Genomic DNA, 288,358 nt, shown 5'->3' with positions numbered 1-288,358 from the left:
TAATCTGGAATACTTGGTTGATAGGATCCCAAGCATCAAGCATATACTGCAGTAAGGAGATCTGTGCTCTCATGCTAGAGATACGGAAGAACTTCAGCAGGCCACAGTTCCGCAGTGCGTTCACCGTGACAGGATCATAGAGGGAAATCATGTCCTCTTCTTCATGTTCTCATTCTCGCCATGTAAGGGACATTTTGCTCAAAGATCCCTGCAAAACAAACAAGAGAATGAGTAAGATCCTGGATTTGATGAGAAACTGGCGAAATTTCATCAAAAACTGTGCAAAAAGACCTGTCTTCTGTGCTCAACGCAACTGGCTAGTGTCCCACCTGCGTTGAAGGTCAAACTGCCTTCATGCAGCTTGACATTCAACGCAGGTTTCGAATGGACTGCCTGCGTTGATGGCAGAGCGCCCTAACAAAACCCCAGGGGCTCAGGAGAACAGGAAAACAGGCACAGAATGGAAAAAGGAAACCATGAAAAGAAAGAGCTAGGGTTTAGCTCCTACCTGGTCCAGACGGCGCCGAAAATCGTCCGCAGAATCTCTCGGAATCAGCTGATGAAAATCAAGGGGGAAGAGACACCTCCAAAGCTCCAACAAACCAAGTTCAAATGAAATGGTAAAATGAGAGGTAAAAACACCTTTTAATGGCTTTTTTCAAAGCAAAATATTAGGGTTCTAATCTCATTTTCAAGCAAATGTTATTCATTTCTAACTAGTTTGATGCAACAATTGAGAATGCAGTACTATCTTTGAAAAGGGCAAAGCTAGTTACGGTAAAAAATCAAAATTTGACCATATAATATTGAGTAGTTTTAGCACAAAGTTCATGCTCGTTAAAAAATAAACGCAAGATCCAAGCAGTTTTAGCGCATAGTTCATGCTCGTTAAAAAATAAACATAAGTTTGAGCAGTTTTAACGCAGACTTCATGCTCATTAAAAAATAAACATAAGCACCACCCGGTAAATAACCACTGTGAATGTAATATCATCAGCCATTAAAGCCTTGGTCGTGTTTGCACCATCACCTCCACTTTTCATTTGGCCGATCGTTCACCTCCATATGATTGTTTACCCATTTTGAGGAACAGCTGCGAAGAGTGATTTCACCTAGCCATCCTTGTGACACTGCCGTGATTGGAAAATTCCAACCTGTACCTGGAATCAGCTGCTAACCCTGTTTATCACTCGTTCCTCAAAAGACGAGTCTCCTTTAAGCTCTTTTCAACTGACTCGTAAAATATGAAAAGATTGCCGAGTTTTGTCCTTCCAGCTCGTTAAAGCGACCAGAAGTGCTATCCCTCCTCTAGATTTTAATCTTTTTGGACCTGAGGGATTATTGCACAAAAAGATCGAGCGCTTGTTTTGTTCGGCTCATTAAAACTATCGAAAACTCATCCCTTCTGTATTGTTTTATACTTTTTCGGACTTAAGGGATTAGATGACGAAAAAGGAATTTTGGAGTTAACTTTACGTACCTTTTCAGACTCTCTAAAAATGAAAAGGGACCGAGTCATCTTTGTCGTTAGACTCGTTAAAATCATTAAATAGCGACAAACTTGTCTTTAGACGAGAACGAGTTTCACTATCGCTAGGCTCGTTAAAACATAGCGATGGGCTTGCCCGAAGGGCAGGTTATAGAACAAGCATATGTTATCCTCCTCAAGCTTGACAAAAATAAAGAGGTACTGGTCAGCAATGACTGGGGAAAAATTGGGAGAAACTAAAGAAAACTTTGATGGTAGCAGGTCGCTCTTGAACATGACACTTTTCATCTGTACCACAATCGGGTTGGGTTGTTTCATTCACTGGTCACATCACCATGGTCTCACCATACCATCCATAATTGAGGTAATGCTACCGATCCATCGCATCAGTGTCGCCATATGTTCAAGAGAAGTCGTTCAGAAAGAGTCAACCGGGTCCCATCCACTGCCATACATTATCCTTCATCCATTCATGACCGCCACCCTGAATCATATGTCACAGATCGTTTTCACCTCCATCAAAATCATTAGCTCCGTTCTGTGTCACTGATGTGGGATTCATTAAGGCCCTCCTTTGACGGATCGCTTCTTGTTGACATCAGCTCATTATCCAAGAAGTTGATCTAGGAACAACCCCTTCAGTACTTTGAAGCTTGCATGCCTCAATGGCAAGTTTCTCACTTCCGGCGACAGGTATACATCAATGACCTTCGACCAGAAGATTTTGCGTGGTGTTCGACGCCAAGTCCTTTATTCACACCATGTGAATTGTACTGCAGTACCTTGAGGGTCATTATCATTATCGGTGATTCCTCTCGCGCTTGTTAACGGTTTACATCATTGACCAGTAATCAAGCGATGTCTTTCCATGTTCGACTTCAGAACAATTCTCACATGGATCGACTTGTACTTAGAGTGAAGATCGAACGAGTTTGAAGACCCCGGATCTAGTTTCATCCATCCGGGCTGCGATATATATTCGGGAAAGATAAAGACATTTGACATGTACATCATTGCAGCAGACGATCATCCTACTCAAAGGATGATAATTTCATCAAAATTATCAGTCTACCATCAGACGATTGTCTGTTCTATGTACAGAAAATGAATTTATAAAGCTGAGCATGGGAATGCCTGCCTCAGCTAGGTCATGAAAGCAGTATGAAAAATAATGTATTGTATTGTATCTTATTACAGGTCTCCTCACAGCAATTGGATGAACTTCGGACCCTCCTGGATAAAGCATTTCACCCGATAAACGGCCTCATACTTTAGGGGGCAACTGTTATAGACATTTTTGTGCCTTACAGCATTGAGCATGAAATGTCCATAATCTTAGGGATCCAAAGTCCCTAAACATGTTGTTCCTACCCCTAGAGGAACAAGGCTAACAAACCACAGCAATTCACAGAAGTTCTCCACCTGAAACTGCTCAAAAACAAGTCAATTCAGGATCATGTCAACTGCTCCACTGACCATCTGCGCTGAATGTCAATGGATACACTGGCTACCTGCGCTGAATGTCAACTCCAACACTGGCTACCTGCGCTGAGTGAGATTGGACATGTGGCAGGCTCATTCCTCAAGGTGTCAAAACCCAGGAAGCTTCCAAAATGACACTTGCCTCAGGGAATTCGACTGGTGATGAGTAAGAGGTTCCAAATCTCCAAGTGGAAGCAAGAACCTCCAAGTGGACTCAAGAACTGACAGAGGGAGAGGACACTAGTCATATCTCAAGCTAACTCATCCTCTCTCCAAACATCTATATATGGATCTCTCCTCCATGAGATCCAGAGGCTGGAATTTTGTTATTGCAAAGAATTGTTGTTGGTTTGAGACTGGAATCATTGGGTGCTTAATTCTTTGAAGGGAGGTGAAGATAGGAATTCCATTCTGCTGGGAAGGAGATGCTGGATTGGAGCCCTCTGGGTTGTATCTCTTCCTGAACCTTGTTATTTATCAATAAAGCTATCTTGGTTTTCTCCTATATACTGATGTATCTTTGATGTATGATTACATTAGTGTATTTGATTTATTTCTAATCCTGAATCATTTATGAATATGAATATTTGCCTTTGTGTTGTGTTCTTCTCTTGTCTCAAGTAGCTGTTCTCTTGTCCCAAGTAGCTGTTCTCTTGTGATCTTGCAGGAAGGCAAGTAGCTGTTCTCTTGTGGTTTTGCGAGGAGGCAAGTAGCTGTGAACACCCAAAGAGAAGAGGATCTAGATCGAGGGACAAACGGAAGACACCGATAAGTCCATTGATCTCTCTTCTTTCCCATTTCATAAAGGAAGAAACCAGAATAGCTGTCTCTGTTTGTTGCTAAGGCACTGTCACACCTTAGGTGGACAGGATCGTCCTGCATAGGCATTTTTCCCCACAACATGTGGGGGCAGGTCTTTTCAAAGATTATGCTTTAATGGGAACTTTGTCTCTCACACCTTTGCATGTTTCCTCGATCAACATGATATTTGTTTCTACAAACCCATGGATCATTCCTTCTCTAGATCAGGTTGATTCCTTTGGTGACACTATGCTGCTAAGTCCTTTGGAAAAATCTTATCATGAAATTGTATCAGCTTCAGTGGCAACTTCGGAAAGTCATGTAGTTCTCAGTATGTACCTAGATACTTATTCGCGATCTCCTTGGCTTGGTTCTTGGGATTCTCTATATCCCTTGAACGAGACATTCCCCACCGATGAGAGCATTGTTGAGGTAATGTCTCTTGATGAAACTCCTTGGAATGATGCCCATCCTCGTTATTTGTTTCTTCCAAATCTAATTGAGATTCCTTCGTGTCACGAAGATTTTGTTTCTCATAACCTGACGCACCCATTTCAAATGCCTATTCTGGTGCATGAAGTTTTGTTCGAAGCTAATATGGGAAATATTACTGCAACCATGTCAATCAACATTTCCATTAAAACTATAATTGTTGAGAACATTCACATTGGGGTTTCCTGTTCTCTTGATGAGATCAGGGTTTACACTGACATTTTCAAAGAATTTTCAGATGTCTTTCCTTGGTCGTATGAGGAAATGCCTGGTATTGATCCAGCTATTATGGTGCATGAAATACCCACGTATCCTGATGCGAAGCCCGTTCATCAACGACTCCATCCCATGCATCCGAGGAAGACCGCTGATTTTAAGGGGGAAGTTGAAAAACTTCTAAATGCCGGTTTTATTTACCCTATCCCATTGACAGATTGGGTCTCTAATATCGTACCTATTACCAAAAAATATGGAACCATTCGAGTTTGTGTTGATTATCGCGACATCAATCGTGCATGTCCTAAAGATAGCTATCCTACTCCCTTTATTGACCAAATCATTGATGAGTGTGCTGCGAGTGAGATTTTCTCTTTTATGGATGGTTTTTCTCATTACAACCAGATTAACACATTACCCACTAATCAACACAAGACGGCTTTCATCTGTCCATGGGGGACTTTTGCTTATAAGAAGCTCCCTTTCGATCTTAAAAACACTAGTGCTATCTTCCAGAGAGCAATTTCATATGCTTTTCATGATATTAAACACATTGTTCAACCTTATCTAGATGACTTACCAACTCATTCTGCTAAGCATTATGACCATCTGGACCACCTTCGAGTAATATTTTGCATTGTCGACACTATAATATCCATCTCAATCCACATAAATGTGTATTCTGTGTAGAATATAGTCAGATCTTAGGTTTTTTTTGTGTCTCAAGGAGGTATCCAAATCAATCCTCTAAAAGTTGAGGCGATTGTAAATCTACCACCCCCCACTTCATCGTTGCACCAATTGTAGAGTTTGCAAGGAAAGGCTAATTTTCTTCATCACTTTGTCCCAAACTACACTGAGCTTGGCAAGGGATTTACTCCCTTTCTCAAAAAGGGGATCCCATTCGTGTGGGAAGAAATTTCCAAAAACGCTTTCGATGCTCTAAAGCAGACACTCATCAGTGCTCCTTTATTGCATCCCCCTGACTATCACTGCGATTATTTCTTGTACTTGGCCAAGGCTGACAATACCATTTTTATGGTGCTGGTCCAGGATGAAGACGATGACAATGAACATGTGGTTTATTATTTGAGTCAAAATCTCAATGACACTGAAACTTGATATGCTCATGTCGAGAAACTTGCCTTGGCAGTAGTCCATGTTGTTCAACAATTTCGCCATTACATTCTTCTATAGAAGACCACAATGATTTTTTATTGTAACCCCATGACTTATATTTTGACTCGTCAATTGCTTGGGGGAAAATAATCTACATGGATTGTTATCCTACAGGATTTTTATTTGGATTTCACTGCTACCAAATCAAAGAAATCACTTGTTTTTGCTTAATTAATCTGTGCCCTTCCTTTCTCAAACACCTCCACTGATTTTACTGAGAAGATTCCTGATGAAACTTTGTTTCTTCTCAGCACTTTCGACCCATGGTATAGAGATATCATTGTTTATCTTCAAACCCAAACTTTCTGATCGGATTTGTCTCGATCTGACTGACGCCGCATTCGACATCAGTCTCAACCCTATCGGATTATTGGTACATGTTGTACCCAGTCAGTGTTGATTATGTTCTTCACAAATTTCTAACACTTGAAGAGGCTGAATGCATCTTGAATGACTGCAACTCTAGGGAATGTGGTGGTCACATGTCAGGCTATGCCACTGCTCAAAATATCCTTCGCACCAGTTATTTGTGGCCTTCCATCTTCAAATATTGTATTATGGCCATCCAAAAATACCACGAATGTTAGATTTATAACTGAAAATAGCGAGCCCTCCCAGCACCCTTACACCCAGTCATTACTATTGGCCCATTTTTTAAATGGGGCATTGATTTCATGACATGTAACCCTCGCTTGATTGGGGGGCATGGCTATATCATCGTCGTCATTGATTACTTCATTAAATAGGTCGAGGCGATGCCTACATATAATGCTGACCGTATCGCTGCTTCTCAGTTCCTCTTTAACCATGTCATAGCCCGTTTTGGTGTCCCTCAAGCCATTATTACTAATCAGGGATCACATTTTCATTAGTGCATGATGGAAAAGTTGACTATTCAGTTGCGTCTTCTCCATGATAGCTCGACTCCTTAATACCTGCAGGTCAATGGCCAAGTTGAAGAAATTAACAAAGTTTTGATTACTATGCTTCAACAAACCATTGGGAAACATAAAAGGATTGGCATCTCATACTATTCTTGACTCTTTGGGCTTACCGAATATTGACCAAGACAACCACTTTATTTAATCCATTCCAGCTAGTTTATGGTTTAGAAGCGACACTCCCGATCAAGTGTGAAATTCCTTCGTTAAAATAACTATCGAGATGCTCCCTGATACCTCACCTGAAAAGGAACAATTACTTTATCTCGAGAGACTTGATGAGACCCATTGTATTGCTACGATGGTGATCGAGGCACAGAAAAAATGAGTTAAAGCTCATTTTGATCAAACTATTTCTCCACGCATTTTCATTGAAGGTGACTTGGTCTTCTTGTATGACCAAGCCAATGATAAGTTGGGAGCTAGGAAGTTTGAACCTATGTGGCATGGGTCATATATCATTAAATGTGTCTTGAAAAAGGGTGCATATGAGCTAGTTGACTATGAAGGTAATGCATTATCACAACCCGAAATGGGCTTTATCTTAAAAATTATTATGCGTGAATTTCATGTAATTACTTTTGTAAATTAGTGTGTGAATTCATTTGTGTGCATTTTTTGTTTTTGGTGTGATTGTTTTCTTTGTAGACATGTTCCTTCTGCTTACCTTGTGTTCCACTCAGTTTGCAGATGTCATCTAACCATTATCTTGGTTTCCTTGATGGTGCTTGTCGCACACGGAACTTACCTTCCACAATTTGGGCACTCTATGCCCCTGATGGCGAGTTGATCGATTTACAAGGTATTTTCTTGGGACGAACAACCAATAATATTGCCGAGTACAGTGTAGTTATTGAACTTTTACCATAAGTAGGTTCTCTTAGCATTAGAAATTTAGTTGTTAAGTTAGATTCACAACTCGTTGTGTTACAATTAAATAATCATTATTCAGTAAGAAATCCACAATTTTTTCGTATGTATCTATGTGTTCAATTACTGGAAAGAAATTTTGTTTTATCACATATCAACACATTCCATGAAATTTGAATACATTAACATATGCATTAGAAAATTATGTTCTTGATAGATATTTGTGTAAGTTATAAAAGTGATCACGTCATCATGATACCCAAACACATATGTAGAACATAAACATGCATATGTATCTATCTATCTATATCTATATATACATATACATATATATATATATATATATATATATATATATATATATATATATATATATATATATATCGCGTCTGTCAAAGTTTGTTCATCAAAATACAAAAAAATAAAGTGTTCTAGGACACATGGCTTTCAAAGCCTACAACAGTGCAGAATACACGACTCAAAAAGGCTATTTTCCCACATGATGCTCTCGATAGCATGATACCACTCTGATTACTTGGCCTAAAAGCTGACATAGTCTCGTAGACACTCCTACTATATGCCTCTGGTATCGCAGTGGCATGTCATCTATAGTCACGTATTCTGGAATCCCTCAGGTGATCACTTCCAGATTTCGTTCCATCTCCACCATAGGATCTGCTCCTTCCTTGTAAGTAGCATCCTCTATCTAATGTACTACTCGCTATGCTATTGGAAAAATGTCGGGAGGCATTTTTGGTCCCACATCTACACATTTATCATAAGTAGACTCTCAGATTCACTTTTATAAAAAACTCATAAAACTTGAAAAAATTCCAAAAACAAGTTTTACCTGCATCAGTCCACTGTTCACCCAGTGGCAGAGGTAGATCTAGATCCCATCTGAAGACTGTGCCTGCATAGGCATAGTCATCCACAACGATCAGTTGTCAGGGAAACCAATCGAAAAAATGTGTAGTAAAATGCATCCACTAACCCCCTCCTCCATGAGGCATGAGCTTACTCCATCTGACCAGCTTCAGATCTTGTGGAGCCAGATCTAGAACCTTTTTCCATTGATACCAAAATAGGGGCATGTGCTCTAAAAAGAAAGTGACCAAAATCGAACCAAAGTCAAACTGCTTCAAGTTTTCTCGCTTTCCTTTGGTCAGTTACCTCTTCATGTTGGCCAACAGTCCCTCGCAGCAGTTGAACACTGTTGAAGTAAGGCAGTCTACTTCATACTAGAATTAATATTTTGAAACCTTGTGCAAAGGTTGCGACCTAGATATACAAGCCACAGTGTGCAGAATTGTCCTCAAGGGAAGATTGTCGATGATCAATATCTTCACCTTGTCACACGGAATAAGTCGATCTTGTGGACAAGATAGACCTTCCTAGAATCTAAAGAAGACCTAATGACAAGCAAACCAACCAGACACTATCTTTCTCTAAATATGTTTTTATAAATAATGGCAAACAAGTGTTTTTAGGGCCTACCTTAGGTCCAACGCAAGTTTATGGATGCCCTCGCTCCTTCGATCCAAATGAGCTCCTTTGTCGCGAATCTGCAAACAAAAACAAGGCAAACAAATTAAATAGCACCTGAAAAACCAATATCATAAAACATATTTAACATGAAAGTCAAGGAGTCCATGAAATAAATAACATGAGATACTTGTTGAGAAAAATGAGTTTGATTGTATTAATTCAAAAGAAGAAGAACTTTACAACCTTTGCCTTGACGCTGTACAAGCTCCTCCCAGGGTCCAGCAAGAAGTCTCCTCTTCTTTGACAAGTTTCACTCACTCCCCAATGAAGCCAAAAAGGTATGTGATCTCTCCTCTTAAGCTCAACTAGGAAGTCTTGATTTCACCAGCATTTACCCTAAAAAATGTTCAGCTTCTAACCTCCCCAGCAACCAGCCCAATGCCTGAATTTATAGTGCAATGGAGGGAGGTTACTAGTCCCTCCTTCAAAGGGATAAAGCCCTCCTTCAAAGGGATAGCTCCTCTCATCAAGGGATTAGCTCCTTCTCTTTTGGGATGCTTGAACCACCTTAGAGCGAACAATCCACGTCAAAATTCCTTCTAGAATCCTCTAGAATTAACCCAAAGTGAGTTTTTTAAGATAAAACTTGCGCCTTTTGACTTTCACAGGGGTCCGCACCCACACCTTTAGGGACAGAGCGGGCAGGTCCACAGTTTTTGTAAACAGAAGGTGCAGGACCGCAAGTGACAGTGAGAGAAAGTGCGGAACCAGAGTTTCATTGATTTTTAATGTCTTTCTCTCATTTTCAAAGCTTGACTTGAAGAGCTGAGGTCTGAGACTTGCTTAGGAGGACAGTACAAGTGATGATAGACCCATACTGACTGCAAATAATCATGGTGACGATATTTTTGTGTAACAGATTGCCCCCTAAAGTGCAAAGTCTGTAGTAGATGAGGATTTCATTTATCATTTAGGAAGAGTGAAGTACTTTATCATTTCGAGGATCATCTTGTGGAGAGCCCAGTTGGAATCTATAAAAACATTCAATGCAAGATATATATATGAGATCATATCATCGTTGAGGTAGGCATTCCCATACTCAGATCAAAACTGATTAGAAAACTAACTACTGCTCTGATACAGGAATGATCTTGTACAACATCACAAGTATAGACTCATGTGGACACAGTATGGATGCAGCCATCTGTTTATGAATAGTTCATTATATAATGAATACAAAATTCCTCGCAGCCTGGATTGCAAAAACTAGATCCAGGGTCTTCATTTCCACTTCCCAAAACAGTACGATTCTATCCATGCGAATGAATGTGTTGATGTCAAACATGGTAGAAACCACTTGATTACCAGTCAATGATGTGAACTGTTAACAAGTGTGAGAGAAACCACCAGTGATGTCAATGGCTGTCAAAGTACCCAGTACAATCCATGAGATGTAAATAAATTTGTTGATGTCGAACATGTCACGGAATCCTTTGATCGAAGGTCAATGATGCAACCTGTCATCAAAGGCGAGAAACCTGCCGTTGAGGCATGCAGATCTCAAGGTACTGACGATTTCTAGATCATCTTTCTAGATAATGAGCTGATGTCGATAGAAAGTGATCCATCGTAGGCAAGCCCACAACATGAAATCATAGATCAAGTCGAAGAAATTTAGTTGCAAGGACTGACTCAGGGATGGTCAAGATGGATGACAGATATTTTGTAGATGAATGGCTTATTGGCAGTGACCTCTTGAACACATAACGACACGACAGATGGTTTGGTGACAATTGACCCAAAGTTAATACCCAGAAACTGGATGAAGACTTTCAATGTGGTTTGATCAACTGTTAGGCAAAGGATTTCCCAACCCAGGTGAATAAAAGTGTCGTGTTCAAGAGCGGTTACAAAGTATGACAAACAGGCTCATTTTTCTCTCTTTTCCCCCACCATTTCTGGCAAGTACCTCTTTATTTTTAACAAACTTGAGGAGGATAACATTTGCTTGATTGTAAGCTCATCCTTCGGATGAGTCCAACTTAGTTTAAATTCGAACCCTAAGAAGGAGTGGTTCGTTCCTGTTTGTAATTGAACAGGTCCTTTACTGTGAAATTTTAACGAGTTCAGTATAGGAGAAACTCGGTGTTTTTCAATTTTAGAGAGTCTGAAAAAACTTAAGAAAACTCCAGGGTTGACCTTTTTCGTAAATTTGTGTTTCCCAAACCCGAAAAAGTATATAATAATACTTGAGAGAACCGCTTGATCTTTTACGACCAAGGAGTACTTTTCGTTATTAGTGCCCTTGACCCGAAAAAGTAAAAAAGCGATCAATGACACGTCATTTATATAACCAATATCGAATTTGAAACAACAAAAATCCGGCAATCTTTTCATATTTTTACGGTCGGAAAAGAGCTGTAAGTGGACCGTCTTTTAATTCCGTTTTAACGAGTTTAAAAGAAAAACTTGGCAATCTTTTCATATTTCAGGAGTCAGAAAAAAGCTTAAAGGTGACTCTAAATGTTTTTTCGTTGAAAATGATATATTTCGCCTGAATAATCCGTTATCCTGCACAAAAACACAAACATTACTCATACCTATTTGAAGTGGATAAAAATGTTGCAAAAATACCTTTTCAAAGTGAAACATAAACAAATTTGCAATTTATTTACTCAAAAAACTTATAAAAAGGGCCTTCGTCAATTCATTTTTACCGTTTGAGTTTTGGGTGAGAAAATAGTGCTTTTGTTCAGAAAACTTCCCGTGAAGATTGTGGCTAATCCAACTGTCGGAATCGAACGTCGTCTTCTCCAGGTAATCCACATCATCCTACTCTTCATTTTTAACCGTTTCATTTCTTGTTTTAGTCATTCATTTCATTTTTGGGAGGGTTTTTAGGCTTAAAACCCGCGCGCGGGGGCCCAAAGGTTTACCACTGCTGGCCTGCGGACCCCGACTTTTTCTCCATTGGGAAAAAGCCAGGGGTACGCACCTTCCATGTAGACAAAGTGCGGTCCCACACACTGTGTCTAATCCGGAGGGTGCGGTCCCCGTCGCAAGGGTTTTTAACCCAAAAATTCTCAAAATTGGACTAAACAAAATAATTTCTAGCAATTTAATTTATCTTTATACTTGATGTAGAGAGTACATCATGCTAGATTGGCGCGAACGAGAGCATGAGGACGTGGATGCTGCCGCATGGAATCATCAACCTTCACTTGATGCTTTGAGGGCGTGCGACTTGTACAAATTCTGGGCCATTCCTGGCATGAGGGCTCAGGTGGATTTCTTACAGTGGTTGGTTGACGGATGGAGCATACAGGACCAGTGCTTCTTCATTGGTGGCCACCAGCTCGAAATCGAGCCGGCGGACATATATTCCTTGACTGGTTTGCCTAAGAGAGGTGAAGACTTGACTCTGTTTGGGGCTAGGCCAGGTGGCCAGTCTGTCGATAGCTTTCGGCTAGAGTTCTGCAACAGCCAGGCTAGAGACAAAGGGATAGACATAAAGACCATATCCCGTCCTAAACTCATGGTGATTGCATTTACTGTCACCAGACTTTGCGGGGCTTCCGCATTACATATTGCCACCGGATCCCAGATGCGTATGGCAGTTGATTGCTTCCGAGGCACCATCTTCAACTGGTGCGATGCCGTGTTGGCCAATCTGAAAGGCCAACTGACCAGGGCCAAAAATGGACAACTAAAGACCTTTGGTTATGGGGCTTTGGTTGTGAGTTTTGGCCTGGAGAGGGTTCCTATGTTGATCCCGCAGCACCTTACTGTTGGAGCTGGGCTTCCTCGAGAGCCCAAACTGATGCGATGGGTCGCAGTTATGGCCCGTCACCCGGACGAGAGGACAGAGGTTGCTCGATTCAAACCTGAGTATTTCCAATGGCTGGAAAACCAGGTCTTTTCTATTCAGGACTTCCCTTACGCTGGGGTAGATTTTTGTGGTGACCCAGACATGGTTCTTCCACCAGGAGAGCAGTGGGATGACTCAGGTAAAATCATTTTCAACATTTTTCCTATTTTAATTTTTTATTATTATTTTTCCATCGTCTCAAAACTGATAACAAAAGTTTCAAATGCAGATGTGGGTCCACAGCGACCAGCCGCTCTCCGGCCTTACGAGAGGAAACAACCAGTTGCACCCGCGCCAGCCCCATAGGACGAATCAGCAGAGGTTTTGGCCGAGTTGGAGGGTCATCTCGAGCGCTTGACAGGAGATATTCCGGAGACCACTATAGATGACATTCCTTGTCGACTTCAGCGCTATGTGATTGGGGTCCCGGGACCTTTTAAGAGGTTCCTTTGCAAGGTGGCTCGTGCAGTGGTTTCTTATAGAGATCATCACTAGTGATAGGATGATCGCCTATTGTGGGCACATATGACATTTTTGTTTTTTGTACTTATCATTTTTGCCTATCATAAGGTGTTTTTCAACCTATGATCGAGGACGATGTATTTTTTGACACACTCCTATATATATATATCACTATTACAGGCTTGTCTTGTAAATCATGTTATGGAATGGTTTTAAATTTACATGTATGATTATTGCAAATGTCTATTTAACATTCGAGAAGCAATTGAATCTGCTAATGTATTTAAAGATATTGGAATATGCTGATATTCAATATAATCAAATTCACATTCCAAGAGACGCACTCTCAAAAATAATCTTAATAACACTGGATTTCTAATGGCATACACTCTATTAAGCTGTAATACAACGAGTTTAGAATCTAACCTCACTATCAAACTCCGAATCCCAAATGAAATAGATTCAGATAATAACTCAATCACTGCACTATACTCGGCAATGTTGTTCGTTGTTTGACCGAGGCTTACCCCATGCATAGATACTAACTTGTCAGAGGGCGAATAGATAACCCAAGCTGCGGAAGAAATGTTCCATGTATTACGACAAGCATCATCAGCGAAACCAATGTATGTTTGGAGAGGCATCGACATCTGCAATATCAAGAGTAAAACCAAGATAAGCAGGAATAATGACGAAAAAAACACTCTCTAAGCTAAGCACACTGTTAAAACTAAAACACACCAGCTAGAAAGAAAAACTGTCCTAACTAAAAATCTCCATACCCATTCTTTAAGCATAATACCTCTTCAAGTAAAGACCATTTCTGGGTTTACCCAAAGAGTCCCCGTCAAAGTCTACCAATTCATAGGCCCCTTTTGCTAGCTTTCGCTTGACAACATAGGGACCATGCCACATAGGAACGAATTTTCCAGCGCCTAATTTATCATTAGCTTGATCGTAAACTAAGACTAGATCTCCTTCCAAAAAATTTCGAGGGGTCACATTTCGATCATACTGAGCTTTCATGCATTTTGCGTGAGTCTCGATCGCCAATGCAGCATCACGTCGATTCTCATCTAATTGAGCCAAGTATAACAAACACTTTTCCTCTTCGGAAGTGGCTGGAAGTAACTCGATGGCCATTTGCAGTGACGGGATTTCGCATTCAATGGGTAACACAACTTCCAGACCATAAACTAGTTGGAAAGGAGTGAACCCTGTTGATGTTTTTACTGAAGTTCGGTACGCCCAAAGCGCTGAAAATAGCATGTTATGCCAATTCGACCGATGAATCCCAATGATTCGTTAGATCATGATAACTAAAACTTTGTTGATGGATTCAACCAGACCATTAGCTTGTGGATAATAAGGGGTTGAACTATCATGACATAAACCAAGCTGACCTGTAAGTTCAGTCATCATAACATTTCAAAAATGACTCCCATGATCAGTGATTATCGCTTGCGGGACACCAAACCTAGCAATTATATGATTGAACACGAAAATTGCAGCTGTCTTGCCATCTGCCTCAAATGTAGGCATCGCCTCGGCCCACTTGGTAAAGTAATCTACTGCAAGGATGATATACGCATGCCCCCCAGCCGAGTGAGGGTTACATGTAATAAAATCGATACCCCAGTTGGAAAAAGGACCAACGGCAATTATAGGGTGGAGAGGAGTAGGTGGAGCGCGCATATTTCAATCAAAAATTTGGCAGTTGTGGCATTTTTGGACCGCCGTAATACAATCTTTAAATAAAGATGGCCAGAAGTAGCCAGCGCACAATATCTTTTGGGCTGTGGCATACCCAGACATATGACTGCCACACGCTCTAGAGTGACAGTCATTTAGAACCCTTTCAGCTTCCTCATGAGTTAAGAAATGTCGAAAAACAGAGTCCGCCCCACGGCGATAAAGAGTATCTCTAATAATCTTGAATTGTTGGGACTGGAATCGAATTTTTCAACGTTCTGACCTTGAAATTTCTGGCCGAAAGGATTGGGTCTGGAGATAAACGATGATATCCCCATACCACGGATCTAAAGTGCTGATTAGAAACAAGGATTCGTCCGCAATGGGCTCCTCCGCCACAGTTTCTGTGTCAACACGCGGGAAGTCACACATTAACTCTGCAAAAACTAAAGATTTCTTAGACTTGGATTTCTCAAATTCCAAGTCGAACTCCTGCAGGATAACAATCCATTTAGAGTACTTGCCCCCTAGCAATTGCTTGGTCAAAATGTAGATCATAGGGTTGCAATCCGAAATTACTGTAGTTTTACGTAGTAAAATGTAGTGACGAAAACGTTGGACAGCTTGAACGGCTGCCAATGCCAATTTCTCCACATGTGAGTATTTTAGCTCAGTTGGATTTAAAGTTCAACTAATGTAATATATCACATGCTCAGTTCCGAATTCATCTTCCTGAACTAAGACCATTCCAATAGTGGAATGAGAGGCAACGAGATACAAGAAGTAATCCTGGTTGTAGTTGGGAGGATGCAATAATGGTGCATGGGTCAACGCGTGTTTGAGTGCATCAAAAGATTTCTGAGCTATCTCATCCCAATAGAATGGAGTATTCTGTTTCAACAACCGGGTAAAACCCTTTATAACCTCGGCGTAGTTAGGAATGAATCATCGTAAAAAGTTTGCTTTCCCTTGCAAACTTTGGAGTTGGCGAAGACTCGAAGGAGGAGGCAATTTGATGATAGCTTCAACCTTTGAGGGATCGACACGAATGCCAGCTTTCGAAACTACAAACCCCAGCAATCGACCCGTTTCTATACAGAAGACACATTTGTGTGGGTTCAATCGAATCCGATAATGCCTACACCTCATAAAGATTGCTCGTAAATGGACGAGGTGATTAGCTCGATGTAATGAATGAGCGGGCAAGTCATCGAGATACGGTTGCACAATGTGCTTGATGTCATGAAACGCATAAGACATCCCCCTTTGAAAAGTTGTTCCGGCATTCTTAAGCCCAAAAGGTAACTTGCAATAAGCAAATGTCCCCCATGGACAAATGAAAGCCATTTTTGGTTGATCGGCAGGTAGAATATTGATTTGATTGTATCCGGAAAACCCATCCAGGAAGGAGAATATTTCGCTGCCGGCACAATCATCTATAATTTGATCGATATAGGGAGTTGGGTAATTGTCCTTTGGACAAGCTCGATTAATGTCCCTATAGTCGATGCATATTCTTATTGTTCCCTATTTTTTGTTAACCGGAACAATATTCGATACCCAATCCGTTAACGGGATCGGGTAAATGAAACCTGCTTTCAGTAATTTTTCAACTTCTGCTTTAATTGCAGCAGCTTTTCTTGGGTGAATCTGATGCAAATGTTGCCGGACGGGTTTAGCGTCCGGGTAAGTCTTGATCTCATGAACAACAATCGTGGGATCAATTCCTGGCATTTCCTCATAGGACTAGGCAAGCACGTCTCGGAATTCTTGAAATAGGGCCTTATATATCTGAATTTCGTCATCTGTACACGAGGCACCTATATGAATGTTCTCAACAATTCCGGGCTTAACCGAAATGTCAATAGGAATAGTTCGAGAGATGTTTCCCAAATTTAACTCCGAATCAGGATGTTTCATTGGATTCTGAGGTTCCTTGACATATTTAGTCGTAAAAATTGATGAGAAATCATTTTCAAAACGATCATTCTCGGGTAAAAATGAAGATCTGTGATGGGGATCTTCCCATGGTAAATCATCTACACATAGGATTTCACGAATTTGCTCATCAGAGTGAACAAGTTCAAAAAACGTGATTAAATCTGAGCTTGATGTGAAAAGTGATTCCTCACAGACCACATTCATGAAGTCATTTTTGGTTGAAAATGGGTCGGTAAACGATTGCACGACCTCATACACAATTTCATATGGACTCAAAGGCATGACATCACCAAATGAGTCTATCTCAGATTTAGAAGGAATGATCCAAGGATCATCATAAACAATGGTGTCTGATGTAATCATATGAATGGTTGCAAATGAAGACGATGCGTTGATCGGAGGAAAAGGAAAAGTTCCCAGTAAACCGGCATCTTTAACTAGTCCTACTCCAACATCCTTATATGGGATAGTCGTTTTATCGACATGCTGAATACTTTTCGAAGAGGCTGGGTCGGATGAAAAGTAAGCCAGCTGGTCTATTGTTACGATCTTTCCATTATGTGGAAACTTTATTACTCAAAAGACCGATGAAACGACCGCTGTCATAGCGTAAGACCAACTTCGACCCAAGAGAAGGTTGTAATCTAGAGGGGCATCAACCACCTCCACATCTAGACTAACAGTTTTTCCTTCAACCCCTATAGGAAAATCCTGTAGAATGCCAAAAGGATGAAACCCACGGCCATCAAAGGCCTTTAGAATCGTCGGGTATTGATTTAGCAAAGGAGAACCAAGCGATCTCCAACACTGTATCGACATAATACACGTTGAGGCTCCCTCATCAATCACAGTCCGATGAATAGGCCTGTTTTTTACTATCCAGATGATTTGAGCTTTGTGATGAATTAAATGACCTGAGCTTTGCTTGTGTTGCAGGTGTTGGAGCTACTGGGGCTAAGGAAAGAAACCAGGGTTGCAGATGGAGTGATATACAATGAAGAAAACAAAATTTCATGATTTTTGTACAATAAAGGCAAAATACTCTGTTTTTTCCTCAAAACAGAGTTTTGAGGAAAAACACATTTTCGAACACTTGATGATGAAATTTATTGATGCTTGAACCTCCTCATGGCCTGCTAGTTGTTATTAGACACTTTAAAACATTTTTTGATGAAACCCTAATGAAACCCTAGACCTAATTGACAATGAAACCCTAAAAGACCTTTGCAATCTTTAAGACAAAAAGAAGACTGTATATGATTTTTAATGAACAAACATGAGCCAGCAGGTAGATAACATGAGGGAAACTGTGGGAAAGCCACTACCGTCAGATGATCCATGCGCCTAATGGAATGCAAATGACTGGGCGGGACACCTAACATGAAATGCAACAAGAGGATTTGATCTCTGACGAAGGGATGAAAATACCAACTCTAACAGAATTGAAAGAGAAGGTGAAGGGAAACATTTCCCTTATTCAGGCTAGGGAAATTTTATGGAATGATATACTTCATACTGTTAGAGATATCCAGGAATCATTGTCCATAGTGGAAGAATAAAAGATCATCATTAGGGACCTAGGAAGTTTGATTGTTTCAAAGAAACAAAAGTTATAGTAAAGAGCTCAGTTTGCGAAGAAAATGATAGATTTCGTTAATTCACGATCTTCTCAACAGTTAAGGGAATTAGGAGTTCAAGAGATAACTGAATATGTATTTGAAATTAAAAAAATGATTATGAAGAACCTATATAGGAAAACAACAGAGACAAAGTTAACAAAGGTCAAGGTACCTGTAATGAAATTCAACACTGATTTTGATAGGAGAATAAGAGCAGGTTTGCTTTCATGCTAGGACCAACAAGGTAATTTATTACCCTGGGAAAATTATGAGACTCTTCTGGTGGAGGAAAAAAGAAAATCTAGATCAACTCATGAAACAACAATAGTGTTGAAAGGAACAACTATTGTCAACTATTTACAGAGGGATTTTCAATTGTTATGGTTGATGAGAACTCTTTTTGTGGACAAGCCAACACATAGTAGAATTACAAATTTTAGGATGGCACATTCAAAGTTTGACAAAAGTCCTAGTCCTAATACAACCATATGGATGAAGTGCAGGGAATGGATATCACCATCACCAACTACTAAAGAAGCAAGACATTCATTCACAACCCAATCTCAAATCACCAAATAGAACAATTCCACTTGTCATACAAAATCATGTCATACATTTATGGATCATATTAATATTTTTCTTTTCCACTATTGTAAAAGTTCAAAGTAATTATTTATTTTTTTAAACTTGGTAGTAATTTCGCTATTTACATTAACTGGCCAAAATCAAGTTTTTCCATTTGTTCCAAGTGGCCTCAACCTGCTCATAGGAAACTAGGTTGGCCACCTGTCAGTGTTACAAGCTGTCCAAAATTTGTATAAGTCTTTCTCTATCAACCTAACAACATTGTCTATTTTATCTATATTGCAAATCAACTTTGAAAAATAAAAGCTAATCGTCACGAAACAAAAAAAAAAATTATCTGGATCATTGTTTTACTCCTTGTCCAAGGAAATAACAGGGACTGGGGCTTTAGCAGTGGAACCTATCATCTCGCCTCTCTTCATATCCTGCAGATTTTGTTCAATCCTTCCCAGTGCTAGGCTGTTTCAATATGTTTGTATCTGAATTGCTACTATCTCCCTAAGTAGTTTTGCTATGATGGGATCTTTCTCTTTGGTGTCCTCCTGTGCCTCTGGACCTTTTCTTTCTACCTGTTCTTTGTTGAGAGTCATGGCCCAAGCCACTACATTCTTCATGACCCAGTATTGCTGGATCATTTTCTGAAGAGGGTGTGTCATCCACGGGTGTTGCCCGAGTCTTGAACCATATCTTCCCATTCTTCCATGGGAATGTCTTCGTTGGTAATACTATCATTTAATTCTTGCTCCCAACCTTCTATTTGGGCTCTGACCTTAGGTGGGTTCCCTTACATGTACGCATCAATGAGGGTCTTCATATGCTCTCGTCCTGTATTTCTCCCTCTCTTATGTTGTTCTCTGCTGGAGCTTCCCATCCCCCCCAGTTGTCTTTTTACCTATACCTCTATTTCCCTTCTTAGTCACTTCTTTTCCATCTCTTCCCATTCTGTCATTGTCACTGTTGCTGTTGGCTTCTCCCTGTTTGCTTGCCTTCACACTGTACTGAACGCAAATTATGATTCAACCTATAACATAACCATGAAGAGTATCAATATTCTATTGGTATAACACCCTTTCAATTTTACATTTAATTGAGTCATGTTTGGTGTCTTGCTTAAGACCAGTCAACCTATGTTTTCTTAGAATTCCCCTCAAGTTTCCCCCTGCCATCTCTTGGTTTTTCTCTTTTCTGACCCTCAATTCTTCTTTTCTCAGGTTAGTCTCACTCTGTTGGCCATCACCCGGAAGGTTCGCCATAGACAACCTCACGGGGAAGCCACTAGGGGGGGCTGTGTTCCTGTTCTGGACACCGCGAGGAAATTTAACCATAGAATGCCTACCGGGAGAACTAAATGGAAGGACCATGTCCTTGTTTTGTACTCCACCAGGTAATTTCATTCCCTTCTCACTCTTCTCTACATTCTTTGCTCTAATTGAAACTCTGGTTTTCCTCTCGGTTTTGCTCAAGAAATTCCAGGTAGGTTTCTCAGGGGCCGCGCTATCTCATGTCTCATCTCCTGGGGTCTCCAGGGTGGATTCCTCTCTATTCCAATTACCTACGACATCTCCTCCGAGCCTCAAGAGCCACCTAGCCAGAGTGGGATTCCTTAGACCAACTCCCTTGCCAGGTTCGCTCTTCTCTCCCCGGCTTCGTCCTTTCTCTTTGTGCGCCTTCTTTAGGGCTAGAGTTTTGATTCTTACTTCTCTCATTCTTTTATCCACACTCTCGACCCAGGTGGTGTTCCAGGAGATCCTGGTTTCGACTCTTTCGGATTCCATACCTTTCCTAGTCTCTTTCCCAAAGACTATAGAATTTGACATAACTATACTTCTGTGGTTTAGGAAATGGAGAAAAACATACCGTCTACCAGAGTTGGCGCCACTTCTTTCCCCGGTGTACGTCGTCTTCCTGTGTCTACCACCTTTCTCTACTCCTATTCTCATTCTAGCCTTCTGCATGTAACTACCAACTAGCTCTCTACCCATTTGTTTTACTCCTCTTTCCCTTCTACCCTTCGGCATACCTACCACCTGTCCATCAAATTTACTCGCCGCCCTTTTCCTCATTCCTTCACCTCGGGATGACGGCCCTCTGTCCCTTCCCACTCTGGCCCTCATTAACTCATGCATGCCTCCGGCTGCTCTTGCTGTGAGTCCTTCTCTATTATCCTGCCACTTGTTGGAATCATTCTGCCCGCTCTCCCACTGGCTCCCCTTCCTTCCTCGCTGTCTTCCCTTCTTGGCTCCACCTGCCTCCTCTCAGGGCTTGCTCCCTCCCTGCCCTATTTTTGGCCGGATAAATCGATCTTGCAAACAAGGTTGATCAACCTAGTATCAGAAGATATTCTAGCAACAAACAGACAAACAAACCAATCTTTCTCTAGACATATGCAATTTATAAATAAATACTATAAAGGTGTTAAGATCCTACCTTAGATCCAACGCTTGTTCGTTGTAGTCATCCTTTAATCATTCGAAAGACTTACCTTTAAAGACCTGCAATCACAAACAAGAAAACATTAAATAGCACCTGCATAGAAAATATCATAAATCATGTCTATTATGGTGATCAAGGAATCCATAAAATAAACCATTAATGAATAGCTTATTGAGAAAAAAAACTTATTTGTATTAACTTTGAAGTAGAAGAACCTTACAACCTTTTCAGCCTTGATGTTGAACAAGCTCTTCCTGGGGTTCGAAATAGGAATTTCCTTTACTTTGACAAGCCTTGCACTCTTCCAAATGAGATTTTAGAGGTATGTAATCTCTCCTCATAAAAACTCAACTAAAGAATACTAAGTTCTAGCAGCGTTTCACCTCAAAAATATTCAGCTTCCAACCTCCCTAATAACCAGCCCAATTCTTCATTTTATAGTGCAGAGGAGGAGGTTACAGGTCCATTTATGAAGGGATAAGCTCCTCACATCAAGGGGTTAGCTCCTTAAGGTATGGGATGCATGAACCTTAAGAGAGCGAACTTGCCACCTCAAGATTCCTTCCAGAAGCTTCTAGAAATGACTGAAAGTGAGTTTTTTGGAATGTACTCGCACCTTTTTAAATTTTACAGGGGTCCGCACCCATAACAGAGAGACAGAGTGGTCAGGTGCACAGGGGACATAACCATTAGGTGCGGGACCACAGGTAATGCAAAGAGAAAGTGCGAAACCATAGTTTTAGAGACTTTTGAGGGCTTTCTCTTATTTTCAAGGCTTGATATGAGGCACTGAGGCTTAAGACTTGCAAAGGAGGAAAGTATGAGTGGTAATGGACTCACACAGATTGCAGAATATCAAGGTGACAATTTTTAGTGCAACATATTGCCCCCTAAAGTATGAAGTCTGTAATTGATGAAGATAGAGTCTGTCATTTATGAAGAGTGAAGTACTTTATCATTTAAAGGATCATCTTGTGGACACCCCAGTTGGAACCTGTAAAAACATACAATGCAAAATATATATATCTATATCTATATCTATATCTATATATATATATATATATACATATACATCGCTGAGGTAGGCATTCCCATACTTAGATCAAAACTGACTAGAAAACTGACTAAACTGTTCTGATACAGGAACGATTTTGTAATACATCAAGAATATAGACATGTGTAGACACAGTATGGATGCAGCCATCTATTTATGAATAGTCCACTGTATAATGAATAACAAAACTCTTCGCAGCCTGGATGGCAGAAACTAGATCCAGGGTCTTGATTTCCGCTTCTCGAACTAGTACGATTCTATCCATGTGAATGAATGTGTCGAAGTCGAACATGGTAGAAACCACTTGATTACTAGTTAATGATGTGAACTGTTAACAAGTGTGAGAGAAACCATCAGTAATGTCAATGGCTCTCAAAGTACCCAGTACAATCCATGAAATGTGAATAAATGAGCTAAGTCGAACATGTCATAGAATCATTCGATCGAAGGTGAATGATGCAACCTATCGTCGAAGGTGAGAAAATTGCCATTAGGGCATGCAACTTTCAAGGTACTGACGATTTCTAGATCAACTTCCTAGATAATGAGCTGAAGTCGATAGAAAGTGATCCGTCGTAGGCAAGCCCACAACACGAAATCATAAATCAAGTTTTGAAGAAATATATTGGCGAGGACTAACTCAGGGATGGTCAAAATGGATGACAGATATTTTGCAGATGAATGGTTTGTTTGAAATATTCTCTTGAACAGATAATGACACTGCAGATGGTTTGGTGACAATTAACCCAAAGCTAATACCTAGAAACCGGCTGAAGACTTTCAATGTGGTTTGATTAATTGTTAGGCAAAGGATTTTCCCAACCCAGGTAAACAAAAAATGTCATGTTCAAGAGTGGTTAATGGATTTTTACAAAACAAAGTGTAACAAACAGGTTCATTTTTCTCTCTTTTCCCCCACCATTTCTGGCAAGTACTTCTTTATTTTTGACAAGCTTGAGGAGGATAACATTTGCTTGTTTATGAGCTCATCCTTTGGATGAGTCTAACTTGGTTTAAAATTTGAACCCTAAGAAAGAGTCGTTCGTTCCTATTTGAAATTGAACAGGTCCTTTATTGTTAAATTTTAACGAGTCTAGTATAGGAAAGCTCGGTGTTTTTTAATTTTAAGGAGTTAGAAGAAAAACTTAAGAAAACTCCATGGGGGTACTTTTTCGTAAAATAATCCCTTAGGCCCGAAAAAGGATAAAATAATACAGAAGGGATGACTTTTCAATACTTTAACGAGCTAAAAAAGACAAGGGCTCGACAATCTTTTCATATTTAATGGGTCTGAAAAGGGTTTAAAGAGGACTCTATTGACCGTAATTAGTCAATGTGTACCTTTTTTGTAAATAGTCCATTTCAGTCCGTAAAAGGGGTAAACTTATACTGAAGGGACGATTATTCATTTATTTTAACGAGTTCAAACAATCAAGTGCTCGACAATCTTTTCAATTTTTGAGAGTCTGAAAAAAGCTTAAAGAGGACTCCAATGTTTTGCTTTTTCGCAAATCTTTGAAAGAGTCCAAAAAAGTGATAAAAGTATGCTCTTTATTGAAAAATGATAAATTTTCTCGAAAAAATCCAATATTCTGCACAAAAACTCAAAACATTACACATATCTGTTTAAGATAAATAAAAATGATTTAAAAATTGCCTTTTTAAAGTGAAAAATAAATAAATTAAAAATTCATTTATTCAAAAAAACTTATAAAAAGGGGTTTTCCAACTTCATTTTTACCATTTGAGTTCAGAGTGAAAAGTGAGAGATTTTGGGTAAGAAAGTTCCTGTGAAGATTCTGGAAAATCCGTCCGTCGGAATCGAAAACCATCAGCTCTAGGTAATCCACGTCCTTCTTATCTTGCATTTCATTCATTTACATTTTGATTTTAGGATTCAAATTTAATTTTTAAGGGAAAATTGGTTTAGAAATTCGCTCGCAGGGGTCTGCAGGTGCAACACACGGCCCTTGTGGACCCCGACTTTTTTCTACAAAGAAAAAAGTCATGGGTCCGCACCTATTGCTTACAGCCCGTGTGGACCTACGCACTATCTGTAAGTGGCGGGTGCGGACCCTGCGAAAATGAATTTTAAAATTTATTTTTCTCCATTTTTGCCCAAAATTTTCCGAACAAGATTGTTCTAATATGTCTTTTTATGCATTGTAGGACATTCAAAATGCTTATTTGGTGAGAACGTGAGCATGAGGATGTAGATTTTGCTGCACTAAATCATATGCCCACAATGCAGGCATTGAGAGCATGCAGATTGCTAAAGTTTTGGGGCATACAAGGTATGAGGGCCCAAGTAGACCTCTTGCAATGGTTGGTAGACAAATGGAACACATAGGACCAGTGTTTCGTGATTGGTGGCCACCAGCTCGAAATTGAGCTGGAGGATATATAGTTTTTGACTGGTTTGTCCAAGAGGGGCAAACAATTATCTCTTTTCGGGACTAGGCCAGGTGGCCAGTTTGTCGTCAGTCTCCAATTAGAGTTTTGCGATGATCAAACAAAGGACAAACAGATTGATATTAAAACTATCAACTGTCCTGAGCTTAAGGTCATTTCATTCACTATTACTAGGCTATGTGGGAGTGCAGCATTGCATGTGGCTACTGGATCCCAGATGCAGATGGAAGTAGACTATTTTCGAGGCAAAATATTCAACTGGTGCAAGGCTTTGTTGGAAAATGTGAAAGGCCAACTAACCAGAGAAAAGAATGGACAACTGAAGAACTTTGGATATGGATTCATCGTGGTCAGCTTTGCTCTAGAGAGGATCCCCATGTTAGCCCCGCAACATATTCTTGTTGATGCTGGTCTTCCTCAAGAGCCTAGGATAGTTCGCTAGGTTGCTTTAATGGCCCGCCACCCTTAGGAGGGTACAGAGGTTGTTCGATTTCCGCCTGAGTATTTTCATTGGTTGAACAACCAACTTTTTGCATTTTAGGATTTTCCATATGCCGGGATGGATTTTCGTGGTGACAGAGACATGATTCTTCCACCAGGGGAACAATGGGATGATTCAGGTAAAATCATTTTCAACACTTTCTAAGTTTTATTTTTATTTATTTATTTTTAAATCGTCCAAAATTGACAATCAAAAGTTTAAATGTAGATGTGGGTCCGCGACGACTAGCCACTTTCCAGCCTTCTGAGAGGAGACACCCAGCTGTAGCAGCACTAGCCCCACAGGACCAATCAGCAGAGATCCTGATCGATTTGGAGCATCATCTAGAGCGCTTGACACTATATATTCTAGAGACAGATATGGATGATATTCCACTTAGGTTACAAAGATATGTGATTGGGGTCCCAGGACCTTTTAGGAGGTTCCTATGTAGGGTGGCCCAAGCAGTGGTTTCTTATTGTGATCATCGCTAGGGATAGGATGATTGATTTTGTAGACTCATGAAATTTTTGACTTTTGTATTATCATTTTTTCCAATCATAAGGTGTTTTTCAACCTATGATCGAAGACGATGTATATTTTGAAACACTACTTCTATGCTATGATATATCATTATTACCGGCTATCTTGTGTAACATGTTGTCGAATGTTATTAAATTTACTGTTTTGATTATTGCAAATGTCTATTTATCATACTAGAAGCAACTGCATCTGCTAATGTATTTAAATGTCTTGGAATATGCTGATATTCAATGTAGTCAAATTCACATTCCAAGAGACGAATTCTCAAAAATAACCTTAATAACACTAGATTTCTAATGGCATAAACCCTGTTAAGCTGTAATACAACAAGTTCAGAATCCAACCTAACAATCAAACTCCGAATCCCAAATGAGATGGATTCAGATAATAACTCAATCACTGCACTATACTCTGCAATGTTATTTGTTGTTTGACCGAGGCTTACCCCATGCATAGATACTAACTCATCAGAGGGTGAATAGATAACCCAAGCTGCGGAAGAAATGTTCTGTGTATTATGACAAGCACCATTAGCAAAACCAATGTATGTTTGAAGAGATGTCGACATCTGCAATATCAAGAGTAAAATTAAGATAAGCAGGAATAATGATAAGAGCACTCTCTAAAATAGGCACACTTTTCTAATCTAAAACACATCAGCTGTAAAAAAAACTAACCTAGAAAAAAATCTCCACACTGAATTTAAGAATAATATCTTTTCAGATAAATTCCATTTCCGGGTTTACCCAAAGAGACACCGTCAAAATCTATCAATTCATAAGCCCCTTTTGCCAGCTTTCGCTTAACAGTGTAAGGACCATGCCACATAGGTAAAAATTTTCTAGCCCCTAGCTTATCGTATGATTGATCATATAATAAAACTAGGTCTCCTTCTAAAAAATTGCGAGGTGTAACATTTCTGTCGTACTGAGCTTTCACTCATTTCGCATGAGTTTCATTTGCTATTACAGCAGTGTGTTGATTCTCATCTAGCTGAGCTAAGTACAAAAAACGTTTCTCTTCTTCAGAAGTAGCTGGGAGTAATTCTATGGCTAATTGTAATGACGGAATTTTGCATTCAATAGGTAACACTGCTTCCAAACCATAGACCAGTTGAAAAGGAGTGAAACCAGTTGATGTTTTTACTGAGGTCTGATATGCCCAAAGTGTTGAAAATAGCATGGTATGCCAATTCGACTTATGAATACCAATGATTCGTTTGATCATAGTGACTAAAACTTTATTGATAGCTTCAACCAGACCATTAGCCTGCGGGTAATACGGAGTAGAACTATCATGGCGTAGGCCAAGTTGATCTATCAGTTCAGTCATCATGATGTTTCGAAAGTGACTTCCATGATCAGTAATAATAGCTTGAGGAACACCGAATCTAGCAATTATATGATTGAATACGAAAGTTGCAGCAGTCTTGCCGTCTGCCGAAAATGTAGGCATCGCCTTGGCCCACTTAGTAAAATAATCTACCGCTAGGATAATATACGCATGCGCCCCGACCGAGTGAGGGTTACATGTAATAAAATCAATACCCCACTTTGCGAAAGTGTTACAGGGAAAAGTGTCTACTCAGAACTGCTTATCCCACTAAGGTGTGATAGTTGCCTTAGAAACAAACAAAGTAAAGCTACTTTCGTTTTTCCTTTATGAAGTATAGATAGAGAAGAACAAAGAAGACCAACCTCTGTCTTGCGCTAATCTCCTGGTTCGATTCCTCTCTTTCTTGATAGTCTTTCGCTACTTGTTCCCTTGCACGCCCAGCTTCACAGAGTACTTGTAAGATCACAGTAGCATAGCACTATACAAGAACATGGATCTATAATCATAAACAATCTAGGATCAGATGTAAATTGACCATACAAATGCAGCAAACATAAATTACACAAGAGTATGGAGGAAAACTTGAATAGCTTTTATTGATAAACAAGAAAGAGCCAAGGGGAGTTACAACCAGTTGTTCTGACCCAGCATCATCCTCTCAGCAAGGAAGCCCCTCTTCACCTCATACAAAGCTTAGATCACCCAACAATCTGATGTTTTATCTCAAGAAACCAACAACAATTCCTTACAATATGCAAAATTCCAGCCTCTGGATCTCTGGGATGAGGGATCCATATATAGATATCTGTAAGGGAGATGAGTCAGCTTGTGATTTGATTAGTGTATTCCATCTGATAGTTCTTGCTTCCACTTGGAGATTGATGATCTCTTACTCATCCTTGGTTGAATTCAGAGAGGCAAGTGTCACAGGAGAAGTTTCTGGAAGTTTCCATGCCTCTCCACCTCGCGGAATGACACTGCCATTTGTCACTTCTCACCCATCGCACCCCATAGAAGGGATTTTTGAAATGCAACGCACCCACACAGTGTGTTTAGGTGAGATGCAACGCACTTGGCCTATGGAGCAGTTGAAATGATCCTGTTTTGACCAATTCTGAGCAGTTTTTCATGGAGAACTTCTGGGAGAAGCTGTAATCAGTTGACCTTGTTCCTTTAGGGGTTAGAAAAACACTTTTAGGGACTTAGGAGCCCTTAGTTTATGGACATTTCATGCTTGGGGTTGTAGTGCCCAAAAATGTCTATAACAGTTGCCCCCTAAAGCATGAGGTCGTTAATCTTTTGATGTCGAGTGAAATGCTTTATTATGAGGATCTGAAGTTCTTTCAAGCTGGGAGGAGACCTGTAATAAGATATAATACAATACATTATCTTCATAATATTTTCATGATCTAGCTGAGGCGGGCATTCCCATGCTCAGCTTTATAAATTCATTTTCATGTACATAGGACAGACAATCGTCTGAGTGTAGACTGATGATTCTGGTAGAGCCATCATCCCTTTGATTGGATGATTATCTGTGCAGCAATGATGTACATTTGATGTCTTTATTTCCCTGAATATATATCGCAGCCCGGATGGATGAAACTAGATCCGGGGTCTTCAATCTTGTTCGATCTTCACTCGAAGTACAAGTCTATCCATGTGAGATATGTTCTGGAGTCGAACATGGAAAGACATCGCCTGATTACCAGCCAATTATGTAAGCTGTTAACAGGTGCGAGAGGAATCACCGATAATGATAATGACCCTCAAGGTATTGCAATACAATTCACGTGGTGTGAATAAAGGACTTGGTGTCGAACACCACACAAAATCTTTCGGTTGAAGGCCATTGATGTAAACCTATCGCCGGAAGTGAGAAACTTGCCATTGAGGCATGCAAGCTTCAAAGTACTGAATGGGGTGTTCCTAGATCAACTTCTTGGATAATGAGCTGATGTCGACAAGAAGCGATCCGTCATAGGAGGGCCTTAATGAATCCCACATCAATGACACGGAACAGAGAAAATGATTTTAATGGAGGTGAAAAAGATCTGGTGATATAAGGTTCAGGGTGGCGGTCATGAAAGAATGGAGTGTAAATGTATTGTAGTGGGTGAGACACGGGTGAATTCTCTAAATGACTTCTCTTGAACATATCGGCGACATTGACGTGATGGATTGGTAGCATTAACCCCAAATGTGGATGGTGTGATGGGACCATGGTGATGTGACCGGTGAATGAAACAACCCAACCCGACTTGGATGCAGAGTGAAAGTGTCATGTTCAAGAGCGACTTGCTACCAACAAAGTTTCTTCAAGTTTTCTTCCCAAATTTTCCCCAGTCATTGCTGACCAGTACCTCTTTATTTTTTTCAAGCTTGAGGAGGATAACATATGCTTGTTCTATAATTTTCCCTTCGGGCAAACCCATCGCTATGTTTTAACGAGCCTAGCGATAGTGAAACTCGTTCTCGTCTATAGACAAGTTTGTCGCTATTAAATTTTAACGAGTTTAACGACAAAGATAACTCGGTCCTTTTCAATTTTAGAGAGTCTGAAAAGGAACGTAGAGGAAACTCCAAAATTCCTTTTTCGTCATCTAATCCCTTAAGTCCAAAAAAGTATAAAACAATACAAAAGGGATGGATTTTCGATACTTTTAACGAGCTGAACAAAACAAGCGCTCGATATTTTTGTGTAATAATCTCTCAGGTCCAAAAGGATTAAAATTTAGAGGAGGGATAGCACTTCCGGTCCCTTTAACGAGCTGGAGAGGCCAATGGCTCGGCAATCTTTTCATATTTTATGAGTCAGTTGAGAAGAGCTTAAAGGAGACTCGTCTTTTGAGGAACGAGTGATAAAATTGGGTAGCAGCTGATTCCAGGTAAGGTTTGGAATTTTCCAATCATGGCAGTGTTACAAGGATGGCTAGTGAGATCACTCTTCGCAGTTGTTCCTCAAAAAGGGGTAAACAATCAAATGGAGGTGAATGATCGGCCAATACAGAATGGAGATGATGATGAGAACACGACCAGGGCTTTAAAGGCTGAAGTACTACATTCACGATGGTTATTTACCGGGAAATCGGTTCATTTTTTTTTATTGAGCTTAAACTCTGGGGGGAAACATCTGCTCATGATTTATGTTTATTTTTTAACGAGCTTGAACTATGTCCTAAAACTGCTCGATTAATCCAGTCGTATAATAAGAATGTCTCATATATAAAAAACGGCAACTTGTAGAGTTTTGCCCCACATCCTTTCTTGATGCAAGTTAGGAAACGACCAATCCAAAAAACAGATAAATGATCGCTCTTTGCTTGCACGCCAAAAGGTTTGCATGCCCCCAGGTATAAAACAGAGTTTCAAGGTCACCCTTCAAATCACCAACAAAACATTTGTTTTATCAGGAAAGGTATACCTCTTACAGGTTACCAAAGATTGTTCTATTCACGGCGTAAACAAAACACTTCTTCGGCGATGTTTATCGAAATAAACAAAGGTGAGTGACAATGCCTGCCAACCCACATAACTTTGAAAAGAGAATCTTATTCCAGTCCAACTCCCTCTTCCAATCACGAACGGGAGTATGGAGGTCATATACTTCTCGCGGAAACCTATCCTATACTCGAAGTTTTCCTGCCGAAGCAGACCAGGGTGCATGCCCCCTGGGATTCAGTCATGTCCCCTGAATCACTCGCGCTCATCAGGCGGACGGAATGGAGATTGATGAGACATTCCTTGTGTGAAAAGACCATTCAGGGATGGCATATGACTATTTGCTCTGTGTGATCTGGGAAATAAAAGCTGGTCTATGAGCTTGACCACTCTTCCTTCGTGCGGAAAACACATTACTCTAAAGAGTGAGGAGACAATCGCTCCCATGCAATAAATATAGTCTCGTCCAAGGAGTAGATTATAATCCAAGGGTCCTTGAACTACCATTACGTTCATTTGAACGGTTTTCCCCCTCAATGTTATGGGCACATTGGGAAGGATCCCTAACGGTCGATTGGTTCCTTTATCAAAGCCTGTTAGATTTCTCATCTCAGGCAAAAGCGATGGTGAACCAAGCGCTTTCCAAGAAGCCGAGGAAAGGATACTCATAGAAGCCCCTTCATCTATGATGGTATCAACCATAACCATTCTATATATTTGAACAATAATTCAGAATGGTACACTAGCTGGTAAATGGGGTCTGCCTAGTTGATTCCAGTCAAAGGATACAACTAGGTTGCTTGGAGGTGGGACCGAATAGACGACCGGGTACAACTCTGACGAACTTCCTTCCTGCTGTAAAGGAACGGGTAAATTGCCCCCATGTTCATCGGAGTCTGTGCTTATGAAAAGAATTTGGACGGTGTCATCCTTGTTCTCTTCGGTGACTGTATCATATGAAGATGGAACCTCTGAAGACAAGACCGGGTCAACTGTCGCCTCGACCTTTTGACTTTCATCTGGTATGGGTTCAGATGGTTTGTCTTCAATGATAGATGCTTCGGCTGACCACCTGAACGGGTCAGCTGGATTTTCAACTAGTGATGGACTCGGCAAGAGTTTTTTATATCCAGGAGGAAGTCGCAACGGTGAGACTGGACGATCGTCCAAAACTCTTTTAGCCTCATCTAAGAAGGGACAACGGTAGATGGCATGGTTGCCTTCGCACAGTTTACAAGGAAATCTATATTTTTCCTTTTTGTCCTGGGGCTTCACTTTCACTAGTCGACGGTGTGTTTTCAACATGATCATCAGAGGTTGATGACACCGGGTTGTGCAAACGAGGAAACCAGTCCCTTAAGATCCGAGGGATGCAAGGAAAATCTCTTTGATAGTGGTCTCCTTTGCAAATGACACATGGCGATTTAGGCTTGGTCGGTGCAGTGTGTGGATTTTCGCTAGATGACACTTGGTTGCCCCCTTTCGATTTTGGCTCCTTCTTCTTCTTCTCTTTCTTCTTCTTTTCCTTCTGCTTCTCAGGTACTTGATTTTTGGCTTTACCAACCCCATCAAGCGAAGAAGAAGGAGGAGAGGAAGAATTGAGGAAGTAGAAGGTTGGTGGGTAACTCTGGACTCGTCTAGTTGCTGACTCGATTGTTCAGCAATTGCAGTGTTCTGAACGACTGAGGTTGAGAAGAGCCATACGGGCAAGCCGATTTTTAGTCCTAGAAGCGACAATGTGGCCATATGGGGTGCACCAACATCTCCCCAAGAGGAGAAGGGACTAGGATTTCCTCCAAGGGGAATTCCTTAGTTGGTGGATTCCATTTTCTCAACCCAAGATCAACGTAGGAAAGGGTGATGATTATTCCATTTAAAATAAATTTTAGACGCTTTGACACAACTTGTTTTTTCAATTTTAAAGAGTCGAGAAAAAACAAAAGATGACTCTAGTCGCCTTCGATTTTTAATGAGCCTGAAGTGACAAGTGCTCAGATGGACCTTTTCCGTTAAAGAGTCTGAAAAGGAACGAAAGGGACTGCTCTGGAAATCTAGGTAGAGGGATTACCAAACCAATCACAAAACTGTAGAATACTTTTTACGGTACGACAGTCAATCTTCCCGAATGCTGTGTTCAGTGCATTGCGATCGATAGGGCAGCAGACACGGCTTCCTATGGATAAAGGATTAAGCCTATTGTGGTCTCCCAAAATATACTCGACGGTACGTGGGAGCACAAGTCCGTACTGGAACATATCGTCTCAAAGTGGAGGAATCACCCAACCATCAGTGAGAACAACAGTTACCAGGCTTTACGACACCAGAATACGTCTCTAGCCTAGACTTCTAAATGTTGTGCGTTAGGTTCCAAAGCATTGTTAGATTCATTGAATTTATTTTATAGTTGATCTTGTTTATGAAGTTTGCCTTTCAGGTTCACCGCGAGATGTAGTATAATTCCTAAAATGCAATCTAAGATGATAAACAATCTTTTTATCTTCTTTGTGCAATGAAAATCCTAGCTACTAAGGAAAGAAAGATAGAATTCTTTCACAAAGAGCAAAGAGCACACTCTAAATGCACTTTCCTAAATCAAACCAATCAGACTGTCTAAATGCAAATGCACATGCATGTATTTGTTTTCGACTTTCTTAGTATGTGAATGATAAAAAGAAAGTTGATGCACAAATCTGAATTACTTTTCAAGCGACAGTTATCAACAAGTTTATTTTCGAAATCAAAAATGGAGGCAATCACAACACCTTACGATTTTGAAATGAATACTTGTTTTCGACACTAGAAAAATTACAAATTCAGACCAAAAACAATAGTAACAGGATAATCGACTATCTACAGCAATCAAACTCTTTCCTATGCCTGAAAACGACACTTGCGACACTTTCAAATCAAAGGACGACAGTGCGATTATGTTACTTTTTGCAAAGGAGAACTGAAAATGACTCAACAAACACACAAAAACATTTACAGTTCTTTTGTACAAAGGAGGTGGAATAACAGCAAGGAAAAGGGGTTTCAAATAGAGATATACTGATCACAGGTAGCAAAATTCATGAATAGAACTGGAAAGAATGAATCACAGAAACCAAAACTGAACAATGCCTAGTCTGATCAGCGCACCTGTAACACAGGGAATTTGAAATGCAGCGCACCTTCTACACTCGGGAAGTGCGCTGAATTTCAGATTCTCAGAACAGTACCTGTGCTGGGCCAGAGACGAGACTTTGCTTGGGTTCCGAGTCACAGTTTGCAGTTGAGTTCATGGGTTTTGGCCGAGCAAACGGTAATCAGTAATGCAACAATCAGGGGTAGATCTAAGGAGGATCTAAGAGCTACCACAAGGGGAAATCAGAGAGTTTGTGAATCAGTTGTTTAAATCATAAACAGATCCTGGAGATTGACTGAAGCAGCATTTATCTACTTTGCATTTGCATAGCAAATGCAGTTCAAAAGCTACCTGGCTCGACTTCAGGCTCCATCTGTAAGTTTATGAAATAGACAACAAGGAAGATAAACAAACAAACTAATTCGTCCCCAGCGGAGTCGCCATTTAGTTATAGGGAAAAGTGTCTACTCAGAACTGCTTATCCCACTAAGGTGTGACAGCTGCCTTAGAAACAAACAAAGTAAAGCTACTTTCATTTTTCCTTTATGAAGTATAGATAGAGAAGAACAAAGAAGACCAACCTCTGTCTTGCGCTAATCTCCTGGTTCGATTCCTCTCTTTCTTGATAGTCTTTTGCTACTTGTTCCCTTGCATGCCCAGCTTCACAGAGTACCTGTAAGATCACAGTAGCATAGCACTATACAAGAACATGGATCTATAATCATAAACAATCTAGGATCAGATGTAAATTGACCATACAAATGCAGCAAACATAAATTACACAAGAGTATGGAGGAAAACTTGAATAGATTTTATTGATAAACAAGAAAGAGCCAAGGGGAGTTACAACCATTTGTTCTGACCCAACATCATCCTCTCAGCAAGGAAGCCCCTCTTCACCTCATACAAAGCTTAGATCACCCAACAATATGATGTTTTATCTCAAGAAACCAACAGCAATTCCTTACAATATGTAAAATTCCAGCCTCTGGATCTCTGGGATGAGGGATCCATATATAGATATCTGTAAGGGAGATGAGTCAGCTTGTGATTTGATTAGTGTCTTCCCTCTGATATTTCTTGCTTCCACTTGGAGATTGATGATCTCTTACTCATCCTTGGTCGAATTCAAAGAGGCAAGTGTCACAGGAGAAGTTTCTGGAAGTTTCCATGCCTCTCCACCTCACGGAATGACACTGCCATTTGTCACTTCTCACCCATCGCACCCCATAGAAGGGCTTTTTGAAATGCAACGCACCCACACAGTGTGTTTAGGTGAGATGAAACGCATTTGGCCTATGGAGCAGCTGAAATGATCCTGTTTTGACCAATTCTGAGCAGTTTTTCATGGAGAACTTCTGGGAGAAGCTGTAATCAGTTGACCTTGTTCCTTTAGGGGTTAGAACAACACTTTTAGGGACTTAGGAGCCCTTGGTTTATGGAAATTTCATGCTTGGGGTTTTAGTGCCCAAAAATGTCTATAATAGAAAGGACCGAGAGCAATTATAGGGTGAAGAGGAGCGGGTGGAGCACACATTTTACGGTCAAAGATCTGACAATTGTGGCATTTTCGGACTGCATAGATACAATCTTTGAATAAGGATGGCCAAAAATAACCAGTGCGCAGTATCTTTTGGGTTGTGGCATACCCAGACATATGACCGCCACATGCTCCAAAGTGATAGTCAATCAGAACCTTTTCATCTTCTTCATGAGTTAAACAACATCGGAAAACAGAATTCGCTCCACGACGATAAAGTGTATCACCAATAATATTGTATTGTTGGGATTGGAAACGTATTTTCCGTCATTGAGATCATGAAATTTCAAGCCAAAAAGATTGGGTTTGGAGATAAACAATAATATCTCCATACCAAGGATCAAGAGTACTGATAAGAAACAAGGATTCATCCACAATGGGTTCTTCCGCCACAGTTTTAGTATCAGTACGCGGGAAATCACACATCAGTTCGGCAAAAACCAAAGATTTCTTTGCCTTGGATTTTTCAAATTCCAAGTCAAATTCCTGTAGGATAACTATCCATTTGGAATACTTTCCCCCTAGCAATTGTTTGGTCAAGATATACATCATAGGGTTACAGTCAGAAATTACCGTGGTTTTGCGTAATAAGATGTAGTGACGAAATCTTTGGATAGCTTGAACAGCTGCCAAGGCCAATTTCTCCACATGCGAATATTTAAGCTCAGTCGGATGCAGAGTTCGACTAAGATAGTAAATCACATGTTCATTGTTGAATTCATCTTCCTAAACTAAAACCATCCCAATGGTGGAATGAGAAGCGGCGAGGTACAAAAAGTAATCCTAGTTGTAATTGGGAGGATGCAGTAACGGTGCATGGGTCAATGCGTGTTTGAGTGCATCAAAATATCGATCAATGATCTCATCCAAAAAGAATGGAATATTATATTTTAATAACCTGGTAAAACCTTTCATTATCTCGGCATAGTTAGGAATGAAACGACGTAAAAAGTTTGCTTTCCCTTGCAAACTTTGGAGTTGACGAAGAGTCAAAGGAGGAGGTAGATTGACAATAGCTTCCACCTTTGAGGGGTCAACACGAATGCTTGCATTTGATACGATAAATCCCAGTAAGTGACCCATTTCTACACATAATACACATTTGTGTGGATTCAGCCGAATTCGATAATTCTTACATCTCATAAAGATAGCTCGTAAATGAGTGTGATGATCAGATCTACATAATGAGTGGGCAGGTAAATCATCGAGATAAGGCTGTACAATGTGCTTGATGTCATGAAATGCGTAAGACATAGCCCTTTGAAAAGTTGCTCCAGCGTTCTTTAATCCAAAGGGTAATTTGCAGTAAGCAAATGTCCCCCATGGGCAAATGAAAGTTGTTTTAGCTTGATTAGCAGGGAGTATGCTGTTTTGATTGTAACTGGAAAAACCATCCATAAAGGAGAACATTCCACTGCCAGCATAATCATCAATAATTTTATCGATATAGGGGGTTGGATAATTGTCTTTAAGACAAGCTCGATTAATATCCCTATAGTCGATACATACTCCTATCGTTCCTTGTTTTTTGTTGACAGGAACAATATTTGATACCCAATCGGTTAAAGGAATTGGATAAATGAAACTTGCACGAAGTAATTTCTCAATTTCGGCTTTGATAGTAGCATCTTTTCACAGATGTATCTGACGTAAGCATTGTCAGACAGGTTTAGCATCCAGGTATGTTTTAATTTCATGGACAACAATTGATGGATCGATTCCTGGCATTTCTTCATATGACCAGGCAAACACTTCACAGAATTCTTGAAATAGGGCTTTATAAGTGTGGATTTCATTGTCCGTACAAGAAGCACCTATATGAATGTTTTCAATAATTCTAGGCTTAACTGAAATGTCAATAGGAACCGTTCGAGAGATATTTTCCAAATTTAACTCAGAATCAGAAGGTTGCAATGGATTCTGCGGTTCTTTGACATAGTCAGCCGTAAAAATAGAAGAAAAATAATTTTCGAAGTGATCAAGCTCAGGTAAAAACGAAGATCGATGATGTAGATCTTCCCATGGTAAATCATCAACAGAAAATAGTTCATGAATCTGCTCATCAGTATGAACAAGATCAGGAAATGTTGTTGTAGCTAAGATAGATATTGAAAGTGATTCCCCATAGACCACATTCATTGGGCCAATTTTGGTTGAATAGGGATCAGAAAATGACTGTACAGCCTGATATGAAATTTCAAAGGGACTCAAAGGCATCGCACCACCAAATGAATCCACCTCAGAATTGGAAGGTACGATCCAAGGATCATCAAAAGTAACAATATTTGATGAAATCATATGAATATTTGCAATAGAAGGTGATACGTTAGGAGGAGGGAAGGAAAAAGTTCCTAGTAAACCAGAATCTTTAATCAAACCTATGCCAACATCCTTGTAAGGGATAGTCGTTTTACCGATGTGTTGAATACTATCTGTAGAGGCTAGGTCGAATGAGAAATAAGTTAGCTGATCTATCGTAATGATCTTTCTGTTATGAGGAAACTTGATAAGCCAAAAAACCGATGAAACAATAGCAGTCATAGCATAAGACTAACTGCAACCTAGGAGAAGGTTTTAATCTAGAGGGACATCAACCACTTCCACATCTAGATTTACGGTTTTGCCTTCGACCCCTATAGGTAAATCCTACAAAATACCAAAAGGATGGAACCCTTGGCCATCAAAAGCCTTTAAAATTGTCGGAGACTGATTGAGTGTGGGAGAACCAAGCGATTTCCAACACTGGATCGAAATAATATACGTAGAAGCTCCTTCATCAGTCACAGTCCGAAAGCAAGGTCTGTTTTTGACAAAAACTGGAATTTGGAAATCCATTTGATGAGGTAGGAGGGGTGTACTATTCTCTAAATCAAAGATTATTAGGTTCAAATCCTGAATATCGATAGCTCCTATAACAAACAATAGTAATTTACGCTATGCTGGGCACGATTGCAGCACTTCCAAAGTTGACATTGCTGAAGGGGAAATAGCTAAGTCTTCAACAATGTTGTAATTCTGAGCAGCTCTCACATGTGGATTGAAAGCTGATTTCCGAAGTACACCTTTAGCAGGTGGTTTGATTACTAAGTTAGGGTTGGGTTTCTTGATCTGTAGTGGACCAGAACTAGGATGAGGTGTAGTTGATGTGTTTGAATTAGAAGATTCTACTTCTTTACCACCAACAGGATTTTTACTACCATAATCTTGAGATCACGTCACAATCCTGACATGAGACATCATCATAATGGGTTCTTCTGAGGCATTCGAGGAAGAACCAATCATCTTACTATCTTTAGTAGGAAAAGGATCCTTCAAGATAGCAGGTGTTTGAGAACCTTTAATGAATTTCGAAACCTCTGCTCGATGTGGGTAGTCTTTGGTAAAATGATCCTCGTCGCAAATGAAACAAGGATAGAGAGGTTTCCATTTTTCGTCAGTAGATTCATTTTTATCTGTTTTATCTTTTGAATTTTGTTTGTTTTTCTTCTTCCCTTTCTTTTTACTACTGGATTTTGATTTGGTCGTAGATGATTCTACGACATGGATGTCGGCAGAAATTTCAGCGGAAGAATCTCCTGTCAGGGAATTAGGTAAAGTTATTATAGGAGAAGAATTCTTTGAAGATTTCTTCTTACTTTTAGTGCTAACTGAACCAATCATACCATCAGCGACATGAGACCATGAAGGAGCTGCAGTTATTTGACCGTGTTTTGGAAGATCAGGGATTTTTTCATGTAAAGTACATGACTGCGTATAGACGAGGTCAAGGTATTGAGCCCGAGCAATGACTTTCTCTTCTGTAACAACTCATCCCTTAGCTACATCTTTAGTGATTTTGGGTAACAATGATTTTATGAACCATTCCGCTAAAATTTGATCCGGAATGAAAACTTTCACTAAATGCCTTCTACGTCGCCATTCATGAATATGATCAGAAATATATGTGGATGTGGATTGTTTTAGTGAAGTTAACAATTCCGTGCCATTGTCATATCGGACATGCAATTGAAAATGAGTTAAGAAAGCAGTGGCTAACTGATTGAAATTATAAAAAGAGGCTCGTGGTAACTCACTGTACCATTTGGCGGCAAGACCAATGAGAGTTCATTGAAAAAGACACAATCAAATTGAATCATCAATGATGGAATTAGATGCACACCAGAGGTGATAAGTCATAACATGATTTGACGGATCCTCTCCTGACTTACCCTCGAATTTCAGGATATCAATAGGCAACTTACTAGGCATTGGCAGCCAATACGGAAGATAGTAAATTGGATTGTTCATAAGGCGCGAAAAATCAGGTAAATCCAAAGTTGTAATAAATGGTAACTGACGGTTAAGGTCACAAAAACCTTGAGTAGCGAGACCAGTTCCAAGAGGAGGATATCCAGGATAACATAGAATCGGATTTGCATTAGGAATGTTATAACCTCCTAGGAAACTAAGATTAACCGGACCAAACTGGGGTTGTTGATAAGTATAGCTAGGATACGGTTGATACTGATAAACTAGGTTTTTTACAGTAGGACCGAATTGATACTATCCCTGGTATGGTTGATATGCGAATTGTGGTTGACTTGTGGCAATTGTAGCAATCGTACTAGCTTGTCTTGCAGGCATCTGGACCGAAGTCTGAACCGTAGGTCCTGACTGTGCCACAGAGACTTGAGGAATTTGCACTGATGCAGGGGCAATAGAAACTAGAGCTGCTGATACTCCAGAAACAGGTGTTGTAGGTTGAACAGAAGTTGCAGTAGTTGCAGCAGTTTGAGGCGGAGTACGAGGTGAGCTAGGCCCAGGCTGCTGAACTGTACCAGATGCAGGGATTTGAATAGTAGGTTGGACAGGTTGCTGAGTGGAACTAGAAACCAAAGGCTATCCAGGTTGGTTAAGTAACTACACATTAGGTTGCAAAGTCTGTTGAGTTTGAGACGGATCCCACACCATGTTCATTCCGGAGTATGGACCCACAAAAGGTTGTGCATATGGAGGACCATAACCTGGTTGAACGTAGGGATGATAATTAAGTGGTACATTTCCAGCTCCTTGAAAAAATGGTTGACCAGAAGGCGATTGGAAACCTTGAGTTGGGTACTGACCTTGAGGTTGATAACCCTGAAGCACGTACTGAAACTGGGGTTGACCTTGAGGTATGTATTGAGATTGGGGTTGACCTTGAGGTATGTACTGAGTCTGAGGTTGACCTTGGGGTATGTACTGTCCTGAAGGTTGATAAAGTCGAGGAAGCCCTTTAGGCGGTAACTAACTACCTTGGGGTTGCCCCCCTGGTGGTAATGGACTACCTTGGGGTTGCCCCCTAGGCGATAACTGACTACCTTGAGGTTGCCCACCAGGTGGTAACTAACTACCTTGAGGTTGATGATTTGGAATACTACCAGACATCATAAGGATTTGTTCTGCGTTCAACGCTTGAGCTCCATTACTTCCAGATGATAACACTTGTTCAATCGGTCAAGGAGATGATCCTGAAAAGGTACCAGAGAGTGACTGGTACCTCGAAGGAACAGAAGGACCGTCGGATAAAAATGTTTTCGGTGTTTGGGAAAACATGGATCACTGTCTTGACATGATCGACGAAGGATAATAACCTCTTGGTGTAGGATGAAAAGGAATTCGAGGTGGTGAAAAACTAAGACTCGGGTTTTCTAAAAAAATTGTCAATGATACATACCAAGTGTCACTCCTAAAAGGACTGTAGAATATTTATTCACGCTCCCTAAGATTTAAAATCTGTTGGTTTTCAGGAAGAGTTACGTCTTCTTCTGGATTAACAAGTTCTTCAATAGAAATGAGACCAGAAGGAAGATTTTGAGTAATGATATTGCTTACCGTAGGTGAACCAGGATTACTAGAAGTTGGTGAAGAAAATCCTGAAGTTGGAGTAATAGCAGGTTCAGTATCAGGCTCAGAAATTTCAGGTTGTTCAGCTAATTCACTGGAAGGAGAAATACTACCAGTAATTTCGGAAAATGAAATTGGCTCTTGAATAGACTTTGTTGTTTGTATTTGATAATCAGGATGAACAATTAAAGATGATTCTCTGGCTTCTGGTGATCCAACTCTATTGTCACTAGGTGATACAAGAGCTCGTAGCCCTTCAAGCTGGCTTGGTGAATACTCAGGAGGTTTCCCCTAAAGTCTACGAGATTGTCTCGGTAATTCAACCACGATTAAATATTAATTAATCACACGCAAACAAAGAAAATTTCAATAAAAACACTTAAAGTCTCTAAAGAAACAAGCAATTGAATCATACACCTAAAAAAACTAAGAGTTCAAACCACACACAAACAGTAACTTCCCGTACTAAAAACACTAGTTGGTGATGAAATCCAACTTAGTAGAAGTTTAATATAGAAAGGGCAGTTGGAACAGTTACCCCGACAACCTGCTTAATGAAACAGACTGGCATAAGTTTCTTCACAAAACCATATCGAGTGAAGAGAACCCCCTAGAGAGTCCAAGTGAGCCTAGTTGACGTCTGCTCCAGGTACAGTGAGACCCTTCCTTCACCGTCACCTTAGGAAATAATCTTAAGTTTATGGACACTAAGGTTACCAACAGCAACAAATACAACTGGGGGAACAGTCTACGATCCGATCTACGCGCAAGGGCAGAGTAACAAAGCTCAATCCCCTTGAAGGCTCCTTGACATGGTTAATCCGAGGTTTACCAACAAGTGACCCCAGGCTCCTCGACAATGGCTAATCTGAGGTTTACCGTTTATAATACATGCAAATCTTCTATCTTTCCCAATGAAACAGAATTGATTGTCTCAAAGGTTCGGACATGATCTCGTGATTGACTCCTTTAAGAGAAGCTTCCTAGAATGTATCAATTACAATTGGATTTATTTCCTACCACAAGATGTATCTACTTGTTTGTTTTAACTATCTTGGAGAGTTAATTACTCCCTACTCCAAGATACTAGCCTAAGCTATATTGGTGATAAGAGCCCTAGAAATAGAAAAGATTACTAGATCAATTTTAATTAAGCGTTGCTTTTATGGGTCATTCTTTAAGTCAATAGGTATGGAAATGAAACTTTGATGGTGTGAAGACTCGACTCCAAATACACTAAAAAATGCACCTAAAATGATAAGCAATTTGATTTTCTTTCAATGAAATTCTAGCTAAAAGAAAGAGTTCGAGAATGTAATTCTTTAAGAAACAATTCTTTCTTTCAACATGGAAGTGGAAAGAAAATCTTTTTGTCTTTTCAATAAGAACTCAAAACGAGACAAATAATTAATGCTCACAAAAAATCCTTTTCCTTTTCAAAACTCGAAACTAGAAGAAACAATATTCCTTTCAAAAGAGATCTACAAGTTCTAGAAAAACACTCAAAACTACAAAAACTAATTTTGAGATCTAAAAAACTTTAAAAATCTAATTGAATAAAAGCTTCAATTCTTTTTGAGGATGTTTTCCTTGTTCAGTAAGCTAAGGATTCATTTGTTCAAAATAGCAAACAAATCAAAAAACATTCAGATATGTTTTCTTTCTTTTGTAAAAATGAAATTCAGAACTTATAACAAAGTTTGTTCAATGATATGCAAGGAGAAAACTAAATCTATTTCTCACAAAGGATAGATTTCACAACCAAGTCAGACTCATCAAGAAGACAAAAAGACACTAGGGTGATCTAAGGTTTCTCAAGCTTCTGATCTTTGAGTCACTACAGAGACAAAGTGAAAAACACTCCAAGCATGCAAAACTTCTAGAAAATCATCCAAAACAAAAATACTATCGGAACTCACTCCCAAGAGATTTTTGACAGGAAAAATACAGATCTGGGTAGACACTAACAATCCTAAATCAAACCTAAACCTAATTGGAAGAAGATATCTTAGGTTTTTCAAAAATATTTATAGGGTCCGCAGGCTCCAGAAGTAACAGGTGTGGTTCCGCTCTGTGTACTAAAGGAAAAGTGTGGAGATGCTCACACTATCTGTAAAGATAACATGCGGTCCCCCGAAAACTTAAAAAAAAAAAAAAAAAAATTCTAGATTTTGAAAACTACTCAAGCCGGTATACATCAATCAAAAACCAGGAAAAAAAAATAAAAAAAAAAATAAAAAAAAAAAAAAAAATTAAAAAAAAAAAATAAAAAAAAAATAAAAAATTTCTCAAGTCAAAACAAAGGAAAACCAAAAATCAAATAACATTCCCCAGTGGAGTCGCCAATTTGTTGGCCAGATAAATCAATCTTGCGGACAAGGCTGATCTCCCTAGTATCAGAAGATAGTCTAGCAACAAATAGACAAACAAACCTATCTTTCTCTAGACATATGCGATTTATAAATAAATACTATAAAGGTGTTAATATCTTACCTTAGATCCAACGCTTGTTCATTGTAGTCATCCTTCAATCGTTCGAAAGAGTTACCCTCCAATCGTTCGAAAGAGTTACCTTTAAAGACCTACAATCACAAACAATAAAACATTAAATAGCACCTACATAGCAAATATCATAAATCATGTCTATTATGGTGATCAAGGAATCCATAAAATAAACCATTAATGAACAACTTATTGAGAAAAAAAAACTCATTTGTATTAACTTTGAAGTAGAAGAACCTTACAACCTTTTCAACCTTGATGTTGAACAAGCTCTTCCTGGGGTCCAAAACAGGGATTTCCTTTACTTTGACAAGCCTTGCACTCTTCCAAATGAGATCTTAGAGGTATGTAATCTCTCCTCATAAAAACTCAACTAAAGAATACTAAGTTCCAGCAGCATTTCACCTCAAAAATATTCAGCTTCCAACCTCCCCAGTAACCAGCCCAATGCTTCATTTTATAGTGTAGAGGAGGAGGTTACAGGTCCATTTATGAAGGGATAGAATCCTCCTTCAAAGGGATAAGCTCCTCACATCAATGGGTTAGCTCCTTAAGGTATGGGATCCATGAACCTTAAGAGAGCGAACGTGCCACCTCAAGATTCCTTCCAGAAGCTTCTAGAAATGACTAAAAGTGAGTTTTTTAGAATGTACTCGTGCCTTTTTAACTTTTACAAGGGTCCGCACCCATAATAGAGAGACAGAGCAGTCAGGTGCATAGGGGACATGACCATCAGGTGCGGGACCACAGGTAATGCAAAGAGAAAGTGCGGAACCAGAGTTTTAGAGACTTTTGAGGGCTTTCTCTGATTTTCAAGGCTTGATATGAGGAACTGAGGCTTAAGACTTGCAAAGGAGGAAAGTATGAGTGGTAATGGACTCACACAGATTACAGAATGTCAAGGTGACAATTTTTAGTGCAACACCTATCCTTCCACCTGCCCTTCCCATTGTCCTCTTCCTCCACATCCCAAAGAGATCCTTGTCCTTGTGTTCATGTGGATGATGTCTGACATCTCCACTTCCCATCTCCATTGGCCCACCTCCTCTTCTTTGCTACACCTCGATCGGGGGAAAAGTTTGAAATAACTATTAGTTTTAAAGTAGTTAGGAATTTATGAAATTTTGCATAGTTGACAGTTTTATAATTGTCTTTTAAAATTTTGTATAAATCCTTTTCAAAAAGAGAAATGGGGGTTCCAAGTTTTGGACCTTAGAAGAAGAAAGCACTTGTATCTTTTCATCTTTATATGGAATGCAATAAAGAAGTTTGAAGTGATTCCATACACCTGTTGAGTGCAAATGTATTTTCCCTTTTTTTCCTCTAATGTTTTTTTCATAGTAAAGAGTAATGAAGCTTTTGGTATTTAATATTACAGTTCTAAAAACCAGCTCTCTATAATTTAAAGTTAAAATTCCTTAATGATGCACTCCTCTTTCCTATTTTGTTAATTGCATTTTTTTTCTAAACTTGAAAACACATATTCTGCGTTAAGCACCCTATGTTGGAGACTTTCCACTATATTTCTATTTCTTCTTTCATTTAAGTTGTAACCAACATCAGAAGGCAACTTCAGGTAAAGTGTTTCTTTTGATTAAAGATTAAGAATAATTTCCTTTAAAAATAATATCTAGGGTTTGAACAATGGGACAACCAATCCATATTTTCATTATTTTGAATAAATGTCTTGGGTACTGACATCTCCTCAATCAAAGGTTTTCTTTCAAGGTACAACATTCTTTGGCACATTGTCGAGCATTGAAGTCATCAAGTTATTTTTCTTTGGGTTTTCTAATCTGATCATTTCTTTTTCTGGTGAGAAAAGAAAGTGCTTAGGCTGAGATTCTCACCAATAAGTCAGTCCTAGCTCCAAAAAGACCCCATATGAAGTCTGATACCTCGCATTAGAAAGCTCCAATCCTCTCTGACCCAGGAAAATTAATTTCCCAAAGAGTTTGGAAGCCTAAATCTCCATTTACTCCAAAACCTACTCTGTCTGCACTTGGTTCAAGTTCTACTTCATAATTCTTCAATACTTCACATTTAGAGCTAATTGTGAAAAATCTTGATTTTTCTCAAGAAAGTTTACCTTCTTTTCAAAATACTTTTGTTGAACCTATATTGAAAGGAGAATCATTTGAGTCTGTTTCTTTCCACTTTCCAGAAAATGAAGAAATCAAAACAATTGATTTTTCAATTCCAAATCAAACTATTTCAATTATAAATCAACCTGTTCCTATTTCTATTATTCCATCTCAGTCATTTGTGTTTCAAGCAAGAAGTTCCTTTGTTCCTCTTTCTAATTTAAATATGGCTATCCTAGCTTTCTTTCTAAATATATATGCACCTCTGAATCTAGCTCAGCCAATGAATGCAATGCCCCAATATTATTTGAAATTGTTGCCCATATTTACAGGGGAGGATGAAATAACAACATAGAAGCATATTGCTTCATTCTGTGCATTTGTTGAGAATTTGAATGTTGAATATTTGGATGTTGTAATGAGATTGTTTGTTCAGTCATTAGATGGGGAGGCAAGGAAGTGGTTTAAAACTCTTCCTACCAATTCTATTAATACTTGGGAAGAGTTAGAAAATGTTTTTACATAGAGATGGGGTGAAAAGAAAGATCATGGATATTTCTTAACTGAATTCAATGCAATAAAGAGAAAACCTGAAGAGGAAGTGAATGAATTCATTAAGAGATTTAATAAATTGTATAATAGTTTTCTAGAAGAAATTAAGCCACCTCCTACAGGAGGAAAAGTAGTATTTGTAGGGGCATTTGACTCTAATTTTGGTTTCAGTCTAAGGGAGAGGAGATCTCCTACCTTGGACCAAATATAGATTGATGCACTGGAGATCGAAGCTAATTTTTTTGCTGCAGGGAAAATCAAACCAAAGGAACAAGTTCAGGACAGAGGCAAGGGAAAAGAAGAGGAAGAAAAGGTTTCCAGTCAACCAAAATATTCTTATGAGCAGAAACTTGATGAAATGATTAAGGTCGTTAAAACTTTGTCTTACAAGTTCGTGAAAATGTAACAAACCTAGTGAAAATTTCATGTAATAAAATTTAATAAAGGAAAAATAAGACCACGGTTAAGGGACACTTATTCCAAGCTGAATGTTGGGCAAGGATATCTTAGTGGGCATCACTGGATGTGTGTTTTGGCTAAGGAAAATTGACAAAGGCTAAGGCTAAGGAATTAAAAGGCAAAAAGGCATTTTGGCACATTTATTTATGAAAATAAAGGAAATTAGGAGAAAAGTAAGGTGAAATGTCATGCATGTGAGGAGGAAATTGAAGAAAAATAAGGGAAAATGAAGAAATTAGAGGCCTCATGCATAAAAAGGCTTCTGAGGATCAGTTCATGGCTTTTGTCAAGTTCAAGTTTGGAGCTCTCTCATTATTCTCTCTCTCTCTCACTCTTGGTCACTTAGAGTTTTCTTGGAGCACTCTAACTTTGGATCAAGGAAGGAAAAGCAAGAAAAAGGAAAGGAAGGAAAGCAAGGATGAAGGAAAGGAAAGTAGGATCAAGAAACTTTAGCAAGAATACTTGCAAGTAACCTTTTGCAAGTGTGATTTTGTAGCTAGTCTGGACATGCATGGATTTGCATGTTGGTGTATGGTTCTCTTGTTGTCGGTGGCATTTTTTTGTTAGGTTATGATAGTGGGTTTTAGCCTAGCCTTGCCTTTTTCTATATGCCATGGTATGTTGGGATGTTTATTTTATTTTTTGAGCGTTGGTTTGCAAGATGGATTTTAGAATCCAGGGCAGAGGTGGTCTCGAGTTCCATTCCCAAAGGCTTAGGAATCCCTTGAACAATTTTTGCGGGATACACAGTAAAGCATGAGGGAGATGTACCAGTTTAGGGCCTAGTGATCCAGGTTTGGATTGTGGTAAAGCCTAAGAGACAATGAGACAAAAAATTCATCAAGGGTAGTGATGGAATCTGGATGGCATTCCAAGTTTTGTTCGGTTGTGGTCGGAGCACTGGTTTTTGTGTGATCACAGTTTGGTGAGGGTGGAGGTGATTTAACCTCTGGATTACCTTGTTTGTTCTTGGATTGGTTGTTCTATAAGATCCCACATTCATGATTGGAATATGGTACGAGGGTGATTGACTGAAAGAGAGATTTGATTCAACCATGTCTATGGTCGGGTGGTACATGGAAGTCCCGAACTTGGTCGGATTTGCCTATGATTAACAAAAGATAAGTTCTCTTACTTTTTCACTAATTTATAAGTGGATTTAATGGATGTCTTATCTTTGATATTTACATGGTTTAATGTTGGTTACAAGCATGGTTAAATGACTTTTTCATGTCATCATTATTTCATGTATTTACTTGTAACTGTTAAATGGATGGATGTAAGACCTAATTGATGATGTAGTAGTTCAATGGAGAAGGAGGTGATCCTTTTGGTTATGTTTCATAAGTTGTTTCAGTCATTTACGCTCTGTCTTGTATCCTAGACTTGTAGGTTGCATTGATGCCAAGTGTTTGACATAATGTCAGTCCTAGATGGGGATGCTCATGCTTAGTCCTGCGGTTGATTTTGATTGATCAACATTGTTATCATGTCTTTAATGAATTATGAAGGTTGTAGCAAGTTCTGGGTAAAGGTCGGGATTCTGGGATAGAAAAGTGGCTCAAATATCGGGGTCACTAGCATAGAACTAGTAATTTTGGTCCACCGTCGCTGGCAGGAAGGCCTGTGAGATCAAATTTAAGTTTCTGGTCACTCCCTTGCCCATAGCATGAGAGTGACTATGGCCTAATAGATATAGAACAATAGTGGGACCCAGGCATAGGTTGTCTGAATGGCTGGGTTATCTCCTGAGGGTTTTGTTGATGATGTTGGATGATTATGTGTGATGTTCCATCAATTCCATTTCCTTAATGTCACAATGGAGATTGAATCCGTTATAGTAACCTCTCTCATCACATGTTTTCCCAGCTAGTTGGCTGCTTGGGTGGACCTGGGAGGAGGGGTGTTACAGATTAGTATCAGAGCGGGTTGCACTCTCTTTGGGTCATATATGATACCATAGATTGGTATCAGAGCATGGTTCACTCCTTGGACTGGATGGGTGGTGTGTGTTGGTCATGCATGCATGTCAGTTGCATGTGTGTCTTTTACACTTTTGTTCCATGCATGGAAAAATTTAGGGGCTAATATTCGCAAGTGGGCTAATTTTCCATGTTTTTTTTCGAAAAAACGATTCACCAATTTACATTTTTTCTAAAAATGATTTTCCCAAATTTTGTAGTATAAAATTGTTTTACCTTAAATATCACTAAAATTTTATGACCACTATATATAAAATCAATATAAATTTGAATATTTTTACAAATATATTTCCAAATATTTTGTAGTTTACATATTATGGACTAGTAAGATTCGTCGAGGTTTCTAAATTTTAAAATAAATTTGCATCCTTAAAATTATACCTGGTTCCATGTGCTTGTTGCATTGCATCATGTTGATCATGGTTGTAGTATGGTTATCATGAGGAACTTGATGTGATTTTATGGAATGTAACGTTAGAAGTATATGACTGGTTACTTGATTATATGCTGCTTGTTGTCCTTTGAGATAACTTCTAGGTCAATTAGTTATGCCAAAGCATCTATAATATTTTGTTGTTTTAAATGATTGGATGACTAGTGAACAATTTTATAAACAGGTGCTTCAAACTTAGATAGATTTCCAAGTAAAATAAAAGGTTATTCTTTAACTACACATAGTTAATTTGATTTTAATGGGGTGGAAAAGTAGAGCTTGGAGAAGTATAATTGATTTAATATTCAAACTAAATACTTAACCAGTTATAAGAAGAAATTAAGAAAACAATGTTTACTTAATTAACAAAATATAATTAAATTGTTACAAAGATCTGATGTAATTTATTTATAAAGAGGAACTTACAATAACAAACAGTTCTGTAAATTATTCTCTTATTTAAATCACAACTTCATAGAGGATCCAAAATGAGACTGAAACTTAGTTAAATTTTGAATCGGATAATTGCAAAAGACTTAATTTATATGAAGAAAACATAATGAATAAACAATATGAAACACAACTCACTGAGAAATAGACCATATGAGGTAAATCTAGAATCTTTTATTATTCCAAAAAAAATTCTCTAGCTTAGTACAAATCTGCTTGATAGCTTGTTCAAGGGTTCAACCCATAATAACTCAAAGGAGGAGTTATTTATTCAAAATTTTCAAAAGATCTACAATATGTTTGGATTGACATACCAAAATAGTACAAAATTACAAAAATAGATCAATATAATAGGAATTGAGAAACTGCTAAAGAGATGGCTCTATCCTTTGGGAATCTATTGATGATCTGGCCTGAAAACATTAATGAGTTGTCATGCCGTTAGAATGAGAAATTACTAATTTTTTTCACACAATTGATCCCATATTTATTCAATTCGTATTTTCACATTCACCATCTTTCTAAGTGTTTCATCCACCTCTGTGTACCTCTCGAAATTGGGCTTGGTGAGAAATAAATGTTTAATTTCATGCATGATGGTTAAATCAAACTCCAAGGCTTCTAGAAAAGCCTTCCCTGTTATCTGTCCTTTGACTCCTGCAAATTTGGTTCTGTCCACTGCAATAGCATACAATTCCTTGCAATAATCTTCTAATTTAATCAATTTATCATTCAAACCTACCAATCCTAGTAGTCCTTTTTGATTTAAGACATTAAAATTTGAATGAAATATTTTGATAGAAATATCCAGGGTTTGACATTTAGTTTCTAATTGATTGATCAAATTCCTCTTTTGTAATACCTTCTTAATTTCTAAGATGGTAGCTATTCTGTTAGAAATGTTTATTTCTTCTAGTTCTTCTCTGCTTTTTGAATTTAATACTTTGATCATATCTGTGGCTTCTACTGGCTTGGTCTTCAAGGTTGCTTTCTGTTCTTCTATCACTGCTCTACATCTAGTGATGAGTTCTTGCTGCTAAAAAATAATCTGTATGGATGGCCATACATCTGTCATGGATTGGCTGATTTGTGTCCAAATATTTTCCTTGGCATGGGCCAAAGTATCTACCATTAGGGACTCACTCTCCAATTTCTGAATCTTAAGTTCCAATTTGTGGGACTTTTGCATCTCCTACACATACAAAGTGTCATTCTTGATTTTATGAAACTCTCTATTTTTTATTTTTTGCAGTAATTTCTCATTTTCCTGTTTTTGTATGGCCAATTCCTATGATAATCTGGCTGGATCAGCTGCTGTTGATGTAGACTCAATAGTTGTTAATGATGAACTAGGCTCTGTACTTGCAACTGCTATTTGGACTACTGTGATTGGAGCCATGGCAAGCTGTGCTGCTTCCTTCTCTTTTAATAACTCTTCAATATGTTGTTCCAATTTCTTCAAATATATATTCTTCTTAATGATAAGCTTGAACATATCCTCCTTTTTCTGTTCATTCTTTTCTATATCCTTTGTTAGGGGATCCTCTGTTGGAGGCAACTTCAACTGTTTCTTCAATGCAGCAATGTCTGCATCTTTCTTTTTGAGAAGTAGCTCTGCTACCTTTACATCTTTGGGATCATATCCCACTTTAATTAAAAAATCCTCCAATTATTTTATTCTGTTGTCTTTGGCTAAAGAAGAAATATTTTATAACTTAAGTTGAGACTAAACATTGGATAGGGCAGTACTAAGTTCACAAAGAGACATAACTGTAGTTGTCATAGTAGAAAACAACATCTCACCAGTCTGTTTGTGCATATCCATCTGGTCAATTGGATGAATTTGACAGGTATCAAATGAAAACAAATTCTTTTTATAATCTGATGGTGATTTAGGAAATGGAATTTGGGCTTCTAAGAAAGCCATTTCCATTCTGCCTTTCTCACTATCAAAAGCAGAAAGAAGCCTATGCTGGGAAGTTGAAGTTTGTTCCCTGAATTGGCTGTACATATTGGACTTTAAAGTCTCATTTTTCTGTTTGATCTCAAGGAACTTTAAAAATATATTATGATAATCTGAAGAACTAGTTCCCGTGGACTTAATAATTTCTAGAGGCTCTCTAGAAGGTGAAGTTGTAGGGGGAGTGGTTGAAACACTGGTTGTGGGAGGAGCGGTTAAAGCACTAACTCCTGCTAATGTAAACACTTCTGGATCTCCAAGATCAATTATCATTGGTTGATATTCTTCTATTGGTGTGTCCAGGCCAACTTTTGGCTTCTTTTGTTGAAAAATGAATCATTTCATAATATCTTCAGTAGAGGAAGTCTCCTCTCTTAGCCTTTTCTGTTGCTTGAGCAACTGAGTCTGTTTAGTGGGGGTAGATACAACCTGTTCATCTACCTCTTGAAGAGTCCCATCTACCCATTATTCTTGATTCTTGAATTTTTCTATTTATCACCTTGGAGTATGATTATAAGGAGTCATCTTGAAATTAACTCTCAAAGAAGAAATAATGCCAAAACGATCATAGGACCTGGTGAAGATGGGCTGGAAATTCATTTACCTTAACAATGCATCTTCCTCGACACCAGCTGATCTAGTGTTGTAAATAAATGATCCAATTTGTGCTTTAATCTTCAATTGAGACTTCCTTTTGCCTGACACAAAGTGTAGGTCATCCATGTGGATTATTTGCCTAATATATTCCAGAGAAAAGATTCTCATAGGAACATATTTGGGCAACTTATATGGTGCAAGCTCACAACCATATACTCTTATCTCAATATAGTTCTGGTATAAATACTACTCACCAGTTTTGGTTTGCTCACTTAAGTGTAAAATCCTTTTAATTTCATATCCAATCCTTGGCTCTGCCTGACTGTTGAGAAGTTGTGCCACTAGATGTATGAATGTATCTACAAATTCTAAAAATGAGGAGGTGGTAGAATTTGTCCTGACTATTTCTGTCCAGTGAATCACTGATTGATCCACTCCTTGTTCATCCTGCTTGCTGAGTTTTATAGGCGAAAGATCACCTTGCTGAAAAAGAAACATGTGGACAATTATAGAACTGTAACTGAACATTCCCTATATAGTAAAGTTCATGAATTGTTCATGTATAATATCAACCAAGAATTGGCTGTAGTTATTCATGAATGCTGGTTTCTGATCTTTATTAAAAATGGAAAGGAAACCAAGGATAGTCTCTTCAACGGAATGGTCAACTGGATATCCTAATAAGTAGGAACTAAGAGAAATGCAATGTCTGCAGGCTTTAGGAGAAATGGAAGATGAGTAGGGAGGATTTCTTTTGGGCAATTTTGCATCCTCAGGTAAAAATATTTCAAAAATTTGGGCTCTCTGTGGAAAGGTTAACTTATGGAACAGATCCATAAGTGTTGCTGGTGAGAAATGGATGAGAGAGTCTAATTGAGGGACTACGAGCATCTGATTTATGGTCTCAGCAGAGATGGTGATCAGAATGTCTCCATTCTGAGCCACCACTGCTCTTTTTACAGGGTCATATTTGGCTTGACACCAGGTAATGAGGTCAGGGAACTCATGTGTTTTTGGGAAACTAAAGAAAGGTAATAGGGATTCCCAAAATTTGATTGGGTCTTACTTGTCTAGGTAATTCTGTTTGAGCCATAAGTGCAGTTCATAGAAATTGAACTCACACTTGGCTTCTGCAATTTTGAACAGTGAGTCTACAAGAGGAACATGGTCAAGGTCGAGCTGAGTTGGAGTAACAATGCTTTCCTCTGCACTCTTCTTTTTAACTTTCCCTTTTGGGGCCATGTTGGTAGACAGAAGGAAGAGGAATTTGTTGGAAATAATACTGAGAGGTGGGGTGAATCAGTATTATCAGAACTATAAAACTTTTTCAATGCTCAGAAACATATACGCTACTTTCGTTAAGTGAACCAGCGTGTACACGCAACTGTGTATAAAGAAAACAGCGTATAAACAGAAATCTTATATTTCAGTCAGTTTATCTTCAGTTAAGTGCATAAGGACATTATTCACCATATTAAGAGTAAACAGATGTAGTAGAACAGATCACACAGAAACCACACACATGAACACCATGATATAAGGTGGAAACCCAATGTGGGTGAAAACCACCTGCTGCAAGTCGTCTCTATCTTTCTTTAATATGAAACTTTAGTTTACAATCTTTTTGTACTGGTGCAGCCTTATACCAGTACGCATGCTACAACCTGCAGAAGGCTACAACCTTCTCTCGTTCTCCAAACTTCCTTGGAAGGGAGCTCCAACCCCCTTTGCTCTTGTACTAGCCAAGATACTAGTACGTAGGTGCTGGCCTACAATCTTCTTTCTTTCAGGTATCACCTTTCATACATTTTCAGACTGGATATTCCTGAAGAATCTGAAGACCACAGTTCATTCAACTTTCACAACAGATCATTGAAGCACAAAACATCCAATACTAGCATCATCAATCACTGAACCACTAAAACCCTGTCAAACACCAGTTACCAGAACACAGAGCAGACTACAAGACTCTGCAATAACAGTCAGATCCAACTATAAACCCAAAAATCAAGCTCCAAAAGATATACGCTACTTCAATGAGAGAAACCCGCGTATACACGCTCTTTTACCGAAGCCAACCTGCGTACAGATCTAAAAATAAATTCTCTCAACTTGCAGCGGTACCAGACATCAGTTAGACCTAGAACATAACATTGCGTCAGTATGCAGATCTAGAAATACGCATAATCAACCATATCATAATAGTGTATTTCAAATCATTAGATCCCGATCTATCCTTAGATCTAGTCTTCCATCAACCGAAGTGATCTCTCCTTAGCTTAGATCAAGCAACCCAGAACATGCATACCAGATCTCTTTCTTTTTCAGATATTCAAGCCCTTTCAAAAGATGATCTTGCCTAATGATCTTCTTCTCCTTATATAGCCTTAGGCCTTGCTCAATACCAAGGGCCAAACCATAGGAATCCAATACCATCAACTTAGAAACTAGGGATCAACACGTCTGTCGAGATACTTTGGTCCAAATACATAGGCTCAAGTACCGAGGACTAACTACCACGGACCAAAGGAAAGCTTCCCGACATATACGCCCTTTTCTGTTCATGCATATGCGTGTATACGCGCCTTAGTATATAGCTCTCCTGCGTATACGTGACTTTGTATGCAGATCACTTGCGTGTATACGCAACTTCGACTTAATTAACCTGCGTATATGAGATTTTTCTACATTCTGTAATCTGAACGGAGATCTGTCATCAAAGAGAGTTGCCATCAAGGACAACACCTGTATCATAGCGCCACACCTGTGCCAAAATGCCAACAATCTCACCCTTTGGACTTGATGGCAACCTTAAGATCCTTAGAATCATTCTCCCCCTTTGTCATCAAGGGCAAAGGGCTGTGCTCCCCCTGAGTACATGCTGATACCTCTGCTTGGCTGTGCTGAAACATGCTCCCCCTGACTGTAGGCCAGATCTGCAAAAGATGTTCTTCAACAAGAACCAAGACTTATACACCATAAGGGACCTTCCTATCACCAAAAGACTCAATACATACATCCATACTCCCTACCAAGAGGGGACACATCAGAAACAACCAATTATATTACATCATTCATCCCAGGCATAGTGGGGAAACCAACATAGGCTGTTACGTGACCTTGACACAATAAAAGAGATATCATAAAAGAGATACATGACATAGAGACAACAGATCTAGACCAAGACTTATGAAAGTCACCAGCAGCATCTGATAAACATCTTTTAGATCAGCAACCAGGATTTCTTTCTGAGCTCCTTCTCCTGAAACCAACAACCAAAACATCTAAATGCCAACAATGCTTTATGAGACTTTTAAGCTGCTCCCCCTGAACCTGTGCCTGCTGCACCTCCTGAAACTGTGTTTGAAGAATTCTGACATACCCATCTCAGACCTTTTCAAACCAGAGTTTTCCCTTGCTGTTCAGAACTCCATATACGCGATTTATCCTGCATAAACCTGCGTATGTACGCGGATATACTTTCTGCAACAAGCGTACGACATACACGTGACTTACCCCACATATATTAGCGTATATATGCTGATATCCTTTACGTAACTTGCGTATACCAACTTTTCTGTAGAACAGACAATCTTTAACAGCAGGATGAAGCATCAACTACTCCCAGCTTTTGTCTGAGATATTCAAAAGTTTCCCTGGGCAGTGGTTTTGTGAGAATATCAGCAACTTGTTCCTTAGAGGGAACATACTCCAACTTGACCTTCTGCTCAAGCACTTGTTCCCGAAGAAAATGGTACTTGATTGGTATGTGCTTGGTCTTTGAGTGCATGACTGGATTCTTTGAAATGCTGATTGCACTTGTATTATCACATAAGATAGAGACTGGTGGAGTGCAAGTGATTTGAAAGTCCTGCAAGGTCTGCATCATCCAAAGAAGTTGTGTGCAACAAGATGCCGCAGCCACATATTCTGCTTCAGCTGTAGATAAGGCAATCGAACTCTGTTTCTTGCTGAACCAAGATACTAATCTGGAATCCATGAAGAAAGCACCACCACTTGTGCTTTTCCTATCATCCACACTTCCAGCCCAATCTGCATCTGTGTAAGCATGAAGAGTGAGATCTGTATTTCTAGGATACCATAAGCCATAGTTTTGGGTCCCTTGAAGATACTTGAAGATTCTTTTGACTGCCTGAAGATGAGTTTCCTTTGGGTTGGCTTGAAATCTTCCAACAATTCCTACTGCATGTGTAATATCTGGTCGGGTACCTGTCAAATAAAGCAAACTCCCAATCATGGATCTATAAGTGGGTTGGTGAACTGCTGTTGATTCATCATTTGCACTGAGGCTGCATCCTGTAACCATGGGTGTACATACTAGCTTTGACTCTTCCATGCCATACTTCTTCAAGATCTGTTTGAGGTATTTGGTTTGAGACAAGAAGATACCTCCTTCATTTTGTTGAATTTGCAATCCAAGAAAATATGTCAATTCTCCAAGTAGTGACATTTCGAATTCTTTCTGCATAACCGAGGCAAAGTTTTGACTCATAGTCTCTTCATTGCTGCCAAAGATAATATCATCTACATAAACAACAAGAATTAGCAATTTGTTATTTTCAACTTTTATATAGAGATTGCTATCTGCTGATCCTTTTGAAAAGCCTTGTTGGTGAAGATATTTGTCCAACCGATAGTACCAAGCCCTTGGAGCTTGTTTGAGACCATAGAGAGCCTTTTTCAATCTACATACAAGGTTTGGATCATTCCCAAGAATGAAACCATCTGGCTGCTCAATATATACTTCTTCTTCTAAGTCTCCATTCAGAAAGGCTGATTTCACGTCCATTTGAAATACCTTGAAGTTTTGAAAGCTTGAGAGAGCAAGGAACATTCGGATGGCCTCAAGTCTTGCCACAGGAGCAAAGGTCTCTTCAAAATCTATTCCTTCTTGCTGTGCATACCCTTTACAAACAAGTCTGGCCTTGTTCCTAATTACTTCTCCATTTTCATTCAATTTATTCTTGAAGACCCATTTTGTTCCTATTACATTCTTATCTTTTGGTCTAGGAACTAATTCCCAAGTGTTGTTCTTTTCGATCTGCTCAAGTTCTTCATCCATTGCTTTGACCCAACATTCATCTTTGCATGCCTCTTTCACATTTTGTGGTTCAGTGGAGGAGAGTAATGCCAAATAGCTTGAAGCTTCTGCAAGTGTCCTTCTTGTTTGTACTCCTGCTTCTTTCTGTCCTACAATCTGAGATTCCGGATGATTCTTTTGAACATATCTGGATGGAGTCTTCTCTTCTATTCTTGTCTGCTCTTCTGGTTCTTCTTGAGGTTCTTCTTCTTCTTGAGGTTCTTCTTCTTCATCATTCCATCTTTGAGGGTAGCCTTCATCTTCTTCAATGTCTTCATGATGAACTTGCCTAGGAATATATCCCTTCTCATCAACCACTACATCAATGCTGTCAACAATTTTGCCAAGTCTTTTATTGTAGCACTTGTATGCTTTGCTATGTGGAGAATAACCAAGAAGAATGCCCTCATCTGCTCTTGGTTCAAGTTTGCCAAGTTGCTCATCAGTATTCTTAATATAGCATTTGCTCCCAAACATTTTGAAGTGCTTCACCGAAGGAGTCTCGCCACTCCAGAGCTCATGAGGAGTTTGAGTGTTGTTTACTCGGACATTTGTTTTGTTAAGAATAATAACCGCAGCATGTGCAGCTTCACCCCAGAAGGTTGCAGGAGTACCTGATTCATCAAGCATAGCACGAGCCATTTGTTGGATTGTTCTGTTCATTCTTTCCACAACCCCATTTTGTTGAGGAGTTCTAGCTGTAGAGAATTCTCTTCTTATCCCATGTTCTTCACAGAAATCGAAAAATTCATTTGAGGTAAACTCCCCACCTCTGTCAGATCTGAGGCACTTAATTTTGTGCCCTGATTCATTTTCAACCAAGGCTTTGAAGGATTTGAATTTTTCGAATGCTTCATCTTTGTGCTTCATGAGCCCTAACCAAACAAATCTGGAGAAATCATCAATGAATAATATCAGATATTCTTCTCCTCGAGGTGTCCTCTTCCTAAATGGACCACATACATCTGTATGGACTAGCTCGAGAGGCATGCTAGCTGATCCTTCCTTCTCTGGAAAGTTAGTTCTGGTTTGCTTTCCAAACTGACAAGATTTGCATATGGTATTGTCTGGAATTTTGATATCTGGAAGACCACGAACTGCCTGATATTTGCATGCTTTCCTTATTTGTGAAAAGCTTAGATGCCCCAACCTCCAATGCCATAACCAATGTTCATCATCCTTGCTTAAGTAGCATTGTTGTCTTTCCTCAAAGATATATAGATTATTTGGAGTCCTTCTTCCTTTGATCACTGTTTTACCTGTATCAAGATCGCGAACACAACATCCATTTGATCTAAATATTACCTCAGTTCCTTGATCGCACATCTGACTGACACTCAGAAGATTATGCTTCAATCCATCAACATATAAAACATTTCCTGCTTTGACCTCCTCTTTCAACGGAGCAACACCTTTTCCTTTTATGGCTGCAGAGATATCGTTCCCGAAAGAAACCTTCTTCCCCTTTTCTAATGCGGTATATGACTCAAGCTTTTCTTTGTCCCCTGTCATATGCTTCGAACATCCGCTGTCAATGTACAATAGACTTTCTTGACCTTCTGCATAAAAGGCTATCCCACATCTTTCTGGTTGTGATTCTTTTATTCTCCATGTTCTAACATTTGAGGTTTGTTCCTTCTGAGTTGTCTTCCGGAACCTGCTCCTGCATTCAGAGTCTTCATGACCAAAGTTATTACAAATAGAGCATTCAACTTCATTTTCAAGAACCGAAAAGTTGTTATAAGTCCTTTTCATGGTTCCAGTCATTCTCCCTTGTTTTTGAGCTTCTCTGGTCATAATCGTTTTGTAGGAAACACATTGAGCTGCTTTGTGACCGAAGTTATGGCAAGAAAAGCATTGGCCATTAAAGAAACTTCTGCGATAATCAGATCTATCATCCAACCGATTGTAGCTTCTATTCATTCTTGGAGCAAATTGGGAAGATTTTACCTGTGGCTGATTGTAGCTTCTGTTTAAGGCAGTTTGTCCCCGAATTTCTTGATGGTCTTTATTTGTTCTTGAGGTAAACTGTCCCTGATTCACCTGATGACTTTTATTTGGCCTTTGCTCGCTTCTCCTTGCTGCATCAAGATAACTTTTAGAGGTAGAGGCTTGAGATGTTTCTCCATTATATCCAAGACCTGTCTTGATCAGAGGAGATCACTGCACATTGATAATCTCATCCAAGGTTTCAGATCCTTTAACAAACTTAAGATTAATTGCTTTGGTTTTCTCAATCTCCTTTCTAAGACAAACAATCTCACATTCCAATTTTTCAAGATGTTTTTCCTTTTCAGCTAGTTGACATTGTAGAGAATCAATAATAGCACTCTTCTCTTCTAAACAAACTTTGATATATTTCATTTCTTCATAAAAGCCTTCTACATCTAGAGCATCCATGTAGTCATCATCTTCAAAAGCCATTAAAAGTTTATATCTATTACCTTGTTCATCTTCATCACTGTTTGAAAGTCCATCACTATCTTCATGAGTGTAGTAGCTTTTCTTCTTTTCATATTGTTTCTTGTTCCATTTAACAGGTTCCTTTCCCTTGTCATTCTTATCTTTGTGAGGACATTTGGCAACATAATGACCTACTCTTCCACAAGCAAAGCATTTAAAAGGTAACTTACCTCTGAACCTTCCAGAACCCCTTCGAAGATTTCTGACAAAATTTGATTCCTCTTCTTCATCTTCTGGCAGGTGACTTGCTTCATAATAATCTTCTTTGCCTGAAGCCTTGAAGGCAGCTTCTCTTCTGTCTGATGGACCTCCCTTTCTCATTTCATAAGCGGTTAGAATTCCGTGAAGCTGAGACATAGTAAGAATTTGCAAATTTTCCTTTTCTTCTATGGCAGACACTTTAGATTCAAACTTGGGGGACAAAGATCTTAGAACCTTTTCAACTACAATAGCCTCTTTTATTTCTTCACCCAAGTTTTGCATGCAATTGACAATCTCATCTACCCTAAGGAAGTAGTTAGCCACACTTTCATCATTATACATTCTGAGAGTCTCATACTTAATCCTGAGAGTTTGAAGTTTAGCACGCTTTACCTGATCATCTCCTTCATAGCTCGTGACCATTTTGTCCCATATTTCTTTTGCAGATTTATAGTGCATTACCTTCATGAATTCTGATTGAGAGATGCATCCCAATAGAGTATTGACTGCTTTCGCATTTGTTTCATATTTCTTTTTCTCGGCTGGATCTGTAGGAGTAGCTGAAGGAAAAGTGTAGCCTGTCTCTACGATGTTCCAAACTTCTGTACCAAGAGATTGAAGATATGCAGTAACTCTTACCTTCCAATAATTGAAGTTTGTCCCATCAAAAACCGGTGGCCTGATTGATGCTTCTTTCTCGTAGTTGCTCATGATGAACGATCTACCTTCAAGTGGTCAAGCTTCTCTGAAGAACCTGGCTCTGATACCAATTTTTGGAAATAATACTGAGAGGGGGGGTGAATCAGTATTATCAGAACTATAAAACTTTTTCAATGCTCAGAAACATATACGCTACTTTCGTTAAGTGAACCAGCGTGTACACGCAACTGTGTATAAAGAAAACAGCGTATAAACAGAAATCTTATATTTCAGTCAGTTTATCTTCAGTTAAGTGCATAAGGACATTATTCACCATATTAAGAGTAAAAAGATGCAGTAGAACAGATCACACAAAAACCACACACATGAACACCATGATATAAGGTGGAAACCCAATGTGGGTGAAAACCACCTGCTGCAAGTCGTCTCTATCTTTCTTTAATATGAAACTTCAGTTTACAATCTTTTTGTACTGGTGCAGCCTTATACCAGTATGCAGGCTACAACCTGCAGAAGGCTACAACCTTCTCTCGTTCTCCAAACTTCCTTGGAAGGGAGCTCCAACCCCCTTTGCTCTTGTACTAGCCAAGATACTAGTACGTAGGTGCTGGCCTACAATCTTCTTTCTTTCAGGTATCACCTTTCATACATTTTCAGACTGGATATTCCTGAAGCACAACATTACAATCTGAAGACCACAATTCATTCAACTTTCACAACAGATCATTGAAGCACAAAACATCCAATACTAGCATCATCAATCACTGAACCACTGAAACCCTGTCAAACACCAGTTACCAGAACACAGAGCAGACTACAGGACTCTGCAATAATAGTCAGATCCAACTGTAAACCCAAAAATCAAGCTCCAAAAGATATACGCTACTTCAATGAGAGAAACCCGCGTATACACGCTCTTTTACCGAAGCCAACCTGTGTACAGATCTAAAAATAAATTCTCTCAACTTGCAGCTGTACCAGACATCAGTTAGCCCCAGAACATAACATTGCGTCAGTATGCAGATCTACAAATACGCATAATCAACCATATCATAATAGTGCATTTCAAATCATTAGATCCCGATCTATCCTTAGATCTAGTCTTCCATCAACCGAAGTGATCTCTCCTTAGCTTAGATCAAGCAACCCAGAACATGCATACCAGATCTCTTTCTTTTTCAGATATTCAAGCCCTTTCAAAAGATGATCTTGCCTAATGATCTTCTTCTCCTTATATAGCCTTAGGCCTTGCTCAATACCAAGGGCCAAACCATAGGAATCCAATACCATCAACTTAGAAACTAGGGATCAACACGTCTGTCGAGATACTTTGGTCCAAATACATAGGCTCAAGTACCGAGGACTAACTACCACGGACCAAAGGAAAGCTTCCCGACATATACGCCCTTTTCTGTTCATGCATATGCGTGTATACGCGCCTTAGTATATAGCTCTCTTGCGTATACGCGACTTTGTATGCAGATCACTTGCGTGTATACGCAACTTCGACTTAATTAACCTGCGTATATGAGATTTTTCTACATTCTGTAATCTGAACGGAGATCTGTCATCAAAGAGAGTTGCCATCAAGGACAACACCTGTATCATAGCACCACACCTGTGCCAAAATGCCAACAACGTCGTTTTATTTCCAATATCGAATTTGAAACGACAAAAATCCGGCAATCTTTTCATGTTTTTACGGTCAGAAAAGGGCTATAAGAGGACCGTCTTTTAATTCTGTTTTAACGAGTGTAAAAGAAATGCTCGACAATCTTTTCATGTTTTAGGAGTCAGAAAAGAGCTTAAAGATGACTCTGATGTTTTTTTCTGTAAAAAATGACAATTTTCCCTGAAAATCCTGTATCCTGCACAAAAACCAACACATTACTCATACCTGTTGAAGATAGATAAAAACACTTTGAAAAATACCTTTTCATGGTGAAAAATAAACAAATTTACCATTTATTTACCCAAAAAACCTATAAAAAGGGCTTTTACCAATTCATTTTTACCATTTTACTGTTGAGGAGAGAAAAAGGGCTTTTGGCAAGAAACTTCCCGTGGACATTGCAGAGAATCCGACCATCGAAACCGAACGCCGTCTCTTCCAGGTAATTTTCAACATCCTCCTCTTCAATTTCATCTATTTAGAATTCCGTTTTAGGCCCTAGATTTCATTTTTTGGAGGTCTTGGGGTTTCAAAGACCGCCTCTCGGGGTACGCAGGTGCCACACTAGGGACCCGCGTACCCCGACATTTTCTCAGTTGGAAAAATGTCGGGAGTATGCACCTTGCCTTCAGGGACCCTGCGTACCCATGCCCTGTTCCTAAAGGCGGGGTGCGTACTCCGCGCAACAAGTTTTTAAACCCCAAATTCTCCAAAATGGACCAAAAAATTTTGATTTCATGGAATCTAATGGATGTTTTTTGGCATGTAGATTGTTCACCATGCTCGATTGGCGCGAGAGAGAGCATGAAGATGTTGATTTGGCCGCCATTAATCATCAACCGTCAATTGATGCTTTGAAGGCATGCGGCCTTTATAAATACTGGGCCATACCTGGCATGAGGGCCCAAGTGAGCTTTCTAGAGTGGCTGGTAGAAAGATGGAACGTTCAGGACCAGTGTTTTTATATTGGAGGGCACCAGCTCGAGATGGAGCCCGCAGATATCTACTTTCTCACTGGTTTGCCCAAGAGAGGTGAACACTTGACTCTGTTCGGGACTAGGCCGGGTGGCCAGTCCATCGCTAGTCTCCGACTAGAGTGGTGTAACACTCAGACTCAGGAGAAGGGGATAGAGATCAAAACTATATCCCGTCCTGAACTTAAGGTGATTGCCTTTACAGTTACCAGACTTTGCGGGGCTGCCGCTTTACACATTGCCACTGGATCCCAGATGCGGATGACGATTGATTGCTATCGAGGTACCATTTTCAACTGGTGTGATGCTGTGTTGGCCAATGTAAAAGGCCAACTGACTAGAGCCAAAAACGGACAGCTAAAGACCTTTGGTTATGGGCCTTTAGTTGTGATTTTTGGCTTAGAGAGGGTTTCGATGCTGATCCCACAACAGCTCACTGTTGGGGTTGGGCTTCCTCGAGAGCCCAAATTGATGCGATGGGTTGCGGTTATGGCCCGTCATCCTGATGAGGGAACGGAGGTCGTCCGATTTACTCCGGAGTACTTTCGCTGGTTAGAAGACCAGGTCTTTTCTATACAGGATTTTCCTTATGCCGGAGTTGATTTTCGTGGAGATCCGGACATGGTTCTTCCACCAGGAGAACAATGGGATGATACAGGTAACTTCATTTCTCACAAGTTTTTGAAACTATCTATTTTTTTTTGTTTGTTTTATATCGTCTCAAAACTGATAGTAATAATTTTCAAAATGCAGATGTAGGCCCACGAGGTCCAGCCAATCTCCGGCCTTACGAGAGGAGACTACCAGTTGCAGCGGCACCGGCCCCACGGGATGAGGCCACAGAGACTTTGGCTGAGTTGGAAAGTGACCTAGAGCGTCTTACAGTAGACATACCGGAGACTACCATAGATGATATTCCAATTGACAGGCTTCAGCGCTATGTAGTCGGGGTCCCAGGACCTTTTAGGAGGTTCTTGTGTAGGGTGGCCCATGCAGTGGTGTCATATAGAGATCATCACCAGTGATTGGATGGTCGTTTTTGTAGACACATGTGACATTTTGGTTTTTTGTACTTATCATTTTTGCCGATCATAAGGTGTTTTTCAACCTATGATCGAAGACGATGTATTTTTTGACACACTCCTATCTATATATATATCATTATTACCGGCTTATCTTGTAAATCATGTTATGGAATGGTTTTAAATTTACATGTATGATTATTGCAAATGTCTATTTAACATTCGAGAAGCAATTACATCTGCTAATGTATTTAAAGACCTTGGAATATGTTGATATTCAATGTAATCAAACTCACGTTCCAAGAGACGCACTCTAAAAAATAACCTTAATAACACTGGATTTCTAATGGCATACACTCTATTAAGCTGTAATACAACGAGTTCATAATCTAACCTCACTATCAAACTCCGAATCCCAAACGAAATAGATTCAAACAATAACTCAATCACTGCACTGTATTCGGCAATGTTGTTTGTTGTTTGACCGAGGCTCACCCCATGCATAGATACTAACTCATCAGAGGGCGAATAGATAACCCAAGCTGCGGAAGAGATATTCCGTGTACTACGACAAGCACCATCAGCGAAACCAATGTATGTTTGAAGAGGCATCGACATCTGCATCATCAAGAGTAAAACCAAGATAAGCCAGAATAATGACGAAAAAACACACTCTCTAGGCTAAGCACACTGTCTAAACTAACAAACACTTGCTAGAAAGAAAAACTAACCTAACTAAAAATCTCCATACCCATCTTTTAAGCATAATACCTCTTTAGGTAAAGTCCATTTCTAGGTTTACCTAAAGAGTCCCCGTCAAAGTCTACCAACTCATAGGCCCCTTTTGCTAGCTTTCGCTTGACAATATAGGGCCCATGCCACATAGGAACGAATTTTCCAGCACCTAATTTATCATTAGCTTGATCATATAATAACACTAGGTCTCCTTCCGAAAAATTTCGAGGGGTCACATTTCGATCATACTGAGCTTTCATACGTTTTGCGTGAGTCTCGATCGCCAATGTAGCATCACGTCGATTCTCATCTAATTGAGCTAAGTATAATAAACTCTTCTCCTCTTCGGAAGTAGCTGGAAGTAACTCGATGGCCACTTGCAGTGACGGGATTTCGCATTCAATGGGTAGCACAGCTTCCAAACCATAAATTAGTTGTAAAGGAGTGAACCCTGTTGATGTTCTCATTGAGGTTCGGTACGCCCAAAGCGCTGAAAATAACATGTTGTGCCAATTCGACCGATGAATACCAATGATTCGTCGGATCATGATAACTAAAACTTTGTTGATGGACTCAACCAGACCATTCGCTTGTGGATAATAAGGAGTTGAACTATCGTGACGCAAACCAAGCTGGCCTGTAAGTTCTGTCATCATAACGTTTCGAAAATGGCGCCCATGGTCAGTGATTATCGCTTGGGGGACACCAAACCTAGCAATTATATGATTGAACACGAAAATTGCAGCTTTCTTGCCGTCTGCCTCGAATGTAGGCATCGCCTCGGCCCACTTAGTAAAATAATCTACCGCAAGGATGATATACGCATGCCCCCCGGCCGAGTGAGGGTTACATGTAATAAAATCGATACCCCATTTGGCAAAAGGACCAACAGCAATTATAGGGTGGAGAGGAGCAGGTGGAGTGCGCATCTTTCGATCAAACACTTGACAGTTGTGGCATTTTCGGACCGCAATAATACAATCTTTAAACAAGGACGGCCAGAAGTTGCCAGCGCGCAATATCTTTTGGGCTGTGGCATACCCAGACATATGACTGCCACACGCTCCAGAGTGACAATCATTTAGAACCCTTTCAGCCTTTCGTGAGTTAAGCAACGTCAAAAAATAGAGTCTGCCCCATGGCGATAAAGAGTATCTCCAATAATTTTGTATTGTTGGGACTGGAATCGAATTTTCCGACGTTCCGACTTTGAAGCTTCAGGCCGAAAGGATTGGGTCTGGAGATAGATGACGATATCCCCATACCACGGATCTAAAGTGCTGATTAAAAACAAAGATTCATTCGCAATGGGCTCCTCTGCCACAGTTTCCGTGTCAGCACGCGGGAAGTCACACATTAACTCTGCAAAAACTAAAGATTTCTTAGACTTAGATTTCTCAAATTCCAAGTCGAACTCCTGCAGGATAACAATCCATTTAGAGTATTTGCCCCCTAGCAATTGTTTGGTCAAAATGTAGATCATAGGGTTGCAATCCGAAATGACTGTAGTTTTACGAAGTAAAATGTAGTGACAAAAACGTTGGACAACTTGAACGGCTGCCAATGCCAATTTCTCCACATGTGAGTATTTTAGCTCAGTTGGATTTAACGTCCGACTAAGATAATATATCACATGTTCCGTTCCGAATTCATCTTCCTAAACTAAGACCATTCCAATGGTGGAATGGGAGGCGGCGAGATACAAAAATTAATCCTGGTTGTAGTTGGGAGGATGCAACAACGGTGCATGGGTCAACGCGTGTTTGAGTGCATCAAACGATTTCTGAGCTATCTCATCCCAAGAGAATTGAGCGTTCTGTTTCAACAACCATGTAAAACCCTTTGTAACCTTGGCATAGTTAGGAATGAATCGTCGTAAGAAGTTTGCTTTCCCCTGCAAACTTTGGAGTTGGCAAAGACTCGAAGGAGGAGGCAATTTGATGATAGCTTCTACCTTCGAGGGATCGACGCGAATGCCAGCTTTTGAAACTACAAATCCCAGTAATCGACCCGTTTCTATAAAGAAGACACATTTGTGTGGGTTCAACCGAATACGATAATGCCTACACCTCATGAAGATTGCTCGTAAATGGACAAGGTGATCAGCTCGATGTAATGAATGAGCAGGCAAATCATCGAGATACGGTTGCACAATGTGTTTGATGTCATGAAACGCATAAGACATTGCCCTTTGAAAAGTTGCTCCGGAATTCTTTAGCCCAAAAGGCAATTTTCAATAAGCAAATGTCCCCCATGGACAAATGAAAGCCATTTTTGGTTGATCGGTAGGTAGAATATTGATTTGATTATAACCGGAAAAACCGTCCATAAAGGAAAATATTTCGCTGCTGGCACAATCATCAATGATTTGATCGATATAGGGTGTTGGGTAGTTGTCTTTTGGACAAGCTCGATTAATGTCCCTATAATCGATGCATATTCTTATTGTTCCCTGTTTTTTGTTAACCGGAACAATATTCGATACCCAATCCGTTAACGGGATCGGATAAATGAAACCTGCTTTCAACAGTTTTTCAACTTCTACTTTAATTGCAGCAGCTTTTCGTGGGTGAATCTGACGCAAACGTTGCCGGACGGGTTTAGCATCCGGGTAAGTCTTGATCTCATGAACAACAATCGCGGGATCAATTCCTAGCATTTCCTCATAGGACCAGGCAAACATGTCGCGGAATTCTTGAAATAGGGCCTTGTATATTTGAATTTCGTCATCTGTACACGAGGCGCCTATATGAATGTTTTCAATAATTCCAGGCTTAACCAAAATGTCAATGGGAATAGTTCGAGAGATGTTCCCCAAATTCAGCTCTGAATCAGGATGTTTCATGGGATTCTGAGCTTCCTTGACATATTCAGCTGTAAAAATTGATGAGAAATCATTTTCAAAACGATCATCCTCAGGTAAAAATGAAGATCTATGATGAAGATCTTCCCATGGTAAGTCATCTATACACATGACTTCACGAAGTTGCTCGTCAGATGAAACAACTTCGGGAAATGTTATTAACTCCGAGGTTGATGTGAAAAGCGATTCCTCACGGACCACATTCATTAGGTCGATTTTGGTCGAACACGGGTCGGTAAAAGACTGCACGGCTTCATAGGCAATTTCATATGGACTCAAAGGCATAAAATTACCAAACGAGTCTATTTCAGATTCAAAAGGAACGACCCAAGGATCGTCATAATAAATAGTGTCTGATGTAATCATATGAATGGTTGCAAATGAAGATGATGCGTTGAGTGGAGGAAAAGGAAAAGTTCCCAGTAAACCGGCATCTTTAACTAATCCTACTCCAACATCCTTATATGGGATAGTTGTTTTACCGACATGCTGAATACTCTCTGAAGAGGCTGGGTCGGATGAAAAGTAAGCCAGCTGGTCTATTGTTATGATCTTCCCATTATGTGGGAACTTTATTACTTGGAAGACCGATGAAACGACCGCTGTCATAGTGTAAGACCAACTTCAACCCAAGAGAAGGTTGTAGTCTAGAGGGGCATCAACCACCTCCACATCTAGACTAACGGTTTTTCCTTCAACCCCTATAGGCAAATCTTGTAGAATGCCAAAAGGATGAAACCCACGGCCATCGAAGGCCTTAAGAATTGTCGGGGATTGATTTAGTGAAGGAGAACCAAGCGATCTCCAACACTGTATCGACATAATACACGTTGAAGCTCCCTCATCAATTACAGTCTGATGAATAGGCCTGTTTTTTACTATCACTGGGATCTGGAAAGCCATTTGATGAGGCAGACGCGGTGTACTATTTTCTAGATCAAAGATTATTAGGTTCGGGTCCTGAACATCAACAGCTCCTATAGCCGACAAAAGTAATTTGCGCTGTGCTGGACATGATTGCAGCACTTCCAAAGCCGACATTGCTGAGGGTGAAACAGCTAAGTCCTCAATAATGTTATAATTCTGAGTCGCTCTCGCATGTGGATTGAAAGCAGACCTTCGAAGTACACCCTTGGCGGGCGGTTTGATTACTAATTCTGGGTTAGGCTTCTCGATCTGTAGTGGATCGGAACCGGGAGCTGAGGTTGATGGATTAGAATGAGAAGATTCTGCTTCTTTGCCATCAACAGGACTTTTACTACCATAATCTTGCGATCGAGTGGCAATCCTTACATGGCACATCATCAAAATGGGTTCTTCATTGGCACTCGAGGAAGAACCTATCATTTTGCTATCTTTTGGAAATGGATCCTTCAAGACAGCAGGAATTTGGGAACCTTTGACGATCTTTGCAACCTCTGCTCAATGAGGGCAGTCTCTTGTAAAGTGTTCCTCTTCACAAATAAGACAAGGTTATCGAGGTTTGCGTTTTTCATCATTGGATTCCACCTTTTCAGTTTTCGCCTTTGGAGTTTTGTCTGCTTTATTCTTCTTCTTCCCTTTCTTATTCCCACCGGATTTTGATTTAGCTGTAGATGACTCTACAGCGTGAATATCGGCGGAAAGTTCAGCGGAAGAATCTCCTATCAGGGAATCGGGCAAGGTTATGATAGGAGAAGAATTCTTGGAAGACTTCTTCTTACTTTTAGTGTTAACCGTACCAATCATACCATCGGCAGCATGAGATCCCGAAGGAGCTGTAGTGATTTGATTTGACTTTGGAAGATCTGGGATCTTTTCGTGTAACGTACCTGACTGAGTATAAACTAAGTCAAGGTACTGCGCTTGAGCAATCACTTGCTCCTTAGTAACTACTCTGGCCTTAGCTACGTCTTTAGTAATCTTCAGTAACAATGATTTAACAAACCATTCAGCTAAGATCTAGTCCGGGATAAAAACTTTCACTAACCGCCTTCGACGTCTCCATTCATGAATATGATCGGAAATATAAGTGGACGTCGATTGTTTTAATGAAGTTAGTAACTCCGTGCCATTATCATATCTGACCGGCAACTGAAAATGAGTTAAAACGAGGTATCTAACTGGCTAAAATTATAAAAAGAGGCCCGTGGTAACTCAATGTACCACTTGGCCGCAAGACCAATGAGAGTGCGCTGGAAAAGACATAAGCGGATCGAATCATCCGAGATGGAATTAGAGGCACACCAGAGGTGGTAAGTCATCACATGATTCGATGGGTCCTCTCCAGATTTACCCTCGAACTTGGGAATGTCACTGGGCAACTTATTCGGAATTGGCGGCCAAAACGGAAGATAATTAATTGGATCGTTTGTTAGGCGCGACAAGTCTGGTAAGTCGAAAGTTGTGATAAACGGTAGCTGCCGATTAGGATCTCTAAAACTCTGGGTCACTATACCAGCCCCAGGAGGAGGATATCCAGGATAACTGGGAATAGGAATCGCGTTCGGGATATTGTATCCTCCTGGAAAACCAGGATTAACCGGACCGTACTGGGGTTGTTGATAAGTGTACCCAGGATACGGTTGATACTGGTAAACTGGCTGCTGGACAGCAGGACCGAATTGGTACTGTCCCTGGTACAGTTGATAAGTGAATTGTGGTTGACTTGTAACAACCGTACTTAAACCAGGTTGTTCTACAGGCATCTGAACCGTAGTTTGAATCATGGATCTAGACGATGGTAAAGATGTCTGAGGAGTAGATACAGGGACAGTAGAAACCGGAGTTGTCGATACTCCAGAAGTAGGTGGGGTAGATTGAACAGATGTTGTGGCAGTTGCAGCAGTCGTTTAAGATGGAGTACGAAGCGAAATAGGCCCAGACTGAGAAACTACCGAAGGTACAGAAGTTTGAATATTAGACTGGACTGGTTGCTGGGGTGAACCAGAAACTAAGGGTTGTCCAGTTTGAGATGACAACTGTACATTTGGCTGCAGCACCTGTTGAATTTGTGATGGATCCCACACTATGTTTATTCCGGGGTACTGACCCATAACAGGTTGAGAATATTGAGATCCAAAACCGGGTTGAGGGTAGGATTGATAATTGAAAGGTACATTTCCCGTTCCTTGAACATAAGATTGACCTTGGGGTGGTTGGAAACCTTGGTTCAAGTACTGACCTTGGGGTAAACACCCTTGAGGCATGTACTGATACTGGGGTTGACCTTGAGGCATAAATTGATACTGGGGTTGACCTTGGGGTACATATTGAGTCTGGGGTTGACCTTGAGGAATGTATTGTACCGTAGGCACGTACTGTCCTTGAGGTTGCCCCCCAGATGCAAATTGTGTACCCTGAGGTTGCCCCCCAGGCATTAATTGAGGCTACCCCCCAGGCGGTAACTGGCCACCTTGAGGTTGAGAATTGGGAATAGAACCTGACATCATAAGAATGTCTTCTACGCTCAACGGCTTTGCACCATTGCTTCCAGTGAATATCCTTTGTTCAATGGGTTGAGGAGATGCTCCTGAAAAAGTACCAGAAAGTGACTGATACCCAGTGGGAACAGAAGGACCACCGTACAAAAAAGATTCAGGCGATTGAGTAAACATGGACGACTGACCTGACATATTTACGGGAGTATAAAAACCCCTAGGTGGATAAGGAGCACGAGGTGGTGAAAAACTTAACCCTGAGTTGTCCAAATAATTAGTTAAAGAAAGATACCAAGTAGTACTTCTAGGTGGACTGTAAAAAATTGATTCACGCTCCCTTAGATCAATAGTAGGTTGATTTTCAGGGATAGGGATGCCTATTTCTTCTTCCAGAGCAATTTCTTCAATAGCTATCAAACCAGAAGGAAGATTTTCGGTGATTACTCTTTCTACCCTAGGTGAATTAGGAGCACTAGAAGTTGGAGAGACTAACCCCGATGTTGGAGTAACAGGTTTAGATATCTCAGGTTCTTCGCCTATATCACTAGTAGATGAAAAGCTACCAGCAAGTTCAGAAACCGAAATAGCTTCAGGATTATAACCTATTTCTAGAGTTTGGTAATCAGGATGAATAACCAACGAAGACTCTCCTTCTTCAGGTGACCCTACTTTACTGCCACTAGGAGTTACGAGGACTTTCAAACCTTCGTAATGGCCCGGGACGTCTTCAGGAGGTTGGCCCCGAAGTCTATGGTACTTCCTCAACAAATCAGCCACGGTTACAACCTCAGGAGACTGGCCCCGAAGTCTATGGGACTGTCTTGGTAATTCAGCCACAGCTAAAAATTTTTAACTACTGCACACGCAAACAAAGTAAAATCTCAAAGCAAACCGCCTAAAGTCTCTAAAGAACGAAACAAATTCGAATCACACGCCTAAAGAATCTAGGGCGTCAAACCACACACAAACAGTAACTTTCTGGACCGAAAACACTAGTTGGTGATGAAATCCAACATCGCAGAATTCAGTACAGAAATGGCGGGTGGAACAGTTACCCCGGCAACCTGCTTAATGAATAGACTCGACCAAGTTCCTCCACTTTAACTGTCTCGAGTGAAGTGAACCCTCCAGAAAATCCAAGTGAGTCTAGCCGATGTCTGCTCCAGGTACAGTGGGATCTTCCCTCCACCGTCACCTTAGGAAGCATCCTAAAGATAATAGTCACTAAGGTCACCAACAGCAACAAATATACCTGGGGGAACAGTCTACGATCCGATACACACGCAAGGGCAGAGTAACAAGCTCAATCCCCTTGCCGGCTCCTTGACAATAATCCAAGGTTTACCAACAAGTGACCCCAGGCTCCTCAACAATGGTTAATCCGAGGTTTACCGTTTGTAGTACGTGCATATCTGGCATCGTTCCCAATGAAGGAGGATTGATTCCCTCACTAGTTCGGACACGATCTCATGCTTCTCCTTTAAGAGGAGCTTTCCCAGAGCATAAATGTAACAGTTGGATTTATCCTACCACAAGATAAGCTACTTGTTTGGTTTTACTGTCTTGGAGAGTTAATTACTCCCCTACTCCAAGACACTAACCTGATCTATGTTGGTGTATCAGAGCCCTAGTAAATAAAAAGTTACTAAGTTAATTTTACTTTAAGCGTTAATTTTTATGGCTTTTCTTTAGGACAAAAGGTAGCGGAGATGAAACTTATGATGTGTAGACTCGACTCAAATCCACTAAAAAGATGCACCTAGGATGAAAAAACAATCTTTCCTTTTCAATGAATTCCCTAGCTAAGAGAGTTGGAGAATGCAAAATTTATAAAGACAACTTTCTTGGCAATGAAAATCAAAGAAACAATCTCTTTATCTTTTCCAAATCACACAACACATGACCACTAATTATTTCATGAAAACTTCCTTTCTCTTTTCAAAGACTTCAAACGCTACTAAAACAAACTTTCTTCAAAAGAGATTTTGTATTTTTTCCTATTTTAACAAAGCATGTAAAACTACTTAACAAAAATCAATTTTAAGATCTATGAAAATCTAAGAAAAATTTACCTAAAAGCAAATCTAATGAGGTAAAAGCCTACAAAATATAATTCCAGGTTGTTTTACTCAGTTACAATTCAACCAAGGACTAATTCATGCAGAATCATAAATCAGTCAAAAACAAAAATAAAAAGCTTTTGTTCTTTTTCTTAAGAATGAAATTCACAGCTTAACAAACAAGCCTTCTCGAAATTCTGCAAAGAGACAACACAAAGATAGGTTTCTCAAACAAAGGTGGATTTTACGAAAGGTCTAACTCCTAAGAAGACTGAAAAGACCAGGGATATCCAAGGTTTTTACAACTTCTAAAGCCAGAGTCACTACAAGACCAATACAAAAATCAAACCTAGGGCTAGAATTTCTATGAACCTCACTAAAACCCTTGATGCTAATGAAACAAGCTTAGATGAAAACTTTTGACAGGTAACCAGTGGATCTGGGCAGCAATAAATAAACTATAAACAAAATTTAATAGGTGAAAAGGAAAAAATTGAAATTTTCTAAACTTTTGACAGGGTACGCAGGCAGCCTGTTTGCACAGGTGCGGCCACGCTCTGTGACAAACAAAACAATCAAGCACTATCTTTCCCTAAATATGCATTTAAAATAAAAGCAACCAGGTGTTTAAAGCATACCTTTAGTCCAACGCTGTCTGTAGCAGCCAAGCCTCTTCGATCCAGATGAGCTCCTTCTCCTGGAAGCCTGCATTCACTAACAAGCAAACGATTACATAGCACCTGAATAACTCATATAATAAAACATATTCATCATAAAGACCAAGGAGTTTATGAAACAAATTATATATAACAACTTGTTGAGAAAATGAACTTAATTGTATTAATTGGAAACAAAAGAAACCATTACAACCAGTGCCTTGGTGTTGTGCAGGTCCCTCCCAGGGTCCAGCAAGAGTTCTCCTCTACTTTGATCAGCTCACCCACTTCCAAATGAAGCTAAGAAAGGATTGGAATCTCTCCTCTCAAGCTTTATAAGGGAGTCCTAATTTTAGCAGCATCTACCCTTAGGAATGTTCAGCTTTCAACCTCCCCTCCCTCTGGCCCAATGCCTGTGTTTATAATGCTTTGGAGGAAGTTAAATAGGTCCACCATCAATGGGATAAGCCCCTCTTTCAAAGGGATAGCTCCCCTCTTCATGGGATAAGTTCCTCTTTCATTGGGATGCATGAACCATCTGGAGGCGCTCAATCCACGTCAAACCATATTCTAGAATGCTCTAGAATCGACCACAAGTAAGTTTTTTGGAGTAAAACTTGCGCCTTTTGACTTTTACAGGAGTACGCACCCACCCCTTTACAGACAGAGCATACAAGTATGCAGGTATTACATACTTCAGGTGCGTACACACAGGTAAGAGTAAGAGAAACTGCGTAACCAGAGTTATATTGATTTTTAAAGGCTTTCTCTCTTTTTTGGAGTTTGACATGAGGAGCAGAGGTATAAGACTTGCCAAGGAGGACAGTATGGTTATTGATGGAGCCATACTGACTGCAAATAGTCATGGTGACAAATTTTAGTGTAACAAGATGCTCTCGAAAAAGTACCAGAAAGTGACTGATACCCAGAGGGAACAGAAGGACTTTCGTACAAAAAGGATTCAGGCGATTGAGTAAACATGGACGACTGTCCTGACATATTTAACGAAGGATAATAACCTCTAGGTGTTGGGTGATAAGGAGTGCGAGGTGGTGAAAAACTTAACCCTGAGCTTTCTAAGAAATTAGTCAAAGAAAGATACCAAGTACTACTCCTAGGTGGACTGTAAAAAATTGATTTATGCTCCCTTAGCTCAATAACAAGTTGATTTTCAGGGATAGGGATGCCTACTTCTTCTTCCAGAGTAGCAAGTTCTTCAATAGCAATAAGTCCAGAAGGAAGATCTTGGGTGATTACTCTTTCTACCCTAGGTGAACCAGGACCACTAGAAGTTGGAGAAACAAACCCCGATGTCGGAGTAGCAGCAAATTCACTTTCAGGCTCGGATATTTCAGGTTTCTCACCTATATCACTAGTAGATGAAAAGCTACCAGTAACTTTGGAAACAGACACTGACTGTGGATTATAATCTGCCACTAACGTTTGAAAATCAGGATGTACTATCAAAGAAGATTCTCCTTCTTCAGGTGACCCAACTCTACTGTCTCTAGGAGTTACGAGGACTTTCAAGCCTTCAAGCTGGCTCGGGACTTCCTCAGGAGGTTGGCCCCAAAGTCTACGAGACTTCCTCAGTAACTCAGCCACATTTACAAACTCAGGAGGTTGGCCCCGAAGTCTACGGGACTGCCTTGGTAATTCAGCCACAGTTAAAAACTTTTAACTACTTCACACGCAAACAAAGTAAAATCTCAATGAAAACCACCTAAAGTCTCTAAAGAACCAAACAAATTTGAATCACTCGCCTAAAGAATCTAGGAGATCAAACACACACAAACAGTAACTTTCCGTACTGAAAACACTAGTTGGTGATGAAATCCAATGTCGCAGAGTTCAATACAGGAATGGCGGTTGGAACGATTACCCCGGCAACCTGCTTAATGAATAGACTGGCACAAGTTCCTCCACTTAACCGTCTCGAGTGAAGAGAACCCCCCAGAAAATCCAAGTGAGTCTAGCCGACGTCTGCTCCAGGTACAGTGGGATCTTCCCACCACTGTCACCTCAGGAAGAATCCTAAAGAATATGGCACTAAGGTTACCAACTGAAACAAATATACCTGGGGGAACAGTCTACGATCTGATACACACGCAAGGGCAGAGTAGCAAGCTCAATCCCCTTGAAGGCTCCTTGACATAATCCAAGGTTTACCAACAAGTGACCCCAGGCTCCTCGACAATGGTTAATCTGAGGTTTACCGTTTTTAGTACGTGAATATCTGGCATCGTTCCCAATGAGGAAGGATTGATTCCCACACTGGTTCGGACACGATCTCGTGCTTCTCCTTTAAGAGGAGCTTTCCCAGAGCATAAATGTAACAATTGGATTTCTTCCCTACCACAAGATACATCTACTTGTTTGTTTTTACTGTCTTGGAGAGTTAATTACTCTCCTACTCCAAGACACTAGCCTAAGCTAAGTTGGTGTATCAGAGCCCTAGAAATAAAAATGTTACTAGATGAATTTTACTTTAAGCGTTATTTTTTATTGGTTTTTGTTTAAGTCAAAAGATGCGGAGATGAAACTTGTGGTATGAAGACTCGACTCAAAATCACTAAAAATGCACCTAAGATGATTTAAACAGTCTTTTCTCTTCGATGAACTTCTAAACTAAGAAAGAGTTTGAGAATGCAAATACTTTGTAAACACAAATCCTTCTTAAGAAACAAATTAAAAGAAGAGCTTTTGTCCTCTCCAATGGACTCAAAATGAGACAACTAGTTATTTCACAAAAAATTCCCTTTTTCGTTTCAAAGCACTCAACCACTACAAAAACAAACTTTTTCCAAAAGAGATTTTTTTATATTTTTTATAAAAAACTCAAAACTATGGAAATGACTAACTTTGAGATCTATAAATTATAAAAACCTATTTGAAGTCAAAGCCTACTAGATGTCTTTTTTAAAGATGTTTTACTTAGCTAGATGTAAGCTAAGGACAAATTTATGCAGAATCACAAATCAGTCAAGAACAACCAATTTTGTTTTCTTTTTGAAAATGAAAATCCAAACTTTTAAACACAAGCTTTTTGAAGTTTTGTAAAGAGAAAACTCAAAGCAGATTCCTCAACAAGGGGAGATTTCATAAATGGTCAGACTCATAAGAAGGCTGGTAGACACTAAGGTGATCTGAAGTCCCTACAGCTTCTAAGCTCAGAGCCACTACACAACCAAAATGAAAAGCAAGCCCAACAAGCAAAACTCCTAGGAATTTCACCTAAAACCCTAACACTAATGAAATCAACCTAGGGAAAGCTTCTGACAGGTTATATGCAGGTCTGGGCAGTGGATAACAATTTCTAAACAAAAACTAAGTTGACTAACAGAGGAAATCTTAGGTTTTTCAAAATTTTGACAGGGTCCGTAGGCCCACAGTTGACACAGGTGCGGTCCCGCTCTGTGCTAAAAGCAAAGGTCTGGATAGGTACGCACTCTGTCAAAGGGTTAGGGTGCGGTCCTCTCCCAAAGCTATGAAAAATGAAAAATAACCCTGGATCTACAAACTCTATCCAATTTTACACACAACAAGCCAAAAACAGAAACAAAAACACAGTTTCTCAGGTCAATGTAAAAACAAGGAAAACAATCAAGTCCCCAGTGGAGTCGCTATTTTGTCACACGGAATAAGTCGATCTTGCGGACAAGATAGACCTTCCTAGAATCTAAAGAAGACCTAATGACAAGCAAACCAACCAAACACTATCTTTCTCTAAATATGCTTTTATAAATAATGGCAAACAAGTGTTTTTAGGGCCTACCTTAGGTCCAATGCAAGTTTGTGGATGCCCTCGCTCCTTCGATGCAAATGAGCTCCTTTGTCGCGAATCTGCAAACACAAACAAGGCAAACAAATTAAATAGCACCTGAAAAACCAATATCATAAAACATATTTAACATGAAAGTCAAGGAGTCCATGAAACAAATAACACGAGATACTTGTTGAGAAAAATGAGTTTGATTGTATTAATTCAAAAGAAGAAGAGCTTTACAACCTTTGCCTTGACACTGTACAAGCTCCTCCCAGGGTCCAGCAAGAAGTCTCCTCTACTTTGATAAGTTTCACTCACTCCCCAATGAAGCCAAAAAGGTATGTGATCTCTCCTCTTAAGCTCAACTAGGAAGTCTTGATTTCACTAGCATTTACCCTCAAAAATGTTCAGCTTCTAACCTCCCCAGCAACCAGCCCAATGCCTGAATTTATAGTGCAATGGAGGGAGGTTACTAGGTCCTCCTTCAAAGGGATAAATCCCTCCTTCAAAGGGATAGCTCCTCTCATCAAGGGATTAGCTCCTTCTCTTTTGGGATGCATGAACCACCTCAGAGCGAACAATCCACGTCAAAATTCCTTCTAGAATCCTCTAGAATTAACCCAAAGTGAGTTTTTTAAGATAAAACTTGCGCCTTTTGACTTTCACAGGGGTCTGCACCCACACCTTTAGGGACAGAGCGGGCAGGTCCGCAGTTTTTGTAAACAAAAGGTGCGGGACCGCAGGTGACAGTGAGAGAAAGTGCGGAACCAGAGTTTCATTGATTTTTAATGTCTTTCTCTCATTTTCAAAGCTTGACTTGAAGAGCTGAGGTTTGAGACTTGCTTAGAAGGACAGTACAAGTGATGATAGACCCATACTGATTGCAAGTAATCATGGTGACGATATTTTTGTGTAACACACCTTCCCGCTCATTTGTCTCTACACCCGGGAAATGCCTTTCTATTAGGGCAAGGTGATCTCACCTCCAACATGAGGTCCGAAGAGTTCAATCCTTTCCCCTCTTCTAGAAAATCTAGTAATGAAGTGAATGTCTACCACTTCTAGCTCCAATTCTTGGTCTCCAATAAGGAAGATCTCCCGATAAACATCCCATAAATTGGTTAGATAGTGTAGCAACTTGTTTTGGGCTCTGAGTGTTGTGGTTCGAAAGAGTTTCAGCTGCAGTTCCTTAAAGCATTATTGCATTCAAGATCTTGGGCAGCCTGGTGATCTTCTACCTCATGTCCTCTTTCCTTCCATTTGATGACCATGTTGTTGAAATATCCTGCAAAACATCCAATCACAATGATTAAATGCTTTTTCATGGGATAAAAACTCAAAAAAATTTCTCAAGAGTGAAGATTTCTCTTCAATTTTTCACCCTGCAGCCAGCGTGACTGTTTTAATTAATCGTGTGTTGGTAGCATGAGAGCCTTTCAAGCTCAGGGGTGATCAACGTGAACCTAATGAGCAAACCCACACTGATCACCCCCGATTTAAAATTTTGAAAACCTCCCTTATGGCTGATAAAAACCCTAAGGAATGGGATGAAATTAGAATGAAAAGTAGTGAAAAAGGTAGAGCTCTTACCTGCAGCTAACGGTTTGTGAAATGATGCCCCAGATCTCCCACACTGCTTGCCTGAAGAATCAAGGAAAATAGGGAAAAATGTGTTCTCCAATTTACTCCAAGTGAAAATAGTGAAAATGTTTTTACTTTTAGTCTATTTATAAGTTTTAAATACATTTTTACCAATATTTTATTATTTCCCTTGATATCAATGATGTGTGGTTGTCTTCGTGCAGTTACAGGTCCTTTTCGGTGATTAAAGTGATTATTTTTTACTGATTCAATGAGTTTTTGTTTTATATCTTTTTCGAACTTGTTAAAAATAAACGAAAAAGGAACCCCCCTAGAGTCATCTTTAAGGTATTTTCTGACTCTCTAAATATGAAAAGATTATTGAGCACTTGTTTTTTTGAACTCGTTAAATTAAATGAATTGACATCATCTTAGTATACCTTTACCCCTTTTTTAGGTTGGGATTGACTATTTACGAAAATGGTACACCTTGGTTGACATGGTCAAGAGGTTCTCTCGAATATTGTTTTCTACCTTTACAGATTGAAGAGAAAAATTACAAAAAGGACATGATGGATTTTTATTTTTCTTCTCTTTTTCAAACTCTCTAAATATGAAAAATACATCGAGTTATTCTTCCGTCGGACTCGTTAGAAAAATTAAACAGCGAAATACTTGTCACTGTGACGAGATCGAGTTTCTCCTTCCTAGGACTCGTAAACTTACTAGGATGGATTCATTCGAAGAATATACTTATACGACAAGCAAATTCTATCCCCTTCAATCTTGTGATAAAAATAATTGGGGTACCCACTAGAAATAATGGGTAAAAATGAAATTTAAACATCTCTTGTATAGGAAACATGTTGCTATTGAAAATGACACTCATATGCATCTCGTGTTGGGTTTGGGATATCCTCGCTCAGTCACTTGGCTTTCTGGCTTTGGGTGATCCATTTTTCCTCTCATTTGACTATTCCACTTCATCGTCAAGACCCTTAGTCCTATGTTGAGTCAAATGTTGTCACACTCCAGAGTCGTGTCGCTGATATGTTCAAGAGAAGACCTATCTACAGTTTGTTACCTATACATTGTCCGACCATTTTCTACAGTCTTGATCATACTCATCCATTTCACTTTATTCTTTGTTTCGTGTTGATGATGGGGGAATCATCATGAACCTCCTTTGACGGGTCACTTCCAGTCGACTTCAGCTCATTATCCAGGAAGATGACTTAGAATCTCCCATTTAGTACCTTAGAGCTTACATGCCTTAATGGCAAGTTATTCGCATCTGACGATAGGTTTTCACTATTGACCTTCGATCAGGTGATTCCACGATTATTTGACATTAACTTCATTTTCACATTCATGGATTGTACTATTGTACCTTGAGGACCATTATCATTATTGGTGGTTTCTCTCGTGCCTGTTAATGGTCCACATCATTGGCCAGTAATAAAGTAGTTTTCTAGCATGTTCGACTTCGACACATTTATTTGCATGTTAGAATTCATACTTTGATCAGGTCGGGATGGAGCATAAGACCCTAAGTTTTGTCTAATATAACTTAGGCTACATGGAAGTATGTATTGTTCATGATTGTACACATGTTTCTTCTATATGGATGGTTGTGACCATACCATGGGACTTTATATTTATGATGATGATCCTTTTATATCAGATGGTTGTGTCCATGCCTTGGATATTAGATTTACAAATGATCCTTTTCATTTGGATGGTTGTGCCCATACCATGGATCTTTTCACATAGTCCTTTCTATTCGCATGGTTGCGTCCATACCATGGATTCATGTTTTGATATCACATATGTATATGTATATGCATCCTTGATTTGTAGGTCTCTGTTATGAAACCAAATCAAGAAAGGATAGAAAATATAGATCAACGCCTTAGAATTTAGCCTCTTCGATGGGGCAACCTCCTTTACATTACACAAATGAACAATTCTTGGATGATACAAATGAAAAGACCTCCTTTCTATATATAGGAGTCTAAGGGGCCATAATATAGTCAAAGTTGACATAACGATAATAATGTAAGGGCACAATAATAACAATAGTGCGCTTCTATGGGGCACAATAGTAATAATATGGGGACTACATGGGTACAAAAATATAATAAGGGGGTTGTACTAATAACAATAAGCGGTTACACTAGTAGTATAGGGGCCTAACAGTCTCTTGACAGTGTTTTTTCTCGTCCTAAAAAAAAATCATAAAGTGGAATAGTCAAGTGAGAGAACCGAAATCATAGAGTTATTCTCCAAGGAAGAGTTATACGAAATCTCCCACAGTGACTTGATTATAGACTAGTTCAGTAGAGCGAACTTGTACGACGTGCCACGAGTCACTGTTTTGACCTTTGGATCTAAAAAATGCATACAAGAAACTACAGTCCGTCCTCTTTCTGTACCTTCTTACGAAATTTCAATCCAATCCCTAGAGAGAAAGTTATGACGATTTTCCCAAGGTCACCTGTTTGGAATGTAATTCAGGAATCTGCAAAAAGACCAACTTCCTCAGATCATATCTCCTCAAATATAGTGCGAAAAGCTCTGAAATTTGGACGAAAGGTTCAGCGCGATTTATTCTCAAATGGGTTTTTTTTTCAACATCTTAAACATCGCAAAAAAAATGTTATAGCGAAAATGCCACGATGACCTGTTTGGAGCAGCGAAACCCTAGAATCCAAAGCTCTGATACCAAATGTTATGAAAACAGCTCAAGAAAAGATAGAAAATATAGGTCAACGCCTTAGAATTTAGCCTCTTCGAGGGGGCAACCTCATTTACATTACAGAAATGAACAATTCTTGGATGATACAAATGAAAAGACCTCCTTTCTATATATAGGAGTCTAAGGGGTCATAACATAATCAGAGCCGACATAACAATAATAATGTAAGGGCACAATAATAACAATAGTGGGTTTCTATGGGGCACAATAGTAACAATATGGGCACTACATGGGTACATCAATATAATAAGTGGGTTTTACTAATAACAATAAGGGGTTGCACTAGTAGTATAGGGGCCTAACAGTCTCTTGACAGTGTTTGTTCTCGTCCTAACAAAAACTCATAAAGCATCTCAGCCATCACTCCCTGTTCTACCTTCATTATTTAGGGGGCATCTGTTACATAGTATTTTGTCATGCCTCCTGCACTTCCCTGTGTCATACCCCAAAGTGCCCGAAACTTGGAAATCATACAGTGTACCCATCTAATATACAACTCAAATCCTCCCTTAAACATTGATGGAAATATGCCTTGAGCCTTCCTTGAAGAAGCAAGCTCTAAAACTGTAATTTCAAGACTAGTGTGACCCTGACATTGGAAACTAGTGTTGATCAGTAGTTGCACTATACTAGCCTCGCGCTACCATCGCACTTTTTTCTTGGATACCCACGTTGATCCATAAAAGGAAAGTTTTCCCAAAGAGGAAAAGAAGCTTTGTGATCTAGAGGCTCCCGGAACAATGAGCTAGAGGGCGTTCGATGTGGATGTGGTCGAATTCTTCCAATATTTCCCTTTGATCTTATCCTTATGAGCTACATCCTTGAGATGAGGGCCTTCTCCTATCTTTGGAGAGATCCTAAATCCCTTTGCCTTCCTTTATATTCATCCTCTACCATTCCCAAATGGTTGGTCTTTGGCTATTTTCACCCTTATCCTGAGATAATGCCTACATGCTACTAATTTGGCTTGGAGAAGGAGTGGTTGGAGAGCTTGAGCTTGGACTTGGACATTCACTCAAGGGGAGATTATTGTTATCACAAAAACATTGATCATCTAGCCTAATTTACTAGATGGATCGAAGTACATCATGTAAAGCCAATTTTACCATAGTAAAATTGCTTTCACTGTGAGAAATTACTTAGTAAACCACCTTTGTTAAGTAATTTATAATTAAACCCATGAAGAATAATTAAATAAATCACTATTTATTTGATTTTCTTCTAGGAATAGTTAATTAAACCATTGTTTTATTATTATTCCTTGTTAAATTTGACCAAATCATGAAAAATAAATAGATAAATCATTATTTATCTTATTTTTCTCTAAGAATAATTAATTAATCACTAATTAATTATTATTCTTTGTCAAAATTGACTAAATCACTCAGGAATAATTAAAAAAATCCTTATTTGTTTATTATTCCTTAACTAATTCCTTGAGATGATAAATAAATCATTTATTTATTTATTATTTCTCAATAAAAGTTTAAATACTTTTTCCCTTCTAAACAAATATAATAAAATATTCCAAGTGGTTATTCCAAGAATGGGATCAATAATATTTTATTATTGCTAGGATAACTTAATATTTTGTTATAAATAGAAGGGCTTTCCACTCATTATTCACTTTTGATTATTTTCATTGTTTCGCTTACTGTTGTAACTTTGATTATTTTCATTATCGCACACCATATTTTTGCTGGGTTTTCACATTATAGAGGAGAGAGACTCTACACAAGCTGAAGATGTTCGAGGATAGCAAAGAACCCATCCCATAGAGGGGGACTAGTAACATTTATCTATTCTCTTCACAGGTGTTATTATAAGATTATTCTTTACATATCTGGTTTCCATTGCATGATTGGAGTTATTACTCTTTCTTTTGTTGTTTAACTATGATTGTGGCATAGATCATAATTTTGGCAGGTTTTGTTTCTATGAGTAGCTGCAGATCTACAATGTTTAGCGACCATTTATATTGTTGAGATTGTTTGTCATCCACAATATTAAGTGGGTTCTTTTCGTACATTATTGAGAATAAAACACTACAACACTTATTGAAATCAAGGCTTGGTTGTATGCTTCCTCCTTTATTTTATTAATATATACAACTACTGGTTCACTTTCCAAAAATATTTGTCTTAATGAATCATTTATCTTAATGTTCCTTGATCTGTTAAGTGGATCACTTTCAATTATGCTATTTGCACTTGTATGCTTTGTTGTGTCTTTGATATCTTGTGCAGGTATCTGAATGCTGTGAGCAGTAGATATGATCTTGAGGTGCAAGTGATTTGAGGTCTTCAACAAAGGAGTACGTTATATCATTAGAATGAGGTAGGTCATCTTCCTCTTCCCTCATTTCGCTTGTAATTTAGGAAGGTGTCCTTGTAGATTGTCACGTAGGTTGTTAGTCCCACTCATTGGGCTAGAGGGATCATCTATGTCTGTAGAGAGGATTTTCTTAGACAACACCTCCACACAGACTACAGTAGCACACCAACAAAAGGAAGTAGAGCAAGCTACAGCCTGGGAGAAAGTTGTGTAGTAGAAGGAAGTTTCTGCCAAGAAAGTTGTTGCTAAGGCAGTTGTCGACAAACCACGGGCGGACAAGGAAACCACTCCAAACTCTGAGGAGGCATTTGAATCCCAGCATACTTCGGACCAGGAGGAGTTAGATGTCGAAGGAGGCAGGGGCGAGGAGTTGGAAGCCCCCTTTGAGTGCAAGAAGAGGCCAAAGTAGATGACATTGAGACCGTGAAAGAGGAAGAAGTCCACCAGATTCTACTAGGTGGATCCACTAGTCCTCACTGAGGGGGACTTAGAAAAGATTGGTGATAAGGTCTATGACATGACAACAACACTCTAGACGCAGTTCGAATAGCAGTATGAACAGGCGCTGGGAAATGTATAGAAGAATTTGCACGACCTACAGATCCAGATGATGTGACTGCAAGCGAGCGTTGGCTACGTGAGAGGGATTCAGGTGAGCCTGCAGCAAGCAAGTGCGATAGTCCTAGATAAAAATCAGACTCTGGATCTTAGAGTCATACAATTGTTGGATGGTACACTGTGTGCCCAATTAGAGGAAGCGAACACCCAACTATCATAGATCAAGGATCTAGGTGTCAATCTCATGGCACTCCCTATCCAGACCCTACACAAATTGCACCAAGGTGTATCTGATGAACTAAGGGTAAGGGAGCAATGTGTGCTACTGGTCATCAACGAAGTCAAAATCAACAACTAGCAGAAATTTGCAAAAAAGGCACAGACACTAAAGAAAAGGAGGAACTTGCTACACATAACTAATAGTTTGAAGCAATGATTAAACATGCCTATAATGTGCTACCAGGACTCATTATTTCTGCAGAAGAATAATTAGCAGAGAAGATATAGAAGTTGGCTGCAGAAGTCAAGGAATTAATGGATGAAATCGACTGAGTCTGATTTGAAATCTAGCTGTAGATTTCTATGTTGCAGTTGAAGTTGTAGCCAACCGCTCCGCCAAAGGTTCGGGAGCAGCACAAAGCAGCGATCAAAGAGGGGATGGCCACATTAGATGTAACAGTCAAGGACTGCATCGAATTATTTGAGCAGGTCATGGAGCTTTGAACATATCCGCAGGAGGACCCCACTCTGCAAAAGGTTGGAACATACCTTAGGGAAAAGAAGCAACAATTTGATGAGATAAGTTCGACCACGCACACTTTAGTGCATGACCAACGGTTCACACGATTGCAGGAAGGTAAGAAGCTACAGTTTGAAATTGAAGAGCTTCGCAGGAAAGAGGCCATTCTAAGGGCCAAAACCTAGCCTTGGATAGAGGAACATAGCCAGCTCACTCTGTCCGTGCAAAACAAGTTAAAAGGCATCCAACAAACACAAAAGACAATGGGCCTCGCGATAGAAGGCCCTACTATAGAGAAGCTCGTCGAGGAAGTACAACAGGCAACTATCCAGTGCACAACTAATTTTTAGGTTCTGAAGATGGAGTTCCGTGAAATCCAGGTCAATATTGCAATGCTAGATGAGTGAATCAAGGACAAGTCACCAAATTGTGTTGGGGGCCTGTTAGGAAGGGGTCCCTCGAGTAAATTTTGTTAAATTTTGTAATTTCTTTTTGTAAAGATCAAAAGTCTCCGCGAAATGTGGAAGAAGAGCACAAAGCTAGTCAGAGTCAAAGTGTCTTTAGTCCCTTAGGTGGGTAGGTGATAGGAAGGTTTTGAGACCTTCCCTTGGTCCACAGACCATAGTATTGTAAAAGCAAGGCTATAAATAGAAGAGTCATAGCGAGTCCAGGATAGGATCTTATTGTTAGAAATATTTGAAAGGGTAAGTAAGCTAAGATAGGAAAGGTTTGTTTCCTACACTTAGGTGAAGGGGAAGGCTCCTGCAGCTAAGTGTGCAGAAACCTTGGTCAGTCTGCCAGCTGAGTGCGTGGGCCCATGCAGTTGAGTGCGCAGGGAAAGGGAGTCTGTACTTGAATGATTATACCTAAAAAAGATAGTATTGAGACATTTCCTTTGTATCTGTGTATTATTTCTTACTTTTGCAAGTTTTTGTATTTTTTCTCTGGGTTGAGATTTATATGAATTAATGCTTATATGGTTCGTGAAAGTAATAGACCAGAACTGTAAGAGAATTTACTGTAACTATCTATTTTGGAATGATTATGGTTCGCAAAGATAGAAATAAGCCTTGGGAACCACAAGAACCTATCACACAGGTCCCTAGATGTGAAAACCTAGTTCTGTCATTCCCCAATACTGCTTTAGGTGAGACTGTAGCCTATGGTACGTGGGTTGTTGCCAAAAGGGCTAGAAGTTAGGCTTTTGTTGGTTGGCACAACTAACATTGAACCTGGGTCAGGCCCCATCAAGCCAACACATCTTTCATAAACAAATGTAGTGATAATTCACTGGCTATAGGGTTAAAACTATGTTATTGTGATTGAAAGAGGCCAAATTTGGTAAACAAAACACTACATTTTGACTAAAGGAGGCCTTATATCCTTGCACTAATGATTAATCCAACACCATAGAACTAATGGGAAGGTATGGGGGACAATGTATCACATCATTCATCATTATTCTAGCACTTATCATTGTCTAAGTGACTAACACAATGCTACAAATGCTGGAGGAGGTCGAAATTGGTGAAAAGACACCAAATTTTCACTAAGGAAAACCATGTATCAGTACACTAATGACTAATCCAATGCTATATCATTGGGTAAAGGCTTAGTTTTTCACCATATAAAGTATAAAAACTTAAAATTTTTGCATAGAACTCAACTTTAATATTTTTCCTTAGGATTGCCTTAGTTAACTTGGAGGAGAAGGGTGTCTTTATGCTGATAGATTGGTTGATAAACCCTAATCAAAATCATAAGTAATCTTCAATTTTGTAAATCTATTAAATGGATAACTATGGCTATCAAACATTCAATAGTCTTGGTATGGGGAACTCAACACTTGGTGAAAATGTGGAGCCTTGCAATTCCCTCCAAGCACAAGGCATTGAGAGAGACTAAGGGGAGGTTGTTGGAGGATCCACAGTAATGTTATTAGACTAATTATGTCTCAATTTCCAATAATTGAATCATACACAAGATACAATATTTGGATTTTTATTGAACCTATTTGTGACATTTTTTAGAGTACTTTTTTGAACAATTTTTCAACTAGATGGAGACTTGACCTAGCAAAGAATAGTTGGATCCCTCTACATCACATCTTGGCATTTGATTGGATTATTAGAAACTTCAATGAGGTATCATACTTGCAGTTGATTCACTTGTTGGTTTTCTCTCATCATATTGAATCTCGCATAGTAAACAAATTAAAATCATTATGGTTCACATGTTTACGCAATGGGATTTCTTGTATTCTATGTAACACAACCTCCCATCCCCCTTCGATGATTTCTCGTATTCATTGAATACTTCTGGGCCTAATGGTTAAGAGCATGTGTTTCCTCCTAAGAGGTCACAAGTTCAAAACTAGAGGGGGGTAGAGTATGTATGCCTTCGTAGACTTAGCAGTCAAATCACTGCACAGAGGTGGGTCCCTTGTCCCACAAACAAGGGGGTCTCATACACAAATTTGGTGTCTGACTTGGCTGTGACCTTAAAAATGGATATTATTATTATTATCATATTAAAATTCATATCACCCATTGCGCTTAACTGTTGTTTAGTCTTGTATGCTGTGTATTAGCTTTGAACAAGTTTATCCTCTGTTGCATTCTTCTGGTTCATTTTGCAGAGCAAGTATAAATTCATTAATCCAGCAAAAAAAATGACGAAGAAATCGAAGAAAGTAAAGTTCCCCGTCATAACCAAAGATGAACCAGTAAAGAAGGTACTGATAGCTGATACTACCTATCTAGGTCGGAAAGGCTTCATGGGAAAGCATATATAATTTACTGGAAGCCGAGGATCTAGCCGAAATTGAAGAAGAAGGAGGGATGACTGACTCCAATAATAAAATAGAAAGTACTCTTAAGGATTTGGCCAGCTCCTTCCTCCATAGAATAGCAGCCCATGCAAAAGTATTACCCTGCAATGACTTGGTTAGATGGGTAATTGAGAGTATCAGCATTACAGGCAGAGCTTTCTTTACTACTGATGGAAGGATGTTTGGGTCATTCAAGGCGAAAGATATCAAAAAGATGTATCATTTTCCGAAACCATATAAGCATTACAACAAGGAATTTTTAGAATCTTTTGCCAAAGAGAACAATGTGGAGTCCGACCCTATCAAGTAGTGGAGGCATTTACCAAACAGACACAAGCATGAATCTTCGGGTATGTACTCTGTAGACTCCTTAGCATCTCCTTATTGCTATGCCGGCGCCATGATATGTAGACTCTTTGGAGTCTCTGATTTAGCTAGGCTTTCTACAGAAATGGTGCCCTTAATGGAAGAAACAAATAACTCTTATATGATGGATTGGGCAACCATTTTATCTGATAAAATGGCCAACCAAATCCTTGATTATAGAAGAAACATGTTTGTTACTACCCGGATAATTCCCCCGTTCTATATGAGTGCCTACATCATGGATACCATCTGCTTCAATTCTGATTACCCCATTTTAGGCTGGAAATGGACTCCATAAGACCCAACTCCCATTCATATCTATCATAAGTATTTGTGGAAGGCCCATTATAGAAATCATCTTTATAGAATCTACCATGGTTTTGTCTTGCTCGTTCATTATGCTATATTCAACAAACCTGCTCCTCGGTTGTCCGATGAAGCCAGTGTCGACCTAACATCAATTGGTAGTTGGTTCAGTGAAGAAACGTTCACCTACATCAGACTTTTTGGCAGCACTACAGATCCACATGTCCTCCCCTTATACATTTCTGATAAGCTATTGGCCAGAGAAATAGCTTAGCAGATAACAGAACAGGGATGTTCAGGAACCTTAAGGAGTCCAAAAAGAAAATGTGGCCTTCATTCCCCCTCCGATGTGGTACTTACACATTGCATGACTTCAAACATGCAGATAAAGAAATAGAGAAAATAAAAATGTTAAAGTTAGCAGTCATTCCAAAGAGGCAATATGATCCAAAATCAGTGGCCTACAACTTCACCTCTCATGTGAAACTTGCCAAGTTTGAACATGAGAAGGATGATTATGATGATTTGTTCACTTCAGCTGAGTTGTTTTCTCAGGTAAAACATCTAGCAAAAATCAAATTGGGAGCAAAGGGATTAGAGAGATTTATGAAGTTCAGAACATAGAGGTTGCAAACGTTACTTTTGGACATTAAATACTACCTCTATGATAGTGAAAAAAGACTACCGAGAAGACTCCTGAAAAGTTGAAGACTCCTGAAAAAGTGAAGAGCCCCGAAAGGGAGAAGAGCCCTGAAAGGGAGAAAATTCCCTAGGAGGAACGAACAAATGAAGGAATCAGTGAGCCCCTTGATACTGATGTAAATATTGATTCCAGCTCACTCAATGAATGGGAGCAGTTCAATCAAATGATCAAGAACCAGAATGACTCCCAAAATCTCACTACACCAAAATTGCCCGCAGCACAAGAGCCTAGAGTTATTAATGTTCCAATTGAAGGGGCAATCCGCACACCCAACATTCAACAAGATATTGAGATAATTCCTGAAAATCCTACAGAGGAGATTGTACTGAAAATAGAATAAATACCACCCCTAGATGTATTCTATAGTCCAAAGCATAGGGTTGTGGTTAAAAGACAGAGGAAAAAGAGGAAAATTGATCAAGAACCTCTTTCAACTCCTCATGCCAAAATGATGAATGTGGTATGGAAAGACTCAGAAGTTAATCCTTTTGAGGATTTAACCAAATTATCTTAGTATGCAGGGCCTTATACAGCTGCAACAATGGACAAAGCCTCAGAAGTTAGCCAGCTAATCATGGAAAGGGATCAGAGGATCACTCAGCTCAAAGGGCAATCGATGGAAGAATAGCAAAGGATTAGTTACCTTGAACAATAGCTAGAAGAACAAAGACAACAAAATGAGAAACTAAAAGAACAATTGAATCTGGAGAAGCGGAATATTAATCAGAAGGCTCTCTAGAAACAACAGAAGTTGTCTCAAGAACTAAGTAGGCTTCAGATGGAAATTCAACAGGAAAAGAAGGCTAAAGAAGATCAAATTGCACAACTGCAATTATAGATAGAAAATTTCAATGGTTATCCACAGGTTAGTGAATTCAGGAAATAAGCCTTGGAAGTAACCAAAGCCTTATCCTAGCAGTTAAACATCCTTTGCCATAATATATCATTGGCGGACCCATTGTGCGCTATCTCTGCATCGTTGATTGAAAAGGCGGTTGACACTAGACTAGAATTTGAAAAATCAGATGAAAAGATAACAAATTTTCTCTCTTGGAAAAATTTAGAAGAAGGCGTGGCTGCCAATTTGCCAAAAATACAAGAATCGCATAAGGAAATCTTGTTTTCGGAATGGGAATCACAGCTAATAAAAGCCAAAAGAGTGACTTCTAGAGCCAGGGCTGCAATGAACGGTGTAATCGAATTAGTAAATAATAGTTTATATATGGCTAATTTGATCTTTGATTGCTCTCCAAGAAAACTCCCGAGAGAAAAAGCACTAGAAGATCAATGGAGACAGGACTTGGCAAGCAGAGAAAAACAAATCGGAGAGGTGCAAAATTTGACATGGGATGCATTCTGGTTTTTCTTAGTCAAAGCACATAGCCATGAAATGCCTCTTTGACACAGTCAACCACATGGTTACCGAACTCTTCGATGCCACGTACACAGCCTAGCTACATTCTAGAATGAGTCACCCTTCGAAAATCTAGCCAATGCTCGCAATTTGTCAGCTGCAAGCACAAGAGAGGAAGTAGATTCAATGTATCAGTTCAATCGCTATCGCACTGTTATTTTTATATCAAATCCCATATTTTCATATTAGCAGTTTTAACAGCTCACAGTGATTATTATTGACAGTTTGTTTTTATTTTGATTATTTAAACCCTTTCATGTCTTTTAAGAAAGGGTCCTCAATTTGTATAAGATTTGACTTAAGAAGTTGCACTTTTGTACTTCTAAGTATTTTTATCAATAGTGGATCAAGATTCTACATTTTTGTGAAAGAAGCTTTTTAAAGACCTACACTTCTATATTTCTTGGAAGTTTTCTCAAATAAGAAAGTGGAATCAGAGTGTTGTTTACATCGGAAGGATTCAAATGCATGTGGTATTCCTATCACTATTTTTGTCTTATTTCCTTATGTGAATAAACATTTCTTTTAAAAGTTGCTATTGATGATATATATGCATGCTTTTTCAAACAATTCTTTAGCATATCATTTCTGAAGGTTTTAGAATTGTTATCATTTGAATATATATGTCAATGATATACATTGTGATGAATACAATATGCTTTTATTACTGCTTCGTTTAACTTTTTAAATGAAGTAATCATTATATGAATACATCTTTCTATTGATGAATAAGCCATCTATATGATTATTTGTCTGTTAGAAATAATCAGAAATCGCATTGTTTACAGAATACCCGGGTTATATAGTTATATTTGTATATTTTGAGTTATAAGTTGAAACATCTATTCATCTCCATTATACAAAACAACCATCCATTAAACCATTCATTTAAGGGAAACTGGTCCCATAAATATCCAATTGGAGCCACCACACCAAACGGAAAAGGAGCTACACTAAGGTCCAGACCAAGTGGTTATCCCCAATGTTGATGCAAGGATTTTAGAGGCATAAATAGGTCCACATTAGCATGTATTTCTATATCATGCCAGGGATTTAAATTTGTTGAACTCCCATTATCACATCATCTCGTCCCTCATTCATTGCTTCAACACATTATAGGGAACCTCACAAAAACTCTAAGGTGAGATGAAAATCCTTCCTTGTTAATTTACAAGAGGATTTCTTGTCTCGACCCCTCTCTCCTTAGTGTGTTTCCTCAGATCGCCATGCCATGCACATAAGAAAATGTCCAAGGTAATATGTGACTTTTCATGTCAAATTCTAGGCTTGTTTTCCATCTCGGCATGTAGAAAACCTAGATCCACCCCCTTGCAATGAATGTTGTCTCATCGAGCCTTGAGACGAAGAGACTTCAATTAAATCCATTAACTACTAGAACATAATTTCATCTCAGCACATAAATCTCTCCCTTTTTTTGTTTTCAATGTTTTTGAAGCTACAAGATAATGTCATCCTAAGATGACATCTCTCTGACACACACTGATGTCAACCTATCAATGTGGTAACCTCTGGGAGTGCCATGTGTCACCTATTTTTGGGCCACTTACCCCAACCCCTTGAAAAGGATCAAATCTAGTTCTGCCAAGTGGCGTGTAATCATGGCACCATATCAACCTAGATCTACATCAAATAGCTACCTAGCATAGGTCCCACCACTCTCGACACATTGATGAAAGATAATTCATTTGCATTATAATAATATTTGTGCTCTTCAGAACTTGGCCTCTATATTTTTCACTTTCCTTTAGGCTTGAGACAAAAATCCCTTCACAGCAACAACCAAGACATTTTGTGTCTTGGCCTCCATCTCTAATCTCTTCCACAATGTGCACATTTCAGATTCCCCCAAGGTCCGAGACCCCGAGGTATGAAGATGGGAATTCATGTGGTGTTAACTATTAGAGATAATGTTGTCCCGAACTTTGTTCCCGCCTCGACTCTTAGTCATTTTGATGACCCTATATCCCAAGTATATACATACACACACACACACACACACACACACACATGAAGCCCTATCCCTCCTAAGCTTACACCCAAATTATATATAGAGGCCCCCCTCTCGAGCTTAAAATGTATACATACACACATAGAGTTATTGTGACACTTAGTCTCCTATGATAACTCCTCCTGAGATTATAAGGGATTTGAACCCATCCTAGCCAGTGTGACCATTTTAATCACACAACAGTATATAAATATATATACAAACAATAATTACAAGTTTCCTACGAGAAATTTCATAGTATGGACCTATTGTTTCAAATCATTTCTAATGCAAGAAATTAATCAAGAAACAAAGCTTTTATTCATCTCTTCTTCTCAAGAAATTAATTGAATTCAATTAAAAAATAACAAAGAGGTTATCCTTTCATCATCATTTTTTTGATGGTGTTGGAAGCTACCAATAGTAAGGGGGTCTCCCTAGTATGAATTCCCAATTAGACCTCACACCATTTGGATAGGAGCTTCATCCTAAATATAGGCTCGATTTCCACTGAGAATATCTTAAGGATATTCCTTGGCTACAACAAACAACACAAGAGATTATAAACTTAATTTTGAGGACAAGAAGTGAATAAGCTTGTGAAACACCAATTGTAATGTATAAAAGTATCTTCCATGGAAGGGAAAGAAAAGTGAGCCTCTAGTAGAAGAGTAATAGTACTATCCTAAAAGAGACGCACAAGAGAAAATAAAAAGATTCGTTAGTTAACCTGCAAAATATTTCAGAAGATAACAATGATCATGAAAGAAGATACAACACACATTCAACAAGATAGATAACATATCAAAAAAATAGTTTATCAACTTTATTATGTGTAAACAAAAACATATACCGTAAAAATTTAAAGAATAGTCTTACAATATCCACAATGCATGTATGAAAGTGTGATGGCTCTGAGAGCTTCTGATGATTGAGTGAAATTTCCAAGTACACAGTTACAATGGTGAAGCACTAGCCCCAATAGTGGAACATGAATCCATCACTTGATTCTCCAAAGAATGATCTTCACTCCTATGCTAGACTAGATAAGTTAAGGGTCACCCTACAAAAGTACTTCTACTTGAGTTGACCTTTTGCCTTCCCTTGTGAATTTTGAGCTCCCTCATGGCTCTTGAGCTTCCATTTGTCTTTTAGCTCCTCTTATGACCTGTGAACTTACTAATGACTCTTAATATTCCCTATGTGACTCTTGTACTCACAGTTTACATATTTTGCATATTTATTATTTTCAAAATACAAAATTACAATAGGAAAAACTAAAATAAGACAAAATTTGTCCATTACCCATAAGCCTAAAGTAATACATTTTGCATGAACTTATGGGAAAGGTAACTCGATGAAAAACACATGTAACTCAGTGGTAAGATATTGGTGCCAAGCTTTGTAATTTGTTGTTATGTGCTAAAACTTCATTGGTGTGATGGGAATATATGCAATCTTTCCCTCCAATGCTTTTGGATATATGATCTTAGAGTATGTTTGAATAGTGCTCAGCAACATAATAAAATTCATGTGTATCTTTGCTGGCATGGTCACATATTGCAAAATATTCTCTTTGGTCACGTCAAGTTCATCCTGGATGCTCGCCTAATTGATGTTTCACAATAAATGTTTTATTTCTTGTTTGATTGTGCTTCTACTCTTTAGATCTGTAAATTTCCAATAGAAGGAATCTCGTGCATCATAATGAAATAATCCAATCCATTATACACTCACTAATATGGTGTTATGGTTCTAGTGACAGAAGTATGGATCTGCTCAAAAATCTGCAAAAACACCCTGATATCTAACCTATCTTCTTTTGCATCATGTCTTCTCTTCTTCACCAACACTGCAACCGTAATCATATACCTGGTGCCCCAAGCATGGATGACATCAATGGCTATGTATGTTGTTTTTAGAAGTTTCACCTTTTTCTGTAACCCTTTCTGGACTTCATGTATGTATACCACTACTTCATGAAGAATTTACATCTCATCATATAATTTTTTCATAGTGTCTTCCAAAGGCTTGATCTCCTCAAGTATGGTTGCCTTTAACTCCATATGCTAGCACCAGTGGGAGATAACCTTTGATTTTTGTTGGCTTGAGGGGGCTTGAACCCAAGTTCAGAGTTAGATGTGCTAACCAACAAAACCCTACACTATTGTCCATTTAGACAACAACCCGCATAACGCAGGTTGCAGTCTCACCCGAGGCAGTTTTAAGGGATGCTAAAACCAGGCTTCTGCATCCAAAAGGCTATGTGATGTGGGGTTAAGGAAATTATTTAATTATAAGCCTGATCTTATCTTCACGAACACTTATGCATGAATTTTCTGAACTTATAGTGATTTTCAGTTAAATAGAGTTATAACATTCGCGTAAACGTCTAACCATGCATAAAATAACATATAACAGTAAATTGAGATCTTCATGGGGTACTTAAGACAAAATACAGTTAAATGTCATTCGATTGCACATAAATGCATAAAATACACAAGTATATAAAAATAGTCACAGAATTGCTTCAAATATCCTTTATTACTTCAGATCTTCCTTATACAAACTTTCCAGACCCTACGCATACAGCTGTAGGGGCCCGCACACTCAGTTGCGGACGTACCAAGGTCTCTGTACACTTAGCTGCAGGAGCCTTTCCCTTCACCAAAAAAACATAAAGATGGTACAGACTCAGAACATATCAAAATCCCATTCTGTTCAGTTATGTTTTTAGACTCGATAAGACACCCTTTTATATACTCTTTTTTATTACAATACCATGGTCCAAAAACCATGGGAATATCTTAAAACGATACCAAAATGTAAGGGGTTTTAACCTTCCTAAAATTGTTTGACTCCTATTGACCTGCATTGCGCGCTTCGCTCCTCAAAATGTAGAGACTTTACAATACTTTATCAAAATTTTACCCAAGGGACCCCGTCCCATTAGGCCCCCAACACAAATATGTGACTCATCCTCGAGTTACTCCCCTAGTACACTCTAGATATTTGCTTTCAAGTTGCTGAATGAAGACTTCACTAGGTGACGAACGTTGATGCCTTGTACTGCTACCTATCGAACTTCATCGACCAATTTTTTCGTAGTCGTTCCTTCTGCTACTAGGATGACGGTTTGTTGTGTTTGTCGCATATGCTTAATCATTCCTTCCATAGTCTATGAGAGTTTCCCTACTTCCTCTTCCCACGGCTGCATCCATGCAGTGATAATCTACATCTTCTTCCTCAGTTCCTCTATTTTTCCTTGCAGGGATGTGCCCTCTTTCAACTGGGTGAATCGTTGCATAGGGGCTAGGGTGTACATCATTGCCTTTATCTCATCATACTGCAATTAATTATCCTAGAAGGAGACTTCAATCATTTTCACATGTGGGTCCTCTCGTAGCAAGGCCCACAGTTTGAGAGTATCTTTGAACAACTAGCTATAATCCTTGACTACAGTGTTGAGCTTTTCCGTGTCTGTTCTAATGGCAACCTCATGTTACTCTCGCATCTTTGGTGGTGTGTTGGGCTATAGCTTCAATTGAAGCTCATTAATTTTCATTTGTAGATCAAAGCGAACTTTATCCACCTGCGCCTTTGATTCTCGAAATGCATCTACCAACTGATGCACTTTTTCTTCGGAAGTGGCCTTGGACTGAGTTTGGAGCTTGGAAAGCTTGGTGCATACCCTGGAAATGTCCTACTCCACGTGTGCCTTTCTTACATCTACCTCATCATGTTCTTGGAGAGATGTGTTATTTTCATTGCACATCTATTGACTGGTGATGTACGCATCCTTGATCACCATGAGAGCCCATTTCTCCCGCACCTTAAGCTTATCTACTACACCTTGGTGTAGCTCATGCAATGTGTAAAGGATGAGCACCGCAAGCTTAATACTCACGTTATTAGGTGGTTGGGCACTCTCCCTTTCTGTCGCATCATTCAAGTGTAAGGATCCATCAAGCAGGGGTATTTCAAAGAGCTCTCAAGTGAGTACTGACTATGCTATCCCTGATGTCATTGGTTTCTTGCTTGCTTGAGACCAACTCGCTTAAACCAAGCTCACTTGAACTTGGCTCGCCTGACCTTGCAACTCTTGGAGGACCTCCTAAACCTTCATCAAAATGGACTAGTATTGTTCTTCATTGTGGCCATAGATATCCACCGTTGCAGACCTGATAGTGTCTCCAATTTCATCAATGTCCCCCTTAGTGAGGCCCATGGCCTCCACACCAGTGGACTTATTAGATTTGTTCTTTTTACGTGCACCTCCCACACTTGACTTTTATCTCCATTTGACAATAAAGGGAGAATCGATGTCCTCTATGTCTACATAGGGGTCTTCGCTACCCTGATTAGGTTCTTCTGTGTGCTGCTCTTCTTCTTTCTCGCGCTCTAGTTCCTGTGTGGTATTCTTTTCTAGTTTGATGGCCACCATTTTCTTTTCATTCTTTTCCACTTTACTAGTCCCTGTTGCACCTTCCTTACTGGTCCCTGTTATACCTTCTACAATATATGTCGGAAGGATCCAGTTAGTCGGCCACTGAAGGGCTAGCTGCATGATATCGTCTTTAGTGACCAAAAATGGCAACACCATCCATTTCTTCATCACATCACGCCTTCCGTAGATGTATACATGGTGGAAATTGGCCTTAAAATCAGCAATGCATCGATATTATGTGAACATACTTGGTGATAACCTTGGCTTCTGGTTAATCACCATTTGAAACTCCATTCCAAACATTACCGAAAAAAACTTATTTTCAATGATACGGGCAGGGTCCTTTGTTGCCCACAACGACGAAAATTTGGCAACCTCACACTGAACTGGATCCGTCGAGGGGAACTATGAATCCTCTGGAATCCTCCAAGCTATCAGCGCAATCAACAACAACAACCACATGTAGTGGAATGTTTTTCCTTCCTCCTGCGCTTCACAACAATCATCCAAGAATTCTTGACATAGGTACTTTTCCCAATTGAATTGAACCCCCTTGCTACACTGCACAATGAAGGATACCACTAGTTCCAACACTTCATTAGCTCGACACATTCTCATGATTATTCCTACCAAGATATTTGAAGTAAACCACATAGCTTCATCGAAGATGGAACTGATGGCATATCCCCATGACTTCTTGATCAAACCGAAGCCACTTTTCATTTGATCTGTGAGCTTTTTCTCCTGTGACTTCCCCACAAAAGTATATGTGGGGTTTGTGCCCTAATATGGTAGCATTGTGATTCTTTGTATCAACATGTCATCAATTGGGATGGGCCCTCCCAGCCAGAGACACCCATCGTGGACCAGCGCCAACAACTGGTGTACACAAATAGTGTTAATAATTCTTTGGCTAAAGTGCGAGACATACAACATATTGAGCAACCCTGCGCGCTCAATATTGGTTTCCCACTTCATTGGTTCAAGTATTGTAACACTCGCCTCCTCATAGTAAACCGTCTTCAAGTACTTGTTGGGTTCCAGTTGTGGTAATTTTTCATGGTCGCCCAAATCCCAATATTCCATCTTGAGATGTGGTACCCTGGCCAACAATTCACCCTCAATAGGTACTTCCTACGGTAGCAATGATGTGAATACCTTGAATTTTACAGAGTTGGGGTCCCTAGTGGCTTTGGTGGTAGGCTTCTGCGGTGGTATATACGGTGGCAGCCAAGAAAAGGGCTTCACACGTTCTCCACTGATATCCTAAATCCCCACATTCATCTCTTCTACATCCAAGTCCTAAGGCTCCATAGGCTACTTTTTTTTATCCATTCTTCCCTGTTGCCTTTGCTTAGTTGGGATCTTTCGCGGTGATTGTCTAACCGGGGGCTATTGTGGCTTTTTCTGCTTTTTCTCTCCTTCCAAGGAGGCAGTAGGATTGGGACTCACGACTTGGGTGTTGTAGCAGCGACTGGTAGTGTTGCAATCATGATGTTCCCTAATCCTCTCCTCAAGAACTCTTGCTCAACTTCTGCCCAACTCAGGTAACCAGACATGCAGCAACACACTCGGCTCTTTAAGCGCAACAACACATAACAATTTCTCAAGAAGAAAAGTGTCCAAGTGTGGAGCGGGGTGTGATATTTATAACTTGATTCAAATCAAACTGTCCATTCCCCCATAAATCTTCCTCATAAATGTGAATTTAGTGGAAGATTTTCAAGATTTGTACCTTAAATGCATTTCCCCTACTCCTTTTAACAGAAAAATTGTTGTGAAATCAAGTGTAGTTGTTCCAACAGTCACTTTCTGGGAAGGTCGCACAAAAATATTCCTTGTGGCGCATCTACCATGTCATAGCTTCCCCCTGCGTGATATTCCAAAACATCGCGCAACCTTCCTTCTCTGATAAAAATTTTCCTTGGCAGAGTATTTTAGAGTCCTACTCTTTCTTTCAACTGCAAGAAGCACTAAGAATTTCTTGTGGCCATGTAGTCATTACGTAGGGGTAGGATCCTCCCTATAAATCTTCAACCCGCTCCCATTAATCTTGCCAGGAAATACTTCCCCATTCAACATCACGAGCTGAACTCCGCCACCATCCGAAATGTCCTTAATCACATATGGTCCTAGCCAATGCATCTGAAAATTCCTCACAAATTTGGTGAAATTGTTGTCATACATTAGGACCAAATCATCATTTTTGAAAGTGTGCTACTTAATGCGATGATTGTACCATGCCTTTTCTCTAGATTTTTGTACTTGCTCATGAAAGCTAGCCAAAATGCAGTCTCCCTCTAGTACAAGCAGCTGCACTAGGCTTTCCTCCATTACATCGCGATCTGCCATCTCGGTTGCTGCTACAATCCTTAGGTTGGGCACTATTTATTCCATCGACATTACTGCTTCTTGTCCAAAAACTAGTTGAAAGTGTGTTTTCCCAGCCAATTTCTTACAAGTAGTCCTATATGCCCATAGAACTGCTGATATGGGTACATCCCAATCATTCATATTAACATTGTAGACCTTTATAAGGGCATTCTCCAAGATCTTGTTGAAAGCTTCGATAGTGTCATTCACCTGGGGGTGATATGGTGTACTCTTCTAATGGTACATCTAAAATTCCTACATTAAAGTTGCGATTCTCTCATTCAAAAAGTGGGAATGCTGGTCACTCATCAGAATATTTGGGCATCCAAAACTTGATAGAATAAACTTGAATATGGACTTCACAGCAGTGTCTGTATTGTAATCCTTCACAGGTTGTGCCTCGACCCATCTGGTTAAGTACTCCGTTACAGTGATAATATAATGTGCTTCTGTCTTCTTTCCTAGTGGCTGAATAGGTGCAACGAAGTCAATTTCCCATTTATCAAATGATTGTAATGTGACCTATGGATTTAATGGAAGTTCATCCCTTCGTGATGGTCTCTCGGTCCTTTGACACACATCGCACGCATTGCAGTATTCCTTGGAATCTTTATGTACTGTCAACCACCATAATCCTGCTCGTAGGATCTTCTATGTAGTAGCCTTACCTACATAGTGTCCTCTAGCGACACCACCATGTGCTTCAGCTAGAATACTGTGTCTTTCATATTCAGACACATATCAGCGTAGAACTTCATCCAACCCCATCTTATATAATTTCCCTGCAATCACAGAAAAATCGGCAGCCCTGACAACTAATTCCTTCTTCTATTGTGTCGTATAACCATTAGGGACTATGCTAGTAGATAAAAAAAGAATAATGTCTGCAAAATGCTCGTCTGCAACCCTGATAGCAAAGAGTTGCGTGTCAGGTAATCCTTCATCAATATTTGTAGGCTCTTCACCATTATCGATCCTAGAAAGGTGGTCCAGGCTAGAATTCAATCTCTCAGGCTTCACTATCACTTCAAAATCATATTCCTAGAAAAGGAGCAACCATCTATAGATTTTCCCCCCAACACAGGCTTATTGACCACGTACTTCAAAGAAGAATGGTCTGTGTACATATTAAAGTGCACACCTAGTAGATAATGCCTAAACTTCTGTAGTGCATAAACCATGGACAATCCTTCATGCTTTGTCGTTGAGTAGTTATTCTCGGCCTTAGATAGCTTTTGACTTGCGAAGGAAATCAAGTGATCGATATCTCCTGCCCCTGGTTGAGTTAAGATGACTCCCAATGTTACATAAGACACATCCACATGCACATGAAATTTCTTCTTCTAATCTGGGAATACTAAGATTGGCACTGTAATCCTGTTCTCCTTCAGAGTATCCAAGCTCTTCTAACAATCATCGTCCCAGCAAAACATAGCATCCTTATTTAACATCTTCTCCATGGGCACAATGATCTACGTGTATGCCTTAATAAACTTCCTATAGTACCCAGTATGACCCAATGTCGCGTATAACTGCTTTATGTTCTTAGGGGGCTCCAGATTGATAATTACAATGATCTTAGCAGGGTCTACCATCAATCCCTGCTTATAGACAACATGGCCTAACAATATTCCATAAGGTACACAAAAAATGCATTTCTTCAAGTTCAAGGAGATCTGATACTTCCTACATGTATCCAACATCAGGCGCAGACTAGAGACATGTTTTTTTACCAGCCCAAACATTGTCTAATCATCGAAGTAGACTTCCAAAAACTTATGAATGAATTCCTTGAATGCTACGACAACCACCCTTGAGAAAATTTCAGGGGCATTTTTTAGTCCAAAAGGCATCACTGTATATTGGAATGACCCCCATTTTGTAGCAAAGGTAGTCTTACTTCTATCCTCTAGTGCAATCTTAATTTTGTGGTATCCCGAGAATCCATCTGTAAATGAATAGGCTTCCTGTTCACCAGCATTCTTGAGAACTTCATCTGTAAATGACATAGGGAATTGATCATGTACACATGCATCATTCAACTTCCCCTAGCTCTATGCAGATCCTGATATCACCATTCATTTTATTCTCTTGGACCACCATAGGACTAACCCATTCAAATTCTTCAACAGGCTCAATTATTCTGGCTGTGAGCATCTTATTGATTTCCCCTCGTACCTTTTCCTTTTATTTTGGATTCAACTAATATGGGTGCTTCTTAATTGGCTTCGCATCAGGTTTTTAAATTTATCTTCGTCATCCCCAAATCTCATACTGTCCCTTTCAAGTCGGAGAACTTAGTTCAAAATAAATCTTGATATTCATGTAATAATTCACCTACCTTATCCATTGTATCTTCATCCCAATAATTGCTAATGTTCACAAATTTTGGTTCCTCTTTTGAACCAATGTTTACCTACTTTGTGAACACCAATTGTGAGATATCAGGGATCTCCGCATTAGGTCCACCAACTTCTCACTATCCCTCTGATTCAGGGATATTAATATTTTGTGGATCCTCATTAGCTTCTTCCATTGTAACATTATAACATTCTAAAGCATGTTGTAGCTGCATACTCTAGTTAGGTTGTACCCATGTGATAGGTTTGATGGGTGTTCGGAAGATTGTTGCTTTAATTTCCTGAAGCGCTTCATCAATGCATTCGAACCCATCTTCAAAATTGAACGTCAGCAAGAAACTTTCTTTCATCTCATCCCAATCAGCGGTCCCATGTCGCAGCTCCATCTCTAAATACCAGTTCTTTGGGATAACATCCAGGGTATGAATAAAGATATGCACCCACTCAGGTTGAGGTATCTCACCCCATGCCTTAGTCCATCATGCCAGATGTTCGCATGGATCATCCTTCCCAGTGTATTTTTTAGTGAGTCGAGTGTTCGCGTAGCCAAATCTTAATTGCATCATTCTACAATATTCCTTCCAATCAGAAAATTTATCCCTGTGTGTACCCCACCATCTCACAGGTGTAGCTATCAAGTTTATATCTAAGGCTTGGAACTGATGTTCCTCTGGTACATGCCTTTCAAAATGGTCAAGAAATGTATTTACATCACCCAATCCATCATAATAGGGTAACTTATGTACCTCAGTAGAAACACATCGTAGCGATTTTGTAAGTTGGTTATATCGCAGGGTAGAGACCTCATACAACCAATTCTGCCAGTTTTCTAACTCTTCATCTACATCTGATTGGAAGGAACTTCCCTTGTCCCAGTTGATCCTTCCATCTGCAGTGGGGTTGATCCAATCTTCATTTCTCATGGTTAAATTATATATGTGCTCAATGTCTTCATCTTCATAATAGTCACGGTTCAGTTCTGTGTATCGTGCACCTTCAGCTGGATCCAATGAGATAATTACTCGAATTTCATTCTTTTCAAATAACATTCTTCACTTCTTTAAGTTAATGATTGCATTCATGTCAAAGGATCAATCAATCCAGATAAACGTCAGGTATGGCTTACTATCATCAACAATCTCAATAACTTTGAAATCAGCCACTACTCTTGCGCCTTGAATATCTACAATTACTCCATGTAGGCAACCCATTGGAATTCTTTTTTCCTAGTTCACCATGCGTAGCTGAATTGTCAACCACTGTAACTTAGGATTTCCCATACGTTCCCAAGTCTACTTCGACAGTATGTTAGCATTGGAGCCCAAGTCTAGGATTACCTGATCCATTTCGAAATCACCAATCTGCGCAATCAACCACATCTCCCTACCAGTTCTCTTCTTTCTTTGGTTCACCTTATTGACTGCATGTTGTTCTGATAATGGCTTATCCTTACTAGCGCAGTTATCTATCAGCTCTTACATTCCTTCTACTACCTTCTGATCCCATAATAATGTCATGCAGTTTTGCATAAACGATTTTAACACTGTGGGATCTGAATCTTGTGTTGCAGTAGTATCTTTAGGTTTCTCCTTTCATGAGACTATCAACATCTGGTTCTAAGACGTAGAAGCACCTGGACCCATAAAACTCTTTCTTGCCTCCATGAATGTCTCTTTTTCTTTATGTAAATCAAACCTAGAATTCTTCTCACTAGCTTTTCGGAACCATGAATCTGATTCTGGTTGTTTTCCTTTGACCTTGTCTTCACTAGTGGCTACACCACTTTAGGTGACTATGTTGATGCTCAAAACATCTTCACGTGCTTCATATCTCATTAGCTGAATATTCGACATTAGCTATTGGTTCTTATTCTCCTGCATCTTCATTATTAAGATTTGGCAATCTTTTATACCATGATCAAATTGATGACAATACTGACATGAAGGGTGCGTTGGATTCTGACAGTCACACACAAAATGTCCTAGTTCTTTGTAGTTGTAATGAATAATCTAGCCCTAACCCCTTTCCAGCTCCTCCTCCTTGTCCTCTTCCTTGTATTTGGAATCCTCCATGAGCTGTAGGTGAGCCTTGGTCATTCCCTGCGCTGTTTTCAACCTGCATTCTATACAGCAGAGTTCCACCCATCATTAGTTCATAGCTTCGACAATTCCCCTCATCATGACCAAACGATTTAGAAAAGTTACAAAATAATTTCTTTGGAGACTATATGAACTTCTATAATATGGAACAATTATATGTTGAATGTTGTCCTAATACTTGGCATATTCTACACCAGGTACTTGCACCAGTGCTTGATCAAACAGAAGATTCTGGCTTTAGTGGGTTAGGACCTCCCGTAACTATATAATCCTGAAATACAGGGCACTCAACCTTATGATGACCTTCAACCTTACATTTTGTGCACCAAACTTCATAATGTGTCTCTAACTTAACCTCCTTTCCCTTCTTTAGTTCCTGCAACTCCATATGCAAGATTGCTAGTTGTACCTCGATCTGCTGAACTACTATATTCATATCCTAGATCGGTGAGGCTTCTAGCTTCATCGCTATATCCAACGCTTCAGCCTAAGACCCAATTTTTTGCTAAGATAACGTAAATCTTAAGTGAGATAATAGTGAAGCTATATAATAGTCCCTATGTTGTTCATCTAAAATCTGAAGGTTAGCTTGACTAATAAGCACTTCAGTTGCTGATCTATATCCCATGCAAACTCATTAACCCTTTGCTTGATCTCCTTGATTTCGGTCACACACTGAGCATTCGACTTCGGCTTCGTAAATTCCGCATTCAGTGCATCCTTTGTGTTAGCCAATGAAACAGTCGAATGAGTTGTGTTGTATTTGATGTACTAGCTAAGCTCTTTATCCTATAGTGTTGTAACTAGTTGCACTTTCTTCATGTCATCATCGTTGATTTGCTACAATTTCCACACATCCTCCATGACACATGAGAATTGATCAGGATCCTCTGATCCCTGACCCCTGAATACATGCATTTTCACTATCTTTTCCATATTGAATAGTGTAGATGGAGGTGGGGGTGGAGTTGGAGGTGTAGGTATAGGTGTATGAGGCGAAGGCAAAGGTGGAGGTGGAGTGGATGGATGTGGAATTCCAAAAGTACCTTGATCTACTATCTATGCCACACCTATGGGCGTATTAGGGTTATTTCGTTCTTCTTCACTTTCAGAATCTCCTAATAAGGGATTGTATTCACTTTCGATGAATTTGTCTAGATCTACTCTTAATCACTTTCCACTTCGCGCAGATCCAATCGGACCCATCTTAAACATTAAGTTAAAGTCATAATCCCCTTTTTACACATTTTAATCCATGTTTTTAACAACTTCAGGTACTTACCTCTCAGACCTTTGAAGAATCATCGTTTAGCTTCATTATAAGACACAGATGTATCTATTGCAAATTCAGTGATGAAACTGCCCAAGATACTATCAATCCAGTAATCACAGCCCTTGCCACCTTATATTTAGATCCTTCAAGAGGTTTGAATAATTCCGCAGTCCACAAAATATGATCGTCGTGCTTCCAAGTAGGTCACTAACCGCTACTTTGGATAGCCACTTGTGTAATTTGCAATGGAATCTCGAAAAGTAAACTTCGTGTACTTTTGTGTAGAGATACCTCTGTAACCACTTTTCTTTTGACAAGCATAGATTCCTATTCTCCTGGGCTGTGACTTTGTGCAACTTCTGATCTATTCACTTCTCATTTTCCTTCTTAGTTGGTATCCACTTACACCACATCACACATCCCTCTGATAGATCCAGCTCCCGACAACGAAACCATTTATTGGCTTGAGGGGGCTTGGACCCAGGGTCAGAGTTAGTTGCACTAACCAACAAAACCATACACTACCAGCCCTTTTGGCAACAACCCACGTAGTGCAAGCTAGAGTCTAACCCGAGGTAGTATTGGGGGATGCTAGAACCAAGCTTCTACATCCATAAGGCTATGTGATGCGGGGTTGTTGGGTCCCTATAATACTAGTAATTACCCCATTACTATTGTAGTTATACCCCTTATTTATATTGTTGTGCCCCTATTACCCCCATGTTGTTATTTCTGTGCCCCATAGAATCCCTCTATTGTTATTTTTGTGGCTTTATATTATTATTGTTAGGTCGGCTGGATTATATTGTGACTCCTTAGACTCCTATATATAGAAATGAGGTTTTGTCATTTGTATCATCGAAGAATTGTTCATTTATGTAATGTAAAGGAGGTTTCCCCTCGAAGAGGCTGAATTCTAAGGCGTTGATCTATCTTTTCTATCTTTTCTTGAGCTGGTTTCATAACATTTGGTATTAGAGCTTTGGATTCTAGGGTTTCGCTGCTCCAAACAGGTCATCGTGGCATTTTCGCTATAACTTTTTTTCTGTGACATTTCAGAAGTTGCAAAGAAAACCCATTTGAGAAGAAATTGCACTGAACCTTGGGTCCAAATTTCAGAGCTTTTTGCGCAATATTTGCAGAGATATGATCTGAGGAAGTTGGTCTTTTTGCAGACTCCTGAATTACATTCAAAACAGGTGACCTGGGGAAAATCGTCATAACTTTCTCTCTGGGGATCGGATTGAAATTTCATAAGAAGGTACAGAAAGAGGACAGACTGTAGTTTCTTGTATGTGTGTTTCAGATTCAAAGGTTGAAACAGTGACTCATGGCACGTCGTACAAGTTCACTCTACTGAACTAGTCTAAAAGCAAGTCATTGTGGCAGATTTCACATAACTCTTCCTTGGAGAATCCAATTTGGGTCAGAGTTGTGGCATTGGAAAGAGGATGCAGAAGGCTACTACAAGTCGCAATTTCAGAACTTGATGATCTGAAATTACAGAGATACATCAGATTCAATATCAGGCTTCTATTAAGTGAAAAAAGGTGTGTAGTTTTTTTTTAATTTTTGTGTAAGCTTGGTTTAACGGAATTCAAAGGGCATAGTAAAGCATTATTATCGGTAACTGATGCCCCGAGGAAAGAAAATGTAAACACCTAGTAAGGAACCTGAAAGCTCTAGCATGACTCATGAAGAAGAAGAAGAAATGCTACATGATATATCAAAATTACAAGAACAAGTGCAACAAATTTCACGCTCACAAAAGCTAACGGAAGCTAAGATAAGTGGTGTGGAATCTAAGATAAATGGCATGGAATCTAAGATAAATGGTGTGGAATCTAAGATAAAGGGCATGGAAGCTAAGATGGATGATTCGAAGACAGATTTGAAGAGAGACATGGTAGATTTGAAGACAGATTTGAAGACAGACATGGCAGATTTGAAGACAGATTTGACATATTTTCTACAAGAAATACTTACTAATGGTGAAAAGGTTGTAAAGGAAACTCATGATGTGAACAAAAGTAATGTTAATCATGATTCCATAGACGCTAATGTTGGATCGAAGACCCACCATATTCCAAAAATCGATATGAGGAAGTTTGATGGCAAGGATCCCGCCACATGGATATTACAGATGGAGCAGTTCTTCGATCTCAATAATGTGAAAAACACACAAAAGGTACATATGGCAACTGTATATTTGGAACCAAATCAGTTTGTATGGTATCAATGGCTTTGCTCTCGTAAAAAATTTATCACTTGGGCAATTTTTACGGAAGAATTGATAGCACATTATGAAGATACAAAAAGAAACACTTTTTTTAGCCAATTGATAAGTCTCAAACAAAAGGGTTCAGTAATGGAGCACATTGAGGAGTTCCAAAAATGAACATAAGGGTAAAAGATATTCCAGAGGAGCATAGGATTGATGTGTTCATAGGGTCTTTAAAGGATAATATCCAACATGATGTTCGCCTTTGGGAACCTGATTCATTAGAGAAGGCATTCAGGTTAGCAAGAAAAATGGAAAGCAAAATTATGGCAACCAGGAAGCATACCACTCACAACTATAAAGACGGAAGTGTTGTTGCCCCTAGTCTTCCACAACCTATAAGGTTGACACCACAACAATTGGAAGAAAAAAGAGAAAAAGGGCTTTGTTACAGTTGTGATAGCAAATACACTAAAGGTCATAAGTGTGCTGAGAAGAAATTATTCTACATAGATTGTGAAGAGGAAGAAGAAAAGGAGCAAAAAAGGTCAAAAGAAGAAGATATACTCCAGGAACAAAGCCTAGATGAAGAACAAATAAATCCAACCATATCTTGTAATGCATTGGCGGGAATTACCACTCCTCAAACCATCAAGATAGAAGGACAAATCAAGAAGAAAAGGTAATAGTGTTGATTGATTCAGGAAGCACCCACAATTTTATTCATTGTAGGGTAGCAAAAGAATTGAATTGCTTCCTATATCCAGCACCAGAGTGTCAAGTGATGATTGCAAATGGAGGAACAATAAATTTCTCTAGAAGGTGCCATAATATCAAGCTATCCATGGGAGAATATGTATTGACTAGCCCAATGCTTTCCATTCCAATGGGAGGTGCTGATGTTGTACTAGGAGTCCAATGGCTACAATCCTTGGGTACAATAGCTTTTAATTTTCAAGAACTTTTCATCAAATTTTCTACGGAAGGAAAGGAAGTTGAATTAAGGGGTATTGCAGGGAAACCAGGAAAGATAATCAGCTCTAATGGTATGACAAAGCTTCTAAAAAAGGAGCAAAGAGGTGTAATTGCACAATTATGTTCGCTAGATGTTTCCACATCGGAATCATCTATTTCTCCAGATCTCCAAAAAGTCCTGGACAATCATTCCAAGGTATTTGAGACTCCCAAAGGTCTCCCACCTATGCGTGATCATGATCATGCTATTCATCTGATTCCAGGAAGTGTTCCTCCAAACATCAGGCCGTACAGATATCCCTATGTCCAAAAAAGTGAAATTGAACGTATGGTTGCAGAAATGCTAGAGGCTGGTATAATTCAACCAAGTCAAAGTTCTTTCTCTGCTCCAGTAGTATTGGTGCACAAGAAGGATGGATCATGGCGCATGTGTCCGGATTATAGGGAGCTCAACAAGCTCACTATTAAAGATAAGTTCCCCATTCCTGTCATTGATGAATTACTGGATGAATTGCATGGATCAATTTACTTCACCAAGTTGGATCTTCGTTCGAGATATCATCAAATCAGAATGAAGATTGAAGACATTCCGAAAACGGCATTTAGAACTCATGAGGGTCATTATGAATTTTTGGTCATGCCTTTTGGCCTTACCAATGCACCTTCAACATTTCAAGGTTTGATGAATTCAATTTTCAAACCATTCCTTAGAAAATTTGTGTTAGTATTTTTTGATGATATACTAATCTACAACAAGTCTTGGAAGGATCATGTTGAACATGTTGACAGGGTGCTACAACTATTGGAGGAGAAACAATTATATGCAAAAAGATCCAAATGTTTCTTTGGAGTCCAAGAGGTGGAATATTTGGGTCATATTGTATCTCATGAAGGAGTTAAGGTAGACCCTAGCAAAATTAAAGCCATTAAGGAATGGAAAATCCCCACATCCATAAAGCATCTGCGAGGATTTCTTGGGTTGACAGGGTATTATCGCAAGTTTGTTAAGAATTATGGGAGAATAGCAGCACCTCTAACAACATTATTGAAGAAAGATGCATTTTCATGGACTCCGGAAGCAACAAAGGCCTTTGAACATCTTAAAGAGGCAATGTGCCAAGCACCGGTCTTAGCTACACCGGACTTCACAAAAACCTTTATTGTGGAATGTGATGCTTCAGGAAATGGAATTGGTGTTGTTCTAATGCAAGATGAAAGACCCATTGCTTTTGAAAGTCGTCCAATCAAGGGAAAGTTTTTAAGCAAAGCTATTTATGAGAAGGAAATGTTGGCAATACTCCATGCACTTAAGAAATGGCGACCCTACCTAATGGGAAGACACTTCAAGGTAAAAACGGATCATGATAGCCTTAAATACTTTTTAGAACAAAGATTATCCTCTGAAGAGCAACAAAAGTGGGTCACAAAGATGTTGGGTTATGACTTTGAAATCATCTACAAAAAAGGGAAGCAAAATGTGGTGGCAGATGCACTCTCAAGAAAGGATGAGGATGTGGAAGCATTGTTGTGCGCCATTTCTATTATCCAACCAGATTGGATAAATGAAGCAAGGGAGGAATGGAAGAATGATGAAGAAGTGTGGGCACTTATTCGAAAGCTACAACAAGATTCCAGTACATCTGATACATTTAGCTGGCAAAATGATTCATTATGGTACAAAGATCGCTTATACCTCTGTAAGAATTCCCAGCTAAAACAAAAGATTCTTATGGAATTGCACACTTCTCCCTTAGGAGGGCACTCAGGATTTTTAAAAACTTACCACAGGGTTAAGAAGGAATTTTTTTGGGATGGCCTTAAATCAGATATTCAAAAGTTTGTGGCGGAATGTTTGGTTTGCCAACAAAATAAAGTTGAAACAATTAAGACACCGGGTTATTACAACCTTTATCCATTCCAAGCCAACGTTGGGAGGAGGTTTCAATGGATTTTATCACAGGTTTACCCAAGTCTGAGGGAAAGAGTGTCATCATGGTGGTAGTTGACAGACTTACCAAGTATGCACACTTTTGTGCATTATCACATCCATTTAAAGCCAGTACAGTTTCTACTGCATTTATGGAAACAATTCAAAAGCTACATGGAAACCCAAAGATTATTGTAAGTGACAGAGATCCCATTTTCACTGGAAATTTTTGGACAGAATTATTTTCTTGTCTTGGTACTCAGTTAGCTCATAGCTCATCTTATCATCCTCAATCTGATGGGCAAACTGAGATAGTAAACAAATGTTTGGAAGGATATCTTCATTGCTTTGTATCTGATAAACAGACACAATGGGTCAAATGGTTGCCTCTGGCTGAATGGTGGTATAACACTTCCTTCCATACAGCAACAAAAATGACCCCATTTATGGCACTTTATGGGTATCAACCACCATCCATCACATCATATTTAAGAGAAAATTCTAAGGTTCAGGCAGTGGAACATCACATCGAACATCAACAACAAGTCCTCCAACTCTTAAAGGATAACCTCGTGTTGGCACAAAATAGAATGAAACAACAGGCAGATCAACATCGCAGTGAAAGAAGTTTTGATGTAGGTGATTGGGTATTCCTACGGCTACAACCATATAAGCAAATGTCCCTAAAGCAAGCTAAGAAGGATAATAAATTATCACCAAAGTATTATGGTCCGTACAAGGTGTTGCAAAAGATTGGTACTATGGCATACAAATTGGAGCTTCCTGCAGCTTCTCGATTGCACCCAGTTTTCCATGTTTCATGTTTAAAGAAGGTTATAGGCGACAAGCTCCCAATTCAAACAATATTGCCAGAACTTGATGAGGAAGGAAAAATTATATTGGAACCGGAAGCAGTCACAGAAACAAGAACTCGACAGCTACGAAATCGATCAATTTCAGAGTATCTTATCAAGTGGAAGAACTTATCCGCTGAAGATTCCACATGGGAGGATGAGAATTTTATGCAGAAGTATCTAGAACTACTCAAGCGTTGAGGAAAACACTTTTTTGAAGGAGAGGGGCATGTTGGGTCCCTATAATACTAGTGATTACCCCATTACTATTGTAGTTATACCCCTTATTTATATTGCTGTGCCCCTATTACCCCCATGTTGTTATTTCTGTGCCCCATAGAATCCCTCTATTGTTATTTTTGTGGCTTTATATTATTATTGTTAGGTCGGCTAGATTATATTGTGACTCCTTAGACTCCTATATATAGAAAGGAGGTTTTGTCATTTGTATCATCGAAGAATTGTTCATTTATGTAATGTAAAGGAGGTTGCCCCCTCGAAGAGGCTGAATTCTAAGGCATTGATCTATCTTTTCTATCTTTTCTTGAGCTGGTTTCATAACAGGGGTTAAGGAATTTCTTTAAATATAAGCCTGTTCTTATCTTTGTGAACCCTTATTCATGAATTTTCTGAACTTAAAGTGATTTTTAGTTAAATAGAGCTATAACCTTCGCGTAAATGTCTTAACATGCATAAAATAACATATAATAGTAGATTGAGATCTTCACGGAGTACTTAAGACAAAATACAGATAAATTTCATTTGATTGCGTGTAAATACGGAAAATACACAAGTATATAAAAATAGACATAGAATTGCTTCAAATATCCTTTATTACTTCAGATCTTCCTTATAAAAACTTTCCAGACCCTGTGCACATAGTTGTAGGGGCCCACGCACTTAGCTACGGGAGCCTTCCCCTTCACCAAAAACACAGAAACATCGTACAGACTCAAAACATATAAAAATGGCATTCTGTTCAGTTATGTTTTTAGACTTGCTAAGACACCCTTTTATATACTATTTTCTATTACAATACCATGGTTCGCAAACCATGGGAAGATATTAAAACAATACCAAAATGTAAGGGGTTTTGACCTTCCTAAAACACCTTGACTCCTATTGACCTGCGCTGCGTGCTCCGCTCCCCAAAATGCAGAGACTTTACAATACTTTATCAAAATTTGATCCAGGAGACCCCATCTCAACAATTTTATCCCATGCTATATTCCACATGTTTCATTATTGAAGCTAACTACTTTATCAATGTTTCATTTTTTTCATGATATCATTCTTGTTCTCCCCAGTGGCTTCGCCAAAGGTTGCACTCGCTATTGCAATTGCTCTTGGATTATTTCTGGCATTAGGCACAATCACCTTTTCTATATTGATAGAAACATGGTGAGGAGGGTCATTCACAAAATACCTTCTTCTCTCCTATGCTATTCTTCTCTTCAATTGATCAAAGGTAAAGTTTCAAATGTCCATGAACCTATCATCAAGCGAAACGAACTAATCCCATCTCACTGAATGGGAGGTGGGCACCATTAAGAGGAGGTGGAGACTGATAACTATTTTACTCTGAAATTGGCATGATTTCTTATTCTTCATCATCCTCATAATTTTAATCATTCATTTGTTGGGCTTCTATATCCTCCTCCATATTCTTGTTTCTTTCTTCTTCTTCTTCTAGATCATGCATAATCTTTGTCCTTGGTTTGATTGCACTATCTTGGGTAGGAACTTCCTATTGAGTCCCATATTAAGGAATGTCTTGTACATGAGCAGTGTTAGAAGGTCTTGACTCATCTCCTAGCCTCGTTTCTCTTATAAGAATTGTACCAATTCTTCATCTTCTCCTCATCCTATAAAGAGATAGAAACAAAAGGCCACGTAAAGAGTAGCTTCCCACAGTGTTGTTTGTAAACTCCCCTAGTGTCATATATATGAAAATGCATTTCACTAACCTGAGGCTAGTAAGTCCTTAAACTTCTACTTTTGTTTCCTTCAGGCTCTTCAACTCATAAGACCCCACCTGCAAGGGAAGAAGAGGCCAAGGTGCCATATTTTCTTATTATGTAGCAACTGTGACATCACAAAGAAAATTTGATATCCAATTTCCTACATGACCACCTTAGCAATCACGTACTTTGGTAATTTATGTGGTGACTTTTGGGAACCAAAGACTATAATGTAGGTGCCCTAGGAAGAAGCAAACTAATATGAAACTTCACTAACCACTTGTTTAGATTGATCTATCATGCAGGGTGCCTCTTCTTAAAAAATTACCTGATAGAGGACAACAAAGAAGTGCTCATCCAATTTGTCATAAAATCGTCTATAACTAAATTCTGGGAGTAGATTATAGTTTATGTTGACAGAGTGATACTATTGAGACCAATTCCATTCTAGACCCGAAAATTTGTTCCTCCACATATTTCGTCGAGCAGGTATGTAGACATGAAGAAATGGGTTTGCACCTTTTTTTCATTTTTCTTTTCCTTTGTTACATTGATTTGCAATTTTCGGAAAAATACCTCTTCTCAATTGAATATTGTCCCTTCTATCACTAGTAGGTAAAGCATGTAAAGCCATCCTTCTTTGAAAAACTTAGTTCTTTAACATCCATACAACCAGAAACACATTTCCATGAGGTATTGGTAAACCTTTATCAATGATTTGATCTTGTAAGTACCCTATGGCTTCTGGAGAAACTTGGTCGGTTCATTCCATCATGATCTAATTATATCCCTGGTATTCAGATAAGTCGAAGCTACATAATACTGAGATTTGAGATAAAATTGTGGCTTTGGCAGCTTGTAATAGGAGTGTAGATCATGTGGTCAGTATGATGCAAGTTCCTACTTGCTTACACTATGAAGAACCATGTTCTTGGTGTCTAGACTCTGCAAAATCCATGTGACTGCTTCTGCAAATGGTAGCACTAGGTATCTATAGGAAATTTTATGGAATCTAGATATATTCACTTTGATGTAGATTTCCATGTATTTAAGGTCATATGAGAACTCCTTCTTATTGAAGGCATCTTTGATGGTCATCCATGAGATAGTAGTGGTATTATCCACAAAGCACTTAGTTTCTGCTAAGATAGGTGGTCCTTATTTGGAACTCTCTTTAGGACCTTCAGTGCTACTTTCATTGACCTCTTCAAATGGTGCTTTTATTGTACCAAGAGGCATATTGTTTGTAGAATATGAGAGAATGATAGGCTCCTAGTTAGCAACACCTGAAAATGAAGATGTAGTCATGGAGATACAGATTCAGTTCCTGAGATAATCTCCTAATCTATTAAGCTATCAAACTCACGAAGCAGTCATGGGGAGGAATGATTCGCAAGGCTTGAGCAAAAGAGGTAGCATTGAGGCAACAGTGACCTGATTGGGCACTAGAAGTGCACATTGTGTAATTGAGAGAGAAGAATGTGCAAGCTTGAGAGGTGTTGGGATAGGGTCCACTGGCGTAAATTTTGTAACTAATTTTTTTATATGTATAAAGTGTTCGCATTTTGAGGGAGCGGAGCACTAAGGTCATAGGAGTCAAAAGGGTTTTTAGTCCCTTAGTTTGTTAGAGGATATGATGTTTTGTGACCTTCCCATGGTTGGCGAACCATGGAATTGTAATGAAAAAAGCTATATAAATAAGTCATAACGAGTCATAAGAAGTCATCAAGGCATTGAAAATCATTGTATGGGCAAGTAGTCCGTGGCAGAAAAGTTTGTTTCTATATTTAGGCGAAGGGGAAGGCTCCTGCAACTATGTGCGTGGAGACCTTGGTAAGTCCATAGGTTGAGTGTGCGCACCCCTGCAGCTGTGTGTGTAGGAAAAAGAGTCTGTAACAGAAGGGTTATATCTAATAAAGACTATTTTGGATCAATATTTGTGCACCTATGCCTTTATGTTTACTTATGCAAATTCTATGTATTCACTCTGTTTTCTATATTTAATTGAAGAAAATCTTAATTGGGGCATGTAAGTAGTAGATTTGATAGTTTACATGATGTTATGAATGATTAAAGCAATCAACGCAGAGTTAGAATCTGTTTTATGTAAGTTACTGTAAATTCTGCAATTTAAGGGTTAAGGTTCATGAAGGTCAGAATAAAGCCCTGGAAGTAAGAGAAACCCATCACACATACCTCTAGATGTAGAAACCTAGTTCTTCCACCCCCCAATACTACTTCGGGTGAGACTGTAGCCTGCGCTACGCAGGTTGTTGTCGAAAGGGTAGCAGTCTAGGGTTTTGTTGGTTGGCACAACTAACTCTGAACTTGGGTCAAGACCCCTCAAGATAGCAAATGGTTCCATTTCCAGGATTGGGATCTGTCTGAGGAATGTGTGATTTTGAATAAATGGTTTCCAACTAAGAAATAAATCAAGAAGTTGATAGATCAGAAACTACATGAATTTGCAGCTCAGGAAAACAAGAATTTGCACTTGTCGAAGGAAGAGTGGTTGAATAGATACCTATATATAGGTGAACACGAGATTTTATTCTGCTCTCTTCCATGTGAATTACACCAGTGGTTATTTAAATTGGCAGTTAGTTAGGGTATGTGGAAGTTGGATAACCCTATTGTGTGGATTCCAGAGTTGGTAAGGCATCTTGAAGATTTAAAAAACAAGATTGCGAGGGTTGTCGATTACAAGATCGATAGCATTTTGGGTGAATTCATCACTGAGTTTGCGATCGATACATTTGTAAGTTATAGCGAAGTTGAACAAAAATTATTCAAAGGACCTAGAGGTAAGTATCTGAAATCCCTGAAGATTTGGATTAAAATGTTGTTGTGTAAGAAAAGGGTTATGCCATTAAATTAATGTTTAGAAGATATTTGACAGTAGCTATGCTAAGTGGAAAATCATTCTGAGGAGACCTAGATTCAAGTGTCGAATATAGTCCTTTGTTGGGAGCATCTGACAGTGATGAAGAAAGTAGTGTTTTGAGGACACCTCTAGGTGCGCTACAGATAATAAGATAGGGTATCACGGGGTTACAACATCCATCAACTCCACCTCCACCATCACTTCTGCCTCACACACCTACACTCACACATCCACCTCCACTATTTAACATGGCCAACGTGATGAAGAAGCTCATATTCGAGGGTCTGGGGACAAAAGACCCGTTACAGTTTTGGTTTGTAGCAGATGTTGTGTGGAAGTCATAGCAGGTTACAAATGATGATTTGAAGAAAGTGAAACTGGTTACAACATTGCAAGATAGAGCACTAAGATGGTATATTAAGTATTGTTTGGCTCATCCAAATGCAATACTAGACTAGATGAAGAAGGCGCTCAATAGTGAATTTAAGAAGCCTAAGTCTCAGGCTCAGTCAGTAACTGAGGTGAAAGAAATCCAACAAAAGGTAAATGAGTTTGTGTTGGACAGGTAAATCCCCTCTGCGGACAGAGGCGATCCCACTAGTCTAAAGCAGAACTAGCCACAATCAAACCACGCTGCCACGCAAGTTCCTAGTTATGCATCAAAGGTGGATTAAAAAGACCAACCTGGAGTCCAACGCTATGTTTGAGGTAGAGCTGATATTCCCGCTCCCTCGCTCCAGCGGATTATAAACGAACACCTGCACATGCAAAGGGAGAGACAGATACCAACATAAAATCTACCAAAGCATAACTATATTTCAGTCAGAAAAGAAATAAATCAACACCATAATAGACAATGAGATTGGAACTATAATAGCAGTCACTCATTAATTAATAATAAATAGGAAAAGTTACAACCATGGTTCTGACGTTGAACCTCTCCTGGCTGGGTGAGTAACTATATGTGTCTTGCACTGCATCTCCACTCCGGCAGCATAACCTCCCTAGCTCTCATTAGCATTCCTCCAAGAACTCAACATCTAACACTCCATAACTCTGACTCTTAGAACTAGCGACTAGCTTGTCAAATGCATAAGGACAAGCTTATATAGATGAAGAAGGGAGGAGGATACGACGAACCGGGACACCTTTTGTGGATTAACATCTTTTCCCCGAAAGCCACTAAAGATGGAGATAGGATAAAGCTCGGCGTAAGATTGATTTTTTATCTTCAAAAAGCTCCATGTAATGAAGGAAACAACAGTCGGACGTGCATTAAGGCAAAAATCATGACTAAACTCAGTTGGCGCGACTGCTGCTCTAAGACAGAGCGCCAATGGTCGTGCCCTCTTTTGAGGATCTCTATGATTGGTGCGGGTAAAATACTGTGGACTTGCGCCAATGGAAAAGGGACACTTTTCAGGGATAATCTGTAGGAGGTGTCTTCAGGGAACATGAAGTACATGCTCAAGGGAACATAATGCAAGTGTTTTTAGACTTTGTCACTTCTTATAACTCCCAGGATGAGTCCTCCAAGGTACGACAAGAGGAGTAACAGGGATGGTGACAAATTACTGTGTAACAGATGCCCCCTAAAGCATGAAGTCAGAGAGGTGGAGAGGGGTGAAATGATTTACAAGAACACACATAAGAACACATATAGTTACCGCCGCCGAGGATCTGTATTAAGAGACATGACTGATAGTTCAATTACATGATGTACGTGGTATGGTCACAGCCATCCATAAAAGAGTACATAAATAATCTAGATCCATAGCATGGACGCAGCCATCCATAAGAGAGTACATAAATAATCTAGATCCATAGTATGGACGCAGCCATCTAGTTAGGATCAATGAATTGACTCAGGTATGGTCGCAGCCATCCAGTGAATGAGTCAAGTATCAAGAATCACGCCTGGATTACAACAGACACAATCCAGGGTCTTGCGCTCCATCTCGACCCGAACAAGAGTACAAGTTCAAGCATGTGAATATATGAGCTGATGTTGAACATGCATGAACATCGTCTGATTACCAGTCAATAGTGGAAACTGTTAACAGACGCGAGAGGTACCACCAATAATGACGATGGCCCTCAAGGTACTATAGGTACAATCTACGGCGTGTGAATAAATGATCTGACGTCGAACACCCATAGAATCATTTGATCAGAGGCCAATGATGAAAACCTCACGTCGAACACGAAGAACCTGCCATTGAGGCATGCAGGCTCCAAGGCACTGGAAGGGAGTCTCTAGATCAACTTCCTGGATAATGAGTTGAAGTCGACAGGGAGTGACCTTGATCGAAGGTGGGCCATAATGTTTCCCACATCATCGACATGAGACAGAGAGATAATATTGTGAATCGAGATTGTACAAACTATCAGAGGGATGTTGTTCCTTTGCAGAGGTCAACTTCTCTTGAACATATCGGCGGCACATTAACGGAATTGGCAGTATTTGACATCAACGTATCAAAGGTCATGATGACGAGGCAATGAGTGGATGAGAGGTCAAATCAGGTACCCAAGTCCATGGAAGTAAGTGAAAAATGTGAGATGAGATATCCCCACCCTGGACACGAAAACAGAACAGTGCCATGTTCAAGAGCGACATACTGCCGTCACGGTAATAATGATGGGTCAAAAATTTTCTTTTCCCCCCGCCATTTCTGGCGAGTACCCCAGTTATTTTTAACAAGCTTGATGGGGATAGCATGTGCTTGTGGTGTGACAAAATCCGATGTCATCAAGTTTTAACGAGTCTGACAAAGGAAGAACTCGGCGTCTTTTCATGTTTAGAGAGTTTGAAAAGACAGCAGAAAAGAAAACTCCAGGGGTGTCCTTTTTCGTAAAGTTGTGTCTCTCGGGCCCGAAAAAGTATAAAATAATACCCGAAAGAACCGCCCGATCATTACGATCGAGGATTACTTTTCATAATTAGTGATTTCGACCTGAAAAAGTAAAAAAGCGGTCAAAGCCACGTCATTTCGGAACCATTAACGAGTTTGAAACGATAAAAACCCGGTAATCTTTTTATGTTTTAACAGTCGACAAAAAGAAACTTAAAACGACTGCCCCTTATTAACATTTAACGAGTCAAGAGGGAGAACTCGGCAATCTTTTCCTCTTTAAATGGTCAGAAAAGAGCTGAAAGCGGACCTCCATTTTTATTTTCTTTTTTTTTTTTTAAACGAGTCAAAAAGGAAAAATACTCGGTAATCTTTTCATATTTTACGAGTCGGAAAAGAGCGTAAAGGCGACTCGTCCTGAAGGAACGAGTGGTATAAAGGGTAGCAACTGGTTCCGGTAATGGTGGAACTTGCTCGAAACATGTAATGGTCAAGAGGCTGGCTAATAAAACCACTCATCGCTGCGGTTCCTCAGGAAAGGATAAACAACCAAGTGAAAGCATATGATCGGCCAAAGAGATGGTGGCGATGGAATGAAACAACCAAGGCTCATCTAGCAGAAATTAGCAGATAAAAGGCAATCATGGGATGCAAATCAGGTATGGGTTCATTTTTACACAAGCTTGAACCATGGAGAACTTTGCTTGGATTCAATTTCATTTTTACATAAGCTTGAAACGAAAAACTATGCTTATTAAATTTTTGCATGCCCCCAGCATGATAATGCAAATCGAGGTATATGCCCCCCAAGCTTTATGGCATTCACGGAGTGGGTGGAATGAAGGTTCACTTGGAAAGACTCGATGTTGAAGGAGGATGCATGCCCCCCGGGCTTCAGTCACGTGCCCGGGTCAACTGCCGTCATCAGAATGACGAAGCGGGCGTTGAGGCATTTCCTGTGGAAATAAGACCGTTTAGAAAGGGTAAATGACTATATGTGAAGTGTGAACCGGGGAACGAAAGTTGGTCTACGATCCTGATCGTCCTTCCTTCGTGCGGAAAACACATCACTCTGAAGAGTGAGGACACAATCGCACGTATGCGATAAATATAGTCTCGTCCAAGGAGTAAATTGTAATCTAGCGGACCTTGGACGACCATGAGACCCATTTGAACATTCTTCCCTTCTAAGGTGATAGGCACATTGGGAAGAACTCCTAAAGGTCGAGTAGTTTCTCGATGGAAACCTGTAAGGTTTCGCATCTCAGGCAGAAGCAGTGGCGAACCAAGTGCTTCCCAAGCTGTTGAAGAAAGGATACTCACAGGAGATCCCTCATCAATAATTGTACCAGCCATAACCATTCGGTAGACTTGGACTATAATTCGAAATGGTATGGCGGCTGGTAACCGAGGATTGACTAGTTGATCCTAATTAAAGGAAACAACTAGGTTGCTTGGAGGTGGGACCGGATAAACGGCCGGATAAGATTCTGGTGGACTTTCTTCTTGTTGCGAAGGAATAAGAGGGATGCTCACTTGATCATTAGAGTCTATGTTGATAAATAGAATTTGGACGGTGGGGTCTTCATCGTTTGTAGTGAGAATATTATCTGAGGAAGTAACTTCTGAAGGCAAAACCGGGTCACTTGTAAGCTGGACCTTTTGACTTGTGTTTGGTTTGGATTCAGGTGTAAGATCATCTAAGGACAGAACTTCTGTAGGCAGCATCGGGTCACTTGTAATCTGGACCTTTTGACTGTTGTCTAGTTCGGATTCAGAGGTAGGATCATCTAAGGATGGAACCTCGGTAGGCAAAACCGGGTCACTTGTAAGCTGGACCTTTTGAAAGACCGGGTCACTTGTGAGCTGGACCTTGGGACTTTCGTTTGGTTTAGACTCGGGTGGTTCATCTTTGATAATAAAGTGGTGCAGAGATGATGAAGGTAAATCAACATTCGTTCCGACCAGGGACTGGTCTGGAATCAGCGGAGCACAGGTAAGTTCAGGAAGAGAAGGTTGGACCAGAGGGGAATTATGCTTGAGCACTTGGTTAGCAGAGCGACTTGCCAAAAGACACTGATATCGAGCGGGTAGTTGGGGTAAGGGAGGTGACAGACTTTCCAAAAGACGGGAGGCTTCATCCATAAGTGGACAAAGGCGAAGGAGATGATTACCTTCACAAAGTCGACAAGGGAAACGAACCTTCCCTTTTCTCCTACCAACTAATGAGGTATCGTCGATTGGCGACGACAGGGGACGAGGCGGATCACGGGACCATACATCTAGGATCCTGGGGATACCAGGACAATCAGAAAGAAAATGGTCCGCCTTGCATAACCGACAAGGAGAGCTGGCCTTCCGCGGAAGAGCAGAAAGTGGTTCTACTTCAGATATTCTTGCGGTAGATGTGACCTTTCCCTTAGGGGACTTCTTCTTTTTGGTCTTCTTCTTCTTCTTCTTAGCCACCTGGTTACTGAAACCTGAGGTTTCACCGGGCGAAGTAGAAGATGAGGATGCAACAGTGGGCAAAGAAGGGGAGGGCTCCACCTTAGAATCATCATGGTGTTGTTCGGGTGGAGGAGGTGGTGGCGGAACAAAAGTTATCACACTCGAAACCACCGAGTTCGAAAACAACCATACGGGTAAACCAATGATCAACCCAGGCAAAGACAATGTTGCGATATACTGAACACCGACATTTCCAACAGGAGGAAAGGGACGAGGGTTCCCATTAGGAGGAATACCTTGGCCGGTGGGCGCCAGGAAGGCTGCCATCGAACGAGAAATAATCCTACTCAGTCTAACGCAATCACAATCTAATTGGGTATATGTTATCGTGGCCAATAAATTTTAAGACACTGAACTTAACCTTTCATTTTTTAAGAGTCGAGAAAAGGATAAAAGATGACTCTAGTCTCCTTCGAATGTTTAATGAGCACGAAGTGACAAGACGCTCATAGGCACCTTTTCGTTTAGGGAGTCCGAAAAGGATCAAAAGTGACTACTCTGGAATTCTAGGTAAAGGGTGTGCCAAACTTTTCGCAAAACCACATAATACTTTTTAGGGTACGGGTGGTCGATCTTCGTGAATGCTGTGTTCACTGCATTGCGAATCGTAGGGCGGCAGACTCGGCTTCCTATGGATAAAGGATAATAGCCTAGTGGGGTCTCCCGTATATACGCGACGGTACGTGGGAGCTCAGTCCGTATTGGCACCTATCGTTTCACCGTGGAGGAATCACCCAACCACTCGACGATAAACTACCAGGTTTAAAGACGCCGGAACACGTCTTCTAACCTAGACCTCTAGAGTATTTGCGTTATGTTCCAATGCGTTGTTATGTTCATTGAGGTTATTTTAAAGTTTATCTTCAATTATGTTTCAGTTTTTTGGTCCTACCGTATGTGGTCTCTCCAAACTTTCTAGATGCAATCTATATGCCAAAATTATATCGTTTCATTCGATGAATTCTACCTACAGAAGAGTAGAGATATATTTTTTCACACGAACAAAATGATCATTAAGCAAGTAACAAAGATCCTAGTGCAGCTAATAACAAGAAATAAAAACTTTTTCCTTTTCTTTTTAAAAGCGACAAATAACAATAAATGCTAACTAGTATAATGCAAAAAGCTCTTTTGTTTTTTGATTTTTAAGATAGCATAATGCATGTAAACAAACCTGAAGAGATATCCACAAGTACAAACACAATCACTCAAAGGACATAGAACCAATTCAGAAACATGAAGATGAACTGTCAAAGCAAAGGAAAACGCAAAGGCATTCAATGAACCAAATGAAGTCAAGCAAGAACCAAGCAAGCTAGAAGTGAATCACTAGATGAGTGCAGAAAACAATCAAGAAGCTGACTGGCTGATCAAACCACTACGTCCCACAGAAGGCTCGACATGCACAGCCACTAGGTACTCTAGGGATGGGATACAAAATCGATAGAAATAAGCAAACAACTGAAGGATGAAAGTAACAACCAGTCACGCAGAGGTCCAACACACTTCCAGAAGCAGGCAAAAGATATGGAAAACAAAAAATCTGAGTTCAAAGAGCTTTGAGCTATCAAACTGGCAAAATTCAGAGAGATGGCGCGACTGTAAAACTGTAACTCGCGCTAACAATGAATTGGCGCGGGTGCCTATGGAGCAACATGCGCCAACTGGCGCGACTGTAAGAAGAAAAAACGCGCCAGCCGCGTTTACTAACTCAAAAAGAAAATATAACTTCCCAAGGTCTGACTGACAGTGCCCAGAAGAACCAAACAACAGATAGCAATTTCATAACTGACTCAGAAAGTTCATTAACTCAGGCAAGCGAGAGAAAAACAATCATGCAAGACAAACGCAATAGCTTTTCCCTAGCGGAGTCGCCAAATTGTTGGACAGGTAAATCCCCTCTGCGGACAGAGGCGATCCCACTAGTCTAAAGCAGAACTAGCCACAATCAAACCACGCTGCCACGCAAGTTCCTAGTTATGCATCAAAGGTGGATTAAAAAGACCAACCTGGAGTCCAACGCTATGTTTGAGGTAGAGCTGATATTCCCGCTCCCTCGCTCCAGCGGATTATAAACGAACACCTGCACATGCAAAGGGAGAGACAGATACCAACATAAAATCTACCAAAGCATAACTATATTTCAGTCAGAAAGGAAATAAATCAACACCATAATAGACAATGAGATTGGAACTATAATAGCAGACGCTCATTAATTAATAATAAATAGGAAAAGTTACAACCATGGTTCTGACGTTGAACCTCTCCTGGCTGGGCGAGTAACTATATGTGTCTTGCACTGCATCTCCACTCCGGCAGCATAACCTCCCTAGCTCTCATTAGCATTCCTCCAAGAACTCAACATCTAACACTCCATAACTCTGACTCTTAGCACTAGCGACTAGCTTGTCAAATGCATAAGGACAAGCTTATATAGATGAAGAAGGGAGGAGGATACGACGAACCGGGACACCTTTTGTGGATTAACATCTTTTCCCCGAAAGCCACTAAAGATGGAGATAGGATAAAGCTCGGCGTAAGACTAATTTTTTATCTTCAAAAAGCTCCATGTAATGAAGGAAACAACAGTCGGACGTGCATTAAGGCAAAAAGCATGACTAAACTCGGTTGGCGCGACTGCTGCTCTAAGACAGAGCGCCAATGGTCGCGCCCTCTTTTGAGGATCTCTATGATTGGCGCGGGTAAAATACTGTGGACTTGCGCCAATGGAAAAGGGACACTTTTCAGGGATAATCTGTAGGAGGTGTCTTCAGGGAACATGAAGTACATGCTCAAGGGAACATAATGCAAGTGTTTTTAGACTTTGTCACTTCTTATAACTCCCGGGATGAGTCCTCCAAGGTACGACAAGAGGAGTAACAGGGATGGTGACAAATTACTGTGTAACAGTTTGCATGGGACTTTGATCAGAGACTGAAGTGTCTGATCTACTAGGCTAATATGTATATCATGGATGATCAACATAGGGATTGGTAAATTTCTTTGTTGTTACCCCATCTAAGATTGTCGTTGTCATAGAAAAAATTGGCACATAGGCTGAAGCATTAAATATTTCTATGAGATTGGAAGCTTCGCCCATTCAGGATACGAATATGGGAGTGCAATAGATTCGGTCACAGTTAGCTAGCCTTCATATGGAGTTGCATAGCCTAAATAAAGGAAAGGAAGTCCAGACTAAGGTTCACATAGAAGTTTGGTGCTTGAAATGCAAAGCCCATGGTCACGATAAGGACCATTTCCCAGTCTATCATAATTATCATATTGGGGGGGGGGGGGTTGTCCCCCTAAATGCAAGGAATACCACTGGGATGAGCACAAGAGTAATACCATGGTGTGCTATTTGTCAAGTAATAGGAAAGCATGCGATAGATAATTTTCATCTACTACAAAAGTTTATACAGGCCCCCAATAGTTGTTTTGTAATTTCTGCAAATCTGTAGGTCATGATGAGTGCCGTTGTCAAAGTTACAAATTGGTGATGGATAGAACCCCTACGTATAGAATGCAGGCAAAGACTTGTCCTCAACAAGATCAGGGTGCAACTATGGCATGGATGATTCCAAGGCTGAGGAAGAGGGAAAGGAGGAGGATTTGGAAGGGGTTGTGGTCAGATCATATGTTATAATTGTGGGGAAGCATGTCATTTTGCACGTGATTGTGAGAATCCAATGCACCCTTCCTGTCAATATTGTCACCAGTTTGACCATTTTATAGAAGATTTCCCAATGCTCATCATGAAGATGCAAGAAAATAAAACTCAGACTCAGCAACCTACATAAAACATCCAAATGAAGAGGTCAGAGCCTCGCGAAAATGGTCCTAGTGTCAATATTGTTATGTGAAATGGTATAGCTATTGGAGAAGATAAGGGGAAAAAACCAGAAGTTCATGTATGGGTTCACAAGGATGATAATAAGGAGACAGGATTCGATGTAAATAAGGTGAAGGAAACATTTATAGAAGCAAAAAGGAGCTTTGTAGATGAAGGAAATTCTACTTCAAGGACTCGAAATATGGGAAAGTCTGAAGAGACCAGTACTGCGCAGGAGATAGACCCATCATTATTAGCATCATTTTTAAAAACTTGTATGAAAATCCTAAGGGATAAGAAGGCTATCGAAGGACTACAATAATTTATAGGCAATTTCACTAGTAAGAACAAGCCTATACCAGAACAATGCGTAGTACATAAGTTGGGCAAAAGTAGGTAGAGAACTGGTTGCAAAAAGAGATTAACTACCCAGATTGGAGAATACAAAATGGACGAGGTAATTCTTGATTTGGGATCTGATGCAAATTTTCTGCTGAAGTAAACCTGGGAAATAATGGGAAGACCAGTGCTACAGTGGTCCCTAATCTAGCTTAGAATGGCCAATCAACAAAAGATTATTCCTATGGGGCACCTACATGGAGTGACTATGGATATTGAAGGGCCACACACCATAGTTGACTTAGAAGTAATTGATATAGTGGACAAGAGTAACCCATATCTAACGCTGCTTGGAATCGATTGGGCCTTTGATATGAACGCAGTCATCAATCTAAATAATTTTAGTTTGACATTTGAAAATAAAGAATTGAGAGTTATTGTACCATTAGACCCAGTTGAAGGTGCACATTATACTAAACCAGTCTGTAATTATGAGGAGGACAACGATATTGAGCAGATCTATAAGCTGATTGTGTGAGATGATGATTGGATCAACCCTATGACGGATGGGAAAATCACATGGCAGAAGGAAAAATCCTGTAATTAAGATTTAGAAGAGGAGTTTGAACACTGGCAGAACTGATTGCATGAAGTATCATCATTGCGCTGCAACAAGCTTACAAAATCATTATGATGTATATCCACCGAGGTACACAATTTACCATATTATGATGGTTTGGAGGATGTCAATTTATTTCTGGATAAATTTGAAAGGAATGTACCAGAGGAACATTGATTCCAAGCGCTATACATTGCATTGTGAGTTACACCTACCCATTGGTGGGGCACGCATAAGAACAATTTTGCAGATTGGAAGGAGTATCGAAGAATGATGAATTTGATGTTTGGGTATGCTAATACCCGCATTACGAAAAAAGAAACAGGGAAGGACGATCCATGTGAGAACTTAGCTCATTGGACAAAAGCATGGGGGAAGAACCACAGCCGGAGTGGGTTCATATCCTTTGCCACACTTTGGATACAATCCTGAACTGATATATGGAAATGGAGCTGTGACATAGGACTGCAGAAAGGGATGCCTTGAAAGAAAGTTTTCTGCTGACTTTTCGCTTTGAAGATGGATATGAATGTATTGATGAGGTGTTACATGAAATTAAAGCTGCAATATTCAGAATCCCTGAAGAATTGGTTGAATGGGTACAACTGGATTTGGGTACGCACCTGTGCCATGTGCTCGAATGCTACAATGTGACTATGGAGGATGGCGATGAAGATCCCAGGAACATCCACATTCTTGAGTCTGAAGGATAGCGTGAAGTCAAGGGACCTAAGGCAGAAATACCTGATATATCAGAGCCTTTAAAGACCAAGTAGGTGAATATTGGATCGGAAGTATAGCTGAAGTTCGTGAACATAGGTGACTATTGGGATGAAGATATAGTAGATAAGGTCGTAGAGCTATTGTGAGAGTATCAAGACTTGTTTCCCACCAAGTTCTTCTATCTAAAAGGGATAGTAGGGGATCTGGGATTCATGAAGATCACTTTGAAGCCAAATCCAAAGCCAGTAAAGCAATGCCCCTATTAATTAAATCCTAAGTATAAGGAAAAAGTGTGCAAGGAATTGGATAAAATGCTTGAAGTTGGGATCATTTAACCTATCGAGGAATCGGACTAGGTTAGTCCTATGGTGGTTCAAGAAAAGAAAATGCAGGGTGAAATTTGGATATGCTCATACTTAGGAAAGTTTAATGACGCATGTGTCCACTACCCATTCCCTACGACATTCACAGATGAGGTACTGGAGAATGTTGGAGGACAGGAAGCCTATTCGTTCACGGATGGATGCTCATGGTACCATCGGATCAAGATCACGTTGGAAAACTGGAGTAAGACCACCTTCATGATTGAATGGGGATGTTTTCAATATACAGTGATGCCTTTCTGGCTTAAGAATGCCTCTACAATATTCTATAGGGTGGTAATTGTTGTCTTCAAGGAATTCATCCATAAATTTTTTGAGGTCTACTTTAATGTCTGGACAATGTTCGGGTTAGTAAAGAAAAATTTTTCCAGTATATGCCTCATGTTGGATACTTGTCGAAAGCATCAGATAACCCTTAATTTGAAGAAATGCATATTCTACATACCCTATGGGATACTCTTGGGCCATGTTGTTTGCAAGCAAGGTTTGATGGTAGACCCCGCCAAAATTGCAGTAATTGTCAAATTGGAAGCCACGAAGAATTTTAACCAAATGTGTTCAATGTTGATCCATATAGGATATTGTAGGAAGTTCATCAAATAACATGCAAAAATCACTGTGCCTATGGAAAAACATTTGAAGAAGGATACAACGTTTTTTTGGGACAAGGATTGCCAGAAAATTTTGGATGTCTTAAAGGAGAAAATGGTCATCGCGCCCATTTTAGTGTTCCCTGACTGGAAGAAGGAATTCCACGTTCATGTAGATGCTTCCTGCATCATGCTAGGAGTTGTGTTGACCCAAATAGGTGAAGGAGATATCAATCATCCAATAGCATTTTCAAGTAGAAATTTGTCAAAGGCGAAGAAGAAAAATTCAACCACATAGCGCAAAGGTTTAGCAATGGTATATGTGCAACATAAATTCAGGCACTATCTGTTGGGTGTTGTTGATGGTGCTAGACCCGCCAACTTCAGGGGTTCTCCCTAGTATGAAGTCCCAACTAGACCTCACACCATTTGGTGTAGGAGTCCCATCCGATACGATGGCTTAGTTGCCATTATCTTAAATGTTTGCCTCAGCTCTTGCTTGTCAGCATAGGAGAGTGGTCTGCTTTTTCTTCGAGTAGTGAGGTTTGTGTGCCTGGTTATTTCTAGTGTTACTTGTGTCAACGATTCTTTCACCGTAGAGGGAGAGGGTGAGAGTGAGTTCCAAGTTGGATGGGAGGAAGCCCCAACTCTGTTAGGAACACACAACCCAAGATGACGTGCACAATTTCTGGAGGGGAAGTCCACATGGATGTGGCAGTCACAACACACAAGGAAAGATAACACGTACAACACACAATGGAGGAGTCAGCGCGAGTGTGATGGTCATTTTAGCAAGTTTACGTGAAAGTTTTGTCTGATGTCTAGGGAGGTAACCAACTTGAGTAGGAAAAAGTTAATAGCTCATACAACACATTTGCATTAATATATATGTATTACAACAATTGAATGAGTTAAAGTGTTAAACACAAGTTAAAGCAACATGCATTACAAAATTTCAAGGTTAACCTTACAACAATTACAACACGTGTGAAAACATGCTGGCATGTTAGTAGGCTTCTGAATTAAGAAAAAGTTTGAAGACACATCGTTACACCATACATCACTAACCCTGTGGGCAGGGCGTTGGATCCACTACTTACTCCTCAAAGAAAAGATTACAGAATCTCAAGGCTATGTGGGACGAGCCGAGGTGAAAAGTCCTTTTCATGTACAAATGAGGGGGTATTTATAGCCAAGTGTGAAACTGACCCATGTGGCTATTCGACTTCCCTCATGACTGTTTGACTTCCATGTCCTTTCGACTTTACATGACTCTTCATATGACAAGTGGGTCTCATGGACTTCCATGTTACATTACAGTGCTGGTACATTCGTGTTGCTGCTGGTGTGAATGTCGAGCTGCAGTGTTGTTGGTTGTTGGATGTCCTCATGGTGTGTCACAGCTTCACCTCCACATGGAAAAGTGCGCGGAGTATTCGATGGTCATTAGGTTTTCTTGTTGTTGCATTCACACATTGCTCCTTGCTCGTATGTTGGAATGCTTTACAGGTTCGTCCGTTCGCAAAAAGTGCATGTTCATTCGTCCGTCCGTGCGCGAACACATATTCGCATGTTTTCTCATCCGTTCATCTATGAACACATCTTTTCATGATAGTCTATTTGAGAGCACATCTCTTTGCATGCATCATTTGTTCGTCCATTGGCGAACATGTCCTTCTGCATGTACTCCATTTATTCATCCCATCCATCATTGCACCATGTTTGTTTGTGTACCTCTATCTGCAGTCACTCATGAAGAGACGTCATCAAATCCATAAACCTCCTAGTCCACCATGATGAATGATCGTTTCGGATACAGGTGACCAGGAGAGAAGACAAGGTCACAAAACCGCGTGAGGCAAGCTTTGAGCTCGGATGGAGGCTTCGAGCACCATTGGTGAAAATTGCGCAGAAATCACTGGGAGATGGTGATGGGAAATTAGGATAGACAGTGACTGTCCATGGGGTCTGGCTCATTTGGAGGACATATATGTGCAATTTTTCAGAGGAGAAGTCTAGGCTGCAGGAAGGCTGGGCAGGCAAAATATGCACAATTTTTGGAAGGAGCGAGCAGTGGGATTCTGGCAGCCAAAATTGGAAATTCTTGGAGGGAACTGGTAGCTGGCTGTTGGGACCTTGGCAGCAAAAATTGTCCAATTCCTGGAGGGAACTGGCAGTTGGCTGTTGGAAGCTTGGCAACAAAAACTACACAATCTTGGAGGGTACTGGTAGCCAGCTGTTGGGAGCTACTGGTAGGAAAAACTACGTTAATGCTAGGAGGTTGGCTTGCTGATCACCTCTGTGCAAATTTTGATCTGAGTGGACTACTGGGCAACAGAGGGTTTTCTCATGAAATCTGCGTAGTTTTTTGGGTGAGCAAATGGCCAACTGATTGGTGGGCTGCATGGAAAAAATGTGCAATTTTCTGAGGGAGACAAGGATGAGCACTGGGTTTTTGTTTGGTCTGTCTGTGCAATTTTTTCAATCAATGGAGTGGGCAAGGGCTGCAGCCTCTGTGCAATTTTTGAGGGGAGTCAGTCCCAGGGTGACTGCCAAGTCAAACTCTCTGGTTGACCAGTAGGAAGGTTGATTGAGCAGCCTATGGGAAGCATAGCATGAAATGGCTTGGTTGGTGCTTCTGCACTGTTCTGGTGACAATCAATCGAGTCGATAGCGGGGTGAAAGTTTGGCTGTCAGAGGGGAATCCAGTCATCAGAACTTCAACAAAATGACTAAGTGTGTGAGAGAGTGAAAACATGCATACATGAAGTTGCAAACACACACTTACATGACTTGACGATGAGACGACTCAAACCATCCAGACACACATGCTCAACATGACTAACTGACGGTGCGAGTGACAAGCACGATGCTTGTGATTGATTGTTGGATGACCATGACGATGCTTGCGCGACAGTGTATATGACTCCATGTGTGAGTGTGACAAATGTTTACATAGCGAACACAACATGTACACACAAAGCGAAGACCTTGTGCACGACCAAAACATGGTCGCAAGCATGACATACCAATCAACATGCAGAAGACGCCAGTTGGTCGAACAAGTGAAAAAGAAGCACAACATGTAGAAGCAACACATAAAGTGACTTTTCACATTTGCGCACATGCATGTTACTGAGGACAAGATGATATGATAATGACAAGCAGTCTTGCAAACTCAACTAAGAGGTGTACTTCGAAAGATGTTCCATATTTACCATACTTACCCTCAACATGATCATGCATTGGACGGAGTTTGCAGGCAATCTTGATATTTTCCATTACTTGATTCCTTGGTCCTTCTCCTCAACTCCTTGGAAGCGATTCCAACATGTCACATTTTCTTGTAGCCACTGAGAGGTAGGTATGCGCAATTTCAGCGGACGCTGGCTACTATCGGGATGAGGCCCTGGGAGGTTCGTCTACGCAATTTCTGCACGCAAGGCTGACAATACAACTTGGACAACACTATGTAGTTTTGAAGCTCAAAGCATTGCTGCAGGACAGGGGTCCTGGGAGGAAACCTCTGCACAATTTCTGAGTGCAGTGCTGTTGTACTGCTCTGCACATTTCCGGAGAGCAGTGTTGGCTGGGGCCTCTGCGCACAATTTTGTTTCGGCGGGCAATGGAAGTTGGTGTCTCTATGCACTGCGGGGTTTCAGCAGGCAAGGGAGGAAGCTTGATGGTTGCAAAAACAAATCACATAGTTCCATGAATCCGGATGAGGCTAGGTTTCTTGGGAAAATGGCTAAGTGTGAGGTCAGTGAAACATATGCAAACATTGGTAGGACTTGACTTTGATCCCACACAGACACGTAGACCATCCAGAATACATAATACATACTTTTCTGGATGCAACAACCTTCATGACATGAGTGCATGAGGTGAGTGTGAAACATTTCTATGTGATGACAACCATTCATACGTGCACAATTCCCTTGAAGCAAGACAACATTCCCTTTGCATGATAGATAACAACTTGTTATGACTGTAAATGACATATGCTACAAAAAGATGAGAACACGAACAAATATTTATGATCAAGGAGGGGAGCTTGAAATCATTATCTTACCAACAAACGACAAAGGATGATCAATCATAGGATCCAAAGTAGGCTCCGAAATTTTCATGCGAGCCAAAATTTTGGAGGGTGGTTGTATTTGCTACAACACTTGGCAACACACTGGTAGAACTTCAGCTTCTCTGTTTTACTTCATTGACAACATAGGACCTTTCTCTTTTGGGGAGTATTGAATCCTTGTGCAGGTTACATCAGCTTCCCCACTTACCCCATGGACATACATGTTTCACCTTTTTCCAACTCAGTCAAAACACAATTTTTTTTTAGCTTGATCACAGTGTTTCGAAATCGGGAAGGGTAGTTTGGCTCGCGAGTTGAAGATTTTTAGAGTATAAGTTTTCATTGCTAGAAATAATACTGAGAGGGGGGGGGGGTGAATCAGTATTATCAGGTCAATTATTTTTCATTTCACAATCAGATTTGTATACGCTACTTCAGTTAGTGAAAACCGCATATGTACGCAACTACAATTAAGGAAACCAGCGTATAACCAACAGACTTGTAATTTAAATTATTCTTCAGATGTTGATCATTAATCTGTGAATCAAACCATATAAACAGTAACCAGGAACGGTAAAACAGAATAGGCAGTCACACATAAGAACACAAGATATAAGGTGGAAACCCAATGTGGGTGAAAACCACCTGTTGCAATTTGTCTCTATCTTCTTTTAATTAGAAACTTCTTTTTACAATGTTTCTGTACTGGTGCAGCCTTATACCAGTACGCAGGCTGCTACCTACAGAAGGCTACAACCTTCTCTTTTCTTCCAGGGACCACGTTTCATAAATTTTCAGACTAGATCCATGAATAACATCAATCAAAAATCAGTTATATCTGTATCAACCAATCTCCTTTGTACAAACCAATACTGAATCAACTAATCACTTCTCAGAAAGCTATAACCAGAATACATTAACAGTAACCAGAACCAATCCTGAACCCAGAACACTGCAACAATAAACAGAAATAGCTAAAACATATTTCATGAGATGTACGCTACTTCAATATGTAGAACCTGCATGCATACGCTGATGTATTAAGGCCAGCCTGCGTATATGCTGTTTTGAATTAATGAACCTGCATGTATACGCGCCTCTGCTATGTTGAACTTGCGTATAGATCTATACAAGATAATTTACCCTTTTCACTTATTCAAACATCAGTTAAACCTAGATTATCAAATTTATAGATCAAGTCATGCGCCAAATATAACATATAAAAATAACACAAAGATACTACTATTCAAGCCTTAAGATCTTGACCCATCAATAGAACTTATCCTTCTTCTAGCGCTCAGGTTCCTCCTTGATTCAGATCCAGCTATGCACAATTACCCAATGACCAGTATTCTAGATCTTGCTCTTCATCAGATATTCAATGCTTGAGTCAATGCTTTTTCCCAATGATCTCCTTCCCCTTTTATAGTCTTAGGCCTTACTCAATACCATGGTCCAAAACCATTTAGAACCAATACTAGGGACCCAATACCTGGGTTCAATACTTCGGACGCAATACCAAGGTCCAAAACCATAGGTCCAAATACCACGGACCCAAAACTTAGTTTTCTGACATGTACGTGCCTTTCCTTGCATGAAAATGTGTGTGTACGATATACGCGCCTTTGTATATAGTGAAACTATGTGTATACACTACTTGGTATATAGCGAACCTGCGTATATACGCGACTTGGTATATAGTGAACCTGCGTGTGTACACGACTTGGTATATAGTGAACTTGCGTATGTACGCGACTTGGTATATAGTGAACCTGCGTATATACTTTTCTTTCTTCATTCTTTGTAGTCTGATCATCAATTCTTTGCTTCTGACCTGCTGCACTATGATCTGTCATCTGTGTGAGTTGCCATCAAGGACAACACCTGTGTCATAGCGCCAAACCTATGTCATAATGCCAAAAATCTCCCCCTTTGGACTTGATGACAACCTCATGTTCCTCAAAGTCATTCTCCCCCTTTGTCATCAATGGCAAAGGGTTATGCTCCCCCTGAGTACATGCTAAAATCTCTGCTCTGTTGTGCTATCAATGCTCCCCCTGACAGTAGGCAAGGTCTGCAAAAAGACGTTCTACAAGAAGAAACATGACTTTATACATCATACATGACCTTCCTATCACCAAAGACTCATACATACAACCATTTCCCAACCAAGTGGGGATATACCAATATTGACTCATCCACCCAACCAAGTGGGGATACACCAAAAGTTTACATAAGATAAACAAGAACAATACATCATCCATCCCAAGCATAGTGGGGAAACCAACATAGGCCATTACATGACCTTAATAATAAAGGAAATACATGACATAGAGACAAAAATATCTAAGATCATCAACTAACATCAGCAACATCTGTCAATCATCATTCAGACCGGCAACCATGATCTTCTTCTGCACCTATTCCACCTGAACAAAAACAGCTGTGAAATTGAACCAAGATCTTCTAAGATAATGCCAACAATGCATTATTAGACGTATATGCTCCCCATAAACCCGTGCTAGATGGTCTCTATCAGACCCATATCAGACTCTTTTCATCTTGAGTCTGTTCCCACTGTTTTTCTTCAAACCAACATATACGCGATTGTACCCACAGAAATCAGCGTATATACATGGATACGCTTCATTAAACTCGCGTACAACTACTGTTCTCTAAAACAGATAATTTCAATAGCAAGACGATGCATCAAGTACTCCCAGCTTCTGTCTAAGGTATTCAAATGTCTCCCTGGGCAGTGGTTTGGTGAGTATATCAGCAACTTGTTCTTTGGAGGGGACATACTTCAATTTTACCTTTTTTTCAAGCACTTGTTCCCAGAGAAAATGATATTTGATAGGTATGTGCTTGGTCTTCAAATGCATGACTAGATTCTTTGAAATACTGATTGCACTTGTATTATCACAAAAAATGGAGATAGGTGGAGTACAAGTGATTTGAATGTCTTGCAATGTTTGCATCATCCCAAGAAGTTGTGTGCAGCAAGAAGTAGTAGCCACATATTCTGCTTTAGCTGTAGATAAAGCAATTGAACTTTGTTTCTTGCTGAACCAAGATACTAGTCTGGAACCCATAAAGAATGCACCACCACTAGTGCTTTTTCTGTCATGTTGTGGGGAAAAGTATCCGATGCGGATGACCCTATCCCTACTCTAAAGGTGACAGTCTTTAGCAACAACTGAAAGTAAAGCTTTGATGTTTTCCTTTATGAAAGTACAGAGAGGGGGAAGAAATGATCAACCAACCTGGTATCCTTCGCTTAGTCGATCTTGATCCTCTCTCTTTGTCTCTTGTTCCCAGCTCCTTGCTCTCTTTGCCGGTCCAGCTACACACAAGCCCTGCACAAAACGAGAGAGGAAACTACAAGATACAAGTACTCATAACTGATGCATGGATTAGAGTGAATCAAATATACATGTAAATACAATACATCAATGCAATACAAGTATATAGGAGAACATGCAAAACTTTATTGATAGAAGTAACAAGGTTCTGAGAAGGTTACAACCAATGATGGCTCCAATCCAGCAGCACCTCCCCAGCAGCAAGAACTCTCCTCTTCACCTCTAGTAAAACAATCACCCAATAGCTCTAACTGTAATCCAACAGCACCTCCTTGCTTTACACAAAATTCCAGCCTCCTTAGACCTCATAGAAGAGCTCTATATATAGGAGAGAAGAAGAGAGGATGAGTCAGCTTGAGGCTGGCATAGAGCTGACTAGTGTCCTCTCCCTCTTCAGTTAATCTTCAGTTCTTGAGTCCACTTGGAGATCCTTGCTTACACATGGTGATCAAGTACCTCTTACTCATCACAAGGCGAATCTGATGAACCAAGTGTCAGTTTGGAAGCTTCCTGGGCAGTTGACACCTTGCAGGATGACTGTGCCACTTGGCCAATCTCGCCCAGCGCAGGTAGCCTTCATTACTTTTGACTTCCAGCGCAGGTACAGAGTGGGACAGTTGCATTACAGCGCAGAAGCTCAGTTAAGCAGCTGACATGATCCAAAATAAGCCTGTTTTGAAGTGTTTTCAGGTGGAGAACTGATTGGAAGTGCTGTTGTTTGATGACCTTGTTCTTTTAGGGGTAAGAACAACATGTTTAGGGACTGAGGATCCCTGTAATTATTGACATTCCATGCTCCATGATGCGAGGCACAAAAATGTGTATAACAGTTGCCCCCTAAAGTATGAGGCCGTTTATCGGGTGAAATGCTTTATCTAGAGGATCCGAAGTTCGTTCCAGTACTGAGGAGAGTGCCCTGTAATACAATACAATACAATACATTATTTTTCATTCATCATTATTCTCATGATCTAGCTGAGGCGGGCATTCCCATGCTCAGCTTTTTATAAATACATTTTGGTACATATGACAGACGATCGTCTGAAGATAGACTGATAATTTTCTGCTGAAATTATCATCCTTTGAGTAGGATGATCATCTGCTGCAATGATGTACATGGCAAATGCTTTTATATTTCCTGAATATATATCGCAGCCCGGATGGATGAAACTAGATCTGGGGTCTTCAAACTCGTTCGATCTTCACTCTAAGTACAAGTCGATCCATGTGAGAATTGCGCTGAAGTCGAACATGGAAAGACATCGCTTGATTACCGGTCAATAATGTAAACCGTTAACAAGCGCGAGAGGAATCACCAATAATGACGATGACCCTCAAGGTACTGCAGTACAATTCACGTGGCGTGAATAAAGGACTTGGCGTCGAACGCCACGCAAAATCTTCTGGTCGAAGGTCATTGATGTATACCTGTCGCCGGAAGTGAGAAACTTGCCATTGAGGCATGCAAGCTTCAAAGTACTGATGGGGGTGTTCCTAGATCAACTTCTTGGATAATGAGCTGAAGTCGACAAGAAGCGATCCATCAAAGGAGGGCCTTAATGAATCCCACATCAATGACACGGAACGGAGCTAATGACTTTAGTGGAGGTGAAAACAAACTGTGACATATGATTCAGGGTGGCGATCATGAATGGATGAAGGATAATGTATGGCAGTGGATGGGACACGGTTGACACTTTCAGAATGACCCCTCTTGAACATATAACGACACTGATGCGATGGATCGGTAGCATTACCCCAAACGTGGATGGTGTGGCGAGGACCATGGTGATGAGACCGGTGAATGAAACAACCCAACCCGATGTGATACGGAGGAAAAGTGTCATGTTCAAGAGTGACTCGCTACCATTAAACTTTGAATGTTCTCCCAATTTTTCCCCAGTCATTTCTGACCAGTACCTCTTTATTTTTGTCAAGCTTGAGGAGGATAACATATGCTTGTTCTATAACCTGCCCTTCGGGCAAGCCTATCGCTATGATTTAACGAGCCTAGCGATAGGGAAACTCGTTCTCGTCTAAAGACAAGTTTGTCGCTATTTAATCATTTTAACGAGTCTAACGACAAGGAAAACTCGGTCCTTTTCATTTTTAGAGAGTCTGAAAAGGTACAGAAAGTCAACTCCATAATTCCTTTTTCGTCATCTAATCCCTTAAGTCCGAAAAAGTATAAAACAATACAGAAGGGATGGCTGTTCGGTACTTTTACGAGCCGAACAAGACAAGCGCTCGATCCTTTTGTGCAATAATCCCTCAGGTCCAAAAAGATTAAAATTTAGAGGAGGGATAGCGTTCCGGTCATTTAACGAGCTGGAAGGCCAAAACTCGGCAAACTTTTCATATTTTACGAGTCAGTGAAAAGAGTTGAAAGAAGACTCGTCTTTTGAGGAACGAGTGATAAACAGGGATAGCTACCGATTCCAGGTACAGGTTAGAATTTTCCAATCACGGCAGTGTCACAAGGATGGCTAGGTGAAATCACTCTTCGCAGCTGTTTCTCAAAAGAGGTAAACACACAAATGGAAGTGAATGATCGGCCAAATGAACAGTGGAGGTGATGGATGAAAACACGATCAAGGTTCTTATGGCTGATGAATTTACGATCTCAAAAGGTTATTTACCGGTTCATTTTTTCCATGAGCTTGAACTCTGAGGGAAACTTTTGCTCACACTTTTCTATTTTTTAACGAGCATAAATTCAGTCCTAAAACTGCTCGGATTTGCGTTTATTTTTTAACGAGCATGAACTATATGCTAAAACTGCTCGATATACCAGTCATATGAAGAACGCCTCTTGTAAGGACCAATTTTTATAGAGCTTATGCCTTACCACAGCTGTGCTCACTTTTGGCAAATTTTACTTTTGCCCCACAGGCTTTCTTTCATGCAAGTTTGGAAACGGCTAATCTTAAAACCAGATAAATAACCGCCCCTAGCTTGCACTCCAGAAAGTTTGCATGCCCCCAGGTATAGGATAGAATTTCGAGGCTGCCCCTCCTCTCCCCTACTTCTGCTTTTCTTTGGGTGTTCACATTTATTTGTCATCTTGCTAATCTAATGCTAACGATACTTGTCTTCTCGTTATTTTAAGGGGTCTTACGCAGTACTCAGGCTTCCCGTCGGCCCACTTTTAACAAACAGCTATTTATGACAATAGATGAACACTACTCAAAGATAAAACATTGGTATTATTGAGGGAGGCTTGCCTCTTTCTTATTATTCCAAAGACGGTTCGATTTGCTGCCGCAGATCAATCTCTTTCTTCGGCGGTGCCTATCATTGGGTTGTCCTAAGAGGGTTACCCTCTGTCACAACAATACGGTCTCCTTCTTAATAGACTTCCCCTGCTTATCCTTCAAAACACATGTTTCGATGGGCGAGGCTTGAATTTAAAGATGGTGACTACTTGTTGTAATAAGGGAATTCCTACTCGGGCATTGCCCACTTTTTTAGACAAAGGTGAATGATTCCCAAACACATAACTTTGACAAAAGATCATTTTTCCAGAACAACCCCACTTCCTACGGACGGGGTACGGACTAGTCATGTTCTCCTGCGGAAATTCTGTCTTATACCCGGAGTTTCTTCTGCCCGAAGCACACCAGGGTGCATGCCCCCTGGGTCCTAGTCTTTCTTTCCGAATCACTCGCACTCATCGGGAAGGAGGACCGGGGGCGGAGGCGAATCTTGAGTGAACAGACCATTTAGGATTGGTATTTGACTATTTGCGATGCGAGATCCCGGAAATGAAAGTTGGTCTACGAGCTTGACCACCCTTCCTTCATGTGGAAAACACATTACTCTAAAGAGTGAGGAGACTATCGCTCCCATGCAATAAATATAGTCGCGTCCAAGGAGTAGGTTATAATCCAAGGGTCCTTGAACTACCAACACGTTCATCCTGACGGTCTTCCCCTTCAATGTAACAGGTACATCGGGGAGGATTCCTAATGGTCGACTGGTTCCTTTATCAAAACCTGAGAGATTTCTCAACTCAGGTAAAAGCGCCGGGGAACCCAGTGCTTTCCAAGCAACAGAGGAAAGGATACTCACAGACGCCCCTTCATCAATGATAGTACCAGCCATAATCATTCTATAGATCTGGACAATGATTCTGAATGGTACACTGGCTGGTAACCGGGGTCTGCCTAGTTGATTCCAATCAAAGGATACAACCAAGTTGCTTGGCGGTGGGACCGAATATACGGTCGGATATGACTCTGATGATGTTCCTTCCTGCGATAAAGGAATGGGCGCATTGCCCTGATGCTCGTCGGAGTCGGTGCTGATGAAAAGAACCTGGATGGTGTCATCCTTGTTCTCATCAGTGAGGGTGTCGCATGAAGACGACTCTTCGGCGACGGTGTCATTTGAAGACGGGTCTTCAATGACGGGGTCATTGGACGATGGAACCTCTGAAGGAAGAACCGGGCCAACTGCCGTATCGACCTTTAGACTTTCGTCTAGTCTAGATTCAGTAGGTTCATTCTCAATGACCGACACTTCAGCTGACCACTTGAGTGGTTCAACCGGATTTTCAACTATCGAGGGATTAGGCGCGAGTTTTTGATATCCAGGTGGAAGTCGCACCGGTGACACCGGGCGATCTTCCAAAACTCTCTTGGCCTCATCTAAGAATGGACATTTGTGGATGGCATGATGACCTTCACACAATAGACAGGGTGATCTTGGTCCCCTTCTTCGTCCTTCACTCTCGCTAGTTGACGGAATGCAATCAACTTGACAACCAGAGGTTGATGCTACCGGATTGTGCAACCTTGGGGACCAGTCCCTTAGTATCCGGGGAATACAAGGACAATCCCGATGGAAATGAATCCCTTTGCAAATGACACATGGCGATTTAGGCCCGGTCGGTGCAGTGTGTGGGTTTTTGTCAGCTTTCTTCTGCTTGCCCCCAGTCGCCTTCGCCAGAGGCTCCTTCTGCTTCTTTTCTCTCTTCTTCTTTTCCTTCTTCTCCTTGGGAGGCTGACTTTTGCCAGCTTTACCTTGCGAAGACGAAGGATCAGAGGAAGTATCATAAGAAGTGGAAGGCTGGTGGGTAGTTCTAGATTGTTCTGACTGTTGATTCGAATGCTCAGGATTAGTGGCGATCTGGACTACATTAGTTGAAAAGAGCCATACAGGGAGGCCGATTGTCAATCCTGGAAGCGACAATGTAGCCATATGAGGCGCACCAACATCTCCCCAAGAGGAGAAGGGATTTGGACTTCCGCCAAGGTTACTTCCTTGGTTGGTGGGCTCCATACTTTTCAACTGAAAGATCAACGTGGGAATAACAGGTGATTATGTTCCGCTTTAAAATAAATTTTATTAACGACGCTTTTAGACACAAACTTGCTTTTTCATGTTTTAAGAGTCGAGAAAAAGCTAAAGATGACTCTAGTCGCCTTCAATGTATTAACGAGCCCGAAGTGACAAATGCTCGGTTGGACTTTTTCAGTTATAGAGTTTGAAAAAGGCCAAAAGAAACTGCTCTGGAGATCTAGGCAGAGGGTGTGCCAAACCTTTCGCGAAACCACAGAATACGTTTTACGGTACGGGTGGTCGATCTTCGTGAATGCTGTGTTCACTGCATCACGATCAGTAGGGCGGCCGACACGGTTTCCTAAGGATAAAGGATAAAAGCCTATAGGGGTCTCCCAATATACGCGACGGTACGCGGGAGCTCAAGTCCGTGTTAGTGCCACCGACTCTCAGGAGGAATCACCCACCTTCGTAGAGATCGACAGTCACTATGTTTAACGACGTCGGAACACGTCTCTACCTAGACCTCTAGATGTTTGCGTTAAATTCCAAAGCGTTGTTATGTAAATTGAGTTTATTTTAATGTTGATCTTTCTTAACAGTTTGCCTTTCAGGTTCGCCACGAGATGTATATATACAACTTCCTATATGCAATCTAAGAATGAGAAGCAAATCTTTTCAACCTTTCAACTTTGAAAACCTTAATCTACTTGAGGGAAAAGAAGGACATAACTTTTTCCACAGATCAAAGAACACACACTAAAATGCACATCTTCCTAAATCGTCAAGCATACAGTCAAATGCAAAATGCACAATGCATGTATTTCTTTTCGTTATCCTTAATGTTGATGCTAGACAAAAAGGAAACTGTTGTATGATTTTGAATCTATTTTCAAGTAGAAATAAACAAGCTTGTCCACAATCAAAAAGACACCTTATGATAGACTTGTTTAAAAACACAGGAAATGTATAGATTCAAACCATGAAATGCAAATCGAACAAACTCAAACAGCTATGAACAGTCATAAAACTAGCTCTTAAGATCACAAAGACACTTTTACAGTCCAGGATCTAAGAGGTCACAGCTATACTGGTTCGCTTTTCACAATGGGAAACTGTAACTGCAACAAGAAATACTGAAAGAACATTCACAGTTTCATCACACAACTGAGGCGGAATAATGTCAAGGAGAAGTGGCTTACAGCAAGTACAATAACCAGCAAGCAATCAGCCAAAAACAAGTGCAAACAGGGCCAAGACACAATAGGAAGACTGAGCAAGACAAGGGCTAACTGGACCAGCGCAGGTTCTAGTCTGCCAATTTGACTCTCAGCGCAGTTCCCGAAGGGAGTACCTGCGCTGTAATGCAGACTGCCTGTGGACAGCCTGCACTGACTCACGAGAGTTTCGTCTACAAAGAATTCCGGGTCATAAAAAGCTCAAAAATGCACTGTTTTTGCTGAAATAAAAAGCTATAGGTCAAGTACAGGCTAAGGGATGATCAAGAGGATGAAGATCTATCACAAAGAGTAAAGAGTCTTTTGTAGATCAGCTCTTCAAATCTTGAATCTGCTCAGCAAATGAGCAAGAGTAGCAGTCCCTCTACTTCGCTTTTGATATAGTCAAAAGCTTTTCGATTTGGTACTCTTTTCTTCAAGAAATGAATAGCAAAATACTACAAACACCAACAAGATACTAGGCTCCCCAGTGGAGTCGCCAGTTTGTTGTGGGGAAAAGTATCCGATGCGGATGACCCTATCCCTACTCTAAAGGTGACAGTCTTTAGCAACAACTGAAAGTAAAGCTTTGATGTTTTCCTTTATGAAAGTACAGAGAGGGGGAAGAAATGATCAACCAACCTGGTATCCTTCGCTTAGTCGATCTTGATCCTCTCTCTTTGTCTCTTGTTCCCAGCTCCTTGCTCTCTTTGCCGGTCCAGCTACACACAAGCCCTGCACAAAACGAGAGAGGAAACTACAAGATACAAGTACTCATAACTGATGCATGGATTAGAGTGAATCAAATATACATGTAAATACAATACATCAATGCAATACAAGTATATAGGAGAACATGCAAAACTTTATTGATAGAAGTAACAGGGTTCTGAGAAGGTTACAACCAATGATGGCTCCAATCCAGCAGCACCTCCCCAGCAGCAAGAACTCTCCTCTTCACCTCTAGTAAAACAATCACCCAATAGCTCTAACTGTAATCCAACAGCACCTCCTTGCTTTACACAAAATTCCAGCCTCCTTAGACCTCATAGAAGAGCTCTATATATAGGAGAGAAGAAGAGAGGATGAGTCAGCTTGAGGCTGGCATAGAGCTGACTAGTGTCCTCTCCCTCTTCAGTTAATCTTCAGTTCTTGAGTCCACTTGGAGATCCTTGCTTACACATGGTGATCAAGTACCTCTTACTCATCACAAGGCGAATCTGATGAACCAAGTGTCAGTTTGGAAGCTTCCTGGGCAGTTGACACCTTGCAGGATGACTGTGCCACTTGGCCAATCTCGCCCAGCGCAGGTAGCCTTCATTACTTTTGACTTCCAGCGCAGGTACAGAGTGGGACAGTTGCATTACAGCGCAGAAGCTCAGTTAAGCAGCTGACATGATCCAAAATAAGCCTGTTTTGAAGTGTTTTCAGGTGGAGAACTGATTGGAAGTGCTGTTGTTTGATGACCTTGTTCTTTTAGGGGTAAGAACAACATGTTTAGGGACTGAGGATCCCTGTAATTATTGACATTCCATGCTCCATGATGCGAGGCACAAAAATGTCTATAACATGTCATCCATGCTTCCTACCCAATCTGCATCTGTATATGCATGAAGTGTGAGACCTGTATCTCTAGGATACCATAAGCTATAGTTTTTTGTTCCTTGAAGATATTTGAAAATCCTTTTAACCGCCTGAAGATGTGCTTCTTTTGGATTTGCCTGGAATCTTCCAACTATTCCCACTGCATGCATGATGTCTGGTCAGGTACCCGTCAGATAGAGTAGACTACCAATCATGGATCTATAGGTTCATTGATGTACTGTTGCTGATTCATCATTTGCGCTGAGGCTGCATCCTGTTACCATAGGGGTACATACTGGTTTCGAATCTTCCATGCCATATTTCTTCAAGATCTGCTTGAGGTACTTGGTTTGAGATAAAAAGATACCGTCTTTATTTTTTTAGACTTGTAAGCCAAGAAAATATGTCAGCTCACCAAGCAAGGACATTTCGAATTCTTTCCGCATCACCAAGGCAAAGTTTTGACTCATGGCTTCTTCATTGCTAACAAAGATGATATCATCAACATACACAACAAGAATTAGCAATTTATCATTATTAATTTTTATATATAGATTGCTATCTGCTGATCCTTTTGAAAAACCTTGTTGATGGAGGTATTTGTCCAAATGATAATACCAAGCCCTTGGAGCCTATTTAAGACCATAGAGTGCCTTCTTAAGTCTACATACAAGTTTTGGATCATTTCTAAGGATGAATCCATCTGGTTGCTCAATATACACTTCTTCTGCTAAGTCTCCATTTAAAAAGGCTGATTTCACATCCATTTGAAATACTTTGAACTTCTGAAGCTAGAAATAGCAAGAAACATTCTTATGGCTTCAAGTCTAGAAACCGGTGCAAAAGTTTCTTCAAAGTATATACCTTCTTGTTGAGCATACCCTTTATAAACAAGTCTGGCCTTGTTTCTAATAACGTCTCCATTTTCATTCAGCTTGTTTTTGAATATCCATTTTGTCCCTATGACATTCTTATCATTTGGTTTAGGAACCAACTCCCAAGTGTTATTCTTTTCAATCTGCTTAAGTTCTCGATTCATGGCCTTGACCCAGCATTCATCTTTGCATGCTTCATTTACATTTTGTGGTTCAGTGGATGAGAGAAATGCTAGATAGCTTGAAGCTTCTAAAATAGTTCTTCTTTTTTGTACACCTGCCTCTTTCTGCCCCAAAATTTGAGTTTCTGGATGATTCTTCTGAACGTACCTGGAAAGAGTCTTTTCTTCTAACCTTATCTATTCTTCTGGAGCCTCATGGGTTTCTTCTTCATCATAAGTCTAATTTGATGTTGAAGGATAGTCCTCATCATCTTCAAAATCTTCAGATTTTACCTACCTAGGAATGTTTCCTTCTTCATCAACCACTACATCATTACTTTCAACAATTTTTCCAAGTCTTTTATTGTAACACTTATATCCTTTTCCATGGGAAGAGTAACCAAGGAGAATGCCTTCATATGCTCTAGGTTCAAACTTTCCAAGGTTTTCATCAGTCCTTTTGATGTAACATTTGCTTCCAAAAATTTTGAAGTATTTTACTGTGGGAGTCTTACCATACCAAAGTTCATGAGGAGTTTGAGTGTTGTTCACCCGGATGTTTGTCTTGTTGAGAATAGTAACTGCAGCAAATGCAACTTCACCCCAGAAGGTTGTGGGAGTTCCAGACTCATCAAGCATAACACGAGCCATTTGTTGAACCATTCTGTTCATCCTTTCCACTACTCCATTTTGCTGAGGAGTCCTTGCTGTAGAGAATTCCCTTCTTATTACATGTTCTTCACAAAAGTATAAAAATTCATCTGAGGTAAATTCCCCTCCTCAATCAGACCTGAGGCATTTGATTTAGCAATCTGATTCGTTTTCAACCAAGGCTTTGAATGCTTTGAACTTTTCGAAAGCTTCATCTTTATGCTTCAGAAGTCCTATCCAACACATCCTGGAAAAATCATCAATGAACAATATGAAGTATTCTTCTCCTCGAGGTGACCTCTTCCTAGATGGACCACATACATCAGTATGGACAAGTTCAAGTGGCCTACTAGCTGATCCTTCTTTCTCAAGGAAATTAGTTCTAGTTTGCTTACAAAACTGACATGATTTGCATATTGTATTGTCTGGAATTCTGATGTCAGGGAGATCACGAACATATTTGCATGCTTTCCTTATCTAAGAGAAGCTTAGATTCCCCAATCTTCTGTGCCATAGCCAGTGTTCATCATTCTTGCTTAGATAGCATTGTTGTTTTCCTCCCTTGAGTATGTATAAATTATTAGGAGTTCTGATGCCTTTGATCATTGTTTCTCCTGTATCAAGCTCACGAACAATGCATCCATTTGATCGAAATATTACCTCATTTCCTTGATCACACATTTGACTGACACTCATATATTATGCTTTAAGCCATCAACATACATAACATTTCCAGCTTTGACCTTTTCTTTCAAAACAATAGAACCTTTACCTTTTATGAGTGCAGGGGTGTCATTTCCAAATGAGACCTTCCTTTCCTTTTCTAAGGCACTAGATGACTGAAGTTTTTCTTTATCACCTGTCATATGTTTCAAGCATCCACTGTTGATGTACCACTGATTTTATGCCCTTTCGCATATAAGGCTATACCACATCTTTTTGGTTGCGGATCTTTCTTTCTCCATGTTTTGGGACTCAATGAAGCTTGCTCCTTCTGAGATGTTTGCCAAAACCTACTCCTACATTCAGAATCTTCATGATCGAAGTTGTTACAAATAGAACATTCTATTTCATTTTCAAGATTTGAAAAGTTATTGTAGGTCATTTTCATGATCCTAGTCATACTCCTTTGTTTTTGTGCTTCTCTAGTCATGATGGTCTTTTAGGCAACACATTGAACAATTTTGTGTCCAAAGTTATGACAAGAGAAACATTGGCCATTAAAGAAATTCCTGCGATTATCAAACCTACCGACCAAATGATTGTAGTTTCTATTGACATCCATTCTTGAGGCAAATTGAGAATGATTTACCTGCGGTTGGTTGTAGCTTATGTTCATCCTTGAAGTAGATTGCCCTCGATTTACTTGGTGATCTCTGTTCATTCTTGAAGTAAATTGTCCCTGATTTACCTAGTGATCTGCATTGTGCCTTTGCTATCGATTGTCAACCTGTTCACTTCTCCTTGCTGCATCAAGATAACTTTTGGAGGTGGATGGCTTCTGTGCTTGAGATGCTTCTTCAGTATATCCAAGACCTATCTTGATTAGAGGAGAATGCTGCACTTTGATAATCTCATCTAAAGTTTCATATCCTTTAGCAAATCTAAGATTAAGAGGTTTTGATTTCTCAATATCTTTTCTAAGTCCCACAATTTCACATTCTAACTTTTCATTATGTTTTTCCCTTTCAGAAAGTTGGAATGTCAGAGTATCTATAATCATATTCTTTTCTTCTAAACAAATTTTGAGTTTAGAAATTTCTTCATAAATACCTTCTTCATCTATAGCATCCAAGAAATCATCATCTTCAAAAGCCATCAAAAGCCTATAATCATTACATTGTTCATCCTCATCACTATTTGAAAATCCATCACTGTCTTCATGTGTATAATAGCTCTTCTTACTTACATTCTGTTTTCTGTTCCATCTAACTAGTTCCTTACCTTTGTCAAGCTTATCTTTATGAGGACACTTGGTGGCATAGTGACTGACTCTTCCATAGGAAAAGCATTTGAAAGGTAGCTTACCACTGAATCTTCCAGAACGTCGTTGAAGGTTATTGACAAAGTTTGATTCTTCCTCTCCTTTTGGCACATTTCCTGACTCATTGTAATGTCCTTTTTCGGAGGCTTTGAATGTGGCTTCTCTCCTATCTAATGGTCCCCCTTTTCTCATTTTGAAAGCAGTTAGGATTTCGTGCAATTGTGACATGGTAATGCTCTGTAGATTCTACTTTTCTTCTACGGCAGAAACTTTTGATTCAAACTTAGAAGACAAAGATCTTAGAACCTTTTCAACCAAAGTAACTTCTTTTATTTCTTCACCCAAGTTTTTCATACAATTAACAATCTCATCTATACGTAAGAAATAGTTAGCCACACTTTCATCATTGTGCATTCTGAGATTTTCATACTGAATTATGAGAGTTTGTAGTTTTGCCCGTTTTACCTGATCATCTCCTTCATAGCTCAGAATGATCTTGTCCCATATTTCTTTCATGGTTTTGAGCTGCATAACCTTGACGAATTCTGATTGAGATAAACTCCCTAATAGAGTATTGACAACCTTTGCATTTGTTTCATACTGCTTCTTACCAGCCGTATCTGTAGGAGTTGCTGATGGAAATGTGTATCCTGTTTCCACGATATCCCAAACTTCTGTACCAAGAGATTGAAGATAGGCTGTGATTCTTACCTTCCAATAGACAAAGTTGCTCCCATAAAAAATTGGTGGCTTGATAGATGCCTCTTTTTCATAGTTGCTCATGATGATAGATCTTCCTTCAAGCAATCAAGCTTCTTCTGAAGGACCTGCTCTGATACCAATTGTTGGAAATAATACTGAGAGGGGGGGTGAATCAGTATTATCAGGTCAATTATTTTTCATTTCACAATCAGATTTGTATACGCTACTTCAGTTAGTGAAAACCGCGTATGTACGCAACTACAGTTAAGGAAACCAGTGTATAACCAACAGACTTGTAATTTAAATTATTCTTCAGATGTTGATCATTAATCTGTGCATCAAACCATATAAATAGTAACCAGGAACAGTAAAACAGAACAGGCAGTCACACATAAGAACACAAGATATAAGGTGGAAACCCAATGTGGGTGAAAACCACTTGCTGCAATTCGTCTCTATCTTCTTTTAATTAGAAACTTCTTTTTACAATGTTTCTGTACTGGTGCAATCTTATACCTGTATGCAGGCTGCTACCTGCAGAAAGCTATAACCTTATCTCGTTCTCCAGCTTCTCTTGGAAGGGAGCTACAACCCCCTTATCTCTTGTACTAGTTGAGGTACTAGTATGTAGGTGCTGACCTACAGAAGGCTACAACCTTCTCTTTTCTTCCAGCGACCACATTTCATAAATTTTCACACTGGATCCATGAATAACATCAATCAAACATCAATTATATTTGCATCAACCAATCTCCTTTGTACAAACCAATACTGAATCAACCAATCACTTCTCAGAAAGTTGTAACCAGAATACAGTGACAGTAACCAGAACCAATCCTGAACCCAGAACACTGCAACAATAAACAGAAGTAGCTAAAACATATTTCATGAGATGTACGCTACTTCAATATGCAGAACCTATGTGCATACGCTGATGTATTAAGGCCAACCTGCGTATACGCTATTTTGAATTAATGAACCTATGTGTATACGTGCCTCTGCTGTGCTGAACCTGTGTACAGATCTATAAAAGATAATTTACCCTTTTCACTTATTCAGACATCAGTTAAACCCAGATTATCAGATTTATAGATCAAGTCATGCGCCAAATATAACAGATCAAAATAACACAAAGATACTACTATTCAAGCCTTAAGATCTTGACCCATCAATAGAACTTATCCTTCTTCTAGTGCTCAGGTTCCTCCTTGATTTAGATCCAGCTATGCACAATTACCCAATGACCAGTATTCTAGATCTTGCTCTTCATCAGATATTCAATGCTTGAGTCAATGCTTTTTCCCAATGATCTCCTTCCCCTTTTATAGTCTTAGGCCTTACTCAATACCATGGTCCAAAACCATTTAGAACCAATACTAGGGACCCAATACTTGGGTTCAATACTTTGGACGCAATACCAAGGTCCAAAACCATAGGTCCAAATACCATGGACCCAAAACTTAGTTTTCCGACATGTACGTGCCTTTCCTTGCATGAAAATGCATGTGTACGATATACATGCCTTTGTATATAGTGAAACTGCATGTATACACTACTTGGTATATAGCGAACCTGCGTATATACGCGACTTGGTATATAGTGAACCTGCGTGTGTACACGACTTGGTATATAGTGAACCTGCGTATGTATGTGACTTGGTATATAGTGAACCTACGTATATACTTTTCTTTCTTCATTCTTTGTAGTCTGATCATCAATTCTTTGCTTCTGACCTGCTGCACTATGATCTGTCATTTGTGTGAGTTTCCATCAAGGACAACACCTCTGTCCTAGCGCCAAACCTGTGTCATAATGCCAACATTCATCTCTGGTGTTGCTCCACTACTAGCAGGCCTATAAAGTACCCCAATGGATTCATGCAGGAACACGCACATTGCTCCACTGCCAGCAAGCCTGGTCAGTACCTCGATGGAGTTGCATGCTTCACCTCTCTGTGCATGAAGCCTTTCTCTTCTTTCACCTTTGTATTTTTTTAAGAGTACCATGCATTGGCACTTATTTGTTTTTGGGGCAGAAGAGGGATCTTGACTTATTGAGTTCATAAGAGGCTTTTCCTTCAAAGAAGCATGTAAGACCTCTGACATAGGTTTTCTCATTTGTATTTTCCCTTCTCCATTTCTACTAGTTGGATGAGCTTGAACACACAGAGCAGAAGGCTGAGTACATGCATGAGGTTTCCTAGTGTGGACATAGGTTCAAGGTTGGTGTCACACGGAATAAGTCGATCTTGCAGACAAGATAGACCTTCCTAGAATCTAAAGAAGACCTAATGACAAGCAAACCAACCAGACACTATCTTTCTCTAAATATGCTTTTATAAACAATGGCAAACAAGTGTTTTTAGGGCCTACCTTAGGTCCAACGCAAGTTTGTGGATGCCCTCGCTCCTTCAATCCAAATGAGCTCCTTTGTCGCGAATCTGCAAACACAAACAAGGAAAACAAATTAAATAGCACCTGAAAAGCCAATATCATAAAACATATTTAACATGAAAGTCAAGGAGTCCATGAAACAAATAACATGAGATACTTGTTGAGAAAAATGAGTTTGATTGTATTAATTCAAAAGAAGAAGAACTTTACAACCTGTGACTTGACGCTGTACAAGCTCCTCCCAGGGTCCAGCAAGAAGTCTCCTCTACTTTGACAAGTTTCGCTCACTCCCCAATGAAGCTAAAAAGGTATGTGATCTCTCCTCTTAAGCTCAACTAGGAAGTCTTGATTTCACCAGCATTTACCCTAAAAAATGTTCAGCTTCTAACCTCTCCAGCAACCAGCCCAATGCCTGAATTTATAGTGCAATGGGGGGAGGTTACTAGGTCCTCCTTCAAAGGGATAAATCCCTCCTTCAAAGGGATAGCTCCTCTCATCAAGGGATTAGCTCCTTCTCTTTTAGGATGCATGAACCACCTAAGAGCGGCAAATCCACGTCAAAATTCCTTCTAGAATCCTCTAGAATTAACCCAAAGTGAGTTTTTTAAGATAAAACTTGCACCTTTTGACTTTCACAGGGGTCTGCACCCACACCTTTAGGGACAGAGCGGGTAGGTCCGCAGTTTTTGTAAACAGAAGGTGCGGGACCACAGGTGACAGTGAGAGAAAGTGCAGAACCAGAGTTTCATTGATTTTCAATGTCTTTCTCCCATTTTCAAAGCTTGACTTAAAGAGCTGAGGTCTGAGACTTGCTTAGGAGGACAGTACAAGTGATGATAGACCCATACTGACTGCAAATAATCATGGTGACGATATTTTTGTGTAACAGATTGCCCCCTAAAGTGCAAAGTCTGTAGTAGATGAGGATTTCATTTATCATTTAGGAAGAGTGAAGTACTTTATCATTTCGAGGATCATCTTGTGGAGAGCCCGGTTGGAACCTGTAAAAACATTCAATGCAAGATATATATATGAGATCATATCATCGCTGAGGTAGGCATTCCCATACTCAGATCAAAACTGACTAGAAAACTAACTACTGCTCTGATATAGGAATGACCTTGTAAAACATCACAAGTATAGACTCATGTGGATACAGTATGGACGCAACCATCTGTTTATGAATAGTCCATTATATAATGAATACAAAATTCCTCGCAGCCTGGATTGTGGAAACTAGATCCAGGGTCTTCATTTCTACTTCCTGAAACAGTACGATTCTATCCATGTGAATAAATGTGTTGATGTCGAACATGGTAGAAACCACTTGATTACCAGCCAATGATGTAAACTGTTAACAAGTGTGAGAGAAACCACCAGTAATGTCAATGGCTCTCAAAGTACCCAGTACAATCCATGAGATGCGAATAAATGTGTTGATGTCGAACATGTCATGGAATCCTTTGATCGAAGGTCAATGATGCAACTTGTCGTCAAGGGCGAGAAACCTACCATTGAGGCATGCAGATCTCAAGGTACTAATGATTTCTAGATCATCTTTCTAGATAATGAGCTGAAGTCGATAGAAAGAGATCCGTCGCAGATAAGCCCACAACACGAAATCATAGATCAAGTCGAAGAAATTTAGTTGCAAGGACTGACTCAGGGATGGTCAAGATAGATGACAGATATTTTGCAGATGAATGGTTTATTGGCAGTGATCTCTTGAACACATAACGACACGACAGATAGCTTGGTGACAATTGACCCGAAGTTAATACCCAGAAACCAGCTGAAGACTTTCAATGTGGTTTGATCAACTGTTAGGCAAAGGATTTCCCAACCCAGGTGAATAAAAGTGTCGTGTTCAAGAGTGGTTACAAAGTATGACAAACAGACTCATTTTTCTCTCTTTCCCCCACCATTTCTGGCAAGTACCTCTTTATTTTTAACAAGCTTGAGGAGGATAACATTTGCTTGATTATAAGCTCATCCTTCGGATGAGTCCAACTTAGTTTAAATTCGAACCCTAAGAAGGAGTGGTTCGTTCCTGTTTGTAATTGAACAGGTCCTTTACTGTGAAATTTTAACGAGTCCAGTATAGGAGAAACTTGGCGTTTTTCAATTTTAGAGAGTCTGAAAAAACTTAAGAAGACTCCAAGGTTGACCTTTTTCGTAAATTTGTGTCTCCCAAGCCCGAAAAAGTATAAAATAATACTTGAGAGAACCGCTTGATCTTTTACGACCAAGGAGTACTTTTCGTTATTAGTGCCCTTGACCCGAAAAAGTAAAAAAGTGATCAATGACACGTCCTTTTATAACCAATATTGAATTTGAAACGACAAAAATCCAGCAATCTTTTCATGTTTTTATGATCGGAAAAGAGTTGTAAGTGGACCGTCTTTTAATTCCGTTTTAACGAGTTTAAAAGAAAAACTCAGCAATCTTTTCATGTTTCAAGAGTCAAAAAAGAGCTTAAAGGTGACTCTAAATGTTTTTTCGTCGAAAACGATAGATTTCGCCTGAATAATCCATTATCCTGCACAAAAACACAAACATTACTCATACCTGTTTGAAATGGATAAAAATGTCACAAAAATACCTTTTCAAAGTGAAACATAAACAAATTTGCAATTTATTTACTCAAAAAACTTATAAAAAGGGCCTTCGTCAATTCATTTTTACCGTTTGAGTTTTGGGTGAGAAAATAGTGCTTTTGTTTAGAAAACTTCCCATGAAGATTGCATAAAATCCAACCGTCGAAATCAAACATTGTCTTCTCCAGGTAATCCACATCATCCTACTCTTTATTTTTAACCGTTTCAATTTTTGTTTTAGTCATTCATTTCATTTTTTGGGGGGGGTTTTAGGCTTAAAACCCGCGCACGGGGGCCTGCAGGTTTACCACTGCTGGCCTGCGGACCCTGACTTTTTCTTCATTGGGAAAAAGCCAGGGGTCCGCACCTTCCATGTAGACAAGGTGCGGTTCCACGCACTGTGTCTAACTCGGAGGGTGCGGTCCCTGTCGCAAGGGTTTTTAACCTAAAAATTCTCAAAATTGAACCAAACAAAATAATTTCTAGCAATTTAATTTATCTTTATACTTGATGCAGAGAGTACATCATGCTAGATTGGCGTGAACGAGAGCATGAGGACGTGGATGCTGCCGCATGGAATCATCAGCCTTCACTTGATGCTTTGAGGGCATGCGGCTTGTAAAAATTCTGGGCCATTCCAGGCATGAGGGCTCAGGTGAATTTCTTGCAGTGGTTGGTTGACAAATGGAGCATATACGACCAGTGCTTCTTCATTGGTGGCCACCAGCTCGAAATCGAGCCGGCGGACATATATTTCTTGACTAGTTTGCCTAAGAGAGGCGAAGACTTGACTCTGTTTGGGGCTAGGCCAGGTGGACAGTCTGTCGATAGCCTCCGGCTAGAGTTCTGCAACAGCCAGGCTAGAGACAAAGGGATAGATATAAAGACCATATCCCATCTTGAACTCATGGTGATTGCATTTACTGTCACCAGAATTTGCGGGGCTGCCGCATTACATATTGCCACCGGATCCCAGATGCGTATGGCAATTGATTGCTTTCGAGGCACCATCTTCAACTGGTGTGATGTTGTGTTGGCCAATCTGAAAGGCCAACTGACCAGGGCCAAAAACAGACAACTAAAGAACTTTGGTTATGGGGCTTTGGTTGTGAGTTTTGGCCTGGAGAGGGTTCCTATGTTGATCCCACAGCACCTTACTGTTGGAGCTGGGCTTCCTCGAGAGCCCAAATTGATGCGATGGGTCGCAGTTATGGCCCGTCACCCGGACGAGAGGATAGAGGTTGCTCGATTCAAACCTGAGTATTTCCAATGGTTGGAAAACCAGGTCTTTTCTATTCAAGACTTCCCTTACGCTGGGGTAGATTTTCGTGGTGACCTAGACATGGCTCTTCCACCAGGAGAGCAGTGGGATGACTCAGGTAAAATCATTTTCAACATTTTTCCTATTTTAAATTTTTTATTATTTTTCCATCGTCTCAAAACTGATAGCAAAAGTTTCAAATGCAGATGTGGGTCCACAGCGACCAGCCACTCTCCGGCCTTACGAGAGGAAACAACCAGTTGCAGCCGCGCCAGCCCCACAGGACGAATCAGCAGAGGTTTTGGCCGAGTTGGAGGGTCATCTCGAGCACTTGATAGGAGATATTTCGGAGACCACTATAGATGACATTCCTCGTCGACTTCAGCGCTATGTGATTGGGGTCCTGGGACCTTTTAGGAGGTTCCTTTGCAAGGTGTCCTGTGCAGTGGTTTCTTATCGAGATCATCACCAGTGATAGGATGATCGCCTATTGTGGGCACATATGACATTTTTGTTTTTTGTACTTATCATTTTTGCCAATCATAAGGTGTTTTTCAACCTATGATCGAGGACGATGTATTTTTTGACACACTCCTATATATATATCACTATTACCGGCTTATCTTGTAAATCATGTTATGGAATGGTTTTAAATTTACGTGTATGATTATTGCAAATGTCTATTTAACATTCGAGAAGAAATTGCATCTGCTAATGTATTTAAAGATCTTGGAATATGCTGATATTCAATATAATCAAATTCACATTCCAAGAGACGCACTCTCAAAAATAATCTTAATAACACTGGACTTCTAATGGCATACACTCTATTAAGCTGTAATACAACGAGTTCAGAATCTAACCTCACTATCAAACTCTGAATCCAAAATGAAATAGATTCAGATAATAACTCAATCACTGCACTATACTCGGCAATGTTGTTCGTTGTTTGACCGAGGCTTACCCCATGCATAGATACTAACTCGTCAGAGGGCGAATAGATAACCCAAGCTGCGGAAGAAATGTTCCGTGTATTACGACAAGCACCATCAGCGAAACCAATGTATGTTTGGAGAGGCATCGACATCTGCAATATCAAGAGTAAAACCAAGATAAGCAGGAATAATGACGAAAAAACAACACTCTCTAAGCTAAGCACGTTGTTTAAACTAAAACACACCAGCTAGAAAGAAAAACTATCCTAACTAAAAATCTCCATACCCATTCTTTAAGCATAATACCTCTTTAAGTAAAGACCATTTCTGGGTTTACCCAAAGAGTCCCCGTCAAAGTCTACCAATTCATAGGCCCCTTTTGCTAGCTTTCGCTTGACAACATAGGGACCATGCCACATAGGAACGAATTTTCCAGTGCCTAATTTATCATTAGCTTGATCGTAAACTAAGACTAGATCTCCTTCCGAAAAATTTCAAGGGGTCACATTTCAATCATACTGAGCTTTCATGCGTTTTGCGTGAGTCTCGATCGCCAATGCAGCATCACGTCGATTCTCATCTAATTGAGCCAAGTATAACAAACGCTTTTCCTATTCGGAAGTGGCTGGAAGTAACTCGATGGCCATTTGCAATGACGGGATTTCGCATTCAATGGGTAACACAGCTTCCAGACCATAAACTAGTTGGAAAGGAGTGAACCCTGTTGATGTTTTTACTGAAGTTCGGTACGCCCAAAGCGCTGAAAATAGCATGTTATGCCAAATCAACTGATGAATCCCAATGATTCATCGGATCATGATAACTAAAACTTTGTTGATGGATTCAACCAGACCATTAGCTTGTGGATAATAAGGGGTTGAACTATCATGACGTAAACCAAGCTGGCCTGTAAGTTCGGTCATCATAACGTTTCGAAAATGACGCCCATGATTAGTGATTATCGCTTGCGGGACACCAAACCTAGCAATTATATGATTGAACACGAAAATTGCAGCTGTCTTGCTGTCTACCTCAAATGTAGGCATCGCCTCGGCCCACTTGGTAAAATAATCTACCGCAAGGATGATATACGCATGCCCCCCAACCGAGTGAGGGTTACATGTAATAAAATCGATACCCCATTTGGAAAAAGGACCAATGGCAATTATAGGGTGGAGAGGAGCAGGTGGAGCGCGCATCTTTCAATCAAAAATTTGGTAGCTGTGGCATTTTCGGACCGCCGTAATACAATCTTTAAATAAAGACGGCCAGAAGTAGCCAGCGCACAATATCTTTTGGGTTGTGGCATACCCAGACATATGACCGCCACACGCTCCAGAGTGACAGTCATTTAGAACCCTTTCAGCTTCCTCGTGAGTTAAGAAACTTCAAAAAATAGAGTCTGCCCCACGGCGATAAAGAGTATCTCCAATAATCCTGAATTGTTGGGACTGGAATCGAATTTTTCAACATTCTGACCTTGAAATTTTTGGCCGAAACGATTGGGTCTGGAGATAAACGATGATATCCCCATACCACGGATCTAAAGTGCTGATTAGAAACAAGGATTCGTCCGCAATGGGCTCCTCCGCCACAGTTTCCGTGTCAGCACACGGGAAGTCACACATTAACTCTGCAAAAACTAAAGATTTCTTAGACTTGGATTTCTCAAATTCCAAGTCGAACTCCTGCAGGATAACAATCCATTTAGAGTACTTGCCCCCTAGCAATTTCTTGGTCAAAATGTAGATCATAGGGTTGCAATCCAAAATTACTATAGTTTTACGTAGTAAAATGTAGTGACGAAAACGTTGGACAGCTTGAACGGCTGCCAATGCCAATTTCTCCACATGTGAGTATTTTAGCTCAGTTGGATTTAAAGTTCGACTAAGGTAATATATCACATGCTCAGTTCCGAATTCATCTTCCTGAACTAAGACCATTCCAATGGTGGAATGAGAGGCAGCGAGATACAAGAAGTAATCCTGGTTGTAGTTGGGAGGATGCAATAACGGTGCATGGGTCAACGTGTGCTTGAGTGCATCAAAAGATTTCTGAGCTATCTCATCCCAATAGAATGGAGTATTCTGTTTCAACAACCGGGTAAAACCCTTTGTAACCTCGGCATAGTTAGGAATGAATCGTCGTAAAAAGTTTGCTTTCCCTTGCAAACTTTGGAGTTGGCGAAGACTCGAAGGAGGAGGCAATTTGATGATAGCTTCAACCTTCGAGGGATCGACGCGAATGCCGGCTTTCGAAACTACAAACCCTAGCAATCGACCCGTTTCTATATAGAAGACACATTTGTGTGGGTTCAACCGAATCTGATAATGCCTACACCTCATAAAGATTGCTCGTAAATGGACGAGGTGATCAACTCGATGTAATGAATGAGCGGGCAAGTCATCGAGATACGGTTGCACAATGTGCTTGATGTCATGAAACGCATAAGACATCGCCCTTTGAAAAGTTGCTCCAGCATTCTTAAGCCCAAAAGGTAACTTGCAATAAGAAAATGTCCCCCATGGACAAATGAAAGCCGTTTTTGGTTGATCGGCAGGTAGAATATTGATTTGATTGTATCCGGAAAACCCATCCATGAAGGAGAATATTTCGCTGCCAGCACAACATCTATAATTTGACCGATATAGGGAGTTGGGTAATTGTCCTTTGGACAAGCTCGATTAATGTCCCTATAGTCGATGCATATTCTTATTGTTCCCTGTTTTTTGTTAACCAGAACAATATTCGATACCCAATCCATTAACGGGATTGGGTAAATGAAACATGCTTTCAGTAATTTTTCAACTTCTGCTTTAATTGCAGCAACTTTTCTTGGGTGAATCTGACGCAAACGTTGCCGGACAGGTTTAGCGTCCGGGTAAGTCTTGATCTCATGAACAACAATCGCGGGATCAATTCCTGGCATTTCCTCATAGGACCAGGAAAACATGTCGCGGAATTCTTGAAATAGGGCCTTATATATCTGAATTTCGTCATATGTACACGAGGCACCTATATGAATGTTCTCAACAATTCTGGGCTTAACCGAAATGTCAATAGGAATAGATCGAGAGATGTTTCCCAAATTTAACTGTGAATCAGGATGTTTCATTGGATTCTGAGGTTCCTTGACATATTCAGTCGTAAAAATTGATGAGAAATCATTTTCAAAACGATCATTCTCGGGTAAAAACGAAGATCTATGATGGAGATCTTCCCATGGTAAATCATCTACACATAGGATTTCACGAATTTGCTCATCGGAGTGAACAAGTTCAGAAAACGTGATTAAATCCGAGCTTGATGTGAAAAGTGATTCCTCACGGACCACATTCATGAAGTCAATTTCGGTTGGAGATGGGTCGGTAAATGATTGCACGACCTCATACACAATTTCATATGGACTCAAAGGCATGACATCACCAAATGAGTCTATCTCAGATTCAGAAGCAATGATCCAAGGATCATCATAAACAATGGTGTCTGATGTGATCATATGAATGGTTGCAAATGAAGACAATGCGTTGATCGGAGGAAAAGGAAAAGTTCCCAATAAACCGGCATCTTTAACTAGTCCTACTCCAACATCCTTGTATGGGATAGTCATTTTACCGACATGCTGAATACTTTCCGAAGAGGCTGGGTCGGATGAAAAGTAAGCCAGCTGGTCTATTGTTACGATCTTTCCATTATGTGGAAACTTTATTACTCGAAAGACCAATGAAACGACCGTTGTCATAGCGTAAGACCAACTTCGACCCAAGAGAAGGTTGTAATCTAGAGGGGCATCAACCACCTCCACATCTAGATTAACGGTTTTTCCTTCAACCCCTATAGGTAAATCCTGTAGAATGCCAAAAGGATGAAACCCACGGCCATCAAAGGCCTTTAGAATCATCGGGGATTCATTTAGCGAAGGAGAACCAAGCGATCTCCAACACTGTATCGACATAATACACGTTGAGGCTCCCTCATCAATTACAGTCTGATGAATAGGCCTATTTTTGACTATCACTGGGATCTAGAAAGCCATTTGATGAGGCAAACGTGGTGTACTATTTTCTAGATCGAAAATTATTAGGTTCGAGTCCTGAACGTCAACAGCTCCTATAGCCGAAAAAAGTAATTTGCGTTGTGCTGGGCATGATTACAGCACTTCCAAAGCCGACATTGCTGAGGGTGAAATAGCTAAATCCTCAACAATGTTATAATTCTGAGCCGCTCTCGCATGTGGATTGAAAGCTGACTTTCGAAGTATACCCTTAGCGGGCGGTTTGATTACCAAGTCTGGATTAGGTTTCTCGATCTGTAGTGGATCGGAACCGGGAGCTGAGGTTGATGGATTAGAATGAGAAGATTCTGCTTCTTTACCATCAACAGGACTTTTAGTACCATAATCTTGCGATCGAGTTGCAATCCTGACATGGGACATCATCAGTATGGGTTCTTCATTGGCACTTGAGGACGAACCTATCATCTTACTGTCTTGAGCTAGAAAAGGATCCTTCAAAACAGCAGGAGTTTGGGAACCTTTGACAATCTTCACAACCTCTGCACGATGAGGGTAGTCTCTTGTAAAATGTTCATCATCACAAATGAGACAAGGATAACGAGGTTTGCATTTTTCATCATTAGATTCCGATTTTTCAGGTTTCTCCTTTGAACTTTTGTCCGTTTTATTCTTCTTCTTTCCTTTCTTCTTCCCACCGGATTTTGATTTGGCTGTAGATGACTCTATAACGTGAATATCGGCGGAAATATCTGCAGAAGAATCTCTTGTTGGGGAATCAGGCAAGGTTATGATAGGAGAAGAATTCTTGGAAGACTTCTTCTTACTTTTAGTGTTAACCGTGCCAATCATACCATCGGTGGCATGAGATCCCGAAGGAGCTGCAGCGATTTGATTTTGCTTGGGAAGATCGGGGATTTTCTCGTGTAATGTACCTAACTGAGTATAGACCAAGTCAAGGTACTGTGCTTGAGCAATCACTTGCTCCTCAGTAACAACTCCGGCTTTAGCTACATCTTCAGTGATCTTTGGCAACAAAGATTTTACAAACCACTCAGCCAAGATCTGATCCAGAATAAACACCTTCACTAAATGTTGTCAACGTCTCCACTCATGAATATGATCTGAAATGTAAGTGGATGTCAATTGTTTTAACGAAGTTAACAATTCCGTGCCATTGTCATATCGGAATGGCAACTAAAAATGAGTTAAAAACGAGGTAGCTAACTGACTAAAATTATAAAAAGTGCCTCGCGGTAACTCAATGTACCACTTGGCCACAAGACCAATTAGAGTGCGCTGGAAAAGTCTAAGACGGATTGAATCATCTGAAATGGAGTTAGACGCACACCAGAGGTGGTAAGTCATCACATGGTTCGACGGGTCCTCTCCTGATTTACCTTCGAACTTAGGAATGTCACTGGGCAACTTATTCAGCATTGGCGGCCAAAACGGAAGATAATTAATGGGATCGTTCATTAGGCGCGACAAGTCAGGCAAGTCCAAAGTTGCGATAAACGGTAACTAACGATTAGGGTCCCTAAAACTCTGGGTCATGAGACCAGCCCCAGGAGGAGGATATCCAGGATAACTAGGAATAGGAATTGCATTTGGGATATTGTATCCTCTCGGAAAACCAGGATTAACCGGACCGTACTGGGGTTGTTGAGGTTGTTGATAAGTGTACCCAGGATACGGTTGATACTGATAGACTGGCTGCTGCACAGTAGGACGGAATTGGTACTGTCCCTGGTACGGTTGATAAGTAAATTGTGGTTGACTTGTAACAACCGTACATAAACCAGGTTGTCCTACAGGCATCTGAACTGAAGTTTGAATCATGTATCCAGACGGTGGTAAAGATGTCTGAGGAGTAGATACAGGAACAGTAGAAACCGGAGCTGTCGATACTCCAGAAGTAGGTGGGGTAGATTGAACAGATGTTGCGGCAGTTGTAGCAGTCGTTTGAGGCGGAGTACGAGGTGTACTAGGCCCAGGCTGAGAAACTACCGAAGGTACAAAAGTTTGAATGTTAGACTGGACTGGTTGCTAGGGTGTACCAGAAACTAAGGATCGTCCAGTTTGAGATGACAACTGTACATTTGGCTGCAACACTTGTTGAGTTTGCGATGGATCCCACACTATATTCATTCCGGGGTATTGACCCATAACAGGTTGAGAATATTGAGGACCATAACCGGGTTGAGGGTAGGATTGATAATTTAAAGGTACATTTCTCGTTCCTTGAACATACATTTGATCGGAGGGTGGTTGGAAACCTTGGTTCGAGTACTGACCTTGGGGTTGATACCCTTGAGGCACGTACTGATACTGGGGTTGACCTTGAGGTATAAATTGATACTGGGGTTGACCTTGGGGTACATATTGAATCTGGGGTTGACCTTGAGGAACGTACTGTCCCGTAGGTATGTACTGTCCTTGAGGTTGCCCCCCAGATGCAAATTGGGTACCTTGAGGTTGCCCCCCAGGTGATAATTGAGGCTGCCCCCCAGGCGGTAACTGGCCACCTTGAGGTTGAGGATTGGGAATAGAACCTGACATCATGAGAATGTCTTCTATGCTCAACGGCTTAGTACCATTGCTTCCAGTTAATAACCCTTGCTCAATGGGTTGAGGAGATGCTCCCGAAAAAGTACCAGAAAGTGACTGATACCCAGAGGGAACAGAAGGACCGCCGTACAAAAATGATTCAGGCGATTGAGTAAACATGGATGACTGTCCTGACATATTTAACGGAGGATAATAACCTCTAGGTGTTGGGTGATAAGGAGCGCGAGGTGGTGAAAAACTTAACCCTGAGTTTTCTAAGAAATTAGTCAAAGAAAGATTCCAAGTACTGCTCCTAGCTCGACTGTAAAAAATTGATTCACGCTCCCTTAGTTCAATAACAGGTTGATTTTCAGGGATAGGGATGCCTACTTCTTCTTTCGGAGTAGCAAGTTCTTCAATAGCAATAAGTCCAGAAGGAAGATCTTGGGTAATTACTCTTTCTACCCTAGGTGAACCAGGACCACTAGAAGCTGGAGAAACAAACCCCGATGTCAGAGTAGCAGCAAATTCACTTTTAGGTTCGGATATTTTAGGTTCCTCACCTATATCACTAGTAGATGAAAAACTACCAGTAACTTCGGAAACAGACACTGACTGTGGATTATAATCTGCCACTGACGTTTGAAAGTCAGGATGTACTATCAAAGAAGATTCTCCTTCTTCAGGTGACCCAACTCTACTATATCTAGGAGTTACAAGGACTTTCAAGCCTTCAAGCTAGCTCGGGACTTCCTCAGGAGGTTGGCCCTGAAGTCTACGGGACTTCCTCAGTAAATCAGCCACGGTTACAAACTCAGGAGGTTGGCCCCAAAGTCTACGAGACTGCCTTCATAATTCAGCCACAATTAAAACTCTTAACTACTTCACACGCAAACAAAGTAAAATCTCAATGAAAACCACCTAAAGCCTCTAAAGAATCAAACAAATTTGAATCACACGCCTAAAGAATCTAGGAGATCAAACACACACAAACAGTAACTTTCCGTACTGAAAACACTAGTTGGTGATGAAATGCAACGTCGCAGAGTTCAATACAGAAATGGCGGTTGGAACAGTTACCTCGGCAACCTGCTTAATGAATAGACTGGCACAAGTTCCTCCACTTAACCGTCTCAAGTGAAGAGAACCCCCCAGAAAATCCAAGTGAATCTAGCTGATGTCTGCTCCAGGTACAGTGGGATCTTCCCACCACTGTCACCTTAGGAAGAATCCTAAAGAATATGGCCACTAAGGTTACCAACTGAAACAAATATACTTGGGGGAACAGTCTACGATCCGATACGCACGCAAGGGCAGAGTAGCAAGCTCAATCCCCTTGAAGGTTCCTTGACATAATCCAAGTTTTACCAACAAGTGACCCCAGGCTCCTCGACAATGGTTAATCCGAGGTTTACCGTTTTTAATACGTGAATATCTGGCATCGTTCCCAATGAGGAAGGATTGATTCCCACACTGGTTCGGACACGATCTTGTGCTTCTCCTTTAAGAGGAGCTTTCCCAGAGCATAAATGCAACAATTGGATTTCTTCCCTACTACAAGATACAGCTACTTGTTTGTTTTTACTGTCTTGGAGAGTTAATTACTCTCCTACTCCAAGACACTAGCCTAAGCTAAGTTGGTGTATCAGAGCCCTAGAAATAAAAATGTTACTAGATGAATTTTACTTTAAGCGTTATTTTTATTGGTTTTTGTTTAAGTCAAAAGGTGCTGAGATGAAACTCGTGGTATGAAGACTCGACTCAAAATCACTAAAAATGCACCTAAGATGATTTAAACAATCTTTTTCTCTTCGATGAACTTCTAAACTAAGAAAGAGTTTGAGAATGCAAATACTTTGTAAACACAAATCCTTCTTAAGAAACAAATTAAAAGAAGATATTTTGCTTTCTCCAATGCACTCAAAACGAGACAACTAGTTATTTCACAAAAATTTCCCTTTTTCGTTTCAAAGCACTCAACCACTACAAAAAACAAACTTTTTCCCAAAAGAGATTTTTTTTTATTTTTATAAAACACTCAAAACTATGAAAATGACTAACTTTGAGATCTATAAATTATAAAAATCTATTTGAAGTCAAAGCCTACAAGATGTCTTTTTAAGGATGTTTTACTTAGCTAGATGTGAGCTAAGGACCAATTTATGCAGAATCACAAATCAATCAAGAACAACCAATTTTGTTTTCTTTTTGAAAATGAAAATCCAAACTTTTAAACACAAGCTTTTCGAAGTTTTGTAAAGAGAAAACTCAAAGCGGATTCCTCAACAAGGGGAGATTTCATAAATGGTCAGACTCATAAGAAGGCTGGTAGACACCAAGGTGATCTGAGGTCCCTACAGCTTCTAAGCTCAGAGCCACTACACAACCAAAATGAAAAACAAGCCCAACAAGCAAAACTCCTAGGAATTTCACCTAAAACCCTAACACTAATGAAATCAACCTAAGGAAAGCTTCTGACAAGTTATATGCAGGTCTGGGCAGTGGATAACAATTTCTAAACAAAAACTAAGCTGACTAACAGAGGAAATCTTAGGCTTTTCAAAATTTTGACAGGGTCCGCAGGCCCACAGTTAACACAGGTGCGGTCCCGCTTTGTGCTAAAAGAAAAGGTGCGGATAAGTACGCACTGTGTCAAAAGGATAGGGTGCGGTCCTCTCCCAAAGCTATGAAAAATGAAAAATAACCCTGGATCTACAAACTCTACCCAATTTTACACACAACAAGCCAAAAACAGAAACAAAAACATAATTTCTCAGGTCAAAGTAAAAACAAGGAAAACAATCAAGTTCCCCAGTGGAGTCGCCATTTTGTCACATGGAATAAGTCGATCTTGCAGACAAGATAGACCTTCCTAGAATCTAAAGAAGACCTAATGACAAGCAAACCAACCAGACACTATCTTTCTCTAAATATGCTTTTATAAACAATGGCAAACAAGTGTTTTTAGGGCCTACCTTAGGTCCAACGCAAGTTTGTGGATGCCCTCGCTCCTTCGATCCAAATGAGCTCCTTTGTCGCGAATCTGCAAACACAAACAAAGAAAACAAATTAAATAGCACCTGAAAAGCCAATATCATAAAACATATTTAACATGAAAGTCAAGGAATCCATGAAACAAATAACATGAGACACTTGTTGAGAAAAATGAGTTTGATTGTATTAATTCAAAAGAAGAAGAACTTTACAACCTGTGCCTTGACGCTGTACAAGCTCCTCCCAGGGTCCAGCAAGAAGTCTTCTCTACTTTGACAAGTTTCACTCACTCCCCAATGAAGCCAAAAAGGTATGTGATCTCTCCTCTTAAGCTCAACTAGGAAGTCTTGATTTCACTAGCATTTACCCTCAAAAATGTTCAGCTTCTAATCTCTCCAGCAACCAGCCCAATGCCTGAATTTATAGTGCAATGGGGGGAGGTTACTGGGTCCTCCTTCAAAGGGATAAAGCCCTCCTTCAAAGGGATAGCTCCTCTCATCAAGGGATTATCTCCTTCTCTTTTGGGATGCATGAACCACCTAAGAGCGGCAAATCCACGTCAAAATTTCTTCTAGAATCCTCTAGAATTAACCCAAAGTGAGTTTTTTAAGATAAAACTTGTGCCTTTTGACTTTCACAGGGGTTCGCACCCACACCTTTAGGGACAGAGCGGGTAGGTCCATAGTTTTTGTAAACAGAAGGTGCGGGACTGTAGGTGATAGTGAGAGAAAGTGCGAAACTAGAGTTTCATTGATTTTCAATGTCTTTCTCCCATTTTCAAAGCTTGACTTAAAGAGCTGAGGTTTGAGACTTGCTTAGGAGGACAGTACAAGTGATGATAGACCCATACTGACTGCAAATAATCATGGTGACGATATTTTTGTGTAACAGTTGGACCAAAGTTCCCCTTGCATATGGCTCATATTTTCCATCAAGAATTCATCAGCTAAAGGTTACAACCAAGCACAGAGAAGATGGACGCAAGGCTTGCCAAGTGCTGTAGTGTCATAAGTCTCTTAGATTTCAGCCACATACTCATTCAAAATTCAGAACTCAGTAGATGGTAGCACTTATTTCTGGAAAAAAAAAATTAACAACGTACCAATCAAACAAAACAAAACGAAACACAAATAGTAAGCAAAGCCAACACAACAAAAGCAAGAAAAACAAACAAGCAAACAAACATACAAACCTGAAAGCAAAGACAAGCGAGAAAGAAAAAACTACTACTCCTACACTAAACGGTCGGGGTTACGTGAAATGAAATTTCCATTGAATCCACCGTAGGCGTACCTAACCTACAATCATGAAGATACAAGTGACTAAAACAGCGAAAAAACAGTGTGCAACAGAAAATGCAAAAACTTGAGAAACTTGCACAAGAGAGAGAAGGTCTTACATGTGGGTAGAAGAATGTGTCACAACCAGCCAACACACATGCTTACATCTTCTGTGACTACCATTTTTCAACAAACCTCAGAGGCCTCTTGCGAGTTTGTGTTGTTATGCACCAAGTTTCTGAGTGAGTGCAAGGAAGGAATAAAGCTTGTTAACTGCAACACAACTCGCCAACTAAGATTGTTCCAGCGATTCAGCGATTGGATCATAAAATTTGTGATGGTTCTTTTGAAATATTCGTGATCTTTGAGAAGATGGATTCCTGATTCGAGAGAGGGGATCACGATGGGAATCTGATACAGATAGATAGATTTGGTCATTCTCGTTGGTCATGTCAAGACAGTGAGGGCTTGCCATAGCCATCAGCACAGGCCGAAGGGCCTCACTTGCTTGATAGAAGTCTAAGAAGAAAGATGTTACACGGTGAAGATCATAGTGTGTGAAGTGACCATTATTGGATGTACTGGTGGGAAAAGATAAACTGCATGACAACCACCAAAGATAGAAGAAAAATCAGACCAGTCGGTCGAGATGCTAGATTCCCAGTTTGACATGAACAAAGAAAATTTTTGAACAATCATGCAAATGCTCTGAATGAGGGAACCAAGTTCTCTGTGCACTAGACATGATAGAACACCCACTTGCAACTGGTAAAAAAGTGCGAAAGCATCATGGTAATCATAGAAATGTAGAAAGGATCCCAGCACTATGAATGCGTAAAACTAGTTGGGGTGTGGTGAAATGAGAGTAACTTGATTCACGTGATAGGTTGTGTGCTCGTCATCACACAGGGAGATTGCTGGTGTGATGAGTGGGTAGATTTGACGTGCGAAATTTGCAAAAAGACCAAGGAATTGGTTACGAGAGAGAAAATCTGATAGGTATGATTTCGGATAAACATGGTCTTTGAGATTATCAACTTCGTTGTCCCATGATTGTAGGAGGGACAGACACTCCCAACCTGAATTGGATGTAAGAGAGGTGCATGAATATGACCATGTTGTAATGGACTTATGGATTTGATCATTAGCGAAAATATGAAATTTTGAAATATCACACACCAAATAGTAAGTATTCTTTACACGAGGATCCATGTCGAGTGAAAGTATGCAGATAAATAGATTGTACGTGAGAAACAAGATCTGATTTGGTTTGACGGTCTTACCACAGTCATGAGGTCTTGACATAACCATCAACGGACGTTGAAGTGCCTCGACTCCCTGGCACGTCCCGGAACTTTCCAGAATTGAAAAATTACATTTTGAGATGTGAACTAGATCATGCATGGCTTGAGTATGGTTGTTGTTACTAATTTCAAAACTTCTCTTGGGATGATAGCCATCTCTGTCATAGGCTTCATCAAAATTTTCAGCAAGCTGACTTGATGAGTTTTCTTCATGCAACACACACGATGATGATGAGTGGGAAGAGTCCTGTGTGTTGAGACTATTTTCATCATGGACAACCTCATTTCCTTGTGACCATTGAGGAGATAACTTGTAAGCTAAAGAAGCAAGGTAACTCAGAGTATCTCCGATGCATTTTGATGCATTGTTGATGATATGGCACATGAGTAAGTGAGGTGTAGAGGAAGCTTCGATATGGATGTCTTCTTTGACCGGTGCGAATTCCATATCTAAGTTAGAGTGTACATGAGATGAGAGTAGATCATATGATGTGCTTGGGCATTCATCACAACATATGACAGCATGGGAGTGATGATAGCCCAAGACTAGAGGTTGATCGAAAGAATTGATTGTGCATGATGTTTCACCAAGATTCGCGGATCGAGAATCGATCAATAATTGAAGCTCAATGTTTTGAGAGGAATTGATTATGTCTTCACTGTCTTGCTCCTTTGTTTGTATGATGAGACTACCTTGCACATGACTGCAACTTGAGCCAACAGCTCAAGAATCAGGAGAGTGTGTGCAGCTAGCTTTTGAAGTAGATCACTCAAGCGAGTCATGGTTCAAGGTGTCATGGCTTGTAGATGATGGAGGATGGCATAGATGAAAATTAGACTCAAGACATGGGTTATGAATGGTGATGTCCTCATACGGAAATGAGGGATGAGTTTTCGCCATAGGCTTTCTGAACCATTCTGGAATTTCCTCCGTTGGGGCAGGAGACAACTGAGCATATGGGCTAGGAACATGTTGCGTAGATTTCTCAACTTTGCAACTGCTGCGCAGATTTTGTAGATTTGCGGTTGTTGCAGGGGGGCACCCTCTTCGAGAAATGAGGTGTCTCATGATCTACAAGAGTCGAGGAAGAAGGGAAATTAGGAGGTTCACCATTTCGGGAGACATGAACCAAGCGTTTCAACTCTTGGCTCATGAGGTCAAGGTCCACAAACTATTTAGGAATTTCGTGACATAGGTGAAGGAAGTGATACAAAATTTCTCAACTGATTTTCCAGGTTTCATTCTTAAACGAGAGATTCTTTCATAGACAACTTGGTGGTCACACTCATCGAAGGCTTGATGGAGCTCCTTGAGGAAAGTGAGAAGGGAATGGACAGAAGCAGGTGGTAGGGTATGACACCACCGATTAGAACAACCTTCAAGGGTGAGGAAGAAGAGTACACAAACAAGCTCATCACTATCAATTTCATGAGAATCACATAAATGAAGATAATCATAAATGTGCTTGGTTACGGACGTTCTATCCTCACCATCAAACTTTAACAAGGACAAGTGATCGTGAAGCTCATCGGGGATTGATAGCTAATTAAGGGAGAAATGAGAGAAAGACCCTAGGACCACAAATTGTGTATGATTCATTGGGTAAGAGATCCAACCCAGATGTATGGGCTCAACTTGTCATCTGGCCCTCCTTCTAGCACCAAAATGTTGATGGTGCTAGACTACCAACATCAAGGGATCTTCCCGGTATGAAGTCCCAACTAGACCTCACACCGTTTGGTGTAGGAGTCCCATTCGGTGCAATGGCCCAGTTGCCATTATCTTAAATGTTTTCCTCAGCTCTTGCTTGTAAGCATAAGAGAGTGGTCTGCTTTGTCTTCGAGTAGTGAGGCTCGCGTGCCTAGTGATTGCTAGTGTTACTTGTGTCAATGGTTCTTTCACCGCAAAGGGAGAGGGTGAGAGTGAGTCCCAAGTCGGATGGGAGGAAGCCCCAACTCTGTTAGGAACACACAACACAACAGGACATGCACAACTTCCAGAGGAGTAGTCCACATAGATGCAGCAATCACAACACACAAGGAAAGATAACGCGTACAACACATACTGGAAGAGTCCGCACGAGTGCGATGATCGTTATAGCAAGTTTACGTGAAATATCTATCTGATGTCTAGGGAGTTAACCAACATCAGTAGGAGAGTGTTAACAGCTCATTCAACACATTTTCATTAATATATATGTATTACAACAATTGAATGAGTTCAAGTGTTAAACACAGGTTAAAGAAACATGCATTACAAGTGTTCAAGGTTAGTCTTACAATAGTTACAACACGTGTGAAAACATGTTGGCCTTTTAGCAGGATTCTAAATTAAGAAAAAGTTCCAAGACACATCGTTACACCATACATCACTAACCCCGCGGGTGGGGAATTTGAGCAACTACTTACTCCTCAAAGAAAATATTACAGACTCTCAAGGCTATATGGGAGGAGCCAAGGTGAAAAGTCATTTTCATGTACAAATGAGGGGGTATTTATAGCCAAGGGTGAAACTGACCCTTGTGGCTATTCGACTTTCCTCATGATTGTTTGAATTCCATGACCTTTCGACTTTACATGAATCTTCATATGACAAGTGAGTATCTTGGACTTCCACGTTACATTACATTGATTGACAGTATGGCCCACAGTAGAGATGTGGACGACATGACTCATGAAAAGACTCGACATGACAGTGCTGGTACATTTGTGTTGCTACTGGTGTGCTTATCAAGATGCAGTGTTGTTGGGTGACGGATGTCCTCATGGTGTGTCACAGATTCACCTCCGCATGGCAAAGTGCGTGGAGTCTTCGATGGTCGTTGGGTTTGCTTTATGTTGCATTTGCACGTTGCTCCTTGCTTGTATGTTAGCATGCTTGACAGGTTCGTCCATTCGTGAAAAGTGCATGTTCATCTATCCATCCTTGCTTGAACACATCTTCACATGTTCACTCGTTTGCCCATCCACGAATAAATCTTTGCATGATCGTTCGTTCACGAGCACATCTCTTTGCATGCATCATTTGTTCGTCTGTTGGTAAACATGTCCTTCTACATGTACTGCCTTTGTTCATCCCATCCATCGTTGCACCATGTTTGTTTGTGTACCTGTATCTATAGACACTCATGATGAGATGACATCAAATCCTTAAACCTCCTAATCTACCATGATGCATGATCGTTTTGGATACAGGTGACCGGGAGAGAAGAGAAGGTCATGAAACCACGCGAGGCAAGCTTCGATCTAGGATGGAGGCTCCAGGCGCTATTGGTGAAAATTGCAGAAATCACTGGGAGATGGTGATGGGAAATCGAGATCGACAGTGACTATCCATGGGGTTTGGCTTGGCTGGAGGAAAAATCTGTGCAATTTTTGGGAGGAGAAGTTTGGGCTGCAGGAAGGCTGGGCAGAAAAAATCTACGCAATTTTTGGAAGGAGCGGGTAGTAGGAGCCTGACAGCCAAAAATGTGCAATTCCTGGAGGGAATAGGTAGTTGGCTGCTAGGACCTTGCCAGTAAAAACTGCGCAATTCCTAGAGGGAACTGGCAGTTGGTTGTTGGGAGCTTGGTAGCAAAAACTGTGTAATTCATGGAGGGAACTGGCAGCTGGTTGCTGGGAGCTGCTAGTGGGAAAAAATGCGGTGATCCTAGGAGGCTAGCTTGTGAAACTTCTGAGCTGAGTGGACTGCTCAGTAGCAGAGGGCTTGCTCATGAAATCTATGTAGTTTTTTGGGTGAGAAGCCGGCCGGCTGACTGGTGGGATGGATGGAAAAACTATGCAATTTTCTGAGGGAGACAAGGACAGGCATTGGGTGTTTGTCCAGCCTATCTACACAATTTTATCAGTCAGTGGAGCAAGCAAGGGCTGCAGCCTTTGCGCAATTTTTGAGGGGAGTCAGTGCTGGGGTCACTGTCGGGTCAAACTCTTTGGTTGACTATCAGGAAGGTTTATTGATTAGCCTGCGGGAAACGTAGCTTGAAATGGCTTGCTTGGTGCTTCTGCATTGTTCTAGTGATAGTTGATCGAGTTGATGGTGGGGTGAAATTTCAGCTGTTAGAGGGGAATCCGGTCCTCAGAACTTGAGCAAAATGACTAAGTGTGTGACTGAGTGAAAAGGTGCATGCGTGAACTTGCAAACACACACTTACATGACTTGACAACGACATGACTCAAACCATCTAGACACACATGCTCAACATGACTGAATGATGGTGTGAGTGACAAGCACGGTGCTTGTGATTGAATGTTGGATGACCATGACGATGCTTGCGCGACAATGTATATGACGCCATGTGAGTGCGACAGATGTTTAGATAGTGAATACAACATGTACACATGAAGCGAAGACCTTGTGCATGACTAGAACATGGTCGCAAGCATGACATAACAATCAACATGCAAAAGATGACAGTTGGTCGAACAAGTGAAAAAGAAGCACGCCATGTAGAAGCAACACATAAAGTGACTTTTCACGTTTGCACACATGCATGTTACTGAGATCAGGATGATATGATAATGACAAGAAGTCCTGTAAACTTAAATAAGAGGTGTTCTTCGAAAGATGTTTTGTACTTACCATACTTACCCTCAAGATGATCATGCATCCAACGAAGTTTGCATGTGGTCCTGATATTTTCCATTACTCGATTCCTTGGTCCTTCTCCTCAACTCCTTAGAAGCGATTTTAGCATGTCACATTTTCGTGTAGCCACTGAGAGGTAGGTCTATGCAATTTCAACAGATGGTGGCTGCTGCAGGGATGAGGTCCTAGGAGGCCCATCTACACAATTTCTGCATGCAAGGCCGACAAGACAACTTGGACAATAGTGCACAGTTTTGAGGCTCAAAGCACTGTTGTGGGATAGGGGTCCTGGGAGGACACCTTTGCGCAATTTCTGAGTGTAGTGCTGCTAGACTGCTCTGCGCATTTTCAGAGAGTAGAGCTGGTTGGGGCCTTTCTACACTGTGGGGTTTCTAGAGGAAAGGGAGGTTGATGTCTCTATGCATTGCAGGTTTTCTACAGGCAAGGGAGGAAGCTTGATGTTTGCAAAAAAATGCACATAGTTATGGGAAGCTAGATGAGGCTAGTTTTCTTGGGAAAATGGCTAAGTGTGAGATTAGTGAAACATATGCAAACATTGATAGGACTCGACTATGACTGCACATGGACATGTAGACCATCCAGAATACGTAATACATACTTTTCTGGATGCAACAACCTTCGTGATGTGAGTGCGTGAGGTGATTAAGAAGCATGTCTATGTGATGACAACCACTCATATGCACACAATTCCTTTGAAGCAAGACAACATTCCCTTTGCATGATGGGCAACAACTGCTATGCCCAAAAATGGCATATGCTACAAAAAGATGAGAATGCAAACAACTCTTTATGATCAAGGAGGGGAGCTTGAAATCATCAGTTTCCCAAAAAAAAACCAAGGATGATCGATCATAGGATCCAAAGTAGGCTCCAAAATTTGCATGCAGGCAAAATTTTGGAGGGTGGTTGTAGCCGCTACAATAGGTGTGCACTTCAAGATATATATAGATCATTATGCTATGAAATACTTGGTCAACAATCCTGTGTTGGGGGGGGGGGAGGATTTGCAGGTGGTTGCTGCTTTTCGTGGAATATGATTTCGAGGTCATTATGAAGCCAGGGCACCCAAATGTTGGTCCCAAATCACCTATAACGTATTGAGAATGGGGATGAGACTACAAGTCTATAGGAAGGGTTTTCTGATACAAATATCTTCACTGTTCACATCGCAGATGATTATTTTGTAGATATCATTCAATTCTTGACTACAGGCACCACTCCTAAAGCATATTCAATACAACAAAAGAAAGAACTCATGATCTAGGTTGCAGATTTCTCTGTTATCGCCAGACACTTCTACAAAATGGGCTCTAATGAAATATTGTGTAAGTGTTTTGGATTATGTGTCGAAGGGTATCCTTGTATAAGCGCATGGATGAGTAGACAAAGGACACTATGCAGGAAGAGCAACTTCGCAGAAAATCCTACATGCAGGATTTTGGTGGCCGACTACTCATAAGGACTCTAAAAAAATATTGTAGGACATTTGATGTTTGTTAGAGGATGGGGAGACTGTCGCGAAGAGATGAATTTCCATTGAATCCGCAAGTGACATTGTTGGCGTTTGATAACTGGGCAATAGACTTTGTGGGACCAATACAACAATTGGGGAAAAAGAGAGGGGCCAAATATATCATTACTGCAATTGAATACTTAACCAGGTGGGCGGAGGCACAACATGTAAAAGATTGTAGCACTGCGAATGAAGTGAAGTTTATTTTTGAATATATCATGTCTTGGTTTGGCTGCCCTAAGATTTTGATGAGTGATAGGGGCACGAACTTATTGAATGAGACAATTGTTGCATTACTTGAGGAATTCTAGATATATCAAGTATGCCTTATCATCCTCAAGCGAACGTCATAGTAGAAGCCTTCAACAAACTTTTGGAAAGTGCTTTGATGAAGATTTGCAACATGAAGCGAAATGACTGGGTTGTGTGCATACAAGCGGTCCTTTGGGTGTATAGGACTACCCGCAAAAAGTTTACAGGACAAACACTGTTCCAATTGGTATATGGGCAAGAGGTTGTAATTCCCATGGAATACATAGTGCCAAGCTTACAGATTGCAGCAGCTACGGACATGGTTGATTTGATACCATGCAGGAATGACTCACATAGATTGTTGAGTTGGAGGAGAATCGCTTCTTGGATTGATTTCATCATCATGTTCAGAAGGACCGTGAAAAGGCATTGCAGATCACCATATCAAATAGCACACCTTCAAGATTGAAGATTTAGTGTTGCTATATGATAGTGAGTTCACAAAGTTCCCAGTCAAATTTCAGATGCATTGGATGGGGCCATATGTTGTGAAGGAAATTACATATGGAGGCGAAGTTCACCTCACGAAGCTAAATGGAGAATTATTTCTAGGAAAAATCAATGGATGTTGATTGAAGCTATACAGGGGTGATCTCGCCCCTGCGTAATGACTATATGGTTGTGGGATAGTCTTAGAACTCCAGGTAGCTACAAGGAAGTACGGGACTATAAACTACACTACCTGAAAGTAAAAAAGGCAAAGTGAAGGGGTTGCATGAAAAGTCAAAGGATGGCATCGAGGGGAGTTGCACTGAAGGAGCTATGCTAGTTGGATGGGTCCCACACAACATGGCTGAAAAATGATCGTTGGATACACTATAGCTGATTTGATGGCCATTTTTCCATTGGAAGGAGCGGGAAAAAAGTATTTATGGAGCATATCTTTGGAAATTTGTAGCCAAATGTGAATTAATGACTAGGAATTGGAGGGAATGGTTGGATTTGAATTCAAATTTGTCTATAAATATGGCATACTACTCCGCATTAGAACTCTTCTCCTCTTGCGATTTTTTTTTAACATTTTTCACCTTGCTTTGCACCAAGTTAAGTGTTGTATGTCTGAGAAGGATTTGGAGGAACTTCTTTCATGGCTGGAGTTCACCAACTTGCCTGATTGGAACCATAAGATCTTCCTTGAGAGAATGACTGCAACTCACCCTGATACAAAGCCAACCCAACCTATACCTACAGGATTGCCTACTACCATGCCTAGGTCACCAAGGCCTAAGCCATTTGTTTATATGAAGCATAAGAAGCCTCAGCAAGCGTCGGTGTGGCAATCGCCATGGAAAAATCCGACAGAAATCATAAGAAGGGCAACATGGATAAGTCTAAATAGTTGATGGAGCCATTGGACTTGGATGAGGAAGAACTGCGCAAGGGCATAAAGGATATTGATGAGGAGGAGGTTGAGCCAATAACTTGGCTACCGAAGTACATACCACGTAGAAAATCCACAGCGAAGGTACCCTAAGACCCAGATTCTGTGAATTTCATGGTCTCTACGCCTCTACTACCAGAGAATGTGTTGTTTGAGGGATCGTTGTTGGCTTAGATACCAAATTTGAAAATGGAGGATTGGGACCTACGGGACAATGAGAAGTTTCCACAATTGGCGCCGAGTAAGTACCTCAAGAAGGTCTACTATGAAGAGTCGGATGTCACGCACCTTGAACCGATGATATGGGTGGCTAGAGTTAGGGGTGCAGGGCTCTTAAACATGTTGTGGGTGTCGCACTTCAGCCACACCATTATTAACACAGTTTTTTTTCACCAATTGATAACACTAGTGCACGATGGGTGCCTCTGGTTGGGAGAACCCATCCCAATCACAGACATGCTAATCCACCGCATAATGCTATTTCCATCCCAAGGAGTGGACCTTGTGGAGGCTTTTGTAGGAAAGTCACAGGAAAAGAAGTTGGCAGACCAAATGAAGAGTGAATTTGGTCTGGTCAAGAAGTCATGTTGATATTCCATTTAGTCCATATCTGACAGTGCAGTGTAGTTTGTTGCACAGATCTTAGCTGGTAAGATCATGAGAAAGTGTCACACGGATGAAGTACCCACACTAGCTGTTTCTTTAGCTGTGGAGTGCGCGAAAGGAGTCTAGTATAACTGGGCTCAATATTTATGTAAAGAGTTTCTAGAGGACTACAGGGAGGCCCAGGATGAGGCAAGGAATTCCACTACACTTGGTTGTTACTTTTGATTGCTTTGGTGGCCTGGAGGATGCCCAAAGAGAGCTAATTCCCTCTACAGGACTCGGACCTACCAGAGGCTACTAAGTTGGCTTTTCTATGGGCTACTAAAGACCCTGTGCATGTAATGGAGACAAAGATATTTTGGGTTTTGTTCAAGACAGATCTAAGAATGGTGATCAACCAGCAGCCAAGGTTATCACACACTTTGCACATGTAGTGTGCTAATAATGTTGATTTTAAGGTATATTTCCATCGTCTGCACATTCATGAAAAAAAGGATGCTTGGGGCATATGACGCAAGTTGCCTTACTTGGTTTCCGAGGAAGATATAGTAGGGGTTCTCAACAACTGGCCAAGTGACTAGCTCACCCCTTTCGATGCCGATGTAGGTACCAGTATGCCTGTTGAAGGTTTAGCAGCGTAGACCATGGTAGCAGAAAAGAAGAAGGAAGAACAGAAACATTTCACTCGAGAAAATGTTGCGCATAAGAAGGAAGTCACTAAGAGGGAGAAAGAAGCGGCCACAAAGGAAAAAGAAGCAATGTAGGAAAATACTATGTTACAAGCCACCATTGACATCAATGAGTCAGACACCAAGTGAACACATGTGGAGGAAGAACTAGATGTGGAAGAAGAGGGGGTGTGGAGTTGAAGTCCCCCTTCATTGTCAAGAAATAGATGAAGAGGACTTCCATAGGGCCACACAAGAAGCAAAATTCCGATAAAGCGGCGGGCACAAGTCCTTTGGTCCTCATAGAGGGGGACCTAGATGAAATTGGAGATGTGGTCCGAGATGCAACGATGGATCTGACGAGCCACTTTGAAGTGTCGTACCAGCAAACATTAGGGAAGGTAAAACAGGGCCTATGGGATTTGGAGGTCAAAACTGGTCTCATTCAGGCGAGTAGGAACCAAGAGAGCTTGAATCAAGCGAACGGGTTAGTATTGGATGCAGAAATCACAGTGGACCTTCGCACCATGAAATTGCCAGAAGGGTCCCTACGTAAAGACTCAACTGAAGAGAAGGCACACCTACTACATATGAAGAACCTGAGTCTAAATTTGGTTGCGCTTCCCATCAATACTCTGCACCAGCTGCACCAAGTGGTGTCAAATGAACTCAAGATATGGGAGCAATGCACACTGCTAGTCATCAATGAGGTAAAGACTAATAACCAACAGATATTTGAGGAGAAGGCACATGCCCTCAAGGAAAAGGAGGAGGTAACAGTGTGAAGCCAACAGTTGGAAACAACTATTGCATAGACCTGCAGTGAGCTTCCAGAGCTCACAATCCTAGCAAAAGTGGCCTTCGCGGAGAAAATTCAAAATCTGGTTGTTGTAGTTAAAGAGTCTAAGGATGAAATTAGCCAAGTCAGGTTTGAGCTGCAACTACAAATCTCAGAGTTACAACTAATGTTGCAGCCCACTACTCCTCCAGAAGTCAGAAAGCAGCGCAAAGCTACTATTAAAGAAGGAATGGACACCTTGGAGGATGAAATCACGGGCTACACTGAGCTATTTGAGTAGGCGATGGAGTTATGTACCTCCCTGTGGGGGGATCCAACTCTGCAAAATATTGGAGCGGACATCAGGGAAAAGCAGAGACAATTTGATGAAATCAGGTTGGCCACATGAACCTTAGCCCCGGTGTAAAGGTTCACCAATTACAGGAAGGAAAACTCATTTAGAATGAAATTGATGAGCTGCATTGCAAGGAAGCAATCATCTCTTCAAGGACACAGCCATGGGCAGATGAGGCCAGTCAGTTGACTCTGTCAGTGCAGAGAAAGCTCAAAGGGATGAAACAGACACAAAGGACCATGGGCCTTGCAGTTGAAGGCCCAACTACTGAAAAATTGGTTGAGGAAGTGCGTAAAGATGCTACGTAGGGAACAACGGACTTGTGGGTTTTAAAGATTGAGTTCAGTGAGCTGCAGGTGAAGATCAAGGTGCCACCAATAGAATGACTTGAGGATGAGTTACGAAATTGTGTTTGGGGCTTGTTGGGATAGGGTCCCCTGGGGTAAATTTTGTAATTAATTTTTTTATATGTATAAATTCTCTGCATTTTGAGGGAGTGGAGTGTGAAGGTCATAGGAGTCAAAAGGGACTTTAGTCCCTTAGTTTGTTAGAGGATAGGATGTTTTTTGACCCGCCCATGGTTCGTGAATCATGGACTTGTAATGAAAGAAGCTATATAAATAATTCATAGTGAGTCATAGGAAGTCGGTAATTCATTGAAAATCATTGTATGTGCAAGTAGTCTGAGGCAGAAAAGTTTTTTTCTGTACTTAGGTGAAGGGGAAGGCTCCTAACACTATGTACATGGAGACCTTGGCAAGTGCGTACACTGAGTGCACATGCCCCTGTAGTTGTGTGCGTAAGGAAGAAAAGTCTGTAACAGAAGGGTTATATCTAATAAAGACTATTTTCGATCAATATTTTTGCACCTATGCCTTTATGTTTACTTATGAAATTTCTGTGTATTCACTCTGTTTTCTGCATTTATCTGAAGAAACACTTAATTGGTGCATGAAAGTAGTAGATCTGATAGTTTACATGATATTCGAATTCAAGCTTCTGTGATCCATATCATAATGTATAAAAAGTTTTTCAGAATAAGTCACATCGAAGATTTGGGTTGACGCATTTCGAACCAACAAGTGTGGTTCATCTTCAGGACATTATGAATGATTAAAGCAATCATCACAAAGTTAGAATCTATTTTCCATAAGTTACTGTAAATTCCACAATTTAAGGGTTAGGGTTCGTGAAGGTCAGAATAAAGCCCAAGAAGTAATAGAAACCCATCACACATACTTATGGATGCAAAAACCTGCTTTTGTCATCCCTCAATACTGCTTCGGTTGAGACTACAGCCTCCGCTATGTGAGTTGTTGTCGAAAGGGCCAACAGTCTATGGTTTTCTTGCTTGGCACAACTAACTCTGAACCTGGGTCATGACCCCTCAAGCTAACAAGAGCTAGGATTGACAATCTGATTCTTATGACTTCAAAATGCACAGTTGCTAAGAGAGAGAAGGTAACTGACTGCAAAATTTGCAACCGTAGTGGGTAAGGATTGGAAGACTACTGACTAGAATTGTGCATCTGAAGTTGGGGATTGTGTAGTGGGAAATCACAGAAAGAAGCAGAAGCATAACTAATGACATAAAATGTGCAACGGGAATTTGGAGAGACAGAGGCCTTAGAAAGTGTGCATGTTGGATCAACAAAGGAAAAGCCCTGAATGATGTGCAGTTGTAGTGATGAAGAGGTAGATCAAGTTGAAAATCAACTAAGTATGGATCAACAACAAGTAATGAGGATTGTGAGAAGATAACATGCACAAATATATTGAAATGTCATGATTATATGAATGTGAAAGTACTTGGAATGTGAAATGACACTAGAAAACGAACATGCAAGAGGAAAATGACACATGCAATCACTAAATATAGAAAAAGTGACCCTTGTTATGAAAAATCAGGGTAAAATGACACTTACAAAAGTAAAAAAGACAAAAGTGATAGTAAATGCAGCAAAAAGAGATAGTTACAAAGCTTACCCAAAAAAGCAACACACATGCATGCAAAAGATCCTTGTGCTCAAGGAATGCATAGTGCTCCAAAGATGAGTGTGAGAATGAGCTCTAGTTGGCTTATTATATAGATGAGCACTCATAGATTTAGGATTAGGTTTTGTGACTTGTTGATGGTGTTGGACCCACCAACATGTCAGGGAATCTCCCCAGTAAGAATTCCCAACTAAACATCAAACCATTTGGTGTAGGAGTCCCACCAGTGGGTCATACAATATCACCTTGAGGCAAGTAATATGTCCTTGTCGATAGCAAGGATGTGACATATGCAGAAAGTCAAGGAAGGTGCATGAACGATTCTAACACAAGGAGGGTGAGGTGAGTGCGTCCCTTGCAAACCTATGAAAGCACGTGGCTAAGAAGGGAACACACGAACAAAGATGCATCAAAAAATGGAAAGCAAGTAAGCTAGCAATCCAAAGAGATGGTTAAACCAACAATACATTTCAGTAAGATTCATACATACTTATATAGAAAATCCCATACGTGCATGCATAAGAAAACAAATACATATATCATTAGAGTAAATAAGTTAGCTAAAATACAATAACAACATATGCATGAAATGTGTTGGATCTATTATATGAAGAAGTGAAAGTTCCAATCATACAATACAACCATGACCAACTACTAGTCCCAACAGCGGAACATTACAGTCACTATCACCTGCTCCTCCAAAGAGATATACTAGCTTTGCACTATGGAGAAGCCAAGGCTCGTTATAATACTCTCCAATCTTTCTCTAAGATACTCTTATCAGAAGCTTGGCTGACCAAAAGCCTCTATCATGAGTTATGAGGGACTATATATAACAAAGGGTGGGGTGAACCTTGACATTCCCCTTTGTGACTATTCACTTACCCTCATGACTCTTCAACTACTCTATGACTGTTACATTCAACTATCGACACTTGAACTACCACTTGAAAATATGTTACATCCAATATGCATATGTACCCATGTGAGACAGAATGGCTTGAGAAAGCCATGCAAGACATCACTAACACTCGAACAATTGTGGTAAGACCAACTCTTCAACATCCTTGTGATGATCGACGATGGCAAACTGATGCCAAGCTTTGGTCATCCTTGATGGTGTTCATGCGCTCAATGGTGACATCCTATTGAAATCGAACTCTTGCCTCCGTTGCATCTGGGTACACAGATATGGCTCCTTTGTCCAACTCATTTGATAACATGTGTGTCATCATCTTGAGTGTAGCTGGAACAGCAACATACTGATGCATAGTGTCTGTGCTGATCTCCGAGTGTGTGTTAGTGACCATGCGCATCAACTTGTCAAAATACATGTTCAACTCCAGTCGAACTTGATTCTTGTCTTCGTCTTGGTGAGTGTGCCAGATGGGTGGGATCGTATCCATGTGCATAATGACATCCATGCTCCTAAACACCCTTGCATGCGATTAACGACGCTTCTCACCCTGTCTTCTCCATGCCAATTGTTGGGCTTGGTCTATAACCTGTATGGGCACAATTTCATCAGTGTATGGATTTTTCGCCTCATGTTGTACCTGTTCCTACTGCAACTCCTTCTCCCATTTGTGCAGCTCATGTTATTCCTTGAGTTTCTACTTCAACACCTACAACTCCTTCTCTGTTTCTCTTTCTTCCTTCGTGCAATCCACTTGACGCATCGTCGCCTCATAGCCTCAATCTCCAAAGTTGCTTTCATCACAAGTGGATCTCCTTGAGCTTGCAACTTTTTTCTACCTTTACACTGTCAGCAACCTTCCTCTTGCATTTGTCGCATACAGGTGTGCTACCTTCTACTGCTGCTGATGCTATTTCTTACTATGATGTTACTACCATTTCACCTTGATATCCTTGTCCATGAACAACTTGATGTCTTCATAGATAGGCAAGTTCATAGACACTTGATCGACTGCATCCCTAGTTGTGCTCTCAAAGGTGTCTTTGACTCTGCTCTCCTGGAAACCATTGTACTTGTGTTGCTGAGAGGGAGATGAAAACCTGTGATACCTGGATACATAGCAACACTCATGAAAATAAATTTGTCATTCGAAAACCAAAACAAACTAGAGGACTGACATGAAACATACATGTGTGACTGTGTGTGAAGATTCTGCAATTTTCACCGGGAGGTTGGGAGACTAACTCCCAAAACTATGCAAGGCATAGTCTGGGCTATCAGGAGGCTGACTGACTACTGGAACTACACAATGTATAGTCCAACCTAGCCTGCTGAGGACTGAAACTGTGCAATGCGCAATTTCAGTCAGTAGTGACAAGAAAATTAGCAAACTGCATTGCGAAGTTTATGGGGCCAACAAGGCATTGCCTTCCAGAATTGTGCAATGCAAGCCTGGAGGTTAGTACTGGGCCAGACTTGAGCAATTTCTGGAGGGAAGGAAAAGTTTTCACTTCCAGAAATGCATAATGCTACCTGGGAAAGGGAAGGTCTGGTCTAAGGCAACCTGGGCCCGTCAACAGGTGACTTAGAACTTGGGAAGTTTGAATGCATGGAGATACTAAGTGTAAACAAGAGTGAATGATCATGCATGCAAGAAACAAGTGCAGGATTCAGAAAATGGGAAAACATGCATGTGTGTGAAACGGGTGAAAAACAGTGTCATGCATGCGACAGTAGTGAGATGTGAACGAAAACTAAAATGTTGCTTCTACAAGCTAACATACATTAAAATGACAACAAGTGCTCATTGAAATCAAGCAGACAAAACTCACACAAAGCGAAACACAAAAGCGACAAAAATGCAGCACAAGACTTGAAAAGTAGACTTTCCCTGAAACAGCTAAGCTGAAAGTGCCGAATACTCCTAGATGCAATGTGGATTGTCAGAGATGCAATATCGATATGAGGAATGAGCTCTGTATCATCTAGTTCATAAGTTTTGATAAAATCGAGGTTATGACGTGCATGCCACAAACATAGTAAAAGAGACACTTGGTGGGAGGTTACTAAAATGAGCCTTGCATGTAACCTCCAGCTGCTAAAAATAAATCCGTAAATCTAGGGATGCCTTTTCATGCTGCCTCGAGAAAAGTAATCCATGCATGCAAATCAGTTTTGCTTAGCCCCAAAGGGAACCAGTCAACCTAAAGGAACATGCATCGGTCTACGAGCCTAGGATGAAAATTTTCACAATTCCTCGGCTTAGATGGGCTAGCTGTCCTCGAGGGATTGCACAATTTATGGGGTCAGCAGGTGATTACCTCCCATAATTGCACAATTTCTAGGCTAAAAAACAATGCTGGGTCAGATTGTGCAGTTTTCGAGAGGAAGACTTCCTGACTGCTCTACACAATTCTAGAGCCCAGCAGGTTGCCAGGCTCATTTGCACAATTTCTAGAGGGAAGGTTGGTTCCCCTTCAAAATTGCTCAATTTTCTGAGGGAATCCTGACAGACGGATTTGCGCAATTCTTGAGCTCAACGGGCTGGCCAGCTTATTTGCGCAATTTCTGGATGGAAGGCTAGTTCCCATCATGAATTGCACAATTTTTTTGGGGAGCTACTTGGCCAGCACATGGTCTAAGTCTGGAAAGACAACCTTTGAGCGGAGTGAAGAAAATTGACATGCACAAGCTAATAAGACACTAAGAAACAGTTGAAGCCTATATGCCTGATGGTGCAAGACATGTTGTTGAGGATGGTTGGTAAGGAGGCTCCAAAACGAAGCTAAGGAAAAATTTTGGAGGGTGGTTGTATCTGCTACAACACTTGGCGACACGCTAGCAGAACTCCAACTCTCTAAATGGACCTTGTTCATGAAAAGAAAGTCTAACATGCTCGAAAGTATTTTTTAGCTCTCAGTTCGTCTTGGTTTCCACAATTGCTTGATTGTAAGATGTAGCATCTGCCAAGCTCTTAGTCGGTTGACACACATTCCAAGCTAAGTCAACAAAGTTGTTTCGATTGGGGATGAGGGGTATATTGGTGCACAAGCAATATGGTCATCAGAGTTTTAGTTTCATCTCTGGTGTTGCTCCATTGCCAGCAGGCCTGGACAGTACCCCAGCAGATTCACGCAGGAACAAAAGAATCACTTCGCTGCTAGTGAGCCTTGTTAGTACCCTAACGGAGCTACTTGCATCACCTCTCTTCATGGGAAGCCTTTCTCTTCTTTTGCCTTATTCATTTTTCACTTTTCAAAATTTTTTCACATTTTCATTTTTCATTTTTCATAACTGTGCATAACACTTATTCATTTCAGAGGCATAGAGGTATCCCGACTTATTAAGAGGAGAAGAGGTTGTTTCTTAATTTAAGTATTGTATATATACCTCTAATGTGTTTCTTAAGGTTTTACCCCTCACCTTACTCTACTTGACTGAGCTGACAAGGATTAACCCAAAAACAACCGACTAGAGTAGGTGACACTAGTTAGCACGCAAGCCTTGTGTTTTCACCAAGGTTCACTTCGAGCAGTACATATTTTCCATTGATGTATCATGGAATAAAGACAGCAAGTTCTTCATACAGAGGTAGGACGACAGATAACCAAGTATTGATAACTGTACAAGTCCTCTTGTACTTCACCCAGCTTGTTTCAAGAGTCGCACATGATTTCATGTGAAACTAACCTACGGACAGAAACAAGCATACAAACAAAAAAACAAAATGAAAGCAGAAGTAAATGCATAAGCAAAGCAAATAAGCAAACAAACATGAAAGGTAAGAAGCAAACATACATGCAAGAAAAAAAACCAAAAGAAAACACTACTCCTAATCCTAAGCTAACAGTGCATGGGCTGCTCATGTGAAGTGATACTTCCAATGCATCCAACGACGCATTGGTCGACCCATGTTGGTGAAGGCATGGTTTGCGAATAGCATAGCTGTGCAAACTAACGAGCATGAAATATATAATAGTGAATCCAAACAAACTTTGGGTTTAAATTCATCCACCAAACATAAGTGAGTGCAAGTGCATGACATGTGGTCTGTGGACTTACCATTATGTGGTGTGACACTGCATGTAGATGTTAAGCATACGCACACTCTTGACTATGACATGCAAGCAAATGAAAGAAAGAGAGACAACTTGTGTTGCACACGCATGCATTCTGTGTAAGATTACTCTAATGCATGAGCAATGGGATGATGTATTTCGAGTGGAGGAAGTGAAATTTAAGTGTTAGATTGTTTTTCGGTGCATACAGATGAGTGATGAGGAGCCTTGCATGTTTCAGCAATTTCCTGATCGGAAGTGAAACCAACCTCAAGACATCGAGGGGATGACATAATCATTAGCTCAGGCTAAAGTGCCTCGACAATCTGAGGGGTTTCGACTTCGTCGATAGACAGATCATTGTATACCAGTGACTTAGACAGATTAACAACAGTTGAATCAATATCATGATAGGATGAAGAAGTAGATAGATCACGAAAATCAAGATAAAAAAATTCAGGATGTTTGTCAACATCCTCATGATTAGATGAATCACACGGAGGGGTATATGAGAAGCAAGGATGTTCACCCTCTTCTTTTCCAGAAAAAGAAAATGAAAAATCAAGTGGGATTTCAATGAATGATTGGTGTCAGCCGGATAAATCATTCTTGCGGACAAGACCGATCTCCCTAGTATCAATTGATATCTAGCGACAAGCAGAACAAGCAAATCTACCTTTCTCTAAATATTGCAATTTATAAATAAAAACCAAGAGGTGTTTTAGACCCTACCTTAAGTCCAATGCTAGTTTGTGGAAGCCACGCTTCGACCGACCAAATGAGTTTCCTTTTAAGAACCTGCAAACACAAACAAGCACACATCAAATAACACCTACATAGCCAATATAATAAATCATATTCATCATGGTGATCAAGGAATCCATGAAATAAACCATAAGAGACAGCTTATTGAGAAAAATAAACTTGATTGTATTAATTTTAAACAAAGAAGAACTTTACAACCTTGGTGTCTTGATGCTGTACAAGCTCCTCCCAGGGTCCAAGCAAGAATCTCCCCTACTTTGACAAGCTTCACACTCTTCCCAATGAGGTCAAAAGGTATGTAATCTCTCCTCTCAAGCTCAATTAGGAAGTCTAAATTCCAACAGCATTTACCCTAAAAAATATTCAGCTTTCAACCTCCTTAGTAACCAAGCCAATGCCTCATTTTATAGTGCAGAGGAAGGAAGTTACCGGGTCCACCTATGAAGGGATAGAGTCCTCCTTCAAAGGGATAAGCTCCTCACATCAAGGGGTTAGCTCCTTTAGTTATGGGATGCATGAACATGAAAGGAGCAAACTTGCCACCTCAAGATTCCCTCTAGAAGCTTCCAGAAATAACCCAAAGTGAGTTTTTAAGAATGTACTTGTGCCTTTTTGACTTTTACAGGGGTCCGCACCCATTACACAGAAACAGAGCGGGCAGGTCCACAGGGGACATGACCAGGGGGTGCGGGACCACAGGTAATGCTAAGAGAAAGTGTGGAACTAGAGTTTTAGAGATTTTTAAGGACTTTCTCTCATTTTTCAAGGCTTGACATGAAGAGCTGAGGTTTAAGACTTGCATAGGAGGAAAGTATGAGTGGTGATAGACTCACACTGACTACAGAATGTCATGGTGACAATATTTTGTGTAACAGATTGCCCCCTAAAGTGCGAAGTCTGTAATAGATAGTATTTGTCATCTAAGAAGAGTGAAGTACTTTATCATTTTGAGGATCATCCTGTGGAGAGCCTGGTTGGAACCTGTAAAAACATTCAATACAAAATATATATATGTGATCATATCATCGTTGAGGTAGGCATTCCCATACTCAGATCAAAACTGACTAGAAAACTAACTAAACTGCTCTGATATAGGAATGATCTTGTAATACATCATAAGTATAGAAATATGTAGACACAGTATGGGCACAGCCATCTGTTTATGAATAGTCCACTGTATAATGAATAACAAAATTCCTCGCAGCCTAGATGGTGGAAACTAGATCCAGGGTCTTGATTTCTACTTCCCGAAATAGTACGATTCTATCCATGTGAATGAATGTGTCGAAGTCGAACATGGTAGAAACCACTTGATTACCAGTCAATGATGTAAACTATTAACAAGTGTGAGAGAAACCACTAGTAATGTCAATGTCTCTCAAAGTACTCAGTACATTCTATGAAATGTGAATAGATGAGTTGATGTCGAACATGTCACGGAATCCTTTGATCGAAGGTCAATGATGCAACCTGTCGTCAAAGGCGAGAAACCTGCCATTGAGGCATGCAGATTCCAAGGTACTAACAATTTCTAGATCATCTTTCTAGATAATGAGCTGAAGTCGATAGAAAGCCCACAACACGAAATCATAGATCAAGTTTGAAGAAATATGTTTGCAAGGACTGACTCAGGGATGGTCAAGATGGATGACAAATTTTTTGCAGATGAATGGTTTATTTGCACTGATCTCTTGAACAGATAACGACACTACAGATGGTTTGGTGACAATTGACCCAAAGCTAATACCCAGAAACCGGCTGAAGACTTTCAATATGGTTTGATTAACTGTTAGGCAAAGGATTTCCCAACCCAGGTGAACAAAAAGTGTCATGTTCAAGAGTGGTTGAATGCATTTCTGAGACATGAAGTATAACAAACAGGTTCATTTTTCTCTCTTTTCCTGCACCATTTCTGGCAAGTACCTCTTTATTTTTGACAAGCTTGAGGAGGATAACATTTGCTTGATTATAAGCTCATCCTTCGGATGAGTCCAACTTAGTTTAAAATTCGAACCCTAAGAAGGAGTGGTCTGTTCCTGTTTGTAATTGAACAGGTCCTTTACTATTAAATTTTAACGAGTCCAGTATAGGAGAAACTCGGTGTTTTTCAATTTTAGGGAGTCAGAAGAAAAACTTAAGAAAACTCCATGGTTGTCCTTTTTCATAAATTTGTGTCTCCCAAGCCCGAAAAAGTATAAAATAATACTTGAGAGAACTGCTTGACCATTACGATCAAGGAGTACTTTTCATAATTAGTGTCTCTGATCCGAAAAAGTAAAAAAGCGATCAACGACACGTCGTTTTATAACCCATATTGAATTTGAAACGACAAAAATCCGGCAATCTTTTCATGTTTATACGGTCAAAAAAGAGCTGTAAGTGGACTGCCCTTTTAATTCCGTTTTAACGAGCTTAAAAAGAAAAACTTGGCAATCTTTTCATATTTTAGGAGTCAGAAAAGAGCTTAAATATGACTCTAATGTTTTTCGTTGAAAATGATCAATTTTGCCTGAAAAATCCGATATTCTGCACAAAAACTCAAACATTACTCATACATGTATAAGAATAAATAAAAATGCATCAAAACGTTACCTCTTTAAAGTGAAAAATAAACAAATTAAAAATTCATTTATTCAGAAAAGCTTATAAAAAGGGCTTTTGTAAATTCATTTTTACCGTTTGACTTCAAAGTGAGAAAAGAGAGCTTTTGAGTAAGAAACTTCCTGTGAAGATTGCGGAAAATCCGTCCGTTGGAATCGAAAACCGTCACCTCTAGGTAATCCACATCACTTTAATCTTGCATTTCAATAGTTTGAATTTTGTTTTTAGGTTTCTATTTTGATTTTTATGCAAAATTTAGTTTTAAAGACCACTCGCAGGGGTCCGTAGGCGCAGCATGCGAAACCTGCGGACCCCAACTTTTTCCCACAAAGGAAATAGCCAGGGGCCCGCACCTGCTATTTAGGCAGAGTGTAGATCTACGCACTGTCCGTAACTAGAGTGTGCAGACATCGTGACATAGGTTTTACAACTTCAATTGTTCAATTTTCCGCCCAAAAACTTTGAATTAAAATGTTCTAATCTGCCTTTTCTTTCAATGTAGGATATACACTATGCTTAGTTGGCAAGAACGGGAGCACGAAGATGTGGACCTTGCCGCAATTAATCATCAACCTTCAATAGATGCATTGAAGGCATGCGGGTTATTTAAATTTTGGGCCATACCTGGCATGAGGGCCCAAGTAGACTTTTTGCAGTGGCTGGTGGACAGATGGAATATACAGGACCAGTGTTTCATTATTGGTGGCCACCAGCTCGAAATGGAGCCAGAGGATATTTAATTCTTAACTGGTTTTCCCAAGAGAGGTGAACAATTGACTCTATTCGGGACTAGGCTAGGTGGCTAGTCTGTCGATAGTCTCTGGCTAGAGTTTTGTAACGACCAAACAAAGGACAAAGGGATTGATATCAAAACCATCTCCCATCCTGAACTCAAAGTGATTGCATTTACTGTCACCAGACTCTGCGGAAGTGCAACACTGCATGTAGCCACTGGATCCCAAATGCGAATGGCAGTAGACTGCTATCGAGGCACCATCTTCAACTGGTGCGAAGCTGTGTTGGCTAATGTAAAAGGCCAACTGACTAGAGAAAAGAACAGACAACTAAAAAAATTTGGATATGGTTTCTTAGTTGTGAGCTTTGGTCTAGAGAGGGTCCCGATGTTGGTCCCACAACATCTTTCCGTGTGAGCTGGACTTCCCTGAGAGCCCAAGCTGATGCGTTGGGTTGCAGTTATGGCCCGTCATCCCGAGGAGGGTTCAGAGGTTGTTTGATTTCCTCCTGAGTATTTTCATCGGTTGGAGAACCAAGTTTTCGCGATTCAGGACTTTCTTTATGCTGGGATGGATTATCGTGGTGACCCAGACATGGCTCTTCCACTAGGAGAGAAATGGGATGACTCAGGTAAAATCATTCTCAACATTTTCTAAGTTTTAATTTTTTTTGTTTTTAAATCATCCCAAAACTGATAGTAAAAAGTTTCAAATGCAGATGTGGGTCCACGACGACCAGCCACTCTCCGGCCCTATGAGAGGAAACACCCAGCTGCAGCAGTACCAGCCCCACGGGATGAATCTACAGAGACCCTGGCCGAATTGGAAAACCATCTAGAGCGCTTGACAGCAGACATTCTAGAGACTAGCATAGATGACATTCCTCTTAGGTTACAACGCTATGTGATTGGGGTCCCAGGACCTTTCAGGAGGTTCCTTTGTAGGGTGGCTCGAGCAGTGGTTTCTTATCGTGATCATCACCAGTGATAGGATGATCACCTATTGTAGACTCATATGACATTTTTTCTTTTTGTACTATCATTTTTGCCGATCATAAGGTGTTTTTCAACCTATGATCAAAGACGATGTATATTTGACACACTTCTATGCTATGCTATATCATTATTACTGGCTATCTTGTAAAACATGTTATGGAATGTTTTTAAATTTACTGTTTGATTATTGCAAATGTCTACTTAACATTCGAGAAGCAATTGCATCTGCTAATGTATTTAAATATCTTGGAATATGCTGATATTCAATATAATCAAATTCACGTTCCAAGAGATGAACTCTAAAAAATAATCTTAATAACACTGGATTTCTAATGGCATAAACTCTATTAAGATGCAATATAATGAGTTCAGAATCTAACCTCACAATCAAACTCCAAATCCAAAATGAGATGGATTCAGATAATAACTCAATCACTGCACTATACTCTGCAATGTTGGTCGTTGTTTGACCGAGGCTTACCCCATGCATAGATACCAACTCATCAGAGGGTGAATAGATAACCCAAGCCGCGGAAGAAATGTTCCGTGTATTATGACAAGCACCATTAGCAAAACCAATGTATGTTTGGAGAGACGTCAACATCTGCAATATCAAGATTAAAATCAAGATAAGCAGGAATAATGACAAAAACAGTCTCTAAACTAAGCACACTTTTCTAATCTAAAACACACCAGCTAGAAAGAAACTAATCTAACTAAAATCTCCACACCCAGATTTAAGCATAATATCTCTTCAGATAAAGACCATTTCTAGGCTTACCTAAAGAGACACCATCAAAATCTACCAATTCATAGGACCCTTTTGCCAGCTTTCACTTAACAACATAAGGACCATGCCACATAGGTACGAATTTTCCAGCCCCTAGCTTATCATTTGCTTGATCATATAGTAAGACTAGGTCTCCTTCTGAAAAATTACGAGGTGTAACATTTCAATCATACTGAGCTTTAATTCATTTGGCATGAGTTTCGATGCTAGTGCAGCATCACGTCAATTCTCATCTAGCTGAGCCAAGTACAACAAACTTTTATCCTCTTCGGAAGTGGCTGGGAGTAACTGTATGGCTATTTGCAATGACAGGATTTCACATTCAATGGGTAACACAGCTTCCAAACCATAAACCAGTTGGAAAGGAGTGAAACTAGTTGATGTTTTTACTGAGGTTCGATATGCCCAAAGCGCTGAAAATAACATGTTATGCCAATTCGACCTATGAATACCAATGATTCGTCGGATCATAATGACTAGAACTTTGTTGATGGCTTCAACTAGACCATTAGCCTGTGGGTAATATGGAGTAGAACTATCGTGACGAAAACCAAGTTGATCTGTTAGTTCAGTCATCATGATGTTTCGAAAATGACACCCATGATCAGTGATAATCACTTGTGGAACACCGAATCTAGCAATTATATGATTGAAAACGAAAATTGCAGCAGTTTTTCCGTCTACCGAAAATGTAGGCATCGCCTCGGCCCACTTGGTAAAATAATCTACCCCAAGGATGATATACGCATGCCCCCCGGTTGAGTGAGGGTTACATGTAATAAAGTCCATACCCCACTTTGAAAAAGGACCGACGGCAATTATAGGGTGGAGAGGAGTAGGTGGATCACGCATCTTTCGATCAAAAATTTGACAATTGTGGCATTTTCGGACCACGTAAATACAATCTTTAAACAAAGACGGCTAGAAATATCCAGTGCGCAATATCTTTTGGGCTGTGGCATACCCAGACATATGACCGCCACACGCTCCAGAGTGACAGTCATTTAAAACCTTTTCAGCTTCTTCATGCGTTAAACAACGTCGGAAAATAGAGTCCGCCCCACAATGATAGAGTGTATCTCCAATGATTTTATATTGTTGGGATTGGAAACGTATTTTCCGTCGCTGAGATCGTGAAATCTCAGGTCAAAAAGATTGGGTTTGGAGATAAACTATGATATGTCCATACCATGAATCAAGAGTGCTGATAAGAAACAAGAATTCATCCGCAATGGGCTCTTCCGCCACAGTTTCAGTATCAGCACGCGGGAAATGACACATCAACTCTGCAAAAAATAAAGATTTCTTTGACTTAGATTTTTCAAATTCCAAGTCAAATTCCTGCAGGAAAACAATCCATTTGGAATACTTGCCCCCTATCAATTGTTTGGTCAAAATATAGATCATAGGGTTACAGTAAGAAATTACGGTAGTTTTGCATAGTAAGATGTAATGATGAAATCTTTGGACAGCTTAAACAGCTACCAAGGCCAATTTCTCCACATGTTCACTACCGAGTTCATCTTCCTAAACTAACACCATCTCAATGGTGGAATGAGAGGTGGCGAGATACAAGATGTAATCCTGGTTGTAGTTGGGAGGATGCAATAACGGTGCATGGGTCAACGCATGTTTAAGTGCATCAAAAGATTTATCAGCTATCTCATCCCAAAAGAATGGAGTATTCTGTTTCAAAAACCTGGTAAAACCCTTTGTTATCTTGGCGTAGTTAGGAATGAATCGACGTAAAAAGTTTGCTTTCCCTTGCAAACTTTGGAGTTGGCGAAGAGTCGAAGGAGGAGGCAATTTGACAATAGCTTCAACCTTCGAGGGATCAACACGAATGCCGGCTTTCGAAATAACAAATCCCAGTAAACGACCCGTTTCTATACAGAAAACACATTTGTGTGGATTCAACCTAATTCGATAATGCCTACATCTCATAAAGATTGCTCGTAAATGAATGAGATGATCAGCTCTACGTAATGAATGAGTAGGTAAATCATCGAGATATTAAGGTTGCACAATGTGTTTGATGTCATGAAACATGGAAGACATAGCTCTTTGAAAAGTTGCTCCGACGTTCTTTAGTCCAAAAGGTAATTTGCAATAAGAAAATGTCCCCCATGGACAAATGAAAGCCGTTTTTTGTTGATCGGCAGATAGAATATTGATTTGATTGTAACCCAAAAAACCATCCATAACAGAGAAAATTTCACTGCCAGCACAATAGTTAATGATTTGATCGATATAGGGAGTTGGATAATTGTCTTTGGGACAAGCTCGATTAATATCCCTATAATCGATACATATTCTTATCATTCCTTGCTTTTTGTTAACAGGAACAATATTCGATACCCAATCCGTTAAGGGAATTGGATAAATGAAACCTGCTTTAAGTAATTTCTCAATTTCTGCTTTAATAGCAGCAGCTTTTCGCAGATGGATCTGACGCAAACGTTGCCGGACGGGTTTAGCATCCGGGTAAGTTTTGATTTCATGAACAACAATTGCTAGATCAATTCCTGGCATTTCTTCATATGACCAGGCAAACACGTCGCGAAATTCTTGAAATAGGGCCTTATATGTTTGAAGTTCATCTTTCGTACAGGAGGCACCTATATGAATGTTTTCAACAATTCCAAGTTTAACTGAAATGTCAATAGGAACCGTTCGAGAAATATTTCCCAAATTTAACTCAGAATCAGGATTTTGTAATGGATTCTATGGTTCTTTGACATAATCAGTAGTAAAAATAGATGAAAAATCATTTTCAAAATGATCAATCTCAGGTAAGAACGAAGATCTATGATGAAGATCTTCCCATGGTAAGTCATCAACAGACAAAATTTCACGAATTTGCTCATCAGTATTAACAAGTTTGGAAAAAGTTGTTGAATTTGAGTTTAATGTTGAAAGTGATTCTTCATGGACCACATTCATTAGATCAATTTCGGTTGAAGAAGGGTCAGAAAATGACTGTACAACCTGACACGCAATTTCATAGGGACTCAAAGGCATAGCATCACCAAATGAATCCATCTCAGATTCGGAAGGTACGATCCAAGGATCATCATAAACAATAGTGTCCGATGAAATCATATGAATGGTTGCAATAGAAGGCAATACATTAGGAGGAGGAAAGGAAAAAGTTCCTAGTAAACCAAAATCTTTAACTAATCCTACCCCAACATCCTTAGAAGGGATAGCTGTTTTGCCGACATGCTGGATACTTTTAGAAGAGGCTGGGTCGGATGAAAAGTAAGTTAGCTGGTCTATAGTTACTATCTTTCCATTGTGAGGAAACTTTATAAGCCGAAAGACGATGGAACAACAGCAGTCATAGCATAAGACCAACTACGACCCAAGAGAAGGTTGTAATCTAGAGGGGCATCAACCACTTCCACATATAGATTAACAGTTTTGCCTTCAACCCCTATAGGTAAATCCTGTAGAATGCCAAAAGGATGGAACCCATGGCCATCAAAAGCCTTTAGAATCGTCGGGGATTGATTAAGTGTAGGAGAACCAAGCGATCTCCAACACTGGATCGACATAATACACGTTGAAGTTCCCTCATCAATCACAGTCCTAAAGCAAGGTCCGTTTTTGACTAACACTGGAATCTGGAAAGCCATTTGATGAGGTAAGCGAGGTGTACTATTTTCTAAATCGAAGATTATAAGGTTCGAGTCTTGAATATCAATAGCTCCTATAGCCGACAATAGCAATTTACGCTGTGCTGGACATGATTGTAGCACCTCCAAAGCCGACATTGCTGAAGGGGAAATAGCTAAATCTTCAACAATGTTATAGTTCTGAGTAGCTCTCGCATGCGAATTGAAAGCTGACTTTCAAAGTATACATTTGGCAGGCGGTTTGATCACTAAGTCTGGGTTAGGCTTCTTGATCTGTAGCGGATCAGAACGAGGAGTTGAAGTTGATGGATTTGAATTAGAAGATTATGCTTCCTTACCACCAACAGGACTTTTACTTCCATAATAATCGTGTCGCAATCCTAACATGGGACATCATCATTATGGGTTCTTCCGAGGCATTTGAGGAAGAACCTATCATCTTACTATCTTGACTAGGAAAAGGATCCTTCAAGACAGCAGGTGTTTGAGAACCTTTGACGATTTTTGCAACCTCAACGCGATGAGGGCAGTCTCTTGTAAAATGCTCTTCGTCACAAACGAGACAAGGATAATGAGGTTTACGTTTCTCGTCAGTAGATTCTGTTTTATCTGATTTCTCTTTCAAATTTTGCTTATTTTTCTTCTTCCCCTTCTTTTTACTGTTGGATTTTGATTTGGCTGTAGATGATTCTACGACATGAATATCGGCAGGAATTTCCGCGGAAGAGTCTCCTGTCGTGGAATCTGGTAAAGTTATGATAGGAGAAGAATTCTTTGAAGATTTCTTCTTACTTTTAGTGTTAACTGAACCAATCATACCGTCAGCGGCATGAGACCCTGAAGGAGCTGCAGTTATTTGATTTTGTTTAGGAAGGTCAGGGATTTTTTCGTGTAAAGTACCCGACTGCGTATAAACGAGGTCAAGGTACTGAGCTTGAGAAATTACTTGCTCTTCAGTAACAACTCCTTCCTTAGCTACATCCTCAGTGATTTTAGGTAATAATGATTTAACAAACCATTCAGCTAAGATTTGATCCGGAATAAAAACTTTCACTAAACGCCATCGACGCCTCCATTCATGAATATGATCTGAAATATAAGTGGATGTTGACTATTTTAATGAAGTTAATAATTTCGTTCCCTTGTCATATCTGACAGGAAACTGAAAATGAGTTAAGAACGAAGTGGCTAACTGACTAAAGTTATAAAAAGAGGCTCGCGGTAACTCAATGTACCACTTGGCCGCAAGACCAATCAAAGTGCGTTGAAAAAGACGTAAACAAATTGAATCATCTATAATGGAGTTAGATGCACACCAGAGGTGATAAGTCATCACATGGTTTGACGGATCCTCTCCTGATTTACCTTCAAACTTTGGGATATCACTGGGCAACTTATTCGGCATTGGCGGCCATACTAGGGATAATTAATCGGATCGTTCGTAAGGTGCGATAAATCAGGCAAGTCCAAAGTTGCAATGAATGGTAACTGACGATTAGGGTCTCAGAAACCCTGGGACATAAGACCAGCCCCAGGAGGAGGATATCCAGGATAATTTGGAATTGGAATTTCATTTGGGATATTATATCCTCCCAGAAAACCAGGATTAACTGGACCGTATTGGGGTTGTTAAGGTTGTTGATAAGTATATCCAAGGTATGGTTGATACTGGTAGACTGGGCTTTGAACAGCGGGACCGAATTGGTACTGTCCCTGGTACGATTGATAAGTAAATTGAGGTTGACGTGTGACAACTGTACTTGGACTAGGTTGTCCTACAGGCATCTGAACCGAAGTCTGAATTGTAGGTCCTGTTATCACTCAGGTTGTTCCCTGCCTCCAGGAGGGAATACGGCCGAGGTAACCACTAACCAGTCTTTTAGCCACAGATTCTAGCCAATCTGCAACCACAGAGGGCTCTCTCTTTATGATTTAGATTTGTTGTGTTATGTGTTAGGCTAGTTATGAAGCACAAGTTTGTATGGTGTTTGGAAAGTGACATTCAGTAGATAAGGACTGTAATGTGAGAGAAGTTCAAACCATTGGGTTGATGGAGTCTAATGGAAATAAACCTCTGGGTATGGTGTCTTTGGCAATAGGAGAACTACAGAGCAAGATAATTAAACACAGAACAATTTTCAAGCTGGAATAAGATGAAATGAAGTCAGGGAATGAAAGGCAATTAAGAATCTTCAATTATGCTAACAGAGGTAAATGGTGTAAACATTATCAGGGAGCAGTTAAGAATTCCTTGATGATATTTAGAGTGAAAGAACTAGGGAGACAAGAGTAGTCAAGAATTCTTGCCTATGCTAGTCCTATAGAAAACATAAGAAATTACAGGAATTGAACACAGAGTATAACAAAGTAAATTCTGTGTTATCCTTCTTTCCTGTAACTTAGAGCATGATATTTAGATGGTAAATAAAACACAAATACAGTAACACAAGAGTAAAGAAGACTTATTGATCCATGTATTAACACGAGAATTCTACAATATATCCTTCTGCCATTGATTCCATAACCAGCAAATTCACCAACAAAACATTCCAACAATCTTTATTTCAGAAGAGTTCTCAAAACATACAGCACAGGTCCAGAATGATATTCACTAGCCAAAAATAATACATATCTTGGGGAAGTATTTATAAAAGAGTTTACAAAATATCCAGTAGGAGAAATATCAAGTAATAAATTCATCCATCTACTTTGGCAAAGGCAATAACTGATTGTGGAAAAACCACACAGAAATGAATGAAGGAGTAACTATGTTGTACTGGCCGCCTTAGGTGTTCCACTATTGTTGACTTTTCGGCTCAACTAGTCGGCTGATAGCTGCTTTTCTGATTTGCGTTCCTGATGTGCTGTCACTTGCCACCTGTGCCTGAGTTCGCCTTAACACTTTTTTAGCATGAATTCCCTCCTTTGATAATTCGATTTCCTGAAAGGTGACCCCTGTATCTGAATTTGATTTTATGTAGTAGATAAAAAAAGAGCACTAAAATTACCTTGGCAAAACCTCAAGCATGCCCGCCCACCATTGATCTGTTGGCAGCTGGTGTCTCTGTAGCTTAATTAATGTTTCATCAGCTTCAATATATGTGTAGTAATTTGGCTGGACTTCAAAAAGATGATTTATTTCATGTTCAATATGGAACAAATTTTCTAATTTGTCATATAAAACCTATCCAGAGGGAGGTACTGCCTCTTCTATGCTGCTTGATGATGTTGTGATTTGATTGGTGATATAGGTATTTACCCTTCGAGCATACTGTTCATGTGTTAACAGTCTTCCACTGCTGGTCAGTAAACTGGGTAACCCCTTGCTCTGCAACACTGCAAACTTTTGTCTGAAGGCATTTATTTCTGCTTGCATCTCTTGGCACTTTCTTTCTAAAGTCTGCACAAAATTCCTCATGGTCAGTACCTTTTTTACTAACAAAATTGTGTCTGTTCTGTTCCTGATATCCAGAGCTGCTAACTGTTCTCTAGTATGAGTATTCAAAAAATGGATCATTTTGTTGGCCTCTTCGGGCTTGTTTGCCAATAATGCTCTGGCCTTTTGAGTCTCAAATTGAGCTATCCCTATTAACTCAATCTGGTCATGAATAGTCTGGATTGATGTCCATTGATCAGTGATGGACTGGCCAATTTTACTCCACAAAATTGTTTTGATTTCTGCCAGAGTTTTGTGAAGAGTAAGGTCCTTCTCCAAGGCTTTTATCTTATTTTCCAGGGCCTTTACTTCCCTTGTCTTCTCAGCCACAGCCATTTTTGATTTGTCATAATTTACCTCAATCTTGGCTAATTTTTCTTTGGCTTCTTTTAATTCTGCCATTTGGAGTTCCAGAGCTTTTATTTCTTTCATCATTTCCTCCATACTCAGGCTGGCCTCTTGTCCTGCTGCTGCCATAGTTCTTGTCGTAACTATTTCTGAAGTTGAGGCTGGAGCTGAAGTACCTGTTGTTGATGTTGGATCAGTAGGAGGGACTGCTGTGGTGACTGTAGGAGGAGCAATTGTAAGAGTTAGAGTTGTTTGAGCTGGTTGAGAGGCAAACTCTCCCTGTTTTCCTTGTAGTGCTGCCCCCAAGGCTTTCTCTGTTTCTAGCAGTCTTTCATTCATCCTCATTAGCAAACTTACTACATCCTCCTCTTCTTTCTGCTATGCTACTTCTGTGGTTTGAGGATGTATTGTAGCTGGCAGCCTGAGTTGTTTTCTGAGGGCTGCTATGTCTTCTTCTTTCTTCTTAATTAAAGCCTGTATGCCCTTGGGATCGTTGGGATCATGTCCCAACTCCATAATAATCTCCTCCAATGATTTGATTCTATTGTCCTTGGCTAATGAGGAGGCTTTCTCCAATTCCAATTGGGCAGAAGTATTATGAAGTGAATTTTGCAATCTGTGGGCCAATATTGCTTTATCTGCAAGGGTGGAGTACACCATTTCTCCAGTTTGTTTGTGTAACTCAATCTGGTCCATTGGGTGGATGTCTTTAGCAAGAACTTCTAGATTGGTTCTGATATAATTAGCAGCTGACTGGGGCTGCTATACTGTAGGCCTGAAGTGACTGAGGGTCATTTTCCCTTCTTGGATATCATAGGCTGCCATTAGCCTTTGTTGATTGGTGGGAGCCATTCTTAGCAATTGGTTATAGAGCTGGAACCTTACCGGCTCATTTCTGGCCTTGATTTCAGTGAATGCCTTCTTGATGTCAGAGCCTTGCTTGCTCTGTTGCTTGGTGGATGTAACCTCCACACCATGTTGCCTCTCTTGCTGCTGCTGAAAGGAGCTAGCTGATGTTTCCATACTTGGAGGAATCCATTGTTCGGTTGTTTCCTCACCCGTTTGGTTGCCTGCTGTCTCTTTTTAAATTCTTCCTCAGAGTAGGGGTTCAACCTTTGCCTTTTCTCCCCTTGCAGTTCTGTGGATGCCCCTATGGGTTTCTCTTCCTGCCTGTCCCTTTTCTTGGCTCTTTCCTCATTGAGAGGATTTTGTAACACAGGGATTTCAGGTGCTTTTGCTTGTGTTGAAGGGGCTTGCCCTTGACTTTGCTCTTTTGCTGTATTTGGCCGATCTGCCATTGTCTCCTGTTGCTCTGAATGTTGCACTTCCTTGCCCTTGGATGTCCCTGCAGGAGGAGTAGTCTCTTGGGCAGACTGTTGTGAAGTAGTGGCAGATGATGTGCTCGCTCCAAGGTGTTGAGGCAATGTGAAAGGCACCTGTCCAAAAGATTCCAGGTCAAGTGTCTTTTCAAACTCTTTCATTTATTTTTCTAATCTCTCTTCTTCAGTAAGTTCCTCAACTAGTGTGCCTTCTACCCATTCCTGTTGATTAGCATATTGTTCAATCTGAGGGATACTATGGTGCACATATCCTGTAAGCTTGTTTTTTACTCTTCTAAAGCTTATGAAATGTTCAAGGTCATATGGTGACCAAAGAAAACTTTGTTTCAGCTTAAGTTTCTCTCTCAAAATAGTGTCAGCTTCCTTCCATGCTTCTTCCCTTTTATTAAAGATAAAAGGGCCCAATTGATGCCTTATCTTGAGCTGTGCTTTTTTCCTAGCACCATAGAAATGAGTCAAATCTGAACTACTGAATTGTCGGTAGTATTCCAGGGCAAAGAGTCTCATAGGGACATACTTTGGCAGTTTGTAGGGAGCTAATTGACAGCCATAGATCCTGATCACTATGTGGTTTTGGTAAAAATACCAGTCACCAATACTGTATTCCTTTGAGAGGTGTAAGATTTTCTGCATTTCAGCAGAGAGCCTGGCAGGAGGAGTTGTTGACAACAAACAGGTGGCTGGATATATGAAAAGGTCAATAAACTCACAATATGTATATGGGGAGCTACGAACATGATGGAATACTGAGGACCAAAATATCACAGACCTTCGCTCCCCCTTAGCATCCAATTTTTTGAGGGAAACTGGGAAACTATCAGGTTGATAGTACAACAGCAAATGATATATATATGAAGTGTATTTGAACACTCTCTCTCTGTCTAAATTCATGAATTTCTCATGAATTTTGTTAGCTATGAAGGTGGCATAATCATACTTGATAGCAGGGGGCTGTCCTGGAGCAAACATGGACATCAAAGCAAAGACAGTCTCATCCACAATTTCACTTGTTCTGAATCCCAGGATGTAGGAAATCATGTCTATGAGCATTTTTCCAGGCTCGTCAAACCAGGCATGGTGATAGGGAATTTTGTATCTGGAGTAGCAATCTAGTGGCATGAACATCTTGGCAATTTGGTCAACTTCTGCAGAGGACAACTTGGAGGCTTGATCCAGCAAATGTTTCATGGAGAGAGGGACCAAAGGCTGAGTTGGCTTGAAGTGTAGCATCTCATTTATAGACTGAGGGGTGATATGAAAGAGGACATTGCCAGAAGGGTCCATCATTGCCCTTTGAGAAGGCTCATAATTAGCACAACATTGATGGATGAGGTCAAGGAAGACATTCACTAAAGGCAGGTAGTATACAGGCATATTAGACTCCCAGATTCTAAATATGTTAGATTTATTCCTGTAGCTATTCCTTATTTCAAAAAAAGCCTGAAGGTGAGGTTTATCACCCTCCATGTCCTCAATCTGGAAATCTCTATCAACAAGACGCAGCCACTCCAACTCCCTATGTGGTGCATTCAAGGGTGCAATATTCAGGGCCACTGGAGCCTCCATGATTCACTATGTTTATAATTGGATTTTAAGTCTGTGTCTCAACAGGAAATAGAGTACTGGCACTGGGTCTTTCACAGGAATTTTGCAATTTTGTGTTTTATATGGAAATGGCCTCACTGGGTAAAATTCAAAGGAGAGACAGAGTCTACAGAGTTTAGTTAGGAAGTTGAAAGAACAGTGGAAAGGGTGCTTCTTCTTCCACAGGCGTTTTTTGATGGTTTTGCAGGCGAAAATGAGCCGGACTTTAAGTTCAATGGGAAATTTACAGAGGGCCACAGAATCAGCAGGTTTTCTTCGGAAACAGTGGTGAAACAGTGACTTAGAGTGCAGAGGTTTGCAAGCAACAGTGTATTTGAGTCGAGTTTAGCTCTCCCGGTGATTTTAACAAAGAAATCACATAAAAATAGGGTTTATGGGCAACTGTCAAGTAAATACCTGTTTTACAGGAGTCTGGCACGAAGCGCAGTTGCAGACTGAGCTGAGGGGGTTGGGTTGGCAGCGTGAACAGGCTTGGGTGGCGGACTGGAGCGTTGGCGACAAGCTAAACGTAATTCACATGCATAGTCTCCGCAGTACGATAAATAGAAGAATAGACAAAACCATCACTTTCATGCTTTTTTGACAAATTTGGGCTTTTTAAGACTTTTTGGCGCTTTTTGTGCTGATGTCATCATGACATAACTTTATCCTGTAGCAGGGTACAGAATGTGACATGGCAGATGACGTGGGCGCTGACATGGACGACTGACATGGCAGACACGGTGGACAAAATGGCAACGTGGGTGCTGACGCAGGTGCAGATGTGGTGTATGACGTGAGCAATGGGAACAGGAGGTGGTTTGTGGTTTCCATTGGACCGCTTTTGGTACGGGGGTGGTTTGCGTCAAAATGGGCCCAATGCAATAGAAAAGGGACACGCATCCCGGGGTACGGCGGGAAAACTGCTTTCCATCGGGAGCTAACATTCGGTCATAGGAGCGGCTCTAATATTGGCGAGAGCCATTGGATCTGGAGGGCGCGATCCAATGGTTGACAGGAAGGCAAGATGGTGGGCAGTTATGACGCGGAAGCCCACCAAACATTAATGGTTTATACGAAGTGCGGGGGTTGAAAACTTTGGGTTATCGGGGTATGGTTATTTAATTAACCGAATGTCAATTAAATCCCAGTGTTATTGCGCGATGGGATATAGGTATTTGTTCAACCAAAGGTCAAACCAATGCTGGCGGAACACGTGGTGGGTTGTCATTGGCCCCAGGTGGACCAATGACTCCCAAGAAAACTAAAATATAGCCATATTAGGCTGGGGCAGGATATTTATAATGTTTTTTGGGTTTTCCTTGTTATTTATATATAGTAGGGGTAGGGAAACTTTATATAGGAATTATATAATAAAGTTAGGGTGTTAATATGACAAATGATAGGAGAACGCTAAGTTTATGAGGTGAACAAAACTTAGATCTTTAGGGAAATGAAAGGGAAATGAAGTGGTTATTTTACACAAGAAATGTGGCTTGTTATAAACAAGTGAACAGAAAGTTTCACTTAGTATTTCTCATAAAATGAAATGAGCTAGGACCACTGAGCAGATCCCAATGTCCTTGAGGGGGTGTTAGTGATAGTTGCTTGGGGGAAATGAGAGGGGAAATTAGTCATGCTACATCTGATCTGTCATCACACATCTGCCATGGCACTTGAGATATCCATGAAATAGATCACATTCAAAAGGATGACACTGCTGATAGGGCTGTTTCTGCAACTTCAATCTACTTATCCATTCTACAATTCCTAGCATTTTTTCTTCATTTTGATTGGGTGCACTTGAACTAGCGAACCCTGATTTTCTTCTTTTCTTTTGGCTGCCCTCCTATCTAAATCTATCCTTGTCTCCTCCAAGGGCTCAGATTAAGCAGTTGGGCCCTTCATTTCTCTATCTTATCTGGTGATCTGCCAAGCTTGAACTGTTTGGACAGACCTTTATTCTCTATTCTACAACATGAAATTCAAATATGGATTGGCCCAGATTGAGCTGTTGGGCCATCCATCAAGTGTACTAAGAAATAGTATTTGCACATTGTGAACTTGCTTTGCACAAATAGGACAGTGGTGGAATTTTTACTAGCCACTTTCCTGGTCTTTCTTTGGGGTTCATTTTCTTTCTTTCCTGACCAATTCATTTTTCTTGCCCTTTGATTTTTCTTTTAGGGCATACCCTCTTTACATCTTTTAATTTTCTTTATCTGTTTACAAAATATGGAACCTTTGCAGCATGGAAAGGATGATCATATTTGGCACTTCCATAGCCAATCATGAAATATGACACCTATTGGTATAGGAACATAACAGTGGCTCCACTTGGGGATGGATTTTCCAGGTGAAAAGCCAAGAACAAGAGGTCAGATGGCCTTACTTTCAACTCTTGCTGTAATCTGAAACTTCCTTCTGCTGTAGATACACAACTGAATCTTTGTAACATATATACACTTCTCATGAGCTAATGTGAACAGAATAACAACTCTGTTCTGCTAGTTGGTCTAAATGTTCAGTCATCTTCATGGCTCCCAAGCTTTCTTTTTGATTTCTCCTGATAAGTTCAAATATGTACAAAAGGTGGCACAACTCCTTGCTTTTTCCCTCAAAATTTGCTGCATCTTATCCCTAATCTAATTGTTGTAATGAACTGCTAAAATAGACATTATTTATGTACAATATACAGTCCTATTATGTTGGTCAAAAAGGATCAAAATAATGCTTGATCATTCGCCCATTGACTGGCCCTTCCTCAGCTTCCGTGCCATCCAAACTCTTCAAAAAATAGGTGTTGTTTCCTTGTACAGATTGAATGACATAAGGTCCCTTCCATAGGAAATCAAATTTGCCATGCTTTCCTTTGTCTTCCCTTCTAGAATCCCACTTCAGCACTTTGTTTCCTATGAAGAAATCTTCAGCTTTTGTTCTCTTGTCAAAAATATTCTTGAGTCTATCTTGCAGAACCTAAGTTCTCTGATATACTTCCTCTCTAGTTTGTTGCAAGTGAATAGTTTGATTGATTCTCCTTTGAATTTCATTGGGTTCTGCTTGTGACTCTTGCAACAATTTGATTACAGGGATTCCCAAGGATGAGGGGAACATAGCCTCCATGCCATAAACCAATTCATATGGGTTGGTTCCAATAGATCTTTTGGTGGTCAATCTGTCTGCCCATAGTGCATTAACCAGCTTTTTATGCCAATTCTTTTTATTCTCCTCCAAGACTTTTTTGATGATGTTGATCAGGCTTTTGTTGGAGGATTCAGCTAGGCCATTACCTTGAGGGTAATAGGCTGTGGAGTGGCCCAAGGTAATGTGGTACTTATGACAAAAATTGATCATTCTTTTGGATTTAAAGGTAGCAGCATTGTCTGTAATAATCTTCTCTGGACAGCCAAATCTAGACAAAATATTGGTTTCTAAGAATTGCATGATGATTGAGTCATTGGCTTGCCTACAAGGGATGGCTTCTATCCATTTGGTAAAGTAGTCTGTGGCAGTCAAAATCCACTTGTGTTGGCCAGAAGAGGAAGGATGAATTTCTCCAATGAAATCTAAACCCCATTGTTGAAATGGTCTTTCAGTTGAAATGGGTTTTAGAGGTAAAGGTAACAGCTTTCTCTTGCCTTCAAAGATCTGGCATTTATGGCAAGAAACTACAAATTTTTTCACATCAGCAAACAGGGAGGGCCAATAAAAACCAGCTCTTAGAATCTTATCAGCTGTTGACTTCCAATACAAGTGTCCTCCGTAGTCCCTTGCATGAAATTCCTTGAGTATTTTGTTAGTTTCATCCTGTATTAGGCAATTTAGCAAAATACCTTCATGATTTTTCCAAAATAAAACATTGTCTATAATACAAAACTTTGAAGCCTTCATTTTCAAGAATCTCTTTTTAGTTCTGGATAACCCTGGAGGAGCTTGCAGGTTTAACAATACAAAACATATGTCAGCATACCAAGGTGATTGTAAAAAGGCTTGATTGATCTGTGGAGTCGCCATCTCCTGTTCGTTATCCAGTTCATTTATGTCAAGGGCTTGAAAATTGGTTTCAGTCATTAATTTAGCTAACCCTTGTCCTTTTATGAGTTTTGTAGGCTTGATTTCAATGTCATACTCTAAAATGTTGGCTATCCATTTGCCCCTTTTACCCTCAATTCCTTCTTGAGTCAGAATGTCCTTGACCACGACATTTGGGACATAGGCTATGACATGTGAGTACAAGATATAGACTTTGAAATCCTTGATGGCCTTTACAAGAGCATAGGCCTATTTCTCCATGATTTGATATTTAAGTGGAGCATCTCTAAGTGCTTTGCTGAAGAAAGCAATAGGCTTCTCACATCCTTGGTCATCCTTTTGTAATAGGACAGCAACAATAGTATGCCCAGATGCAAAGGAAAAGATTATGAAATCTCTATCAAATTTGGGGCTTGTGAGAACAGGTGTTTTAGTCAAAGCCATTTTAATTTCCTCAAAGGATTGTTTAGCTTCTGTTGTCCATTTGACTTTAGAATCTTTCTTTAGCATGTTATTCAACAGTCTTATTAGTTCGGCTAAATTGGGAATGAATCTTCTTAGGAAATTGATCTTCCCTAGAAAGGCTTGTAGTTCCTTGATGTTTCTTGGGTGAGGGACTTGGAGGATAGCCTAAATTCTGTCCGGGTCAATTCTGATGCCATCTTTTGATATTATGTGACCTAGGAGTTTGCCTTCTTCTAGGCCGAACAGTGATTTCTTTGGGTTCAATGATATGCCATATTTTCTGCAAATTAGGAACACTTGTCTCAAATGCTCTAAATGTTCTTGGTCTGATTTTGAAAAAGCAGTGAGGTCATCAAGGTATATGACTAAGAAATCATGGATCTCCTTTGCAAAGGCTATGTCCATTGCTCTTTGAAATGTGGCCCCTGCATTTTTGAGTCCAAAAGGCATTTTGACATATTTGAAGGTTCCCCAAGGTGTTGTGAAGGCAGTTTTGTCTTGATCATTTGGGTGGACTAAAATCTGATTAAATCCTGAGAAGCCATCTAACAGTGAGATCCTAGAAGCTCCTACTACCCTTTGTAGGATATGATCCATTTTTGGTAAGGGGTAGTGGTCTTTTGAGAGATACTTTATTCAAATTTCTTAGGTCAAAACAGAGTCTTATCTCTCCCGTTTTCTTCCTAGTAGGCACTAGATTTGAAATCCACTCTAAAAACCTGATAGGTGCAATTATTCCAACTTCGTACATTCTTTTGACTTCCTTCTCAATAAGGGGAAGGAGGACAGGATTCACCCTTCTAAGCTTTTGTTTAAAAGGTTTTTGATTTTCTTTCAAGGGTATTGTGTGTTGGATGACCGAAGTATCATAGGACTTGAGGTCCTCATAGCTCCATGCAAAGACATCTTGGAACTCTTTAAACAAGTCAATGTATTTCAACTTCTGATCAGGAGGCAATGCTTTGGATAGTTTTACCATTTTGGGATTTTTTGTGGTTCCAATATTGCAGTCCTCAATTTCTACATTCAGTGGTTGCATTTTTGGCTTTCTTGGAATATCATTTGAATCAAATATATCCTCCAAAGGAGTTAATCCTGTGGGCAGAAAATTATCCTTTAGTTCAATTACTTCAGATTCTCCCTCAGCCATTTCATCAAGGTCCGTTTGCTTCAGCTCTTGTAAATTTTTACAGTCAAAGGTTGTTGGATGCAAAATCAAATTTTCTGTTTCAGCTGATATATTTTTCTCAATTTTATCTATTTGCTGTTGATCATCAATGGTGCTTGTGTCAATGTTTATACTTGAGAATTCCTCTTTCAAAGTGAGGAAATTATTGATTTGTGTATCATTTTCAAACACTTGCCAATTTTTTACATTATCTGGGATAACAGGTCTGTGTTTGATTTCAACAGTAAAGTGGTGGTTGGGCTCAAATGGAAGCTTGCAAGTGCTGGCAAAAGTTGCCAAACTGTGTGCATGTAAATTGTGCTTTCTTGGAATTTTGGTGAGCTGAGATTCTGAGAAGGTGTTAAGTATTTCAATGGCTGCACCTCTGTAAGCTCTTAGCCTAAGATCATTTGTAACAAAGCTTCCCTTTATCTGTTGGATAATCAAGTCTGAGTCCCCTAGAATTGAAATCTTAGTTGCCCCTATACTTTTGATAAATTTGAGTCCCAGCAAAAGGGCCTCATACTCGGCCATATTGTTTGTACATCTAAAATTTAGCCTATATGCATGACCTTGAGCATGGTCATTTTGCATATTGTGTATCCAAATCCCTGCCCCTACTCCTAATTTGTTCATTGACCCATCAAACTCTAAGTACCATAAGATTTCTTGATTGTGACTAGCCTTAGGAGTTTTGGAAACTTGCTTAGTGGGCAGATTTGGATTTTGTAGCTCATGTGCTATGCCTTGTTCATTTGTTGCATCAATCAGATCAACAATTTTTTGATCTTGAGCACTAGATTGTTCATTTATACTTTCTGTTTGTGTTGTTTCTAGGAGTTTGACATCAGTTTTGGGACACATCCCAACATTGTATAAGATGAATGAATCCATATCGGAATGCATAGAATAGATGGGGAAGTTTTGGGGTTTCTCTTGACTGCTAACCACATATTTCATCAATGTTTCCCGGTACAATCTCTTTGGCTGTCCAAAGACTGAAATGGTGGCATAGGACATGTCTAGCTGCAAAGATCCTTGGAGTTTTGCACCCCAAGATCTGGACAAAAGCATTCCATATTTAGGTGGGATATCAGCGACCACCACATCCATCAAGATTTTTTTAGCTGGATATTGGACTAAAGATACACAAAGGTCTTTAATTAGGCCTAGACACCTGACCTGGCTAGAATCAAATGAGAACAAGTCTTTGTATGGCCTTGTGATATCTAGGTCTAGCTTTTCCATCACAGACTTAGGCATTAGGTTATGGGAAGCTCCTGAATCAAACATTGCGTTGTGCAGCACTTTGTCATGAATGTTCAAGCTCACATAGAATGGAGGAACTCCTCCGTCTACGGTTTTACCATTGACTTCAGGACCAAAAATCAGTTCTGGTTGGTCATCTAAAACATTGACTGCATCCCTATTCTCTGATATTTGAAGTGACCTATTGATTTGTTCCCTATAAACTTCATGTTTAGCCAATTCAAACACAGGAATGGCTATTTTCAGTTTGCCTATTTCTGTTTCTAAGTTAAAAGGTTTTTCCACTTGAATTCTTGTATTGTGGACAACAAGCTTTTCCTTTTCTGCTGTATTTTCAGTAACCTTCTCTTCATCATGAGTGTTGTTTTGAGCTAAATCTATTTTAAAATTATTTTCAGGAGGGGAGTTTAGATTTTATTTTGAGGGAAAGGATGTGGATGGTTGATTCTTTGAGGGCTGTACATCTGATATGTCCTCAACCGTGGGTTCCTTTGGGTTGGGGTCTGTTTTAGCAGGGAGTTCTGTCAGGGCAACTTTATCTTTTGTTTTCTTTGGCTGCTTGGTATCTTTCAGCTTGGCAGGTTCAGGCACATCTATGGTTCTGCTTCTTAATTTGTATTGTTTATGCACCTCATAGACCGCTGCATCATACCCTTCTCTGAAATCAAATGACTCTCCGGACTTGGTTTGAAATTGATTGAAATTATGGGCCTCTTGGTCATCTTGTGTTAGAAAGATTTGTTGCTCACTGTTTAACCCCATTAGGTTGATTTGGGTGTCCTCTATAGGCTCACTAGAGGTTGAGGCTTCGACATAGTTCTCTTGAAATGGAGGTCTGATATTCTGATCAGGGCCAGCCTTCCCGGTGTTAGGATTTGGATTTTTTCTAAAGTTCGGATTCCTAGTGGTGTTACTTGGTTGACCCTCCCAAGAAGATTTTCTTTCAATGGTTTCCACTCTATCACCCAGTCTGTCCATGCCTTTGATGATTGCATCAAGTTTTTGTTCAAATGCTGAAGGTTCTTCTTTGAAAGTTGTCCTTCTTTCAGCTCTAGCTTGAGCTCTTTTAGAGATTATATTTGCCTCTACACTAACAGCTATGCTTTGCATGTCTTCCAAGCTGGCAGGAGCTCTTTCTCTTAGCTGATATGCCATGTCAGAGTCAAATCCATTAGGGAATTTGATTAAGGCTAAGTCAGGTGGAGGTCTAAGGTTTTGAGGGATAGCATTGTACACATTGTTGAATCTAGCACAATATTCTTGGATAATTTCTTGCGGGCCTCTTTTTAAACTGTCATACTCTGATAGGATGTGCAATGGATCTTTCTTCTTTTCCCATCTGTTGAGAAAGGTTTGGTAAAGGGCATCTAAATCAACAATTGTGTTTGCACCAAGTGCCCTAAACCAGGTCCTTACTTCATCGGTTAAACTTTGAACAAAAATTTTCATTCTGACATCATTGTCATCAATTTCATAGTTCTCAAAGTAGTCCATCATTTTCTTAGTGTGTTGCTGGGCTGTATAGGAGCCAGTACCATCAAAATATGTAATTTTGCTCTGATAATCTGGAGGCATAGCCCCTGGATTTCCAGGTAACTGCAAAGGAGCATAACGGTTTGCCATATTTATAGGGATAAATGGGACGGCAGGAAGAAATAAGACAGTTGGAACAGTAGTGACAGCAGTGGAAATATGTGCAGTGGATGGGGGAGTGGAGAGAATGCTTTGAGGTGTGGATGAAGAACTAGGAGAGGCTGTTGTATTGACTGAAAGGACTGCTGCTCTCCCAGGGGTGAGGTCAGATTTTGTAAGGTTCTGCTGAAGTATATCAAGGTCTAATTCAACAGATTTTTCTAGATTTTCCTGTTTTCTAAGGGTCTTAGAGATCAAGTTAGGATTTTCAAAAACAACTGGAGGATTTGGGTCAGGATTTGACCTAGTGTACCAGAATTTCTTCTTTGGAGCCATCTTCTAAATTTGTTTTTGGTATTTTCTAGAAATGTTAAAGATCACAGTCTTTGACAATATTCTACAAGAAGTTCTTTTGGAATATAGGAGGCTTTGAGCTCTCCTTGAATATGTTGAAATAGGGAGACTGATCAAATCTTTGGGACAGCTGTTTAAATCCTAAAGCTATACTGGAGATTGACTAAAGCAGCGTTTATTTACTCCTGTAAATGCATAGCAAGAACAGTTTCAAAGGCTACCTGGCTAACTTCGGGCTCCATCTGTAGCTTTAGAAAATAGAAAGTAGTTACAAACAGTCATTCAGGTCCCTAGTGGAGTCGCCAATGATGTTATCACTCAGGTTGTTCCCTACCTCCAGGAGGGAATACGACCGAGGTTACCACTAACTAGTCTTTTAGCTGCAGATTCTAGCCAATATGCAACCAGAGAGGGCTCTCTCTTTATGATTTAGATTTGTTGTGTTATTTGTTAGGCTAGTTATGAATCACAAGTTTGTTTGGTGTTTGGAAAGTGACCTTCAGTAGAGAAGGACTGTAATGTGAGAGAAGTTCAGACCATTGGGTTGATGGAGTCTAATGGAAATAAACCTCTGGGTATGGTGTCTTTGGCAATAGGAGAACTACAGAGCAAGATAATTAAACACAGAACAATTTTCAAGCTAGAATAAGATGAAATGAAGTCAGGGAATGAAAGGCACTTAAGAATCTTCCATTATGCTAACAGAGGGAAATGGTGTAAACATTATCAAGGAGCAGTTAAGAATTCCTTGATGATATTTAGAGTGAAAGAACTAGGGAGACAAGAGCAGTCAAGAATTCTTGCCTATGCTAGTCCTGTAGAAAACATAAGAAATTACAGGAATTGAACACAGAGTACAACAAAGTAAATTCTGTGTTATCCTTCTTTCCTGTAACTTAGAGCATGATATTTAGATGGTAAATAAAACACAGATACAGTAATACAAGAGTAAAGAAGACTTATTGATCCATGTATTAACATGAGAATTCTGCAATATATCCTTCTGCCATTGATTCCATAACCAGCAAATTCACCAGCAAAACATTCCAGCAATCTTTATTTCAGAAGAGTTCTCAAAACATACAGCGCAGGTCCAGAATGATATTCACCAGCCAACAATAATACATATCTTGGGGAAGTATTTATAAAAGAGTTTACAAAATATCCCGTAGGAGAAATATCAAGTAATAAATTCATCCATCTACTTTGGCAAAGGCAATAACTGATTGTGGAAAAACCACGCAGAAATGAATGAAGGAGTAACTATGCTGTACTGGCCACCTTAGGTGTTCCGCTATTGTTGACTTTTCGGCTCAACTAGTCGACTGATAGCTACCTTTCTGATTTGCATTCCTGATGTGCTGTCACTTGCCACTTGTGCCTGAGTTCGCCTTAACGCTTTTTTAGCGCAAATTCCCTCCTTTGATAATTCAATTTCCTGAAAGGTGACTCCTATATATGAATTTGATTTTATGCAATAGATCAAAAAAGAGCACTAAAATTACCTTGGAAAAACCTCAAGCATGCCCTCCCACCATTGATCTGTTGGCAGCTGGTGTCTCTGTAGCTTAATTAATGTTTCATCAGCTTCAGTATATGTGTAGTAATTTGGTTGGACTTCAAAAAGATGATTTATTTCATGTTCAATATAGAACAAATTTTCTAATTTGTCATATAAAACCTGTCCAGAGGGAGGTACTGTCTCTTCTGTGCTGCTTGATGATGCTGTGATTTGATTGGTGATATAGGTATTTACCCTTCGAGCATATTGTTCATGTGTTAACAGTCTTCCACTGCTGGTCAGTAAACTGGGTAACCCCTTCCTCTGCAACACTGCAAACTTTTGTCTGAAGGCATTTATTTCTGCTTGCATCTCTTGGCACTTTCTTTCTAAATTCTGCACAAAACTCCTCATGGTTAGTACCTTTTTTACTAACAAAATTGTGTCTGTTCTGTTCCTGATATCCAGAGCTGCTAACTGTTCTCTAGTATGAGTATTCAAAAAATGGATCATTTTGTTGGCCTCTTCGGGCTTGTTTGCCAATAATGCTCTGGCATTTTGAGTCTCAAATTGAGCTATCCCTATCAACTCAATCTGGTCATGAATAGTCTGGATTGATGTCCATTGATCAGTGATGGACTGGCCAATTTTACTCCACAAAATTGTTTTCATTTCTGCCAGAGTTTTATGAAGAGTAAGGTCCTTCTCCAAGGCTTTTATCTAATTTTCCAGGGCCTTTACTTCTCTTGTCTTCTCAGCCACAGCCATTTTTTATTTGTCATAATTTACCTCAATCTTGGCTAATTTTTCTTTGGCTTCTTTTAATTCTGCCATTTGGAGTTCCAGAGCTTTTATTTCTTTCATCATTTCCTCCATACTCAGGCTGGCCTCTTGTCCTGCTGCTGCTATAGTTGTTGCTGTAACTATTGCTGAAGTTGAGGCTGGAGTTGAGGTACCTGCTATTGATGTTGGATCAGTAGGAGGGACTACTTTGGTGACTCTAGGAGGAGCAATTGTAAGAGTTAGAGTTGTTTGAGCTAGCTGAGAGGCCAACTCTCCCTTTTTTCCTTGTAGTGCTGCCCCCAAGGCTTTCTCTATTTCTAGTAGTCTTTCATTCATCCTCATTAGCAAACTTACTACATCCTCCTCTTCTTTCTGCTGTGCTACTTCTGTGGTTTGAGGATGTATTGTAGCTGGCAACCTGAGTTATTTTCTGAGGGCTGCTATGTCTTCTTCTTTCTTCTTAATTAAAGCCTGTATGTCCCTGGTATCGTTGGGATCATGTCCCAGCTCCATAATAATCTCCTCCAATGATTTGATTCTATTGTCCTTGGCTAATGAGGAGGCTTTCTCCAATTCCAATTGGGCAGAAGTATTATGAAGTGAATTTTTCAATCTGTGGGCCAATATTGCTTTATCTGCCAGGGTGGAGTACACCATTTCTCCAGTTTGTTTGTGTAACTCAATCTGGTCCATTGGGTGGATGTCTTTAGGAAGAACTTCCAGATTGGTTCTGATATAATCAGCAGCTGACTGGGGCTACTGTACTGTAGGCCTGAAGTGACTGAGGTTCATTTTCTCTTCTTGGATATCATAGGCTGCCATTAGCCTTTGTTGATTAGTGGGAGCCATTCTTAGCAATTGGTTATAGAGCTGGACCCTTACCAGCTCATTTCTAGCCTTGATTTCAGTGATGCCTTCTTGATGTCAGAGCCTTGCTTGCTCTGTTGCTTGGTGGATGTAACCTCCACACCATGTTGCCTCTCTTGCTCCTGCTGAAAGGAGCTAGCTGATGTTTCCATACTTGGAGGAATCCACTGTTCGGTTGTTTCCTCACCCCTTTGGTTGCCTGTTGTCTCTTCTGTAAATTCTTCCTCAGAGTAGGGGTTCAACCTTTGCCTTTTCTCCCCTTGCTGTTTTGTGGATGCCCCTGTGGGTGTCTCTTCCTGCCTGTCCCTTTTCTTGGCTCTTTCCTCATTGAGAGGAGTTTGTAACACAGGGATTTCAGGTGCTTTTGCTTGTGTTGAAGGGGCTTGCCCTTGACTTTGCTCTTTTGCTGTATTTGGTCGGTCTGCCATTGTCTGCTGTTGCTCTGAATGCTGCACTTCCTTGCCCTTGGATTTCCCTGTAGGAGGAGTAGTCTTTTAGGCAGGCTGTTGTGAAGTAGTGGCAGATGATGTAACCGCTCCAAGGTGTTGAGGCAATGTGAAAGGCACCTGTCCAAAAGAGTCCAAGTCAAGTGTCTTTTCAAACTCTTTCATTTCTTTTTCTAATCTTTCTTCTTCAGTAAGTTCCTCAACTAGTGTGCCTTCTACCCATTCCTATTGATTAGCATATTGTTTAATCTGAGGGATACTATGGTGCACATATCCTGTAAGCTTGTTTTTGACTCTTCTAAAGCTTATGAAATGTTCAGGGTCATATGGTGACCAAAGAAAACTTTGTTTCAGCGTAAGTTTCTCTCTCAGAATAGTGTCAGCTTCCTTCCATGCTTCTTCCCTTTTATTAAAGATAAAAGGGCCCAATTGATGCCTTATCTTGGGCTGTGCTTTTTTCCTAGCACCATAGAAATGAGTTAAATCTGAACTGCTGAATTGTCGGTAGTATTCCAGGGCAAAGAGTCTCATAGGGACATACTTTGGCAGTTTGTAGGGAGTTAATTGACAGCCATAGATCCTGATTACTGTGTGGTTTTGGTAAAAATACTAGTCACTAATACTGTATTCCTTTGAGAGGTGTAAGATTTTCTGAATTTCAGTAGAGAGCCTGGCAAGAGGAGTTGTTGACAACAAATAGGTGGCTGGATATATGAAAAGATCAATAAACTCACGATATGTATATGGGGAGCTACGAACATGATGGAATACTGAGGACCAAAATATCACAGACCTTTGCTCCCCCTTAGCATCCAATTTTTTGAGGGAAACTGGGAAACTATCAGGTTGATAGTACAACAGCAAATGATATATATATGAAGTGTATTTGAACACTCTCTCTCTGTCTAAATTCATGAATTGCTCGTGAATTTTGTTAGCTATGAAGGTGGCATAATCATACTTGACAACAGGGGGCTGTCTTGGAGCAAACATGGACATCAAAGCAAAGACAGTCTCATCCACAATTTCACTTGTTCTGAATCCCAGGATGTAGGAAATCATGTCTATGAGCATTTTTCCAGGCTCATCAAACCAGGCATGGTGATAGGGAATTTTGTATCTGGAGTAGCAATCTGGTGGCATGAACATCTTGGCAATTCGGTCAACTTCTGCAGAGGACAGCTTGGAGGCTTGATCCAACAAATGTTTCATGGAGAGAGGGACCAAAGGCTGAGTTGGATTGAAGTGCAACATCTCATTTATAGACTGAGGGGTGATATGAAAGAGGACATTGCCAGAAGGGTCCATCACTGCCCTTTGAGAAGGCTCATAATTAGCACAACATTGATGGATGAGGTTAGGGAAGACATTCACTGAAGGCAGGTAGTATATAAGCATATTAGACTCCCAGATTCTAAATATGTCAGCTTTATTCCTGTAGCTATTCCTTATTTCACAAAAAGCTTGAAGGTGAGGTTTATCACCCTCCATGTCCTCAATCTGGAAATCTCTATCAGCAAGAGGTAGCCACTCCAACTCCCTATGTGGTGCATTCAAGGGTGCAATATTTAGGGCCACTGGAGCCTCCATGATTCACTATGTTTATAATTGGATTTTGAGTCTGTGTCTCAATAGGAAACAGAGTACTGGCACTGGGTCTTTCACAGGAATTTTGCAATTTGAGTTTTATATGGAAATGGCCTCACTGGGTAAAATTCAAAGGAGAGACAGAGTCTACAGAGTTTAGTTAGGAAGCTAAAAGAACAGTGGAAAGGGTGCTTCTTCTTCTGCAGGCATTTTTTGATGGTTTTGCAGGCGGAAATGAGCCCGACTTTAAGTTCAATGGGAAATTTACAGAGGGCCACAGAATTAGCAGGTTTTCTTTGGAAACAGTGGTCAAACAGTGACTTAGAGCGCAGAGGTTTGCAGGCAACAGTGTATTTGAGTCGAATTTAGCTCTCCCGGTGATTTTAACAGAGAAATCACGTAAAAACAGGGTTTATGGGCGACTGTCGAGTAAATACTTGTTTTACAGGAGTCTGGCACGAAGCGCAGTTGCAGACTAAGCTAAGGGGGTTGGGTTGGCAGCGTGAACAGGCCTGGGTGGCGGACTGGAGCGTTGGCGACGAGCTGAACGTAATTCACATGCACAGTCTCCATAATACGATAAACAGAAGAATAGACAAAACCATCACTTTCATGCTTTTTTGACAAATTTGGGCTTTTTCGGACTTTTTGGCGCTTTTTGTGCTGACGTCATCATGACATAACTTTATCCTATAGCGGGGTACGGAAGGTGACGTGGCAGACGACGTGGGCACCGACATGGACGGCTGACATGGCAGACACGGCGGACAAAATGGCAACGTGGGTGCTGACGCGGGTGCAGATGTGGTGGATGACATGAGCAGTGGGAATAGGAGGCGGTTTGTGGTTTCCATCGGATCGCTTTTCGTATGGGGGCGGTTTGCGTTAGAATGGGCCCGATGCAATAGAAAAGGGACACGCGTCCCGGGGTACGACAGGAAAACCGCTTTCCATCGGGAGCTAACGTTCCGTCGTAGGAGCGGCTCCGATATCGGTGAGAGCCGTTGGATCTGGAGGGCGCGATCCAACAGTTGATGGGAAGGCAAGGTGGCAGGCGGTTATGATGTGGGAGCCCACCAAACATTAATGGTTTATATAGAGTGCAGGGGTTGAAAACTTTGGGTTATCGGGGTATGGTTATTTAATTAACCGAATGTCAATTAAATCCCAGTGTTATTGCACGGCGGGATATAGGTATTTGTTCAACCAAAGGTCAAACCAATGTCGGCAGAACACGTGGTGGGTTGTCATTGGCCCCAGGTGGACCAATGACTCCCAAGAAAACTAAAATATAGCCATATTAGGCTGGGGCGGGATATTTATAATGTTTTTTGGGTTTTCCTTGTTATTTATATATAGTAGGGGTAGGGAAACTTTATATAGGAATTATATAATAAAGTTAGGGTGTTAATATGACAAATGATAGGAGAACGTTAAGTTTATGAGGTGAACAAAACTTAGATCTTTAGAGAAATGAAAGGGAAATGAAGTGGTTATTTTACACAAGAAATGTGGCTTGTTATAAACAAGTGAACAGAAAGTTCCACTTAGTATTTCTCTTAAAATGAAATGAGCTAGGACCACTGAGCAGATCCCAATGTCCTTGAGGGGGTGTCAGTGGTAGTTTCTTGGAGGAAATGAGAGGGGAAATTAGTCATGCTACATCTGATCTGTCATCACACATCTACCATGGCACTTGAAATATCCATGAAATAGATCACATTCAAAAGGATGACACTGCTGATAGCCCTGTTTCTGCAACTTCAATCTACTTACCCATTCTACAATTCCTAGCATTTTTTCTTCATTTTGATTAGGTGCACTTGAACTAGCAAACCCTGATTTTCTTCTTTTCTTTTGGCTGCCCTCCTATCTAAATCTATCCTTATCTCCTCCAAGGGCTCAGATTAAGCAATTGGGCCCTTCATTTCTCTATCTTATCTGGTGATTTTCCAAGCTTGAACTATCTGGATAGACCTTCATTCTCTATTCTACAATAGGAAATTCAAATATGGATTGGCCCAGATTGAGCTGTTGGGCTATCCATCAAGTGTACTAAGAAACAGTATTTGCATATTGTGAACTTGCTTTGCACAAATAGGACAGTGGTGGCATTTTGACTGGCCACTTTCCTGGTCTTTCTTTGGGGTTCATTTTCTTTCTTTGTTGACCAATTCATTTTTCTTGCCCTTTGATTTTTCTTTTAGGGCATACCCTCTTTACATTTTTTAATTTTCCTTATCTGTTTACAAAATATGGAACCTTTGCAGCATGGAAAGGATGATCATATTTGGCACTTCCATAGCCAATCATGAAATATGACACCTATTGGTATAGGAACCTAACAGGTCCAGACTGGGGTAAGGATGCTTGAGGAGTTGATGCAGGAACAGTAGAAACCAGAGCTGTTGATACTCCAGAAATAGGTGGGGTAGATTGAACAGAAGCTGCAGTAGTCATTTGAGGCGGAGTTCAAGGCGAACTAGGCCCAGACTGATGAGCTACACCAGGTGCAGAAGTTTGAATAGTAGGCTGGATAGGTTGCTAGGTTGAACCAAAAACCAAAGGTTGTCCAGATTGAGATGACAACTGCACATTAGTTTGCATGATCTGTTGAGATTGAGATGGATCCCGCACCATGTTCATTCCAGGGTATGGACCCATAGAAGGTTGAGCATATTGAGGACCATAACGGGGTTGAGGGTAGGGTTGATAATTCAAAGGTACATTTCCAGCTCCTTGGACAAATGATTGACCTGAAGGTGGTTGGAAACCTTGGGTTGGGTACTTACCTTGAGGTTGATAACCTTGAGGCACGTACTGAAATTGGGGTTGACCTTGAGGCATATATTGATACTGGGGTTGACCTTGAGGTACGTACTAAGTCTGGGGTTGACCTTGAGGAATGTATTGTCCCGAAGGTATGTACTGTCCTTGAGGTTGCCCCCCAGGTGGTAACTGGGTACCTTGAGGTTGCCCCCCAGGTGGTAACTGGGTACCTTGAGGTTGCCCCCCAGGCAATAATTGAGTACCTTGAGGTTGCCCCCTAGGCGGTAACTGACTACCTTGAGGTTGGGGATTTGGAATAGTACTTGACATCATAAGAATATCTTCTACACTCAACGGTTTAGTTCCGTTATTACCAGTTGGTAACCTGTGTTCAACAGGTTGAGGAGATGCTCCTGAAAAAGTACCAGTAAGTGACTGATACCCAGAAGGAATAGAAGGACCGCCATACAAAAATGTTTCCAGAGATTGCGAAAACATGGATGGCTGTCTTGACATATTCAAAGGAGGATAATAACCTCTAGGTGTTGGATGAAAAGGAATGCAAGGTGGCGAAAAACTTAGACCCAAGTTTTCTAAAAAGTTGGTCAATGAAAGATACCAAGCATCCCTCCTAGGTGGACTGTAAAAGATTGATTCACGCTCCCTAAGTTCTACAGTTGGTTGATTTTCAGGGATAGATATACCTTCTTCCGGAGTAATGAGTTCTTCAATAGCAATAAGTCCAGAAGGAAGATTTTGGGTAATGATCCTTCCTACCCTAGGTGAACCAGGACCACTGGAAGTTGGAGAAGCAAATCCTGATGATGGAGTAGCAGCAGGTTCAGTTTCAGGCTCAGAAATTTCAGGTTCTTCGGCTAATTCACTAGTAGAAGAAAAACTACCAGTGACTTTGGAAAATGAAATTGGTTCAGAAATATACTCTATTGCTTGAACTTAATAATCAGGATGAACAACTAAAGAAGATTCTCTTTCTTCCGGTGACCCAACTCTACTGTCACTAGGAGTTACAAGAGCTTGTAGCCCTTCAAGCTGGCTTGGTGAATACTCGGGAGGTTGCCCCCGAAGTCTATGGGATTGTCTCAGTAATTCAGCCATGATTAAATATTTTAATTAATTCACACGCAAACAAGGAAAAATCTCAATAAAAGCACCTAAAGTCTCTAAAGAACCAAACAATTTGAATCACACGCCTAAAGAATCTAGGAGTTCAAACCACACACAAACAGTAACTTTCCGTACCGAAAACACTAGTTGGTGATGAAATCCAACGTCGTAGAATTCAATACAGAAATGGAAGTTGGAACAGTTACCCCGACAACTTGCTTAATGAAACAGACTGGCACAAGTTTCTTCACTAAACTGTCTCGAGTGAAGAGAACCCCCCAAAGAGTCCAAGTGAGTCTAGTCGATGTTTGCTCCAAGTACAGTGGGATCTTCCCTCCACCATCACCTTAGGAAAGAATCCTATAGATTATGGTCACTATGGTTACCAACAGAAACAAATATACCTGGGGGAACAGTCTGTGATCCGATACACACGCAAGGGCAGAGTAGCAAAGCTCAATCGACATAATCCAAGGTTTACCAACAAGTGACCCCAGGCTCCTCGATAATGGTCAATCCGAGGTTTACCGTTTTTAATACGTGTATATCTTCTATTGTTCCCAATGAGGAAAGATTGATTACCCCACTAGTTCAGATATTATCTCGTTCTTGACTCCTTTAAGAGGAGCTTCCCAGAGCATAGATGTAACAACTGGAATTTATCTCCTACCGCAAGATATAGCTACTTGTTTGTTTTAACTATCTTGGAGAGTTAATTACTCCCTACTCCAAGATACTAGCCTAAGCTATGTTGGTGATAAAGAGCCCTAGAAATAAAAAGATTGCTAGATAAATTTTACTTTAAGCGTTATTTTTATTGGTTGTTTCTTAAGTCAAAAGGTGTGGAGATGAAACTTTATGGTGTGAAGACTCGACTCCAAAACACTAAAAATGCACCTAAGATGATAAACAATCCTTTTTCTTCAATGAATTTCTAGCTAAAGAAAGAGTTGAGAATGCAATTGCTTGAAAAACAAATCTTTCCTTAACAAACAAATGAAAAGAAAAACTTTTTGTCTTTTTCAATAAACTAAAAAATGAGACTACTAATTATGCTCATGAAAAATATCCCTTTCTTTTCAACACTAAAACACTACAGAAAACAAATTTTTTCAAAAGAGATTCTAAAATTTCTAGAAAACACTCAAAACTATGAAAATCTAATCTTGAGATCTACAACTTCTAAAAACCTAATTTTAGCAAAAGCTTACAAAATTTCTTTTCGAGGATGTTTTACTTATTTATTAAGCAAACTAGGGGCTAATTCGTTCAGAATAACAAATTAATAAAAAAACACCCATCTTATGTTTTCTTTTTAAAAATGAAATTCAAAACTTTCAAAACAAATTCTTTCAAAGCTTTGCAAAGAGAAAATGAGATCTATTTCTCACCAAAGGCAGATTTCACAAATCGGTCAGACTCACTAAGAAGACTAGCAAAAACTAGGGTAATCTGAGGTTTCTTAGGCTTCTAAACTCTGAGTTACTACAAAGACCAAATGAAAATCAAGCCAGGCACACAAAACTTCTAGAAAATCACCTAAAACCAAAATGCTAATGGAACTCACCTACAAGAAGTTTCTGACAAGACACATGCAGATCTGGGCAGAGGCTAAAAAACATAAACAAATCCTAAGCTTAACTGGATGAATAGATTTTAGGTTTTTCAAAAATTTGACAGGGTCTCCAGGCATCCGGTATAACCAGGCGTGGTACTGCTCTGTGTAGTAAAGCAACAGTGCGAGGATGTCCACACTGTGTTACAAACAGAACGTGGGGTCCTCTTTCAAAAGCGTGAAAAAGCAAAAACAATTCAGAATCTAGAAAAAACTACCCAATCCCACACACATCAAGCAAAAACCAGAAACAGAGAAAAAGTTTCTCAAGTCAAAGTAAAAGTAAAGGCAAAAAACCAAAATTCAAGTCTCCAGCGGAGTCGCCATTTTGTCGACCAGATAAATCATTCTTGCGGACAAGACTGATCTCCCTAGTATCAACTGATATCTAACGACAAGCAGAACAAGCAAATCTACCTTTCTCTAAATATTGCGATTTATAAATAAAAACCAAGAGGTGTTTTAGACCCTACCTTAAGTCCAACGCTAGTTTGTGGAAGCCACACTTCGACCGTCCAAATGAGTTTCCTTTTAAGAACCTGCAAACACAAACAAGCACACATCAAATAACACCTACATAGCCAATATAATAAATCATATTCATCATGGTGATCAAAGGAATCCATGAAATAAACCATAAGAGACAGCTTATTGAGAAAAATAAACTTGATTGTATTAATTTTAAACAAAGAAGAGCTTTACAACCTTGGTGCCTTGATGCTGTACAAGCTCCTCCTAGGGTCCAAGCAAGAATCTCCCCTACTTTGACAAGCTTCACACTCTTCCCAATGAGGTCAAAAGGTATGTAATCTCTCCTCTCAAGCTCAATTAGGAAGTCTAAATTCCAACAACATTTACCCTAAAAAATATTCAGCTTTCAACCTCCTTAGTAACCAGCCCAATGCCTCATTTTATAGTGCAGAGGAAGGAAGTTACCAGGTCCACCTATGAAGGGATAGAGTCCTCCTTCAAAGGGATAAGCTCCTCACATCAAGGGGTTAGCTCCTTTAGTTATGGGATGCATGAACATGAAAGGAGCGAACTTGCCACCTCAAGATTCCCTCTAGAAGCTTCCAGAAATAACCCAAAGTGAGTTTTTAAGAATGTACTTGCGCATTTTTGACTTTTACAGGGGTCCACACCCATTACATAGAAATAGAGAGGGCAGGTCTGCAGGGGACATGACCATGGGGTGCGGGACCACAGGTAATGCTAAGAGAAAGTGCGGAACTAGAGTTTTAGATATTTTTAAGGACTTTCTCTCATTTTTCAAGGCTTGACATGAAGCGCTGAGGTTTAAGACTTGCATAGGAGGAAAGTATGAGTGGTGATAGACTCACACTAACTACAGAATGTCATGGTGACAATATTTTGTGTAACAATTGGTCCTCTCAGTTATCAGATGATGGGCTAACATCCGGTGTGTTCTGCGAATGAGCAACAATGGGTGCATCCATAGACAGAGATACACATGTGAAATCAAGGATGGAAGAATCATCAAAGATGTCAGGGAAGAACGGAGGAGGCTTGGATGGAAGGAAGTCATCCTTTGCCGAGGTTTGACGCTCAAGCTCCCAGTCACACTCTTCATCAATGACAGTGCAGGTTGGTTGTGCAACACCAACTTTGTTAATAGATTGGTCCTCTTTCACAACAAGTGTAGAGTTTGAAATGGAAGAACACAGGATAGTGTCATCAGGAGGATCATCAGAATATGAAGACGGAGGTTGAGGTGCGAAATACATGTGATAACCCATGGGATTCACAACCCAATCTGCATGATAATTGTTGGGAGGATGTGATGGCGGTAGGGATGTGTGCATATTCTCCCACATCACTCTGCGGTGGTGGAGTTGTTCAATGAGGGGATGGAGGACAGTCACTTGTGACAATGTCCATCTGTGATTGTGCAACTCCATCACCAAAATATGCTAAGTGGGGTTTGAGCTTGAACTTCTTCTTGGGATTGACAAATTTGATAAGGCAATATTCAAATATGTCCATGAGATACTGAAACTTCATCTAACTTTTCAAGGCTTCAAACATTAATAGACTGAAGCACTCCGAAAACTCCATTGGTGATTTGTGCGAGGCCTTCCATTGTTTTAACATTTTTTTATCAAGTACTTGAGGATCAAAATGGTGGAAAACATATTCGATTAGATCGTTGAACTTGTTGAATGACTCCGTGGAGTTATCAGGTAGTGTACCACACCATTATAATGGGTGGTCAAAAAGTGTTTGTGCAAGCATCGAACAAACATCTGTTTCATTAAAATCTTCCATGTCCTCCATGAGTGCATGGAAGTCATCTAAGTGCTTAGGCCATGCCACTTCGCCTTCACCATCATATGTGATTTGTGACAAGTGATCCCAAAACTCCCTCTCAATGTGAAAGATATGTTCGTTGGACAGACATTTCGGAGGGAGAACTATAACAAACTCCATGATAGATGTGCGAAGACTCAAAACAGATGCTGAGGACTCATCTTGTTCTTGCCCTCCTTCTAGCGCGAAAATATTGACGGTACTAGACCTGCCAACATGTCAGGGGATCTCCCCGGTAAGAAGTCCCAACTAGACCTCAGACCGTTTGGTGTAGGAGTCCCAGAAATGGGTCGTGCGGTATTGCCTTAACCGTGGTTGCGCACAGAGGCAAGTAACAAGTCCCTATTGGTAGCAACGGTGTGACATATGTAGCAAGTCAAGGAAGGTGCATGAATGGTTCTAACACGTGGAGCGTGAGGTGAGTGCACCCCTTGGAAACCTGTGAAAGAATGTGGCTAAGAAGGGAACACATGAGCAAAGATGCATCACAAACTGGAAAGCAAGCAAGATAGAAATTCAAAGTGATGGTTAAAGAAAAATCACATTTTAGTAAGATTCATACATACTTATATAGAAAAGTCCATACGTTCCTACGTATGAAAACTGATACATATATCATTAGAGTAAACAAGTTAGCTGAAATACAATAACAAGATATGCATGAAACGTGTTGGCTCTGTTATATTAAGAAGTGAAATTTCCAATCATACAATACAACCATGACCAACTACTATTCCTAACAGTGGAATGTTATAGTCACTGTCACCTGCTCCTCCAAAGTTATATACTAGCTCTACACTATGGAGAAGCCAAGGCTCATTACAATACTCTCTAAGCTTTCTCTAAGATACTCCTATCAGAAGTTTGGTTGACCAAAGTCTCTACAATGAGTTATGAGGGACTATATATAGCAAAGGGTGGGGTGACCCTTGACATTACCTTTTGTGACTATTCACCTACCCTCATGACTCTTCAACTATTCTATGACTTTTACATTCAACTATTGACACTTGAACTTCCACTTCACAAGATGTTACATCCAATATGCACATGTACCCATGTGAGACAAAATGGCTTGAGGAAGCCATGCAAGACATCACTAACACTCAGATTGTTGTGGTAAGACCAACTCTTTGACATCCTTGCGATGATCGATGGTGGCGAATTGATGCCAAGCTTTGTTCATCCGTGATGGTGTTCATGTGCTCAATGGTGACATCCTGCTAAAAGCGAATTCTTGCCTCCATTGCATCCGGGTACACTAATATGGCTCCTTTGTCCAACGCATTTGATAACATGCACATCATCGTATTGAGTGTAGTTGGGCCAATAAAATATTGATGCATAGTGTCTGTACTGATATCCGAGAGTGTGCTGGTGACCATGCACATCAACTTGTCAAAATACATGTTCAGCTCTAGTCGAACCTACTTCTTTTCTTCACCTTGGCGAGTGTGCTAGATGGGCAGGATCGCATGCGTGCGCATAATGAAATCCATGCTCCTAAACACCCTTGCATGTGATCAATGACATTTCTCACCTTGTCTACTCTGTGTCAGCTGCTGGGCTAGGTCTATAACCTGTATGGGCGTAGTTTCATCAGTCTGTGGATGTTGCACCTCCTGTTGTCCATGTTCCTGCTGCAACTCCTCTCATTTGTGCGGCTCCTCTTCTTCCTTGAGTTTCTGCTTCAGCACCTACAACTCCTTCTCCATTTCTCTCTCTTCCTTCACGAGACCCTCTTGTCGCATTGTCACCTCATAGGCTCAATCTCCAAAGCTACTTTCATCACAGGTGCATGTGCTCGAGCTTGCAACTTTGTTCTACCTCTACATTGTCTACAACCTTCCTCTTACATTTGTCGCATGCATGTGTGCTACCTTCTGTTGTTGCTGATGGTGCTTCTTGCTGTGATTTCACCACCATTTCATCTTGATATCCTTGTCCATGAACATATTGATGTCTTCATAGATAGGCAAGTTCATAGACACTTGATCAACTGCATCCCCAATTGTGCTCTAAATGGTGTCTTCGACTCTGCTCTCCTAGAAACCATTGTACCTGTGTTGCTGACAGGGAGATGAACACCTGTGATACTTGGAGACATAGAAACACTTATGACAAGAAATCTGTTTGTCAAAAACCAAAACAAACTGGAGGACTGACATGCAACATACCTATGTGACTGTCTATGAACATTGCGCAATTTTCACAGGGAGGCTAGGAGACTGACTGCTAAAACTGCGCAAGGCACAGTCCAGGATGTCGAGAGGTTGACTGACTACTGGAACTCTGTAATGCATAGTCTAGCTTGGCCTGCTGAGGACTGAAACTATGCAATGCGTAATTTCAGTCAGTAGTGACATGCAAACCAGCAAACTGCATTGTGCAGTTTTTGGCACCAGCAAGGCACTACCTTCTATAATTGCGCAATCCAAGCTTGGAGGTTAGTATTGGGCCAGACTTGAGAAATTTCTGGAGGGACGGTAGAGCCTTCACTTCCAAAAATGCACAATGCTAGCTAAGTAAGGTAAGGCCCAGGCTAAGGCAGCCCAGGCTCGCCGACGGGCAACTGAAAACTTGAGAAGTTTGAATGCATGGTGATATTGAGTGTAAACAAGAGTGAATGATCATGCATGCAAGCAGCAAGTGGAGGATTCAGAAAATGGGAAAACATGCATGTGTGTGAAACGGGTTGCTGCAATAGCAACCGTCAATGCAAAAACAGTGTCATGCATGTGATAGTAGTGAGATGTGAACGAAAACTGAAACAATGCTTCTACAAGCTAACATACATTGAAACGAAAACAAGGGCTCATTGAAATCAAGTAGACAACACTCACACAAAGTGAAACACAAAAACTGATAGAATGTAGTGCAAGACTTGAAAAGCAGACTTACCCTAAAACAGCTAAGATGAAAGTGCCAAAGACTCCTGGATGTAATGTGAGATGTCAAAGCTGCAAGATCGATGTGAGGAATGATCTCTGCAACGTCTAGTTGATAAGTTTTGATAGAATCAATGTTATGAAATGCATACCATAAATCTAGGAAAAGCGACACTTGGCGGGAGGTTTCTAAAATGAGCCTTACATGTGACCTCTAGCTACTAAAAATAGATCCCTAAATCTAAGGATGCCTTTGCATGCTACCACTGGAAAAGCAGTCCATGCATGTAAATCCGTTTTTCTCGGTCCCAGAGGGAACCGGTCAACCTGAAGGCATATGCATCGGTCTGGGAGCCTAGGATGAAAATTTGCGTAGTTCCTGGGTTGAGATGGGCTAGTTGTCCTAGAGATATTGCACAATATCTAAGGTCAGTAGGTGACTGCCTCCCAGAATTGAGCAATTTCTGGGCTGAGCAGCAGTGTTGGGTCAAATTGTGCAGTTTTCTACAGGGACACTGCTTGACTGCTCTGCACAATTCTAGAGCCCAACAAGATGCGAGGCTAATTTGCGCAATCTTTGGAGGGAAGGTGTTGACAATGATGGACCTACCAACATGTCAAAGGGATCTATCTGCTATGAAGTCCCAATTAGACCTCATATTATTTGGTGTAGGACTCCCAGCAGTGAGTCGTATGGTAATGCCTTGACTGCAATTTTGCATAGAGGAAAGTAAGATAACTCTATTGGTAGCAAGGGTGTGACAGCTGCAGTGAGTCAAGGAAGGTGCATGAGAGGTTCTAACAAAAGTGGGTTCAAATGAGTGCGCCCCTTGGCAACCTGTAATAGTACTCGGATGGGAAGGGAACACACGAGTGAAGATACATCACAAGCTGGAAAGCAAGTCAGCTAGCAATCCAAAGTGATGGTTAAACCAATCAACACATTTCAGTAAGATTCATACATACTCATACAGAATAGTCCATACATGCATGCGTAAGAAAGAAAATACATATGCCATTTAGAGTAAACAAGATAGTTGGAATACAATACAACATATGCATGAAACGTGTTGGCTCTTATTATATAAAGAAGTGTAAGTTCCAGTCATACAATACATCCATGTACACCAGCAAGCTCCAATAGTGGAATGTTACAGAGACATCCACCTACTCCTCCAAAGAGATGTACTTGCTTCGTGTAGTGGAGAAACCAAGGCACATTACAATACTGTCCAAGCTCTCTCCAAGATAGTCTTATTGGAAGCTTGGCTGACCAAAAGCCTCTACAGTGAGTTATGAGATTCTATTTATAGCAAAGGGTAGGGTGATCCTTGACATTCCCCTTTGTGATAGTTCATCTACCCTCATGACTCTTCATCTACTCTATGACTGTTACATCCAACTATTGACACTTGAACTTCCACTTGACATGACGTTACATTATAATGCACATGTGCTCATGTGAGATGAAATGGCTTGAGCAAGCCATTCAAGACATCACTGACACTCGGTCCATTGTGATGAGACCAACTCTTTGACATGCTTGTGATGGAAAAGGTGGTGAGATGATGCTAAGCTTGGTCATCCGTGATGGTGTGCATTCACCCCATGGTGACGTCTTGCTGAAGCAAACACTTGCCTTCGTTGCAACCGGTGCATTGGTTAGGCTCCTTCATCCAACTCGTCTGCTAACATGCGCATGGTCTTCTTGGGTGCCACTGAACTGGAAACACACTTATGCATAGTGTCCATGTTGATCTTCAAGTGTGTGTTGGTGCTCATGCACATCAACTTGTTGAAGTACATGTTCAACTCCTGTTAGACTTGCTTCTTGTCTTCGCCTTGGTGAGTGTGCTGAATGGGTTGGATCAGATGTGTGCACACAATGAAATTCATGTTGGTGAATCCCTTGCATGCAATCAACAACACTTCTCACCATGTCTGCTTCATGCCAGCTACTAGGATGGATCTTTAACTTGTACAGGTGCAGTTCCATCCATGAGTGCATGTTGCGCCCACTGTTGTTCATGTTCATGCTCTAACTCATTTGACTATCTATGCAGCTTCATGTTCTTCATTGAGTTGTTGCTTCAGCACATGCAACTTATTGTTTGTTCCATTATTTTTCTTCACACGATCTTCATGCCGTGCCGTCACCTCATAGTTTGAGTCTCCAAAGTTTCTTTCATCATCAGTGGATCTGCTTGAGCTCGCAACTTTGTTCCGCCTCTGTGTTGTCAACAACCTTCCTCTCGCATTCATTGCATTCGTTATGCTACCTTCAGCTATTGTTCATGATGTTGCTCGCTATGATGTTGCTGTCGTCATATCTTGATGTCCTCGTCTACGAACAACTTGATATATTCGTGGGTACGCAAGTTCATAGACACTTGTTCGACTACATCCCCAAGTGTGCTCTGAATGGTGTCTTCGACTCTACTCTCTTGAAACCATTATACCTAGACTATTGAGGTCAAATGAACACCTGCAATACCTTGAGACATGGAAACACTCATGGCAAGAAATCTATCAGTCAAAAACCAAAATGAACTTGAGACTTGACTTGCAACATACATGTGTGATTGGTCATGAAGGTTGCACAATTTCAGTTTGGAGGTCAGGGGACAAGCTGCCTATAGGCATTATGACTCAGGTTTGGCACTATGGAACAGGTGTTTTCCTTGATGGCAACTCACTCTGATGACAGATCTCAGTTCAGGCTCTCAGAATGAAGGAAAAAGATATATACGCAGGTTCACCTTGACCAAGCCGTGTATACACGCGGGTTAGACGTTACAAATATGCGTATGCGTATACACGCACTTTCATGCAAGGAAAAGCACGTACATATGGGAGGACTTATTTTTGGTCTGTGGTATTTAGTCCTTGGTATTTTAACCTATGGTTTTGGACCATAGTATCTCGTCAGATGTGTTGATCCCAAGTATTGGGTCCATGGTATTAGTTTGTTATGGTTTTGGACCGTGGTATTGTGAAAGGCCTAAGACTATAAAAGAGGAAGGAGATCATTAGGCAAGGATTATCTGATGTATTGAATATCTGAAGACGTGTAAGTGATTGGTTTGTGTGGCTGAATCTGAATCAAGGAGGAACCTGAGCATTACAAGATAAGATAAGTTCTATTGATGGGTCGAGATCTCAAGGCTTGAATAGTAATATCTTTTTGTGATTTGATTTGTTATAATAGGCGCATAATTAGATCTATAAATTTGATAATCTGAGTATAAATGAAGTATGTTTAAGTGTAAAGGGTGAATTGTCATTTATAGATCTATACGCAGGTTCGGCTCTGTAAAGGCGCGTATACACGCAGGTTCAGCAAGGGAAGAAAGCATATATGCTGGTTGACCTTGATTCAGCTGCGTATATACGCGGGTTTATACATAGTGAAGTAGCGTATGTCACTTGAAATATGTTTTAACTGCTTCTGTGGATTACTGCAGTGTTCTGGGTTCAGCATTGGTGTCTGGTTACTAGTATTGTTTTCTAGTTACAACATTCTGAGAAGTTATTGATTGATTCAGTAGTTTTTTGTGGAAAGGAGATTGGTTGATGCACACGTATGCTTGATGTTTGGTTGATATTCATGGATCCAGTCTGAAAATTGATGAAACGTGGTCCCTGGAAGAGAAGAGAAGGTTGTAGCCTTCTGTAGGTCAGCACCTACGTACTAGTATCTCAACTAGTACAAGAGCTAAGGGGGTTGTAGCTCCCTTCCAGGAGAAGCTGGAGAACGAGAGAGGGTTGTAGCTCTTTGCACGTTGCAGCCTACGTACTGGTATAAGTCTACACCAGTACAGAATCATTGTAAAAAGAAGTTTCTAATTAAAAGAAGATAGAGACAAATTGCAGTAGGTGGTTTTCACCCACATTGGGTTTCCACCTTATATCATATGTTCTTGTGTGTGATTGTCTTCTACTCTATTTTTACTGTTCCTGGTTACTGTTTATATGATTCTGATGCATAGATTAATGATCAACATCTGTAGAATACATTAAATTATAAGTTTGCATGGCATACATTGGTTTCCTTATCTGAAGTTGCGTATATACGCGGTTTTCTCTAACTGAAGTAGCGTATATGATCTGGGTGTGAAATAAAAAAAAAATTGACTTAATAATACTGATTCACCCCCCCTCTTAGTATTATTTCCAACAATTGGTATCAGAGCAGGTCCTTCAGAAGAAGCTTGATCGCTTGAAGGAAGATCTATCATCATGAGCAACTACGAGAGAGAAGCCTCGATCAGGGCACCGATTTTTGATCGGACCAACTTCGTCTATTGGAAGGTAAGAATTACAGCCTATCTTCAATCTCTTGGTACAGAAGTCTGGGATATCATAGATATAGGGTACACTTTTCCATCAACAACTCCTACAGATCCAGTTGGGAAGAAGCAGTATGAAACAAATGCAAAGGTTGTTAATACTCTATTAGGGAGTCTATCTCAAACAGAATTCGTCAAGGTTATGCAGCTCAAAACCGCAAAAGAAATATGGGACAAGATCGTTCTGAGCTATGAAGGAGATGAACAGGTAAAATGAGCAAAACTTCAAACCCTCAGAATTCAGTATGAAAATCTCAGAATGCACAATGAAGAAAGTGTGGCTAACTATTTCCTTCATATAGATGAGATTGTTAATTGTATGAAAAACTTGGGTGAAGAAATAAAAGAGGTTGTCTTGGTTGAAAAGGTGCTAAGAGCTTTGTCTTCTAAGTTTGAATCAAAAGTTTCTGCCATAGAAGAAAAGCAGAACCTACAGAGCCTTACCATGTCACAGCTGCACAGAATTCTAACTGCTTACGAAATGAGAAAAGGAGGACCATCAGCCAGGAGAGAAGCTGCATTCAAGGCTTCAAGCAAAGGAGATTACTATGAGTCATGACATATGTCAGAGGAAGAGGAAGAATCAAATTTTTTCAAGAACCTCCAACGAGGAACTGGAAGATTCAGAGGTAAGCTGCCTTTCAAATGTTTTGCTTGTGGAAGAGTTAGTCATTATGTTACAAAATGTCCTCATAAAGATAAACTAGACAAAGGTAAAGGAACCTGTCAAATGGAACAGAAAGAAGAATAAGAAGAGCTATTACATGCATGAAGACAGTGATGGATTCTCAAATAGTGATGAAGATGAACGAGGTAATGATGATAGACTTTTGATGGCTTTTGAAGATGAGGATTTCTTGGATGCTATAAATGAAGAAAGTCTTTATGAAGAAATTTCTAGACTTAAAGTTTGTTTAGAGGAAAAGAATATGGTTATAGATACTCTAACATTCCAACTTGCCAAAAAAAATAAATACAATGAAAAGTTAGAATGTGAAATTGTGGGACTTAGAAAAGAAATTGAGAAAACAAAAGCCCTTAATCTCAGATTTGCTAAAGGATCTGAAACTTTAGATGAGATTATCAAAGTACAACATTCTCCACTAATCAAGACAGGTCTGGGATATAATGAAGAAGCGTCTCAAGCACAGGAGCCATCCACCTCCAAAAGTTATCTTGATGTAACAAGGAGGAGTGAACAAATTGACAATCGACAGCAAAGGCATAATGGAGATCACTAGGTAAATCAGGGACAATTTACCTCAAGAATGAACAGAGACAACCAGGTAAATCGGGGGAAATCTACTTTAAGGATAAACAGAAGCTATAAACAGCCACAGGTAAAACATTCTCAATTTGCCTCAAGAATGGATGTCAATAGAAACTACAATTATTCGGTTGGTAGATTTGATAATCGCAGGAGTTTCTTCAATGGCCAGTGTTTCTCTTGTCATAACTTTGGTCACAAAGCGGCTCAATGTGTTGCCTATAAGACAATCATAACTAGAGAAGCTCAAAAACAAAGAAGTATGACCGGGATCATGAAAAGGACCTACAATAACTTTTCTGCTCTTGAAAATGAAATAGAATGTTCTATTTGTAACAACTTCGGTCATGAAGATTCTGAATGCAAGAGCAGGTTTCGACAGACAACTCAGAAGGAACAAGTCTCAAGTGCCAAAACATGGAGAATGAAAGAACCGCAACCGGAAAGATGTGGGATAGCCTTATATGTAGAAGGACAGGAAAATCAATGGTATATCGACAATGGATGTTCGAAACATATGACAGGTGATAAAGAAAAACTTCAATCATATAGTGCCTTAGAAAAGGAAAAGAAGGTCTCATTTGGAAATGACACCCCTACGTTCATAAAAGGTAAAGGTTCTGTTCAGTTGAAAGAAAAGGTCAAAGCTGGAAATGTTATGTATGTTGATGGCTTAAAGCATAATCTATTGAGTGTCAGTCAGATGTGTGATCAAGGAACTGAGGTAATATTTCGATCAAATGGATGTAGTGTTCGTGATCTTGATACAGGAAAAACAGTGATCAAAGGCATAAGAACTCCAAATAATTTATACATATTCAAAGAAGGACAACATCAATGCTATCTAAGCAAGAATGATGAACACTGGCTATGGCACAGAAGATTGGGGCATCTTAGCTTCTCTCAGATAAGGAAAGCATGCAAATATCAGGCGGTTCGTGATCTTCCTGACATCAAAATTCCAGACAATACAATATGAAAATCATGTCAGTTTGGTAAGCAAACCAGAACTAATTTCCCAGAGAAGGAAGGATTAGCTAGTAGGCCACTTGAACTTGTCCATACTGATATATGTGGTCCAACTAGGAAGAAGTCACCTCGAGGTGAAGAGTACTTCATATTGTTTATTGATGACTTTTCAAGGATGTGTTGGTTAGGACTCATGAAGTATAAAGATGAAGCTTTCGAAAAGTTCAAATCATTCAAAGCCTTGGTTGAAAATGAATCAGATTGATGAATCAAATGTATTAGATCTAATCGAGGAGGAGAATTTACCTCAGATGAATTTTTCGATTTTTGTGAAGAACATGGCATAAGAAGGGAATTTTTTGCTGCAAGGACACCTCAACAAAATGGAGTAGTGGAAAGGATGTAAAGAAAGGTTCAACAATGGCTCGTGCTATGCTTGATGAATCTGGAACTCCCGCAACCTTCTGGGGTGAAGCTGCATTTGCTGCAGTAACTATTCTTAACAAGACAAATGTCTGGGTAAACGACACTCAGACTCCTCATGAACTTTGGTATGGTAATACTCCCACGGTGAAATACTTCAAAATTTTTGGAAGTAAGTGCTACATTAAAAGGGCTGATGAAAATCTTGGCAAGTTTGGACCTAGAGCAGATGAAGGCATTCTCCTTGGTTACTTTCCCCATAGCAAAGCATATAAGTGTTACAATAAAAGACTTGGAAAAATTATTGAAAGTATTGATGTAGTGATTGATGAAGAAGGAAATACCTCTAGGCAGGAAAGATCTGAAGTTTTCGAAGATGATGAGGACTATCCCTCAACGTCAAATCAGATTCATGATGAAGAAACCCATGAGGCACCAGAAGAACAAATAAGAATAGAAGAAAAGACTCCATCCAGATACGTTCAGAAGAATCATCCAGAATCTCAAATTTTGGGGCAGAAAGAGGCAGGTGTACAAACAAGGAGAACCATTTCAGAAGCTTCAAGCTATCTAGCATTTCTCTCCTCCACCGAACCACAAAATGTACGAGAAGCATGTAAAGATGAATGCTGGGTCAAGGCAATGAATGAAGAACTTGAGCAAATTGAAAGGAATAACACTTGGGAGTTGGTTCCTAGACCAAAAGATAAGAATGTCATAGGGACAAAGTGGATTTTCAAAAATAAGCTGAATGAAAATGGAGATGTGGTTAGAAACAAGGCAAGACTTGTTTGTAAAGGATATGCGCAACAAGAAGGCATAGACTTTGAAGAAACCTTTGCACCAGTGGCTAGACTTGAGGCTATAAGAATGTTCCTTGCTCTCTCTAGCTTTCAAAAGTTCAAAGTATTTCAGATGGATGTAAAATCTGCCTTTCTGAATGGAGATTTGAATGAAGAAGTATACATTGAACAACCAGATGGGTTCATCCTTGGAAATGATCCAAATCTTATATGTAGACTCAAAAAGGCTCTCTATGGTCTTAAACAAGCTCCAAGGGCTTGGTATTTTCGGTTGGATGAGTACCTTCATCAACAAGGTTTTGCAAAAGGATCAACAGACAGAAATGTATATATAAATGTTGACAATGAAAAGTTGCTAATACTTGTTGTGTATGTTGATGATATCATCTTTTGCAGCAATGAAGAAGACATGAGTCAAAAATTTTCCTTGGTAATGAAAAAGGAGTTTGAAATGTCCATGCTTGGTGAGCTCACATATTTTCTTGGTTTACAAGTCCAACAAACAAAGACAACATTTTTCTATCACAAACCAAGTATCTCAAGCAGATCTTGAAGAAATATGGGATGGAGGATTCGAAACCAGTATGTACTCCTATGGTTACAGGATGCAGTCTCAGCACAAATGATGAATCAGCATCTGTACATCAACCTACCTATAGATCCATGGTTGGTAGTCTACTCTATCTAACAGGTACCCGACCAAAAATTATGCATGCAGTAGGGATAGTTGGAAGGTTTTAGGCAAATCCAAAGGAAACTCATCTTCAGGCAGTCAAGAGAATTTTCAAATACCTTCAAGGAACTCAAAACTATGGTTTATGGTATCCTAGAGATACAGATATCACACTTCATGTATATACAGATGTAGATTGGGCAGGTAGCGTGGATGACAGGAAAAGAACCAGTGGTGGTGCATTCTTCATGGGTCCTAGATTAGTATCATGGTTCAGCAAGAAACAAAGTTCCATTGCATTATCTACAGCTGAAGCAGAGTATGTAGTTGCTGCATCTTGCTGCACACAACTCCTTTGGATGATGCAAACATTGCAAGATCTTCAAATCACTTGTACTCCACCTATTTCCATTTTTTGTGATAATACAAGTGCAATCAGCATTTCAAAGAATCCTGTCATGCATTCAAAGACCAAGAACATACCTATCAAATACCATTTTCTTCGGGAATAAGTGCTTGAACAAAAGGTCAAGTTGGAGTATGTTCCCTCTAAGGAACAAGTTGCTGATATTCTCACCAAACCACTGCCCAGGGAGACATTTGAATACCTCAGACAGAAGCTGGGGGTAGTTGATGCATCATCTTGTTGTTGAAACCTATCTATTTCAGAGAAATGTGGTTGTACGTGAGTTGCATGAGGAGGATCCACGTACATATGCCGATTTATGCAGATACAGTCGCGTATATGGTGGTTTGAAGGAAATCAGTGGGGACAGACTCTGGTTGAAGAGAGTCTAATATGGGTCTGACGAGAGACCATCTGGCACAGGTTCAAGGGGAGCAGATAATATTCTAATAATGCATTGTTGGCATTACATTAGAAGCTCTTGGTTCGAGTACACAAGCTGTTTTGGGTTCAGGTGGATCAGCTGTAGAAGGAGATCAGGAGGAGAACATGGTTGCTGATCTGAATAGTGCTGCTGATATTAGTTATTGGTGACCTTCATAGTCTTGCTCTAAATTTTTCGTCTCTATGTCATGTATATCTATTATTATTAAGGTCATGTAACGACCTATTTTTTGGTTTCCCCACTATGCCTGGGATGAATGATGTAATGTACTTGGCTTTCATATGTAAATTTCTGATGTATCCCCACTTGGTTGGGTGGATGATCCCCACTTGGTTGAGCGAAGGATGTTTGTATGGAGTCTTTTGGTGATAGGAAGGTCTTTTATGATGTATCAGTCATTGTTCTTCTTGAAGAACATCTTTTTTCAGATCTTGCCTACAGTCAGGGGGAGCATGGCCAGCACAGCAGAGCAGAGATTTCAGCATGTACTCAGGGGGAGCATAACCCTTTGCCCTTGATGACAAAGGGGGAGAATGACTTTGAGGATCTTGGAGTTGCCATCAAGTCCAAAGGGGGAGATTGTTGGCATTATGACTCAGGTTTGGCACTATGGCACAGGTGTTTTCCTTGATGGCAACTCACTCTGATGACAGATCTCAGTTCAGGCTCTCAGAATGAAGGAAAAAGATATATACACAGGTTCACCTTGACCAAGCCGTGTATACACGTGGGTTAGACATTACAAAGACGCGTATGCGTATACACACACTTTCACGCAAGGAAAAGTGTGTACATATGGGAGAACTTATTTTTGGTCTGTGGTATTTAGTCCTTGGTATTTTAACCTATGGTTTTGGACCATAGTATCTCGTCAGATGTGTTGATCCCAAGTATTGGGTCCATGGTATTGGTTTGTTATGGTTTTGGACCGTGGTATTGTGAAAGGCCTAAGACTATAAAAGAGGAAGGAGATCATTAGGCAAGGATTATCTGATGTATTGAATATCTGAAGACGTGCAAGTGATTTGCTTTTGTGGCTGAATCTGAATTAAGGAGGAACCTGAGCATTACAAGATAAGATAAGTTCTATTGATGGGTCGAGATCTCAAGGCTTGAATAGTAATATCTTTTTGTGATTTGATGTGTTATAATCGACGCATAATTAGATCTATAAATCTGATAATCTATGTATCACTGAAGTCTGTTTAAGTGTAAAGGGTGAATTTTCGTTTATAGATCTATATGCAGGTTCGGCTCTGCAAAGGCGCATATACATGCAGGTTCAGCAAGAGAAGAAAGCGTATACGCTGGTTGACCTTGATTCAGCTGCATATATATGCAGGTTTATACATATTGAAGTAGCGTACATCACTTGAAATATGTTTTAGCTGCTTCTGTGGATTACTGCAGTGTTTTGGGTTCAACATTGGTGTCTGGTTACTAGTATTGTTTTCTAGTTACAACATTCTGAGAAGTTATTGATTGATTCAGTAGTTGTTTGTGGAAAGGAGATTGGTTGATGCACACATATACTTGATGTTTGGTTGATATTCATGGATCCAGTCCGAAAATTGATGAAACGTGGTCCCTGGAAGAGAAGAGAAGGTTGTAGCCTTCTGTAGGTCAGCATCTACGTACTAGTATCTCAGCTAGTACAAGAGCTAAGGGGGTTGTATCTCCCTTCCAGGAGAAGCTGGAGAACGAGAGAGGGTTGTAGCTCTTTGCAGGTTGTAGCCTGCGTACTGGTATAAGTCTGCACCAGTAAAGAATCATTGTAAAAAGAAGTTTCTAATTAAAATAAGATAGAGACGAATTGCAGCAGGTGGTTTTCACCCACATTGGGTTTCCACCTTATATCTTGTGTTCTTGTGTGTGATTGTCTTCTACTCTATTTTTACTATTCTTGGTTACTGTTTATATGACTCTGATGCACAGATTAATGATCAACATCTGTAGAATACATTAAATTATATGTCTACATGGTATACGCTGGTTTCCTTATCTGAAGTTGCGTATATATGCAGTTTTCTCTAACTGAAGTAGCGTATATGATCTGGGTGTGAAATAAAAAAAATATTTGACTTAATAATACTGATTCACCCCCCCTCTCAATATTATTTCCAACACTGCCAAGACTATGCAAGGCATAGTTTGGGCTGCTGAGAGGCTGACTGACTATTGGAACTGTGTAATGCACAATCGAGCCTGATTGCTGACTGGTGGAATTGCGCAATGCGCAATTTTAGCTGGCAATGATTGCAGGCTTAGTGACTGCATTGGGCAGTTTTTCGGGCTAATAGTCACAGTCCCTCAGGAATGCACAAAACAATCCCTGAGGACATTGCCTAGGCAGAAATACACATTTTTTGAGAGAAAGCAAGAGCCTTCCTTCCCCAGATTGTGCAATGTTGTCTCAGTTAATGCAACGTCTAGGCCAAGGTTGGCCAGACTCGCCGACGAGCAACTGAATGGGAATGTGAATGTGGATGCATGGTGATACTGAGTGTAAGCATAAGTGAATGATCATGCATGCAAACGGTTAATGACAGATTCACAAAACGGAACAACATGCATGTGGGTGAGGCGAGTCACCGAATCGACGACTGTTTGTGAAAAATAATTTCATGCATGCGACAGTAGTGAGATCTTGATGAAAACTGAGATGGTGCTAGTACAAGCTATTATATATCAAAATAATAGCAAGCACTCACTGAAATCAAGCAGATGACATTCATTCGAAGCAACACACAAAAAGCGCCAGAAATGCAACACAAGTCAAGGAAAGGAGGCTTACCCCAAAACGACTAAGTTGAATGTGCCGACAACTCCTAGATGTGATGTGGGATGTCATAGCTACAAGTTTGATGTGAGGAATGAGATCTGTAGAGTTCGGTTGATGATTTTTGAGAGCATCGAGGTTGTGACGTGCATGCCACAAATCTAAGGAAAGTGACACTTGGTGGGAGGTTTTTGAAGTGATCCTTGCATGTAACCTTTAACTGCTAAAAATGGATCCCTGAAACAAGGGATGCCTTTGCATGCTGCCTTGGGAGAAATAGCTCATGCATGCAAGTCAGTTTTGCTTGGTCCGAGAGGGAACCGGTCAACTCAACTACACATGCAAGAGGTTGCTCAACTGCTAGGAGAAAATGCGCATTTCTGGTTGGTGTTAGTGTCAATATCTGCATACTTCCATTAGGGATCAAAATTTTCTCTTTGCATTGTCATTTTAGGGTCCCATACTGAAAATTTTGCATCATTCCATTAGGTCACGTCAAAATTATCCTTTGATGGTTTTCTTCTCTTCAAAAAGTCCAATTTTTCCCGCATAGAGTATACTTGCTGACCCTTCTTCAGGTCGTCTTCAGTTATGGCTTCATGGTCAATTTGTAATCATGGTCCATTAAGTCATAAGGAATGTTTTCATTAGGTCTTAGGGTTTCATCATCAAGGTCAAGAGCTTGATTTTAAAGTGTAAATAAAGGTCAGCAAGGGTATGAGGATGATCAATAAATCAAGCATGATGGCTTGTAAGTCATGGTTACTGAATAGTTATCTTTTAACCTAATGTAAATTTCACCTCAAAAACATGTTTTTGAGGTGAAAAATAGAGTATTTTGAGTTTATTTGTATTTCATATGTAATTTTAAGTCACTATATGTAATAACTGATCCCAGCTGCACCATAGCATCTCTCCTTGCTGCAAGACAAAGAAACACTGCAAAAATCAAGTCAAATTGAGCATTTATCCACTTGCAAAGACACAAAGAAGAAAAAGGCATTAAAACAGAGTTTTGAAGAAGGACAAGAAACATTAGAAAAGTGGGTTTTTCAAGTGAAAAATCAAAATATACTCCTATTTAAGCCCTCACATTTCATTTTCAAATTCATTATCTTCATTTTCCAAGCAAGGAGTCAAAAGGTGAGAAAAAAGGGCAAGCTTGAGTGAGTTTGAGTGAAGGAAGCTTGGCACTGCGCTTTTGGCAGAGTGGCATTGTGCTTCTAGAGAAGTTAAGCCCAGCGCTGCGCTTTTGGTAGAGTGGCACTGCACTTCTGGGTGAGGTAGGTCAGCGCTGCATTTTTGGAGACCGGCGTTGTGCTTTTGGCCGATTTTCCCAGTGCAAATTTACACAGGCACTACGCTTTTGGACTGGCACTGCACTTCTGAGCATTGGCACTGTGCTTTTGGCAGGAAAGCCTAAAAACCCCCAAACCCTCAACAAAACTCCAAAATTTCTCTTGCCCTCCATCATACAAGTAAGTGGACCTCCCTAACCTTGGTTTTGATTTGCAAATCTAAATTATAAGCATCGTTTTCCATGTTTAATAATAAACCCTAAAATCTCCCTAATGATGCCTAAACCCTAAATCCTCACTGTTCATCCTAGCATCTATCCCTACAACTCTACATTCCCCTATCCCTATTCCCCTATCACTTTATCCCTTTTTCCCTTTACCCCTATTCCATATCATTCCCATTCCCTTTGTCCCTTTTCCCCAAAAGCAAATTATCAAGCAAATAAGCCCTCCCTCTCATTTCCTACTCCTCCATTCATTTCACAGTCACAAACTCATCTCACATCCCCTCATTCCTAAAAACACTTTCACTCATTCCCTTCACACACCTCAACCTTGCAAACATGGACCAAGAAGACCGAGACTATGAGGAGGAGAACATAGGAAGTGATACTTCAGCAGATAGAGCCAGGCAACCAAGAAAACCACACAAGGGAGGTAGGATTATTAGAGAAGAGCCATCAAACCTTAGGGAGTTGCAGGCCTCTGAGTTGGCTGTCACATGTTTCAGATACCTTGGCTACTATGAATTCTGTGAACAGGTAGAGAGAGTTCAATATCACCCGGAGCTCACTAGACTTTTTGCAGCCCATCTTCAGGACAACAGGGTGACTCTTGCTGGGGTAACTTTCACCATCTCACCTTCCATCATTTTAGATGCCACTAGGATTCCTAATGTAGGGGAGAAATGGTTCAAGGGCCAGGACCTAGATGAGTACTATTATGAGCCTTATATCAAACCCTGGTACAAAAATGAGATGAAGAGACTGTTTCCTTTCAGATTTCTTGAAAACAAATATGTCCCCATGATGAAAATCATCATGAAGTATTTCACTTGTGAGGGCATATTCTCCAGGCTGTACACTTATCATATCAGGCTCCTCATGCATTTTACTAGGGTGAGGATGTTAAACCTCCCTTACTACTTGTTCAGGAGTATTAAGAAGATGGCTAATATTTTCCAAATGAAGCCATACCCTTAGCACATGAGGAGTCTTTATCATTACTCCCTGATCAAGGTCATTATGCTACATCACCTTAGTCTCTTTAACATCTCTTGGGAGACCTTTATTTCTCATGATATCTTTAGGGGTCCTCAAATATCTCCGCCAGTGTCTCAAGAAGCAGGAGGACCTTCTAGCCAAGTAAAAATAGATGAGGATGCCAAGGAGACAAGAACTATTGAGGTGCCTGTTTACATGACATATCACAGGGGCACTAGGAGATTATTTGCAGCAGATAGGAAAGTGCTTTCTGCACAGGATGTGGAAGGGATCTTGCCTTCTTCATTAGCTCATAGGCAAATGCTAGCTCCACAAGGCATGGAAGGGGCTTTGCCTTCTTCATCGACATAGCAGGTACAGGTGTAGCAGCTGCAAAAAGGGAAAGGAAAAAATTCCAGAGCAGAGTTTGGATGATGAGGAGGAAAGGGACTTTTACTTGACTCAGCATGATGAGCTGGAGCAATGTTATACTCGTCATGGGGTTGAAATCATTGACTTAGAGGCTGAGGACGAAGAAACCATCAAAGACATCATCATACGGGAAAGAAAGGCTCAAGTGCAAGATTTGGCAGACAATTTAGAGAGGGCCAAATATGTCTTTACATACTTGGAGCAAGAAAACAAACAATTGAGTGACAAACAAGGCCTCATGGAGCTAGAAATTCTCAAGTTGAAACGACAAAGTGGCAAAGGAACACAAGTCACTTTGACTCCTATTGAGCAGGAGATTGAAGATGATAGGGATACTTGGTTTGAAAGATTCAACCTGCACCTTGAGAAGCTACTATGAAAGGCCAACAAAGACAATCAGATGATCAGACACATGGCCTATCATTATACGACCCGAAACAAGATTTGCAATATGAGGGTCAAGAAAATGAAAACTAGGCTAAGGTGGGCCTTGAAAGGAAAAAAGGAGGAGGATAGACTTAGGATGTTGGCTGAAGCTTCCTTGGCTCATCAGAGCACATGATGATGGTGCTTCTCACCAATTTTGGGCAAATTTGGAGCAAGTTTTGTCATTTGCAAATTTTGGATTTCAATACACAGAAAAACTGCCCAGAAGCACAGCACCACCGGCGCTACACTTTTTCTAGGGGCACCCAATGAAGAAATGGTTTACATTTTTGGATTTCGAGTGATGAGGACATGCACCCTAGAAGGTTTCAATTTTTTTGGGGCAAAACTGGTCTATCAAAAGGTCAAAAAACACCCTAAAAATGACCTTTCTACCATTTTTTGGACACACAGAAGCAGTCTTGGGAGTATCACGTTTTTATGGGTTAAATGAGCTTCAAATTACGAAATTCTAGGTGTTTTGGAAATTACAATTGAATACCTTTCCAATGAGCTATCATGGGCTCAATTTGGATGCCAGGAAGACCTCCAAACGAGACCTAAAAGTGGTGCTGCACTTTTGGCCAGTGGCGCTGTGCTTTTGGAAGTTTTGCTCAGGGTTGCTATTTTTCTAGTTTTTTGACTGTAATCATGGATTATCTCTCATGGTGGATGATTTAATATTGTAAATGATGACTTGGCATGTAATTATGATAGATAAATAGTCATAGAGGGTAGATTCATTTCTTTAGAAGTTAGTTTGAGCTCAAATGAATCAATTTTTCACTTTTAGAGGCAAGTTGTTGATGATGCCTATATTCCTATTTCTTGTTCAATATTAGTTAGATTAGCTCCTCATCTTAGGGATTCGACCCCTAAGGATGGGAGGAGGTTGAAATCATGTCTATATCTTCTTCTTATTTCTCATTGTAAAGGGTTGGACTCAGCTGGATACTCAGACATTGATTGTACACCTTTTGTAAGTAGTTTGGCAGGAGATTAATAAGAATTGCAGCTATTTTTATGGGATCCATGTGGTATGAGTTTTAGTATAGTTTCTCCTTCTATAATCATATGTTAATGTGTTTTGTATGCTTCTTTAATCATTTCATTGCTTCTAGTTGAATGTTTTCAAGTTTGATAGGTGGAATTCATTGCATCAGTGCTCTGCCTTGGGAAACCATTCACCATTTCATGTTTTCTGTAGTCTAGTAAGGACCCATGGTTCTCACATTCCCTTCTTAGCTTCTCACCAATCTAAAACATCTCATCCCATCAAGCCCTTGAGTGCTAAAGCCAATGCCTACCTTGCCCCATTGAACACCCTGCAATTCTGACCTAATTCCCTAGACCTAAACTGTCCAGCTCCTCCTGATCCGACAAAACCCTTCCAAAATCCAATCAAAACTTTGTGATACTATACCTAGCCTAAAATCCTTTACCTTATCTAGTCATTTTAGCTGAGATCCTTACAGAGAGAGCCCTCTCCTGGCCTAGTAGGGCTATCTACTTGGCTAAGTGTGGTTTTTGGTTACCCTGGCTTGCCTTCCTTCAACCTAAGGTTCAATCTAGGTGATAACATAGTGGCGACAATACTGGGGAACAAAAGACTAATCACCTCGGTAATATCTTTCATTTGAATTCTCAAGCTTATGGATGATGAGTTTTATAATTTACTAGGCTGAATTGGAAAGTTTTAAAGCAATATAGAAAACTTTGAAATTTGAGCACACTGGCTTCAAGAAAGTATACGAGGGCTAATCTCGATCCAAATCCCGCCCCAGTAGTGGATAATCCTAACTTAATTTCTAGAAGACTCAATAGACAAGAAAGTTCAGTCAGCTTAACACCTTCAATAAAAGTAGATTCTTTCCCCGATGATTGGTTGTTTTTAGAAGACCTCCCATTTGATCTATCGTTTGACCTTTCCCTATTTAGAACTGGTTCTGAAAGTGCACTTGAAGAAATAGTTTTAGACCAATATTTTATTGCAGATCTCAAAGTCCAAAAGGCAAACCGGTCAATTGATGAGTATATCCTAAATTCCCATCAATCATCCCTCACTACTGCTAAGATCCCTAAGCTTTCTGAACCGGTGTCCACTACCCTCAGTTCATCATTATTCCCTTCAACCTCTGAAATTCATTCCTAACCTCCATTCATACCTTCACTTCCCCATCAACCTATCATTCCCCATCAATCACTCGTTCCTCCCAGTTCTCCATCAACTACTCCATCAAATCCTAGTAGCCCAATCATTGTTTCAAATCCACCTCAAATTATGGTTGCTCAGTATGCACCCCTTGTTTTGCCTCAGAATCTTGGTGCCATGCCCGCTGATTATCAAACCAAGATACCTTTATTTGATGATACTCAAACCATTTTAGCTCAGCAACATGTTGATATAATGAATTATTTCTTTGACCTCCTTGAAGTAGAAATTGAAGATGTGTCGATGAGATTGTTTGTACAAAGCTTTGGAGGTGAAGTGCGAAAATGGTTTAGAGCTTTACTAGCTGCTTCTATCACCACTTTACCAATCCTCCATAGGAAATTCCTCAATTGGTGGGAGGTGAAAAAGAATCCACTTCAGATTTTGTCCGAGTATGAGAACATCAAAAGAAATATTAGCGAAAGTGTGCAAGATTATTGTGTGAGGTTTAATGCATGATACAATGCTATTCAGATTGTTTCGATGCTGATATCGCATATCAGTAGCAGGAACATGATCCTACCACACTAGAAGACATGCAAAAGAATGTCGTGAGTGTAGAAGCAAACTTGCTAGCCAAAAGAGCAAGAATGAGATATCAAAAGAGAGTGACCATAAAGGAAGAAGCACCCCCTTCAGATGCAAAGATGGATAAATTGATTCGAATAGTAGAAAGGATGGTTTACCGGTTAACCATCACAGATAGACCTAAAGCTCCAATCCAGAATCCAAATTTTAGAGGACAACAGTAGCCCTGATTCTGAAACAAGTAGAGAGAATAGAAAGCACCTGAGCAACCATCACAACAACAGCAAATCAGAACTCCCTTACAACAGAATTATGTTCAAGCTATGGAAGAAGAAGATGACAAAGATCTGGTAATTGAAACAAATCACTTTTTTACTGTTGATGGTATGCCTATATTTGTGACTAAAGATGAAGAATATGAAGAAGTTCTAGACATACAAAGGGATGAAGATTACATCTTAGCAAATGATGTGGTTTTGTGGTCTGAATCTGATGATTATAAACGTGGTTATATGAATTCTTTGTATTCACAACAGAGGCAATACTCTTTAAGGAGCAGAGATGTATTATCAATCCCATTCAGAATAGAGAGGATGTGCAATCAAAGAATGATTCCTCAAACATTCAGAAGAAACGGAAAGAACTTGCTGATCTGAGTCCTAGCAAAGTACCATCAACAAGTGTCACTGCAAATGAGAAGAACAATCAACAAAAATATAGTGCAACGAAAGAGCAAGTAGAAAATAAGGACATTGGTGTCAAAGAGGCAGAAAACGTTTCATCCTTTAATTTAGAAAGTGAAATTGCTAAGTTAAAAGTGTCCATTCCTTTGATTGAGTTGGTTAAGAATAGCAATTATAAACACCAGGTATCTAGAATATTGCAAATTGATCCTTTGTCAGACATGGTGAATGTCAAGGATGATCATCCTGAACTCATTTTTGGTCCAGCTATAGAAGGTCAGCCCGAAGATAGTGAAGTCCCTCCCTTTTATCTGAGTCTTAGACTGCATGAGTACATTCTCCATAATGCTATGTTAGATTTCGGAGCTTCTCATAATCTGATGCCTAAAGCCATTATGGAAAAATTGGGCCTAGATGTCACCCGAAAATATCACGACTTGTACTCCTTTGACTCCAGTAGAGTTCATTGCATCGGTCTCATCAAAGATCTGGTGGTTTCTTTAGATCAAATCCTAGCCAAAAATGTCTTGATGGATGTGGTAGTTGCTGATATACCACATGCTCTTATCTAGATCGTGGGGTGTGAAGCTCAAAGGCACTTTACAAAATGACTTCTTGTATGCTACCATTCCTATTTTCGGTCAATTGCGGAAGTTGTACCATGAAAAGAAAATGAAGTACATGATTACTAGCAAAGAGAAGCCTGTGAATCATCCAATAAATGTTGTACATATTGATTTAGAGCCCTTTGTTTTGTACTCCGATAGTGGATTGAATGATGTAGATATTCAGCTTGTAGAAGTAGATGATGCACGAGAAATTCCTGAGAATTTTAGAGAAGTCCTTAACCAAGAAAAAGAGAAAATAGCAAGTTCTTCTGAGCATCCTACACAGCAGCAAAAGGACAGTGAAGATCAGAAAAATGAAGTGATCAGCCAAGGTAAGTTAGAGAAGGAAACAGAATTTCAGCATCTAGAAGATGAAGCTGGCCTTTGGAGCATGGAATTTGATGGCATTGTGGGTAAGGATGGTGTTGGTATTGGTATTTGGATTCGAAGCCCCACTTTCTAGCCTACGAAAGTTCTAAGTAATGTTAGAGTATGTTCCTACAAGCTAGCTTTTGATTGCTCTAATAATGAAGTGGAGTATGAGGCTTTGATTACAAGTCTTAAAATTTTGAAGAAGCTCAATGCGAAAAGGATTTCAATTTATGGAGATTCAGAGTTGGTCATTAAATAGGTAAAAGGAGAATATCAAGAAAAGCATATGCGGATGAGGGCCTATAGAAATGCGGTTCTAGATATTTTGAGGATGTTTCATGAATATACCTTGACAGCAATACCCCGGACTCAAAACATCATTGCAGATTCACTCACCATGGTGGCTAGCAATTTTAAGATTCCAATGAATTCTAGCAACAAATTTGAAATTCATGTCAAACATAGGCCTGTTGTCTGTGACAATTTGAGGTTTTGGTAAGTGTTTTGGGATGATAATGAAATTAATGCCTTTTGCAGAATGAAGGAAAGTTCAAGAATGCTTCCATTGATGATCGTTGTGATTCTAGTGACCAAGAATTGAGGTGAATCAGATGGAGGTTTTACAACTGAAGGATAACATTATTCCTAGGGGTCTCATACCTTTAGAGGAGCTTTTTGATCAGGATGATGTGGCAAGAAAACCAAGATTAGTTCCTACCAACAAAGGAATTGAAGATGTCAATCTTGGAACATCTGATAAGCCCAAGCTTGTAAAGTTATCGAAAGCATTGTCTCCCGAGGTAAAGGCTAAGTATGTTAAATTACTTTCTAAATTTTCTGATGTCTTTTCTTGGGATTATTCAGATTTGAAGGTGTATGACAAGGATATCATTCAACATATTATTCCCGTCAAGCCAGATCAAAAGCCTTTCAGACAGAAGTTGAGAAGGATCAATCCAAATTTGTTGCCATCCATCGAGAAATAGGTAAATAGATTGTTTAAAGCTAGCATCATTGTTCCAATTAGATTTTCTGATTGGATTTCAAATTTGGTCCCAATACGAAAGAAGACCGGAGAGAGAATAATGTGCATAGATTTCTGGAGCCTTAACAAGGTGTCCTTAAAAGATAATTACCCACTTCCTAAGATGCACCATATTCTACAAAGAGTAGTTGGAGCATCACGGATGTCACTACTTGATGGTTACTCAGGCTATAATCAAATCTTGGTGCACGAAAAATACCAAGACAAAACTGCTTTCACAACACCCTGGGGAACTTTTAAGTATGCCAAAATGCCATTTGGATTGAAGAATGTTGGAGCCACTTTTCAGCGGGCGATGAACATAGCTTTTATTAATGAGAAGGATGTTTTCTTGGTTGTTTATTTAGATGATTTTATGGTATTTTCTAGTTCTGATGATGAGCACTTGCACCACTTGAGGATTGTCTTTTAGAAATGTAGAAAGTTTTGGATTTCTCTCAACTCGAAGAAAAGTCTTTTTGCCATGGACGAGGGTAAGATCCTTGGTCATATCATTTCTAAAGATGGTATTCACATTGATCCTTCAAGGGTGGAGGCCATTCAGCATATAGATTTTCCACGCAATAAAAAGGAGATCCAAGATTTCAACGGTAAGATGAATTTCTTACGCAGATTTATACCAAATTTGGCAGAACATTTACGTGAAATAACTAATATGTTGAAGAAGGATAGTGTTGTAAAATGGACTGAGGATGCCATGAAGTCATTTAATTTGGTAAAATTTTCTTTGACCACAACCCTAGTCTTGATTAGTCCTGATTATACTCATGATTTCATTATATTTTCATTTGCATCCGAGCACACCATGGCTGCGGTATTGATGCAAAAGAGGGATCAAGTGGAGCAACCTATTGCTTTCTTCAGTAGGACTATTCGAGATGCTGCCTTGTAGTATAATATCATTGAAAAACAAGCGTTGGCTCTCATAAAAGCATTGAAATATTTCAGAGTATACATTCTGCATTCACATACCATAGCATATGTTCCTAATGCAGCAGTCAAGGATGTTCTGATGCAAACTGATCCGGAGGGAAGAAGAGGTAAGTGGATTGTAGCTATGTTGGAATATGATCTATAGATTAAGCCTACCAAATTGATCAAAGGACAAGGCTTGGCAAAACTGATGGCTAAATCAAACCTACATGCTCTAGACATAAATCTCATTGCAGCAATGTCAGAGGATGAAGATGGTGGCTCGCTTATTCAGGTACCGGAAATGTTTCTCAAATCACCTTGGTATTCTGATATAGTTTATGTTCTTTAGCATCTTTTGCCTCCGTCTGGAATGTCAAGAAGTAAAGGTAGATCACTTAAACTCAAGTCTGCAAAATTCTACATTTTAAACAGTGCTCTTTATTGGAAAGATCCAGGAGGAGTTCTTCTTACTTGTTTGGTTGAAGAAGAAGCTCAGCAGGTAATGAATGATTTTCATAGAGGTGATTATGTCGGTCATTTGTTTTAGAAAACAACAGCTAACAAAGTGTTGAGAGCACGAAAAAGGAAGTTGCTTCCTCTTCCTTTGAAACCAGTCAAAGTAAATGCACCTTTCCAGCAGTGGGGACTTGATTTCATAAGGGAAATCCATCCTACATCATCAACACAACACAAATTGATCTCGATAGCTACCGATTACTTCACCAAGTGGATTGAGGCCATTTCGACAAGGCAAGCCACGAATACGGTAATTATCCAATTTTTAGAATATAATATCTTGTCTCATTTTGGGTGCCCTCATAAGATTATAATAGATAATGCAGCAGCATTTAATTCCAATAAGATGGTTGAATTTTGCCACAAGTACAATATTACATTGGGTCATTCCACGACATACTACCCGCAAGGCAATGGGCTGGCTGAATCATCAAATAAATCATTAGTGAATATTATCAAGAAAATGTTGGAGGCAAACAAGAAGAATTGGAATTGGAAGCTTGTTAATGCCTTGTGGGCTGATAGAGTGAACAACAAGAAATCCATAGGTAAGTCACCTTTTGAGTTGGTTTATGGTACTGATACAGTATTTCCTACATCACTTGTAGTCCTGGTCATGAGATTATTACAGGAAGCTAGCGGCGAAGAGGATGATATTCAATGTAGAATTAATCAAATGATTCACCTTCAGCAAACATGCGAAGAGGTTTCCCAAAACACTTTCTGGTTGCAAGAGAAAATAAAGAATATTTATGGCCGCAAAACCAAAGCAGAAAAGTTTCAGCTGGAGGATGTAGTGCTGCGATGGGATGCATGGAATGAGGAAAAAGGAAAGCATGGTAAGTTTGACAATCTATGGAAAGGACCATACAAAATTTTAGCTTATCAAGGATAGAATGCCTTTTTGTTAAAGGAAATGGATGGTCAGGATTGTTCAGGAGGGCCAGTGAAGGGTAGGTTCTTGAAGCACTACTACTTTTGAGATTATTCCCTAAAGTTACTTCACCTTCATTGTATATACCAGTTTGATTTCCATTACAAGGTTTCAAGTACACTGTCATCTGAGCTTGGGGCCCGAAGTGAAGGCTATAAAGTTTGGATGATTAGTGTCAAGTTTGCTTGATTTGGTTTATAGTCAAGTTTCAAGTCAGTTTGGTTCTGAATCAGTTTTCAGTTTGTATTGAGTCATTTTTTCACTTTTTTTTTTTTTGACCGTATTGCCCAATGGATGAGGCAATTGGTCTATGGTGTTCTTGACACCACCAAGGAGCCCAATAAGGCCAATGTTAGTGTCAGTATCTGCATACTTCCATCAGGGATCAAAATTTGCTCTTTGCATTGTCATTTTAGGGGTCCCATACTGAAAATTTTGCATCATTCCATTAGGTCATGTCAAACTGATCCTTTGATGGTTGTCTTCTCTTCAAAAAGTCCAATTTTTCCCTCATAGAGTATACTTGCTGACCCTTCTTCAGGTTGTCTTCAGTTATGGTTTCATGGTCAATTTGTAATCATGGTCCATTAGGTCATAAGGAATGTTTTCATTAGGTCTTAGGGTTTCATCACCAAGGTCAAGAGCCTAATTTTAAAGTGTAAATAAAGGTCAGAAAGGGTATGAGGATGATCAATAAATCAAGCATGATGGCTTGTAAGTCATGGTTACTGAATAGTTATCTTTTAACCTAATGTAAATTTCACCTCAAAAACATGTTTTTGAGGTGAAAAACAGAGTATTTTGAGTTTATTTGTATTTCATATGTAATTTTAAGTCACTATATGTAATAATTGATCCCAGCTGCACCAGAGCATCTCTCCTTGTTGCAAGAGAAAGAAACACTACAAAAATCAAGTCAAATTGAGCATTTATCCACCTGCAAAGACACAAAGAAGAAAAAGGCATTAAAACAGAGTTTTAAAGAAGGACAAGAAACATTAGAAAAGTGGGTTTTTCAAGTGAAAAAACAAAATATACTCCTATTTAAGCCCTCACATTTCATTTTCAAATTCATTATCTTCATTTGCCAAGCGAGGAGTCAAAAGGTCATAAAAAAGGGCAAGCTTGAGTGAGTTTGAGTGAAGGAATCTTAGCGCTGCACTTCTGGCAGAGTTGTGTTGTGCTTCTGGAGAAGTTAAGCCTGGCACTGTGCTTTTGGCAAAGTGGTGCTATGCTTCTGGGTGAGGCAGGTCAGTGTTGCACTTTTGGAGACTAGCACTGCGCTTTTGGCTTGGCACTATGCTTTTGGCTGATTTTCCCAGTGCATATTTACACAGGCGTTGCGCTTTTGGATTGGCACTATGCTTTTGAGCGTTGGCACTGTGCTTTTGGCAGGAAAGCCTAAAAACTCCCAAGCCCTCAATGAAACTCCAAAATTGATCTTTCCCTCCATCATACAAGTAAGTGCACCTCCCTAAGCTTGGTTTTGATTTGCAAATCTAAATTATAAGCATCGTTTTCCATGTTTAATAATAAACCCTAGAATCTCCCTAATGATGCCTAAACCCTAAATCCTCACTGTTCATCCTAGCATCTATCCCTACAACTCTACTTTCCCCTATCACTTTATCTCTTTTTCCCTTTACCCCTATTCCTTATCATTCTAATTCCCTTTGTCCCTTTTCCCCAAAAGCAAATTCTCAAGCAAATAAGCCCTCCCTCTCATTTCCTACCCCTCCATTCATTTCACAGTCACAAACTCATCTCACATCCCCTCATTCCTAAAAACACTTTCACTCATTCCCTTCACACACCTCAACCTTGCAAACATGGACCAAGAAGACCAAGACTATGAGGAGGAGAACACGGGCAATGATACTTCAGCAGATAGAACCAGGCAACCAAGAAAACCACATAAGGGAGGCAAAATTATCAAAGAAGAGCCATCAAACCTTAGGGAGTTGCAGGCCTCTGAGTTGGCTGTCACATGTTTCAGATACCTTGGCTGCTATGAATTCTATGAATAGGTAGAGAGAGTTCAATATCACCCGGAGCTCACTAGACTTTTTGCAGCCCATCTTTAGGACAACAGGGTGACTCATGTTGGGGTAACTTTCACCATCTCACCTTCCATCATTTTAGATGCCACCAGGATTCCTAATGTAGGGGAGAAATGGTTCAAGGGCCAAGACCTAGATGAGTACTATTATGAGCGTTATATCAAACCCCAGTATAGAAATGAGATGAAGAGACTATTTCCTTTCAGATTTCTTGAAAACAAATATGTCCACATGATGAAAATCATCATGAAGTATTTCACTTGTGAGGCCAGGTTCTCTAGGCTGTAAACTTATCATATCAGGCTCCTCATGCATTTTACTAGGGTGAGGATGTTAAACCTCCCTTACTACTTGTTCAGGAGTATTGAGAAGATGGCTTATATTTTCCAAAGGAAGCCATACCCTTAGCACATGAGCAGTCTTTATCATTACTCCCTGATAAAGGTCAATGTGCTACATCACCTATGTCTCCTTAACATCTCTAGGGACACCTTTATTTCTCATGATATCTTCAGGGGTCCTCAAATCCCTCCACCAGTGTCTTAAGAAGCAGGAAGACCTTCTAGCCAAGTAAAAATAGATGAGGAGGCCAAGGAGACAAGAACTACTATGGTGCCCGTTTACATGACATATTAGAGGGGCACTAGGAGATTATTTGTAGCAGATAGGCAATTTTTTTCTCCACGGGATGTGGAAGGGTCCTTGCCCTCTTCATCAACTCATAGGCAAATTATAGCTCCATAAGATGTGGAAGGGGCTTTGCCTTCTTCATCAACAGAGCAGGTACAGGTGCAATAGCTGCATAAAGGGAAGGAAAAAATGCCAGAGCAGAGTATGGATGATGAGGACGAAAGGGACTTTGACTTCAATGAGCATGATGAGCTGGAGCAACGTTATACTCATCATGGGGTTGAAATCATTGACTTAGAGGCTCAAGATGAAGAAACCATCAAAGACATCATCATACAGGAAATGGAGGCTCAAGTGCAAGCTTTGGAAGACAATTTAGAGAGGGCCAAATATGTTATTACATACTTGGAGCAAGAAAACAAACAATTGAGTGACAAACAAGTCCTCATGGAGCTTGAAATGCTCAAGTTGACACGACAAAGTGGCAAAGAGACACAAGTCACTTTGACTCCTATTGAGTAGGAGATTGAAGATGATAGGGAGACTTGGCTTGAAAGAGTCAACCTACACCTTGAGAAGCTACTATAGAAGGCCAACAAAGACAATTAGATGATCAGACACATGGCCTGTCATTATAGGACCTGAAACAAGATTTGCAATATGAGGGTCAAGAAAATGAAAACTAGGCTAAGGCGAGCCTGGAAAGGAAAAAAGGAGGATGATAGACTTAGGATGCTAGTTGAATCTTCCTTATCTCATCAAAGACATGATGATGGTGATTCTCACCAATTTTGGGCAAATTTGGCGCAAGTTTTTTCATTTGCAAATTTTGGATTTCAATACATAGAAAAACTGCCTAGAAGCGCAGCGCCATTGGCGTTGTGCTTTTTATAGGGGCACCCGATGAAGAAATGGTTTAAATTTTTGGATTAAAATCGATGAGTACATGCACCCTAGAAAGTTTTAAAGTTTTTGGGGCAGAACTGGTCCACCAAAAGGACAAACAAACACCCTAAAAATGACCTTTCTGCCACTTTTTGGACACACAGACGTAGTCTTGGGAGAATCACGTTTCCAAGGGTTAAATGAGCTTCAAGTTTAGAAATTATAGGTTTTTTGGAAAGTAGGCTTGAGTACCTTTCCAATGCGCTATCATGGGCTCAATTTGGATGTCAGGAAGGCCTCCAAAAGGGACTTGAATGTGGCGCTATGCTTTTGGCAGTTTTGCTCAGGGTTTCTATTTTTCCAGTTTTTTGACTGTAATCATGGATTCTCTCTCATGGAAGATGATTTACTATTGTAAATGATAACTTGGCATGTAAATATGATAGATACATAGTGATAGAGGGTATATTCATTGCTTTAGAAGTTAGTTTGAGCTCAAATGAATCAATTTTTCACTTTTAGAGGCAAGTTGTTGATGATGCCTATATTCCTGTTTCCTATTCAGTATTAGTTATATTAGCTCCTCATCTTAGGGATTCGACCCCTAAGGATGGGATGAGGTTGAAATCATGTCTAAATCTTATTCTTCTTTCTCATTGTAAAAGGTTGGACTCAGCTAGATACTCAGACATTGATTGTACACCTTTTGTGAGCAGTTTGGCAGGAGATTAATAAGAATTGCAGCTATTTTTATGGGATCCATGTTGTATGAGTTTTAGAAAAGTCTCTCCTTCTGTAATCATATATTAATTTGTTTTGTATTCTTATTTAATCATTTCATTGCTTCTAGTTGAATGTTTTCAAGTTTGATAGGTGGAATTCATTGCATCAGTGCTCTGCCTTGGGAAACCATTCACCATTTCATGTTTTCTGCAGTCCAGGAAGGATCGTGGTTCTCAGATGCCCTTCTTAGCTTCTCACCAGTCTAAAACATCTCATCCCATCAATCCCTTGAGTGCTAAAGCCTATGCCTACCTTGCCCCATTGAACACCCTGTAATTATGACCTAATTCCTGTTGGACCTCAGAATTACTCTCTCTTTGATAACTTTTCTCACTTCTTTCTCTTGTTTTCCATAAAAGACAGATCCCCATCATTGATAAATGGTAGATTTTGTCTCAAGACATTAAATTATTGACATGTTATACTTTTATGTTTTTTCTATTTGAAATGAGTTTCTAAAAATTAGCTACGGAACACAGCCTATTCTGCAGCTAACCATGTGTTCCGTAGCTACTTCCATGGTTGAATAGGTTACAGGTGTCAAATGGAGAAATAAGCCACATGGGAATCTCTGGAATCGTCTCGACATGGATCCTATCCTAGTCACCCAGCCTAGATCAAAAAAAAGCCAGCTCAAGACCACAGTCAAAGGTTGAGTTAAACGTTTGAAACCCGGAAGCAATAGGACTCTTTGTCTACCCTTTCATGGTTAATTAATAAATCCAACATATTTGTTGAAGCATTAACTCGGATCAGCCACCTGTGTCAACGGTTCTATGCAACCACCTTATTCGAATTCAAGTCACCTGTAGCTGATCAAACATTTACGCAGATTGGTTGTAATACGTGTAGACCACCTGTAGCTAATTTTCCTCAAAAGACAGTTATGAATGTTTTCTTTAAATACCAGTTGTACAGAACTGAGAGCAGTTCGAAGTTTTTGGATGTATTAAGCTCAGACTTGCAGCTCTGTAATTTTGAACTTTTGTTCCTATTTATAATATAAAGCCATGTGTTGACCAATGATCATTTGAAAGAGTATTTTCAACTAGTTAGCAGCTCAACCCAGTCAGTTGCAGAGGGCCCCTACGCTGAAGGAGGTTTTCTTTTCATTTGTTTTCTTCTTTCTATTCAGTTTTAAATTCTTCATTTGCTTTTAGCAGTGTTTATAACTTAGGTGGATTTCTTATAGTTTGATTCCTTTTAGTTTTAATCAGTAGCATAATGTTAGAATTCAATTATGCAGTCTTGTTTCTCCAATCCATTTCATAAAGGAAATGACTTTGTTTCTAAACAGAGTAAGGTTGAAAGTAATGAGGATGCGTTGTTGATTAGTTTACTCACTGTTTTTGTTATTTACTTCCTAGTTCAGGTTGTCAATGCACTGTACTAATGAATGTTTTGGTCACCATTTCAAGTTGATATCCATCCTAAACTAAATGGTTAATCATTCACTTTACATAAGGGTTGAAACCAATCAGTTACCTTCTACATGTTTTTATTTAGTTTCTTTTCTAGATCATGAAGTACAGAAGTTGCTTGAATTCCATCTTAAGAAGGTTATCCTTCAAAATTAAAGGTTAAGGTAACTAGAAGTACTTCAGTTAATTTCATTCTCTGTATTTATTTCAACATGAATTACAACTTTACCTTCTAGTTTTAAGAATTATTCATGAATTAGGATTAGATGAGAAGATGGGATAGATGCTCTGTTTTTTTTCCTTCTTTTAACTTAGATTTTGACTAGCTTTTGAGCTCTTGGTTCACCTTTAAGAAATTTAGATTCAGTTTCTCATAGTTCAAATTGTACATCATTAGGGATCAAAGAACAGAAACCCCCAAAACAATATAAAATACAAAACAATGAAGTAAGAAGGGTTAACTAGCACATACAGTGCACTACACTTCATCAGCTTACGAGCCTCGGTTGATAATTTATGCAAAGCAATTTAGGATACTAAATTGACTAAACAATTCCCTAGACCTAAACTATCCAACTCCTCCTAATCCGACAAAACCCCTTCAAAATCCAATCAAAATTTCGTGCTACTATACCTAGCCTAAAATCCTTTACCTGATCTAGTCATCTTGGTTGAGATCCTTACGGAGAGAGCCCTCTCCCAGCCTAGTAGGGCTAGCTACATGGCTAAGTGTGGTTTGTGGTTACCTTGGCTTGCCTTCCTTCAGCCTAATGTTCAATCCAGGTGATAATAGCTGGGAGTTGGGATGGTTGCCCAGGAGATTTGCACAATTGCTAGGTAGAGCAGCTGACTGTTGCCCAAATTTGTGTAAAATTTGGGCTGAGAAGCCCTGCTAGGGAAAATTGCACAATTTTCACTATGAGTGTTGGCTGGTAGAGTTGCGCAATTCTGGAGCCTGGCAGGCTGCAAGACAGGATTGTGCAATTTCTATAGGGAAGCTTGGTTTCCCTCCAGAAATGCACAATTTCTTGGGGGAGCTTCTCAACCTACAGCTGGATCAAGTCTGGTTGATCAGCCTGTGAGGGGAGTGCATCAAGCTATGATCGTTAGGTTGCCTTTGTGCAAGCAAAACACCGAAGCTTATGAACTTGATGAAGCAAGACAAGATGCTATGAAAAGTTGGTAGGGAGGCTCCAAAACGAAGCTAACGGTAAATTTTGGAGGGTGGTTGTAGCTGCTACAACAATTGTCGAAACATTGGTAGAACTCTAGCTCTCTGAATGGACCTTGTTCATGAAAAGCAAGTCTAACACCTCCGGAAGTATTGTTCAGTTCTCAGCTCATCTTGGTTTCACACTAGCTTAATTGTAAGATGTAGCACCTGCCAAGTTCTTCGTCGATTGACACACATTCCAAGCCAAGGAAACACAATTGTTTCGATTGGGGTTGAGGGGTATATTGGTGCACAAGTAGTATAGTCGTCAAAGTCTTAGTTTCATCTCTGGTATTTCTCTGCTACCAGCAGGCCTGGACAGTACCCCGTCGGAGTCACATAGGAACACAAGCATGGCTCCACTACCAGTGAGCCTAGTCAATATCTTGGTGGAGTTACTTTCATCACCTCCCTACGTAGGAAGCCTTTCTCTTCTTTTGCCTTATTCATTTCGAATTTCAAATTTTTTTCACTTTTCATCTTTTTCATTTTTCATTTTTTCAACTGTGAATAACACTTATTCATTTCAAAGGTGGAAGAGGGACTCTGACTTATTAAGAGAAGAATAGGTTGTTCCAGTAGAGAAGTACTTTATTATATCTCTAACGTGCCTGTTAAGGTTTTCCCCCTCACCTTACTCTACTTGACTGAGTTGACAAGGGTTAACCCAAAAACAACCGACTAGAGTAGGTGACACTAGTTAGCGTGCAAGCGTTGTGTTTTCACCAAGGTTCACTTCGAACAGTACGTATTTTCCTTTGACATATCATGGACTAAAAGTAACATTTTCTTCATACAAAGGCAGGCTGAAAGATAACCAAGTAGTGATATATGTACAAGCACTCTTGTACTTCACCCAACTTGTTTCAAGATTCATACATGGTTTCATGTGAAACTAACCTACGAACAAAACAAGCGAACTAACAAACAACAAAGCAAAGCAAGAGTAGAAGCAAAAGCGAAAGCAAAGAGAGTAAGAAAACAAGAAAGCAAACAAACAAACAAATGAAGCAAGTAATAAAACAAGCATGCAAGAAAACAACTGAAAGAAAACACTACTCCTACTCCTACACTAATGGTGCATGGGCCTGATCACGTGAAATGATATTTCCGATGCAGGCATCAGCGCATTGGTTGATCCATGTTGGTGAAGGCTTGGTCCACGAGCAACCCAGTTGTGTGAACCGGTAAGGAAGAAAGATATAACAATGAAGACAACCACACTTCGTGTTTCAAAGTGTCCACATGACATAGGTGAGTATAAATGTATGACGAGTAGTCCGTGGACTTATCATGGTGTTGTGTGACATTGCGTGCAACTTTGAAGCATAATCACACTCTTGACTGAGCCATGCAAGAAAATGAAAGAAACAAATATAACTTGCGTCATGCATGAGTTCTTTCAATGTAAGATTCCTCTAATGCATGACCGATGGGATCATGCAACTCGAGTGTAGGAAGTATGATCTATGTGTGAGATTGATCTTCAATGCATACAGATGAGTGATGAGGAGCCTTGGGTGATTGAATAGTTTCATGATCGGAAGTGAGACTAACCCCAAGAGAGTAAGGACCTGACATAACCATCAGCTTGGGCTGAAGTGCCTCGATAGTCTTGGGAGTTTCAACTTCATCATCAGATATATCATCATAAATTGGTGGCTTTGAAAGACCAACTGTGATAGAGTCATGATCGTGATCAAATATGGAAGTGAATTGATCACGATAGCCATGATCAGAAAAATCAATGATTTCATCAGCATCCTCATGATCAAATGAATCAAACAGAGGGGTAGATGAAAAGAAAACAAACTCATCCTCTGTGTTTCCGGAAAAGTTACATGAAAGATCAAGTGGATTTTCGATGAATACTTATCATCTCTATTGTTGAATGATGGACCAACATCCAATGAGTCCTTCGAGTGATCAACAATGGGTGCATCCATGGACGAAGACACACACGCAAAATCATGGATGGTAGGCTCACCAAAGATGTTAGGAAAGAACAAATGGGGCTCAGACAGAAGGGAGTTATCCTTCACCGAGTGTTGATGCTCAAGCTCCCACTCATACTCTTCGTGAATGATAGTGCATGTTGGTTATGCAACACCAACTCCGTCAGTGGCTTGCTCCTTGTTCACAACAAGTGAAGAGTCCAAAATGGAAGAACACAAGATAATATCATCTGGAGGAATAGCCGAGTGCGAAGACAGAGGTCGTGGAGCAGAATGCATAGGGGAAATCGAAGGACTCACAACCAAAATTGCACGAAAATTGAGTGAAGTGATGTTGGGAGGATGTGCAAGCTAAACAAGTCAGTGAGCATGATCCTCAACATCACTCGGCAGTGGTGGAGATGTTGAATGAGGGGATAGCGGAGAGTCAGTCGAGACAGTGGCCATCCACATGAGATTGCACAACTCCATTGGTGAAGAATGTTGAGTGAGGCTTGATTTCAAGCTTCTTCTTGGGACGAGCAAATTTCTTAAGGAAATACTTGAATCGGTCCCAAAGATAGGAAAATTTCATCTGGCTCCTCGGAGCTTGAAACTACATGTCATGGAAGTGCTGCCAAAAATCCATAATCGATTCATGCAGAGCCTTCCATTGCTATAATAGTTTTCCGTCAAGATGGTCTGGATCAAAATTCAATGAGATCACAGAAGTACTCAAGTGAGTGTATGTTTTTAGCTGGTATGCTGCATAGTCATCGAAGTGGAGATTTGTGAAGTGTGTATGCAAGTAGCAAGTTGGATTGTTCATCAGAACACCCATCTTCCTCATGAAGCATGGAAAGAAAGTCATGTAAGTACTCAGGCCAGGCCACTTCACCTTCACCATCATACGTGTAAGTGGACAAGTGATAAAAAAACTCCTTGGTGATGGTGACATCTTCATGATTTGAAAAACGTCATGGAGTGAGAAGAGTGCAAGAATCCATGAAATATATGCAAAGGTTCAAAACTGGATGAGAGGACAAAACTTGTCGTCTGGCCCTCCTTCTAGCACTAGAAATGTTGACGATGCTGGAACTGCCAACATGTCAAGGGGATCTCCCCCGTAAGAAGTCCCAATTAGACCTCAGACCATTTGGTGTAGGAGTCCCAGCAGTGGGTCATATGGTAATGACTTGACTGCGATTTCGCAAAGAGGCAAGTAAGATAACTCTGTTGGTAGCAAGGGTGTGACAATTGCAGTGAGTCAAGAAAGGTGCATGAGAGGTTCTAACACAAGTGGGTTGAGATGAGTGCGCCCCTTGGCAACCTGTAATAGTACTCAGATGGGAAGGGCACACGAGTGAAGATACATCATAAGATGGAAATAAATTCAGCGCGTAATCCAAAGTGATGGTTAAACCAATCAACACATTTCAGTTAGATTCATACATACTCATACAGAATAGTCCAAACATGCATGCATAAGAAATAAAATACATATGCCATTTAGAATAAACAAGATAGCTGGAATACAATACAACATATGCATGAAATGTGTTGCCTCTTATTATATAAAGAAGTGTAAGTTGCAATCATACAATACATCCATGTACACCCACTAGCTCCAATAGTGGAATGTTACAGCCACATCCGCCTGCTCCTCCAAAGCGATGTACTAGCCCCATGCAGTGGAGAAGCCAAGGCGCGTTACAATATTGTCCAAGGTCTCTCCAAGATGGTCTTATCAAAAGCTTGGCTGACCAAAAGCCTCTACGATGAGTTATGAGGTTCTATTTATAGCTAAGGGTGGGGTGACCCTTGACATTCCCCTTTATGACAATTCATCTACCCTCATGACTCTTCATCTACTCTATGACTGTTACATCCAACTATTGATACTTGAACTTCCACTTGACACGATGTTACATTACATTGCACATGTTCTCATGTGAGACAAAATGGCTTGAGAAAGCCATGCAAGACATCACTGACACTCAATCCATTGTGATGAGACCAACTCTTTGAGATGCTTGTGATGGTAAAGGTGGTGAGCTGATGCCAAGCTTGGTCGTCTGTGATGGTGTGCATGCACCCCATGGTGACATCTTCCTGAAACAAACTCTTGCCTCCATTGCATCCAGTGCATTGGCTCAGCTCCTTCATCCAACTCGCCTGCTAACATGTGCATGGTCTTATTGGGTGTGGCTGAACCGGAAACACACTGATGCATAGTGTCCATGTCAATCTTTAATGTGTGCTGGTGGTCATGCGAATCAAATTTCTGAAGTACATGTTCAGCTCTAGTTGGACTTACTTCTTGTCTTTGCCTTGGTGAGTGTGCTAAATGGGTTGGATCGCATGCATGTGAACAAAGACAAAATTGACCATAAAGGTGTCTACTTAATCCCTTGCTCGTGCGGAAAACCCTATGTAGGTGAAACTGGGAGATCCTTTAGTACAAGAATCCAGGAACACTCAGCTGACATTAAACACAATCGATCCAAATCCTCAGCTCTAGCTGAACATTCTGAAAAAACTAAGCACCAAATCTGTATAGAGGATACTCGCATCCTAGCTAGAAGTGATCACTACTTCATAAGGAAATTCAGAGAAGCCATAGAAATTAGCAAACACCCTAATAACCTCAATAGAGACGATGGATGGACCATAAGCGAAAACTGGATTCCTATCCTATCATCCAAATCTACCCCTACCCAACTAGAATCCTCCTCTAATTGACATAAAAGAAAAAAAAAGAAAAAAAAAATCTCCAGCCTAAGTAAATTGACACACTATCACCATATTTATATATAATTTAACAATAATTAAAAATTTCTTAACCATAAGAACTTCACAACCTAGGACTATATATAGGAAGCTTTAATAAATAATCAAAACATATAATTAAAATTAATAAAATTAAGATAAGTAACACAATTAAAATAGGGTAGCATCCCAAAACGAAGTAAAAAATTGAAACAAAAAACAAATAGTAATATAACAATTAGAATTAATAAACAATTAGAATTAATAATTAATTATAATAATAAAATAAATGAATATAATGAAATAAAGATAAGTATAACCCATTTATATATTTTTTAATTTTAATTAATAAATTAATTAAAAATACATATACCTACATAAATAAACATAGACATGTATTTTAATTTTATAGATTAATTAAAATTAAAATAATTAAATAATAATCCAATAGCTAAAGGGTTAATTAATAAATAAAAATAGATATGTATTTTAATTTTAATGAATAAATTAATTAAAATTAAAATAAGTAAAATAATTATTTATCAAACAAGAATAACTTAAGGATTATTTAACACAATTAAAAATAGGGCAACGCTTCCTAAAACAAATTAAAAATTAAAACATAAACAAATAGAATTATAACAATTAAAATTAATAAACAATTAGATTAATAATTAATTAAAATAATAAAATAATTGAAATAAATAGAAGTATAACCAACATAGATGTATTTTAATTTTAATTAATAAATTAATTAAAATACATATACATAGTTGATTTTAAAATAAATATGTATACATACATATTTAATTTTAATTAATAAATAAACATGGGTATGTATTTTAATTTTAATTTATAAACTAATTAAAATTAAAATATTTAAAATAAATAAATAATTAAAAAATGAATATAATTAAATTAAATTAAAATAAATAAAATTAAAAACATGAAACAATTAATACAAATACATTTAAATAAGACAATTAAAAATAATCTAAAGAATCTGTCGGCTAAGCATCTCACACATCTCTATATATTTGAGAAACAAGACTAGTCTTTCAACAATTCTTTCACATCCTGAAGATGAACCACTGTTGCTGGTTCGAAACGTCAATCAAAAAATAATTTGAATGTGATGGATCTGGAAGTAAATCTACATAAACATGAGACTCGCAGAAACCTCAAAGACGAAATGCATGCTACTGAATCCCTTGCATGCGATAAACAACACTGCCGACCATGTCTGCTCCATGCCAACTGCTGGGATGGATCTTTAACTTGTTCGGGCACAGTTCCATCCATGAGTGCTTGTTGTGCCCACTGTTGTTCTTGTTCCTGCTCCAACTCATTCGTCTGTCTGTGTTGCTTCATGTTCTTCCTTGAGTTGCTACTTCAGCACATGAAACTCCTTGTTTGTTCCATTCTCTGTCTTTGTGCGATCTTCATGTCATGCCATCACCTCATATCCTGGGTCTCCAAAGTTGCTTTAATCATCAGTGGATCTGCTTGAGCTCGCAACTTTGTTTTGCCTCTATGTTGTCAATAACCTTCCTCTCGCATTCATTGCATTCAATATGCTGCCTTCAGCTATTGTTCATGATGCTGCTTGTTGTGATGCTGTTGACATCATATCTTGATGTCCTCATCTACGAACAACTTGATGTCTTCGTGGGTATGCAAGTTCATAGACACTTGATCAACTGCATCCCCAATTGTGCTATAAACAGTTTCTTCAACTCTGCTTTCTTGAAACCATTGTACCTACACTGCTGAGAGGCAGATGAACATCTGCAATACCTGGAGACATGGTAAGCAATCTGTTAGTGGAAAACCAAAATGAACTTGAGACTTGACTTGCAACATACCTGTGTGACTAATCATGAAGGTTGCACAATTTTCGCCAGGAGGTCGGGAGACTCACTTCCAAGACTGCGCAAGGCATAGTCTAGACTACTGAGAGGCTGACTAACTACTAGAACTACACAATAAACAGTCCAACCTGACTGCTGACTGCTGGAATTTCACAATGCGTAATTTCAGCTAGCAATGACTGCAGGCTCAGTGACTACATTGCGCAAAATACTCCTCGAGGATAGTGCCTGGTTAGAAATGTGCATTTCTAGAGATGAAGACAGATCCTTCCTTCCTCGGATTGCGCAATGTTGTCTCAGTGAAGGCAAAGTCTGGGCCAAGGTTGGCTAGACTCGCTGACGGGCAACTGAATGCGAATGTGAATGTGGATGCATGGTGATATTGAGTGTAAGCATAAGTGAATGATCATGCATGCAAACGGTGAATGACAGATTTAAAAAATGAAACAACATGCATGTGGGTGAGGCGAGTCGCCGAATCAGTGACCATTCGTGAAAAACAGTTTCATGTATGCGACAACAGTGATATCTTGACGAAAACTGAAATGGTGCTAGTACAAGATAGTATGTATCAAAATGACAGCAAGCACTCACTGAAATCAAGCAGACCACATTCATACGAAGTGAAACACAAAAAGCGCCAAAAATGCAACACAAGTCATGGAAAGTAGGTTTACCCCAAAACAACTGAGTTGAATGTGCCGATAGCTCCAAGATGTGATGTGGGATGTCATAGTTGTAAGGTTGATGTGAGGAATGAGTTCTGCAATGTCTGGTTGATGAGTTTTGATAACATCGAGGTTGTGACGCGCATGCCACAAATCTAGGGAAAGTGACACTTGGTGCGAGGTTTCTGAATTGATCCTTGCATATAACCTCCAACTGCTAAAAATGGATCCCTGAAACAAGGGATGCCTTTGCATGTTGCCTTGGGAGAAGCATCTCATGCATGCAAGTCAGTTTTTATCGGTCCCGAAGGGAACCATCAGCTCAACTACACATGAAAGAGGCCGCTCAACTGTTGGGAGAAAATGTGTATTTTTGGCTGGGAGTTCTGCTGGCTGCCCAGGAGATTTTCGCAATTTCTAGGTAGAGTAGCTGACTGCTGCCCAAATTTGTGCAAATTATGGGCTAAGAAGCCCTGCTAGGGAAAATTGCGCAATTTTCACTGTGAGTGTTGACTAGTAGAATTGCGTTATTCTGGAGCCTAGCAGGCTGCTAGACAGGATTGCGCAATTTTTGGAGGGAAGGTTGGTTGCCCTCCTGAAATGTGCAATTTCTTAGGGGATTTTCTCAGCCTACAGCTGGATCAAGTTCGGGTGATCAGCCTGTGAGGGGAGTGCATCAAGCTATGATCGACAGGTTGCCTTTATGCAAGCAAAACGCAGAAGCTTGTGAACTTGATGAAGCAAGACAAGCTATTATGAAATGTTGGTAGGGAGGCTCCAAAACAAAGCTAAGGAAAACTTTTGGAGGGTGGTCATAGCCACTACAGTAGAAGGTTGGTTCTCCTGAAGAATTGTGCAATTTTTTGAGGCAGGACTAACAGACAGATTTGCGCAATTCTTGAGCTCAGCAAGCTAGCCAACTGATTTGTGCAACTTCTGCAGGGAAGGCTGGTTCCCATCTAGAATTGCAAAATTTTATGGGGGAGCTGCTTGGCCAGCACATGGTCTATGTCTGGAAAGACAACCTATGAGGGGAGTGAAGCAAACTGACATGCACATGCTGACAAGACACTAAGAAATAGCTGAAGCCTATATTCTTGACAGTGCAAGACATGATGCTGAGGATGCTTGGTAGGGAGGCTCCAAAATTAAGCTAAGGAAAAATTTTGGAGGGTGGTTGTAGTCGCTACAACACGACTGCATGTCTAAAATCTAGGAGCTAAGTTTAGTTAGTCAAAACTTGTGACCAAATCAACTTTTGAAATAGTGCCACGTTGTCAACAAGTCTTGCACAATTGCTACCCAAAAAGAATGCATAGTGTCTATCCACATTGACTATGCAGTTGTTTGGCTCTTGGGACTGCGCAGTTCACGGGCATAAGGAACTGTGCATTCAATTAACACAAGGGACTATGCAGTTTCCTATATTAAGAGACTGCATAATGAATGACTGTCAACTTAAGTGCACAACTAGGAGCTAGAAGCTAAACATGAAAGATCAAGAAATTACAACACTTGTGATCACTGGAAGATAACTTGATACTTAGAAAAATAAGACCAAGGATGGCTTAATTAACCCAAGACAATAGTTCGAAATTTTGGTAAAAATACTGAGAGAGGGGGTGAATCAATGTTTTCAAATCAATAACTTTTTCATTTCATATTCTTATTTCTATATGCGAATTTACTAAAAGTAACATGTGTGTGTACATGACTGTTCTTAAGACAACTAGCGTACATCCAGTAAACTTATGTTTCTGTTAATTCATCATATGTTTGTCTTCATCCAATGCATCAGTACTTTATTAAACATTAGATAGACAGTAACCATGTGCTATAAGAACAAAATAAACCATCAAACATAAGAAACACACATGAACACTAGGATTTAAGGTGGAAACCCAATGCGGGAAAAAAACCACCTAATGTTTTCATCTCTGTATTATTTTTAATATAAAGAAAATTATTTTTACAATCTTGTATTGGTGCAGATTCATACCATTACGTAGGAACCCACCTACAGAAGGCTACAGCCTTTGCTCATTCTCCAGCTCTTACTAGAAGGATATCCACCTCCCTAGGTCTTATACTGGCGTAAACTTGTACCAGTACGCAGGCACCAACCTACAGAAGGATACAAACTTCACTTGTTCTCCAGCTACCACTAGAAGGGAGCTTCAACCCCCTGATATGATTACCAACTACTATTGGATGGAACCTACAACTCCCTCAACTCCAGGGACCATGTTTCATAAATTTTCATACTAGATCCAGCTACTATAACACATCGTAACTTGTAGGCCACATTTCATCAAATTTTTAGACTAAACCCATTATCAACACTTAAGCTCAATATCAATAATCAAACTATAAATCGTCACTGTAATATAATCATCAATATTTGACACAACTAAGTAAACCAATCACTGAAACCCAATCAAGTGACACTTAATCAAAACTCAACCAATCAATTGAAATAGTCAGATCACTATAACCATAACATAGAACTAAACTCAGAATACTGCATCAACACACAGAATCAATTGCAACCCTGATAATTCAAATTCCAAAATGTATATGCTCCTTCACTTAAGGAAACCCGTGTGTATACACTCTTTTCTATAGAGAAACCTGCATATAGATCTTAATATATTGAAAACTAAAAACTTGTAATTTTGAATCAGACACAGAATTGACCAGAGATATTCTAAAATATTATGTTAGCTTGCAGAACCCTCATACAGTCAGCAGCATCAATAATCTTTTCAATCAATTAACATGTAACCAAATTCAACTTCATCATTCAATTAGTTCTACTTTAGACATTATCACTCAACCAAGGATCAACATGAGGACATAATTGACAGATAGCAGAGAAACAATAGCACTGATCAGGTTGATCATACATTTATGAACAAAAACCCTTACTGTATATACACAAATTTGAAGAAGTGAACCTACGTGTATATGTGACTTCACCAAAACCAACCTGCGTATAGATTTGCAAATTATGACCTAAATTGTACAGCTCTTCAAAACTTCAGAAATACCTAGATCATGATATTCAGAGATAAAAACATGTGCCAATACGTATATCTAGTCAATCCATGAGTAGATCATACAATGGAAAGTTATTTCACGTCTCATGATCTTGATCCATCATCGTATTCATCAGTGCATATTTATTTCAGATCTATTGGATCTTATCCATCATCATAATCCCAGGTGCATACTTAATTTAGATCAAGCAAAGCATCAAAAACCTATAACATGCATATTTTTTTTAAGTCTAACTATTAATAAGATTTCCATCACTTGCACACCTTCGGCAATTTGATCTTCACCACCTTATATAGTTTAGCTTTTTTCCAATACCATGGGTCAAAACTACACTAGATCCAGTGCTAATCTTTCACAAGATCAATATACGTTGTCATGCTCATTACTATGGGCCAATACCATAGTAAATACCCTTAGTATTTGTTAGGTTCCTATACCAATAGGTGTCATATATCATGAATGACTTGGTTTAGTTCTGAAAATATGTTCATACCTTTACTTGTTGCAAAGGTTTTCCATATTTATGAAAAACAAAAACTAAAAAATGTAAAGAGGGTATGCCCTAGAAAAAGAATAAAAGGGTAAAAAGAATAAACAAAAGGTCAAAAAATGAAAGAAAATGAACCCCAACAAAAATAAAATACCATGAAAGTGTGCAAGTCTAAATGCCACTACTTTTTTATTTTTAGTATAATAAAAAATTGTGTGCAGCTTGTCACCTATGCCACAATTCATGAATAGTCAAATAGTTTAAGCTTGACTAGTTCATATTTTCAATTTCATGTTTTAGAAGTAGAGAATAAAGATCTGATCAAACAGTGTAATCTTGGCAGATAAGTAGATAGGTAGAGTGAATAAAAGGAGCTCAATAGTTTAATCTGAGCCCTTGGATGTAATAAGTGTAGATTTAGATAGATATCACTATGTAAAAGAAAAAGAAAGTGTGATAAGGGTTTGCCAGTTTAAGTGCACCCTAATAAAGAATTAAAAATGCTACGATAAAGTAGGTAGGGTAAGTAGATGATGGTTGCAGAATAAATGTGTGGTGAATGGTTAAGTTTAATGCTTAAATCTTTTGCTTTCATCACTTGTACAAAGCACCACTCACATTGGAGACATCACATCAAAGAAACAAAGTTAAATTAATTAATTTCCCTATCCATTTTCCCCTTAAGTTTCACTAATTTCCCCTAAGTACTAAAGGAACTTACAAAGTTAGAGGGGCTCAGAGCATTTCTCTAACTTTTGGAGGGACCGGACCCTCGGCCCAATAATTTGGAATACCAAAAGTACTTAAATCCCCTTCCTCAACAATTACCCCTTCATAGAGTCACTCACTCCCTTTATAAAGCTTTTCCTAAGTAAAATCCTATTTTACTTAGGGAAATTAAAAAACATTCTATCTACATGAAACCCTCATATATCATTAGCCTAAGGTATAAATGTTATATGATGAAATATATTTTCGGAAACGTTTTATCTTAGTGCATGTTGAATTTCCACAAAGTCATATTAATTTTTAAATTGTATTATTTAACTCCTGAAAATAAAACACCCATTACCTGTATTATTATTAAAAACCCAATAAATTATATATCCCGCCCTTGGTTGCAAAATAACCATAATAACACTGATAATTGGGATTAATTAGTTAAACTGTAACTAATTAAGAACTCCGACCCTGCCATGTTAAATGAGGATTAATTAGTCACCAGGATTAATTAATAACTCAGTGACAAATCAGATCGCCTCCGATATGATTAACTCCTTTAATTAATATCGGGTCTGCCCTCCATTATCCATCAGTCACATCATTACCCCGACTACCGTCTGATCGGATCCTTCAGATCCGACGGCCCTCGCTTATATCGCACGGGCCTTTTGATCGACCTTTAGTGCGCGATGTGAGCGGTTTTGTGAACAATGACGATGCTACGTGTCAAGCAATGTATGGAATCGCGCGGCTCCCCCCAAATACCACTTACCCTCCATAAGTGGTGCGATGAAATCTGCTTATCACCCCTACTTCCCACTCTCTGCATATGACAAATTGTCCACTGTTCATTCAAATCTTACCCGCCAATATCAACCATTTACCCTTTTAAACACAAAAACCCCAGTTTTGCTCATTTTCCCCTTATTATGCAGTAAAACCCTATGTAACCCATTTGTGCCACCAAAAGCCTCTGTTAACTGATTTGAGCATGGTTTACCTCCCAAAAAGCATTCTAGACTCACTCCACAGACCTTTCAAGCTCAAAAGAAACCTTTTCGACCTCCCCTACAAAATAATGCTTTCTTAATAGTTTGTTTTGTTTTACAGGTGATCAGAAGACCACAGCCTTGGATAAACAGTCTTAATACTAGTCATAAGACCTGTTTACTCCAAGATTGTTCTCAAATATATTCAAACAAAGATGGAAAATAAATCATACAGTTAAAATACAAGCAGAGGAAACATGGAATTAAAAGGATTTACTGTTGAAATAGACAGTAAAAACCTAAACTACACATTGAAGGTAAAAGGACACAGTAAAGAACAGTCAAAGTGTATCAGGGTTAAAGAGTATCAGATTGAAGACCAATTCAATTAAATCATCTAGCATGAAGATAAACAGTAGGGAAGACAATTACAAAACAGAGCATATAAATTCATGTCAAAGTGAAGACAGATGAAAAACAAAGTGGTAAAAGTAAAAAGTAAACAATAAAAAGTAAAAGTAGACATGAAGACATTAAGGGTTAATCAAATATGAAAACACCTTCACCGACTACAATGAAGTTTATCCAAAGTAAAAGTGAAAAACAATTGAAAGGAATTTAAGGTTAAAAAATGAAATCAGAGCAGAAATGGTACATTCTTCAGAAATTTCCTATTTAAGTCATAGTTTTGCAGAAAATATTGTGGCCAATCCAAGAAGTATTTTGAGACACTGGAGGTCTTTTTTGTTCCTAAAAGGCTAATCTACAAAAACCTCTCTCACTTTTTACACAAGTATTACCAAATGGGAGATAAGTGCATGTCTTCACAACCTATTTTTCAGTTTGTGCAAAGTCCTATTTTTGACATATTTTTGCAGAAAATATTGTGAACATCTGAAGATGATTTTTTGGAAACTAAGAGAGGTTTATCTCACAAACATTCCTTTATACAAAATATCTTTCACTTTTTACACATCTATCACGGATGGAGATATACAAGCGTATCATTGGACTCTAAGTTTGCAGAATTTTTGGGGCAGAATGCACAAAGGAAGGATACAGTTAGTGACTGGGATGTCTCATCATCAACTAAGAGTTGCTATCAAATTCGAATTTCTCTTCTTTGTCACCATAAATCCATAGAAATAGTGCCAAATAGATTCATTAGTTTTGAATGTCCTTTATTTAAGTTCTATTAATGTAAATAGTTGGAGATATTTGTGAAACTAATCTTGATATTTTTTCAAGATATTTCAGTTTACAATTAGTATAAATACTTCTTCATTTGAAGTATTTTAGGGTGGATTCTTAGACATTTCTGTAAACACCTTATTTTGGATTTGAAATGTTGTTGAAAAACTATTGTATGGCTGGTTAGACAAAGTAATAAAGAAAAGGACTTTTACAAGATACCTATGTCAAATGAGAAACAAATAAGTATTCTATATCTTATGTTTTTACTGTTTTCTTGTTTAAATATTCATATGTGTTTCATATCTGAATGATAAACGAAAAAGTATATTTCAAAAAGAGCTTTACTGCATTCTGTCTTTAAAATCGTTTATATTCTTAATGTTTTCTTCCAAGCTATCATAGGTAGGGAATTCTTAATTGCTCCCTGCTTTTAGTTTATCATTGTGGCCATTTAACAAAGAATTCTTAATTGCTTTTTGTTAATGATCACCCACTTTCTCTCATCTTGAAACTTTGTTGAAGGATTCTTAATTTCCCTTCCTCCCTTTCAAGACCATTTCACCCTTTCAAGTTATCATTTGTCTCTTATTTAGCTATCTTTCCCTGTGAAGCCCTCTTTTGTTGAATCAACCTGATCCAGTTAAGCCATCTTCAGTTGACTCCATAGCCCAATGGCCTAAAATACCTTGTTTTACCCATCTGCTCCTGAATTCCACCACCAAACAAAATCAAAACCCCCCAAGCTTTCATAACTAGCATAATATCCCATAAACAAAGATAAATCATAAAGAGAGATCCCTCTTTGAGTACAGATTGGCTAGATTCTGTACTTAAAAGTGGGTTTGTGGTTACCTCGAAAATTTCTTTCTTTAAACTTGAGAAAAGTCTGAGTGATAACATAGTGGTGACTCCACTGGGGAGAACTAACATTTTCTTTAGAATTGTTTTATAGGGTTAGATCTGATCTATGATGGTGAATAGTTATCAGACACATAAAGGTTAAAATCATCCACCTGGCGACCAAGGATAATTTTAGGGGCGAATGTTCACCCTTTGGCGAAATTAAGGGGTTTTAAATTTTTAGTGGGCGAATATTTTGTATCATAGTACATTTTTACAAATCACCTCAAATAGCCCACCTTATTTTAAGGGAGAGGGTAAAAAAGGTAAATTTAGCCCTTGAAATTAGGACTTACAACCTTCCATTCGCCCATTTTCAAGAATAGGTTTTATTTAAGTGAATCCATTCGCCCATTTTCAAGAATAGGTTTTATTTAAGTGAATCCTATGGGCCAAATACCATATTTATAAAAGAGGTATGGTAAATTAATAAAAATATAAATAAATGAGAGGTATGGTAAATAAATAAAACATTTTCTATATTTACCCCATAAGTCACCTTATATACATGTAAGGGTGTAAACAAATAAAAATATAAGTAAAGTGGAGGTATGGTAAATAAATAAAACGTCTTTTTATACTTACTCAAAAGGTATGGTAAATAAATAAAAATATAAATAAACTAGACGTATCGTAAATAAATAAAACCTCTTTTATATTTAGTCCATAACCCTCGTTCTATTTATGAAGGCTCAAGAAAGAGGTTTTATTTAAGTGAATCCTATGGGCCAAATACCATATTTGTAAAAGAGGTATGGTAAATTAATAAAAATATAAATAAACGAGAGGTATGGTAAACAAATAAAACATTTTTTTATATTTACTCCATAAGTCATGGGTTATATTTAGGTGAAACCTATGGCCAAAATACTATGGGACAAATACCATGGACTAGATTGTTATTAATACCATGCAAAAAACCATTATTAACCCTAATATTAGAATTAATAAAAATAAAAATGGCACATGGTATCGACCCATGGTATTCACCAAAATGGCACATGGTATTGACCCATGGTATTCACCTGGAATGTAGCCTATTTAAATGGGGGAATTAAACCATCATGTAGCCTATGCTAAGATTCCCTAGGACTTTACAAAGTTTTATTACTTAGTGAAAGACTCGCCAAGATCTTACAAGATTTTATAATTGAGTAAAATATTCGCCATGCCTCGTGAGAGATTCGCCAAAAAATTATATATACATATTATATTATTGATAAAATCGCCTTCCATTTTTCCTATATACCATGGAGATTTGCCCATTTATTATATTTATAAATTTAGGGGGGGTTCTTAAAATTTTCCCTGCTGGCGACTCCAAATTAATTTCACAATCAAGACTCCACTAGATAAATGGACCTAAAAGAACTGTGTGAAAAGATCAGGCTTTTAACTTGGATTGTTATCCAAGACATTATGTTCTTTCTCATTGATAAAGTTTTCCAATGTATATTGTATTTTAGAGAATATTTTAGATTAAATTTTTATTATTTTCCTTTAAAAGTTGTAGATACAAAGTCTCCTTACACATTTGAACAACAATCTTATGAATCTAATGGGGATCACATTCCAATCAAAGAATCTGAAGCAATCAAGACTAATCATACAATCCCTGTACACGTTCCCATACCTTGTAAAGTTCCTGATAGATATAAGCCCCTCATGTTACTTGCTACACTCCATGCTTTCCCTAATGATTATCACAAGTATCTACCTAGGTTTAATGGAGAGAATGGTATCACTGCCCAAAAACATATTCAAGCTTTTGAGGATTTTCTTAACTTATTTGAAGTAGATGAAGAGGATGTTAGTATTAGGCTTTTTTCTCTTTCCTTGCAAGACAAAGTCAAGAGTTGGTTCAAAACCCTGCTTGAGGCAAGCATCTCAAATCTCTAGTAGTTTCTCAAACTCTTCCTTGATAGATGGATAACCAAAGTCAATATTCTCGTAATCATAGAAGAATATAATCAGTTAAAAAGACATCCAGATGAAACAATACAACAATTTTTAGACAGATTTAATCAAGCCTATTATTCAATACCATTAAATATAAGACCTACCCCTAGTTCATCTCTTTTGCATTACCCAAGAGCATTTGATTCAGAGATAGAATTTCATCTAAGAGAAAGAAACCCCTCAACAATGGAACAGATGTAGAACATGATAGTAGATGTAGAAGTTAATCTGCAAATTAGAAGAGAAAAGTTGAAAGTAGAAAAAGAGGAAAAACTCGACATTTTGATAAAGAAAACAGAGGAAATGATGCAGAATATCACCATGAAAGTTGAATTTTTTGTTCAAAATCACCATGACACATTTGTTTCACAAAAAGAAGAGGTTGACATCCATGAAAAAATCCCTGTTAATTCCAACTACCATAAATCTGAAGATAGAGTTATAGAACCATATGTGGAGAGGCAATCTGCTGATCTAATATGTACATTTGGTGACATTAATTCTTATGATGATGTGCCTAAGCTTGATCACTATAATAATGATTATGTTTCTCAAATCCAAATTAACCTTGCAGAGGAATCAGAAGCTAATTTGAGGAATAAGGAAGTTCAGGTTCAGCAGCTTGAAAATAGTGATCAGCTTGTTCATTTCAGCTATGAGAATGAGGAGGAAAGTGCAGAAAATTTTGAAATCAGTGAAGGAACTTTACCATTTTGTTTTGCTTCATTTCAGTTTATCAGAGATAACTATCATGCAATTAGAAATCAAATGTCAACAAGTCTTGATATTAACTATCTAGAGGGCAATAAAATCTTTGTTCAAGACTTCTCATATCTAGATTTGTAGCCCCAAAATGCCATTGAATGTCAGGTTGCAGAAGAAGACTTGGAAGCCGGAACATATGATCAAATGATCCAAGATGATTCCCTACCTCTTTGTTTTGAATCATTTCAATTTTTAAAGGAAATGTGGTATAAAAATTTTAAAGAAAAGGAGGAGCGGCTTGTAGAAATCTATGAAGTACCATTTGAACCTATATGTAATAAGCTGCAACAATCCTTCCAAGTTCTTTATGATCCAATCGCTGATAGGTTGAATGACGAATGCAATCACAATTTTTCTCCATTAACAAACTATGAGAGTCAAAATCAAGATGATAATCGTTTTACCAGACAGACATTACAATCAGAAGAAACATCATCACAAAGCTCATTTGAAAACATGCAAGGTGATAAAGATAAAAGTGATATTTCAGTTTCATGGCATGCATGCCATACACAACAGATGTACAATTGTTTGAATCAGTTCAAGAATAGTGTATATATTTTACAAGATCCTTTTGTACAGTTTCTAGATTCAACAAAGGAAATCAGGAATTTCCTTATCTTCTCAAAGGTTAACAAAGTTATATTTGATTTCAAGATCTCAATTTTAAACACCAACAAGCACAAGCAAAAAAAGTCACCAATGTATATGATGCTTGAGTGGTTGCATTGGTTGTTTCATTTTACCTAACCAGCAGTCAGAAAGCTGATTAGAGTAAGTAGGTAAGATTTCAGTTTGAATAAATTCAGTTTCCATCAACAAGTTTATGTTAGATCAGATTTCAGTTTGTAGAAAAGGCTACAATTTCAGTTCAATATTTTCAGTCAAAAGATTATACAACAGAGCATATGCATGTGTGGGATTGGCCCAATGGATCAGACTACTAGTCGACGGTGTTCTTGACATTTCACAAGGAAATGCCATCCCCAAGTGGAGCCACTATTAGGTTCCTATACCAATAGGTGTCATATATCATGATTGACTTAGTCTAGTTTTGAAAATATGTTCATACCTTTACTTGTTGCAAAGGTTTTCCATATTTATGATAAACAAAAATAAAACAATGTAAAGAGGGTATGCCCTAGAAAAAGAATAAAAGGGTAAAAAGAATAAACAAAAGGTCAAAAAATGAAAGAAAATGAACCCCAACAAAATTGAAAGACCATGAAAGTGTGCAAGTCTAAATGCCACTAGTTTTTTACTTTTTTTATAATAAAAAATTGTGTGCAGCTTGTCACCTATGCCACAATTCATGAATAATCAAATAGTTTAAGCTTGACTAGTTCATATTTTCAATTTCATGTTTTAGAAGTAGAGAATAAATATCTGACCAAACAGTGTAATCTTGGCAGATAAGTAGATAGGTAGAGTGAATAAAAGGAGCTCAACAGTTTAATCTGAGCCCTTGGATGTAATAAGTGTATATTTAGATAGATATCACTATGTAAAATAAAAAGAAAGCGTGATAAGGGTTTTCCAGTTTAAGTGCACCCTAATAAAGAAGTAAAAATGCTACGATAAAGTAGGTAGGGTAAGTAGATGATGGTTGCAGAATAAATGTGTGGTGAATGGTTAAGTTTAATGCTTAAATCTTTTGCTTTCATCACTTGGATAAAGCACAACTCACATTGGAGACAACACATCAAAGAAACAAAGTTAAATTAATTAATTTCCCTATCCATTTTCCCCTTAAGTTTCACTAATTTCCCCTAAGTACTAAAGGAACTTACAAAGTTAGAGGGGCTTAGAGAATTTCTCTGACTTTTGGAGGGACCGGACCCTCGGCCCAACAATTTGGAATACCTAAGGTACTTAAATCCCCTTCCTCAATAATTACCCCTTCATAAAGTCACTCACTTCCTTTATAAAGCTTTTCCTAAGTAAAATCCTATTTTACTTAGGGAAATTAAAAAACATTATATCTACATGAAACCCTCATATATCATTAGCCTAAGGTATAAATGTTATATGATGAAATATAATTTCGGAAATGTTTTATCTTAGCGCATGTTGAATTTCCACAAAGTCGAATTAAGTTTTAACTTGTAATATTTAACTCCCGAAAATAAAACACCCATTACCCGTATTATTATTAAAAACCTAATAAATTATATATCCCGCCCTTGGTTGCAAAATAACCATAATAACGCTGATAATTGGGATTAATTAGTTAAACTGTAACTAATTAATAACCCCAACCCCGCCATGTTAAATGAGGATTAATTAGTCACCAAGATTAATTAATAACCTAGTGACCAATCAGATCGCCCCCGATATGAGTAACTCCTTTAATTAATATCGGGCCCGCCCTCCATTTTCCATTAGTCACATCATTACCCCTATTACCATCCAATCGGATCCTTCAAATCCAATGGCCCTCGCTCATATCACACGAGCCTTTTGTTCGACCTTTAGCGCGCGATGTGAGCGGTTTTGTGAACAGTGCTGATGCTACGTGTCAAGCAATGTATGGAATCACGTGGCTCCCCCCAAATACCACTTACCCTCCATAAGCAGTGTGATGAAATCCTCTTACCACCCCCACTTCCCACTCTCTGTATATGACAAGTTGTCCACTGTCCATTCAAAGCTTACTCGCCAATATCAACCAATTACCCGTTTAAACACAAAAACCCTAGTTTTGCTCGTTTTCACCTGATTGTACAGTAAAACCCTACGTAACCCATTTGCACCACCCGAAGCCTCTGTTAACTGATTCGAGCATGGTTTACCTCTCGAAAAGCATTCTGGACTCACTCCACAGACCTTTCAAGCTCAAATGAAACCTTTTCGACCTCCCCTGCAAAACAATGTTTTCTTAACAGTTTGTTTTGTTTTACAAGTGATCAGAAGACCACAGCCTTGGATAAACAGTCTTAATACTATTCAGAAGACCTGTTTACTCCAAGATTGATATCAAATCTATTCAAACAGAGATGGAAAATAAAACATATAGTTAAAATACAAGCAGAGGAAACATGGAATTAAAAGGATTTACTGTTGAAATAGACAGTAAAAACCTAAACTACACATTGAAGGTAAAAGGACACAGTAAAGAACAGTCAAAGTGTATCAGGGTTAAAGAGTATTAGATTGAAGACCAAGTCAAGTAAATCATCTAACATGAAGATAAACAACAAGGAAGACAATTACAAAACAGAGCATATAAATTCATGTCAAAGTGAAGACAGATGGAAAATAGAGCGGTAAAAGTAAAAAGTAAAAGTAAACATGAAGAGATTAAGTGTTAAACAAATATGAAAACACTTTCACCAGCTACAATGAAGTTTATCCAAAGTAAAAGTGAAAAACAGTTGAAAGAAATTTAAGGTTAAAAGATGAAATCAGAGCAGAAATGGTACATTCTTCAGAAATTTCCTGTTTAAGTCATAGTTGTGCAGAAACTATTGTGGCCAATACAAGAAGTATTTTGAGACACTGGAGGATTTTTTTGTTCCTAAAAGGCTAAGCTACAAAAACCTCTCTCAATTTTTACACAGGTATTACCAAATGGGAGATAAGTGCATGTCTTCACAACCTATTTTTCAGTTTGTGCAAAGTCCTGTTTTTGACATATTGTTGCAGAAAATATTGTGAATAGCTAGAGATGAATTTTGGGAAACTGAGAGAGTTTTATCTCAAAAACATTCCTATCTACAAAAACCTCTTTCAGATTTTACATATCAATCATGATTTGAGATATAAAAGCGCACCATTGGACCCTAAGTTTGCAGAATTTTTGGGGCAGAATGCACAAAGGAAGGATGCAGTTAGTGACTGGGATGCCTCATCATCAACTAAGAGTTGCTATCAAATTCGACTTTCTCTTCTTTGTCACCATAAATCCATAGAAATAGTACCAAATATATTCATTAGTTTTCAATGTCCTTTATTTAAGTTCTATTAATGTAAACAATTGGAGATATTTGTGAAACTAATCTTGATATTTTTTCAAGATATTTCAGTTTACAATTAGTATAAATACTTCTTCATTTGAAGTATTTTAGGGTGGATTCTTAGACATTTCTATAAAAACGTTATTTTGGAATAGAAGGGTTGTTGAGCAACTATTGTATGGCTGTCTGGATAAAGTAATAAAGCAAAGGAATTTTACAGGATACCTATGTCAAACGAGAAACAAATAAGTATTCTATATCTTATGTTTTACTGTTTTCTTCTTTAAATATTCATATGTGTTTCATATTCGAATGATAAACAAAAAAGTATATTTCAGAAAGAGCTTTACTGCATTCTGTCTTTAAAATCGTTTATATTCTTAATGTTTTCTTCCAAGCTATCATAGGTAGGGAATTCTTAATTTCTCCCTGCTTTTAGTTTATCATTGTGGCCATTTAACAAAGAATTCTTAATTGCTTTTTGTTAATGATCACCCACTTTCTCTCATCTTGAAACTTTGTTGAAGGATTCTTAATTGCCCTTCCTCCCTTTCAAGACCATTTCACCCTTTCAAGTTATCATTTGTCTCTTGTTTAGCTATCTTGCCTTGTGAAGCCCTCTTTTATTGAATCAACCTGATCTAGTTAAGCCATCTTCAGTTGACTCCACAGCCCAATGGCCTGAAATAACTTGTTTTACCCATTTTCTCCTGAATTCCACCACCAAACAAAATCAAAACCCCCCAAGCTTTCATAACTAGCCTAATATCCCATAAACAAAGCTAAATCATAAAGAGAGAGCCCTCTTTGAGTACAAATTGGCTTGATTCTGTACTAAAAAGTTGGTTTGTGGTTACCTCGGAAATTTCTTTCTTTAACCTTGAGAAAAGTCTGAGTGATAACAATATTTATAATACCATGGTGCAAAAACCATACACACCTTTTCTTCTTTAAACTTGCGTGTATACATGACTTGTCTTAATAGAACCGACGTGTACTTCTTGAACTTTCAAGTTTATCATTCCTCTGCCTGTGAACTGCCATGCATTTTTGAAAACACTGTATCACATTTGTAAACACATCCTATTTATACCTTCAACAAGTATATTTTCATCAAGAGACAACTCATCAAGTAGGTTTTCATTCATCAAATAGGTTGTCATCAAGGACAACTCATCAGGTAGGTTTCCATCAAGGACAACACCTAATTCATAATGCCAACAATCTCCCCCTTTGGACTTTATGGAAACCACTTTGGTGTTTGGTCACCACAACTTGTAAATACATCAAGCCAAGCACCAAGCTTTTCAAAACATGAAGCTAGTTTCCAAACACCAACCCAAACACCAGTCTACTCTCTCCCTTTGACATCAAGGGCAAAGGTTTGATCAATGTTGAATGAAGAATTCCATATTTGAACTGCTAAATATTAATATTGACCATGCTCCCCCTGAGCACATGACGAAATCTCTAGAAAGATTTTCAAATGAAGAATTTTACACTATAACTCAACCAAGTATGACCTTCCTATCACCAAGGACTCATATATACATCAATCACCGAACCAAGTGGGGACTAGATTTTTTACACAATCACCAAACTAAGTGGGATTACATATTTGACAAGACGTCAAAATTACATACATCACTAAATATGAAAATTATTACATCATAGGTATCCACATGACCTTTACATCAAATGATATACATGACATTTATAACAAAGACCAAAGACCTAAACAAGACTATGGTAGTTATCAGCAACTATCATGCACCATATATGATCTACACCATAAGCATCTGTTAGCAATATCAAGAACAACAACATGTATATGTTCGTCATTAATTCGTAAGATAAGACAATGTAGCATTAATATCATCAACTAAGTATGCCGCATATATTTTTTCTATAAACTCATCCTCTTGACCTTATCAAGGTCAACTTGCTCTTTTTCCTTAGTAGAAAAGGCCTTAATCTATGCTCATCGAAGACATAGCTTTTCATGAATCAACTAAGCATATGCCATATCTCCAAGAAGTAATGCATATATCTTCACAGAACCATTCACATCATATCATATACATGTGAAAGAATCATAGTCATCATCCATGACCACAACACCATCATCAAATCATCGTAGCAAGAACTGCACATTCTTTCCACAACAACCCTCAATATATCAACCATGTATCATCACTAGGAAGATTTCAAATATCCCACATCTGATAAGCATCAACCATGATAGTCAAGATATGTGATAACCAATCCTATCATCATAAATTAAGATAGGAAGAAGTATTCATCATTCGTTATCATCATCATTCTATGACTAAGTGAGCCATGTCTCCAAATAGCCATGTCTTCATAAAACCTGCAATAACGCCATTCTCTTGGTCAATTTCTTCATACAAGAAGATATTTTATACCAACATCATTTACCAATATGAAACTTAAGTAATCATCCATGTGATCCTTATCTGTAATGTATCCATCATAGAGAGAGAAATATGTATCTAGCTTCTCATCAATGAGAAGAGAAAACCATGAGCTCACAATCATTTGTCAAACATTCTTGATACCATCAAAAGCATCAATCCTCAAAAAATATACCATGCGAGAGTCAATAACTATAGGAATACTCATTCGTAACTTCACCATATGAAGTTTATGCATCTTTGAAGGCATGATGACAACAACATAAAAGTAATGAGTGATACTTACCATCATCAAATAATGAAGTTGTGTAATCAAGCTTTTTTTTTCTCCTTGAACTTATGAAGATCACCATGTAAGCAAAATAACATATGTACTACATGAATCATCAAAAGAATCATCCATAAATATGATCAGTAGCATAAAAAAAACTATGTGGCTCAAGAAAAATATAAGTATCATCTGTGATATCATCATAGGCAACCCATGACTGCAGCATAGCATGATGCATCATTTAAACACTTCAGCAACATAAGCATCATCACCATTGATAAGAATCATTATGTACCAAGGACTTCTAAAGAAAACATAATGCCAACAATGGATTATTAGAAGCATAGCAAAAGCTCCCCCTGAGCCTGTGCCAAATGTTCACTCTCGGATATGATGATTTCATATAACAGTAAGAATCATCAAGGCATCATCATTAACCAGTTATACATCAAGTCATCAAAAACTTATGAGGGAAAAAATCACTTCTAAATAGAATCAACAGACTATAATCATCAACCATCAAAATAGAAAAAAACAACAACTGATAATTGACTGAACCATATCAGACCCTTTTCCAGAGTTTGTCCCACTATTTCTTCATCAAACCAAAGTATACGCAACTGTGTAGTTAAGAACTCGCATATACACACAACTTGTCTGCATAATATCAACATACAAAAAGTGAAATGTTAAGATTTCACACTTTCAGCTCCCCCTGAGTCTCTCTGACTATACCTGGTCCTAGAAATTTTGTTGAAACATCAGTTCCAAGAATACCATTACCATGTTGGTTCTTCATGATAGACTCCATTTTACTCTTATCTCCAGTCATGTGATTAGAACATCCACTATCTATGCACCATTCATCTTTGTTTTCGAATGAGCAGAGAGCAATACCACACCTTATTTGTTCTTGCTTATTGGTGGATCCATCTTTTTCAGATTTTGTGATATCAATGTTCTTATTTGGTTGCTTACCATATTGTCTATGGAAATCCATAGACTTGTTCCTGCATTCTTTTTCTACATCCCCAAACTTGTTACAAGCATAACATCTTATATGTTTCATATTCCTTCTATTGCAATCAATGGCTTTGTGACCAAACATATTCCAAGAAAAACAATATCCCTTAAAGTACTTAGAAGCTGGTGATCTTTTTGTGAGACGGTTATTAGCTTGAAACATTATACTTCTGCAACTATCTGCAACATGTCCAATGTAACAGCCCTTGCTAAAATTCCATGTAGAAATATATAAATACCACGGATGATGGGACATGTATTCCAAGATGAATGGTGGGCGGGACATCCTAGGGGGTGTTCATTTGGTTGTTTATGGCTAAGGAAATTGGCAAAGGTAATGGCTAAGGCATTAAAGAGGCAAAATGGCATTTTTGGGACATTTATTTATGAAAATAATGGAAATTAGGAGAAAAGGAAAGTGAATGGTCACATGTTTCATGTGAGGAGGAAATTGAAGAAAAATAATGGAAAATGAAGAAAATAGAGGCCTCATTAATAAAAAGGATTATGAGGATCAGTGGGCAAGACTTGGTCAGTTCAGTTTTGGAGCTCTCTCATTATTCTCTCTCTCTCTCATACTCTTGGTTACTTAGAGTTTTCTTGGAGCACTCTTGGAGGGTGTGGCATACTTGGATTCTTGGAGCAAGAAGGCAAAGGAAGAGCAGGAAAGTGCAAGAAGGCATCGGCATCAGCAACTACATCAGATTTTCTTGCAGGTACCGAGTTGCATGTATGATTTCTTCACTAGTTTTGGCATGCATGGCACATGCATGTGGTTTCTTGGTTATGATCTATCATTGGCATGGAGGATGGCCAGGATTGACAGTGGATTGCCTAGCCTTGCCATTTCCTAGATAGCCATGGTGATTGTGGGTTTACTTTCATTGCTTTGTTTTGGTTGGTTCTCATTTTTCCATAGCTTGGGTTGAGTTACTAGTCCTGGAAGCCCTGGTTGAACAAATGCTTTGGAAGCCCTGTAACAGCTTGGGTTGAGTTACTAGTCCTGGAAGCCCTGGTTGGACAAACGCTTTGGAAGCCCTTTGTGGGTTGAGTTACTAGTCCTAGAAGCCTTGGTTGGACAAACGCTCTAGAAGCCCTGTATAAGTTGTGGGTTGAGTTACTAGTTCTAGAAGCCTTGGTTGGACAAACGCTTTGGAAGCCTTGGAAGGCTTGGATGGAGACCAATCTAATGATGGTTTTTGGTGATGTCCAACCGTGAGGTGGAATCATTGTTTCATGGGTTGAGGAGGGTGGCCTCTGGAAGCCCTGGATGAGTTTTGATTGATGTGTTCTATGAGATCCCACATTTATGCTTGTAATATGGAACGACGGTGACTAGAGACTTGGCTCAGCCAATCTATGGTTGGGTGGAACGTGATAGTCCCATCTTCAGTTGGTTCATTGCATTTATTAATGAAAAAAAAAAAAAAATCCCTTGATTTTCATGTGCAAATGTACTAATGTATATATGGATTTTGAAGTCTGATATGTTTATTGTATTTTTGTTCCTATTATGTATTTTTTTATATGCACATTTATCCCATAGGATGTTACAGAGTGGTATCAGAGCATGGTTCAAACACTGGGACTGGATGGGCTCTATCATAGGTAAAATGAAGAACAAAGGTTAAATTTTAGACCTTTCTGTCACATATATTATAACTTTTCTTCTGTGGAATATTAGAAGTCGAAAATTTGTCCATACTGAAGGTAAATCCCACTCATAATGTGGTAAAAATTTTAGATATTGGTTCATAATACTTAGGAATTATGATCTAAGGAAGATGCCCTTCCTAAATGCACCTTTAAAGAGGTCACGTTGGCATTTCTTCAATAACTTTTCTTTTGTAGGCTTTTAGAAGCTAAAACATCATCCACATTCAGGGGAAATACCAACGATTATGTGGTAGAAATTTAGATATTGGGTCGCAATATTTTAGGATATATGAGTAGAGAGTCGAGCCTTCTGAATGCTCCTAAAATCAGGCCTCAAACAAGTCACGCTGATATTTTTGTTATAACTTTTATTATGGGCAATCTCAGTAGCTGAAAATTTTTCCACAATGATATGAAATCCCGCTTATATTGTGATAAAAAATTCAGACATTTATTCACTATATTTTAGTAGATATGACCAGTGTAAATCAAGCTTTCTAGATACTCCTAGAATTGTGCACCAAATAGGATTGTGTTGGTATTTTGTTATAACTTTTCATCTATGAAATCTCAGAAGCTAAAACTTGAACCATAGTCAAGAATAATTCCACTAATAATATTGTTCATTTTCCATAACTTGTACTACTACATTTTAGGATATATGCATTGAATCATTCACTATATTAGTTTGCATGCAAAGTGTTTGATGAAATGCTTAAATGGTTCAATGATTAATTGCATACAAACTGTTTGATAAAATGCTCCAATGAGTATGTTGTTTGTGGTTGGGGATAGTATTGATGTGTAATATTATTTTTGTAGTTCCTGTATGCTTACTTGTATGAAAATATTTTTCTATATTAGTTTGCACGTAAAGTTTTTGAAGAAATGCTTACATGCAAATGTAATAGTATAGTAGTTGTTTGAAGAAAATGTACAAGTATGGTAATTGTTTGAATAAAATGTTATTTTTTTAGATGGGATAGTATTGTGGTATGATAATATGGATGTAGTTGATCTATGCCTATTTTCATGCAAAGAATTTGAAGAGTTGCATGTAGGGAATTTGAAAGGTTGCATGTAAGGAAATGGAAAAGTGGCATGTTTTTAGTTATTATGTTGCAAGTGGAATAATTGCAATGTTTTTTAATTAGTCTCATACAAATGTATGAGAAATAAAAATCAATTTATTTTCAAGTGTGATTAAGTTTAGTAGAGCTTTAGAGATCCCATTTTCATAATTGGACATTGGAGATCGGGCCATTATAATAGCTTCCTCCTTCTACCTTAGTCTGGACCATGGATAGTAAGGGGGTATGCTTATAGGTTGTTAGTATTGGTGAATGCTGATTTCAAATTAATAGACACGATGTCTTGATTTTTGGAACATGTGACTGACTGTGTATGAACTATATGTCGCTTACATGTTGATTTCATGATACCTACTTACATCCTTGTATGTTAGGTTACATTTTTGAATATTTTGATTACATGCATCAGTCTTGTAGGTTGATTATAGGAATTGATCGCTTATGTCCGACTACATTCATTTATGCGCAAGTGTAGTTGATTCAGCATTTCTTATGCATACTGTTGGTTGCATGTGGCAATGTGTACAATGGACTCATGGAGTAATGGTTATGATTATGTATGGCTATGATTATGCATGTGTAGTAGGTCAAACATGCCTTGTGATGTCCTTGTATGCAATTTAGGTCATCATGATGCTATTGGTTGTTATGATACTAATGTGTTGGCTAAGATAGAGCATGAGATACAGATCATCATAACGAGGTTGCAGCATTTGACTTTGGGGTAAGAGCAGATCATCATACATGTATTGTATGTTTGGCATGCAGGTATGTAAGTTAAGGATTTTTATATGCATTAGGCTTATATACATTAGGTTTATGTACATGTCTTTTTATTTTTATGGTTACATTCATGATAGATGTTAGATGATTAGTGTGGTTATATGCACATGTGTCAGATAGTCAAGAATGATAGTAACATGTAGTTGTATGCATTGCTATTGTTGTTTTATATTAGATAACTTGATGATTATGTTGTATGTTGTTGATGAGTATGATATATAGCTTATTGTTGTTATATGCTATTAACTTGATGATTAGGGCCATTTCATTGAGATATTGATGTTATAATTTGGATTGGTCATATGTGCGATGGTTATGTTCATTGCCTTGAAGACCTTGATGTTATATGTATTGTGTTAACCTAGTTTCACCTATGCAGATGGTTATGCTTGCGATATTTAGGAATGAACCGACATATTTGTGATATGGTGTCATACTAATCTAAATTGATCATACATATGTGCTTGTTATGCATGAATGAAAAATTCTTATGAGCTTATGACGTGAACATGTTAGTTAGTTACTGTTAGGGATATCATGATTTATGTTTGAGTTGATATGTTGTGAAGTTGTATCATGCTAACCTAGATTTATTGTGTAGGTGAGATAGTCTCCCCTGATATACATTAAGGTATGAGTTTTCTTATGTCATATATTGGTGCTTGGTTGTTTGTTATGATGTCTATTTGGTGTTTGAGTGTTTGGTGCCTAATTGATTTATTTAACATGGTATATTTGCAATTGGTTGAATGATTGATGAATTGATTAATATGAGTATGTGTTCAAATGATTTTTTTTAAGATGATTGTACTAACATGTATGTGTTGAGACAGTTGATATGTACTTGAATGTAGTTGATAGTTGTAGCATTATATCTAATGACTATGAATTATGACATGATTGTTTGTAAAATTTGAATTCAAATTGATAAATATGATTGTCTTGATATTTGTAACATGTGGTTGACATGTGTGATCATGATGTAGGGAGTTGCATGGCAAGAGAGATTGCATGAATCGTGAAGAAGGCTCAGGTTGAACTTTCCCTTGGATGCACTAGGAACCATGGGGATTGATTCATGGTGTTTGTTGTTAGTCTTGTCCTTTTGGTCTTTTATGTTTTTCTTGTGCTTGATTTGTGAAAATTCCATGTAAAAATATATAAATACCATGGATCATGGGACACATATTCCAAGCTGAATGGTGGGTAGGACATCCTAGGGGGTGTTCATTTGGTTGTTTATGGCTAAGGAAATTGGCAAAGGTAATGGCTAAGGCATTAAAGAGGCAAAATGGCATTTTTGGGACATTTATTTATGAAAATAATGGAAATTAGGAGAAAAGGAAGGTGAAAGGTCACATGTTGCATGTGAGGAGGAAATTGAAGGAAAATAATGGAAAATGAAGAAAATAGAGGCCTCATTAATAAAAAGGCTTCTGAGGATCAGTGGGCAAGACTTGGTCAATTCAGTTTTGGAGCTCTCTCATTATTCTCTCTCTCTCTCATACTCTTGGTTACTTATAGTTTTCTTGGAGCACTCTTGGAGGGTGTGGAATACTTGGATTCTTGGAGCAAGAAGGCAAATGAAGAGTAGGAAATCACAAGAAGGTATCAGCATCAGAAGCTACATCAGATTTTCTTGCAGGTACTGAGTTGGATGTATGATTTCCTCACTAGTTTTGGCATGCATGGCACATGCATGTAGTTTCTTGGTTATGATCTGTCATTAGCATGGAGGATGGTTGGGATTGATAGTGGATTTCCTAGCCTTGCCATTTCCTGGATAGCCATGGTGATTGTGGGTTTACTTTCATTGCTTTGTTTTGGTTGGTTCTCATTTTTCCATAGCTTGGGTTGAGTTACTAGTCCTGGAATCCCTGGTTGAACAAACACTCTAGAAGCCCTGTAACAGCTTGGGTTGAGTTACTAGTCCTGGAAGCCCTGGTTGGAAAAACACTCTGGAAGCCCTTGGTGGGTTGAGTTACTAGTCCTGGAAGCCTTGGTTGGACAAATGCTCTGGAAGCCCTGTATAAGTTGTGGGTTGAGTTACTAGTTCTGGAAGCCTTGGTTGGACAAACGCTCTAGAAGGCTTGGATGGAGGCCAATTTGATGATGGTTTTTGGTGATGTTCGATGGTGAGGTGGAATCACTATTTGATGGGTTGAGGTGGGTGGACTCTGGAAGCCCTGAATGAGTTTTGATTGATGTGTTCTATGGGATCCCACATTCATGCTTGGAATATGGCACAGGGGTGATTAGCTGAAGAGAGACTTGGCTCAGCTAAACTATGGTCAGATGGAATGAGGTAGTCCCATCTCCGGTTGGTTCATTGCATTTATTAATGAAAAAAAAAATCATCCCCTTGATTTTCATGTGCAAATGTACTGATGTATATATGGATTTTGAAGGCTGATATGTTTATTGTATTTCTGTTCCTATTATGTTTTTTTTATATGCACATTTACCCCAGAGGATGTTACATCCAAACTTCCATAGTTATGAGTAAATGATTTCCTTTGAAGACTTTCTTTCCTTGGTTGTTGATGGGGTTGACTTCTTATCTCCTTGTTCAGCATTTCAGATTTTGCATTAGAATTCCTTGCCTCAGGTTGTGTGCTAGATTCGCCTTCAACAGATTCATGAAAACCAAGACCAGATTTGATGGCAAGAGACCTTTGACTACTAAAAATGTTATCCAAAATCTTATTACTATCTTGAAATCGCAAAAGTTTATCCTTTTCTTCTAATTTACCTTTTAGGATATTTACCTCAACCTGATATTTCTTTACACTGCTTCTTCATGATTTCTTCAGCCTTTCTTCCTTCCTCCACTTGTTTTAACTTGGGAATCTCATTTTCTTGTTCTTTAAATGCTTGGAGTAGTTCTTCATTATGGTTATTTCATTTTTCAAGATCTTTTTTTAGAGAGATGACCTCAGCTTCAAGATCTTTATAGTAACTGGTTCTCTCTTTAAGTTCCTTGGTTGTTGTATCCTTTTCATTCACTTGATTTATTAATGATGTTACTTCATCCTGTAGCCTTTGACATTGATCTTCTTTTTCCTTGTACTGCTTCCTTATTTTGTTTTGCTTCCTCCAATTGAGTTTTTAACCTAGTAACTTCTTCTTTGTAGGTACATTCCCTTTTATCAAATAGATCTTGTTGATCTCTAATTTTATCCATGAGAATTTTAACTTCTACTTCTATGGTCATTAGATTTCTTTCACTTTTACCCATAAGATAAAATTCAGTTGTTTCATTGTCATATTCATTATCTTCAAT

The sequence above is a fragment of the Pinus tabuliformis genome, chromosome Q, assembly GCF_031772625.1.
Source record: "Pinus tabuliformis cultivar Carrire ecotype Pingquan chromosome Q, CPIR1, whole genome shotgun sequence".
Lineage (NCBI taxonomy): Eukaryota > Viridiplantae > Streptophyta > Pinopsida > Pinales > Pinaceae > Pinus > Pinus tabuliformis.
This window is presented reverse-complemented; position numbering follows the sequence as displayed.